We start from the raw sequence: 285,275 nt of genomic DNA, 5'->3' as shown, positions 1-285,275 counted from the left end.
TTTGAAGGGGTTTTTGTTGCTGTTGTTTTGTGTTTTACTGTGTAGCCCAGAACTCACAGTCCTCCTGTGTCAGCCTCCCAAGAGCTGGGATTACAGGTGTGTGCTACCACACCCAGCTTGCTCTGGAGTTCTGAACGGAACTGGGGCTGATGGCTCCTCTTGGCAGAGGTCGTTCTGGCTGCCTGGTGGGAGCTGACTCGAAAGCACGCAGGCTATGGAGCCAGGGCCAGAGACCTATAAATGGTCATTACAGTGAATCGGGAGCAGTAATGGCTATGACAGTCTGGTGGGAAAGAGTTGGATTAAGGGAGAGCAAGGGCTTTAATGGCAGTAGTTAGAAGGCTTGAGAGAAACAGAAGAAGCAATGTGACCCTAGAGCCTTTGGCCAAACAACACGAAGGAGGACTTTGTCCTCTGCTGACATGGGACATGGCAGCTGACTGGTAACATTTCAGCAAAGCTATGAAAAGCGTGAGCAGGGATGCTGCAGACTCCCGGGCCCAGCAGCAGCACCAGGGCTAGGAGAACAAACATCCCTCCCTGGGGCTACAGAGGACACGGGTGGAAACAATGTACAAGATTCAATGTTTGTTCCTCAGAATGGGCATGGTCAGGGCACAGGTTGTCAGCTGGCAGGAGCCATTGCTGTCATCCCCCACCCTGGCCTGGTGGATGCAGCAGCATCCAAAAATAGTGCCAAAGTCAAGTCTGAGGAAGCCATGCTCAGAGCAAAGACCCTGCCCCTTTCTGACTTTATGGGACCCTTCCTCCATTAAAAAGATTAGCAATTGGGGGGGGCTAGAGAGATGGAAAGACAGAGGCGGGGGGGCGTAGTGTCACTGTATTTTGAAACAGGGGTTCTCTGTATAACCCTGGCTGTCCTGAAACTCATTCCGTAGACAAGGCTGGTCTCAAACTCAGAGATCCACCTGCCTCTGCCTCCTAAGTGCAGGGATTAAAAGCATACATCACCACCACCCAGCAATAAAATAAATCTTCAGAAAAATAATAGTTGGGGCTGGAGAGATGGCTTCATGAGTAAAGAGCTTGCCAATCAAGCCTGGTCACTTGTGTCTGTGCCACCTGACACACAGCTGCTGTGAACAAGAGAACCTGTCTCAAATAAGGCAGAAAGTGAGGACAAACCCCTGAGGTGGTTCTCTGACCTTCTCATGTCCCATAGCATATGTGTATCCCCCATAGGAACACTCATACATACACATACACACAATAGTAATAGTCATAGCCGGACAGTGGTGGCGCACGCCTTTAATCCCAGCACTCGGGAGGCAGACACAGGTGGATCTCTTTGAGTTCGAGGCTAGCCTGGACTACAGAGTGAGTACCAGGATAGGCTCCAAGGCTATACAGAGAAACCTTGTCTCAAAAAGCCAATAATAATAACAATAATAATAATAACAGTTATATGATAATGGTGGCTTTTAAGGACCCTGGTCATGTGCTAGGAGGTTGAAGTAGCAGGTTGCAGTGGGCAATGCCAGGGACGTTGTCATCCAGGTAGCATAAATGGAGGCTGTGCCCACCATCTATTCTGTCTAGGTGAACAGTGCATTGCCTCCGAATGTGCATGCAACGACTGCACTGATGTAAAGAGAGCACCACCAGAGCTGCTTAGAAGTCATTTATATTTATTTACTTACCTATGTTTTCACCTGAGGAAATAGTTCAGTCCGCAAGTGCTTGCCTGGCAAGCATCAGGACCTAAGTGTGAGCCCAAGCACCCACATCAACAGCTGAGCATGCCGGCTGAGAGATGGCCCAGTGGTCAAGCATCTGTTGCATCCGTGTGAAGGCTTGGGTTAGTCGCCAGAAGGCTCACAAAAGCCCATTGTACAGCAAGAATTCCTGCGATCGCAGCGCTCCTACAGGGGGCATGCTGGGCTGTGTGAGATCAGAAGGCTTATGGGTATTAAGTGAGGCCAGGTGACTCCCAGGAGCAGTGATGGGGCATGCCTGCTTGCACCTCTTCTCATGGTCACTCAGTCAGTGGAGGCGGGGGGGGGGGGGTGAGGGGGGATGGAGACACAGCTCCTCTCCATCCTCCATAGCATCTTGAAAGGTTCTTCCACGGCAGTAAACACAGGTTCCTTGACCTTGATGCGGAGAAGAATGTCGGGATGAGCCAGTAGGAGGCAGAGACGGAGTTCATCAAAAGATGTTTTCTAGCTCACTGCTATTAGTAAGGTATATAAGGACGATTAGTGAAGACAACGGTTAGAACACCTGTTCTCCGTGGAAGGCGGCGGCCTGACAGAGGGAGCCCAGCTGCCACCTGTCCCCTCCCTGTGCTCCTGATGTGACCTGAGCACCCTTGGGCTGTGCTCTTCTCTCCAGCCAGGCTTTTCAGACTCTCTGAAACCTCAAAGGGACTCCAGAGAAGTGGAACACCCCAGCAGCTGTACTCAGAGTCACCCGAGCCAGGAAGCAGCTCGTGTTTTTTCACCTGGAGAGCAGATGAGTGGACTGTGGTTCATCCACCAGAGACCATAAAGGAAGCCTGTGAAAAAGGGGTGGGCAGGCATCGGCTTGCAAGGCGGTGTAGAGGGACATGTGCGGTAAGTGGGAGAGCCAGGCTCGGCCGTGCCCGTCACGGTCACTTCTGAGACAGTCTGGAAATGTGGAGCAGCCTGTGGTTGCTGGGGGAGAAACAGGGAGACTTGGGGGTGATGGGATGTTTTGGATTGTTCCTGTGGTCATGATTATATGACTCTATGCCTGTGTTCAGAGAGTGAGTTTTACTCTTTTTAAAGAGTTTTACTTTTTTAAATGTAAACACACACATACATATGTATTTTTTAAGGTTAAAAAGGGATGGACTATATCTCAGTATACTTATTTCCCAGCATGCACGAAGTCCTATTACTTATTTATTTTGGATTTTAAAGACAGGTTTCTCTGTTTAGCCCTGGCTGTACTAAAACTCACTATGTAGACCAGACTGGCCTCAAACCCACAGAGATCTGCCTGCCTCTGCCTCCTGAGTGCTGGGATTAAAGGCCTGTGCCACTACCTCCAGGCAAGAATTTATTTTTTATTTTAAGTGGTATATATATGTGTGGCCATGTGCATATGCGTGCAGTACCCTAGGGGGCCAGAAGAGGGCATCAGAGCTCAGGAGCTGGATTTATAGGCAGGTATGAACTGCCTGATGTGGCTGCTGGCAACTGAACTCCAGTAAGAGCTGTAAGCCCTCCTAACCACTGAGCCATCTCTCCAGCTCATGATTTTCCTCTGGGAATTTCATAAGTGAGTACTATTACGTCATTGCCACCCTCCCTCTTCCCTTTCCCGGAGGTCTTGATTTTCACGCCAAGAACAGGGTTAAATAGAAAGGAAAACATTCATATTAGTGCCAAATAAAAACAGAAGAGAGTTGTGACACATTTGACTTTTAAGAATATTAAACTCAGTCTTATGACTCTGACTTTATTTTTTAACCAGAGAGGGGCTAACCTATGGACAAGAAAATTTACTAGTGGGCAGCCGGGCATGCGTGGGAACAAACCAGCTACTGTAGGGTTAGAAGCCCCACCATGCAGGTAGATGAGCTAAGGACGTCTACTGTCAAGAGTTTTCATCTAGTAATACATCTTGAGGGACTTCATAGTCCAGGCTGGCCTAGAACTCACTGTGTAGCCCAGGCTGGTCCAGAATGAATTATAGCAGTTCACACCTACAATCCCAGTGTTTGAAATCAATTGCCTTTTGCTGAGTGTGAGGCTCATGTCTGGGATCACATTGTAGTGATATTTCATTTGTATTTTAATGAATAAAGCTGGCCTGAACTTCAGAGGGTAAGACAGCCCCACTGATCAGCCTTACAAAGACCAGGCAGTGGTGACACACACCTTTAATCCCAGCAGCCACACTAACTTGCCATAGATCCGGGTGATGGTGGTGCACACCTTTTATCCCAGCGCTAGAGAAGAATGTAAAACAGGAGGAGACAGCTCTCAGACACAGTCTCAATCTGAGATTCCTGGAGGCAGGATCGCCATTACAGAATGAGGTAAAGGTAAGAGTCAGGGGCTGGCTGTTTTGCTTTTCTGACCTTTAGGTTGAACCCCAATATCTGTCTCTGGGTTTTTATTAATCATTCGACATCATAGCACTGAAAATGCTGATACAGGAGGATCATGGTGAGTTCAAGGCCAGCCTCTAATACAGAGAGCTCTTGTCTCAAACAAAACAAAACAAAAAAACAAATGAACATACTCAGTAAAATAAAACTCTTGCCTCAATTACTGCCTCCCGAGGAAACTTCACATTCCTTCTGATTTTCTTTCTTTCTTCTTTTCTTCCTCTCTTTCTTCCTTTCTTGGTGCTGGGGTGGAAGCAGGGGCCTTGCACTTGTCAAGCAAGTGCCCTTCACTGAGCTGTATCTCAGCCCTCACCCCGTTGCTTTATCCAGTCTTTAGTTCCACAAGGCTCCATAAAAGGAATGTCTTAAAGCTTAAGGATTTGGGCTGCGGGGTGCAGTTCGGTTGGCAGGTGTGCTTGTCTAGCATACACAGAACTTTGGGTTCGATCTCCATAACCAGAGATGGTGTCTCTTGTAACCCAGCACTTGGGAGGTGGAGTAGGGGACCCAGAAGTTCAGAGACATCCTCGGCTATACAGTGAGTCCTAGGCCAGCCTGGTGTACAGGAAACCCTGTCTCAGTTACAAACCAAAACCCAAAAGCAAACAAATGAGCCACAAAAGCAACAACAAAAAAACCAAAAAAAACCCCAACTACAGATTCCTACAGAGTTCTGGAGGGCAGAGGTCTCAAGTCAAGCTGTCAGTGTGGCAGGGCTCCCTCTAGTTTCCAGGCAAGGGTCCTTTCCCCTCCTCCAGCTTCTGGGGTCACAGGCATATAAGCAGCAAAGGACCCATGCATATTTTCTGGGTATGGGTGCACATGGGTGTTTTACCTGCTTACATGTCTATGTAGAGTATGTGTGCCTGGTGCCCACAGAGACCAGAGAAAGGGTTTTGGGTCCCCTGGGACTGTAGTCCCAGACAGTTGTGAGCTGAAGCGATACTGGGTCCTCTGCAAGAGCAGCCAATGCTCTTGCCTGCGGAGCTGTCTCTCCACCCACCAAGCATCTCTTGACTCTGGTTCCCTTCCCATGTGTTCCTAAGGTATTTACTGCTCTTCTTCCAAGGACACAGGGCACTTCAATCTTGTCTTAAGATAAAAGATTTTTACTGTACTTGGGGATGGGGGCTGAGGGTTAATACTTGAACGTAATTGATGCAATTGAACAAGGGCAGGACAAGCTGGACCAGCCACGGGTCACCTCTGCTGTCACCCTCAGACCTCCTGCAGGGCTATCCCCTTCCTGTCCATCCAGCCCTTGCCTGGGGCAGGTGAGCTAGAGCCACCATGACTCAGAGAGAGGGTCACAGCTTGTCATTCCTCATAAGGCCCATTGTTCCCCTCCTTTCTCTCCAGTTTCCTAACATGTTTCTGCCGGACCTAGCCTGCTCAGCAACCCCCTTCCCCACTCCCCAGCAATGGTGTCTTGCTTTTCCTGCTCTCCCCCAATTTTCAGGTCATTTAGCTGGTCAGATTGTCCCCACCTTACTCCCTGTTCCTCTGTCTTCTGCATAAAACTAGTCACTTCTTCCCACTTCAGACAGCCCTGCAGAACCTGGATCTGTGCTCCCTTCTGAGGTAGCCAACCTGCTAAGCTCCAGCAGTGACTGCCCCTCGCTGACCTGGGCAGGGCCGGCTGCCTTCATTGACCTGGGCAGGGCCGGCTGCCCCTCACTGACCTGGGCAGGGCTGGCTACCCCTCACTGACCTGGGCAGGCCGGCTGCCCCTCACTGACCTGGGTATGGCCAGCTACCCACTGGCTCAAAGCCTATCAGCTGGCCTGGGAAAGATCACCTAGCTGTCCTTGTGCAGAGAGATGACAGGGAACCTTTAAACAGAAAGGGTTGGTGCTGAGGCCTGACTGGGACAGGCATCTTCTTCCCCAAAGAGCAATCAAGCAAATTCCCCATGAAAGACCCAGCCTTTCAGTGTCCACAGAGGCAGAAAACAATGGGGTTCCCTGAAATGGGGTACATTTTTGATTCCCTTCCCCCATCTCTCTCTCTGTCTCTGTCTGTCTCTGTCTCTCTCTCTCTCTCACACACACACACAGACACACACACCACACGCAAGGTCTCATGTAATCCAGGCTAACCTCAAATTTGCTATGTAGTGGAGGGTAACCCACCTGGGCTTACAGACATGACCCGTAGCCCCGCCTCCCTCCTGGAATCACAGGCATGTTACACGATGCCCCACTTTTTCTTATCAGACTTTTTACTTTTTACGTTGCCCTTTTTGAACTCTGGGATTCGCTCTGAGCCCCCCCCCCCCGACCTCTGCCCTATTCCACTGACCTCTTTCCTGACACTCACAGGTTCCAGTGCACCCTGGCTCTTCTTGTCACCTGACCAGCGAAGGCAGCTCAGCTCAGCTTCCCTTTCCCCCAGGGGCTTCTTGGGAAGCTCAAGGGAGAAAACGGTTGAAAAACTGCTCAGTAAACCTGGGATTTGCGACCAAATGAGAAAGCTTATTACTAAAGACTCCATACAGACCGCTCAGGCAGGACTCCATCAATCTCCCTTACTGTCAGCGAGGGGGAGGGAGGGGGACAGACAACAGAGACACCACTTTATCCCACAGATCTGGCTTGCCCCCTCTCTTCCTGGCTCACCCCAGGGTACAGGGCCATTCGATCCCTTCCCAGGGCTCCTGACCCTCTGTAGAGCCTGAGTCGACTCTCTCCTCTGGGTGACTCTGGCAAAGCAGGGAGGACCAGGGTCCAGGACCCCGGGATGGGGAGGGAGGTGGGGAGGTGGAAACGATAAAGGAACTGTCAGAGAGCCGGGCAGCTGTCCACAGTCAGGCTTGTGGCTGCCCTGGTGACGGCCAGGGTGCAGAACGCACAATTCTGACACTCAGAACATCTCTCAACCGCCACAATTTTCAGAAAAGGGATAAAAAGCTGATCAAACAGGCTTTTGATGCCAGGATGAAGAGGAGGCAGACTGAGTTGGAGGCAAAGTACGGGCTGGAGTTCTCCACAGCAGGAGGAGGGGCCTGTTATCCGTCAGGCCTGAGTGGGGGAACCGCCTTTCGGGTTTTCCTTCTGGAGTCTGTGTGCTGAGGCAGCTGTGGCTAGCATGGCAGAGGGCCTAGGATATACAGGGACAGGCTAAGCCGGGGTGATACAGATCCCGGAGGCATAGCCTCCTGCCTGGTTTACAGGAGAGTTCAAAATCCTGATCCCGAAATACCACCCTGAGATACAGGAGCTCCAGGCCACCCCATAGAGTCCTAATTGACAGTTGTGCTCAGACAGAACCCGGCCACCCTACTGCGGAGAGGCTCCCTACAAACCTTCCAGCTTCTCAGAGTTCGCAGGCGTCTCTGTGGCAGGGGACAGGGACTATTCTCAGTTTACCAACGAGGAAAGTGACGTTAAACCTCCTAGATAGTTTTTCTAAGGTCTCCCACAGGAAATGGCAGGGTAGTGCCTTGAACCCAGATTTCCTGAGTAAGGCAGAACCACTATCACCCAGAAAGGTTGTTTGGGAAACTGGGCTTCCTGAGTGTAATGCCAGCACTCCAGAGGCTGAGGCAGGGGGATTATGAGTTTGAAGCGAGCCTGGGCTACATAATGAGGTCAAGGCTAATCTGGGCCACACAGTGAGACTTTGTCTCAAAGCCAAAACTCTCAGGAGTTTGGGCACTAGATCTTTTGGGGGAGGGGTGGGTTCTTCTCTAGAGCAGCTAAGAGGCGGTTGCTGGGCTCCCTACACTTCTCTGTATTGCGTGTCGGTGACACACAGTAAAAACACATTCTTTCCGACCTCGGAATTCCGTGTGTGGTTGCATCATGTTCATGGGGTCAGACACTTCTCCAAGCTTGCAAACGTGATTCTTTTCAGCCTCAGATCTTGTTTCCCTCCGTCCTGCCTCCCATCTGGTCAGACGGTGTTGGCCAACTCATGCATAGTTTGGAAAAATTGATTTGGGAATGCATTTAACTTGGGATTTGGGGTATTCTGTCTGACTTGATGTTACCTCTGTATGTAGTGCAATTATCGTTTGCTGCCCAAGGGTGCTCGTGGCTTCCAGAGCATTCCGAGGTGTGAAGCAAAAAAAAGGACTCAGTGGATGGGATGGGAAGGATTTCAGCTTCTTGCTGGTTCAGAAAACTCAGGATAGGCTCCTGCAGGGAGGTTTCAAAGCGGCACAGGGTTCAAGCAGGAGCCATCCGAGGAGTTTTAAGATGAAGGCTCATTCAGAAGACTCACCAAGTCACAAGGCCGGAATCTGTGCTGTTCCTATCTGGGAACTGGATCCAGACTTAAAACTTATTACTCTTCCCATAGATTTTGTTGTAGTAAAGGCTGGGGACCAAGTTCAGTTAGCTCAGTAGCTCCATAGAATATTTGTCTAGCATGCACCAAGCCCTGGTTTTGAGCCCCACCCAACACTGTATAAACCAGGTGTGCCAGCTCACACCTGTAATCTCAGCACTTGGAAGGCAGAGGCCAGAGGGTTAGGCGTTGAAGGTCAGCTTTGGCTACACAGTGAGTTTAAAGACGTGAGACCCCATTTTTTACATTTATTTAGTTATAATTAGTTAGTTAGTGTTGTTTTTGGAGACAGGGTTTCTCTGTGTAACAGCCCTGGCTGTACTGGAACTCACTCTGTAGACCAGGCTGGCCTCCAACTCCTATATCCACTTGCCTCTGCCTCCTGAGTGCTGGGATTAAAAGTGTGCACCACCCGACCAATGTGATCTTTTTTATTTCTGCTTCTGAGCTGTCCACTCGGGCTACTTAACCTGTGAGCTTCTGGGAGGTTCCCTGGTCTCTGTCGCCCTTCTCCCCATGGAATGCTGAGATCACAGATGAACAAATATCACAGGTTTCTCACGTGGGTTCTGGGGACCGAACTCGGGGCGTCAGGCTTTTGTCTGCCAAACCATCTCCCCAGCTCGATAACGTTATTATTTTTTTTTTAAACCAAAATAACGTGTGTCAATCTCAGTGTGGAGCGGGTGGTTTTAAGATTGAGTGGAAGGAAGGGGAAAGGATCCTCTAAAGCAGCCCCTCCCCCGAGGGCCGCCCTGATTGGTTCGCTACAGGACAGGAGAGGCCCTGCCACGTGGGTGGCAAGCGTCAGGGCTACCACTGTAGGCTGTCGGGGTCTCAGAGGAAGGAGGGCTTCAAGTATGGAAAGGAGGCAATGCGAGTCTCCACAGCTACTTGGCTCCAGCCCAAGCTCAGAGGAAAGGCGAGACCAGAAAGCATTCCATGGAGGATTTCCAGCCCAGTTTGAGGGAGGAAGCTATGGTACCAGGAGCTTCAATCTCTTTCAGGCCCAGCTGGGCACCAAGGACTGCAAGCAGGAGTGTCCTTTGTGGAGAAGGAGGCAGGTTAAAGAGGCAAGACCTATCCTGGACCGGTAGGGGGAGGGGAATCAGAGACCCTGCTGTATCTGCGCCAAGAATGGAGACCTGTGCCTGGGAAATGGTGGCTGACGCCTCTAATCCCAGCACTCGGGAGGCAGATGGATCTCTGTGAGTTCGAGGCCAGTCTGGTCTTCAAGAGCTAGTTCCAGGTCAGCCAGGACTGTCTCACAGAGAAACCTCATCTCGGAAAACAAAACCTGCTCTGTGGACTGGGAGGAAGGATCTCGGGATTAAAGGTCCAAGGAGAATCCCTACCCATCCAGGGCAAGGGATGCCAGGGAGACAGAGAGACCTCCTTACTGATAGGGGAGAATGGAAGAGAGGGGGAAGCCCAGCCCCTCCTTCCACTGATGCCCCCCCCACACTGAGCCTGTCTGTGACCCAGCAACCCAGTGCTCCTATCCTGCCCTTTGCTCCTGTCCCCACAGCTCAGCTGTACCCTGGCTGCCCCTCCCTCACCTCTCAGCTTCTTCAGGTATGTCATGAATGGATATGCCACTAGAAGCCAGACCATCTAGGAGAGGAGAGGGCGGGGAAAGGACCAGGAGCTGGATCTTTTTTTCCCCCTGAGGCACGCACACACACACACACACACACACACACACACACATGAATATAAATAAGTACATTTAAAGAAGAAAAAAGAAACTGATACTGGTTGCAGACAGAAACGATAGTTGCTGTCGTCCCCACCCCCCAACCACCCGTAGATACCAGAAAGAAGGCACTTCTCAATCGAGGAGGCTCAAGGGAAGGAGCATGCGCAGTCTGGCTTCCTTGAGCAGCCTCCAGCTCTCACCTCTCAGACCATCCCCGTACTGCCCTGCTCATCCTAGGACATTGTTGTGTTTTGTTTTTGAGACAGTCTAGCTAGGTACCCTGTGCTGGCCTTGAACTCACTCTTTATCTGCCGGCCTCTGTCTCTGGAATTACAGGTGTGTACCACTTCACCTGGTAGCCTAGGAACTTCTGGAAAGGCTTTAGGAATACCTTGACCTTGGCCTGAGGCTTCTGGTTTTGGGCCCTGTTTGAGCTGTTGCCCACCGCAGTCATACTGAATTAGGTGTCAGGTCCTGCCATCCCTGGTGGCCAGCCAGAACAGTGCCCACCTAGGTCAGTGCCCTGAATGAATACATGACCCAGAATTCCTTGTGGATCATTGAAGGGACCCCTGAAAGAAGTCAGGGTGGGGGCTGGAGAGATGGCTCAGAGGTTAAGAGCATTGCCTGCTCTACCAAAGGTCCTGAGTTCAATTCCCAGCAACCACATGATGGTTCACAACCATTTGTAATGGGGTCTGGTGCCCTCTTCTGGCCTGCAGGCATAGACACAGACAGAATATTGTATACATAATAAATTAATAAATATTTAAAAAAAAAAAAGAAGTCAGGGTGCAGGCCTAAATTCTCTGCTAGCTTTTAAACCTGAGGTTTTCTGGGAGTGACACAGATGCGCATGGCAGCACCCACTCTCTGTAGTCCTGGTGGTGAGGGTGCCCCAACCACAGTGGAAAGGGTTGAGGGAGGCAGAGGGGAGGGAGGGGCAGGAGGGGAGGCAAAGTTTTCCTGAGAAATGAGGCTGAGCCTGGGAGAGCCCAGGAGACCCCCTGGTGCTGCCCGGTCCCATGAATCCCACCCTGCAGCTCCAACCTTTAGCTGCCCTGGCAAGTGGGGGAAGTACCAGGAGGACCTCCTTTCCTATCCCACCTTCTGTCCCCACAGGCTGTCACCCTCCCAGACATGTCATCCTCAGAGTCCTTCATCCCAGTCAGCACACACCCTCCAGGTCTGTGGCCTTCATGTCTCCTTGATGAACCCCTTATTATAAGCTGCTCCTCCAACACCTGCCCTGTATAGGAACCTATACACAAGGTCTTTAGAAGAGATAGAGCCCCGCGTAGCCTAGGCTGACTTTGAACTCTTAACTCTCTGTCTCCACCTCTCAAGTACTGGGATCACAGGTGTGTATCATCACACCCAGCTAACACCTGCCTTTCTGTTACTACCCTTATTCTTGCCAAGTGATTTCACCTCGGTCTCTTCGATTCTTCACCAGTTTCAAGGTGGGATCACAGCGCGCGCGCACACATACACACACACACACACACACACACACACACATACAGAGGGGGCCCTGTACACACAAGTCCCATAGAACACAGAGCTGGGTTGACAAAACATGAGTTTGCCTCAGGGAAGCTAATTGTTTCCTTAATTGGCTGAGACTGCCCCTGGAGAACCCGTCTGGAAAGTCCCTGGTTGTGCCTCCAGAAGATGGGGTGGGTTTGCTTGACGGTCAGTGAGCAGCTGAGGAGGCTCCCCCAGAAGAGATTAGAAAGGGCTTCCAGTAGATGCAGCTGTCTGGAAGAAGTGAATTTGCCACCTCCCTCCCCACCTCCAAAGGGTAGCAGGGTCTCAGCAGGTAGATTTGCCACCTCCTGGACACATTGTATCCTTGCCTGTCCCTGACCTCTGTTCTGCTGCCCCACCCTGCCGCCCTTCATCCCCGGGCCTAACTTGGCAAGGTGGTGGCCTCTTAAAAGGGGCCTTAAAAGGGGGTGGGGTGGAGGTGGGGGGGTGGGGGCATCTCATTTGAGGGCATTCTCATGTCAGCCACCAGGTGGCGCCATCGGCACAGACCAGTCCCAGGACTGTCCATCATGGCCAGAAGGGAAATCCCGTGGCAGAAGCACAGGATTCAGCTTTGACAGCTGCTCCCTGGGACCTCCAGCAATTAGCTTCCTCGGTGGTGCTTGTTTCTTCCAGTGACACAGCCGTGTCAAGAGCCCCACAAGATTGCATGGTGAACATGAAAGAAATGTTGAAATGCCTTTGTTTTTCATTATTTCTAGACATCGGTCTTATTGTGGGTGAGCATTTATCAGGCAAACCCCAGGTTAGGTCCTCTGATCCCCTTTCCACCTCTAAACAGGTAGTTTATCCTATTCTTCTCATTATATTTGCAAAATGAGGGTTAGGACAGCAGCTTTGATTGGAAAATCCCAAGGACGGCAAGAGCACACAGGGTCAAAGGGCAGTCGCAGGATTCCGAGTTCCTACCTGGCTGCTTCCTCGCTGTGGGGTTTGAGGCAAGTCATCTTAGTCACTGGATTTCAGTTTCCGAATCTGTAAATTAGGGGCAACGATAATTCCTCCCACACGAGGTTTCCGTGAGAGTGGAGGCAGCACACACATGAGAAGCCTTTAAAACTAGGTCTGATGTGGAAGGAACAGCCAAAGATGTAGGGCAGCCTGAATTGAGAAGGGATTTGGAGATGGGCCAGCCTGGGCTTCTTGCCAGGGCAGGAACCTCCCATCAGCATGCGGGGTGATGGGTCCCAGGTGGGCTTGCCTGCTTCCAGTGGCAGAGTTCATTCCCTCCTAGGTAAGGAGGTGGCCCACTGAGGATCAACACATGGTTGTATTAACATCCATTCCGGAGTCACTGACAGTTCTCTTGTCTCGTGTTGGTGAGGACCCAGTCAGACCCGTCGGGCCGATGGTTGGCTCAGTCAGAGGCCTGCAGCACCTAACTGAAGATCAGTTACATGGTACCGGAGAGGGTCCTTCCCAAATGCAAGCCCAGTGTCCCTAGGACAGAAGGTTGCCCTTGCCCCTGTTGGGTACACGAGGCACTGGGAGGACAGGAAGATGTCCCTCTGACATCCTAGACAGAAGTGTCCCTAGGACCGACAGAATGGGTCCCTCATGTTTTAACTACCAGGACGGAACAGAGGGACACTCTTGGCCGGGGTCTCCTTGCTGATAGATTTCTTGGGAGCTGGAGTCTTGGGGAGAAAGAGGTGAAGCTGGGCCAGGGATCTCTTGTCCTGGCACTTCTGCCTCTGGGAGAGGACCCTCCCAGCTCAGGCCAGGCAGCAGCGGTTGGGTCCCAGCTCCCTTTCTGGGGTCTGTTTGTCTTGGGACATTCTGAGGGCAAAATTCTGATTTAGGTTTTATATCTTCACTGCCTGACACACAAGAAACATCCGTGAAGTAAACGGAACATGAAGGCTGGTGACTCCACCCTTCCTAGGAACTTTTAGTCTTGATATGCAGGTGCCCGTGGGGGACTGTGAGAGACCATGTCCTTCAGGGCCATCCACGAAGCCCTGCTAGGAACCCACCATGCTTGTTCCTTCCCCGACATCCCTCTGCTCTGTGTGCTGTTCGACTCTTCAGGTACTCAGTCCAGTGCAGCTGTTCTCGACCTGTGAGTCACGACCCCTCCCTCTCGGGTTGAAAGACTCACAAGGTCGCCTAAGACCATCATTACATCACAGTTCATAACAGTAGGAAAATTACAGTTATGAAGTAGCAAGAACAAAAATAATTTTATGGTTGGGGGTCACTACATCATGAAGAACTATATTAAAGGGTCACAGTGTTAGGAAGGTTGAGAACCACCGGACTAGACTACTGGCTAGAAACTACTTTGTCTTGCCTGTGTCTCAGTTTCTGCATCTATAAAATGGGAACAATCTGGGTGTGCCCAGAGAGATGTAAAGGGTGGGGTAAGTGGGTGGGTGCGTAGCAAGACTCAAGCCATGACCAAGAGGTGCTGTCCCCAGTGAGGTCATCTACAAAGTCAAGCTCAAAGGCATAATAGCCCAGAGCTGTGACGCCTCAATTCTTGCCTGTCTTCCTCTTCAATGTCATCGGGGCTTTCATTCTGCTTGTTCGTGGCTCCTGCCCAGGGTGCAGGCTAGGAAAAACCAACGAATGGAACGGAGTTCAGCTGGTCTGCCATTTACAGCACGGGGTGTCAGAAAGCTGGAAAGTTGTGGTGACCATTAGGCTTCTGAATGGGCTATTGGTTTAATTTCCTGCGTGTGGTCACCCGGGTCAGAGGGGCTCTTCTCCCCAGGAGATCAGAAGCCCTACAGTGATCTGGTGTCTCGGTCTCCATTCTTGCAGTCCTAGCTGTGGTGTAGGTGTGGGCCTCGTCAGCCCTACCCGGAGCCTGGGCAGCCCTTGACCTCTGAGCAAACATCCTTCTCAGGCACGAAGTCTGTAGAGCTGAGGGTCTGCAGGAGACAGGAGAGCAGATGGCTTGTTATGTGTGTAGGAGGGTCCCACGAGGTCCCCCCATTGCCTGCAGTGTAGGTGCAGGTAAGCTATGAGGGACCGAGGCTTGTCTCAGGAATGCCAAGCAGCGCCGAGCGCAGGCAGGCGGGAGCAGCGAGCTGGCACCTGGGCAGGCACGGGGGCAGCACGAGAGTGTTGGAGAAGCCGGGTGCCACACAGGTGCCAAGTCATGAGGAAACTCGCGGAGGCACAGACCGAAGCCTTTAAAATGCTCCCTGTGTGCACCGAGGCATTAACGTGACGTCTATCACCATGGCACCGGAGTGCTTAGACAACCTGCTCCCGGCAGGAGCTGGGGAGCGGCGTGAAGCAGATTATCCGTGCTTCGCTGTGACACCCGCGATCATGTATCACCTTGATGGATCAACAGCCAATACCTCCTGGGTCCCAGCCCGCCCCTTCGCGATGCATCTTTTCCTGCTCGTGTCTTCCTCAGCGGGTGGGTGGCCTATGGCAGCTTGCCGCTACAGTCCAGCCTCGGGGTTCCTGCTCCCGAACACCCTGCAGCTTTCACTGTTACTGTACAGAGGCCAAAGGGGAGGGATTTAGGCAAGACACTAACACAAGCCCCGTGGTGATGTTGTGGGACCTCAGCCATGCGCCCAACCTCCACCGTGGTGTCTGAAATAGCAAAGAAAATCCAGGTGTGATTCTGTCTGGCCTTCGAGGTCGTGCCCCCACAGACTTGTCCATATTGTAGACAAGTTTGCTTCAACCTCTTCAGGCTGCAGTTTCTCATTGGTGGGTGGGGTCGTGTAGGCCTCTCTCAGGTTGATGGCACTAATGAGAAAAGCCAGTACTCAGCCGGTCTGGCACTCAGCCCTCTTCCTGTTGATTTCCTCCACCTGCCCGCTCAACCCCTGCCTCTCAGGTGACAGACATACGGCTCCAGGACCTCAAGAGTTCTCTGTAGTGTCTGCTAAGGATTGGCGGTAGATCATCACTTTGCTGGGCCCCTGTGCTGGTGCCCCTAGAAAGGTGGGGCCAGTGAAAGCAGAGGCCATGGGAAAGCAGTGCCTGTGCCTCATTTTGGGAGCACGGGGTGAACCCAGGTTAGGGAAACCTCCAGAAGGCATGGGGACAGTTAAGGTGAACCAGGAGGAGTTTCTCTGAAGGGCCTTGCCAGGCCCTACTTGGCCAGTGCCTTCTCTTACACCTGGAGGTGTTAGGTTCCTGCGGAGGCTGGGACAAGTGGCTCAGGCCCTTTGGCCTTGCAGTCAGCTTCCACTCCTCCACTGTACCCTTCCCCTCCTCTATGCTCCAGCCACCTGCGCCCCAAAGAAATCCTAGTCTTCAGGATGCCTTATCAAGGGGTGCAGGAACATTGCAGAGGAGACTTCTGAGCAGGTGGGATTGTGGCCGGTTTCAGGGCTTGAGAAGTGTAAGGTACCAACCCAAGGAGCACCGCTATTTCCTGGACAGGAGTCCCATACTGCAAGGGCCCTCGGAGGATAAAAACTGACGAAGTTGGCCTGGGGAGGCCTAGGTCCCCACCCCTGGTTCTTTTCCTACTGTGTGGCTTGACAAGTTGGAGTCCCAGGCTGTTTATCTGTCGGAAGCCCCACTAAGACTGCCCCCGCTATTTCAGGGGGAAGTCGGAGTTAGGGGGAACAGCTTGAGGAAGCAGAAAGGCATCCAGAGGAGGAACTTACTAGGACACAAAAGGGAACTGTGGCTGCCGGCAGGGGCCAGAGCCTCCAGTGAGCTAAAGAGGAAGAAAGACTTTGATGAAGTGTCCTGTTCACAGCGGCGGCTGCTGCGTTGGATGGAGAGCTGGTTTCCACGGTGTGGGGCTGGGGTAGGATGCCTGCATCCTCCCAGCTGCCTCCCAGCTTGGTGGTTCCTCCATCTGTTGCTGGTGCCCTGGACCCTGCAGCTAGCAGGCAAGTCTGTCGCCTCACGTCCTCTTGTTCACGTACATCAGAGTGTCTTTCATCTGGCGGGAGCCGCTAATTCTCGGGACCCGTCTCTGGGGATTTGCTGGTTGCTTTTGAACATTGTAGACTTCACAGGGGAAGCCTTTGGGGACTCAGGAGATGTTTAGCTAATGCCTCGCCAAGGTGACGTTTGAAGGGGTGGGGGACAGCGCAGTGTCTTCACCGTGGTGTTAACAGCTTCCCTGACAGCATAGCTTGGACCCTTGGTCCTTAAACAAGGAGGGTGGGGGAGGGTTTTGAGGTCAGGAGAGGAATCTGCACAGGGAAAAACAGCTCTGACATGGCTGCCTGGTAGGCTTCTCATGTTGAATCTGCCAGGGGGCAGAGCTGCCCTAGGTGCTATTGTCGGTGGTTGGTTCACTGTAGAGGACAGGGACAGGACAGTAGCCAGCCAGAGCATGGCGTCTGGGGGCTCAGTTGCTGTTAAGGTCACTAGAGAGGGGCCACACTTCCCACTTCCAGGAACACAGCCAGAGGCCCAGGATTTTGACCCCAGTGAGTCTCCCCAGGGCCAACACTGTTGCCTTTTCCCGGTTCCAGGCTCCCTTGGAATCGGGAAGGTCTGGATCCACAGCAGGCTCTGGGGTAGGGGCGAGTTTGTTCAGGCCAGTGGAGCTCCAAGGGTGTCCTTCTCAGGATACCTAGCACCACTCCCTGGCAGTTCTGGGGACGATCTGCCAGATGCTCTGACCTTGCCCTGGCCTGGCTAGCAGCTGGCACGTGACTGATCCAAGGTATCCCACTGTGGAAACTGAACGCTCTTCCTTCTCAGTTTGACTTCTATTTATTTCTTTGGTAAGAGTGTGTACGTGCCGTGGTGAGTGTGCAGAGGTCGGAGACTCACCTCAGGTGTCCCTCCTTGCCGTCCACCTTGTTTGGGACAGCATTTCTCTGTTTGTCTGCTCGTCTGTCACTGCTGCACATGCCAGGCTGGCTGGCCTGCCTGCTTCCAAGGATTCTGTTTGTGTCCCCCAGTCTTGTGGCAGGTACAATAGGATTATAGACACATGCTACTGTGACTTATGTGAATTCTAGGGATTTGAACTCAGGTCCTTACACTTGCGCTGCAAGCAGTTTCCCACTGAGGCCCCTCCCCAGTGCCGCTTTGACATTGAGGAGGTGACGAGGAGTTGCTTCTGCCCTGATTGCGTCACATCCCTCTTTCCATTTATATCACAAACAGTTCTCCTGATAACCAGGAATTAGCGTTTATTGAACCTTCACATAGACCCAGCACTGAATGTTCTCCGCTCCCATTCACTGAGTGAGAGACAAACCCACGGAGGTCTGTCCACACGAAGTCAGGCAGTAGAACAGAGGTTAGGCTATAGGCTAGGGTCATTTTCAGACACAGCTTCGGCCCAGCCAGAACCCTGTCCAGAAGGCTCTGCTGGTCCCGTTACTTTCTTTGCAAAGAACATTCTCCATAGGAACATTTACACTGGGGAGGCAGGATCCAGTTTGTGCAGCCTCTATAGCAGGCTGGGATACAAACCCTGTGTTCTGTCTCCTTCAATGTGTGCCACACTGCTCACCCCAGGCCTATGTAAAACCAGCCAAAAGATAGACGGTGCCTGTTGCTGACAGTGTGTTTGAACCTCCAGTTAAGTGAGGTGTTGTGGCCCGTGCCTGTAATCCCAGGACTTGAGAATCGGAGACAGGATAATTGCTATTAGTTCCAGACTAGCTTGGGCCACAGAGTGAGATCCTGCCTCAACAACCCTCATTCCCTACCTTAAAATAAGAAAAAAAGCCCCACTTAGTCAATTTAACTTACTGTCCCCCAGGTTCCCATCTTTTCTCTGTGTGGTTCTCCCCTCCAAAGGCTAAGGACTGAGTTGGAGGAGGCTTTGCTGGCCAAGCCACTTCAGCTGCAGGAAAGCTGGTTTGAAAGAGGGTGAGCTACACACAAAAACAGAAACAGATTTTTCCCCCCTGTGTTGCAACAAACCCTCTGCCATAGAGAAGTTCTTCCTGCTCTTGCATGAGAAAATAAAGCCTGCTCCCTCGCTTCTGAAGCTGCTTACAGGAACACACAGCCCCTCTCTTAGTCCTGCCCCTGCCCATCACAGCTTCTGCTCTTCCCCAACACCCCTACCGCAAGCTTTAAGGGCTCTCCCATACATCCATGCACCACGCAAGCGTTCTCTCTCTCTCTCTCTCTCTCTCTCTCTCTCTCTCTCTCTCTCTCTCTCTCTCATTCATTAAACGGGGCTTCCTAAATAGCCTCCAACTTATGGCAATCCTCCTGTCTCAGCTTCCTCCTAAGTGCTAGAATTACAGGCTTGCATCACCATACCTGATAATCTAAGAGTCCTCCTTCTCTTCCTCCTCCCTTTTTTCCTCTTCCTTCTTTCTTTCTCCCTCTTATTTTATTTATTATTATTATTGTTGTTTGGGAGTGTGGTGCAAGTGTTTCTCGTAGACCAGAGGGCAGCATTGTGGAGCCAGTTCTCTTTCCACTTTTACACAGGTTCTGGGGGATTGAGTTCAGATTGCCAAGATTACCCCATAAGTGCCTTTACCCACAGAACCATCTTGCTAGCCCTTCTTTCTTTTCTTGAGACACAATTTCAACATGTAGCTTAGAACTTGTTGTACAGCCTGGCTGGCCTCAAACTCTCCATCCATCTTCCTGCCTCAGTTTTTCAAATGCTGGGATTTAAATGCATCTTTTGACTTCTGTGTGACCTGGGGTAATCTGCTTGTGTCTGGGCCTCAGTGTCTTTGACAAATGTCAGCCTTTTTTCTCTTTTGACTGTTTTTAAACTTGGAGCTTTGCTGATTTCTTTCTCAAATACCCGTGGAGGAGGAAGTGAATTGAAGTGGCTTGCCGAGCCTCCGGGGCCACAGGTCTCTAGACGCCATGGGGAACAGACGTGAACAAGGCCCAGGCCGCTCTCGCAGCTGGGTGGAGATCATGAGACTTGTCCTAGGGAACAGAACCCAGATAGAGTTCACGCGTGCGTCTGACTGTGCTCTCTGGCCTCAGATGTCACCACTCCCTTTGTTCCCCAACATGAATAGTAGCACTGCCTTCTGCAAGCTAAGGCTTCCTGCCTCCCTTCCTGCCCCTCCAGCCTCTGTCACCACTAGCCCCTGCCTTTCATCTTCGTTTAATCCCAATAAAGAGCTTGGGAGGCAGAGGCCTGCAGAGAGACAGCGGTGCTGAGGTGGGCTCAGGGAGAGCTGGAAAGGCTGCCTGCTGGAGAGGGCATCGGCTGGGGTCTGGACCCAGAGGGACAGAGCAGGTGAGGTGGCACACGGGCACAGCATGGAAAGGCCGGGAGGCCAGAAGACAAAGCCGGGGAAAGAAACAGTGAGAGGTTCTGTTGACTGAAGAGGAAATTCTCCCAGAGCAGTGGGATGTGAGACCATTGCCAGCAGATTATAATGCCGGTCTGGCGGAGGTTCAGGCGCCGTCCCAGTAGGTCCTGTCCTCGATGCCTTCTTCATTGTCACCGTGAAATATAAATCACACACTGAAAAGTACAGTGAAGAATAACAAATACAATCCCCCCCCCCAAAAAACATGTGGCGTGATTGAGACACGGGGCAAGAGAGAGAACATTCTGGAACATTCTAGGACATTCTTCTGCAGACACTGTTTCTTCCCTGAGAGGTATTGTTTTCTTCTGAATGACTGTGGACATGGGGGTGCTGGTAAGCCTGGACCTGTTTCTTTATGCTTTCATCATTCAGCACAAAGTCACTATGGTAGAGTAGTTTCTCTTGTCTCAGCACTGGGAATGGAAACACACACACACACACCACACACACACACACACACACACACGAAAGCGTGTGGGAGCCTAGTTTGTCTGCTTTTGAACTTGATCTAATTTAAATGCTGCTGTGTATGTTCTTCTGTGGTGTGTCTCTTTGACTCAACACTATGCCTTTCAAGGTATATGCCGCTGATAAGAGGTAGGTGGCATCTGTCTCTGCTACGGAGTCACAGTGTCGGGCTGTGACCCCTAGACCAGCTCGCCACCTCCCTGATATGGCCTGAGAGTGTTATGAGGGATTTTTCATATGTTTCAAAGATTTGGGGTTGGGGGAGAAAGCCAAAGAAAAATATTTTGTGACATGAATATTATGCCAAGTTCAAATTGCCATGTCCATAACTAAAGTTTTCCAGGAGCACGGCAGTGCTTCCTGTTCATAGACCATCTGTGATGGCGGAGTAGCTGGGACACAACCAATATGGCCCACCAGCCTGCCATGTTGTGGGGACACCTGCTGTAGAGTCCCCTGCGAAGTGAGCACACTGCTTGTCTGAAGCCAAACTGGGCATTCCAAGGCCATCCTGTTTAGGGCTGTGAATACGGGCATGGTCTCCAGGTGTGGCTGTGTGTCTCTGTGCATCCCTGTGTATTGGGCTCCGGGGCACATGCTCCCACCGAAGCTACTCTGTCATCCTTGTGTGGCTGGATATGGAACGTCCGCAGCATGGGGCTTTACATCCGTGACTTCCAGCACGGTGCTCAGCACCCAGGGGTGCTCAGTGCTCAGAAAACAGTAACAACAGCAGTAAAGTAAGCTTATCAGCCTCAGACAGCCCAGCTTTCCCCAGGGTTTGGGATAGATGTTCATCCTGGTTAGACCTGGGCTGAATGTGCTCTTACACCGTCTGGCCTGGGTCTGCTCTGGCCTAAAGTCTCTTGGGTACTGTGAGTGGGAGTGGACAGGTGTTGGAGAGACTCGCAAGTGAGCTTGGGACTTGCCCTTCCTTGCTCCTGGTGACTCTAGCCCAGGTTTACTGTGGTAGGATTATGACCATCAGGCACTGGAGTGGCAACTGAAGCCAGAGGAAGGGGAGGGGAAACTCCAGATGAGCTTGAGGAGGTCAGGGAGACTTGAAGTTGGCAGATGAAGCTCATAAAAGCCTGGTGAAGGTGGCCTGGCCAGCTTGAATTTGAGTTCTCAGGAGACCTTGGCCAAGTTACCTGACTACTCACCACCTCCCTTCCCATCCCGCTGAGGTATCTGGCAGCTTCTCATGCAAATCTCTTGCTAACAATGGCAGGAAGTCATGTTTGGTACCGCTGACACCCTCACTGAGGATGTGTGAAACCTCAAACATGGGACAGTGAATTGTGTGGCTCGGTGCTTATTCCCCAGTGTGGGATCAGTGTATACCCCACCCAGTGGACTCCTCTGCGCCCAGCATCTCCCCGCTACCACCTTCTCCTGTGTATCTGGGTACCTCAGAGTCTGGGGTCTTCCTAGAGTCTTCCCAGATCCCCTGTAGGTGACAGGGAGTCACTCATGGTCTCGGGACACACTATCAGAGCCTCTGGAAGGCTGTGCTAGGCCCCGTCCTCTCTGAGGGTGTAATCAGCATAGAGCCTGTCCCAGATGAGGACCTACAGGTCCGAGATGGCCGGGCCTTGACCTGGCATCCTGTTGGAACTCGTGGCTGGGACTTGGGTGGGGAGGGGCTTCTGATTTCACCATGTATTTGATAGGTGACTGTACTTGGGATTTTTTTCTAGGTTTTGTGGTCTAGCGGGGTGCTTGGAAGTGGTTGGACATCTGCTCCTATCCGGCCTGAGGACGGCATGCACTCTAGAGAAAGGAAGGGCAAACCACACCCCACCTGTTGTTGCTGAGCCAGCAGAAGCGGGCCATGGAGCCCAGGCAGGGGTGGCCTCTGCCATGCAGGCTGTGTTATCAAGTCAGGGTGAGCATAGGCCTACATTCAAAGGAACCAAGTGCCCTTCTCAGACCTTATCATACCAAGGAGCCTGGGGACCAGGAGACAGTGAGCTGTTCATACAGCCTCACTTCCAGCAGACAGCCCTCTCTTGCTGCTCAGGAGACAGCTGAGCCTATCTAAGGGCATGTTAGGCTGTGCCAAAGGATCTTAAGATCCTAGGAGGTGGACAAGGTAAAAAAACAAACGAACAAACAAAAAAGCCGGTTGATATCAAAGATAGCAGACAGGTGGAGATCCCAGAAAGAAGGGAAGCCACAGACAGAGGGTCAGGAGTCAAGACCAGAAGCAGTGGGAATCACAGACCAGCCGCCGTTGTCTTTGCAACTCTCCTTATGCTCACAGAGGCAGCCTGCAAAGCTGTGGTGAGGGAAGGGAAAGAGGAGCCTCAAGTCAGAGACTGAGGGAGCGGGAGGAGGCAAGTGAGTGCAGGAGTTGGGGGGACTGAGGTCGAGGGATCAGGATGGGAGATTGTATGGTTATTTTTTATTATTAATAATAATAATTATTATAGTTTTTTGAGACAGGGTTTCTATGTGTAGCTTTGGAGCCTCTCCTGGAACTCACTCTGTAGACCAGCCTGGCCTCGAACTCACAGAGATCACCCTGCCTCTGCCTCCTGAGAGGATTAAAGGTCTGTGCCATCACTGCCCGACAGTGTAGTTAGTTCTTTTTTTTAAGGACAGGGTCTCTTGGAGCTCAGGCTGACCTCAAATTTGCTATGTAGCCAGCCAAGGATGACTTTGAACTTCTGATCCTCCTGCTTTTACTGCCCAGCTTCTGTGATGATAGGTATGCTCTACCACACCTGGTTTATGTCATGCTGGGGACTGAACTCGGGGCTTCGTGCATGGTAGGTAAGCATTCTGCCAACTGAGCTACATCTCCAAGCCTGAGTTTGTGTTTTAAAGGCAGACTGAAGGGAAGAAAGGAGAAGCCAAATGAATCACCAATGCCGGGGAGGTTTTAGGTAGCCCAGGTCCGCTGGTTAGAACTCTGTGGTATTCTCTTGTTTCCTTTCTAAAATGCAATGACATTTCCCTTCTAAAGTAAAAACTCCCAGAGGCTACCTGGTTTTTAGCTACCTGCCCCCCACCTCCTCCAACCTCTTCTGTACCCTGATGCCCTACTCACCCTTTCTCTCACCAGCTTCTCTTCAGTGCCCCGACAGCGCCCTGTGGGGAAACTTCTAGAAGCTTTACCCAAGAGCTTTCTTAGGCTTAAAATGCTCCTGCCTGCCCCTCCCCTACCCGGCTGCCTCCTCCTCTTTTCTTCCTTCAAAGTTCAGCCTGGTAAGGAGATGGGAAAGAAAGACATCAAAAACGTTCGCAGCTGCTCTGTCAGGGTGGCGAACTGCAGACAGTCCGCCTTTCTTCTTGATCCTTCCCTGTGGTTTCCAGAATCTTTATGCTGAGCTGGTCTCACTTTTAGGGAGGGAGGAGGTGGGGTGGGACCTGAAGAATTATAATTCAGAAAATAATGGCCCAGTCCACGGGTCTTTTCCCAGAAAGCTCCTGTCCTTTCTCAGACTGGCACGGTCCTGTCCTCTGGGTTTCTACAGCCCCAGAGGCTTCCCTTCTATTGCTTCATGTCCAGCTGTGTTATTCAGCCCCCTTCTCAGGACCCTTGGGAGTCCTCAGGACATTTTACCATCCCCCATTCAAAGACAAAAAACAGAGTCCTGTCCCCACTCTTGGCTCTGTCACTGTTTCTACCCATCCTTTTGAGGGTACAGATGGGTCAAAAGGGAGACATCGAGTCCCCAGCTGACCCAGGTCTTGCTCACCATACTGTAAAGGGACTCGTAAGAAAGGCCATGGCTAGAGAAACCCCAGTCAACACTTGTGCATTTAATCCAGGTCAAACCTTCGACAAAAAGCTCATTTTGTGTGAGTCTTCATGGCTGTCCTGCACTCTGGGGTCTGAGGTCTAGAAACGTGAGAATGGGATGCAGACAGGCTGTGGACAGGGCCTGCAGCCAAGCCACATCTGTATGCAACCGTGATTCAGAGGTGTTGAAGGACATGACAGTCAATCTGAGTGTGGCATTTGGAGAACATTAGCACTAAAAACTCCATAAGACACCCGCTGTTCAAAGGTCGCCTTCCAACGCCTGCACCAGCCACTTGGCGACTGCCTGCCACGTCATGAATGACTGGCCGGCTGCCCTGCGGTGTCCTGAGATTCACGCTCAGGCACATGGCTGGGACTCAGGGACAAACCAGCAGCCACAGTCTATGTCTTCCTGGGGACCCTTTAGAGGACGCTTTAAAGAGACGCAGCTCTGAGAGCTGCCGGAATGGATCGGAGGGCAAACCCCAGGCCTCATAGAAAGACCGTGGGAACGGCTTTCTTTTGGAGCTGGGAATCAAAGTGTTTTCCTTGAAAATCGACCTGAGTCAGGGCGGATACCTTTGATCAGCACGCCTGGGCCCTTACTACTCTCAGTGCCTTGGGAGGGATTGAGTTGCAGGCAGAGCAGCGGCAAGCCAGCCAAGGCTCAGGAGGGGCTGGTGGATTCCGGAGAGCTGGAGAGCTCACAAGCGAGGTCAGGCAGCTGGATCAGAGGCAGTGTGAGCGGGGCTGAGGTGAAGCCTTAAGCACTAACCTCTCTGCACCTTCAGTGGCATCTGTCAAGGTTATTCCTCTCTTCTGCCTCCTGCTTAAAGGGTCACTGTCCGCCCTGGGAGGACTGTTGGTTAGCCACTTCCTCCTCTGAGAGCCACGGGGTCTCCTGGTGCTGGATGGACAATAGCAGCTCCCCCTAATGCTTCTAGGATCCAGGTCAGTTCTGAGTATTGCTTTCCCCTCAGCCTTCCACGGGTCAGCCCCGTCTGCCTGTTTGCTAACCCACATTTCGGGAAATGCCTCTCTCATCTTTCAGCTCCCTGGAAAAAGAGTATATTTCTTTCATTTGAGTTTTGCTTGCTCAGACATTTTAGATAATAGCAGAATAGTGAATACAAGTGTGTGTGTGTGTGTGTGTGTGTGTGTGTATGGGGGTGGGGGGCTCAGATATCCAGAGTACAGACTCATCCCTGCTTAATAGCTGTACTGCTCGGGCAAACCTCATCTCGTCTCTGTGCCTTGGTTTACTTCATCCGTGAAAGGGGACCGAGTGCAGTTCCTGTTTTCTCCTAAGAGTCTAGGCTGTGTGGGGAAGCCAGACCCGGAAGCATAGCTCAGAAAGCGGACCTGGATATGAAGAGAGTGTCTCCAAGAGCAGGGGCTGAAGGGGACAGTAACCCCAAAGTAAAAGCTGCATGTTTTAAGGTGACCCTGTCTGAACCCAGTTGAGAATAACTGAAACCCGGTCACACGCCATGGCTCCACTCCACGTGAAATGTGCCCTCCAGGTTCTGTTCTCTATAAATGGCTTATCTTGACGCTGTGGATTGATTTCAGACTCCCTCCTGGGCCTCCTGCTTGACCAGGGAGGGCGGGGCTAGGATGAGTCTGAGTCTTCTGGAGAGCTGGAGGGGTCCGAGTAACCCTGTCCCATAGGAAGATGGCAGGAGGGGATTTAGTTGGCCACACAAAGGAAGACTGTCGGGGTGAGGGCCCACATTCTCGGATCAGGTTCTCTGATTACAAATTACTCCCCATCCTGGACTCAGCACAGAGGTCCCTGGTGACTCCGCCCAGCCTTGACATTAGTTGAAGTGGTCACGGCGTCAGCAGACCGTGAAAGGGAAGGACTCAGGCACCCGTGGCAATAGGCTGTCTCTCCCAAGGGTCTGCAAACAGGCAGGGAGAAGCAGAAGACAGATGTGGGCAGAAGACCCTTCCAGCCTGCCCCTCACACAAGCTGGACACCTAGCTGGACACCTCCTGGCTGGGCCACCAGTTGATACTCCAAGGTGACACCAACTCCATTGCTCAGTCAGGGAAGGACCTGAGGTACTAAAAACCAACTGGGTCCTGCTGTGGGTGTGTCACTTAAACCGGAAGTGTGAGCTTTGTGCCACCACACCCTGTGAGGGTGGCCTTGTTCCTTTTCCCCTGCTGGAGAAGAGTTACTGAAGCCCAGAGAAGCCAAGTCACCTGCTCAGAGTTGCACAGCTCTTGAGTGGGAGAGCCAGGATTCAAATCTGTGTCAGGAACGCTCATCCCCATCCGATCTGCGGCCAGGCTCTGCGCTCCCTGACAGCGGAGAGCTGCAGAGAGCTGTCCATCTTCTCTGAACTGCTCTGGGAAGTGGGGTGGGTGGGCTTAGCCGTGGCTTGTGCTTCCTAGTCAGGACCATATGTGAGGACAGGGAGGGGCATAGAGGACTTCAAGACCAAATGGGACAAAGCCAAGCAGTGCGCAGAGTCTAGCCCTTTCCTGTCTCCAGCTGGCCCTGCTCCTCTGCCTCCCCCTGCATGTGCCCTCCCCAGGCCTCACTCTCTGGGGGTACCCTGGTATCCTCTCCGTTCTGTGCCCTGTATCATCCCATCAATCTCCTTGCAAGCTCACAGGTTCCAATCCAGAGCTGCCCCTCTGTTCTAGGGACATCTCATCCCACCCTACTTGACTTTCAATTTCCTCTCCCTCTACCTTCACACGGCTCAGGGCTCTCATCCAGAGACAGATGTCACCCCCCCTACACACACCTGACCCTCGAGTCTTCCTGCTTTCCCTCTTCTTATCTAGGCCACCATCACATAGGCTCCCAGGTTCCCATCCAGAGACACCCTACCTGACCTTCAATTCTTCCTGCTTCCCCCTTTTCCACCTGGGTCAAAAGGAGGGGCTCTCAGCCACTGCAAGACAGAAAACTCCTGGTCTTCCTCCCTGCCTTCTCACCCACTGCCCTACTGTGCCCTCATGGAACCCTGCAGGCCGCATATCTGCAACCTTCCTGACCTCTCCAAAGAGCAGCATTGAGTCCCTTCCCTTGCAGAAAACCCACAAGGTTCTTGGGACTGTCTTCCTGTGCCAGATTTGTCTGTTTAGCCTGCATTGAAGACGTACCTGCGGCACCTTGAGCGTGAGCAGAAGAGCCACTCTGACTTGTGCCAGGGTCCTTTGGACCCTCAGCAGCTCTGGTCACTCCGAGAAAGTCACGGTCTTTGGTCACTTGGTCACAATGATGCCTGCTTCTTCACATCTCCAACCCTGTAACGGCCGTGCCGACCTTGGCAACCTCCGTGCAGCTGGGAATCTGTGGCGGGTGGGGACATCGCTCTCCCACTCGGACCTTCCACTCCCACTCCTGTCCTTCCACATGGTCACCCTCATGTAGGGTCAGGGGTCATTGTGTTCTGGGAACTGCAGGGACAGGAGGTTCCACTCAGGCTGGGAGAGATGGCGCACGTCTTTAATCCCAGCACTCGGGAGGCAGAAGCAGGCGGATCTCTGTGAGTTTGAGGCCAGCCCGGTCTACAGAGCAAGTTCCAGGACAGCCAGGGCTACACAGTGAAACCTTGCCTTGAAAAACAGAAACAAAACAAAACAAAAGCAAGCAAGCAAACAAAAACAAAAATACACCCCATGAACCTCTCCCTCCTCAGTCCCTGGAATCTGGGGTCCTCTCAGTCCTGCTCCTGGGGTACTTATCTCCGAAGACAGCTGCATGAGCAGAACTGCAGAGAACACTCAGACAGCTCCCTGTCTGGGCCACATTGTCCTGTGAGTGAGACACTGCCAACGTTCAGAGATCCATGAGGCATGAGCCAAAGGGCGTGTAACCACTTGTCCATTACTGGACTGTGCAAATGTCCAGGATCTGACAGGCTGTCTTTGGCGGCTGGTGGCTACCGTGCTTGGCTCCTCCAGGAACACCACTCCCTCTCCATCCTGTGCCTATGGCCCTTGACTCTGCCCCCTCAGCAACGTCAGGTGAAGCCTCGTTCCAAGCACAGTGCCACTGTTCGTGAATCCTGGAGCTTTGAGCCTCCGAGACTCTGCTTGTTTTCTTTTAACATGTAATTATTTAGTGTGTGCATTCCCTTGCATGAGTGTGGCTGTCAGAGGATAACTTGAGGGAGTCTGTTCCTTTTCTACCATGTAGGTCGCAGGGATAAAACTCAGACCGTCAGGCTTGGTGACAGCCATTTTCCCCACTGAACCACCTCTTCTCTTTTTGAGTTTTTATTTGTTTATTTATTTGGGTTTTCGAGACAGAATTTCTCCTTGTAATAGCCCTAAGCTGTCCTGGAACTCGCTATGTAGACCAGGCTGGCCTCGAACTCACGGAAATCCACGTGCCTCTGCCTCCAGAGTGCTTGGATTAAAGGTGTGTGCCCCCATACCTGGAGAGGTTTTATTTATTTTTTAATCATATGTTTATGAGTGTTCGCCTGAATGTGTCTGTGTACGCCTTGCATGCAGTGCCTGCAAAGACCAGAAAGCGGGGCGGGGGGGGGGGTTGGATCTGTTACTAGAGTTACAGATGGCTGTGGGCTGCCATGTGGGTGCTGGGAATTGAACTTGGGGTCTCTGGAAGAGCAGCCAGTGCTCTTAACTGCTGAGCCATCTTTCCAGCTCTACGCTGAGCCATCTTTCCAGTCTCTCTCTCTCTTTCTCTCTCGCTCTGGAGTGAGGTTACTATAATTGCCTCATGGCATTAGACTGGCATTTAGCCTGTGTCATACCTGGCTAGGTTGATTTCCTATTCATGTTCTTTTCCTTCTATTTTTGGATACCCACTCCAAGTCAAGGAAGTTTTCAACTCCCAGGCACCTCCTGACCTACCTTGAGAGACTGAGTACTCCCTCCCTTCTATCCTCCCTCCCTTCCACCCCAAGCATCTCTACTTTATCATCACAGGGGATGCTGACAGGCCAGGTAGTACCTGCAAGCTGCCTGGTACCCTTACCGAGTGGTGTGTGCTTGTGCGTGCGTGCGTGCGTGCGTGCGTGTGTGTGTGTGTGTGTGTTTGGGGCACAGCAAATGCTAGAGGGGAAGGTTTCATGGACTTAGAATTTCTGTGAGCTCATTTGCAGCTCTGGATCTTAAATGGGGGCTGCTTCTCACTGGCAAACTAATGGACTGGATAGCCACAGTAGCTCCATGGTCCAGACTGTGGGGTACTGACACCCCACAAAGGAGGGACCGTGATGGACTCCATCTCCAGGTCAGACACCCTAGCAGCCCTGTACCGACTGAGATTCCTCCTGGATCTTGGCTGTCTTCAGACTAGTTGTCATTGCTTCTCCGACATGGAAGGAGCTGAGTCCCCTCTCCCCCATTAGACACTGCGCTTTCTTTTTTTTTTTTTTTTAAAGATTTATCTATTATGTATACAACATTCTGCCTCCATGTATGCCCACACGCCAAGGGAGGGCGCCAGATCTCAGTACAGATGGTTGTGAGCCACCATGTGGTTGCTGGGAATTGAACTCAGGACCTCTGGAAGAGCAGCCGGTGCTCTTAACCTCTGAGCCATCTCTCCAGTCACTGCGCTTTCATCAAGGCCCAAGGTTCTCATCCCCAGGTCTCTGTGTACTATGACTGGCCAGAGTCAGGCCCTTTAACCTGAAAACAGCCAACCCCTTAAGGCTGTTGAACAATAGACATCTATTTTTATATCTATCTCCAGAATTGTAAAGATTGACTTAATTGATCTAGCAGATTCTGTCATTTTTTAGAAAGGTGCTTTGGCCCCCGGGAGAGGCAGATGGGGGGAAGTGGGGGAGGGTTAAGACAATTAGATGGTTATCTTTCCTGCCAGAAAAATTATTAAAGTAGCTTCGTCATGCGGGCAGCATGTCTACCTCCCTTAGTCTGAGACTGACCTTGTAACACTGGAGAAACAAAAGGTCCCAGGGAAGGAAGGATGACCCCTTTCTGTCTCTTCTGTGGGATTCCAACCTCTGCCCTTCACTTTGGAACCCTGGGGAAGCCAGGCAGGCTCTGCTTACCCTGGCAGCCTGACTGGAGCGTATGGAGAGCCCATTAGGAGGATCAGGTACCGGGAGCCTCTGAGAAATCAGGACTAGGATCTCAGGAGTTGGCCGTAGGAAGGGAGCACGGGTAAAGGGGCTCTGGACAGAGGACTCTTCAGGGAAGAATCACAGGCAGAGGGGGACACAAACAGGCCACAGAGAGGGTATCTGTGGGGACAGCTGCCGAGGGGAGGACTGGCAGAGGCATGGGACAGAAGGGGACAGGTGAGCTGCTGGTGGTGTGGGCAGAGCTCTCAATCATTCCATGCTATGGTTTCATGCACCCTCCAGCCCGTCTGGAACCCTGGGAGATCATTCTGTAACACCTGTCTCTTGCCTCCTCTATCCAGTCATGTGGTACCTCAGACCGCCTCTACCCTGAATCGAGGAGGCTTCTTAATAACAAAGCTAGAACATTGCTCTGCCAGTATTATGTTGTATATATAGTATAGTCAAGTCGCAGCTGCTCCGCAACAGAGGCCAGAGAATATGAGGGTAATGCCAGCCTAAGGGAAGCCCGGGACAGGGACTCCTTGCCAGGGAAGGGGCCTGGGCACTAACTCAGTAAATACTTCCAAAGTGACCATTGTACCACACTGGCACTATCAATGCCCCCTGTTCATTAAGGGGTGGAGAGTCTCTTAGAGGCTCCACAGCAAATTCAAAATATCAGCCTGTTCAAAGCTGTAAGCAATCACTGGAGGATCATCTCCATCCCTGCCCTGGAATCTTCCAGAAGGCTCAGCCTCCCCTGAGGGCCCTTTCCCCAGGGGAAAGCTGAAGAGGCCAGAAGAGACCCTCCTGGCTCCATGCCAGCCCACAGGCAGGAGGCCCACAGCTCACTTTCCTCGGCAAAATAAATCTTGAGACTTTCTAAGCGTCTCAAAACGCACGATCTTCTCCCGATTAACAAGCCGGCCTGCATGTTCTTGGCTGCTTGCTGCCGACCTCAATTTAAAAACTGTCTGCTGCTCAGCTGTTGGAGAGGAAGGGCCCAGGAGGCATGGAATATTGAAGCTGAGAGACCTGTGTTGCCAAAGTCGGGGGTGGTGGCTGCTGACCCTGCTCCAATTCTAAACAGCCTCTCGGAAGCTTGCAGGAGGAGGCCAAGCCGGGCTGGGCTGCTGCTTGGGCAGGCGGTGGAGGGGGGGGGGGCGGGGAGGGGGGGGAGTATTTAGACTGTTTTCTGATGAGTGTGATTTAGGGAGGATGGCTCCAGCGGAACTGGCCTTGTGATGAGCATTGGGCACAAGTGGCCACATGTGAGCAGCTCTGCATCTTTGGAGGATGGCTCCCGGAGGAATGGTTGTTATACCACCTGGAGACTTGACAATGTTCTCCCAGCCCTGATTCTGGGAATGGCCCATCTCTGCCGGCTGGCCAGCCTCCCCTGTTGGCATGAAGACCTGCTCCCTCTGTCCCCCGCCAGGAAGTGCTCTGGTTTCCTGTATTCTCTCCTTCATTTCTTCCCTAGCTATTGGTCCCTTAGGTCTGTATGGGTAACAAATGGGGGTGCCTTTCATCTTGTGGAAAGGAGAGGGGTTAGGAGCTCAGGCTCTGAGGTCCCCTCAGCCCCAGGGGTGTTTCTGCGTCCCACCTCCCACCTGTTGAAGAATCCATTCTAGTGGTTGACCTTCCTGACTCTCGTTCTTCCTCAGTCAGAGCTTTTGCCTGGCCTCTGTCCGTTGGAGAAATGGAATCTCTCTGAGGACCACCCTGTGCAGTCCACACGCAGGAGGCACGCTTGGGTGAGGAATCTTGCAGTGAGCCGTCACTTTATCCTGTCATTTCCCCCCCACAGGAGGGATATCAGTGACCCACACCGGCCTCCCTATCATGGTCTCTCTGGCCAACACGGCTGTCTCCTTTAGCTGCAGAATCAACTACCAGGACACACCACAATTCAAGGGCTTCACCTTTAGCTTCTTTCATGAGGATCTCCATGGCAAGAGAAGTGTGGAGAAGCCAATTGACTGCAAACACAGCCCTGGCGCAGAGAACCAGACCCTAGATTGCGAGGTTAAACTCAGCCTGCCAAATGCATCGGCCACAGGCACTTACTACTGCTTAGTCCAAGGGCACATCTCGGTGCAGGGCAGCGGCACCTTCATTCTGGTCAGAGGTAAGGCCTCCTCTTGATCCTTCCAGGTGAATGAAATGCTGGGACCACCCAGCAGTTTCTCTGCCTTGTCTTCTAGCTTTGCAAACAGAGCAGAAGCCCCGCCCCCGCCGGGAACCCCTGCCCTGCAGGTGTGCCAGGCATCCACCTTTGTGTTGAAAGAGAAGGGGCCCAGTGTGTGGATCTGCCTCTAGCCACCTTGGACAAGTGACTTGAGAGAGGTCACTCAGCCCACTGGTGCCGGGATCCCATTAGCAGTGCAGGGCAGTGTGGGGTTAGGCGTATGCACACGAGGACTTGTGAGCGTCTTGCTTGAGTGAGCATTTGCTTTACATCATTCTGAAAGTAATCCCTAGTTACCATTCTCAATGGTGTGAGACCCCCAAAGTTAAAAGCGAGCCGTGGTCAAAGTCCCGGTTCTTTCTCTAGCCACTTCTGTGAGTCCCACTGCAAGCGGCTGGGACTTTGGAATCCCACAGCCCTGGGTTTGACTTTTTGTCTTACTGCTTGACTGGATGTGACCTTGGGCCTGACCTTCACGGCAGTACTCTGCCCGATGTTGCACAGGCTAGCCTATGAGGGATGCTGCCTGGACACTTGCTCAGTAACTTTTATGGGCCCAGATGTGGGTTGTCCTTTGTCCTCTGCCAGCCAGATGGAGACAGGGAAGGAGGGTGGAGGGAGGGCTCCAGATGAGGGGACGTTTGCCCCTTGTCTACCCCTGGTGTAACTGTCCTTGTCGGTCCCAGTGTCCCTCACTCATATTGTCATTATTTCAGATACAGAAAAGGAGGTCCCCAAAGATGATATGACTCACCAGGGTCCCCTAGGCAGCCCTCAGTGGTGCCAAGGCCACTGAGTCAGGGCCACTAAAGGGGCAAATGACCTAGTCCTATCCTTAGAGTATCAGGGCAATCAAGACACACAGGACCAAAGCAAGGCCCTGAAGGGTCTCAGAGGGGACCCCGACAAGGTCAGGGGTGGTAGAGAGTTAGAAATGGGCAAAAGGGCAATGTTAAGCTTTGGGGCTAGGGGTTGGTAGGCCATGTAGGCCTTGATCTCTCCTGGGAAACTTACTCTCTGCTCCCTGCACTCCTCCCTCCCGCGCAGACACAGCATACCAGCCACCTTCGTTCAAGCGCCAGGAGACCCTGCTGTTCAGTTTTACCGGCCTGCTGGGTGCCCTGAGTGTGCTGGGCACAGTTCTACTGCTTTGGAAGAAGGTGAGGACCAAGTGGACACGTAACACATTTATGCTGAGTCTTGCATCCTCCATCCACACGATGGACCTGGGGAGGCCTCTAGGACCAGAGGAATTGCCCTGTCCCATAGGGTATCCTAGGCCCTGGGCAGGATACTCCATCAGCCCAGAGGCCCACTTCCACCCAGTTGAAAGAAATAGGGGTTCTTTAGACTTTCCCAGGTTACTCATCCCTTAAGAATCCGGCAGAAGATTCAGGCTCCCATCAGGTCCCCAGACAGAGCCTGCTCCCCACCCCTGATAGCCAGCCATGAACAAGAAGGGAGAGCCTAAGAAATGCTGTGTGCCTGACCCTCCCACACACATCTTCCCATCTCACAGCCCCAGAGAGTGAGGCCCAAAGAAGCTGTGACTTGCTTATGGTCATATAGTGAGCACATGACAGAGCAAGGGCTGGAGCGTATGTGAAGGGGACAGTGTGCTCCGGCTCTTGGCTTGCCTGTTTCCTGCTCATGATTACTCCCTAGGAGAGCTGACTCCCCGCTAGGGCACCCCTCATTCTCACCTCGCAGAGGTCTTTTCCTTGTCACCTGCCTTGGCTTGTGGGATAGGACTCTGCACTTAGTTGTGTTCAGTAAGAATCTGCTGGTGGGATTATAATTCTCAGTCCTTTCATAGTTATTAGCAAATACATGGGTTGACTTTTAAAGTGGATCTTAGCCGAGTACCTACTATGCACCAGGCATTAGGATATATCAGAGATTAGGAACCCCGAGGAAACACAACGACTAAAATCCCAAGATAGCCTGCTTGGTGGTCAGTGGGGGCTGGGGAAGGGGCCTGAGAGCACAACTCCAGACCGGGTTTGTGCTCTACCCCCCCCGCCCCCCCCCCCCACACCTTACCAGCTCTGTGAGTTTGGGCAGGCTAACCAGTTCCTCCCTGCCTCAACTGAGATCTCCGCAGAGGAGAGTCCAAGAGGAGACAATTCCAGGCATCCTGGCTGTGGACAGGAGGGTGAGGGTGGGAAGCATTAAAGAAGACCTGGGCTGCTTTGAGCACCAGGACAGCTAAGATGATGGCCATTGTGATGTCCACCATGGGAGCAGGTGTGATGACTCCACCTGATTGGATATGTGTGTGTGAAAACAGCTCTGGAAGGTCCTGGACACCTTTCCCTAGGCACTGGGTGACTGATCTGTCCCAGGGTTTATGTTTTCATCCATTGATGAGCTGCCAGGCCCCTCCCTAAGCTTCAGACTGATATGGTGAACATGGTGACTCATATATATGGGGCATAGGGTATCTCTACCTCAAATGACCAAAGGAACACTCTTCAGGACCTTAGGCCTCCTGAGGGCTCAGGATTAAACCCTGGAGCTGTGTGTGGCTTGTCCACTCACTCCCACATTTGTCCCTCAGCCTATCCAGGGTCCAGCCCCTTCTTCCTGGCCCTGGCTTGGGCCCCATTACCCTTATCAGGATCCTCGATCACCTCCCCCCAACCCTACTATCCAGCTTCTGGCTTCAGCATTTCTGTTGTCTCCCTGCCTGAGTGAAGCACCCTACAGGACAGGGACTTGATATCCTGGTGTGTGCCAGAGCCTGGCACATAGTAGGTGCTGGTGGAAGGAATCATGGGATATATGCATGCTGATTCCTGAAAGATGAAAAGGAGCAAGCTAGGGCACAAGGAGGGCAAGGTTGACATTATGGCTCCCATTTCAAAGCGGGGGAAACTGAGGTTTAACAGGTTTCTTGGGCAGAGGTACAGAGAGCTAGGTCTCAGGCCAGGCCTGCTGACCCTCCCTGGGCCTACTGGGGAGAGGAAACATGGGTAACAGAGAGCTAGGCACTATGGGAGAAGTCACTCTGGCTGGCTGGCTGACTGACTCCCCGAATAACCACAACCTGAAAGGACAAGTTCTGGCAGCGTGGGTCAGGGTCCTGAGTAGACAGAGCTGGTTCCAAGGGACAGAGCATCCCCAACCTCCACAGCAAAACGTAACCCAACCGAGTTTGCAAGGGTACTCCCCCTCTGTCCCATAGGATTCCCACTTCAGCTTGGACCTCCTCCCCTTTGCTCCCAAACTTCAATCCGTCTTGCACCTGCATCTGAGGCCAATTATGGAGCAAATCTGACCCCGTCCAGCTCCCGTGGCTCCCACTGTTCTCCACCATACCCCCCAGTAGAGACACTGGTGTCATTTGTATTCTGTGGCCTTGTCATTGCCCATTTTCCCTTCCTTGCTCTTCTCTCCCCACTCTCTTGCTCGCCCTCCTCTCCCCTGCTGGTCCCTCCTCTGCACATCCCTAACAATCCATGGCCTCCTGTGGACTTGAGCACTTTCCTGAAGCCAACAGTGTAGCTCACCTCCCTGAGCTCTCAGTGGCAAACCCAATAGGCCACAGGATCCCTGGTGCTCAGCCAGGCCCAGCATGGAAGAGGGCTTGTACCACGGCCCACAGGGGTCTCATGCCAAGACCTGTGTTTTCCAGCCTGGATCCAAAGTGCTTATCCAGGAAGCTTCCAAACAGCCACTGCCTGGGAGTTCCTGTCTTTGAGCTTTAGTGGCGTTTAGACAAGCAGGTTCAAAAGGGGAGGGGCCAGAACCCCAGCCCTCTTGACAAGGAGGTGGTACCAATGTACCCTGAGTGTCCCTGGGCTGCTGAGAGAATTAAGTGACAAGTGCAGGGGTCTTTCTGAGTTATAAACCGTGCACAGGTGGCCGCACCTGTCTGTATGAGACCCATGAATTCCCACAAACAGATGCCAACACTCTAGGTAGCATTGGGTTGGCGTCTTAGCAAACACAGACACAGGTTCCAATTCTGCCCCTGCCACTTACTGACTGCGTGTCTGCACAATCCCCTACCCTCTCCAAGATTTTACTTCTTCATGCACAGAGCGGAGATGACCCGAGAACTCGTCTGCAGGTTTGTTGAGCACAAGGAACAGGGCATGTCTCCCTCCCTGACTCCATGTTCAGCTGGATGATGCTGAGACTGGGGGTAGCACCGGTTTCTGCCTGTGAGTTAAGTAGCTCTTGAGTGCTAATCCGGGAGTAAATGGGCTGGGGGTTGGCAGGTGGCCAGGGTTTTTAATTAGCTCCTGCCCTGAGATGAGACCGATGTTGCTCCACTGTTGGCAGTGTGGTGCCTGTGATGAGGGGGGCGTCCAAACTGCCTCCCTCTGGCTGTCCCTGGGGCCCTGTGCTTTTCCAGCAGGGTGACCCAGTGTTCTCCAATTCCACTTGCCATTTGGTTTTTAGCCTTCTGGAGTTTTCCAAAGCTGGCTTGCTCTAGGCACCCTACCTGGAGCCCTCGATGCTTTCTGCTCTCCTCACTGCCCTGCCCGTCATCCTGCCCATCGGGGCAGTTAGCCTCAGGCTGACCTCTCCTTGAGCATCCTCAGTCCTGCAGGTTTGGTACATGCCTGCCTGCCTGCTGTGCTTCTGCCTGGAGCCCTTGCCTCTGTTACTGCTGAACACACTCCAGTCCTCGCATTTCCCCCAAATAACCCCTTCCTGAGTCATTGGTCTCTGAATACTGGAAGCTCTGCTGTGGTAAATTTGCGATGTATGGCCCATCTCTCCCACAAACTTTAAGGTCAGGAGGGCAGGAATGTGTCCACCCTTTCACACTGCCCAGCTAACAGAGGTGTTCAGCCGACGTGAGGTGGTTGACTGAGGGTTTCCCGAGTGCCACCAAACACCTCTCCTACGTCCCCTCCTTGAAACTTTGTAATCGTCTTGCTAAGGGGCTACTGCTGAAGACATTGAAGCTAGAGAGAAAGTGTCTTCCTTCAGGGCCACAGTCGGTGAGGGGCTGGCTGGCATTCACTTGGGGCCCACCTACAGTTTTGTCCCTAGAGTCAGGCACTCTGCTGTGACATTGCCCCTGTAGCTTCAGGCACCTCTCCCTGGAGACGGCGAGTGGAAAGGATTGAGTGATTAATTTTTGTGTGGCTCCATGGCAATCAGCAATTTCCTCCCTCGATGGGGTCTGTAAGGGGAGGGAGATGGGAGAGCTGCTTCTTCTCAGCCTCCACAGCCCTGGCTTCCTTCTCCCTACAGAAACAGATGTCAGTCCTGGGCAAGCACATTACCAGGACCTGCCCCAGTCCCAAATCCACCGGCGGAACCACAAAGCCTCCAGCAGAATCCATCTACACGGTGAGTCCCAGAGCCCTTCTACCTCTCTCGGGCTTGACCTAGAGCCTGGCTAGCTGTGTGAGGGTAGTGTTTCCTAATCTACAAAATAGACACAGCAGTTCTACAAATTATGGATTTCTACAAAGGCTAAGGGAGAGGCAATGTGTGGGCCCCCTTTTGGAACATGAGGCAGTGAGAGCAAAAGTTGGCAAGGATGAAGAAAGTTCCTTCAGCTAAGCAAATTATCCCCAACCCGGCTTGCAAGCTTTTTCCTATTTCTGTTGCACAAGTGACCCTGATGCAGCAACAGCCAAAGTCACAAAAAGAGGAAAGGGCCCGGCACCGCCCCACACCCTCGACACATCAAGGGCTTTCGCTCGTCCACCAGTCCCTTCCTCATCTATCCCTTCAGTCACAGCAAGGCTCCATGCGAGACTCCGTGTGTCACATACCCTGTTGTGTCACGTGCACCCTCTCCCCCCAACCCCCCACCCCCGCACAGTTTTCACAGTTACAAGGGGAGGGCTTGAGGAGACTGTGCCTGCCTGGTCACCCGGACGTGGGACTCCCCCCGAGTTGTGTTTCTTACAGTTCTGTGAGTAGCGTCTGCTCGGTGTAGACAAAGTCAGGGATTTACTGCCTGGTGTCACCCAAAGCCACCAGGTGCTGCCGCCGACCCCACAGCTGGCCTCTTGGGTAGCCAAGGACATATTTGGAGGGTGTTTATCACTCCTCCTGTCTCCAGAACCCTGTTGATGCACACGTGAGACCTAGCCATAAATCCCCACCCAGAGCATGATCAGAATTAGGCTATGTTTGCTGAGGGTGGGGGAGTCGGCAATGAGGCCAAGGGACGTTCCCGTGGGGGGCAACACCGACAGCTCTCAGAACAGGACAGTTCCCAAAGGCCCTTAGTTTCTCCTCTCCAGGGACTTTCCACCAGCTGCTGCAGCGTATGCCGTCCCAGATTCCCCCAAATTCCCTCTTCCTTCCCAGCAGCTCAACACTAGGAGAGAGTACAGTGTCAGCTGCTATGTGAAAATCAATCTCTCTTTCTCCCAATCAATCTCTTCCTCCCTCTCCCTCCCCACTCCCTTCCTCGCTCATCTGGCAATGAAACTCAGGGTCTTGTACACTCTAGGCAAGAGGCAAGCACTGTACTTCCGAGCAGGAGCCTCAGCCCTTATACTTGCTTTTATTTTCAGCTTTTGTTTTGACACCCATAGCTCAGGCTAACGAGTTCCTAATCCTCTTGCCTCCACCGCCAGGGTGCTGGAATTATGAGCTTGAGTTTCACTGTCCGACTGTACTTTAAGAACGTAGAGTTGCACAGAATTTGAATTTCCTTGATTTTAATGTATGTATGAACCTTTTGCCTCCACGTATGTCTGTGCACCACTTATGTGTTTGGTGTCCAGGGAAGCCAGAAGCAAGCATCAGATTCTGTAGAAATGAAGTTACAGACAGCCGTGAGCTGCCACGTGGGTGCTGGGAATTGAACTGGGGTCCTCTGGAAGAACAGCCAGTGCTCTTAACCACGGAGTCCTCTCCCCCAGCTGCTTTGTAATATTCTTTGTCTCTGGCTAAATCTATTTTTCGTATGTACACATATTCTGACTTTTATAGTGTGAGCGCCACTGAAACCGGCTTCATGTCTCACCTGGTGCTCTGCACACCCTAGGCAAGCAGCCGCACCTCACTCACGGTGCGTGAGTGTTCTCTAGGTGCCAGTGAGAGCAAATTTGCTGATCACATTGCTAAAATGGTCCGGATCCTTGTTGGTCCCTATTGATTTTCTCTGTCTTATCAGGTGTTAAGTGTCTGCCAGTGCGGTGGTGGGTCTGCATACATCCCCCTTTAACTAGCCTTCACGTGGAAGAGCACTCAGACTTTATCCGAAGCACTGTAGCACTTGAACTTGTGTTTAGAATCCTGACCTATTAGAGTTTCTAAACGGGCCAGCCTGACAGAAGCGAAGCCTTGCGCTTGTTTTGCTGTAGACAGGGTCTCACTGTGTTAACTCGGACTTGTCTGGAAGTTGCTGATTCTACCACTTAAACCTTCTGAGTCCTAGTCCTGATGATTAATGCAGGGTTAGTCATCCAGCATTGCCTTTGCAGCTCCCAGCACACTCTGATTCCTTCCGTCTTAAATTTCTCTTCTTGAACTGTGTCCCCTCCAGTTGCTCTCCCTTCTCTACAGATGACAGAACGCCCCAGGGTGCCTTTTCTTGATTTTTTTTTTTATTTGACATTTAAAAAGAAAATCTGTGTGTGCACGTGTGTGCATACCATCTGTATATGTGAGTGTGGATTTCAATGTGTTTCAGCAAGTGTGTGGAGGTCCGAGGGCAACCTGGGATGCTGGCCCTTGCTTTCTACCGTAGTTGGGACGAGGTCCGCTTGTGTTCACTGCGTCATACTCCAGGCTAGTTGGCCTGCGAGCCTCCAGGAATTCTTGTCTCTGCCTCTCATCTCACTGTAGGAGTGCTGGAATAACAGGCATACATGGCTTGCACCTGGTTTTGTATGGATTCTGGAGATTTGAACTCAGGCCCTGCACACTTGTGGCAAGGACTTGGCCCACTATGGCATCTCCTAGCCCTCACCCGCTCCTTTCTGACTGGCTAGCCCTGCAGCCACCCTTCAGCAGAGCTCTCCTTGACAGTCACTCTGGTTCCACGTGGCTGTATCCGACAGGCAGTTCTGGGTCCCCAGGTCCCTTGGTGACTCAGCAGCTTCTGACAGCTCCCTGAGTGCTCCCTCCTCCTCGATTCTAGAACATTTCATTCTTTCTCGATCCTCCCCTGATTCACCGCCACACCTCTTCAGCCTCCTCTCACTGATTCCTCCTTGGGAGCTGTGGAACCCTCATCTCCAAATATCGGTGTAGACATTGGGGTTCAGCCCTGGGACCTCTGCCCTCTTTTACTATCACTCCCCACCCCTGAGTGATCTCATCGGGAAGGGTTCTGAATACCATCCATGTCTGGATCAGCCCCAGCTTTTGTCTCAAACATCCCTGAGCCTTGGACCAAGCTCCACCGTGATGTCTCATTTGCAGTTCTCAGCCAAATTCTAAATCTTCAGGCACTATGTGCTTCTAACATCCTCTCCCTGGGAAATGCTGGCTGTTCTGTCAGTCACTCAGGCCAGACACCCTTCCTGTTCTTGCAGGTGGAGGTGCTGAAGCAATTCTTTTGTTTTTTGTTTTGTTTTTGTTTGGTTTGTTTTTTTTTGTTTGTTTGTTTTGTTTTTTGTTTTTTCGAGACAGGGTTTCTCTGTGGTTTTGGAGCCTGTCCTGGAACTAGCTCTTGTAGACCAGGCTGGTCTCGAACTCATAGAGATCCGCCTGCCTCTGCCTCCCAAGTGCTGGGATTAAAGGCGTGCGCCACCACCACCCGGCTTTGTTTTGTTTTTTAATTGAGACAGAGTCTCGCTTGGCTGGCCTGGACCTCACTATGTGGACTAGGCTGTACATGACTATGCCTACAGAAGCAATTCTTGAGGCCAGCAATCCTTTAGAAGTTGCCATCCCACCCTAGATCAAGATTAGAAGTCTGTTCACAGCCTCCAAGTTGTCACTGTCTACCCGTCAAGAGGTCCTTCCTATACCTACTTTCTCCTCAGATGGTCCTTTCCAAAATAATACACACGACAGCCTCCCCCGGCTCCTCTCTCCAGGCGTCATGCCCTGCTCTTCCTTAGGTTGTCACGGTCTCCCTCAAGCCCCCTCCTCATCCTCGTCCTGCACAAGCTCAGGGCTGTGGCCTGACGCTTGCTCTGACCTTCCAGGGCAGCTTAGATTCAAGACCTGATGCAGGGTAGAGGGGATAACTATAACAAATGGGGTGTCAGTAGCTTCTGAAGACCTCCCCTCACCTCTGCTCTCTGCCTCTGCCTGGCCCAGTGTCCCTGGCCTCCAGTTCCTCTTGTCTTCTTTGAAGTGATTTTTTAAAAAAAGATTTATTTGTTTTTCTATGCATTGGTGTTTTGCCTGCCTGTATGTCTGTGTGAGGGTACCAGGTCCTCTGGAACTGGGGTTACAGACAGTTGTGAGTTGCCATGTGGGTACTGGGATTTGAACCATGGTCCTCTGTTTTTTTTTTTTTTTTTTTTTTGGTTTTTCGAGACAGGGTTTCTCTGTGGTTTTGGAGCCTGTCCTGGAACTAGCTCTTGTAGACCAGGCTGGTCTCGAACTCACAGAGATCCGCCTGTCTCTGCTTCCTGAGTGCTGGGATTAAAGGCGTGCGCCACCACCGCCCGGCTGAACCATGGTCCTCTGGAAGAGCAGTCTTAACTGCTGAGCCATCTCTCCAGCCCCATGAAGTGACTTTTCTCACACTCAGATGTGATAATGGAAAATCTTTCCCAGGAGTGGATTGGCAACTTCAATCATACCAGAACCCTGATCCAGAGCTGGGGTGCTCCGCAGTACTGCCTCTTTCTAAACTGTAATCTCCAGAGGAGATCCAGGCCCAGACAGCTAGCTTCACAGTGCCCTGGACCAACCTGGAGGCTGGCCTTGATTCTTCCACCAGGCTAATGAACATTTCTAACTGCCCACTGGGCAACAGGAGGCAAAGGGGTCTGTAGGACCTGAGAGTCAGACAAGTAACCGCTGTAGAGCAGAGGCCAGCAGAGCCTAGCCTGGACAATCTGGCAGAGAGTCGAGGGAGGCAACCTCCCCGTTAGCCCTGCCGCACATTGGTGAGAAAGGCCCAGAAAACTGAACTGGACGAGAGGCTCAGAAGTGCCCTACTGACAAGGCCCTCCCCTGCATTTCACAGCCGGGAACAGCAGGTCAAACCCTGAATGCAAATGCAGCCAGCAGGTCAGGACTGTCAAAGGCTCCACTGGACACCAGCTGAGTGATGGCCACGCTTGCCTTTTGTAGCACAGACACCAGGAACAGGGTGCCCTTCCCTGACTCTGATGGTCCCTGGCTTCTCTGGGTTTGCACCTGCTAGGGTGGCCAGAATATTGGAGACATGAGAGAGAGGGAACCACCTGTGGTCCCTGGGTCTGTGAGTCTGAGAAAGGCCTGAGGGGTCATAGTGTGTCTGGGCAACATGTTCTACCCTGTGCACTGGGCAGAGGTTAGTTCTCTGGTCAGGCACAGAGGCGCACAGGGCTCAGAATTGGCCTTGGAAGTTCTCTTCCCTTGGAGATGAGGCAGGCTGGAAAATCCTCTCCCAACCCCCTCCCTCTGTCTAGCTGAGAGACACTCTGAGCAGTCCTCAGGACGGATTCGCCACCCTGCCTGTGTCTGATGCCCTTGAAGTTAGGGTCTCCCAAGCGCCAAATGGTTTATTACAGGGGTTTTCATGCGTGGCTACCTCTGGGCGCTTTCTTCCCTTCTCCCCCCCCCCACACCTCCCCCCCACTCCTGCCTCTGAGCACCACCTGTCTCCCCAGCCTGCCTCACCAACCCCTGCTTGACTGTTGCCAGGGAAACCGCCTCCTTGGCAACAAGCCGGCATCCATGTGACAAGTACACTGGGGAAGGGAGGGTTTCTGCCTCTTGCTTGGGCTTTTGCAAGCTGTGTTCTAGAGCTCCGAAACACCGCAGCTGGGGTGGTGCCTTCCTGGGCGATCTTTGAACAACTGCATATTAAGCACCTACTGTTTGCCAACTTTATGTGCAGCCTCATATTTATTCACGTGTTGGGCCTATAAGACAGATATGATAATTCCCATTTTGTAGATGAGGAAACTGAGGCACAGAGCAGCAAAGAGGCCTATGACAGCAGGTATCAGAGCCAAGAATTGAACCTGGTCTTGTCTGACTTCAAAGCCAGGGTCTTTTCACCATCTTGGAATCTGTGTTCTGGCTGCTAAAGACCCTCAGGAGTGACTGGCCCCACACACCTAGTAGGGGAGAAGTTCCCTCACCAATCCTCACCTGGTGGCACTGTCACTGTGCCGAGACCAGCTATAGAGTTTGGAGCCCACAGACAAACCAGCATGGTCCCTGTCCCCAAGAGATTCCCAGTCTGCTGAAGGCTGTGGGTGTACCTTGGATGTGAACCCCATCGAAGAGAGCCACAGAGGCTGGGTCCCAGCTTCCCAGCCCCAGGGAAGTTCTCTGGAGAAGTCATAGATTGCAGGACTGTGGTCAGGGGAAGAGTGGGAGCATGTGTTTCCAAGGGTGCATATTTAGGGAATGACTCTGGCCCTAGATGGCCCTAGATGGCCAGAGTAGGGTCACTTGAGGGGACCAAAGGAAATAATAGGCTGGGGAGAGAGCAGCGTGTGCTGGGCTCTGGAGTTAGATTCTGGAATCCTCCAGCAAGGCACAGGACTGATGAACGAGGAGTGAACTCCCACTGTGTGCCTGGGTCATCTGGGAGCCCTGGATGGGTAGTAAGAGGAGACTTAGAAGGTGGATGAGTGGATGGGATTCCGTCATGGACAGTCCCTGAACCAGGGAGTGAGGGCAGAAGTTAGCAGGGACCCTAGGTGTCATGTAGGGCGCTTCCTTCTGCTGCTGGGGCCTCGGGGACCTGAGGACTGTCAGGGGTGGTGGGCGACAGTGCATCCTTTTGCCAGCCAGGGGGAGTCTGGACTGTGTCCCGTTCTGGGCTTTGCTGGTGGTCCTTGAGGGAAGTGGTGTGGTATAAACAGAGTTGGCCCTGTACAATCAGGGCAAGGACTCAGGTGACTCAGAGACTGGCAGTTTTAATGGGGACAGCCCAGGTGTTCTGTCCTTCTCTGGGCTTCCACAGCACATCCGGTTAACAACAGGCAGGAACCTGGGGACTGACTGTCCTTCTATGTCACCTGCCGTTGACACTGGTGCCCTCTTTCCCACAGGGTCTACAGCCCCGAGAGACAGAGGTCTACGCCTGCCTCGAAGAAGAGACCGGCAGCCCCGTCTCCAGCCAAAGTCCTCCCTCCAAGGTATGCCTGGGCCTGGGGACACGGAGCCTGCTTCCTTCTCACCCCTCCCTCCCTCATCTCTGCCATGGGAATTTAATAGACCCCAGAACTGGGCCACACGCAATTGACTGTGCCATCCCCACAAGCTGGCCTAGCGGTTGGGAGGACTGGCAGCTTTGAACTCGGTTGGTCCCTCAGCAGCCCTGCAGCCTTGGAGGAGCTTGAATCTCTTGGTCTGTATTCGGAGGAGCCAGGATAATCCTCACCTCCCAGGCTTTCTTTGAGAACAGCTCACGGTGTTGAGAGGGCGACCCAGGACCCAGCGTGAACTCACACAGTGTGGTGATTATAACCACTGCTGGTGAGCACTGTGCAGTGTCTACACTGGCCAGTCAAGTGAGAGCATAAGGCGTCCAGATGGCCCTAGGCATGTGCCGGTTACAGTCTGAGTTGGAGGAGCACTGGTGCCAGCTCTAGCTGTTATTGTGACCGGGCCTTGGGCTCACTACTTTGTCACACGTCCTCTCAGTGTGCTCAACCGGGCGGCGGTTGCGCACGCCTTTAGTCCCAGCAGAGTATCTTTGTGAGTTCAAGGCCAACCTGGTCGACAAGAGCTAGTCCTAGGAGGCTCCAAAGCTACAGAGAAACCCTGTCTCGAAAAAAGAAAACCTCAGTGTGCTCATCTCTAAAGTGGATGAGTAATATTGACCTGAGCTGCCAGCTTTGCCAGAATTCAAAAGAGTAACGTGAGCCCCAGAGCTTTGAACTCTACAAAGCAGCAGTGTGGTCACACTGGTGTGGGAAGCCTGCAAGGTGGGTGGTCTCAAAACACGGTGGAGAAGCCTTAAGGAGTGCAGGAACTGGTACTTGGCCCCCTTGCTCCAGGCTGGAAGTGTTTGTTGAATCTCTAGTTTTCAAAACCCTGAACTAGGCCCTAACTGGAAGCAGGGTCTCCCACCCCAGACCACTGGAAAGATCTCAGTCAGTATCTATACAAGGGCAGGCTCTGGGATGCTAGGCAGGAAAGTGAGGTACACTTGCCTTCTAGAAACTTACTCTGCAGGAATAAACTACTGACCCCAAAGGCGTGCAGAGAAACTGGTAGCCTTGTGTGGAGTACATGCAGTGTGAGGAACAGGGAGGGCTCCCTGGTCTTCTTAAGATGCACCTGCTGGTGAATTTTTAAGGGCTGAGTGTCTATGTGGAGGGGATCGCATTCCAGACCAAAGGAAGATCATGGGGAGAAGCCAGGAACTGGCCCTGGGAGCCTGCTGGGGTTAGAGGGTGGAGGGCAGCTATGGAGAGGCATGGCAGAAGAAGTGGGCTTGGGGACAGAGACCATGTTTCCTGTCGAAGTGACTCAGTAAGCTATCTGTCTGCCCCCCACCAAAAATAAATTGGTACAAATTCATAGCCAGGCGTTGTGGTTCATGCCTATCACTGCAGCATTCTGGAAAGATTGCAGTGAACTCAAGACTAGCTTGGGCTACACAGAGCTAGTCATCAATGCAATCAATGACTAAACATTGGCTCAAATTTGTTCTTTTCCTACCTAATATTTCTCTCTCTCCTTTCTCTCCCCTCCTTCGTTCCTTCTCTTTTCTCTCCTAGGAGAAATGGAATAGGTTTGAGGAAGACAATGAATTTAACCTCGTCTATGAAAACCTCTAGGAGATGTTCCATAAGCCCTGAGCCTTCTCTTGGATTAGGGACCCGGAGCCACTTCTCTTGTCTGAGGACATGATCTGGGCCAGGAACAGGGCCCGTAGACCATGTTGTCACCTGCACATTCAGGCCTCTCCCTGACCTAATCTCCCATCCTTCCTGCCAGCCAGTTGCCATCTCTGGGCTTTCGCCCAGCCTTCTCCTCCATCTAGAGAGTCATTATTCCCCTGATCCTGTGGGCAAAGTGCTCCTCAGTCCCCCCCACCCCCCGAGCTCTTTTGTCCACCACCTCTTTCCCTCTTCATCCTTTACTGCCATTCCCTACAGAGCCGTGTACATGGCTCTCTTGACACAGGTCTCCATCTGGGCCCGCCGGCAGATCAGGGCTGTACCCGGCCACTGAGCCGTGCTCCCTGCTCAGTCAGCCCAAAGGCACAAATTCACAGCCAGGCGTGGTGGCTCAGGCCCATCACTGCAGCCTTCAGGAGGCTGAGCAGAAGGATCGCAGTGAACTCAAGGCCAGCCTGGGCTACACAGTGAGATCAATGCAATAAATGACTGTCTGCCACATACTGGGTGGAGCTGGGAAACAGTATAGCTAAGGAGAAATGAAGAGTGGGCAGCGAAGAACTGCACAGAAGCTGGCTGGGTCCAGGGCCTGATATGGAGGCTTAGGATATGGCAAGTGGCGGTGAACCAGGGCCTGGAGCAGGGAGGTTCCTTGCTTACGGTAGGGGTAGAGGACTGTTTATACAGGAGCTTCTTTCTCCCAACAAGAACCCCTAGCTGATTTCCCATCAGCCTGAGTGGGCACTCACCTCACTGTGCTTACTGCCCTTGGCTTTCCAGGCCTCTTCCTTGCTCTACCCTAAGACCCAGCTCCCCCAAATCCCTTCCTTGTGGCCTCTTCTGGCCCCACCACCCGCAGCTTCATCCTTTTCCCCCCTGTCTTTATTTATTTGCTTTTGGCCCTTGGAGACCAGCCTAGCTGTCTCCATGCCACCTCCGTGTGACTCTGTGTGGCTTGCGCTCTGCTTTGGGGGTGGGGGGGTAGGTGGGCGGGCGGGTCTCTGCGCTGAAGAAGCTCAAACCAGGGTGGACAAAAGTGAGTCTCAGCTTTTCTGCCCCCTCCCCCCACCAGAAATTCATTCAAAGAACCCCTCATTTCACCCTCCAGGCTGCTCAGCAATAAGGAAACCATCTCCTTGGAAGACAGGGACTCAAGGTCTCTGTGTCTGGGCTCCCGGGATCGTTTCTCACCCTTCTTCCCTCCTTTACCTGCCTCTCCTTTGCCTTTCCCAGACTCAGTTTATCTGTGAAACGGACAGGCCAATCTGCTTCCCCTGCTTTCTAGGCTACTTCAAAAGTTCCTGGAATGTTCTCATTCCAAAGCCTGTGTGCACCCAGGGGACACGGAGGTGTCAGTGTGCAGGCACCTAGCCTGGACGCAGCAGTACTGAACCATCTCCCCTCAGGCAGCACCTTCTGTTCTGCAAGTGAGACCCTTCTTGAAGGAAGAGAAAGGCTAGAGCGGAAGACACAGGCTCATCTCTGGAAGCCCACTGTGCCTCTGGATAGTGGCACCAGGCTTTTCTGGGCCCAGTGACCAGCAACCTACAAGTCTGGTTCTATCGAGGCCCACTCTGTGAACATCCAACAAGCAAAGCTCCTCATGGACTGGGTTAAGTGAAGGCCTGTGCTCCCCGAGGCTGGTTTAATGAGTTCCTGGTCTGTGAAGGAGGGAAACTGTGTGGCACAGAGCTGTCCCCAGGCTCCTGACTCCAGCAGCCTGAGAGGAAGGTCAATGCTGGGGTGGGAACTGCAGTCAGCAAACACTTGGCTGCTACTTCCCCCGCATCCTGAGCTCTATGACCAGTCTCTGGACTCTCTGACTGGGACTCAGGTTTCCCCTGCCCTTTCTCAGAGAGTGAGGAAGCCTGGTGTGAATTCACATGGTGCCCTGGCTGAGGACCCAGCACTCAGGCCTCCCAGAAGTCCCCAATGTCCCCACTGCCTCTTCCCTATAAAGAAGCTGAGGGGACCTGGCAAAACCTACTTTGTTTTTGTCTCTTGCCTGTGAAAAGCCTTCTGTGGCTTCTACTTCTCTTGCAATAAAGTCTCAGCTCCTTACTGTGGCCGAGGAACTATGGAAGACTGACCCATTGCCCCTCCCGGGAACACAGACGTTGCCAGAGTGATGTGATGCCTAAGGTCTGGTTGCGGCAAAAACAGGCACAAGGTTGGGGGGCAGGGCTTATGAAGGGCTCTATTGGTCAAGAATCGAGTCTGGGAAGGGAAGGAGAAGGAAAAGAGGAGGAGGAAGAAAAGGAAGTTGTAGGGTTCAGGGTGGGACCTAATAAGGGGTTTCCATATTAGGGAGAGTTAGAGAAGAGTATTTTGTGTCTCCCAGTAGTCAACAAAGAAGGCTGAGCACCCACCAAAGCCTAAGAGCCTGGAGAGAGGAGCTGGTGCAAGGATGCGGATGGCAAGGATGAAGGAGGAGAAGGGGCCCCTGAATGTGAACCCCTTGGGGACAGGCCTTGAATGGGAAGGGAGAGGAGAGGCACAAGACCTCCCTTAGGACCCAGCTCCACCTCCTAGCAGCAACTCAGACTCGATTAAGTCACTACCTGCCTGCTTGAGCCTGGGTTTCCAGCGACAATCCAGACCACTCAGGGTGTAGTGGACAGACGGGGAGGTCCCCGGGCCCTGCCGAGTATGTTTCCTTGATTCAAGCTGCTAGGGCAATGATAGAGAGCAGACAGACCTCCTCAGAAAAGGGAAGCATCCTTCTCAGGAGGCAGATTAGGGCTTCTCCAGCTACAGGGGATTGGAGGTGGGTAGCACAGGGAGTGAGGCAGAGGGGAGGTGGTTCCTGGGTCTAGCAGCACCCCTAGAAAGGGGCACAGCTGGGAGGTACTTGAGAGAGGATGGCTGAATGGGGAAGGTAAAGAGGAGCCCGGGCTCTTCAAGGAAGGCTGATGTGACCATCTCATTGGTGGAGTTAGTCTTTGCCCCTGCCCGGAGAGATTTCCACACACTCTTCTGGCGTAGGCTGCTGACTCTCTGAGGTCTTCTCACCCGGTAGCTTCTTCGGAGCCTTAGGACATCAGGATCACTTCAAGGGACCCCCTACAGCTTCCCACCTTCAGCTTCTCCCAAGAGTTGTAATCGGCTGGAAGTTGACAGCCCCGCCCGACCCCTCGGTTGGCTTCAGCTCGCCACAACCTTTGCAAAAGAAAAGCATCTCATGAAACCAAACCCAGGAACTAGGTACAGGAGCTGTGTCCCCACCCCCAGAAAAAATTTTCCAGAGGATTCTGTGCAGCAGTTTCCATGGGAACATGTGCTTGTTATCAGTGATGCTTAGTGGGGCTAGGGTGTCCCTCACAGCCACCATCACAGGACTTTAGTGGGTGGGTGCAGCTGGGGGCATCGTTAGTTCTTTGGCCCCTAGCTCTCACTAACCTGAAATCGAGTTACAGGCACAACCTGCCTCTTTCCCCCTCCTCCATCTAATTTAAAGGCCATGTTCCAGCCTAAGGATGCCTCTGGGACTTCAGGGATGGATTTTTATGTAGTTCAATAGTTTTCTTGGCACACAGCTCTTCCGGGAGAGGTGGGCCATTGCCTTGGCCCAGCCAAGCTGAGTGGCGTCAATCTGTCCCTCCTAAATGCCTGGGGATGTCATTTGCCCACTGGAGGGGCTTCAGCCCTGAACAGAGACTCCAGCACTGGAGAACCTTGCCGGCTCCTCCTTGAACTGTGGTTATAATTATGGCCCCCGAGCCTTGATTGAACGCTGGCTAAGTGCTGCTTTCTGCACTTGGCATTGAATTTTCGCTGTGAATACAAGCAGGTGCCACGGACACAGAGTGTGGTAAAACATTTAAACTCCAGCAAGGTGAAGTTTTCTCTGATGCACCCGCCACCTCCCTGCTGCCATTGGAAGTCCCTCCCTAGAGATTACAGCCAGGCTATTGGGAAGGCCTTTCTCTCTGGTTAATCACAGCTGTGTATTTGGATGGATGAAGTGCAGGGCGTTCGTGGGAGAGCTCTGAAGAGCTTGTGCCGTCGTTCTGTAGGTGTTTGCATTGGCTTGGCTCACAAAGCCCCACGTGGGGATCTGCCCAAGACAGCGTGTGGACGCTGCCAGACTCTAATTACAGCGGAGGACTCACAGGACGAATGGCCCTAATTTAATCAGGCCCCTATCAATGGCCTCTTCAGCTGTTTCCGATTTTTCAACCTCTGTGTAAAGTATTTCAGGGAACATCCTCCACTCCACCACCTGGACTGCACTTGCTGAACCTTCTCTGTGGGAAATGATGGAAAGAGACCCCTGGGGGCTCCCAGTGGGAAGGGTTCTTCTTTCAACAGGCACTCTCAGGCATGAAGGTTGTACCGGTAATTTTGTCTCTGGACTTTTTATCGGCAACACCTCATTCTGAAAACAGACCTGTAAGTGGGGTTGTGGGGTGGGCTGGGGTGGGATGTCTGATCTCCTTGGTTTACCAAAGCAGAAACTAGTGTTGAGAGAGGCTGATAGGACAAGCCCAGAAGAGATAGGGCAACTCTGGGCTGGCTCCAAATGAGAGCATGTCTCCATGGGTCAGGCCAAGGAGTGATGTCATGGGTAGAGATGGAATAGAAGATCAAGGGACCTGATGCTGGGGAAGACCACTGAAAGCCCCCGCAGAGATGGTCCATATCTAAATTCTTTCCCTCCCTTCCTCCTTCCTGCTTTATGTGTTGTGGGGAGCAGGGCTACTCCTACCTCCTAGTGAACTACATCCTTGGTGACATAGAGGCAGGTCACTGCAGGTCCCAGAGTTATATTTGCCTGGCAGCCTGTATCTGATAGCTTGGACATTGGGATCCCAGGTGTCCCCTAGAAATCCCAGGCACAGCATGTCTGGAAGCATGAGCGGCCTCTCAGGAGCTTCCTAATCCGGGATAATGCTCCTGTAATTGGCACCGCTTTGCCTTTACAGCCCTCTCATTGACTGAAAACTTACTTTGCAAGTGGCTATGTCTGCAGTGGGCTTTCTTTTACCACTCTGTGGGCCTTTGGGGGCCCAGCAGTCTTGCCTTTTACTCTCTGGCCTGTCTCCTTCCCAGTCCTCAGGCTCTATGGACAAGATTCTGGCTAACCTCCTTGCCTTATGTGAGAACATAGCCACTCTGCCATGGGTCTTAGATGACCTGGGGACTGCTTTTCTCCTCAGATCCCTGTCTTCTTTCCTCTGTCTCTTTAACCTCTTCTTCTTTAGACCTTCCCTGATTCTGCACCAAGTCACTATTTCCATAGCTCAAATCCGGCCATGTTAAGCTCATCGTCTGCATGAATCAAGTCATCTTCATGGTCAAATTCATTGTAACAAAGGAGACAAGTTCATTCAGTGCATTAGGGTGGCCTTTCCCACAATTGATCCTGGGAGAAACGGGCATCGACATGGCCAAAGGTGACTCACAACGTCACAATGGCCTCTGCTATGTGCAACAATGGGGGCCTCTGTTCACCCATCTGTCTTTCAACATCTGTCAGATTCAAATCTGTTCCAGTCTCTCTGCTGCGAAAAGGGTAAGAATAGGTGGTCCTGGGCTGGGAGAGAGCTTGTTTGGAAGAGCGCACGTCTAGGATGTACAAAGCTCCGGGGTTGATTCCTGGTACCATGACGACACATACTTGACATCCCAGCACTCAGGAATTGAGCCAGTGAGGAGGCTCAGGGAGTAAAGAGGCTTTCGAAGGCCAAGGCTGATGACGTGAATTTCCATCCTGAGACTCACATCATGGAAGGAGAGAAATAACCACTCACAACTATTCTCTGACCTCCATACACGTGTTGGGGCATTCTCACACATGCCCGTGTTCAGGCACACACACAATAAGTATGATTTCAAAAATTTTAAAGAAACTCAAGGTCTTTTACTACGTACTGATTTCAAGGCCTGCCTAGCTTATATACAACCCTGCCAGGAAAAAAAAATTGATCCTAACAGATCAGCTGTCATTGACCTAAAGTCACTTCAAGCCTGACCTGTGGCTGCTGCTCAAATGTGCTCCAGTCGGCACCTTGGTGTTCCCCTCCACCCCCTGCCAAGGCCTCTCATCCCATTCTTGCTTGAAGAAGAGGATGCTCAGATACCCTTTTCCCCTGAAGCTTCCCTAAGCCCCTCCCCCCACCAGGTGGTTTATTTGTTCTTCATCACCTCATATTAAATCAGTTCACACATACTCCTGTCTCCCCCCAGGAGGCCCTAAGCTTCCCAGCACAGAGAAGCCTTGTTTGTGTCTCTTTGTCTGGACCCTGACTTATACTCAGGGCTCAAGAGTCATTTGTTTAAAGAAAAAATGAATTCTTCCCTGCGCTTGCCTCTTAGTGCCTCTTCTTTCTGAAGAGGGAGAATGATGTTTTTTTTTTTTTTTTTTTATTTTCTCTCCAGTTTCCGGGAAGTGGAAATTGAATGCTTGAAATGTAACCCATTTTGTATATAAGAGAATTGAGATGGGCATGTTGGGGCATCTACACCACCAGAAGGGTCCCCACAATAAATATACAGGGGTTCTAGAGGCCGTACCACCTGCCTGGTAGCTCTAGGTCCAGCCACCATGGGGGACAGGACAGCAGCTGACAAGATGCTTTGGTGATATGAGCTGGCAGACCAAATCAGGGGCCATGAGGCCTGTAAGTGAGGTTCTGCTAATTGCTCCCAGAAGCCCTTGTCACTGCCAGAGGCAGCCTCAGCCAGCTCAGCGATGTCCTGACCACCCTCTCATTTCACTGGATGGCCTTTCTTCCTGCCTGTAGGTGAGGTCAGGCACCCTTGATAGAAAGGGCATAGGATTCCCCAAGTTATCAGTCATACTGAGTCAAACCAGGGGTCAGAGGGTGGGGAGACTGGAGAAACCCCTCTGGAATCCCTTCGTTCGTCCTAGAGTGGCTGAGTCCACGTGGGAGGCACAGAGCAGGATCCAGCCATGCCCCACCACCCTCCTGCAGAAGCCCCTCGGTCAGCTGCCTCTCTGGGCAGTAATCCATGTACCGTGGAAGAGCCAAGAGGACTCCTGGCTTCTCTGAGGAACAGCTGAACCCTATAGACACGGACTTGCTCCAGAGCCAGAGCACCAGATCCAAAAAGAAAAGTGGTAGACGCGGTCCTGGAATGTGGTTGCATTGGGAGAGTGCTCGCCTAGAACGTACAAAGTCCTGGGTTTGATCCCCAGCACTGCATAAACCAGGCCTGGTGGAAGGTGACTATAATACCAGCGTGTGGGAGCTAGAGGCAGGAGAATCAGAAGTCGAAGCTACACACCGAGTTCAAAGCTAACCTAGGTACATGAGAGCCTGTTTCAAGATTAAAAAACGAACAAACACCTAAAAGTTTACTGTGGCTATATAGTGTGATCCCAAGCCTTGCCTTAGCCCTGTGTGTCTGGTGAGGTAGATTACCTAAGTGAGGAAGCTGGGGTTGGGGCAGGGAGGGAAATGTCCTCTGCAGGCTGGTCTAGACCAAATGCTAAGTCACTGTCCCACACTGCAGAGTTCAGGCTGTCCTATCTTCCTTCTAGGTTTAAATCCATAGAGACCTTTAGGGTGTTCCCTTCTATACCCCCCTGCTTTAGGGGATGCCTGGTGAGTATAGGATCTCTTTATAGGGTCACGAGAATGTTCTAGACTCATCCAGCGGTAGTAGTTATACAGCCTGTGTTGTGAGATGAAGACCACTGAGTTGCACGCCTGGAAAGAAAGAAGCTTCTGGTAAGTGAATAAGACTTCAGCCCAATGACTTAAATTGGAACCTGTTTAGATGCAGTCTGTGTCTCCTGTCCATCACCCCCGGGACAGAATTTATACACGCATGCAAGGTGAGTGCACACTCCTCCCCTGAAGCTGATGCTACCCCTCTTCATTCCAGCCTGCCCCACCTCACCCCCTCTTCTGTCCTTCCTCAGAAGGACCTCTCTCAGTCTCTACTCTGGTAGGAAGTTCCTTCTACCTCATGGATAATTTTGTCATCAGGCAACAAGCACTGATCCCATTTTGTGGGTGAGGAAACCGCGAGATAAAACAACTTACCCAAGGCAGCTTAACCAGTGGATGTTGCAACTGAAGCCCCAACCCATGTCATAGACCACTTCGCTGAGTGACCTTCTTTGTCCTCCCAGGATGTCCCCCTCCTAATCTTGGGAGCCTGTAATGTTCGTTACATAGCAGATGGGATTAAGTATCTTGAGATGCAGTGACAACCCTGGATTTTGAGAGTCACAACTATCTTTATAAGAAAGGTACATGGGCCGGGTGGTGGTGGCGCACGCCTTTAATCCCAGCACTTGGGAGGCAGAGGCAGGCGGATCTCTGTGAGTTCGAGACCAGCCTGGTCTACAAGAGCTAGTTCCAGGACAGGCTCCAAAACCACAGAGAAACCCTGTCTCGAAAAACCAAAAAAAAAAAGAAAGGTACATGGACTGATTATAGTGCAGGGAAAGGCTCCGTGCTGAGCCTGAGGGTGGGAGAGGCCATAGGCAGGGAGGGTGATTCAGAGGTGAAAGGGGCCTGAAATGGGTTCTCTTAACGCTCAAGAGAGAGTAGTGGGGCTGTGTGCACCACTTGGTTTCTTTGCATTGGTGATGCTTTAGATTTCATCCCCAAACCATAAAAGAATGTGTGTTTCTTTAAGTCACATTTGTGGTAATTGGTCACAACAGCCAGAGAATGCAAATGTGCTTTCCCTTCTGGTTGAAGCTCATCAGCTGTTCTCACCCCACAGCGATGGTTTGCCTGGTTCTGGGACCTAGGGATGTTCCTACTGGCTCTGGCTTTGGAGCCCATCTCTGCCCTGCCTCTGCTCACTCTGACCCTGGGCCTCTTCTCTTCCTCCCTCCCTCACCAGTTGCTTCCAGACAGGCACCATCTCTGGAACATCACAGAGAAGGAAACGGAGACATGACAAGGAACAGTTCCACACCCAAGTTCCCCCAAGCAAAAGGCACTCAAGGAAGGAAGGCACTCCCACGGAAGCAGCCCCCTGGATGCCAACCCCAGCACCCATCTGAGTTCCTGAAGAGTTCGACACTCCCTGGAGGGCCTGGGCTTTAGGGAAACCTGAGAGCAAATTCCAAACCAATAAGAGCAAATAAATGAGGGGTGATCACTGACAATAGGAGAGGGGACACAGCGGGGTGCCTCCAAATAGCATCTCTTCCAGTGTGGTTTAAGTGCTTTATAGGCCATTAACTACTTGACAGGGAGAGCCTGACACTTAAAGCAACGAATTTGGTGCCTCTGCCAGGGAAAATCAATCAGAAATGAAGACGGAGCATCAGCAGCCTTAAGATGTACTGGGTGGGCAAACGGGGATTCGATTTGCACATAATTTTAAGGGCCGCTCCATTGTGTAAATTGAGGCACACGGGCGTTTGAGGTCATTTAGAAATCTGGAACTAGAGTTTAGAAATACGTAGCCTTCCCCTCGGTGAGTCCCCCGCTCGTCGTTAATGCAATATTTCAAAGATGCGGAAATGTACAGAGACGAGCATAAACATTAAGACTCACCACACGGCTGTGTCAAATAAACATGTCGGCTATGGTGGGGGCATCCGCTTCAAAAACATACCCACTTGTTTTCCTTCCTGCCTTGCTGGCTCCACCTTCTCAGGGAGACAGACCTAAGCTGACCACCCATCCCTGCCCAAGACATCATTCCCACCTCTGAAACGGGAGTGCAATTACTGCCTCTTTAATTAACTTGGCGATTAATCACCAGCTGCTTGTGAAATGGCTTTAATTGTCCTTGTCCATCTTCAGTTGGGGTGGGGGTAGGGAGGAGGCGGGGGGGTGATGGTGGTGGTGGAAGGATGGGCCAGTGTGTGTGGGGGTGTGCTTCTCAAAACACCACACAGCACACACACATTGCACACAATTGGTTGGAAGGTCTGAGAAGTCCTGGTATTTGGAGAACTGCCTCTCTTCTGGGCTCCGGGTAGGCAGAAGCCACCAGGTGCCAGGTAAACTCAAGAGAGAGCAGTGGGCAGCTGGGAAGGGCATCTGCTCCCTGCAGCCTTGTAGCGTCCGCTCTTGCTGTTCACAGATCCAAAGGAGCCTGGTGGGTTGAAAGATAGACATGATCCTGGTTTGGAAATCAGGTCTTCGTAGATAGAACTGACCTAACTGAGGTTACACTGGGCTAGGGTGGGCCCTAAAGCCAACAACTTGGTGTCCTTATAAGAAGGCCATGTGGAGGCACAGACACAAGAACTCATTCATCAGTCACCAAGCCAGCCTTTCTGCATGCCCGACTCTGGCTTCACGCTGTACAGGAAACAGGCTCCCCTGGAGCAGTTTTCTGGTCCATTAACCCACCACGAACCAACTCCAAGAGCAGCGCCTATACACTCCTTTGTCGGGGGAAGCCCTTTCCCAGTCTCTTTTCAGAAACCACTCCTGGATCAGAAAGACCTTTTAGGGTTTCTCCAAGGACATCCCCACCAAAGGTCAGCACCCAGGCTCAAGTCACCTTGCCCAGGATTTGATCTTTCTTGTGGCTTCCCCTTGGCACACAGGCACCATGCCCAAGCTGTCAGAGACTGACAATGCAGACTGGGTTGAGTAGGTAAGTTCCCGTGGAGGAAAAGGGCTCAGCAGTTTCCAGGATGTTAGCATGGAAGCAGGAGCTACATCATTTGGCGGCCAAGCACAGCGCTAGGGACAGAGCATTCCTTGAAATAGCTCATAGTGTAACCCAGTTCCTGCTCCAGTCCAACCCTCGACATATGAGAAAGCCGGTGCTGATACCCCACAAGGCATTGCTATCTACAAAGCTTGAGACTACATATAACCCTGTGTGTAACCACAGTCAGCCCTGTCACTCCCTCTCGGGCGACTGCATTTCTCTGTACCTCCGTTTCCCCCTAAGACTGTTACCCGCACTAAAGATAGCTCCAAAAACTCATGTGTACATTGTCTGTTAATGTAATCAACAAACGTGTTTGGCACACCTACTATGAGGCAGGCACTGGGGATACACTACTGGGCAGTAGAAACCTCGAGTCCTGACCTCAAAGGACCATTTGGTGGGGAAGGACAAAGAAATGCAGTTGTCATTCAGGGCGGGATTAAGCGTCATGATTGGGAGCACGGAGGCACAGAGGAAAGGGCTGCAGAGTTCAGGAGGGACCCACAGAGCAGCGGCCGCCTCAGGGAAGAAAAAGGCGAAGAATGAAATCTACACACCACCACCACCGCCTCTGAGCCTTCTTCGTCTCAGCCAATTAGGCATCAGCTTCGCGGGCGGGCCGACCAATCATGAGCTGGAACCAGAGCCTTGGTCGCAGGCCACGGTTTCCTGGCGGAGGGAGGTCTGGGCTGGAGAGTCCGCCTCGCCCGCCCAGGCCACGCCTTCTCTCCGCCTAGGGCCACGCCTCCCGCGGCCAGCTGCGTCTGCTTGGAGTTCCCAGCCAGCGGTCTTTGGGGCCGAGTATTGTCCTAAAAGCCAAAAAACAAAAATTTAAATAATAAAAAAAAACCTGGAGAAGGAAGGGGCTTAGGGCAAGCAACCACGTGGCTTCAAGATTATAACAAGATTTCCTTTCGCCCATGACAAGATTGCAAAATGTGTGAACCAGACCGCACAGCCAGGATAGGACTGTAAGCACGCGGGCAAGGTAAGCACTGGGAGGAGGCGTCGGGTGAGCCTTGAGGGCTTCGCTCAGGTGCTGGGCGGTGTAGACCCGGAGACTGCCACAGCGGTGTAGACACTACCGACCCAAGGGCCCCCGAGGCGGTGTAGAGGAGCACAGGTGGTGCGGAGGAGGCGCCGGGGAGATCTGGAACTGGGCCACACTGATCCCAAAGGCTGAGGTCTGCAGTGGCTGGAGAGTGTGTGAATATGCGGACCTGGGACTCAGGGGACCTCCAGCGACCCGGGAGCAGGAGAGGCTGTGTATGCGCGCTGGTTGTTTGTAGCGCCGCAGAGACTCGGGCAGGTGCAGATGCCGCTGGAAAGTTTGCTGGAGTGCACTGAACAGCTCGCGGCTGGGAAGGGGCGGCTCGTACACAGGAGCGCAGGCTCTCCGTCACGGCCCAACTAGCCTCGCTCTAGCGAGGACAACTTGTGTGGGAAGGAGCCCTAAACCTCAGGTTCACCAGTCCCCTTTCCCCCAGGGCAGACCGGGACAGGAGACGCGTTGATGCCACCGATCTGCCCTTTGGTGCATGTCGGCAGCATCCTAAGTGTCTCCGTCTCTCCTGTGAGGAAATCTGAGGGCAAAGATGATAAGTTGGTGTCCCATCACACTCTGTGAATCGAAAAACAGGACCAACACCATGTGTTCTGGCTGCTTTTCTCTTTCTACCCAGCTTCAGTGAGGAGAAACGGCCAGGCTTTTTTTGGGGGGAGGGGGGGCGATGTAGATGAGACAGGGGGTTGGCGTTTGGTTGGGACTCCTGGCGTTTGCTTGTCATTGCCTCTGTCGCTCCAGGTGGTCCTGTAGCCTGGATAAAGGGAAGAATGGAGGGGGGAAGCTAGTGGCAGAGAGTTCTGGCAGGGACCGCTAATGTTTATCATATCCTTTTTCAAAAGTGTCAAGCCTGGGGCAAACCAAATGGGGCAGGGGATTAGTGACACCCTCCTTAAGGGAAGAAAGGCGCTTTGATGGGGCGGGGGGGGGGGGGGGCGGGAGGGAGCCTGCTGGAGAGGAGATACCGACTTGTCTAGGGTGATTTGCCAGGGAGGCTCAGGCCCATTTTCTGTCACCTTCTTTTGAACCCTTTGTCCCTATGGGACCTTTGCATGTAGTGTTTATTCTTCTTTCAAAAAAGATTTATTGCCAGGTGTGGTGACATACATCTTTAATACCAGCTTACCAGCTTTCAAGAGACAGAGGCAGACAGATCTCTGTGAATTTGAGGCCAGCCTAGTTAGTTCCAGGTCTGCTAAGTTAGTTCCAGGATGGCTATGGTTACATAGGGAGACTATGGCTCAAAAACCATTATATATTGTTTTAGTTTATGTGTTTGTATGTGTGTGTATGCACATGACTTTATGAATTTATGTGCACTGTGTACAAGCAGGTGGTCATAGAGGTCAGAGGGCATTAGATCCCCTATAATGGGAGTTATAGGAAATTGTGAGCTACTTGATGTGGGTGCTGGGAACCTAGGCCACCTTCTTCTCCTCCTCTTCTCCATTGCTGGGATTGAACTCAGGTCCTTGGGTTTGGCTGCAAACATTTTTACCTGCTGAGCCATTCTGACAGCCCTGTTTATTCTGTTGATTAAAATGAAACAAACCATCTACCATGGGCTAGACATGGGCAATGGAGCAGTGAGACTACATAGATCTAGTCTCATTCCTCACACGGATTCCAGACCCGTGCAGAGACACAATGACAAACAAGACACAGTCACAGTCAGAAAGAGAATGAGTCCCAGGGAAGGTGGGCAGCTTTGGGTGGGTGTCAAAGAGAACCTCTCAGGAGACCTACCAGTAAGAGGTGTCATGCTCCGCATCTATCCTAGGCCCCAGGACCATAGTCACCACCTCCAGGAAGGCTTCTCTGACTTGACAGTTCATGCTGAGAGACTCCTGTAATCTGGGGTGACTCTCCATGTAGACAATGAGGTTAATGTTGGTCATCACCATTCAGCAGAAGTGGGGTGATGGAATAAGCCAAATCTCTACTGGATGGAAACAAAGTGGCGAGTGAGCAGCTAAACTTTCCCATAGGAAAATGGAGCTGTTTAGCCAGACCGGGCATGCAGGAATCTGTTTCCTTTCTCCTCTCCCCTGGCTGAAGACCTGGACTTCACCACCCCACATCATGTTCACAGAAACAAAGTCAAAGAAGCCAGCCCTGTGTCAGCCTTAGTGATGCTGGCAAGGGAAACAGCAGGGAGGCGCAGGCACAGGTTGCCCACACACACAGGGCTGGGGCACCTCACAGGGGAGGTCCAGGAGAGCTCCTGTCCCAGCCCCTGGGCTCAGACTGGCCTCTCTTCTGCTCCTGCTTCTTGCATGCAGTTTTCTTTACCACTACTCTGAGAGAAGGTAGTGGCAGGCGACAGGCCCCCCAAATGACTAGGTTACAGGGCCACAATGACTAGATCTCACTCCCATCTTGTGGACAGGAATCCGAACAGTTCCTTTTGCCTGGAATCAGATCCCTGGCTAGGGCTGCCTAAGCGACTCATAGGTCACTGAAACTCTTGGCCGGAAAGTAGGACTCCCGCTTAGAAGAACTGGCTGTAATTTGATTTTTCACGGCTCCTATACCCAGCCGACCTGTACTCCTGGCACCTTCCCCATAGCAGGCTGTCCGATTCTTGCAGATGCCCGATGAGGCTTTTATGGACTCTCCCTCCAGCCCACCCCACTTTAGGAGTTTGAGCAGGCACGCATGGCTAGAGAGTCCATCAGCATACTTTATTCAGGCTCTGCCAGGAACAAAAATCAAAGCAGGTGGCCAGGCGATGGTGGCGCACGCCTTTAATCCCAGCACTCGGGAGGCAGAGGCAGAGGCAGAGGGATCTCTGTGAGTTCGAGACCAGCCTGGTCTACAGAGCTAGTTCCAGGACAGGCTCCAAAGCCACAGAGAAACCCTGTCTCAAAAAACCAAAAAAAAAAAAAAAAAAAAATCAAAGCAGGCTCCCCTTCCCTCCTCCCCCGGCCAGTCAGCCCTCCTGCCTGAATTAGCTTTTTAAAAAAATTAATTTGCAGTGATTTTACTCCCTTCTGTTCTGTGGGGACACCAGTATTTTAAACGTGTACTGAAATCACATTCACCGTTCCCAGCTAATCCTCAGCTACCTCCTCTTGCCCTGCAGCATGCACTGGATTCAGTTCAGGCCAAGTTCTGTTAATGAGGAGCTGTGTAACCTTGGGCAGATGACTTAACCTCTCTCTGCTCCCCTATTGGTTCTTGTAGACATGGAGGTTAATGGTACTCCCTCTCCCCCTCAAAAGCTGTTGTGGGGATTAAATTAGATAGCATTCAGGAAGAGCTGTGTAGTGGCAGACCTGTGGTTTCTCTCCTTCAGTATTGGCTGTCCCCTTAATTAGCCGGGTGACCTTGGGAAGGCCACTAACTTCCATTTTCTCATCTGCAAAACACACGGGCTGTTATAGATGGGTGCACAGCTCCCACCCCTATCCCCGAGCCCCGACTCGCTGTCCCCTCAGCCACCCCTTTGGCTTGTCATCTGAGGACTCTGGTTTAATTGGAGTTGTGTTCCTCCACAGCTGCCTGTCCTCAGCTTCTCTGTGAAAGTCCCTGGGCCGTGGCCCTGAGGGGCCTGGAGTTCCTGGCTCATTTACACAGTCAATTAACTGTGATGTCACAGGCCTGGGAGGTGGCCTCAGTGGGGCACGTGGCCAGGCCACCAGGAGGCCGTGACCTGCCCTGTCTGGGGCCTGAGGGGTCCCCACTGCCCTGGCGGGGAGGCAGTTTCCTTGGCTAAGCTGATTCCATTCCCATATTTTATGGCTCCTGGAAGCCCTAGTTGGAGTGTAAATTAGTTCTACCCTGTGCTTTTGTTGGCAACTGTCGGTGCCTTGAAAGCAAGGGCTTTGTCAGGAAGAACAAAGCTGTTGGTGTGTTTTTCTGATTTGCGGGAGGTGTGCTCCTGGGGGAGGCTCCTCTCTACTCCGTGTCAGCCCGAGTCCTTGTTCACAGCCTCACTGGTTTTGTTTGGGGTTTGAAGTCCTGTGGCTTAAGAGTCACATATGGTGTGTGTGTGTGTGTGTGTGTGTGTGTGTGTGTGTTGGCTGAGGGATTCCCCCCCCCCTCTTGGCTTACACAGTGTACTCTCTGGGAGCTAATTCCAAGGACTGAACTTTTCAAATCACAGCTTCAACAGCTTTTAAAAACCTGGACCTGGTTACCCTTATCATCCATGTGTAAAGATTTTGAAGAAAAAAAAAAATTCCACCCCTGAGAGTGGGTGATGGGAGGATACAGGATGCTCACTCCTGGCAGTGAGAAGTCGCTGCAGACTGGAGGTCAAAGACAAAATGCCGAGGGCCTCCCGGGAGGAGGGTACATGGTCTGTTCCTTGCCAGACATCTGGATATTGAAAAAACATCTGGGTGGCTGGGCTTTTCAGGTTCTGCCTGACATTTAATATCACAAACATTGAGCTTGCCTCCCTTCTCTCCCCCCAGCCAGGCTCCTCCAAACACACCATCCCCCCCATCCCCCACTCCCACTCCCCTTCTTGACGGGTAAAAAACATCCATTCTTTCCAATTCCCCAGTGTTTTCTCCCTACCGGAAATCTGATGGGCTTATGACATCATGGCTGGCTGCTGAGCGATGGAGAGGATGCCACAAAGAAATCCGACATATCCGATGGATTCAGAAATCACTTTCCCTCCTGCGGCTGGAGGAACAGGCGTGTACAGGCAGGAGAATCTGAGCTTTGTTTGAAAAATTATTCTGGAAAAAGAAAAAAATAAAACCCCACAACCCCCAAACAAAAAACAACCAAACCAAGTCTTGCCCGACATTAAAGGCAATTTTCTTAAAGACAAGCAAGGTGTCTGGCCATCGTCCTCTTTTAATAAAAAATGCTAGGTTTTATGAGACACAGTGGCTAATAAATTGGGTCCACAGCCTCCTGTGAATTTCTGTTGACTGTGTGTCCTGGTTCCCCAATAAAAGGGCAGCTAGGAATGCCTTCTCTCTCTTCCTTATTAAAATGAGATCTTTTTTTCCTAAGGGCGATAAAATTCACAAAGTAAACAACTGGTTTATGTTTTTCTAGGAATCCATTTTTATGGAGTGACCTTGGACCTGCCCCCATCTGCAAACTCTGTAGTTCCCTCTGCTGGGTTTCCTGGCCCTGGATCCCTGAGAAGGTCATGGGTCTGCTTTACTGTCCCAGCTGGACTCAGGGGAGAACAATGGGTCAGCAGGACAGGACCTATGGCAGGGCACGAAATGAGAGTCAGGAGAACAGAGGTAGAGGGACCTGGGACTGGAGTCTGAGGGCCACCTGGCAGGGGCATCCATTGTCTTCCCCTTCCAAAGGGAGGAAAAAGCAGAAAAAGGTCCAGGCTGAGGGGTCCAGGAATGTACCTGACCTCCTAAATCAGGCTCAGATTAAGGAAGTTCAGGAGAGTGTACAGTGCCCAGCAAGTCCCCATTGATATCCTGGATTGGTGTTGGGGTCTAGGGTAAATGTTTCTCCCTCCTGGTTTCGTTCTCTGTAAGCAGAGTTGGGGGGTAGATGCATTGACCCTGCTCTGCCAGCTGGAATAGTCTCAGTACTTGATGCCTGGCAGGGGGACCAGCCACTCTCATGGGCAGAGACCAGGCTCAGCTAAAGAGGCCAATGTAGATTTTAGAGACAGGTCTACTGTCTGGGCTTTCGTCCCAGCTCTGCCTCCTGCTAGCTACACGATTCTGTGGATCTGTGCCTCATTTGCCTCCTTTGCCAAATCCAGATAGTAAGAGGACCCACCTCAGTCATGGGAGTGCTGGGAAAGTGACGTCAGAGGCCGGGGAGGTGGCTCAGCAGTCCTGACTTGTTCCCTGGAGCCAGCAGGCACTCAGTAGGCCTGGACTGGAAAAGTCCTGACCTCTCATCTCTGTGTCCAGAACCTCCTGTCGTTCCCCGTTGCTCACAGGGAACAAACTCCCCATCACTAGCTGGGCTTCCAGGTGCCAGTACCAGCGGGGCTGTGTGTGCCCTACCCCCACCCCCGTGTCTCTCCTGCGTGGTAGTCCTGCTTCAGGGTCTTCCTGCTCCCATCTGAACCCCTGGAGCCTGTTCTTCACACAGTCGCCAAAGCTTAAGGCAGAGCTTCCACTCTTCTGCCCAGAGCCTGTTCTGGTTCTGACTTTCTCAAGGTCGGAGTAAAGTTCTGCCTGCGGCTTGTTGCCCCCCCCGCCCCCCCTCCCCCCCCTCGCTCACTGACCCTGCCTATGGTCCTGAGTCTTCTCACCTCAGGACTTTTGCTCTCCCTCTTCTTTCTTCCCAGGACACTTCCCTCTGATGTCACGCCATTCTCTCTTTTACTTCCTTGAGAGCTCTAACCACAGAGAGACCCTCCCAGCTACCCCTCCCCATCCCTTTCTGCTCCATCACTCTTTATAGCACTTATTAGCACTTGACCTCTCTATGCAATAGTGTACTCGTGACTCCAGGGTGCTAGCATCAGCGCAGGCTAGCTCTGCCTGTTTTCTCACTGCTGTGTCCTGGGTCCCAGACACAGGGCTCCATAAATATGACTTTTTAAAAAGTTACTGCTACCCGGGGATAGGGGTTTTATACCTTTAATCCCATCACTTGGGAGGCAGAGGTGCGCAGATCTCTGTGAGTTCAAGGACAACCTGGTCTACACAGTGAGTTCCGGGATAGTTCCAGAATAGTGAGGGCTATAGAGAGAGACCCTGACTCAAGTATATATATATATTTGGGGTGTGTGTGTAGGTCAGAGGACAGCTTTTGGGACTCGGCTCTCTTCTTCTAAGTCTGTGTGGATTCCACTGATTGAACCCAAGTCATGAGGCTTACACAGTAAGGCCTGCATATACCAAACTGATTGTCTTGCTGACCCCATAAACATGTCTTGAGGGACAGAATAGGGAGATGGATGGACATGGTACAAGGGTGTCAGATGTTAACAGCTGGTGTGTACTAGTTTCTATGCTGGATGCTGGATGACACCCACACGTACCCCACTCTCAGGCCCTCCTCCAAGGCAGGTATAGTGGAGGCAGTGTCTAGGAAATACCTAGCCAACTGGAGGGCACATCCTAAGAATCGGGTATATGCCAGATGGCCTGACAGGTGAAGAGGAGCTACTGAGGACCTGGAGGGCAGGAAGATTGTGAAGGCTGAGGGTGGGCTGGGGAAAGGGGGCTATTACCGGATCCAGGCTGGTGGAGAAAAGGGCAGGTGTGCAGGCTGGGGTTATGGTGTAAGTGAAGGAAGGCTCCGAGGAAGGAAAGTGCTCGTTCTCTTAGCCACTTTGCTTTCTCTCTCTGAGGCTCAGTTTCCCCATCCGTGACCTCCTGACCGTGCACTTTTTTTCTGCCACACTGTCCTGCCTCCCGGAGGCTGAGAGAAGCCTGGCATGGTAAAGGGACTCTGTGGGAGCAGGGTGCTGAGGACCTGGCCTTTTCCCCAGCCGTGACTCTTCCATCCTTCTCTCAGTGAGTAGCGCCATCGCTGAGAGGAAGGCAGCCTGACCCATACCTGAGGTGGACTGGGCTCTGCCTTTGAAGGTTCTCTGCTCAGATCTCATGTTGCTGAGCCCCACGACTCTGATAGACAAGCTTTTCCTGGAGAAGTCAAGGCTCAGAACAGAGAGATGATTGACAGCTATATTTACCATGTAGCTGAGAAATGGCAGCTGAAGGGCTTGACTGAGACGTTTCTGTCCCAATGCCCTGCTGCCCTTAGCAAGGCTGAGACTTAGCAGGGGTGTGGTAGTACAGGTCTCAGCCCTCCAAGCACTCCAGAGGCCAAGGCTGGAGATCAGAAGTTCGAGGACAGTCTTGACTACATAGATGGGCCAAGTGAACTTGTCTGGCCAGGTCTGGGAAAACCAGAATAGTACAGGTTAGACAGCTGCTCCTGGTCCCCTTTGGCAAGGTTGTCCTCATCATAGCTGTGGTTTTTTTCTGAGGAAAAAGTGCTTTGGGTCTCTGGAAAACCGTCAAACCTTTTCCCATTGGGTGAAGATGCTCTTGCAGTGCTCCGTTAACTCCCTTAAAGTCCCACAGCTACTTCAGGCGGTATGCTGTGCTCTTGTCTTAGACCTGGGAGAAACCAAGGCTTGGAGAGAGCAGGGACCTGAGGGAAGCCCACTAGCTGACTGGGCAGCACCTGCTGTGCCTACGCTCTGAAGGCTGCCTTGGGACAAAGGAATGGACTCCGTACCACCTAAAGCAGGCATTTGGATATAGTGGGGGCATCAAAGGCTGGCTTCAGTCCATGCTTCAGCAGAGCTTTGTTTTGGGGTCTGCCCCCAAAGGGGAGTCCCCCCCATTCCCTCATCCCCCTGTCCCTCTGTCCCTCCCCTGCCTCCTCACCGTCCCATCCCTGTCCCAGTCCTCACCAGCATTCAAACAACCTCTACTGTCGGGGAGGGGAGGGGAGATTGACAGGCTTTTACACTGAGCACTCCAGGCTTCTTTGACTTTCCACACCTCAGTTCTCATATCTGTAAGGTAGTTAGAGCCATCAGGGAGCCTTGTAGGACACAGCTTCTCTGCTGCCCCACAGACACCCCTCCTGTCCCTCTAAGTGTCCCCTGTAACAGGTTGAGTGGGAACGAACCTCCCAGCTTGGCTTCCTGCAGAGGTGAGTGTCCGGATCATAGACATCTGCCTCTGGGGGCTTCCCCAGTACCTGGGGTGGCCCATGGCGGACACAGCGAGTAGCCGGGAACCCCAATATAAACCCGAGGAAAGCAGGGTTTAGCAGCAATCATTGACCTCTGACTCCTTGAGAGGCAGGACTCACAGAATAACCTCAAAGCCAGAGCCCTGCCATTCATAGCTTCCTAGCTGGAAAGTGAGTTGAGGCCAGGGTGCAGTGAACTCGGGTCTCTCATTCCCACACACTGTATTGTGTTTCTCTAGGCACTTGCGTTTGTTGGGCACCTACTCCGTGACAAGGACTTTATACCTGCTAAAATACATTTTTTATTGATTTTTATTGAGCTCTACATTTTTCTCTGCTCTCTTCCCTGCTTCTCCCCTCTCCCTTCCACCCTCCCCCTAAAATACATTTTTTTAATGTTTGAATTTTATTATTACTGCGTGTGTCTCTCTCTTTGTGTGTGTGTGTGTCTGTGTCTGTGTACACGAGTGCATGCGTTTGTGAGTGTGTAGCACAGTGTGCACTTGGAGGAGGTCAGAGGACAAGTTTTAGGAGCCTGCTCACCCCTTCTACCTTTTTATGGGTTCTGGAGATTGAAGTCAAGTCACCAGGCTTGCAGGCAAACACCTCTACTCACTGAGCCATCTTGCCAGATCTTGAATATTTCTTTTTTCAAGACAAGGTTTCTCTGTGTAGCCCTGGCTGTCCTGGAACTCACTCTGTAGACCAGGCTGGCCTCAAACTCAGAGATTCACTTGCCTCTGCCTCCTGAGTGCTGGGATTAAGGGCATGTGCCATGACCGCCCAGCAAACATTTATTTCTGTAGTACTAGTGATGGAACCTAGGGCTTTATCCATCTTAGGCAAGTGCTCTACCATTAAGACAAAAGGAAAAATTTTGTTTGCGATGGAATCTTATGTAGTCTAGGATAGCCTCAAATTTGTTATAAAGCCAAGGAAGACCTTGAACTCTTGATCCTTCTGCCTCTGCCTTCGAAATGCTATATTTCAGGATTACACGTATGTCCCACCACATCCAGTTTACATGGTACTTGGGATGGAACTGAGGGCTTTGTGCATGCTAGGCAAGCACTTGACCTACTGAGCTACATTCCTAGTCAAATAATTCTTGAGGTATGACCTCAACTCATGAGACAGAAAGCCAAGATTTGGGAAGAAAGGGAGACTTGGTTGGTGTAACAGCAGAGCCAGGATTTCACTCCGTGCTTCCAAAGCTAGTGAACATCCTCGGTCTCCGGGGCAGGCAGTGAACAGGTTCTGGAGCCCTGGGGTGTGATGCTGGAATTTCAGTCCTGACTCTGTTCTTTGCCCATTCTGTTTTCACTACTAATCATGGTTGTTTTGTTTTGTTTTTGTTTTTGTTTTGAACAAACAGAAACATGAATATATGGGTGTCATTTTGACTGGAGGTTAGAGGACACCTTCTGGGAGTAGGGTATCTTCTACCTTGTTGAGCTTGCCAAGGCAGGGTCTCTTCTGTCCCATCCTCCTGTCCCACCAAGGGAATGGTGAGATTCACAGCACACCACTGTGGCTGGCTTATGAAGTGGGCTCCAGTGCAGGTTGGTCAGGCTTAAGTGACCAACACATTTACCTGGAGCCATCTCCCTTGGCTCTTACGCTGACTGACTCCGTCTAGATTCCCCGTCTCTCAGGCTCAACTCTCTCCTCTGAGGCAAGGCAGTGCTGTAAGAAAGGCCGGTGGCTGGAAAGCCAGCAGGCCTGTTACTGCCAAGCCTGGAGAGAGCCCAGGAATAGCATGCAGGGAGGAGGGGGCAGGAGCGGCAGAGGCAAAACGGCACAGAAGGGTGGAAGCAGGACCTGAGCTGCCCTTTCCTCTCTTTTGTGTTTTACCCAGGCTGTGCTCACCATTTGGCCTGTCCTCCACCTTCCAAATTTCTGGGCCCTACTACGGGTTTGCTCGTTGGTGTTTTCCAAGGACCCCTCCCTGACCTCAGACCCCACAGATCCTAGCTGTCAGTCATTCGCCAGCCTGCTGTCCTAACCCGACAGTGGCATCGCTGCTCTCCTGAGTGAAGCTCTAGCTGTGCCCTTTGCCTGCTGGGTGACCCTGGGCGTGTGACTTCACCTCTCTGTTTCTTCATCTGCCGATGGACAATAGCAGCTCAACTTACAGGACTCTCCAGGGGACTGAATGAGATGGCCTCTTCTCAAGCAGCAAGCCACAATGCCTCAGAGAAGCAGCCAGCCAGGACATGCGCCGCCGTGCACATCATTACTGTGATATGTGAACCCCGGGGGTGGATGGTGGGAGGCAGGGGCTCGGTGGTGCCTCTAGAATGGATGTTCAGCCCTTCTAATAAAATCAGTAATAATCTAAATAGGGCATTCAGTGGGTGATCACAGCTAATTCCGACCACTCTGAAACACAGGCATTTATCAGACCCCGTCGCAGAGACTACAAGTGAGGCTGTGTGAGGCGTGGCTGCCTGTCGAGCAAGTACTTGCATGCTGGGCGTGGGGAATCCTGATCCCCGGGGCCCGTTACAATGTTCCTCTCTGATGGTCCAGATGCACCCCTTTGCTCCCTCCTGTGGGGTACGAAGGAGACAGGGTGTGGATATGATCTGTCAGTTATTTCATGAGTCCTAAGTCGGGTAATATGCACACATATGCGCGTGCACACATGGTACACATACAGGCTCTCGGCCTCCACAGCTGTCATGTTCCTCTGGGTCCACAGAGGTGTGTCTGACTATCTGAACACCTTCTCACCATTGTGAACCTGCGGAAGTCCCTGCTCTGCTGGGGTGGGGGCTGTCAATCTCATTGATTTCTTGGTCAGCAACTAGCAGTGGCATGGGGCTGAGAAAGCCCGACCCATCCAGTGACCTGGCACAGTAAACTGGCAGAGGGAGAACCAGCATTGTCATTGAGTGTTGTCCAAGGTGGTACCTGGGGACAGGGGAAGCCCATGCCCTCTAAGTTTGTGACAGCCGTGTCTTCTAGTTTGTTCCTCATTCCTTCAGCATCCTGCCATCCCTCCCACCCACTCCTGAAGCTTCCAGGAAAAAGGAATGAAGAGATGGAAGGCAGAGAGTGGGAGGGGCAATGCAGCATAGGGGGAGGAGACTTGCAGCATAGGGGGAGGGGCAATGCAGCATGGGGGAGGAGACATGCAGCATAGGGGGAGGAGCCATGCAGCTTGGGGCTCTGGGTGCATCTGAGAAGCCTGTGGCTGGGGTGCACCCAGGCCAGCTTGAGAAGGTGCTGCTGGGTTGGCTCTAGACTGGATGTCATCACTGAATTCAGCTTAGCCCTAGGGACCACCTGTGGTTGTACCATTATCAGTGTCTGGGAGGGCAGGTAGCCCTTGGAATGGGACCAGGAGAGACCAGAGATCCAGGTGGTCATGGGACAGGTTGAGTCAACTTGGGGCTCAGGGTAACCCAGCCCAGTCCAGGACCAAGCCTGTACCCTGGGGGAGGTTCATTTACTCCACCATTTGTTCACTCATTTATTCATTCATTCATTCTACATAGAGATCTACCTGCCTCTGACTCCCCAGTGCTGGGATTAAAGGCTTGGGCCACCACATTCAGCCCATTCTAAACTCACTATGGGGTACCTCATCGGTGTCCTGCAGGCCCCAGCTCAGTACTGGACACATATCAGTGAGCAGATGATGTCAAAACCCCTCCTCGTGGACATTCTAAGGGAGACGGACTAAAAAAGGAAAAAAAAAAAAAAACACCAAAAACAGGGAGAAAACCCGACATAATAAGAAAGGAACATATGTTGTTATCAAGAGTGTTAAGTGCCAGAGAGAAAAATAAAGCAGAGAAGGGAAATGGGTGGATATTTTGTTTTTCGTTTATAAATAGGTGTCCAAGGAAGGTCTAATTGCGAAGGTGCCATCAGAGCAATTCGGAGGGAGCTGATACCTCTGCGAAAAGAGCCATTCCAGACAGAGAGTAGAGCCAAGAGCCAAAGCCCAGAGCGGGATCTGGCCTGGCACAGTCGAGCCGCGGTGAAGCACTAGCACGGCAAGAGGAAGGGCAGGAGCCAGGTGGTAGCTGATGAGCTCCAGGAGGCAGTGGAGCCAGATGGTGAGGCCCCTGGATGCATCATTTGGAAGGATCCCACTGGCTTGATGCAGACGCGATTTGAGGAGGGGCAGGGCAGAAGCAGGAGGCTGAGGCCGCTGCTGAAGAACCTCTAACAGGCTCTATCTGCTGAATGACAGAGCATTGAGGGTGTTGGTGTTGCCAAGAAGTCTGGTTGGACCCTAAGGGAGGCTGGAGACCTAAGGATGGGCTGGGAAAAGGACCAGCAGAATGTAGGGGGTGGTTGTGATGTCAAGCACCCATGATAAGAGGCAGGCTCTAGCATGATAGCCCATGGTAGATTACAGCTAGGGGCCTCTGTTTCTGTTCCTCAGAAGTTCCTGGGCCCCATCCTCCTGGGCCCCATCCCTGGGGATCCTTGTTCTGCTCTGGAGGCGGGGGACACACTTAGTGTGGATTGTGGTCTTATATGGCTATTCCCTTCCCTCCCACTTATCTGAGCACCTGCATGTCTTCCCACTCTTCTGTCCCTCCCTCCCTCCCTCTCAAAGTGTCCCTCCTTCCTTTCCATCCCCCACTATCCTCCTCTCACCCATCTTGGTCCATCTCAGCACCTAGCTTCTCGTGAACTCCACAGACTAGGTCCTTGCCCTCCTGCACTTGACAGTCATGGATCTGGGTGCAAAGTTACCTTTCTACAAGGTAGACACAATTACAGACCAATGGACACTCTTAATTTTGTCAACTTTAAGATAATCACAAGTTCGTGACCACACGTGATTTGATAGTTGAGCATTTTCTTATGTCATTTAAAATTATGTCCCTAAGGCTGGGGCTATCGCTCAACTGGTAGAGTGCTTGCCTGGAATGAGCTAAGGCCTGGGTTCAATCTCCAATGTCATTTGAAGCAGGCGCAAGGGCCCTGTATCTACAAGCTGGTCACTTGGGAAGTGGGGGTAGGAGCGTTAGGAGTTCAAGGTCATTCTTTGCTGCATGGTCTGTTAGAGGCCAGTCTGGGTTACATGAGACCCTGTCTTGAAAACAATTTAATTAATTAAAAAAATGTTTTTTGGGGGCTGAAGAGATGGCTCTGGGGGCTGGAGAGATGGCTCAGAGGTTAAGAGCACTGGCTGCTCTTCCAGAGGTCCTGAGTTCAATTCCCAGCAACCACATGGTGGCTCACAACCACCCTCCTCTGGCGTGCGGGCATTCATCGAGGCAGAATGTTGTATACATAATAAATAAATCTTTTTAAAAAAAATGTTTTTGCCAACCTTTAACCCCAGAATTTGGAAGGCAGGGTCAGGCAAATCCCTAAGTTCAAAGTCAGTCTGGTCTATATAGCAAGTTCCAGGCCAGCCAGGACTACCAAGTGAGATAGTGTCTCAAAGTGGGGGTGGGGAGAAAGAGAGAGAGAATCACACACAAACCTACAAACCTTCTGGTCAGTTGTGTTTTTATGCCGGACTTGTTCTTCAGGCTGAAAGGCACAGGGGTCCTTCTGGGGCCTCCCTCTTCACAGGATGGTAACTTATGGGACAGAAGTTCACTTCCCGGGGAGGGGGGGGTGTTCAGAAAAGACAGGTGAAGGTGCAGACTCCATGCTGCTGCGGCTGGGGGCGGGGAAGGCTGGGACAGACAGTCTTTATACCCAGGCGGAAAGGGAAATGGGGTACAGTGAGGGAAGATATGAAGCGGGAGCATAGTGACCAGGGCAGGCTGCACACCAGCTAGTACACCCATGAAGGAAGGGTTTGTGTGCCCAACTAGAGGGCCTGGCCTTTGCCGTGAGGGTTATGGAGGGCCAGGCAAAGTATCTAAGCTGCAGAAAGGTCTGCTTTGTGGTTATTTTGGGGGAGGGAGTGTGGCATAAATGAGAAGCGGCAAGTGTGTGCACTGTGGGGTAGGGAGGAGTCAGTGAGGAAGCTTGGACTGGTGAGAGATGACAGCTAACCTCCTGTGATGGGGTGCCAAAGGGGATGGGGGTAGGAAGTGCCCTGGGGGCTGGGGAAGAGAGCGGCTAAGTGGAGCTAGGAGTGCCCACCAGTAGCTACCTCGGTTGGCCTCTCACTCAGATGGGCTCCTCCTCCAGTCTGCTAGGCTTAGAAAATGTCCCCATCCTGAGCTCCTTCCCTGGTTCTTTCCCAGTATGTCTCTCTTCTCTACCTGTGTGGCCTCTACCCAAGGCTAGATTGAGGGACTCTTCAGGCCTGGGCCAGGGCCAAGGGCCTCTCCTGACCCGCCTCCCCAGCTTTCACACTGAACTGATTTATGGAGCAGAGGTTCACTTCCTCTCTGTCCCGCAGTTCCCAGCAGCAGCCTTGCCTGCTGATCAAGGTATCCTGAGCCCACACGATAGGATACGCTGTATGGAAAGCAGGAGTCAGCTAGCGGTGAGGACCAGACAGGGCCTCTCTGGGGACCAGGAACAGCAGGCCTGAGACAGGAGTGGATGGGGCCATTGGAGAAAGTGTGTTAAGTCTCCCATATCAAAGTATCTGCTGTCTGGCCGCTGCTGTTTCATTGCTCAAGGATGGTGACTTGAAGGGGCAGTGGCGGAGCCTGACCAGGTCTCAGAGCTGGATCCTGAGGACCCGTGGGAGTAAAACTGAGGTGTGAGGACTGCATTAAAAAAAAAATTCACCAAAAGAAAATTTACATATGGTAACACTTTTTTTTCTAGTTGTTTTTCTTTGACTAATAATTTTATATACATTACATTGTACTGTTACTGTGAAGGCATCATGTTCTCTGACAATTACATACACAGACAATTACATACATACATACAATTAGCTCAGACTGGTCTTGAATTCAAAATCCTTGCCTCAGTCTCTCAAGTGCTGGGATTACAGATGTGTGCCAACACTTCTGGTTCCACGTCTTTAAAGTGTGTGATTGTGGATTTTAGTATATTTGCAGAGTTATACAACCACCAGCACTGTTTACTTCCAGACTATTTCAACCACCCCCCTTCCCCACCCAAGAAACCCTGACACATTGGCAATCATCCCTATTCCTTCCTTCCCTAGTTCCTGGTCTGGCCACCACTACTTTGCTAATTTACTTTCTGTCTCTATGGCTTTGACAATCTTGACTATTTCAAAAACAACAACAACAACCAAACCCAAGAACCAACCAAACAACCAAGAAACCAAAATAGAAGCAGCCAGTCTGTGTCCTTTTGTGGCTGCCTTCTCCCACACAGCGTAGCTTGCTTTCAGGGTTCTTCCAGGTGGTGGCACGCAGTGGTACTCTGTGCCTTTTCATAGCTGAGCAATAGTCCAAGGAATGGACTCACCACGGCTCGGCTGGAAGTGCGCACCTAGTCTTCTCACGACTGTGAACAATGCTGCTCCAAATGTTCCTGCACAGATTATAATGTGGGGACATGTCCTCTCTCAGCCCTTATCTCTCCCCTCCCCTCCTCCCTCCCATTGTCCCGAGACAGGGTTTCCCTGTGTAACAGTCCTGGCTGTCCTGGAACTTGCTTTGTAGACCAGGCTGGCCTCGAACTCACTGAGATCTGCCTGCTTCTGCCTCCCAACTGCTGGGATTAAAGGTGTGCAGTACCGCCACCCAGCTCCTTCCTTTCTTTGTGTGTGTGTATGTATACATGTGGAGACCACAGATTGGCATCAAGTGTCTTCCTCAATAGCTCTCCACCTTTAAAAAGAAAAAAAAATGAGTATGCATTTGTATGTGTAGGTAAATGCATGCCAGGGTACATATGTGAAGCTTGGAGGAGGATGTTGGTCTTCATCTCTCACCATACCGAGACAGACTCTCTTGTTGGTGGCCACTGTGTAGGTTAGGCTACCTGGCTTGGTGGCTTCTCCACCTCCCATCTCATCACAGGAGGGCAGGGACTTCAGATGCATGTTGTTGCATGCTGTCCTGGGGTTTTGAATTCAAGTCATCACGCTTATGGGGCAAGGGTTTTACCCACGGAGCCATCTCTCCACAGGATCTCACTGTGGAGCCCTGGCTGACTTCGACAGCTGATCCCCCTGTCCCAGCAGCAATACACAAAGATTCTTGTTTTTCCACACGTCCACCAGCACTTACTAATTTTTTTTTCCTGAGATGGTTTCTCTGTGTAGCCCCGACTGTCTTGGAACTTACTCTGTAGACCAGGCTGTCCTCAAACTCACAGAGATCTGCCTGCCTCTGCCTCCCAAGTGCTGGAATTAAAGGTGTGCACCACCACTGCCCATCAAACAGCAATTATTTCCTATCTTTTTTTAAAAAATTATTTATTATGCACGTTGATTTTTTTTTCTCCTATATCTGAAAGTGTGAGGGTGTCAGATCCTGTGGTATTGGAGTTACAGTTGTGAGCTGCTGTGTAGGTTCTGGGAATTGAACCAGAGTCTTCTGGAAGAGCTGCCAGTGCTCTTAACCATGAGCCATCTCTTCAGTTCCTCCTATCTTGGTAACAGCCATCCCAGTGGGTAAGAAATGATACTTTGTGTTTTGACCAATCACTCATGATGTTTTATTGACTATTTGTTGTTGTTGTTGTTGTTGTTGTTGTCGTTCTTCTTCTTCTTCTTCTTCTTCTTCTTCTTCTTCTTCTTCTTCTTCTTCTTCTTCTTCTTCTTCTTCTTCTTCTTCATCAGTGTCATGTAGCTCAGGTTGGCCTCCATGTAGCTAAGGATGACCTTGACATTTTATTTAAAAATTCTTATTACATTTATTTTTGTGTCTCTGTGTGTGTGTGTGTGTGTGTGTGTGTGCTACAACTCCCTCCATTGAGACCAGAGGACAAGTTGATCTTTCAGGAATTCTCATCTTCTGCCATGAGGGTCTAGGGGCTTGAACCTAGGTTGTCAGGCTTGTTAGCAAGTGCCTTACCCAAAGCGTCACCTTGCTGTGACCTTGAACTTTCGAATCCTTCTGCCACCACCTCTTGAGTGCCAGGATTACAGGTGTGCACCGCACTACTGAAGATCCCACCTAGGGCTTAGTACACGTTAGGCCAACACTTTACCTACTGAGCGACATGGCCAGCACCTATTTGTACGTCTTCTTGGGAGAAATATCGATATAGACTCTTTGCTTGTTACAAAAGTGGGTTGCTAGTCCTTTTACAACAACTGTAGGAGTTTTGGTTAGCTGATATTTCTGGCTGATATTTCTGGATACAAGTCCTTACCAGGGGAAAGAAGCCGGGACGCCAGGCCAAGCAGCCAGGCTGTGGGGATCCATACTTGCGCCTCTAGGTGTGGACTCAAAAGTCTTTTCTGGGAACATGGAGAACTGTCCCACAAACCTCTTATCTCTAGCTTTCTGCTCCTCGGCCTCAGATACCTCAGGGCTAAGACTTCCGGGGTCTAGAGTTCCACGATCCCAGGCCTGTGAAAGTTTTTCAGGAGGGCCTGAGAGATGATGCCACCTGTTCCCAGCCTGCTAAGACATTACAGCCACCCCTCTGTTAGGTCAGCTGCCTCCACAGCCCAGAAGTCAAGCCCAAGGCCTCCCAGGAGGTGACCAACGGGAGGAGAGGCCAGGAAGGAAGCCTGCCAGGGCAGCCGCAGCCCCCATGACCAGGCCCTCCCTCTCCCTGCTTAGTTAAACTTTGCTGAACTTTCCACAATTTGTAAGCTGAGCTTTTATAACTTTGAGAACCAAGGGAAATGTAACAAAAACAAAACAAAACCCAACCACAGTCACTGGCTGATTCTGCTCACACAGTTAGGAAATTTTTTTTTTTTTTTTTAACCTCTGTGGCTACCCAGGGCTAGAAGCCCAGCTGTGAACACAGGAGCTTACTGACTCTGTCATGTAGCTTGTCATCAGTTTGGGCTGACTGTCCCCATGCGCTGTGGCTGTGATTCTGAGTTCTCTGGGTCACCTCACAGCAGGATGACAGAGTAGCTGCCCTCCAGCTCTCTAGAACTATGTGGAAAAGGGACTCGATTCAAGCAGAGGGGGTTCTGATAAAGCTGGGGGTCCGACGAGCCACCCCTGGGTTCTGGAGAGCTCGGAATTTTTCTTCAAGGAATGCTGGGAGTTAAGACAGCAGCACCATTCCAGGCAGAGAACAGCATGCAAGGGGGCTCCCATCTCTGGAGAGATCTGCTGAGGAGATCCTACAGTCAGCCACAGAATCATGCAGACTGAGGACAGCTATCTGGGGCTGGAAGAAAGGAGAGGGTAAGGGGAGCTAACCGAGGCTGACAAATCCTGGCCCCCAACAGAATTATGGCTCCATTACGTTCCTTTAATGATGCTCCCAAGTGCTAACTAAACATCCACTTCCCCTGTAGTGTTTTCTGGTCCCTCGGTCCTCCAGCCTCTGTCCTCAAGATCCTGTGGCTGCTGGCCCCTCTCCCAAGCGAGCTTCTGGGTTGAGACAACACATTCTGCTTTTGTAGGATTGGGCCTCGGGCTTGCTCCTCTCTCCCGCAGCGCCCCAGCTGGGCCTGCCACCCGCCACCTGCCACCCGCCCACGTGGATCCCCCTCTGCCCCTGCTGGCGCCGAGGCGGCTTTGGCAGGCTCTGGGCCCCGAGGCCTCTCTGCTCAGTGATTACGCAGCAGCCGGTGGGCTCCAGAGCCAGAGCTAGAGATTTATTGTGGTTTTTAGGGGGCGTTTAGGAGTCGACGTGATAATGTCTGTGAACGCACTTTGTAAACTGTAGCGGGGGAGTGCCATGTGCACGCTATGGGCGGGGAGCTCTGCCCCCACATGACGTCCTGGGGCTTAGCTGAGAAGCCCCTCCAGTTCAGAGGGTGGGTGGGCTGGAGAAGTCCTATTGGGCTCTAGAGGAGAATTCAAGGCTGTATCTGAGGGAGCCTTAGGTTTCTGGGAGCCTCTCTGTGTCACCAGACAGCTATGGAATGAGCAGTGAACCAGAAAACTGCCCAAGGAGCCCTGATGCACTGAGAAGTCCCTTCCTGGCTGCTGAGTGGCAGAGGTCCCAGGAGGTCCCCCTTTTCAGTTCTCCATTGGGCTTTAACAGCTCACTGGGGCTCTCTCCTAGGAAGAGGGGCTGCACACAGGCAGTGGGACAATACTGACCCATCCTGAGGGCCTAATGTCACCACCCGAGGATTGTTTTTTTTTTTTTTTTTGGTTTTTCGAGACAGGGTTTCTCTGTGGTTTTTGGAGCCTGTCCTGGAACTAGCTCTTGTAGACCAGGCTGGTCTCGAACTCACAGAGATCCACCTGCCTCTGCCTCCCAAGTGCTAGGATTAAAGGCGTGCGCCACCACCGCCCGGCTCCGAGGATTGTTTTAAGAGTTACTCGTTTTTATATTTTTTTGATTTTTGATTTTAGTGTGTGTGTGTGTGTGTGTGTGTGTAGGTGTCCTAGAGGCCACAAGAGGGTGACAGGAGTCCCAGAATTGGAGTGATAGGCAGTTGTGAGCTGCACAGTGCCAGGAACGGAATCTAGGTCACCTGCAAGAGCAGCATGTACTCCTAACCACTGTCTCTCTAGCCCCTCTGCAGAGTCCTACTCCATCACAAGTACTCACTGAGCACCTACTGTGTGCTTGGCACTGTTCTGTATGCTGGGGGGAGGGGTACAGTAAACACAGCAGGGATCAAGACATCCTGAAGCCAGGCACAGTAGCCGACCTCTGTAATTCCAGCACTTGGAAGGCAAAGGCAGGAGAATGAGGAGGAGTTCAAAGTCACTTTGGCTACAGAGTAAGTTTAAGGTCAACCTGGGAGACATGAGACCCTGTCTCAAATGAACCCCCAAACAACAACAAAAAGAAAGGTAGACCTGAACCCTGTGCTACTGCATTTGGGGAGAAGGGGGTGAAGGCAGATAACACAGAATTCAGTAAGGATGTCAATAATTATTACCACAGAGACAGTAACACTGGAGAGTTAGGGACCATAAACCCAGAGGGATCAGGACAACCCTCTACGGGCTTTCTGCTTTCCTCATTCCAGGTGGGACCCCTTCCATGGTCTCCAGAACAATTCTGAGACTACAGTGGCCCAGCTGGTCTCCCAATCACCAGCCAGTTACCTACTGCCAAGATCTGCAGCCTAGACAGCCTCGGGGACTCCCAGCACTTAGAGGGCTGTCCAGGTGGTTCAAGGCTTGACAAGGCAGATGTGCCTGCAGCTGTTCTGGCATTCAGGCACCCATCTCTCCTCCAGTGCGGACCGGGCTCACCTGGACTTTTCCGTTCATCCAGTCCTGCTCTGAGGCAGAGGAGCTGCCCTGTCTGGACCCTGCAGGAGTTATGACTAAGGTCCCCACTGTAGGACTGAGAGCTGTGTGCACTGAAAAGGAAGCTCTGAGGGGGTGGGGCGGGGGACCAGGGCAGCACTGGAAGAGTCAGTCGCTGCACTGCTCAGCTCACGTGTTTCAGCTGCAGAGACTTCGACCTGCTTCAAGGACCCCAACCTGCAAGTGTGGAATTTGAACACAGGGCTGTCTCATTATATTCTAATTTCAAAGCAAAGCCTCACTGCCCCCTGGGGACAGTAGGAAAGTCTCATTGAAGTTGGAACTGAGTAACAGTAGCAACGGAACACTAGCGGGTGTTCCTAGTACCTGGTGCTGTTCAGAACACAGAACCTGAGTTACCCGGATTTAATTTCTACAGCACCTGGTAAGGTGGGGACTGTCACCAATAACCTCATTTACAGACAGGGTTCTTGAGGCCCAGTGAAGATCAGCAACTTACCCAAGGCCACATTGGCTGGTGCAGTGGGGGCTGGACTGGGAACCCTCACTGGACCATGCTTCTAACTGTTCCCGTTCCCAAGTCTTGAGCTTAGCTACCCGGTTGTGCTGAGCTCTCTACAGGTACTGTCCCATGATGGGCTCATTACAATCACTTAAGTAAATTGGGTTTATGATTGGCACCTACACATTTTAAAAGAGAAGGCAACTGAGGCCCTAAGCCAGTCAGTCACAACTGGAGGCTGGGAAATCAGTGTTTTAACCCAGGGTGACCCACCTCTGAGTCTGAGTACTTCACCTTCTGCTTTTCCTCTTCCTTGGCAGCCAGCTGTCTTGCTTGATGCTTCTAAAGCCCACAGAAGCACATTCTCTGCCTGAATCGCTGTTCCCTGAGCCACGGTCACACCGAGGCTCAACAAGAGGTTTTCTGGGCTGTGACCTACTGCTGCTTATTGAGCCAGGCTTGCTTCCTGGTCCCTTCATGAAGGAGGGCACCCACAGAGCTGCTGTAACCAGAGGGTAGTTGAGGAAGTGGGGACAGGGTCTTAGACATTTGCGTGGGTCATGCATGGCTCCACAATTGAGACCTGTCTGGGACCAGCTCCTGGGTACAGTTTCCCACCTGTCCTCGGTCACAGACAGCCCCAGCCTCACGGATATTGCTCTAGATCCAGCAGGCAGGGAGGTCTCACTGCTGGCTGGGGAGGGCAGCTTCCTGGCTTAGTGTTCTGCCAGCCTTGTGGTCCTGAGAATACCTTGTCTTGCCTGTCTTGTTTCTGCAAAATGAGATCCTTGTGGTGGTGGGTTTGTGACATATTTTTCAAAAACTTGTCCCTGGTGGCTGGAAAGGGGCAGTTCTAGGTAGACTCTTTGCTGCTTCTTTGCTCAAAAGTGGTGGAATAAAGGAAGCTAAGAAGATTCCTTCCTCGGAGACTCAACCGAGCTACACTGGTCTGGATCTCTGTGCTCACGATACTTAGATTTTTCTCCCGAGGCAGCACCTAGTGCTCCCCTGAACCCCCATGGTTCTGAGGCCTGGAAACCACCTCAGACAGACTGCAGTAGCACAGCTGGGCCTTCCCAGATGGCCCTGGACATTCCCCAGGTGGGTTGTATCTTCTGAGAGAGACTGGATGCCAGTCTGAGGGCAGTGGCAGTTGAGGCACAGAAGTCTTGGCAGTGGGATTAAGGTGGGGGAAAAGATGAAGCGTGGAAATCATTAGCTTTCTTGGTTGGCGAGAGCCGCCCCGAACGAACATTTGGGGTTTTAAAAATGAACATCAGCTGCAGGGACTGGTGCCCTGGGCCCGCAGCAGCCCAGGCAGCCTCCTGGAATCCCAATCCCGGCCATTCTTCCGTTGCGGCTCAGCCAACACTTACTGAGTGCCTACTGTGGGTTAGGCCTAGAGCCAGGATGGAGGTAGATCCAGCCAGAGAGCAGCAGCCCTGCGGTGTCAGGCAGCCACAGAGACATTGATGCCAGCCTGTGAGGAAGCAGGCAGGCGGGGCAGGCGCCGCCAACTCCTGGGGGGCTGTGTGCATTGGGAGGGGGTGTCATCAGTGTGGAGTCTTTAGAGAAGGCCTTAAACGGGGCGGGCATCCTACAGAGAGGGTCTGCAAGGGCTCGGGGATTTGCAGGTTAATAGGAGTGCAGGGCTAAGGGACCCGCAGGTGGGCCTGGTGGGAACTGAGGACAGCTGCAGGCCAGTGTTGTCTGCCCAGACCTCTGCCAAGAGTCGCTGCAGGATTGGGAGGCATCTGCCCCAGCCTTCTCTTTTCCAAACTGCGTGGATATGTGGATTTTTTATGAGAAAAAGCTCCCATTTTTAAATCATGGGAATTAATTCTAATTAAAAAAAAAACACAAACAACAACCATCGCGTCAAACCAAGCATGGCTTCAGGCTGGATTTGGTGTTTGGGCCAAGAGTTTCTGCTCTCTGGTTGCGGTGGTGATGGGGGCACCGGGTGGAGCTGCCCGGTGGAAGGTGGGGCACTGCAGGGGGGCGGGTCCCCCCCCCCAGCAGCGCCGGCGCACGGGGGGCTGGGCGCGGGTGGGCGGGGGTGGAGCGCCCCCCCCCAGCCCTGCGCGCCGCGGCCGCCCGCCGCCTCCATCCGGGCCTCTCCCCACCTCCCGCCCGCCCCCGCCCGCGCCCCTCCCCCGCCGGCGCACGGCGCCCGCCGCCCCTCCTCCGCCCGCCCTCCGCCCGCTCTCCCCGGCTCCCTCCCGGTCTCTCTTAAGTGCCATCGAGGGGCGCCGGGAATTGCAGCCAGTAAATCGCGCCCCACCACTCAGCCGCGGGGCCACCGCAGCGGCGCCGCCCGCGCCCCGCCGGGAGCCCCGCGCCGCCCGCCCGGGCGCCTCTCCAGGGCCCGCGAGGCCCGCCCCCACCCGCGCGGCGCTGCGCAGGGCCTGCCCCCGGGCCGGCCGGGGCGCGCGGGGGCCCGCGCTGGAGGCGAGGACGCGGCGGCCGCGGGGCGCACGGCCCGGAGCGCGCGGCCCGCGCCCCCGCGCGCCCTGCCCGCGCCCGCGGCCCGCGCTCCGGAGCCCGGCCCCGCTGCCCGGGCTCTCCTGCGGGACCGATGCCGGCCCTCCGGCCGCCAGGGTAAGCGGGCAGTGGGGCGCGGCGGGGAGGTGGGAGGGGGGCGCCTGGCACTCGCCCAGCGCTATCGTCTGGCACGTGGGGGCGTCCCTAGTTCCCTCTGGAGGCTGGACAGGTGGCGACAACGCGGGGGTGTGATGCTCCGAGGCTGGCACTTAGCTGCGTGCCTACTGTGCGCGCGGTGGACTGGAGTGAGGGGCGTTTGTCCCCATTGTATGGATGAGAAAACAGAGGCCAAAAGGGCAGATGGCTGGCTCTTGGTCCCCAGTTAGGAGCTGGACGAACCAGGATTTGACCCCACGGTTGCTTGACACCAAAACCACGGTAGCCCCCTCCAGGCACACACAGGCAACAGAATGAGCGTATGAATATTTCATTGTCGCAAAGAGAGGAAAAAAAAATCATCCATTGTCCCGCCACCATAATGCAACCACTGTAAGCGTCTGGGCTCTTTATTAGGCCTTGTTCTTTCTTTTACATGACAGTGTGCTTTGGGGGTCAGTGGGACTCAGGTTCCTTCTGACTGTGCCTAACCTGAGGCCCAAGTCTTCATCCTAGGGAAAAGGGGACACTCCCAGGGTTGCAGAGGGGTTAGGTGAAGGAGGAGGAGGTAGGGTAGAGGGCCTGGGGAAAGGAACATCCCCTGGGCAGGTCACATAGCATCTAGTAAGTGCAGGACTGGGGCCAGCCTCAGGGACTGGGAGCTGGGGCAGCCAGGTCTTGTGCTTTCCAGCAGGACAGCCCTGGGCAGCTTTGGACCTCTGTGCCTTGCCCAGGCCCTCACTGTTCCCCTACAGAATCTTCCCCTCTGGTTTCCTTCCTGCCTGGGAAATGATCTTCTCCAAGAGCAGAGAAGTCCAGTGCTGTTCACAGTTGGACCTGGAGCTAGTATGTAGGTCTTGGTCTCTCCCAACCGAGGTCTGGCATTTCGGGCCTGCTAAAAGCTTCCCAGGCTTGGGATCCTTTCCCCACCCAGTTTCCCAACTAGAGACCTAGGCCTTTACCTGCTAGACGCCCAGTACCCGTTTGTCCATTCGGTCCTCTATGAAGTTCTGCTCGGCCCCAAGACGTCTGTCCTTCCTTTTCCCTATGACCCAGACATACCTGCCGCTCCTCCCCTGCATGACCGTCAGCCTGGGACACCATTACCAAGCCTGTAAAAAGGCTGCTCTGAGCAGGCCGACTGAACTCAGCTGTCCACAGATCTAAACTAGGCCAAACTCCTGAGAGTCCCCTGAGGCTGGGCTTCTCAGCTTCTGCCCACTACCAGCGCAATGCCCTGGGAGCCAGTTGTCCTCTGCTTTTCCATCTTCCTTGCCTAAGATAATCTGCTTCCTTGACCCCACCCTTGTTCAGCCTCAGCCCCCCACTGCGTCTGCCCCTCCCCATCCCTCTTCCATTAGGTAGGTGGAGTGAATGCACCCCTCCCAAAGGTACCCCCAGCAGCTGTTGACAACTCCTTCATGTAGGGTGCTTAGTGCAGTCGGACACTTCCAGGTCTCTCTCCTCCAGCAGCCTGGGAGCTGGGAGAGTAGGCTGATGGGTCTCCAGGGTCCAGTCAGGGCCCGGCTCTAGTGGCTAGCTTCACAGTCTTTGAGGAACGCACTTGAGCAGAAGCCGAGAGGCTCTTACGTGCCTGCCTCTTTTGGGGGGTAGGGCTCCTGTTATGGAGGGTGCCCAACTGAGGAGCCAGGACTGATTTGGCTGGCAATCCCCCTCAGCCCTCCAGGCCAGGCGCCCTGTGTTTTTTCTCTGCCACCTGTATTTGCTGGGAGTGGTAATGGTGGATGCTTTAAACTGAAGAACTGTTCTAGGGACCACCAGCCCCCTCTGCCTATCAAAGCCCACCCCTGATGTCCTCCTCAGGAGCAGGGAGAGTTATGTCAGGCCCTCTGGCTGGGCGCCAGGGCTCCCCATGGAACTATAAATTGACCTGTCGGGAGAGGGAAGAGATTAATGTCGGCCATCTTCATTAGCGCGTCCCCCGGGGTGACGGCGTCTGCCCTGAGCTGGCTGATTGGAGAGGGTGAGAGGTGGGGGCTAGGCTCCCCCCCCCAACCAAAAGGCAAAGGGGCAGAGGCCAGGGCCTGCCAGAGAGCCTTGGCCTCCTCCCACTGCTGGAAGGGCCGTCCCTGTGGCCTCTGCCTCTGGCAGCAGGCACACGCTTTGATGGAGGACCTGTGTGCTAATTGGGGGCAGAGATGCGCGGCCCGCAGCTCCGCAGGGCTCCCAGGCTGACACCGCCAGCTCAGCGGCATCGAAGGGCCTTCATTAGAGGCTTTTCCCCTGACCAGAAAGGAGCCTGCTGCGGGCTGGGGGGGGGGGGGACTCCCCTCCTTTCCTTTCCCCTCCACTTTCCACTCCCCTCCCCCTTCCCTTCTTTATTGCGTTGATGATGGGGAAGGAGGCGGCTTTGGCGTGTGGAAGAGATGATGAGGGATTGGAGGAGCTGTCTGAGTCTGAGACCTTGTATGTTCTGGAGACTCTGACCTTGGTCTTCACTGCTCTGCGCTTGAGGGTCCTTGTCTGAGGCCAGAGCATGGTTGTCCCCCTGGGGTGTGGTGGGGGATGGGGATCCAATGAGTGTGTGGAGGCATGCCTGAGGCCCTGCTGAGTGGGTTTGAATTCTGTGGGGGCCAGGACCCTCAGCCTCAGTTTCTGGTTTGACAGTGACCGAGGGCCAGGGTTGGTTTCTTTGCAGCAGACAGAAGTGGAGTCTGCTCATTGAGCAGGCTGCCCTGGAGCATGACCGCAGAAGCAGGTGGGGTGGTATTGGATTGTCCATCATTCTCGTTCTCTCTGTCACTCACTCACTCGTCCAGAATGAGCTCCTGTCCCAGAACCTTATTCTCACAGTGCTGGTCTTACCTTTTGTCACTCCTCTGGAGACACAGACCCAGGAACAAGAAATCAGGCCTCATGAATGGCTGGGCATCCCACAAAGAGCCTTCCTAGGCTGTTTGGAAGGTTCTGGAGGTACCACTGAGGCAGAAATGGCCCTGCTTTCTCACACAAACCTTGTTCAGCCCAGACTTTGACATGGGGAGACCAACTAGTCATTGAGTTCCTGGCCTGCCTGGCTCCTTGACCTGACTGTCCATCAGGGGAATGGACAGTTCTGAGCTCACAGTTCCTTGAGTGCACAGATATGGAGAACCCACCCCTTGCCCAGTGTCTTCTGCCCCTAAACTGTGATTACTGGCCTCAGGTCTGTAGGTTTGTAACTTCTTGGTTCTTAAGGGTGTTAAGAACCCCAGAGGGGGTTCTTGCAGGATGAATGGACTCCCACCAGTGAAGGGCACGTGCATTCTTTTGAGATACATTCTCATGTAGCTCAGGCTGCCTTGACACTCTGTAGTAGAAGGCAGCTTTGAACCCCTTCCAGACCCTCCTTCCATGCTCAGCTTCTGAGGGCCACTTTCCAAGGCATGTAGCCTCTGTGCCCTGGTTTCCGGTCCTGCAGTTGGGGGATCACATGCTAACTCAGGACAGAGCAGAGCAGAGCAGGCACTGTTTTTTGTGGCCATTGCTGGCTTCGGGCTGCTTCCCCAGTGATTCTCATGTATTTTCCGGCAACCTTTGCAACCTGGAGAAGTGGGGAGTGGCTTGTCTGTACCTCTGTATCTCTCCAGCTGCCAGCTGAGGGGTACTTAGCACCCATTGCACCCTGTGGAATGTTTGAACAAAAGTCCACGCTTTGAGGATATTAAACACTGGCTCTTGGATTGTACCACTGTAGCCATCCTTGGCCATAGCACTTGACATCTCTGTGCCTCTTTCCATGTCTAAAGACCTGAGATGTCAGACTGAAAACCACAATGCAGATCACATTGGCTGTTAAACGCACATCTTGAGAGAAGAGAACCCCAAGAAGAGCCCTTACCCCGGGGGACTTTGCTATGTGACTTTGGTTTTGACTCTTTGGGGGCATCTTTGGGACTGTGTTGTCCACCTGTCTCCACAGAGCTTTCTAAGAATACAAATATATGGGAGTGATGAGAAGGGCTGAGGGGGCTGGGTGATTTCTGGAACCTTCCTGGCTCCCTATGAGGACCTCCAGGGTTCCCAGCTTCCTATCTGGAAAATGGGACCAGATACCCAATTCTCGCCAGCACTTAGCTGTCTAGTTGTGTTTAACCTGAATTGTATCCCTAATGTGTCTAAACGGACTCCAGCCTAATTTCATGGATGTTGGAGTAGACTGTCATTTCAATTGTAATGTATTAAGATTGCCTTTTGAAAGTCACGTGTCGAGAGACGATGGTGCAGAGGTGCCTATTGTTGCCGCCTGTGCGTGCCCAGCCAGTCCCGCCTGGCAGCCTTCTTGCAGGAGCTGGCAACATGGCTGTCTGCCTCCGCCTTTCTGAGCAGGCAGGAATCACTAACGCGCGTTAGCAGTTTCATTAAGCCTCTCGCCAGCCTCCCCGCCTCCCTCCCAGCCTCCTTGGTAATTATTTCCCCAACCCTTCCACTCGCAGCTCTCCGGGATTGGCCAAGTAGCCCCTGCAGATGGGCTTCTGGGGCTGTGCTGTACCCGGGAGCCCCCTGGGTACCTCCCTTATGACTCCCCGTGTTGCCATGTCAGCTTTGTGTCCCCCTGAGGCCTCCGTGAGAATGCAGATCTGCTGCCTGGCAGGGGTACCAGTTAACCCGTTACTACACTGCACATGTGCAGACCTCCTCTGTGCAGCTGACCTCCTTTAGTTGGGCGTCTCAGCCCTTACCCTGGGACTGTCACAGACTGGGCACTGAGGACCCAGCTGTGAGGGATGGCAGGTCATGTAGCTCAGGGCACATGTGGAGACAGGGTGTGTGCAACGTGGATCCAGGTATGGAACATCCTGAGGACCTGCTTCACAGCCCACAGGAACCTCACCCCTCTGGCCTCAGTGACCCATTGGGAAGTGGGTATATTCCCCGTCTTTGTTAGTCTAGTCACAGGCTTTCCTGTATTTTCACTTGGGTCTGAGTGTGCAGGGACCTGCTGCCTGGTCCTTGGTGCCTTTGATTTTCCTATGCTTGCTGAAGCCATTGAAAGTGAAGGCGAAGCTGCCTGCCATCCTCTCCCGCAACTACCTTGAGGGTGGAGAACCTGGGAGACGTTTAGGCAGAGCTGAGGCAAAAAGCAGAGGGCATTATTTGGTCCTCCGTATCCAATGACATCCAGAGCCACACCTGGAATTGTCAGTTACATAAACTGACACATCCCCTTTCTTATTGGAGCTGTTTCATGTTGTTTCTTTCCCTTACCGCTGATGGAGTCCTGACTGATGCAGGAGAAAAATCAGGGTTTTACAAAAATGATGACATTTCTGAACTGGGTTTTAAAGGAAGAACAAGAGTTTTTTCATCAAGGAAAGAGAAGAGCACTTAGGTAGAGAAACCAGCTGGGGCGGCGGATGGGAGGTGTGAAAGTGTAGGGACACCAGGTACTGGCTGTGGGGCAGAGACCCTGGGTCCTGGGCTTATGAGCAGAAGTAATGGGAAAGGAGGTGTGGTGTGGGAGCGGATGCCAAGGAGAAGAGGGCCGAGGAGCACTGTGGGAAGGATTGGTGGCAGGAACAGGCAGGTCAGAGGAGGTGTTGGGAAGGGGTTGAGTGGGAGTGTGGTTCTGAGACATAGAGGAGGCCACAGGCAGGCCAGAGCTCAGGGGCCACGGTCTTAAGGCTATGGCATGTCCAGGGGAGGCCCAGGGCCCCTTGAATGGTCAGATCAGACTGCAGTAGGGAGACTGCTTGGTTCACACACTCAGCATCAGCCAGGTTTTGGAGCACCTTCAGTCCTCAGGCCCTGTGGATGCAGCATGAAGGATTCACACACAGCGGCAAGGAGGAAGGCATATGGGAGACAGTCATGTAATACATGGTACTCTGGGCATATAGCTACCACTGGCTAGGGTGCTTTGGGGAGGCATTTGTCCTAGGGCCTCAAGTGCCTAGTATGGGGCTAGAGAGATGGGGGAGGGGGAAAATCCGGAGACAGACACATACAAAGGTCCTATGGTGGACAGAAAGACCATTGTAGCTGGAGTTTGGTGTTCATGGATGGGTAGGTGTCAGGTCATCTAGACTGGGTCCTAGAAGGTCTTTTAAAGGGTCTGTCATGGCAGAGAGAGGAGGAAGACCACATTGGGGCTGGAGCTAGGATTGTCCATGTAGTGTGGGGAGGCAGGGGGATGCCTGTCAGATTTCCTGGGAGTAAGTGACACCAGCCGGAACAGGTCTGAGCTGGGTGGGAAGCTCATGGGACATCTAGATCTGGTGGCTAAAGCCGAGATCATCCCAACAGAGGGTCCAGGAGCCAAGGGTATCTGTGTGGCCTTTCCCACCCAGCGACCTGAGCCTTGAGGCCAGCTTTGCCAGCTGGATGCAGCATGGTGTGGGATGGTTGTCTGCTACTCTGGTCACAGACCATTCTTGCACTTGACCGGGTCCTGGCTGGGGTATGTTTGCCACAGCTTCTGGCTGTGGTCCTGACAGTCTCTAGCAGGGCACTCACCCAAGCTTCTCCGGCTTTTTGGCCCATCTGTTTGAGTCTGCTGGAAGAAGCCCCAAACCGACCAAGGCCACACAGCCTGAATGGCTGGAAGGCCACCCACGCTTGTGAGTAGATACAGAAACAGAAGGTGGTAACTAGCCCTCTGATACTTAGTTGCCAACCTGGGTAGCAATGTGTTTCTAGGGAGATGGACTGGGAGGTAGTCTGAGTTCTGGGAAGTTTCACTTCAGTGCCAGAACCCCAGAGGCCTCCCTCTCACCCCCTTCACAGCTCTCCTGGCCTCTCTTCCCCCCTCTGACTGCACTGAGGCCTACCAAGATCCTACAGCCCACTTCTCACCAGGCCTCTCCCTCTGCTGTGGAATCCTTCCCCCTTCCCATTCGACTCTGCTCAGGGACAGGGTCATGGCTGCCCCACTCTATCCCACAGTTTCTTGCCTGGCAGCCTTGGATTAGCCAAGTCAGTCACTTCATAGGGATACTGAGGCCCCATTTGGTACCATCTGTGTGCTGGCATTTGTGAACAAAGCAGATGCTGCCCTGGTCCTCAGGGAGCTCCTGTGACAGTAAGAAGGGCCAGCGGAAGGCTAGCAAGCACACACAGGTGTGCCTTGGGTGTTAGCCGAGCTACAGAGGAAGGCTGGGGAGTGCTGGAGAAAGCATGCGTGTTAGCGAGGCCCTGGTGGAGGTTTCTCTCTGAGGCTAGAGGAGAGAGTATGCCAGTCATGGAATACTGGGGAAAGCATACAAAGTCTACTCTGCAGTCTGCCTCCCTTGCTCCTCACCCCTGAGGGAGCCTTCACAGAGAGCACCTCTGGGGTTGAGCTGATGTGAGCAGAGCCACTTCCAGCCTCTCCACAGAGCCCGTATCCTAGGAGCATAGTCAAGAACAAAGTGAGTTAGAGCCTATGGGGTACCCCCAAGTACTCTACACGGACTACAAGAAGTGTGGGACAGGCATGGAGTCCAGGTTCATCTTGCAGCTCTGTGGGGTCCCTCTTTTGAGGGGATCAGGAAGGGTCTGTGAGAAGGAGAACCACTAAAGCTGCTGCCAACAGGTCTAACTCAACCTCGCATCCCAGAATCTAGAGTCAACAGCCAATCCCCCGTGAGGCTGCTGGGAGGGCTGAACAAGCTGGCTTTTCAGTGCGACATCTGGTACCTGCAGGCCCTACGTGTGTAGCCACAATCGCTGTTGAGGTTCTTGGCACTGTTGTGTAAGTGGCGCATAGAGCCATCTTTGGTATCCCTGCAGCCTTGGTCACCACTCGAGGCCCAACTTCACGACTGCTAGCAGCGTACAGTGGCTGTTTGTTGGCTGAGTGGCCCCAGGTGGTGGGGAGGCCCACACAGAGCATCATGTCCCATCAGGGGCTTGAGCTGTGCCCCATGGTGACCACGGGATGGGTGGAGGGGCGAGGGGAGATGCCAGTCGTCTAATTACTTCCTGACTTCTCACTGAAGAGTCCTAGGACACTCTGCCTTGTGAAGCCTCAGTTTCTCCCTCTGTCACATGGAGCTGCTGCTGATTCTGATACCAAGGCCCATCCCATGAGGCTCTGAAGACAGTGCCATTAGAATACTAGTGTAGTTATCAGGGTGCCTGGCTCAAGGCCTCTTGGAGCCTCTTTTTCTAGGTCAGCTGTAGTGCCTGCCCAGGCAAAGTATGTACCTGGCCTGCATTCCTGAATCTTCCCATGGAAAAGCCACGATTTCAGGTTGCTGCTCCTCCTGCAGGGGGCTCTTAGGCCGGGCCTAGCACACAGTAGGTGAACAGGATGGACTCCACAGTGACATTTGGAGGCTTGAATCTGAACTGGTATCTGCTGGTGTGTGGCACTGGACAGTGAGCTTCTGCCCAGCACCTACCTTATTTAGAACTAGGAGTGACATTTGACAGCTGTGTGTTCCATTCCTTTGTCCTTCTTAGGCCCATGACCTCTGAGGCAAGTGGACATCGCTGACCCATAACCGATGGGGAACTGGGGGTCCAAGAAGGCCAGAGTCTGGGGAAAACTCACTATTTTCTTTGTCCTTTTGTTCTGATATGTGTGTGTGTGGGGGAGGGGCTAGTGTATCCATAGCTGGGCTAGAACTACCTATGAGGATGACCTTGAACTCCTCATCCTCATCCTTCCAGCTCCTGATGCTGGGATTATAGGTTTGAGCCACTGTGCTCAGTCTATACAGTGCTGCAGATTGCTAAGCAAGTGCTCAACCACTATGCCAGACGCTTTTGTGACCTGTGTTCACTGTTGGGTAGGGTTTCCAGGGTGTGCACAGCCGGGTAGTCCTTGGCACTATTCCCATTGTGCAAATGCAAAACCAGAGACAGAGAGATAGAGGGATGGAGCCAGGGTTTTTTTCTTAACTTTCTGGAGGCCTTACAACACAGAAAGGTGCACACACCTCAAACACAAGGCTGAAAACACTTACGTGCAGATCCAGACCAGGGTTGCCCATACCTTCACCAGTCACCACCCACCTGCTGCCCACAGCACTGTGGTGTCTTGTCAGTCGAGGCTGACTTTACCCATCTGTGCCACATCTGCATGGGTTCCCAGGATATCCATTTCTGAGACAGCACATTGACTGTCCTAGTTGTCTGGGCTAATACTGGATCAGAAGGCAGTCGGGCTGGAATTTGAACTAGCCACTCGTTCTGCTTTTAACCCCTCCAGAGGCTGCTGCGACCCTTACGATGAAGACCCGGGTCTTCTCCTGGTCTAGCTAAGTCTTCGACTTTCACACCCATAGCTCTCCTCCAGCCATATAGATGCAACTCTGTCCTCCAAAGCCCCAAGCTCTTCTGACCCTTGGGCCTTTGCACATGCTGTGTGCCCTCTACCCCCACCCTGTCTGCCTTCAGCCATTCTTTGAAGGTCCCAGCTGGCATGTTCCCTCCCTCAGCTAGCCTGCTGGACCTTCCCAGACCAGGCAGTGGCCCTCCTGGTGGCTGTTATCTAGCTAGTTTGTTGCCTGTGTCGTGTGTAATTAATTATCTGTTGCTTGGCTGTTCCCACTAGACAGACTCTAGGAGGCAGGGTGAGTATCTGCTGAGTTCATGGCTGAGTCCCTAGCACCAGGCATCCATTCATGCTCGCAGCCTCGCAGGCATCTGTTCATTCAGCAAGTACTGAGTGCCCAATGCAGAGCTCCCATTGTCAAGCGAATGGGTGGATGAATGACGAGCCTCAGTCCCAACACCCCACACTTTCTGATATTTGTCATTTCCTCTGGTCCCCGCCCCCCGCCTCCCCCTTGCTGGGCCTTGTTTTCTCCAGCTGTCAGATGAAGGAACCAGACATGTCACTCTGGCCTGGTTCTGATTGTGGGTAGGGACAGCTGCCCAAGGGCCACTCAGCTGAGCAGGGGGGGACCTGCTCTCACAGCTGTGTCTGCTTGAGCAGAGACCCCACTGCTTGTCAAACTTCTTTCCACATCTTGGTCACCAGAATCCCCAAATTCCTGTTGGGGTGCAGGGCTAAAGGGACTCGCTGAAACCATTCAGCTGTTTCTAGTCCTCAGTTACTCCCAGAGGGACAGGCAATGGGGCAGTGATGATGGGCCCACAGACCAGGGTTTCTGTCTGGCTTCACCCCTCCCTCGGAATGGCCTCATCACTAAGCTCTATTTCTGGCTACAACAAAAGAAGTGGTGGTTAGACTAGCCGCCCTGGCAGCCCTGAAGCTCACAGGGTCCCAGGGAGCATGCAGCAGGACTCCCAGGCTGTCTGTCTCCAGGGCCCAGCCCTGCCGCCACCTCCGAGTGAGCCAGTGCTGTTCAAAGTGGCTCCGCGGCTTAGCGGCTTGTCAGCCAGGCGGGTGGGTGTCCTGGGGCCGGGTTTGATTAGTTCAGGTTGACAGTCGCGCTCCGCGGCGCTGCCGGGAGGGGAGCCCGTGATTACCCTAATGAAGCTTGAACGCAGTTTGTCATCCAAACAGCTGGTTCGGAGCTGCGCTGCTGCCAGCTGCCCGGCTCGGTAGCGCATTCAGGCGCCCAGTGATACTCCAGCCTACAGCCACCCGCCCACAGGGTGATCCACAGGACCAGGCAGCCCCCAGGTAGGATGTTGGGGCTGCCCCAGGGGAGAGTGATGCCCCCCCCAGAAGTGGGGAACCTGGCAGAGCCTGGAACTCATGAAACAGAGCTGCTTCTCTGACAGTTGTAGGGTATTCCTTAGCTCTAGAACTCAGTTTTCCCATCTGCAAAGTGGGTGCTGGGGCTTCTTTACATCTCTAAGCTTCTGATTTTAGACGGAGGGGTCGCCGCCTCTTGGAGCACTTCCCACACTGTGTAAGCTGAATCAGTGGTTTCCATGGACACATACAACCCTCAAGGCAGCTTCCTCACCCCTCACGGTCCCTGCTGTTCCTGGTAGTGGAGACCTGCGAGACCTTGAGTTCATCTGGGGTCTTAGGAGGGCTTCCTGGAGGAGTCCAGAATAGCCATGGGTGGGGGTGGGGACGCCACAAAGAATGTTCTAGGTAGGAAGAATGTGTGTGTGCAAAGGTCCTGGGTAGAGGGGAGAGGTGTGTGAAACGCTTCTGTACCCTGATAAGCTGACGTAGCGACACAAATCAGACCAAATCACACGGAATTAGAAAAGTCCAGGTTTAATGGATACAGTGCTCCCAGATGATTTTCCAGCCTCCCGGAAAAGAGACAGGAAAGAAAGACCAGAAAACCATGAATCTTTTTTCGGGGGGTGGGGCAGTTTAAGTACCCTGTGGGAGTGTTCTTGGCATCTCTGGGGAGGGGTCATCATTTGGTGGGCTTTCTGAGAGGCAGCAGGGTTTGGAGAGAGATGGGGGAGGGCCTGGGGGGGAGAAGCTTCCACCTGAACAGTGTGAAGCACCTGGAGACAGGGAAGGCATGGGCTTCATGACCTGTGCTCGGAAAGAACATGCCAGTGCTCTGACCTTTAACTTTTCTGTCTGCTCTGGGAAGAGGTATATCATTTTTACCTGCTGTACTTGGGGAACCTCGGGTCCATAGCATGGGAAGGTGATGCCCCTGGAGGCTGTAGCATACCTGATAGCTTCAGAGTCCCTGGGTCAAGGGCTTCCTGCCCTGCAGGGGGTCTCCAATGAGGTGCCGTAGGGCTGGGACCTGGGCCCCATGTGGGACTTAGGCTTGATCCTATGGAGAAGGACAGGACAGAGACCAGCAGATAACCAGGTCTTCTAGATGGCTTGTGAGTCTTCTGTCATTCCAGGCCACAACCTGTGTTTGAACCTGGTGGCCTGAGTCCACATTCCCTCTACCACATTGCTAAGCTTTCAACCAATGTGGTTTGGCTTGGGGACAGGGCAAGCAGGGGGAGGAAGAAGACTCAGGTGTTGGGACTAAGCATTGTCTCCTCCTTTGCCCTGGCTCTAGCCCGAACTGCCTCCCAACTGCGAGGTACCACACTACCATCTCAACATGCGAGTTCCCATGGTGGCCTCCAGCATTGCTTTCCGTGATGTATCTGCTGTGGCCAGCCCATTCCCACAAGCCCTTGTCCTTACCACTTTCCCCTAACATCCATGACTCCCTGTTACCGTGGCAGAGTCCATGTTCAGTCTTTCCAGTCTCAGCTCCCCCTTCCTCCTGGCACACACAGCCTGCTTGTTCTTACTTGGCTTCTGAGGAATGATAAATCCTTTTGCCCTGGAGAGGGGAGTTTAGAGGCCCAGGCTTCCCCCTCCCCCATCCTATGACTGTTTTTCCCACAGGTGTCTTCAGGCTGGGTGCCAGACTGCCACAGGCTCACCCTGGTGGGGCAGATGGGAGCATCCCTCAGCAGCCTAGGATGCTGGGATGAAGGATGAAGGAAGGCTTTATGGACTCCATTAGGAAGAGAGGAATCCCCAGCACTACCTAGCTGCCTTCAGTTCCCTCTGTATCTTAGTGGTGACTGTTCCCTAGGGAGGAGGTAACTCTGGCAAGGAGGTGGCTTATCACATCCCTCACCTCCTGGCCTTTCTTAGCTCTCAGCTCTATCTCACAGGGGGGCGGAGGGGGGAAATAAAGCTGCCAAGCAGAAGTGCAGAGTCCAGTGATAGAAGGCTGGTGTGGGTGTGGATGTAGTGAGCATCAGATGGCCAGGCTGTGCTGCTAGGCAGACTCTCCAGAGAGGGAGCAGTGCGGCGGGGGGGGGGGGGGGGGGGGGGGGGGAGGGGGCGGGAGGATTCAGGGCTAGGCCAGTTTCAGCGAGGGAGTACCAGGACACAGTGGTTTGTTTGCCTCTCTCTGAGGCTGACTGACTTCCCTGAAGGAGTGGAAAGCAATGCCTGGAAGGTATGACAGCTCCTGTTGTTCCTGAAAGTCTGGATGAGATACTGTGTGCATCATCCCTTAGACTCTACTCACAACCCCAGGAGATACCATGCTCCTGGCCCTTCTCATTTTACAGTTGAGAAGCCGAGGCACACAGAGACTCAGCTACTTACCCAAGGATGCCCAAGGATGGGCTGGCGTGTGATCCTGGGATTTGAAGTCAGAGACAGGAACTTGTGACCAAGACAAAGGAGAAGTAGGGGGACTAGATAGATAGTCAGGCTAGGCTCAAGGGTATGGGTGGAGCTGTGTTTGAGAATGAGCCTTCACCCATAAGTGTGGTGCTACTGGGGTAACTGCTTGCCCCTCAGTGGGCCTGGATCTCAGGTACTTGCATTGTGCTATTAGGTGCCTGAATTGTGAAGGGACCCATTCTTGTCCTGCCTTGGGGAAGGCCTCCAAGCTCTTCTTCAGAGTGTCTGAGTGGGCCACTTGTTAGAAATACGTTCTGGAGCTGGATGTGATGGTGCATGCTATTAATCCCAGTACTCAGGAGGCAGAATCGGGCTAATCTCTGTGAGTTCAAGGCCAGCCTAGTCTTCATAGTGTTGTGGATCAGCCAAGGCTACATAGTGAGGCCACCTCAAAGGAAGAACCTTAATGGCTCATCAGAAACTCACAGATGAACCTGACATTGTGACCAAGTGACACTGTGGCCAAGATAAGTACTTCGAAAAAGAGAGAGGATGGGAGGCTTTCTGAAGGAGGAGTCCGGAACGGCAGTGACAGATTGAGTTAGTAATTAACTGATGCAAACGGCCATCAGCGGCCAGGCAAAGGAGAGCGGAAAGGCCCTGGGCAGGGAGAACATGTGTTTGAAGAACTGGAAGAGGGTGGTGTGTGATTTGAGCAAGATGGTTTGACGGTAGGGCTGTAGCATTTGACGAGGAGGGACTTCCTGGGAGTGAGCCAGTCAGATGTCAGATATGGACATCTGGAATTGTTGATCTAGTGTACCTCCGACCCTGCCAGGATTCACAGCCCATGCCCACCGCTTCCTCCACCTGCTGTCTTGAGTAGGAATAGTACTATCTGTGTGCTTTCCCCACCATATGTAAAGTGAGCTAGCTGTCCTTCCCATCAGTGGGAATGTCTCACCCTTGTGAGGTGCCCACTCGAGATGTGTTTCCTAGGTCCTGCTCGACGTCTTGGCAAGCGATGGGGGATATCCTGCACGTTTTTCAAGTTGGGCAATGGGAGTTCATGGCCAAGGTCAGAGGTGCCCTCCTCAAGTGGGGTGTTATGGGGTCACACAGCAAATGCTCTATCTACTCCTGGTTTATTTAACTTTATTTTATGTGCATTGGTGTGAATGTGTCAGATCCCCTGCAACTGGATCTTCAGACAGTTGTGAGTTGCCATGTGGGTGCTGGGAATTGAACCCGGGTCCTCTGGAAGAGCAGTCAGTGAGCCATATCTCCAGCCCCCTCTATCTACTCCTGTGCCTTCTATTCAAGTCCCTCCTCCCTCATGGAGGAGTCAGGAAGAGCCACATTCAACAGCGTTCTCAGAGACTGAGCCACACCACAGCCATGTCAGTCTGTAGTCAGAACTGGAGAGACCCAGGCTCAGCTGCCAGAATCCCATCCCAGACTCAGACAGCAGAGGAAGGGCTTTCCTCCCCGGGGAAGTGACAGAGTGACCACTACAGAGCTGCTAACCGCAGAGACAGTTGATCATCATTTGTGGGCTCCTCTGGAAGGCGTGCAAGGGCGGTGCTGTCCCAGAACGGGTGGACGTGGGAGCTCCTTCCAGCCTAGAGTCTCTGTTCAGTTTATGGTACGATAAGGACCCTGAGGCCCAGAAAGCTGAAGGGCCATATGCTGTGGAGTGGCCTAGCCAGCCCTCAGAATGGCACTCTGAAGTAGAGAAGGGCTGGGAGTTTGCTGCTCTCTGCCAAGTCTGAGGTTCTGACAGGAAGAGCAGACAGAGGTAGAAATGCCATGCCACCCCCTGTCTGCAGGGGGCTGAGTTCACATTCGCATTGTCACCGGTCAGTTTCACCAGTCTGACTGCACAGTAGGAGAAGCTCGTAGGAAGAGGGTGTTAGGAAGGGCACCACAGGGTGAGGAGTGATGCCAGGAGAGCCACCCAGCCTCTAGAGCTGGGCCCAGCATCTCATCCTGCCTTGACTGGTCACTCGTACAGCTGTCACTGGAAGCAGGACCGGCCTGTGAGGGGCCCTTCTGTTTCCACCGAGAGAAGCTGTTGTAAGTCTGGAAGCTGGATTCTGGGTGGGACATGGCTGCCTTGGTATCCCCAGGCAGAATCAGATGTGTAAAGAAGCAGGCGTCTCCTCGGTGCCTTGAATGCATACTGACCCAGTAACTCTGTACACCTGGAGGGACGCCATGGCCTTCACACTCTGCCTCTTACCTTTAGCCTCGTCTCTTGCATTTGGAGATGCCAGGCCTTTGCTCCCATGGGGCCTTCTGCTTGAAGTGCCATCTCCTCCCTGTCCTGCACACACAGCCTCTCTTGGAAACCCAGACAGGGCAGCAAACCCTATTCTCCCACCCTCAGGGGCTCTTTTACTTGAAACTACTCAGCTTTGACTCTGATTTTGATATGAGCTTATTGAGGTCCAGGACTTGGCCCTCTTTGGTCCCCTACCCACAAGGGTTACCTGGCAGGATGCCCAGCTCCATGCTACTCCACAGATACATCAGATAAAGTGAAATCTCAGCTCCTGCCCCTCCCTCGGGCTGAGCAGATGGTCCTGATTGGTGCCAGCCCTGCCTTGAAGCAATACCTTTGGGGATGCGAAGAAGATTTGCTGGGCAGGACATGTTGGGTCGCTGTGACAGTCAAGTGGGCCTGACACAGAGGCCCACTTGCCAGATGGCAGGAGGAGGTTGATGAGAAGCCAACAGGTGGGAGGGAACAGTTTAAGGACACTTTACATAGAAGCCACTGTCATTCAGGCCAACCTGGGGGCACTGTTGATCTCCTGGAAAGATACATCCCCCATGCATGGCCCAGTTCTAGAATAGCCAGGGACACATGCAGGTGCTGGGACCACTGATTATCTGGGGGCTGGTGAGCTTCATGGGTCCTGGGGAAGCATGAAGCGAGGTTGCTAGTGAGGTATCTGACTCTTTCTGCTTGCTGTCCATCTTTCTGTCTGTTCCTCCATGCATCCATTCATGCATGCATGCATCACCCATCCTTGCATATATCCATCCATCATTTCCTTATCTTTAGTCCTGTGCCAGGTGCAAGGTTATGGCTACTTGACTCCTGTCCTGTGAACCTCAACCTGGGATTCTTCTGTGTCCTGTCTTGTAAGCTGGGAAGCATGTCCATTTCTGGGTGACAGAAAAGGATGTCAACATGCCACACTATTCCAATCAAGTGGCAGAGGGGATGGGTCTTCTTGTGCTGTCATTGCTTCTGCTTTCTACTATGTCCCTTCTCCTAACTCTATGGGCCTGTGGAGTTAAATTCATGTTTCCTGATTGCCATTGTGGGTATGTTGGGCTCCCGTACCTTCCCATAATAAGAGCAGCAGCTCAGGTTCCCATGGTACCTGCCTAGATTTCCAGTGATAGGCTCATGCCTCACAGCCCCTTCAAGCGTTGGTTATAGATATCACCCCCCGTTTTCCACATGAGGAATCTGAGATTCTATGCTGGTATTCAGACCTAAGCCTTTGGCTCTGGGCCTTGAACTGAGTAGCATTAACTGGTGCTCATCTTTGCCATGTTCTCGCCCTGTTGCCTGGCTACCTCTCTCCTGCTGCTCCATCATGCTGGGCTTGGCCCTGCCTCCAAGCTTTTGCACCTGCAGTTTCTCTGGAATACCCTTACCCATGGCCATGCATTGCTTAGTTCAGCTGATACCTGCTCTGAGCCACCGCCAGCTAACCAGGAGTAGTTCTCCCTACTCTGTCATCCTAACTCCTCAGTGTTATTACAGTCCTCCAGCTGAACACGTGGCTTCTCTCCATGACGCCAGTTACTTTAACCAGATGATCTGAGAGCCTCCAGCTGCAGCATCCTTAGAACCCAGGTCTTGCTAGGGTGACTCCCCTACATGTTGGCACCCCCTCACCCCTGCCTCTCTGTCTTGCTGCTCTAATCAGCTTTCCCCAGGACTCAGACCCTGCCAGATACAGGACCTGGAAAGTCTTCCCACAAGGACTTTGATCCAACAGACTAAACCAGGTGAGTGACCCAATCTGGGCCTGAAGAAGGGGCGCTCTGTCATTTTGAGCCATTCCCAGCGCTCATTTGTGGCTCCAGCTGCTGCAGTGGTTCCCTCAGCCCTGTGAGAATCCTGCTGGCCATGTGCTCCCAGAAGCTGCCCAAGTCTCAGAAACAAAATTTCTGACCGCACTTCTCCCCAGTGTCTCCTCCCCATACCCCCCAGGGAGACCCTAACTCATTACTGCCTGCCTTTAATCTCACCATCTAGTCATCAAGGGAAGGTCTCTCCTGCCACTCTTTCAGCCTGCCTTAGAAGACAGGAAAGGCTTCAGTGTGTGCTGGGCTCACCATCTGTCCAGCCCAGGCATCTAAGAATTAGCTCCTCATTCCCAGCTACCGTCCAGGCTCAGGCATCCCTCACAGATGCACTCCGTCACCGAGTTTCCCTCACACTGGTACTTCCCTCAGTGTTTTGTGCTTTGCGGTTCTCGGGGTTCTTGGTTGAGGAAGGAAAACAGTAGCGACAGCAGTGGGGGTAGTGGTAGCAGTCACTGCAGCTCAGGTCTGCCAAGCATGAATGTTAATTCATCTGAGGTAGGATGGGGAGACTGAGGCACCAGCTGAACTGGTGACTTGCTCACACTGTAAGTATGAGCTCACGCCTTTAATCCCAGCACTCACGAGGCAGAGGCAGGTGGATCTCTGTGAGTTTGAGGCCATCCTGGTCTACAGAGCTAGTTCCATGACAGCCAAGGCTACACAGAGAAATCTTGTCTTGAAAACATAAAGCACAAAAAAACAAAACAAAAGACTGTAGGTATGGAGTTGTGCTGAGAACTCAACAGGGCCTGGGCCTGTGCTCCTCCTCTTCCTCCCTCTCCTCCTCCTCCCCTCCTCCTTCTTGTTTTATTTTAAATTTATTTTACATTCTGGCCACAGTCTCCCCTCCCTTCTCTCCTCCTATTCCCTCCCCCCTTTTATGATTTTTTTTTTTTTCGGTTTTTCGAGACAGGGTTTCTCTGTAGTTTTGGTGCCCGTCCTGGAACTAGCTCTTGTAGACCAGGCTGGCCTCGAACTCCCAGAGATCCACCTGCCTCTGCCTCCCGAGTGCTGGGATTAAAGGCGTGTGCCACCACCGCCTGGCTATGATTATTTTTTGTCAGTGTTTTACCTTCATGTATGTCTGTGTACACATGAGTGCCTTATGCTCATGCTGTTCAGAAGAGGGTGCTGGGTTCCCTAGACTTGGAGTTAAGATAGTTGTAAGCCATCACGTGGATGCTGGGTATTGAACCCCGGTCCTTTGCAAGAGCAGCCGGTGCTCTTAACCACTGAGCTGTCTCTCCACCCTAAGACTGCTTTCTTGTATCCATTATTTGAGACAGGAAAAGGGGAACAAGAGTCCTGGACAGTGGCCCTGTGACACATGCATTGCAGAATGGACGGGAGCACAGAGGCACATACAGGGTATTGAGCCCTTAGAGTCTAGCCATGGAGCCCGGAACAGGTGTAGGCACAGCTGGAGGTGCAGCTGACAGGACCATGGGGTGGGGCCCCAGAGCTCCTGCTGGCAGCTCCTTGGTGTCTCTGAAGGATTGTGTCCAGTGAGCCACGTGGTCTGGGTAGCTCATCCCTCACGTCAGTGTTCCTTGGGACTAGAAGGACCATCTGTCTGAGAGGTCAGGGTGCAGCCACTGGAGTCCGCCAGTGGCCAAGAAGGCCTTAAATCCACTCCCGCCTTTGCTCCTGAATTGCTTGTGTGGTTTTTACAGTTGCTTGGGGAACTGTAAGTCTGTGTTGCCTGACTCCTGTGTATTTAAATTCTCAGCCATAATGTTATATTAACTCATTTTTTGCAGTTTCCTGGGAGGCTGTGTGTACATTACCAGGGCAGTGAGGGAGGCAGGCAGCCGAGGTGTGGACAAACACAGCTGTGAATGCTCAAGGCTCCTGGAGCTGACCGGAGCTGTCACCTCTGCAACCCTGCGTGTTGTGAGTGGTTAGTCCCTAGCTCTCCCGTAGCTGGTGGTCCCAGTTTAGGATGGATTGATGCTCTGATGAGGCCGCGGGCACATGCCTTGCTCATTTCTGTGCCTGCAGGTATGTTCATGCTGTCATCCATCCCTGCATACATGCTGAGCACCTACTGTGTGTCCCACCTCGAGATGCAGCAGGAGTGCTCACTGGCCATGCTCTGGCTTCCCAAGTGATTGACATGCAGGGGAGATGGGCACTAACTTGATGGATAAAGGCATGGTGGTCTTAGATTCTTTTCCTGTTGCTGTGATAAAATGCTCTGGGAAAAAGCAACTTAGAGGAGAAAGGCTGTATTCTGGCTCACAGATCAAGGTGCAGTCCCTTATGGTGGGGAAATCAAGGTAGCAGGAGTTGAAAGCAGTTCTTCATGTCCTCTCTATAGTCGGGAAACAGTGGGGTGAATCCATATTGCTCCTCATCTGACTTTCTCCATTTTGTTCAGTCAAGGATCCCCTGTCCAGGGAATGGTCCCACCCACAGTCAGTGGGTGCAGTCAAGACCCCATCCCCCAATCTGGCCATGCCCAAAGGCTCGTCTCCAAGATGATTCTAGATTCTGTCAGATTGACAACTCTCACGGTCATGTCTGTGGTTCCTTCTGGTAGGGTCAGGACTAGAAAAGCCCAGGAACTGGGGTGGGAGGCAGGCTCTGACTTGCTGAGGGCCACAAGGGCAGCACTGGAGAGGCAACTGGCATTGGTGTTGTGGTTGCTCCTGCAGTGTCCTCTTCTCCCTGACTACCTCTGGTTGTTACATGCTTAGAGATGTCCTTGTAGCCCCGTGCTCATATTACTTGTAAAGTGGACCCTTTCAGTACTCTGCAGCCAGCCTAAGGGCTCCCTGTGTGAAGGTCTGTGTCTGAACCCTCCTGTGTCCCCAGCACCCCTCACTGGGAGGGCACAGAGCAAATGTCTAAATGCCTGTAGCCTGAGCTTCAGTAAGGCAAGTGCCACCTTTGACTGACTCTATGGCTTCTGGCTTCAGCCAGCCTCTGGGTCCATCGTGAGTACACCACACACCCAGCCTGGAGGTGGCGGGTGGCCCCTACATTTGGCAGCAGGCCCTGGGAACATCTGTGTGTGTAGAGGTGCCTAGACTGTGCCAGCTGAATTAGTAATGGTTTCATAAGACTCTGAGATTCGCAGAAGCAGGTAGGTCCTTCCTTGAGGGACCTATCTTTCTGATATTCCTGATGAAGGGTTGCCTGACAGCATTGGGCTGCCATAGGGCAGAGGGCTCTGTGCCACCCCTGGCCAAGCCTGAGTCTCTCCCTGGAAGTACCCAAGTGCTAAACTTCCGTCTTTCCTTAAAGAAGGGAGTTATCTCCCTCCTGCCATCCCCCTTTTAAAAAAATGGATTACCCATTCCACTGTGCTGCTCTCCTGCCCGCCTTCCTCCCTTCTACTCTCACAGGCCTCCAAGAGAAGTGGAGGGTGTTATTGTATATTTTAGCCAATTGTTCCCCATATGCCCCAATCTCTTTGGGGTGGGGCTGGGGGGATGGGGGAGTAAGTAAATTATATATTGAACTCCTAACTGGAGCTGAGGCCTTGTGGTTCCCATGGCAACCAGGCTGGAAATAGCTCGGCGTGACATCAGCACGGTACAGGTATAGCCAGATCCAGCCGTTCCCCAAACAAGCTGGCTCCAAGGGAAGCAAGGGATGTGTGTCTAATTAGCATATGCAAATAAGACTAGGAAAACAGGGTGGGGCCTAAGGTGTCCTAGCAGGGTCTGTGGCCACAGCTAGGGCCACAGGTAGGTAAAAATGCATGGGGGTGCTTCGGGTCAGGACCCAGTCTGTCCCTGGCATACAGCCCTGTACTGGGGCTTGTTGGCTTCCAATGAGGTCTTTGCTGCCTGGGCCTGCCTGTTCCACAGGGCTCTGGGAGCATGGCCAACTGGGCTACCCAGGGCTGGGCTGGCACACATAGGGAGAAGCCATGATGATTCCCTGCTTAGGCTCCAGCAGGGTCTGGCTCATCTTGGCTCCTGGGTGCCTTTGAAGCCATATGCCTAATTGGGTCCTGCTGGCTGGCTGCTGTTTCTCTCATCAGGCCTGTGCGGGTGGATCACCCTGGGCCCCTATGGTTTCCTTTTCCTAGCCTTCTCATCCAGCATGTGAGAAGGCTAGAGAACGGCTCTCCAGCAGCTCTGCTGCCCCATCCACCCCTGCTACCAACTACCCAAGTAGGTAGGGACAAGCACAGTGATGCCAGCCTGACATTCAAGGCTTCTGTGGGCCCACCATGGCCTTTCTGAGCCAGTACTCATCTCTGAAATGGAGGTACTTTTCCTGTTGTGTCCCCTGCAGAATGGTGAAGAGACCGGGGGGGGGGGAATGGTGGGCCCTGTGCAGTTGGAGTTGGAGGTTTCCTGTCATGTGTGTTTAAACCAAAGCTTGCCGTCGATGCTCCACTTCCCAGCTACACACAAACGCTTGCTCCATTGAGACGCCAGCATTCACAGCACATTTCTAGGTGAGGTGAAATATTGCCACCTTCAGTGTGGTGGTTTCCACGCGAGGGCTCTTGGCTGAACTGCCAACACTCAAGCAAGGCGTGCTCTGTGGCTAAATGAGGTAATTTATTCGTTCCAGCAAGTGTTGAGGGTGTGTGGGAGTGAGTCAGCCAGCCTGGCATGTGGAGCACTCGCTCTGCAGCCGAGGCAGACATGTACTGTAGTTGGTGCTCTCTTTTGGGGCTCCAGGGGCCTGCAGAGATCGCCAAAGCCTTGAGACCTTTGGGGCACACTTTCTACTTGGGCCGTGAAGGGGCTTTGGGAAGGAATATTCCAAGGAGAGAAGCTGTGGGCACAGAGTCAGGAAGGGACATTTTGGATTTGGGGATAGGGTGACTTTTGGCTGAAGTTTTGGGGATGAGACCATAACGTGCTACTGATGCCAGCATCAGGGACTGGAAGCCAAGGAGTCTGGCTGTGACTCAGAAGGCAGTGGGAGCCATCGATGGCACTGGAGCAGCGGAGTGATGTGTTCCATGCCAGCTTCAGGAAGAAAAGAAGGACTGGAGAGGCCTGGGTGTGAGGCAGCTCAAAAGGAGGTGGTGGTATTGACAGTGGTGTTAGTGGCATGAGAACAGTTCCATCCCTCTGGAGCCCCTGGTAGTCAGGGTGTTCCTTCCATGGTTAGAAGATGGCCTTGGCTTTTGCAGCTCATGTGGTAGCATGAAGTTGTGGAGTTACAGTATGTGAGTGTTTATTCTCCTGGGAGTGGTGGGCAGGTGTGGGAGGGAAGAGCTGCTGCAACGGATACGAGGTGTTCCCTGCTAGGGTCTCTTGTGTTCTGGCCCTGGAAGGGTTGTGGCCTTCTGCACATGAAGGGGAGAATTGCCCCTGACCTCCCTGAGGTTCCTGATTGGGCGTGGGGATATCAATGTTTACATCCCAGTTGCCTTCTAGGGATGAGCTTGGCAATCTGGAAATGGAGATGGGGTCTGGCGTGGGGCACCAGGCTCTGTCCTCATAGTAGATATATTCAGGAGCCATGAGGTTGGTGCAGGGCTACCTGGGGTGCTGGGAGGGGCCTTGAGTGGCAACTGATCTTTATGCAACCTCTAGAGCTTCTAAGAACCTTGTAAATGAGACCAGGATCACAGGACCAATGGACAAGGGCCATGCTGACCCCTTGTTGTATCCTATGTGTTGGGCCCTGCCTGGTGACCCCTAGAAGTTCCTGGAAAGGATAATGGATCTTGCTTGCCCCCACAGGGTCTTGGAAGCCAATTCTCCCTCCTCCACGACCCCTACTTCCTTACCGCTCACCACGAGGGTACTGGCAGTCTTGATGGCACTGTGTGGTCCGGCCCTCAGGGGATTCACTGCTAGATCTGGAGGTGCATGTGTGAGCTCTGAGAGCCCCTTGGTATTGATGCTGGGATGGGGTCAGCCCTGAGGGCTGTGGGAGTTCTAGGGGAATCCTGCTCTTCAGTCAGTGAGGCTTCCTGCGTCTTGAGAAACCAGCAGAGCAGGCAGGAGACAGAACAGCAGCAGCACCAAGGGCAATGAACATGGTAACACTTCAGGCCCATAGATCCAGGGGACTGAGCAGAGACCCCCAAATTCTTAGACATTTCTAGATGTCACACCCTCACAGGACATCTTGTCATCATCCTGACCAATACTCCTCTCTGCCTTCCCATTGGCCTCAGTGCCTGCCCATTCATATGAGCACTGGCTCCTGGTCCCGGCCACTCCCGTGGACCTGTAGAGCTGTCCTCAAGGATGTGGGAGTCTCACTCAGTTTTGGTCCCAGAGCCCGTTCAGGACCTTGGCAAGGAATGGTGTCAGTGAGTGTTTCAATGAAAATGACTGTAAATTATTTTGTCTGCCTCTGTACCCATTTTACCCACTAGGTTACCTGTCCTCCTCTGCCATCTCTTTGTACCTGGCTTGGATGTGCTGGGCTCTCAGTGTGCCTGCTCTCTGTGCCTTCCTCACCTTCAGCCCCACTTGCCCACTCCCTGCTTTCTCGAGGGCCTTGGGCAGAGCCCTATTGAGTGGATCCCCGGATAGGTACGGTGCCCTAAGATTCCAGCTGGCTTCACTCCTGTTGAGTGACAGTGCCTGCTGACGCCCTGACCCTTTCTGGGCTTTCCCTTGCAGGCTGGATTGTGTCCTGTGGTAGTCTTACACACACTTCAGCCTGCCGTCTACCCTGGTTCTCAGGCATCAGAATTATGTGTGTCCTGGTCCGGTTCCCTGCCACCTCCCACCTGTGGGAGAGCACGGACAGAATGTGATACTGCACTGAGAGCTAGGGATACTGGTTCGGGATGGGGAGGTGCTGCTGGCCCAAAGTGAAGTGACTGGGTACTGGTGCCCAGACCATCATGCTGCTCCCTACCTTCTGTCTCTTAGAGGCCTTTCAGTACTTCGAAATTATGGCCAGCCAGCCAGCCATTCGGCGCACTTTGGGGCTTGTGCTGAGCAGAGTGAATGAAGGAAGCATGGAGTAGCTTCTGTCCTCCCCGCTGGCCCTCTGCTCTACCTCTCACCTCCTGGGCGCAGGCCTGTGGGCTCCTTTCCCTGCTAATTGCTCCCTCCTCCCCCCCTGGGACCTGGAAAGCAGCTGGGCCAGGTGTGGGCTGCCTGGCTGCCCGCCTGGCCCCCTGCCTGGCTGGCTGCCCACCCTCTGCCACAGGAGGCATCGCTGCCTGGGATTTGCGCTCCTCTGAGGGCCTGCGACGCGGCCGTGGGGAAATCACTTTCTGACAGCGGCCATCAATTTTGCTGAGAGCCCATCGGCGCTCTGGCAGCCTGTCCTTCGGCGGCAGCAGCTGGTCTGTGTCAAGCCCCTTCGTGTCCTGATGACAGAAGCGATTCGCATTAGGCGTCTGCCCTGAGCGCGAGCACACGTCCAGAGAGACGAATTCAGCCAGTTCCAGATGCATACATCACCTCCAAGTTTATCTTGAGGTCCCTGAGCTGGTGCCCTATAGGGCAACCCCATCAGAATCCAGGGCCCTCAAGAACAAGGCTCTCTGCTCCCCTGGAATCCACTGGGCGCAGCAGACAGAGTCCTGTTGTAACCCTAGAAAATGACACACAGGAAGGAGCCAGACATGCCCAGAGCTTGGGAAAGAGCATTCTAGGCAGAGAAAAGGCTTTGCCGAGGTCCTGAGATGGAGGCTCTTGCTGTACTGTTAGAGTTGAGATTGGCTGTTTAGACCGCTGTGAGCCTGGCTTAGGTGCCTTGGAGTCATCTGGGGTACACACGGGTAGACCAGAGTCTTAACAGAACCCCAGGGGCATCCTGGGGAAGGCAAGATTGATGCTGACAGGTGATTTTTTAAAAAAAAAGCCCTGGAGGAACTGTGTGGGGTGTTGGGTGTGAGCAGCGTCTCCCAGGAGGCAGGAACAATAGTGAGGTTGAGCACCAGGGAGCTTGTCTCCTGGGCAGGGCTGCACCTGTCACTCATACATGGAGAGGGTACTGCTTTGGGCTGGGTGAGCTCAGGCCACCTGGAGTTCTCAGGCCTTGGGTAACTTTACCTTGTTAGCCTGTAAAGTCTGCACACATTGGTATTAAAGTTCTGCTGTGTGCCAGAGATTCAGTATGTCCCAGCAGCTGTTTCTGCCTCCCGTAGGCCTACTAAGTACCAACTGCTGACACATGTTTCCTGACAGAGCCTCCAGGTGGACATTAGCACCTGCATTCCTAGACAGGGATGTTGTGTGGCTTATCTGGCCAGGTGCATCAAGCCCCCATCCATTAAGGGCAAATCCAGCCATGAAGCGTCCTCCTTACTGGTAGCTGCATAGTGTGGTGATGGTATGGGCCTGACAAGGGAGCCCAGACTGGGAAGGTTAAGAGCCTTCGAGCTGACATGAAGTGGCCTGAGTAGAGAACAGTATGCCTCCCTGGCTTTCATCCCCACTGCCTGGATCCAGCTGCTCTTCTGTGGGTATTTTGTCTTGGGCTGTGCAGACATGTGGTCCCTGGAAAGGGCACAGGGCCTGGAGAAGTTGGAGATCAGAGGCTAGACACCCAGCACTTTAATCTGCTTTGTAGACTCAGGAGTGAGATGCTTGGCTCTTCAGAGATCTGAGTCAGGCCTCTTCATGAAGGAATGGTTGTTGCCACCTTTCAGAAGAGGAGCCTAAGGCAGAGATGGCCAGGCCAGGGCAACCCCTGGTTGGGATAGAAGATAGTTGTGGTGGGAGGGAATGAGAACTTTGGTCCCAGTGACTGTACTCAGGAGGTGAGGGCTGCCTCAGTTCCCGAATCTGACCTCTCCAGCTCTCATCTTCCCATACACACTTTTACAGCCCCTTCGATGGGCTCTTCTGTGGACTGGGTCTTATCTGGCCAACCCCACCAAGCCCCCATCCACAAGGGAAAGTCCAGCCATGGAGCTCCTGCTCTGCCTGCGGCTACATCCAGAAAGATTTCATTCCAGTCCCTGTCTCACATCAGGCAGGCAGAGCCATGGATATGTGAGTTTCCCAGGGGTCTTTCTGACCAAAGGGAAACCAACTAGGAGGGGTCAGAAATGAAGTCCTGCAGGCTCCCTGCCCAGCCCCACCCAGTGGCTTGTTTAATTTCATTCATTCATTCATTCATTCATTCATTCATTCATGACACTTTTGAGGCTTCAGTGATTTCCCTTGCTCAGTGTGCTAGCCATGTAGAGCACACCGTACCAACCCTCCCTGTGTGGTCAGCCTTTTGTTACAGTAACAGGTGCCTGAAATACCAACTTACAAAGAGAAGGTTTGGGCTCACAGTTTTGAGTATAGTCCATGGTCCATTCCTCCTATTGCTTTCCGGCCTGTGGCAGGAGTGTGGAGCGGAGCAAAAGCGCTTTCCTCATGGCCAGGAATCAGAGAGAGGAGACTGGTGTTCCACAGTCCCCTCAGAGGGCATGCCACAGTGCCCTGAAGACTTCCATCTGCCATGCCCTTAAACTTTCTATCACCTCCCAATAGTGTCAAGTCAAAAAATGCTCATAAAGCCTTTGAGGAACATTCAAGATCCAAAACAGCATGGCCCATCTCTGCAAAGTGACTTCCAAGTCCTCCCTCATCCTCAGTGTTTCCTTTCTTTTCCCAGCCATTAGCATTGCTTCTTTTTTCATTTCTTTCCTTTCTTCTTATCGGTGAGGTTGGCTTTGAATCCACAGTCTTCCTGCCTTGTCTCCAGAGTGCTAGAGTGCTAGAATTTACAGATATGTACTCTTCTGCCTACTTGATCCTTCCTTCAATTCCCCCTCCCTCTTTCTTTTTTTCTTTCTCTCATCCTTCCTGATTGAGACAGGCGTTCATGTAGTCCAGGCTTCTCTTACTGTGTAGCTGATGTTGTGTTACATGGTTACATAGGTTACTAAGTTGACTTTGAACTCCTAATCCTTCAGCCTTCACTCCTGAATGTGTCATCATGTTCAGCCAACTGATCCATTTTTTCAGCATTACTATTGTCCTATCCAGGGTCTTCCCCCCGCCCCTCAAGGTAGGGTTTTTGTGTGTAACTGGTTGTCCTGGAACTCACTTTTTAGACCATGCTGGCCTCGAACTCACTGAGATCCGCCTGCCTCTGCCTCCCGAGTTCTGGGATTAAAGGTGTGCACCACCACTTGGCTATGTCCAGGTTCTCTTAAAATGTAAACCCTATAGAGTGTTACTCTATAGGACAGAACCCCCTTTGAGTCCCGGCTTCTGGGTAACCTGTGAGCTGAGGAGGCCAAGGCTTATCTTAAATATCCAGGGCTCTGGTCTAGGGTTCATGGAAGAGATGGAAAGCAGGCTGCCAGGAGGACAAGCAGCAGGCTCTTGTGTTTTCAGGGCACCACGGATGAAGCCATTTCTGCCCCTGTTACAGTGGCCCTGGGCTCAGTCATTAAATTCCTGCCTTGCAATGCAGATGACCAGGTCAGGTCTTTTTGACACCTTTCATGATTTTGCCTATACCTTCTTCCTGCCCTAGATGTGGACATGTGATGCTGGAATGGCCCTGCTGGACATCCAGAACAGTCCCTCTGAGCTTAACAACTGCACTACAAAAAGCCATCCCATACTTTTCCCTACTTGGAAACAGAAATGTCCCCATTTCTTAATAAAGGAGATTTGGGCAAAGGGAGCACTTAACTCTAGACAGAGACACACAGGCTGGGAAAGGTCTCTCTTACCCAGGCTTCTTACAGGAGGTGAAGCCCCGAGGAGCCCCTATCTGCGTCCCTGAGTATATGCCGCATCCTATAGGACATACCATAGGACAACAGCTCAGTTGACTGCAGGGCCTGGCAGGTGGCAGACTGTGCACGGGTAGCAGTTCGGCAGCTTGATCCCCACCTGTGCCCTGCTCCTATTCCCGTACTGGTGTGCCCATTTTCTGAGGGTAGTGATCGGTAGGCACTGTACTGTTCGTCCTCAGTCTGTGGTGCTGTTCCTAATTGGTCTTCCTCCAGGCCGTATTTTCTCCAGTATTGATGAGCCAGTGTCACCAGGATGCAGCCAGAAGCTGAGCTAAACTCAAGATGGATTGAGCCTGGGCCTCATCAATCTGTTTGTGCCACTCGGCTGGGGAAGGCATCGAGTGCCTGTGCACATGACTGTACAACCCTCAGGGTTCCCAGAGGGTTCTTTGCAGGCCACAGATCTACCTAGCTGGTATTTTTTCCCTGCCTTGGAACATGCAAGGTCATGGAGTACCTAAACCTTCCTGTCTGGGGTGCCTGGCCTGGCTTCCTGTTGTCTGGAGATGAGTGCACACTGCCAGGCTCAGTGCCACTCCAGGCCCTTCTGCCACAAGGCCATCACTTCTCCAAAACCATATCCTTTTCTTCCTCCAGGAACATTCCTGCCTGGAATGTTCTCTTCATGTCTTGCGTCTGGATGAACCGCAGCTGTTCTGGCGCGCGCACACGCACACACAGAGAAGACAGAGACAGGCACACAGACAGCCAGAATGGATCCCTGCCATTTGTAATCTCAGCACCTCCTCCCTCCTGTTGACCCTCCAGACAGCTGGAATCAATGAATCATTTATGAGATCCCCGTTACTGCTTGCCTGCCCCAGAGATGTTACTGGGATGCAGATTTTGTGTCCCCAGCACCCATTCATCTTCTCATTGAACCAGTACTTCCTGACTCATAGCCCCCCAGCATGTGTTTGATGCATGAGTAGCATGCGACTGTCACTGCCCTAAGCCTCCTCCAGAGTCTGCATAGATGTATATCTCCTTCTCCGGGGAAGCTTTCCTGGTTTCCCCAAGCAGAATAGGTGGCTCTGCCTTCTGGTTCAGCTGCTATGGGGCACAGGGAGCCAGGACTGGGAGGGTTGGGGATCGGGATCTAGGTAGACTTAGCCAACTTTGGAGCATGCTGATATGCTAAGTTTTCCATGTGTGCTTCATTCATCCCTCGCTTTACAGGTGAGGAGAGCAAGGCTCAAAGAGACGACAGATCTCGGCATTTAGTTACTAAAAACCTAACCTTAACTTGAAATCCAACAGTTCCACCCCGAGCCTGGCAGGCGGGGAAATCATGGGAATCATCTCAGGGACTCTAGAGGCAGAGCCACATCTTCTTGGATGAGAGGGAGCAGAAGGGCACTGCTGATGTCAGAGCTGTGTGGACAAAGGGGTCTGTGAGTGAGTGAGAAAGGGTGTGACTGGGAGGGAAGGAGGCTGAGGTGCCTAGGGCAGGGGAAGAAGAGGAGTAGTTAGGACAGAGGCTGGGGAGGTGGCCAGGCCTGAGTTGGGAGGGAGCCCAGGTGAGGAGTGCCAGCAAAGCCTGGCTGCCGAATGGAACTCCCTGGCATATGCTCTTGTTGTAGTCCTGGTACACCCGGCCCTGGCTTTTGGCAGCTTCTAGGCTCTTTAGTCTTTTGTCTCTGTCTGTTCCCTTAGCAGGTCCCCTCGAGGTTGGCAGGGCAGGCTGGGGGTGGGAAGCTACAAGTACATGTCCCCGTGGATCATTGGCTGCATAGAAGTCCTTACCAGGGCAATCTTGGCAATGTGAGGAGCCTGGTAACTGTCCCTATTCCTTCCTCAGAAGAGAGAGCATGTGTCACTGCCCTCCCCTGATCCCCAGCTCCAGCTCCCTCTGGTCCTCCAGTGGCTTTATTAGCATGGGCCTGGGCCAGCATCTTGTCAGCCATCCACCCTCTGCAGGCACCAGATACTGGCTTGGGTATCCAATGCCCCTATGCCCTCAGCGAGTGTCACTCCAAGGCCTTTGTGGACACGCCATGCAGTTCCTATGACTATGGGCAGAACCGGTCTATGTTTGTCTTCCCCGAGGCCCAGAGAGCTGGCTGGCCAGGTTGAGGCAGTACCAAGCTCTGGATCAGGTCTGATTCCTTACCCAGCTTTTTCCATAGGGTGACAGCACCTGCCTGGTCCCTACCTTCTCCCTGCTACCATCAGAGAGATCAAATTCAGCTTTGAGTATGGGGATGCTCAGTGTGTGTGTGTGTTCCTTCATTCCTTCATTTATTCTTAGATGTTTTGTGCCTACCCAGCACTTCAGAGACCCTTGGGATATACCTATAGAATTTGAAACTTAGGGCCAATGAAAGGGCTCTCTTAAGTAAAGGCACTTCCTACCAAGTCTGATGATCTGAGTGTAGTCCCTAGGACCCACATGGTGGAAGGAAAGAACAGATTCCTCTAAGTTGTCCTGATAACCATGTGCACTGTGGCACGTGTGCCCACACATACAAAAGGAATAACCACAATAAACTTTTTTTTTTTTTTTAAAAGCTGAAGTCTAGGTGAGGTTTGATTTTGAGTTTACAGGGTCTTCCAGAAAATTACCTCTTTAAGCTTCAGTTTCTTCACTTGTGCTAGAGGCAGTGACATCAGTGCATACCCCTGAGTGACTGGAAGGGGAGCCCATGGATGTGAACGCATAACTAAGTCTGAACACAGTAGGCCTTACTTTGCAAAATGCCGCCGTCTCTATCCCCAGTCCTCACTGCCCTCCAGGAAGCAATACCCTGACAATTTCACCCTTGCTCTGAGCTTTCTCACACTGCCTCCAGTTTCAGGAGCAGGGCCTGAAGGTCACTTAGGTTCTGGCCAGACTCTAGATACCTGGGTGTTCCCCCATGGCCCTCCACCCCACCCCAGCTACCAGACCAGGGCTCTGCACATAATAGACACTTAATACATGTTTATGGAATTGAATTAACGATAAAACGAGATAATGGCCTGGAAGGAGCCTGAGTTGTTAGGAGGGAATGCACAGCGTAAAAACCAGGCATATTTTTTTAAGCAGATTAATCTGGTCTTAACTCATTCTAATAGCTTGCGCCCCTATTGGCCAAGGCCATTATTATAATATACGGCCAGGGCCAGGGAGCTGGAAGATAGTGGTGCCTCAAAGTTCACTTCCCGAAGGATGCCACAGCATGCTGCTTCCTAGCTGACCAAGCTGGGGCTCAGAGAGAACCTGCCTAGGGTCATGGATGGGCAGGGGAGAGCCAGAAGAACCAGAGAACCAGGCATGGAGGTCTTTGGCTTACCCATAAGTAGTAACTAATCTAAGAGCTAGCTCAGGAGGCCTGGGCTTCTGCTGGTATTGGTGGCATTTGCTGTGCCTGGTGCTGGCAGCGCTGGAGCTGCTAGAGTCCCATCTCTGTGGCTTTTTCACTCCTGTGGTTCATCTCCAGAGCAGCAGGAGGTTGAGTCCAGTGCTCCAGAATGCACAAGCCTGAGAGCAGGAGGTGTGAGGGTGAGAGCAGCTCTTCACACTTCAGTCCGGATTCATATCCTAGTGAGGACTGGGATCCGAAGAGGTCAGTGGACTCCCGGAAGGAAGGAGTGGTCCAGCTCCGGTCTGAATAGATGTAACAGACTTCCCAAGTGGTGACTTGGCTGCCACCCTTGCCACACATCCTCTGTTCAAATCCTGAGTGTGGATGGATCCCGTTGCCATGATAAATACTCTGACAAACCTATTTAAGGGGGAGATGTTATTTTGTGATCTAACAAATAAAGCTTGCTTGAAGATCAGAGTACAGAGCTACCCATACTAGTTAGTCATAGAGGCCAGGCAATGGTGGCACACACCTTTAATTCCACAGAGGCTGAGGGATCTCTGTGAGTTCAAGGCCACTCTGGGCTATACAAGATTGATCCAGTCTAAAAGAGAAACAGAGCCAGGTTATGTTGGTTCAAACCTTTAATCCCAGCACTAGGAAGGTGGAGACAGGAAGAAATACAGCAGGGCTGAGAGAGGCATGTAAGGCAGGAGGTGACAGGAGCTCAGGATCCAGTCTGAGGATTCATAGAGACAGGATCTTGCCTAGTCAATCTGAACATTTGGAGAGGTAAGAACTTTAGTGACTGGCTGCTCTGTTTCTCTGATCTTTCAGCTTTCCTCCCCTAATATCTGACTTCGGGTTTTTATTATTAAAACCAATTAGAATTTGTGTTACAGAGAAAGGGTTTGTGCTGGCTCCCGGGTCAAGACACAGTCCATTACAAGGGGGAAGAAGTCAAGCAGCTGGAGCCTGAAGTAGCTGGGCAGATTCTGTCCACCGTCAGGAGACAGGGAGGTGAATACACGCCTATGCTTAGCTGCCTTTCTCTGTTTTAGGCTCTCTTGACCAGGAAATGGTACCAGCCACAGCTAAAATGGGTTTTCCCCATCAGTTAACTTAATCAAGATAACCCTCAACAGGCATGCCCAGAAGCTGGTCTCAGGTGATTCTAGATTTTGTCAAGGTGACAGTTACACTACCCATCACAGAACCTTGGTTGGATTGGGGAAGGAGTCTTGGGTGGTGACCAGAGGAAGTTCTACCCTTACTATCTGGGGGTGGAGGGTGGCCGGGATCCACACCTGTGTGCTCCTCGTCAAACGTAGGTCATAGCTGCGGCAGAGGCAGTGCTATGTGACTGTCCTGCAGCTTAACTGTCCACCCTGTGCTGTCACCAAGGCCCCACTGTTGCCATCAGATGATTCCAGCTGGTGCCCAGGCCCGTGTTCCTCATTTGAAGGACCTCCCTCTTGCACCTCCGCATCCTGGTGAGGAGTCCAGCAACAATGGCCAAGGTGCTTGGTTCAGCCTCAGGCACAGGAGATGCTCTCTCCCTTGGTGCCATTTCCATGATTCTCCCATCGAGCCTGAGGAGCTCACATAGGGGTGTGTCTCCTGTCCCATAATCCATGGGGTACCAAAGGTCACCAGACAGCCTGTGAACCATCCCTAACTTTTAAAGTGTAATGAGGGGGAGAAGGGTGTTTCCCTCACTGGAGGCTTCCCTCTTCAGAATTCCCTGGGAGAGGCTGCCTAAGCCTGGGGGGGCTCCTGGTAGTCCCCCTTGCTGCTTCCCACCTGCCTCTTAGCAGGTGGACCGTCCTCAGCTGCTGGCCCAGCCTGGCAGGGTGGCTGCCACTTTAATCAGCCAACGTGCTGCTCTCCTTGGAGGGAGAAATTGCAGGTGGCAACTCGTAATTTCCCAGGCTTCTCTCTCTCCATTAATTTCTCCCTGCAAAATGGAGGCTTTCTGCTGAGACGGGAATTGGCAGCCGAGCGCAGCATCTCTGGCCCAGCCACGCTCTTTGCTCAGAGTGGGGGTGGCACCAGCTAGTGTGCTCACACTGTTTGCTATGCCCCCCTTGCAGAGGCCAGAGGTTTATTCTGTGTTCAGATTGGCTTGCCGAGCCCCACTAGGTCTGGAAAATTGCTTGGCTCACCCTGTGCTCACTGCTCTGTCTCTGATGGTGAGGGGAGGTAGAGTGTCAGGGTCAGCTGTTGGTGAACCGTGAAGGGGGCAGCTGACTGAGTGCCCAGGATCCCCCTGCCCTCTGTACCTCCATTTCTACTGGTGTGGGCTTCAGGGATGTCTGTGCCTTACTCTCAAGGGGCTCTTCCACTTCCAGCACTTAGGACCTGTGGAGGAGTGAGTAGAAGAGAGACAGATGTGCCCTGATGGCAGGCTAGAGGGTAGAGAGAGCAGAGGTCTGGACGCCAGAGTGTCGGAGGATGGATGGAAGGTAGGTGCAAAGAGGTCCCGGTCCTGGGACAGCCATGGAACAGACAATCTGATGTTGATCCCACAGATGTCAAGTGAGCAGCTCACTGGGTGCCAAGACCAGGGTCTTACAGTGTGAGCCAAGAGTCCAGAGGAACAGTTTGATCTTCCTGGGGACTGAGAGATCCTTGATCAGATGAGCAGTTTAGAGACACCCATGGATGACTGGTGTGGACAGTGAAAATCCTGAAGGATTCTGGGGGCTGAGGTTCCTGGGTGATACTCTGTGGGAAGGAGCGTAGATCTGGGGAGGAAAGAGGCGATGGCCCTTTGCAAGAGGAAGTAGTCACTGCCCAGTATGAATCAAGGAACTGGAGCAGCTGATTCATTCACCAGTTGCCTCAAGGAACAAGAGATAGCCCCCTGCCGAGGTGACGCAAGCTTTGTCTGGGCTTTGTAAACTGCATGAGGGGACCTGGGTGTATTCAGCTTAAATCCTGCCATCCCTTGCCCATCAGGGAGAATTCTGCTGTGTGTTCTCTAGGAGGTGTCTGAGCCTCTCTGAATCTGGTTCCTAGTTTGGAAAACTAGGGTTGTGCAGATAAATAGTTCTCAGGGCCCAGGCTGCCGGTAGAGGTGTGTACATTATCAGCCAAAACCTGGAGCCTCTCAATATGGAGTCAATCATTGCATTGCTATGTTCCTCAGTTTCCCCACCTGTAAATAAGGTGCTAAGTACCCACGCGATAGCCTCATGCTGTTCTTCTTGGATCTGGAGGGCTCGCCTCCTGCTAGCTCTTGATGATCTCTGGTGTCATCCTTCCTCCCGTTAGGCACCACCATGTTGAGCTTTACCTGCCTTTCCCCAAGTCTGCAGTCTGTTTATGGAGTTTTTCGGAGAGAATCTAGCTCATCCTTGATCTTTTCAGAGGAATGGGCAGCTGAAGCCGGGAGGGATCTGGCTGTATATTTTCTCCCTTAATGGGGTATTAAGTAGACAGTCCAGATGGGGATCTCCTGGCAGGCGGGCAGGAGGGGGTGGGGCGCCGCCTGCTTCGGATCAGCCTGAAATATGGCAGGATCACCGCCAAACCTCAAAGGATGCTACCTTTGGGCTGGCTGGGAACCAGCTTTGATGTTCTTGCCATGGAAGAGACCAGGCAGATCTTCCTGTGCCTTGGCCCCAGCTGTAGTCTCAGACACCAGAGAGAGAAGGGGGCCTGCCATGTGCTCCTCCCCAGCCCTTCCCCCTTCCGTGCCCTTTCTTTGCCTTTTTCTCACACCTCTTCTCTCTGGAATCCTTGCCTTTCATTTCTCTTTTTCCTCTTCCTCCTTTGGCCGGAGCCATTTCTAGGCTCTTCCATAGCGCCTGTTTCAGAATAGGTCTCATCTCTCATCATGGTCTCTCATCCATAAGTGTCCTCTGGGTGGACGTATGGAATGGGCACTGCTGTATGGACCAGCCCTAGTGCCAGCCAGACTTCTTTTCTCTCCTGGTTTGCTGGATGGGAGAAGGTGAGTAGAGGCGGGGTCGGACAGCCTGGAGGAGTCTCAGCCTAGTGCTCATGATCAGATGCGAGAATTCAATTCTCCATGCTTGTGCACGTGTCTGGCCTGGAGAATTAGGATGCGGTTGTCTTCACCTCCTGATGAGTTAAATGAGTGAATATTCTTGAGCCCCAAGATTCCTGCCCTGCACTGAGCCATTATAGTCTTGGGCTGGGGCTTGGCCTCATTGACCTTCAGTTTTCCCTTAGTATCACAGTGCACAGAACTTCTAGGGTGAGGGGAGGGAGGATGAAGACAGAGTCTGCATTTCTTTCAGAATTTGGCACAAAGGGCATCCAACAGATAGCCGAGATAATAATCTGCCCTGTCTTAAACTCAGCTCTGTCTGGGCTGGAGGTTGGGCTTCAACCAGCTGACCTCAGTCTGAAAACAGCTGTACCACGTAGGTGGGGCTGGCTCAGGTTGAGTCTGAGCTGTGGGGTGGGAGGGCACCACATGGGTCTGTGGTCTGTGACTTGAATAAGAGGGTGTCCCACCTCCTTGTCCTCAGCTCTTATGAAACGTCCAGGAATTCTGTCCATGCAGGCCAGAGAAGTAGAGGGCCCAGCTCTGGTCTCTGCCCCTCCCTGGCTGATGAGCTTTGCTTATGTCCCTCCTGCAGAGGCTGGAGAGTGGAGTTGGAGCCCATGAGGGATAGAGGATCATTTGGGGAGCTTCAGAGTAGAATGTTGGATGGTGGAAGTGCAAGGCTACATCTCTGCCTTCAGGTTCTCCCATACCCCCCACCCCTGGCCAGGATGGAGAAGACCCTGTGCCCTCCTTCCTGTTACCTTGGCTTCCTTACAGAAGCCTGGTCATTCATTCCTCACCACCTCCCACAGGCCCCCAGTTTGAGTCCTGTCTGGTGCCCACCCTGACTGCCCTCCTAGCCCCTGTCTCCTGACCTGAGAATGGGGCTCCTAGCATCTCATGAGCTGTCCTTAGTCACTTCTGGGTTCTTCTGTGGGGTGATGGCCCCTCAGTTCTGTAAGCATGACCCTTCACCGGGTGTCTCTGCTGCCCTTCTCATGTAGACTGGAGGACTATAGAGAACCTGCATGGGTTTTTCCCCGGGCCCACATGTCCTCTAAAAGGGCACTTTCTCAAAACTTCAAGGATTTCAAGTTGTGGGACTTATCCTGAGTTTGAGGGCCCAGAACCTGGAATTCAGGCCTGCCATCCTAAAATGTGTGGGTAGTAGTAGTCTGCAGTGGTCCATGAGGCCAAAGGCTTTGCTTGTAAGACTTGGTATGTTGTGCCCCACGGATTTGGGCATAACAGGTGAAAACACACGCCAGTCAGCCTTGGGGATGCCTGCCAGTGTGCTGGGTTCTGTTCCAGATAGGAAACCGCAGTGACAGAGAGCTAAGGAAGGGGTGCAGTGCACCTGCCTTCAACCCCACCCAGACCTTTCCCTTAGCATACCCTTGACAGGTCTGAAAGCTGCCTCCCGTCATGGCTTGCCTGCCCTTGCCTGCCGACTTACCTCGCTTAGGGAGACCCTGCTGTTCCCTGCCTTATGTCGCTCTGCAGAGAAGAGTCTTCTCTCCTGGCAAGTAGTTCCTTGGAGAGCTGGTCACCCACCTGTTGCAATAGTGGCTCCCTCAGCCCCCCCCACCCCCACCCCGCCATGGTGGTGTGGTATCACATTTGCCCCACCATTCTGTCTGGTGCAGAGGAAATGGCAGGTAAATATTTGCTGAAGAATGACTTCAGGAAAGAACAGCCCTGTGTCCTGATCCCCCTCCCCCGTCCCCAAGGGTTCCCCGGTGCCCTGGAGTTAAACATCCAAGCTTCTGCATTGCATTACCTACCTCTCACTCCACTTTTTCTGTTGAGTGCCTGCCTAGCGCTCTTAGGGGTCCTCCTGAAGCCTTCTGTGTGTGTGTGTGTGTGTGTGTGTGTGTAGGGGGGCTTTCCTACCAGTACACCAGGACAGCTGTCTTCTCCATGGAGGGCAGAACTGCCCAAGGCTAGGCATGAGGTAGAGGTAGGGGATTGGAATCTCGAGAACTGTCTGTTGCCACAAGCTTCAATACATTTCCTATTGTCCCATAGTCCCTGGGTCTATGGAACCTCAGACCAACCTGCCTGGGGAGGGGGGTGGGGGCAGAGTGGCCCCAGGCCTAGGAATCTTCCCTGCAGGTTCTAATCTCCTCCAAGTGATCTTGCGCGAGCCTCTACAACTCTCTAGTTGGAGCCTATCAGAAGCCCCATCCCAGCTGAGACCCCAGGGCCGGGTGAGGACCTGCTGTATTTTGACCCAAATGGTGGATTTGAAAAAAAAATTATATATATATATATATATATATATATATGTATATCCATTCCTCTTTTAAACTGGAGCCAATATTAAAAGGAGAAAGCTTTTTAAATGAAAGCCAGATTTCCAGCCTTTCTCAAACAGGCTGGGCTGGCCAGTAGCTCCATCCACCAGAGGAGTTGGGTGGTCCTTGCTGGCCCCCTACCCAGCCACTGAGCAGGGGCCCTTCAAGCTCCTGCCGCTCCAGGCAAAAGGTTTCCAAACCTGCCGTCTCCTACTTAAAGATAACTCCACTCATCCCCTCTACTCCCCCATTCTAGACGATCTGCCTCGTTTTAAAATTCCTTCAGCAGCCCCGGGCCCAGCAGCTTCTCCTAGCAAAGGAACGCAAGGAACGAGGTTGCACGTGACTGCGCTGCGGCGGCGGGGAAGGCTTTGATGTTGCAGCGATTGTAGACTGCCCCTCCCCCACGGGTCCCTCCTTCCCCGCCCCCCTTTCCCTCTCCTCCCTTCCATTCTTCCACAGTTCTCTCCCCCCCACCTGCCCCCCCTCCACTTTTCCCTCCTACCCCTCTTCTTTCCCTCCTCCCTCTCCCCTCCACTTCCTCCTCCTCTCTTTCCCACCTCCCTCTCCTCTGCATTTCCTCCTCCTCTGCTATTCTCTACTCTCCCGCTCCAGGTATCAGCTAATTCCCTGGCTCCTGCCCAGCTAGATCCAGATGGGGGGGAGGGGGCCCCATCATTGGTGAGAAGTGCAGAGGTTGGCCAGTTGATGCCTGGGAGAAGAACGGACTGATGACTTGTCTTGGGGTGAGCTCTCAGGAGGAATGGCACCTCTCTACCCTGTACCCTAGTACCACGGAGTTCCTGAGTGACCTGGATTTGAGGCGTGGGCTCTGCCGTTCAGGGCTGTAACCCTTCTGTCCAAGGCAGGAAGGGACAAGCCCTATGGCTTTGAAAGCTGCCCAGCAGGAGGACGAGTGAGAGGGGCGTGTGGTGCAAGTGTGGGGTTGATGAGGGAAAGAAGCAAAGCTTTGGCAGATCCCCTCAGGAGGACCACACCCCTGCCTTGCCTTGCTGCTGCCCTCCTTTAGTGAGGGCTGAAGAAGGGTCCCAGATTTTCTGGGGGTTCATAATGTCTGCCTACCCAACACTCAGTCCTCTCAGGTTCTCTCAAGGCTTTTCCGGCAAATTCTTCCAGTTCTGGGGGTGCGGTATAGGAAACCCTTAGTGTCTGTTCATTGCTGTTGTCATTTACTGTCCCCCGGATGGGATACTGGGGACACCATAGCCTTGTTTGTCCCGACATCATGCTGTGGCCTCCCTACTCCTTCCCTGTCGGTCCTCGTCCACCAGCTACAAGGATGGCCCCCAGATGCACAGGAGGTTGTCTAGCTCTTGGGAGAAGGGCCATCCACTATCCTGACCCCTGGCTCTAGCAGAGCCCTGCTTCATTTTCGATGGTTGAATCTGTCCTTCTGGAGGGCAAACTCTGGAAAGGCAAGTGCGGAGGGAAGCGATTAGGGCCAAGCTGGCATCTTACCAGCTGGCAAGAGTGCTATGCACCTGGCCATTCATAGGGGACAGGAGGGCATTATCTGGGCAGCCCTCCCTAGCACTAGTACTATAGGATGAGAAAGGTGCCAAGATCCCTCAAGCAGGGTAGCCCTCTGCTGCGGGGGTCTGCTCACCATGGACCCCAGTCCCAGCCCCTCCCACGTGTGGGGTCACCAGAAGCACCTTTCCTCGGTGACCCTTCCTTGCTCTCTTGAGTGATGCTGGGCTGCTCCTGCCTTCCCTGGGGTGCCATCCTCTGGTCGGTACTGCCTGCCCTGCATCCCAGCTCCCCTTTAACCTCCTGAGCTAAGTAACTTTGTGAGCCAAGTAGCGTGGCTCTGGGCCTTCCTGTGGGGTTGGGAGTCTGATGAGGAGAATGCTGGGAGCCCTGGTTTGTATCTTCTCTGTGTAGCTGTGCGTGAGTCACTAGCTCTCCTTGGGCAGGTAGTGTTTGGGTGGAAGCCTCACCCCAGCCCCTGGCATCCTATACCCAAAGAGTCTGGGATGTTTGGGTTAAAACCTCACCCCAGTCCCTGGCATCCTATATCCGAAGAGTCTGGAATGTTTGGGTGGAAGTTCCATCCCAAGCCCCCTCCCAGAGATGTTCAAGACCACTCCCACAGGGTATTTGACTTGTATCCCAGAGAACAAACACGTGCTTTTCCAGTCCTTCTTCCTGTCTCCTCTCTGGGAGGAGCGTTGGTATCCATTAAGCCCGACCCTGAGCGCCTCATCCATGTAGCTGTGGGTGTCACTAGCTCTCCTTGGGCAGGCAGCAGTGGACCTTGTGGCAGGGCCGTCTCCTAAAAACTTAATTGACTAGGGTGAGAAGCTCCAAATGCTCTGTTTTTTAAAGAAATATTTTTTATTTTTATTATGTGTATATGTGAGTGTCTGAGTGTGGAGTTTGTGCATGTGAATGCAGTGCCCCAGGAGGCCAGAAGGAGGCGTCAGATTCCTTGAGCTGAGTCAGGTGATTGTAAGCTGGGAACTCAGGTCCTCTGGAAGAGCAATATGTGCTCTTAACCTGTGGGCTACCACTCCAACCCCAGCCTCAGTGCTTTGGATAAATATGAGTACCTGGACTGAGTGTTTATCTCTGCACCCCCATGGCCCGTCTTGAACTCCGCACTCAAAGATGCTTGAGGCTCTGCCCTGAGCAGGCACCAGGGCCTGCTTAAGCCAGCGGAGTGTCAGGGTTGAGGCACAGGTTCCAGTTTCAAGCCTGTTTGCGACGTGCTGTGTGGCTCTAGGTGAGTTATTGCCCCTTTCTGAGCTCAGCTGCTACATCTGATAGTAATGGCATCCTCCCTCCCAGAGGAGTCTGTGCAGTGGCACCCGGTGCGGAGTAAGTGCTTGCTCAATGTCAGCTGGAGTTGTTGCTGTTTTTATTATTATTTGACTTGAAAATCTCCTGCTCCACGTGCTGCTTCCACAACAGTTGCTGCTTGTGAAAAGCTGAGCTGAATAAATGGGGACCCAGCAAGATTATGTCCCTTCTCCCTGCCTAGGGCTGGCGTTGACAGGGCCCCCTTGCATCTCTGGTGGGAGGAGGAGCTTGGCCCCATCCTGGTGGCCTGGCCAGGGCCCTGTTCAGGGGCAGGGGGTCTCAGCCCTGCCTGGCCTGCCTCCCGGCTGACAGCTCAGGCACTGTGAGCTGGCTGCCAGCCAAGATGCTTCTTCTCCCAGCTGGCTGCCATCCAGGGCCTGATGCCAAGGGGCCGGCTGGTGGGCAGCAGCTCCATCGTAGTAGGGCTGTGATCCCAGCCAGAAGACTCCAGTCAGGGTTGGGTGTTGGGACCTTCCTACCACCCCTTGAGGCCCCTGGAGAGCGGAGCACAGCTGCACCGGCTGTCAGCACTGCCCCCAAGGTGCTATCTCTGCAGAACTGAAAAGAACAGATCTGAGGAAGACACAGTAAAGGGAGCACATCTTGGGCAGAGGGGCCATGGAGCAATGTGGAGCCTCCTGCGACCTCTGTGTCCACATCCAGAAAATGGAGCCAGTTTAAGCCTTGTGGCCTGTCTCATGGGTAGTTCAGTATGTTCTTGTGTTTAGGGCTGTGCTGGGAGCAAAGGATGGAGCATCCTGGTAACCGATGCCTAGATAGGGAAAGATAGGCTACTACCGAAGAAGATGATGGTGGTGGTTGCCACTTACTAGGTATTGTGCTGAATCGTAACAAATATGAATTTAGTAGCCCTCAAAACCTGTATCTGAGTTAGGGACTATTCTTACTCCCCAGTGTGTATATAAAGAAACATACCCACTTACAGCCTAGTTCAGGGTCAAGGCAAGCTTGGGACCCCAGCAGGCTGACTCAGTGCCTCTACCCTGGGTCTGAGAATGAGCTCAGTCTGTATTCCAAGCCTGAGGATAAGAGGTGCTGATCATTCTGTTGAGGTGCACAGAAGTACTGCTGGAGAAGGTCGATTAATGGGTAGGAGGTGACGTTTGACCTAAAAGTTCAAGGTGGGGAGTGCCAGAAAGGCTTATCTAGGACCTGCCATTCATCCAGGAGAAGGATAAATGCCAGATCAAATGTCTTGAAGACTAAGAGGGACCTATGACTGAGTGATCCCAGAGTGGTTCTGTGGAACTGTTGGGCTGGCTCACAGGGTGCCTGTGCTAAGAGAGGAGTACAGTAGTGTGTTAGGGTAGAGGCAGCTATGAGCGTCTCTTTAGATGTTGTCTTTGCTCTTGGCTGTAGTTATGGGGTTTGTATGCCAACTGTGGCACTCTCTTCTGCTGAGTGTGGCCCCCATTAGGCCTTTTGGGTAGCTTTGGTCCCACTGATGCTAGACTGTGTCCCAAGCACGTCACCCTGCCCGAAGCCACGGTTAGCACACAGGACACTGTCTTTGGCAGTCACCTTTGTGTACAGCTTCTTCCTTCCGTGTTACAGGTCTGTATTCTACCTGTGGGCAGCCAGACCCTCTGTCTGACACCTTGTAAAACTGGACAGTCCAGTCTTGCTGTTGACTGCAGGCTTAGTGTTTTCTGTTCACTGGGGAGGTGTCCACTGTGTGGTTGGCCATGAAGCTCAAAGATAAAATCACCAAAGTCTGCCAGGAGCCTAACTGGGCCTCCATCAATGGCTGTTATTGCCAGCAGCAATTCTAAATCCAATGGCTGCTGGACCCAGCACCCTGGACAGCACCGGCCCAGCCCAGCCCTCTCCCCAAGTGGGAGGGAGGGCACTTTACCACCAGCCTGGTGGAGCTTCTGCCACGCCCACCCCCACCATTTCCCCACCCGCTCCCCAGGCCTCCCTTCCCGTTCCTGGAGTCTTTAGTCTTCGGCACAGTCTGGTAATTAAAAACCTTCAAGGGGGACTTTATTGAGTTAGCATTAGTTATTTTGTCAGGCTGGGAGAGCGAGAGAATTATCTGTCCTCCGGGAGAGGGGGGGCTGGGCGGAGGCCCTGGGCTGAGATTGGCAGGTGCCTGCCTCTGTGAACGCAGCGCTGGGGCCCGGAGGTCTCACGGAGCTGCAGGCGCCAAGTGGGGCCTGGAGGGGAGTGGGCTGCTGGCCTTTCTCTACCCAGAGGCTTACCTGGCCGCCTGTGCCACTGACAGGCCCTTCCTGGCTCTTGGATTTTAAAAAAAAAAAAAAAAAAAAAAAGGAAAAGAAAAGGAAAAAAAGCCCTTGTAGAGCCAAGATGGCTGCAGGCTCTGGAGGGGATGGGGTAAGGGATCTTTCTTCACAGACTGTGTGCTGTTGGCTAGGCTTCTTGCCTCTACAGGCCAGGGCTTCAGGTACCCCTGACCTCGCTGTCCACTTTTTTCCATAGCTGGAAAATGCCTTTTACAACCAGGTAAGGTTCCCCTGGGGCTGTATGCAGCTTTGCTCTCGGACCAGCCCGTCATCGGTTTGCCTTCAGGTTCTCACTTGTGAATGTAGGGCAGCAGTCCCTCCCTCTCCAGGGTTGTCAGGATCACTAAAGGAGATCGAGTGTGTGGTCTCTTGTGCAGGACAGGCCCAGTTCTTATTCCTCTGAGATGTCCAGCCCCAGGGTCACTCACTTTGTGACTAATCACTCTGACTCCTGGTGTGGTCAGGCCCATATTTCAGAAGAACAAACTGAGGTTTGGAGCAGTCAAGTGGTTTGTTGAGTCAGCCAGGAGAAGGAGGTCGGGGTCAGATCTGGGTCTTTTCTTGTGAACCAGTGGCCAGAGGCCAGCGGCCAGCAGTGTAAATGATGGGATCTAGGAAAACCACTAAGGAAGAATAATAGCTGTCAGCCTGCTGCAGGTCTTGGGCCTGAACAGGAGGCTACCTCCCTCATGGAGACTGGGCCCCTCATCCACACAGGTTATGTCCTGCCCCTGCCTTGCTTCATAACTAAGCCTGAATCCCTGTCCCCTACCCCCCACACCTACAAGTCCCAGGTCCTGTCTTTCCTTGGAAAGCACCTGGCTAAGGGGATATGAGATCTGGAGCCAGGCAGAACTGAGGAGAGTGGAAGGAATGAGGAAACCACGTGTCTGCGCTGTCCATGATCAGACACAGTAGGGCTCTCGTGACATTGAGCCTGCTGGGGCTGAACTCACAAGCATGTGCTCCAGAGATGCAGAAGCCAAAGGCACAGAGGCATTGGCACGGAAGGAAGAGGCCTGGGAGTCTCATGGGTCCCTCGTCTTCTCCCATGTCTCCCGCTTGGTACTTTGAAGCTTGGATAGGCCTCTTGATCTAGGTTCCTGCCCAAACCTTCCTCCTCTGGGAAGCCTTGTGGGACCTACTGTTCACTGCCTGGGATCCTGTTTCCCACGTGGGAGCAGTTGACAGGCTGGGATGTTCCCTCCTAGAAGGGAGGGATGAGCCCTAGCGTGTCATCAGTTTCAGAGTGCCTGCTGGGTACCGAGTCTCATCCGAGTCCAAAGCAGTGAGACCTCAGGACAATATGAGAGCAGAAAGGTCCTTGGCCCCCAAGCACCTGGGCTTTGGGTGGAGCTGGGCACAGACACACAGGTCTGGACCTGGAAACCGTATGGTATTGCCTTCTACCTGCGGCACCTGGATGAGCTCCCACTTGCAGACTGGGGATATTTACCTAGACCCTGTGAAGTTGTGACCTCTAGCAGGTGAGAGAGGCCCATGCATGCTTATTTGTTTCTGAGCCTCAGCTTCCTTATCTGAGAACCAGAGATTTTGGCTTTCATGTGTTCATGAGACATGCATGGTAACATGTGAGAGGTGCCAGACACCTCAGGCCCACGGGGTCAGGGGGTCAGCTGCTGTCCTTCAGCTAGGCCTTTGCTGGATGTTGGGGGTGTAGTCTCAGAGTCAGGGCTTGTCTTGCAGGTCTGCTGCGCATGTCCTAAACTTCAGTTCTGATCTGTACTAGAAAGGAACAGAGTTGAACCCCCCAGACTCTTAAGCAGCCCCCACTGCTGGCTTCTTTTGAACTGGTCCACATTCCTGTGTTCTTACAGGCTGTGCCTCTCGCTTCCAGTACTGGTCCAGAGTTATGATGAGGTTCAGGATACTCTTCTGTCCAGTGGACCCAGGGCTCCACCTTCATCTGGCCTGGTCTAGCCCAGGCTGCGGAAAGCAGGGCTGGCTCAGATGACCTGGATCTATGGATGTCCACCTGCCCACCCCTTCCTGTGCACCGTTTTCCTACTGGCCACAGTAGGATTCCCCAAGAAGCTGTCTTCATTGCTCTCTTGGCAGGTGCCATCACCCATAGGTGGCACTAGCATTGGGCAGACCATCCAAATCATGCTGCTGTGAGAATCTGGTCAGTCTGCCTGAATCCAAGACCCGTGACCCCCATGGAAGTCTCTGCCTGGTCCACACTAGTTTTATCACCTCCTGGAAACCCTTCCTAACTCCCAGGCCGTGGAGAGGGGCCCCTGACCCTGCACCTTAGGCTGCACGATGACCTTCAGTTTACTTTTCTCCTCAGCAGACCGAGCTCAAGGCACATACATTTCTGGATTCCTGAGCTAGGCACACAGTAGGCAATCAATACATTCTTGTACTTGTTTGATAGGCCTATGGGAGCTAAATGGACCTTCAAGGTTGTTTCAGAGGGAAGGAAGTGGAGTCACAGAACCTGCTGAAGAGGACTACCTGAATTCAAGTTCTGGTGACCTGAAGGCTTACCTGACTGGGACGCTGTCTGTCTCGTGTCTGTTTCCTTAAATGGACAGCCTGAAGTTGCCTCTCATGCCTGATTTGAGATTAAAAAGCTGAAAATGCGGCTTTTCTCTGTCATGCTCTGGGTGGGCAGGAGGTCTGCCTAATGTCTCCAGGTCCCCAGCTGAGCCCTGCTTTGGACCACCAGGCTTACCAGGAGCTCTTTAAAGACAGACCAGTGTCTCAGACCACAGAGAGGAGGTCCAGAGGTCAGTATGTCCTCAAAACCAGTCAGCCCTGGACAAGCAAGTACTCCTTTTCCTTAGGGACCTTCCAGCTGCCACAGACCTTCTGCCCGGGTCCCCTCATTCCTCAGCCCCTTACATTACCAGTTTCACTACAGCCTTGAACTAAGCAAGGGCCAGCAGCAGAACCTGGCTTCCACAGACCCAGCCTGCCCCCTCCAGGTCTGGGTTAGCCCCATAGATGAGACATCGCCAGTCTCCTCTGCCACCCACGATTTTATGTTTCAAGCAGATGAAAGATTTTTTTATTCCTTGTGTGTGTGTGTGTGTGTGTGTGTGCTCCTCAAACCCCCACCCCTAGGATTAGCTGGCCCCTCGCTGCCCATTTGTCAAAGCATTGCTGTGTTGAGAGGACATCAGAGAACCTGTGCTGTGTGACTTCTAGGGGTCCTGAGCTTACCTGCAGGCTGTGAGGCAGGAAGCTAGGGGACGGGACTAAGGGGAGAGAGGCAGTAAGTATTGGGGTGGGGATAAACCTTCCCACAGGCAGGAGCCACCACTTCTTTGGCATCAAGACCTTGACTAGGATTTGGACCACTGGTTCTTACTTGGCCAGCCTGGTGCCCAGGGATAGTTGGGGACTGGCCCAGCTTCCCACAGGCTCCTGGCCCCCTGGCCAGACCCGCTCCCCTACCAGCAGCCAGCAGTGCAGGGGGCGCATGCGTGCGGCGGGAGTGAGCCGGCTGTGGAGAATTAATATTCCTGGAACATCGCCCCAGCCGCCTGCACACGCCGAGGAGAATATTACGGCGATTAGCGGTGGGAGTTCGGCCTGCACGCAATATCTGGATGGAGAATTCGGTGTGATTAATCTGGCGCTAAGTAGCAGCCTCCGGGGTCCGCGGGGCTCTGGCATGTTTGGAATGGGAAAAAAGCTCTGGAGCGCAGAGATTCTTTGGGGGGCTTTTAGGGGTCTGCCAGGGTAGCAGCTGTGCCCAGGGAAGGCTGCAGGTTCCTGATGGCCCTGGGTGAGCAGAACACCCCTTGTTTGTGGCTCTTGGCAGGCTGCCAGCCCACAGAAGCTTGCCATTCAAATTTGCAGCCCACTGACACCCCAGCCTTCCTCTGACTGTTATGTTCTGGGTCACAAATCCAGAGTTGCAGCTTTCCTGAACACTTTAGGTCACCCTTTCTGGCTTCCATTTCCTCATCTGCAAAATGGGTGTGCATGCTTTCTTTTAAGAACTGTTCTTTTCACATTTTATGGAGGAAACAGGCGGTGAGCATTTTTTTTTTTTCAGGAGTGGTGTTATGCTGTCCAGATGTTGGGGGTCATGGTTAATAACACTACAGAGAACGTGGCTGTAGCAGCCATCCATTCTTCTTCAGGCAATGACAGATCTGTTGTAGGAACTTTGGAAGAGAGTAATGATTGTATCATCTTATAGATCACGATCTATGGCCTCATCTGTAAAATGGGTATAAAATAATTGCTTCCCTGAAATGGAGGCCCAAGGAAGGACATTTAATTCCTGTTTTACAAGCTTCACTCTGGGTAGTTTTACAGTCTCACCGTGGGCACTGGTGGGGGAAGGATTAAAGCTGGAGGGGTGAGGGTCAGGAGAAAGTTGGCTGGCCGCAGTGAGAGCTGAGGCTGGAAGAGACTTGGTGTTTTCCTCTGGCATTCTCTTCAGAGGTGAGAGCAGAGATGAGCTGTTTGTCTAAGGTTAAGCAAATCTTTGGTGTTGAGGATCACAATCTTTGGAGCCAGCCAGACCTGTGTTGACCTCCAACAAGTCTTCCTTTCTCTATTTGCAAAAAACGGGTAGTCATGCCAGCCTTTTAGGATGGAACAGCATAGTGAGTCTGGATCTGAGTAGGCGCTCAGCTCTTAGGAAGAAAGGTCTGGGGGCTTCAGAACCCAGTGTATACAGTTGGCCCACTTCCTTTACCAGGGAACTGCTTGCCAAAAGCTCTTCTGGTGGTAGAACTCAGATGTTCAGTTGCCTCAAGCCCCTGGACCGAACATTTCCAAATCTTTTTTTTTTTTTGGTTGTTGTTGTGAGACTGTAGTCCTCCAAACAACTCAGCATTCTGCCCAGAAGTAGATACTGGATCAATTGTCTTCATTCTCCTTTTCCCATGCAAGCAATGTAATGGCCTTTGAAAGGGGGTTGGTTTGTGGTTTCCCAGCAGTAGAGTGGTCTGTGGTCTTGAGCAGCTAAATTTGAAGCCAGGCTTTGCAGGAGGACTGATTTTAGTGAGCTCTAAAGCAGCTGGGTACAGTGGCGCTGCCTTCATTGTTGACATCTCACTGTTTGGAACAGCAGGAGTTCAAATAAGCACTGCTTGAATGCATGCATGCATGCATGTGCGATCTGATGGATGGGTGCATGCATGTGTGATGTGATGGAAGGGTGTATGCGTGCCAAATGGGATGGATGGGTGCATGCATACCTGTGATGGTTTGGACAGGTGCAGGCATGCATACATGCATGATGGGATGGACAGGATAGATAGGTGCATACATGCATGATGATTTAGATTGGTGCATGCATGCATGATGGACTGGATGGGTGCACATGTGCAATGGAATGGATGAGTATATGGATGCCTGATGGCATAGGTTCATGCATAGAGGATGGGGTGGATGAGTGCATGCGTGGTGATTTAGAATGGTACGTGCATACATGAATGGATGCATTATGGAATAGATAGTTATATGACTAGAGGATGGGGTGGAAGGTGCATGCATGCAGGATGGGTGTGTGTATACAGCATGGGTGTGTGCATACAGCATGGAATGGATGCACATTCTGATGAGAAGCAGTAGAGTGCATTGGTTAAAAACAGTAGCTGGAATTAGCTTCTAGTGGAATTCTGCCTCTGTTCTTTATTAACTGTGTGAGTTGGGGTAATATAGTTCAGTCATCTGGGCCTCAGTTTGCTCATCTGTATAATGGTTGGAAAGATGATTCTAGCATCCCTCTCATCTCAGTTCTTGTTTCTGTGACGTTGGCCTTGATCATCAACAGGATGGAAGCTTGGTACTCTCCAGATCTTCCAGTTCAGCCATCATAATTCCCCAAATCCACATCTCCAAAATAAATGAGGTTGGGTGTGTCCATCCAAGTGTGCCTGGGAGTTGCCACCTTAGAAATGAGCTTCGCATTTTGGGTTGGGTGTCCCCACCAAGTCCATGTGTTTGCTCCCATCTCCCTGGGCAGGGTGTTCTGACTCAGCTTGCTCCCTCTCTTCCAGGAAGCCGTTCCTGGTGCTGTTTCCTTCGTTTCCCTTGTCTGTGTTTCTGCTTCTGCTTGTGCCCTCACTTCACTCATGCTCACTCAAGGAGCTCGCCCTCACTTCACTCATGCTCACTCAAGGAGCTCGCCCTCACTTCATTCATGCTCACACAAGGAGCTCGCCCTCACTTTACTCATGCTCACTCAAGGAGGTCTTAGTTGCACACGTCTGGAGGACGACAGAGCCCCCATGACAGTTGCAGTTCTGCTCAGTGCTAGCCGTGTGTCTGTAGACGTTTTGTTTGTATTTCTTGTCAGAAACCATAGTCTCAGGAAAGCAGAGGCCTGCTTCAAGAAAGGGAAGGCAAGGTGTGGTCCAGTTCTGTGGGAGCCCAGTCTGTGTCCCTCTGATGCCACACCCTTTCCAAGGCCTCTTTGCAGACGCACTTTGTTGGCCCTGATCAGATAAAGTAGTGAAGGCAGCGAACCTTGATCCGGCTCCGGCGCAGTTTTGAACCTTCTGAACACTTTGCATCCCTTATCTCATGCTATCTTACAACCTTAAAAGGGAAGCTCTAGTCTTCCTCCCATTTTACAGGTGGAGCCTGTGTGGCTTAGAGAAATTAAGTAACTTGCCTTAGATCTCACAGGAAGGAAGTAGAAAAGCCAAAGTTTAAAGCCAGTTTAATGTAGGTGCCTGCCAAATTGAATTCTCCAATCCTTGATTTCAGCTGCCCTTGCCTAGGTCCCGCTGTGTATATTTTTCTTTCTTTCTTTTTTGGGACAGGGTCTCACTATGTAGCTGGTCTGGAACTCCATATGTAGACTCAAACTTACAGAGATCCACCTGCTCCTGTCTCTGTAGTGCTGGGATTAAAGATGTGGACCACCATGCCTGCCCAGTGTGTGTTTATTAAGTGTCCACTGCTTGCAGGTACTTTGACAGTGATCAGAGAACAAAACCAATCTGTGTCCTTGGCTGATGTTAAAGCCCCATTGGGGTCGAACAGGCGGCTGAATAGGCAGGGAGGGTCAGCCTTCGCTGAGACCCTCCAGTGGACACTGCTGTTACTGTTCCCATCTTCACATAGGATGAAATGGATTTCGAGGAGCCAAGTGGCTCATCTGTGGTCACAGTGAGTTGGGGTGCTAAGACAGGAACCAGAGCGGTCCGCCTCGACGCCCCTGCCCCACTACTTCTTGCTGCCTTCTGGGGGATGTAGTTCAGAAAGCCGCGGAGAAGCAGCATCTAGGTTGGTCTTGAGGACGGGCTTCCCTTGGAAGTGTTACCTAAGTCAGGATCCTTGGGTGACAAAGGGAGGGCTGGCAGTAGGGAGAGAGGGTGTCCCAGGCACAGAAAACAGCAAGTGCAAAGGGCCAGAGGCAGAGATCCTAATCAATCCATAACTGTGTTCTAGCTTTCTGTGTTGGCCTTGCAAACACATCTGAGCGACCAGTTTACCTGGAAGCTTACCCCATGCCTGCTGTGGATTCTACACCAAGTCAGGCCTAAAGACAGACCATGCATGCCCTTGGTAGAGGAAGGGCTGGTACAAAAAGCATGGTGGCAACACTTGTTCCAGGATTGGGAAATGTCAGGAGTGGAAGTACTTTTTAGATGATAAGTAGAGAATAATTGAGGCTTGGGGCCTAGCACACAGTAGGCTCTCAGCAAGCATCGAAGAAGCTCAGATGCGTGTGTCTGCGGAGACTGACGAAGCAGGCAACCCCAATGCCATGTGGCACAGGGTCGGGAACTGTTTTGCAGTTGGTAGATTGGGCCTGCAGGGTTTTATTGGGACTGCTGCCAAAAGGGAGCAGCAGTAAACATTTGGACAGGGGAAGCCTCAACAGGCTAAGCCTAAGCAGGTTTGGTTTGATGTGGCTGTGGTTTCCTGTACCTAGACCTAGACTCCTGGGGCTACTTTCTGGGCCTTGGATTCCCTTTCTGAATATAAAGATGGGCACTTATGTCTCAGGAATTGTCATAGAGTTAAATAGAGGGACCGAGGTACCAGGCTAGGGGTTTACTTGCTTAGCACTCGCACTTCAACACTGAGGGACAGAGCTACAGTTCCAGGTCAGACTTCCTTCTGCTGTCACCCCTGATGGAGGGCTTGGAACTGCTCTGACCTGCCACTGAAGCCACTGTGTGTGTGTTGTTCTAGGTATGCCCCCAGTGGCCTTGCCCAGCTGCTCTCCAGCCGCTGTGCCAGCCTTACCTCCTTAGTGACTCCTGGTGCCAAGGATAGCCACCTTCTTGCTGTGCAGCCTCAGGAAGGCTCTTCCCCCTCTGAGCTCACCGGGTATAATGGAGTCCTCTTTAGCCTTTATGATCACTATCCAAGGTGCAGGTGCCAATTCATAGCGCAGTAGGTATGTGAGTGGGCACTCTTACCTTCATCCCTTGCTCTAAGCTTTGATTTCCCCATCTGCGGTGGGCATTGGCCCCTTTTAAGCCATCCACTCTGGGCCCAATTATAAATAGACACATAATCACCCCTATCTAGAGAAATAAAACGTATTCTTTAGAGATGAGCCACATGCCCCTCCCCTACCCCCCTCCCCCCAACGTTGGCAAGCGCTCTCTGCAGTTGAGGGCGATCGAGGGATCTGGTACTCCTCTCCCTCCTCTATCCACCCATACCTCCTCCCTGCTGCTCCTCCATCTCCACCCTGCAGAGGTGTGATCCGGCAGGGGCCGTGATGTCAGAGGCTCAGCTGATGTCACCGCCCCGGCCCTGTGACTTCACTTGCTTGCTTGGGCAGGAGGAGCTGTGAAGAGACTGAGATTGGGAGGAGAAACTGCCCCCTTTCCTTTTTCTTCTCGGTTTCTCGCTTTCCCTTCCTCCCTGCCTCCGCGGGGGGTTGTTTTCCTGCCGGCCTGTGTGCTGTGGGCTGTCAGGGGGTCTGGGGCAAGTGCCAGGGGAGGATGCAGCTGCAAAGGTAACGGCGTGCGCGGGGCCTCTCCCACGGTCGCGAAAGTTTGCTCTGGCGTGTGAGGCGTGCCCGCTGGGCGTTGCGCCGCGCCGGCCCCAGGTTCCCCGGGGGCGTGCAGGGGCCAGCGGGCCAGGGACGGGCCAGGCAGGGGCCTCCTGGGCGGCCTTCACTGCCTTGTCCCCATCAAAGGCCGCAGCTGCTCGAGTGGCGGCTGCAGCTTTGAAACTGCCATAAAGAGCGATGGAGGGAGGGGAGGGCGGGGGATGCTCAGAGCAGTGCCCAAGAGGGCGGCCGCGAGAGGAGGGGTGGCTAGGGCTGCTGGCCTAGAGCAGCCGCAGCAGCAGGGGCGTGAAGGGCAAGGCCTCAGGTCAGGGTCTCAGGGGCCAGATCCTTGTTACTGCCCCAGTCCCCTCTGGTCTAGCTGCCCTCTGTGGCCGGGACCCCGGCAGTGAGGTGCAGAAGCTTTAGGAGGAGGCAGGGGCTGGCTCCCCCCCCCCCCATTATTTCCTGACATATTCTTTTACCTCCAGCAGGCCATTTGTCAGTGGTAATGCGGGACAAAGGAGGGGGCAGTGGGTGGTCTGCTGCGAGTTGGGCGATGGGCACAGAGCACAGGCCGAAGAGAAACGCCAACAATTAGGAGGCAGATCCAGAGCTTTGCTCATTCAGTCTGTCGAGGGAGCCGTCATTTTGTGTTAGCGTGTGTGTCTGAGGTGGGAGGAGGCAGAGAGGGGAGAATGACAGGAGAAGGATTATGACATTGTGTTGTCTCTGTTTGTGGTAAATGCAAATTTGGCACCAGTGGTTTCCTGGGAAAAGCAGAGGCAAGTGACCCAGGCCAAGGCCTTGGCCCAGACCCACCAAGGGAGCCTGTGGGCGGCGGTTAGGGATTTTATTTGTTCCTGCCTTTTTTTTTTTTTTCTGTCTGGCGTGTGCTTCTTCCATTTCTTTTACAGTGAAGAGCTGGATATAGACAGGCCGGCATGGCGGGAGGAGAGGAGTCCCCTCTTCCCTAGTTTTCCAGTACCTCCTTATTCTGTTGGAGGCTCAGGCACCTTTCCTGCCTCCAAGTCTTTGCCCCAGGTCATCTTCTTTTCTCTTAGGTCCCCTGCCCCCAGGCCAGAGACACACTTTGTTCCTCCTTTAGCCTGGATGACCTGAAGTCTCTGAAGGCTGCTTCTGCCCACAGCTGCTTTCAGAAAGTGACCAGAGACAGCCCTGGACCATACTGCGATGGGACTGTGACCTCTCCATGCCCACCCCTGGCTGCAGTACTACCCTGGCCTGCCAGGGTGTGTTGGCAAAATGTCCTAGGACCTTGACTTTTTCACTAGGCCTTGGGGGCAGGGAATGTGAATCTTCTCTAGGCCAGGAGGCAGCCACAGCTCAGGGTTCTAGGCTGCCACAGGGTTCAGCAGGTACGGTGACATGGACACAGGGGGTGATTCTGCTTGGAGCATGCTCTTAGGGAATGCATCGGAATGGGTTTTACAAAGGGCTAGGCTGTGCTCATGTTCTACTGGGGGAGAGTTCTGGGCTGAGACTAAGCCAAGAATCCTTTATATTGGAGGGTCAGGGAAATGGAACCAGAAGCTCAGCTTGCCACAGTCTCAACTTCTTGCTGTGACCCTTCTAGTTCTGCTTCCTCTACAGTTGATCCTACCCTGGACCTTCTTACTTCCTTTTTACCTGGTTGAGTCCTCTGGACTCAGTTTCTCCTCCAGGGCTTGGGCTTTGTTCCCTCTTACAGCTCTGACCACACTAGTGGCCTGCCCCAGCCCTCTGGGTGCAGAGCCTGGGTGGGTGGCCTCGAGCACAGGGACTTTTAGGGGACCCTTGTAAATTCCTGACACCTACCCAGAGCTGAGCGTGGAGACTTGTGTCTGGAGCTCGAGGTAGCAGAGTAACTTAGAGATCCCTAATGAAGTAGGACCACCAAGATGCAACAGCTATCCCTAATTCTGTACTGGACAGTTTGATAGGCCCAGTTCTTTCGGCAAAGCTACCCAAAGGAGAACTTTCCCAATGGAGCTTCGGATGCCAAGACTGCGGCCTTGGTTATGAGGGAAGAACTGACTGTAAGCTGGGCAACAGGAGCTGGATGAAGAACAGCTGCCATCTTGCGCATCCTAGGGTTTGGCCACTCTGATGTCCTGCAGTGTTTTGGTGTTCCGTGGAACTGTGTCAGATGGAAAAGGAAAGGGGGTACAGATGGATTCTCTCCTAAGACCATTCCAGGCTGTAGGCTCTAGAGCATTCTGGCCAGGAATGCTCAGAGCACCGGGCTAACTCGCTTTACCTTGCTTAGGTCCACAGATGGCCTGTTCACTCACAGCTGGCATGGAAACCCCTTCCTCCAGCCACCCCCACGTAGACTGAGCCCGGCTGTAACAGTAGCTCCCTGGTCGTTTGTTACTTTAACACAAGCTCTAGCTGTGTGACCTTGAGCAAGCCTCAGAGCTGCAGCTTTAAGAGGCAGTGGCCCGGGAGCAGTGATCTCTTTCTGTAGATCCGCTGTGGGGATTAAGATGGCAGGCACAGAGCGGGTGCACAGCTGTGGCAGCTGTGGCTATTAGAATGGTGCAAGAAATCAAAAACAAATCGACAGAATCTCCCTTTTCACCTTGTTAGTCTCAACAGGGCAATCAGGAGAGGCTTCAGGCCGGGCGGTGGTGGCGCACGCCTTTAATCCCAACAGAGGCAGAGGCAGGCGGATCTCTGTGAGTTTGAGACCAGCCTGGTCTACAAGAGCTAGTTCCAGGACAGGCTCCAAAAACCACAGAGAAACCCTGTCTCGGAAAAAAAAAAAAAGAGGCTTCAGAGGGAAGGCGGCTTCTTAGGATTTTGAAGGATGGGTAGGAGTCTGCCAGGCTAAGGCAGAAGAGAATGTACCTGGCCAAGGGAAGGAAGGGAGCTAGCAGAGCTTCCACGGGGTGAGAGGCACCTGGTTTTTTCACAGTGGGACAGGGTCTAGAGGCAGGGCAAGCTGGACCTGTTGGCAGGCTGGGCATAAATATGTCATTGAAACACGCCCTCAGATACGTTTATATCTTAGACCACTCTCAAGAATCATGCTAGCTTCTGCCAGGTCAGCCTGTCAGGCTGCCTTGGGTTGTGGGGATTTGTGGATGGTTCCACACTTTACTTTAGAGATGGGTTTAACTTTCTTAGTTTCCATTCCTCTTCTTTTTCCCATTGAGAATTAAACCCAGGGTCCTGCGCTGCATTCATGGGCCAGACAGTCCACATTCTGAGCTGGAGGCAACATTGCTGAGGGAAATGATTTGGAGAATTTGGAGGCAGGTTCCTGGAGCTGCATCTCCAGACTGGACCCTGGGGTGACATAAAGGCAGGGTTGCTAGTTTCCAGCTGTAGGTTTTACCAAAGTGGTAGCACAGAAGGTGGCCAAAGGCTCAAGGCCATGCTGCTTGGATTTAGTCTCTGTGTAGCGTTCTGACAGGTCACCTGCCTTTAGTCTTGGTGTCCTGGGGTAGTAGTGGTACCCATGTCACAGGGCTGTGATGAAGGTTACAGGATTTAGTTCTCTCTTAGAGAGCTGATCTCTCCAGGGTAGGGGGAGCTTGCTGTTAGCTTGAAGAGAGGACAGACCAGAGTAAAGTCCCAGCACCTGGATACTATGCATCAGCTGCATAATTCCTCCAAAGCTCAGTTTCCGTAGCTATGAAATGGGCGTGGTTATCATGCTGGGTGATAAGAGTTCTTACTGTAAACTGGGTGAGGCACTGTCCTGTTGCCTACTTTGAATGGTTTCTGCCTGCCCTGAGCTCTGCTAGGGAAGGTGGAGGTACAGGTAGCCCAGAGCAGAAAGTACAGGGGAAAAGCTCTAGGAGACTTGGCATTTTCTCGGTGAGGCTGGCCAGTGTCCCTGGTTACTGAGGGCAAGATAGGGAAGTAGACTGCAGGAGTGTGAGGTCGAAGATCAGTGGGGGCAAGGGCCCACCCACCTCTGCAGCTGAGCCCTTGTTTGGACGCATGGCAGAGCCACTGATACACTGAGGGGCCCTGAGCGTGGCAGGCCACCATCCTGAAACTCGGCTTCCCTTCCTGTGGAGGAGAACTAAGGCCTGCTTAGGTTTCCTGCTTCTCTGAAGGGCTCTAGTTTTCCTGTTGCTGATTTTCTTGGATGGTTTCCATGTAGGCTGTGCCTTGGGCAGGATCATCTGCCCACTGGTTTTTCCAGAAAGAATGGTTTTCCCTCTCATTCTGCAGGCAGCCTGCAGATGGGCGACCTCTGCCTGCCTTGCCTACTTCTACTCCCTACTAGGCGAGGGGAGAGGACACGGGTGGAGCAAGGGAGCAGCATCAGGAGACCCTTGGCATGTGCCACATGCCGAGTACATTTAGGTATGGGGACTGAGGTTTGGGGGCTGGCCGCAGCTGGCACTGCCATGCAGTATCCCAGAGATCATGAGCACTGCCCCTCCTGCCAGCACAAGCTTTAGAACCAGCCACTTGGCTCCACTGAGTCGGTGCTGGGTAGTTGTAGCATCTTACTTCCCCCGAACAGCCACTGGTGGAGTTGCATGTGAGGAAGCCCTCTGCAGGAGCAATAATCATCTCCCTGGGATGAAAAAACTGAAGGCCCCAGAGCATAGGGCTGTCATCAAAGGTTCTTAGACCCATTTGCTACCAAAAGGGAGGAGAGGCAGATTATAATGCTGGGAGTCCAGAGACCACTGACAGGAGGATCAGGAGACACGAAACTTGGGATGAGGTTGCTACCATGTAAGCAAGTCTGCCATCGCTTGCTGCAGGGATATGCTAACATCGGGTGTGTGGGAAGTAGGGGTGCTTCACAAGACTGTGGCTTTTCAGGAACACTCACACCCTCTGCCCAGGGTACACATTCACACACATGGGGTTGTTTTAAGTGCACTACAAGGGTTCAAATCCTGTCTCAGTCATTTGCTAGCTTGCAACCTCAGGCTATGTATTTACTGCCTTTTGTCTGTTTCTACCTGTCAGTGGGAACCAGTATTGGACCTGGCTCACAGCACTGTTGTGAGAATGCTGGGGGTTAGTACAGGCAATACACTCAGCATGGAGGCTACTACGTGTGGAAGCTGCAGGTATATTTTCCTTTGTTATTTCAAGTCAGCTCAGATGCCTCTGTTAGCTCAGTGTTAACTGAGTACCTGCAGCATGCCAGGCCCAAGCCTCTCTCTGTCTCAGCTAAGCGGCCAGCCTTGGAGCCTGGGAGCTGAGCATGCGGTTCTGATGCAGAGAGGTAGAGCTTCCGAGAATTGGTGTGCTGGCTCCCACTGCTGGTGTGACTGACATCCTGATGAAATATGTCAGTTGGAAACAGTTGTGGAAGAAATGCCTGGGAAGTCTGTCAGCCTTACAGGACCACCACAGGGAGTCTGAACTTAGGTCAGGGCTGTCATGACTTTCCGGGGATCCTCCTTTCCAGGGCCTCAGTTCCCTCATTTGAAATCAGGGCAGTAAGCGACCTCACATTAGAGGTCGGCTTTGTGGGATTGCTTCTGTGGACTGTGTTGTAAGCAGCTGTGACATTGTTGTTTCTGGTCCTTTGTATGATGATCACGGGTAGATCCTATGCAGTCCCTATGCAGATACTGGGCATGGCCATCAAAACATGTTCTGCTCTCAAGGGCTTCTGGAGTTCTGGCTTCATTGAAACCTTTGTACTCTGTAACTAACTTGCAGAGAATGAGGAAGACCCCTCAGGCAGCCTTGTTCCCTACAGGGGATATGTGGTCACCTAGGTCACGCAACAGAGGTTTCTGGACAGTTCCTTGTTCTGGGCCCTGGGTTAGTGAATGGGGCTGAAATTAGACAGATCAGAAGTCAATATTGCCCTTGAGCTCAGCCCAAGAGAAAGGATGTGAAAAATTACCCACAGCGGTCAGAGACACGGATGGGAATACTTAAACAGGGCTTCAGCTTCTAAGAGGCTCAGCCACAGGGCAGCTAGAAAGGTGGATTAGAGGTGAGCATTGGCCAATGCCCTCTATTAAGAATCCATGACTCAACTGGGCGGCGGTGGTGGTGCGTGCCTTTAATTCCAGCACTTGGGAGGCAGAGGCAGGTGGATCTCCATGAATTCGAGGCCAGCCTGTTCTACAAGAGCTAGTTCCAGGACAGGCTCCAAAGCTACAGAGAAACCCTGTCTCGAAAAAAAAAAACAAACAAAAAGACACCATGACTCCTTTCCTTGGGATAAAGTCCCAAAGCTTGTGACCTGAACCTTCCTGCAGCTGCACTTCCACTTTCTCCTTTGACTTGCACTGTACAGCCTCCTCCCCCTTTCTGCTCTCTTTGCTTCCTCCTGCCTCAGGGCCTTTGTCCATGCAGCACTTCTCCCCGGAACTCCTCCAGCCACAACATGATGAAACCCCAGGCGACCACAAACATCATGACAAGGACCCTTTATTCAATGCTTGGCGTGTGATAAAGACTCAATCAGCATTAAGTGAATGGTTAAGGTAGAGCTTTCTGAGCATTTGACTCAGACCCAAAAAAGCAAGGTTTAATTTCAGTCTCTGCGAAGCAAGAGGAGCAGGCACCTCTGCCTCTGGGGATAGGCCAGCATAGGACAGGGACACAACTTGTTTGGTTTGGCAGAGACAATGAAACAAGGGAGTGGAGGTTGGCAAAGTGAGCTAAGTCATGAGAGGGCTTTGTATCCAGGAGAGTGGGACTTGGGAAGCCACTCAGCAGCCACTGCATACCGTGGAGCCAGGGAAAAGCACTCATGGGACTGCAGTATGTTGGCAGAAGGGATGAAAGCGCCTCACAAAAAAGAGGCTGGAGTCAAGGCTGACTGTGAGTTGGAGAATTCATGGCTCCTACTACTTTCTGTTCCCAAGGCATTACACACGTGCTCTGGCAGTTGTCCTTGAGAGCTATCTGGGAGGTAGAGAGAAGCAGGGCAGCTTTTCTGGAAGATGGTTGGCTTGGTGGCAGGGCAGCCATTCCCAAGTCACTGGAATGGGAACCTCAGTGTCCCCATTTCTGAGCTCTGCACCCTTACACCTGGATCCTAGTACAACATGGTATGACTGACCCAGGGTGGGACATGAGCCACTATTATGTCCAGTGTAAAAGCCCTGGCTGGGATCCTCTTACAAGGTAGCCACTGTGGTCAAGAGTGAACTTTGATGGGAAGGACTTGAGGGCAGCTCCTGGGTCTACCACTTAGTAGCTGTGCATGTTTGAGCATCTTTGTAGGGGGCCATAGAGTGGGGTGATGCTCTGGCCGTGGGAAAGCTGAGGTTAAATGACAGAGTCGCAAGCCAAGGAACAGTGTGGCTCGGGAAGCAGTGGCCATTATCATGGCTGCGGGGGTTTTTTTTTTTTTTTCCACCGTTTGCATTCTTAGCAGGAAACTTAGGTTTTAGGCTTAAAAATGAAGAGCATGTCAACAAAACAGGATGGAACAAAGTCTTTTCCCAGCATGCCTCAGCATGTGGCATTGCCTTCCTGTGGCGCCCAGACAATGATGTGGCTAAAAGTCTTGAGCTTTCAAGCAGAAATAATCCCAATGGAAAGGAACCTCCCATTGTTACTGCATGATGAAGCGATGCAGGGGCTTGGCAGCCCTTCTTGCCTGGGTCTGTGTTTTAGCTCAGACCCTGCCTAACTGCTGGGCCTCAGTTTCCTTACTTGCAAAAGGAAGAACACTATCCACTTCATAGTTCTGCTGTGAGGGTTAAGTGAGTTAATGCTTAGACTGTGTCTCCGTTAGTACTATAGCCAGATCATTCAGCTTTAACTCCGTAGTGCTCTGAGTAAGACTTAGTGAAGAGCTCTGAAGCCAGGAGGCTGGGTATCAGTTCCCAGTCTACTTTTTGCTGGCTGCCTGACTTGGAACTTGTCACTCACCTCTCTGTGTGCTTACTTTCTGCTCAGTATCTCGAAGGTGGCAAGTGGATGCCTTACAGGCTTTTAGTGAGGAGTGAGAAGCATCGCCCAGGAAAGGGACCCCATTCCCAGGAGGCAGGAAGAACACTTGCTCCCTATGGCTCAAATCCTGATTTATAGATAAAAGAAGTTGAGACGCTAAGTCCTTAGATGATTTGCTGAAGAACATACACACTGGTGAGATCAGACCGGTCCCCAGTTCTGTGTCTTGGGTTGGTACGGCATGCAAGTGCTGCCCAGGAAGAGGTCAGCCCAAATGTACAGTGAATTCCAAGCTGGGTGGAAAGCTAATGTCTCCTGCCACCTGTCAGGTCCTCCTTGTTCCTCTGTGGGGAAATGGATGCTGCTGGGTGTGAGTTCCCCAGACTGTCCCCTCAGCTCTCAGCACACCGGTGGTGGGAGAAGTTGCTGCTGAGTCCTTTTTCTCTATGGTGTCTTTCCCTGGTCACCTGTAGACTGGCCTGCCACCTGTCTGCCCCTCTTTCCAGTAGTCACAGAGCCCTAAGAAGCTGGATAATTAGAAGTACAGTCTCTGGGGGTCTGAGACCAAATTTCAGCTCTGCCTCTTTCGAGATGAATGACTTAGGACAAGTTACTGAAATTCCCTGCATCTCAGAGGGTGCATTTGTAAATGACCTAGAGGGTATGACATCACTATCAACCTCATGAGGTTGTTTCAAACATTAATTAGGATGATAAAAGGAAGTCTGCCCAGTACCTGGTATGTCTTGTAATAATTGATATGAAATTTTTGTGGACATATTGCCTTTTCTTGCATAGGGTGCCAGACACCAAAGGGAGGTAGAAATGTCTAATAACCAGTACAGACATACTCACAATCCAGTGGGACCAGTGGGAACCATAACTTTGATCTTGGAGGGCAGAGTGGAGGGGCAAGCTGGTGAGCAGAGGCCACTATGAGACTGTAAGAGTCATAGTCATGTCAAACCCTTAAAAGATACAAGGCCCTGCAGGCCCCCACTCCAGTCTCACCTCTTTCTATGACTCTGGGCAGAGGTCTCTTGTGCACAGCAGCAGCAGTAGGTCCGTCTATCTATAGTTTGGGCATCCCCATCCCCAGCCTTAGTCTTCCTTCCCCTTGCCTGAGAAAGAACTGTTCATGGCTTAGAGCCTCAAAGACCTGCATGTGCTTCCATGAGGGTATTCCCAAAGCATCAAGCTGTGCCTGTTTGCCTGTGCACGGTCAGAATCTCCACCCTTTGCCTGGGGAAGTTACCTGTTTTGGGACAGGCACGGCATGATGTGTGTGGGGGGGTTCCCCTTTGTTAGCCAGTCTGTAAGCTGCCTCCTGGAAGTCTAGAGGTCATGCCCCAGGCTTATGAGCAAGGATTCCAGGCTTCCCTCTTGGTGTTGCTAGCAGGTGGCCCCTCCCAGGAAGAAGGAGAGTAGGGGCCTGTCAAAGGAGAAAGGTAAGGGCTGTTTGGGTGCTCAAGAAAGTCAGCCAGTGCTGGGAAGGTCACTAGCCTGCAGCTGAAGGCAGACACCCTGGCTCAGTTCTCACAAGTCACTGATCTGCCACCAAGCAGGGCCAGTCTCCTCAATCAATCCATGCTGACAGAATCAGTGACCTAGAGGCAGAAGGCTCCATTTGTAATCCCAGAGTGGCCCAGGTTCCTAGAGAAGGGCCGAGGGGTTTGTAATAAAAGGAGTGACATAGGGTTTCCAAAAGCCATCTCTGAATCAGAGGAGGAGAGAAAAGATTCATTTTGCCTCTGGAACTGATACACAGTGACTCTGCTCAGTAAGTATTTTGAAGGGGACTGGGTTAGGAGAGATGGGGAAAAAAGAACCAGCTGCTCATTTCCTCTGCTTTCCTTAAAAGACAACAAAGTTGAGAAGGAAAACAAAAATGGATACATTTGAGATGAGGGACACAATAGTGTCAGGGCTGTGACCCCAGCACTCCAGAGGCTGAGTCTGGAGAATTACAACTTGAGGCCAGCCTGGGCTACACAGTGAGACCCTGACTCAAAGTAAAACAAAATTACTACTCCTATGGGGTGTTGAGTTGTAGGACTTTGGGGGCAGTAAATGAATTTATCTGAGCTTCATCTGCTCAGTTGCTGTATTGGCCCCAAATTTATAGTGATTCTCTTATTTCAGCCTCCTGGGAGCTGGGATTACAGGTGTGCACCACCATACCTTGAAGTGTAGCTGGAGTTAATTGTGTTTGGGACTGCAAGGATTCTTTAGACAGCAGCTATCTTTTGCCCACAATACTTATAAGTGAGGTAACATTAAGGTCTGGCACTCAGAGAGGTGAAATGATTTGTCCACAGCCACACACGACACAAGAACACTACTAACTGTTTGCTGGTCACGATTTGCTGAATGCTTTCCCTCTACGGGACAGCCTACAAAGGAACATGGTAGGTCACCAGGGACTGAAAGGGCTCCCGGTAGACCTGGCTACAGAACCTGCAAGTTTCCATACAGTGGTCACTTGCACAGTATTCTGTTAAGTAGGGAGGAGGTTACCTCAGGAAAGGAGGCAGAAACTGGGCCCAGGGTCTCTCTCCATTCTTTTCCTAGTGAGATCTGCTGTATTTTGTTCCTGCTTCCTTAGTCACTTGAGACAAAGCAAAACCTAGGAAGAAGGGAGCTTCATGAACTGGCTCAAGAAGCTGGGGATGCCCTCAACACTTAGTCTCCAAAGAACATGTCTATATTCTCCAGTTGTTTTTTTTTTTTTTTGTACAGAACACTTTGGGTCTGTTGAGAATCCCTTCCACCTTTCTGCCATCCTGATGCGAGCTGAAGCCAAGCTTTGATCTCCTAAAAGCTTTAGTGTCTGAGAATTTGAAAATGAAACTGAGAGAACAATGGGAACAGCCAGAGGGCAGGGCCTAGCGGCCTATTCAGCTCAGCTCCAGAAGGGCGTGGCACTTTGCCTGGAGTGCAAGAGGTGTGGGGGAATCAAATCCCCAGGAATCGCCCTGTCCTGCATTGGAATCAGCCCCCACTTGGTGAGATGGGACAGAAGCCAGGAGAAATCATTGCCTTCACCATGTCCTCCTTCCAGGGGCCCCAGAACCACTCAGGCCCTGCCTGGGATCCCCAGACCCTCTGTGGGTGGCCTGAGGCAAGTGCTAGGTGGAATGAAGGTGAAAGGGCAAAAGTCAAGCCTCAGGGAGCTGTAGACCCCAGATATATGAAACCAGGTCCCCAGATCACAATTGATTCCCATCAGCCTCCATTTTACACCCAAAGCACGTTTTGGATCCCAATTTACTCTCAACTTGGGTTGCTTTAGGAGGAGAAGCCACATACTCTCCCAACATCTAGGCCAGATGCAGGCTTACTTTAGAATCAGTAGTTTTAGGAACACCTAATTCAAACTCTCCTCCTTCCTCTTCAATTGATGGGAAACTGAGGTCCAAAGTGAAGCGGTCTCTGGTCTGCCAGAAGCTGAATGTAATTACTCAAATTCATCCTTGCTGGTCTCACTTTGCATAGCAGGGATTGGGCGCATGGCACTGCAGTCTACAGGACAGGAGATTTTCTTGAGGAAAAAGCAAGTCAGCCCTTTGCTCTGTACAGAGGATACAAGGGAAGGCAGGTTAGGTAGGGCCTGAGGCACAGCCCCAGAGTTAACTTCAGTTCTGGTTCTGCCATCCAGGAGTGCAGACTCTCAGTGCCACTGCAAACTACTGACATGGACATATCTATTTTAAATTTGAGTTAGGCTGGCTTCCTTCCTTTCATAATGGAGGGTACCGAGTTTGAGAGACTAAGTTGTTCATTCAGGAAAAGCCATTAGGCACCATGCGCAGAGACAGCAGGAGTACACTCCAGGCTGGCATGGCGGGACCCAGCTGGGCCCGGTGGACGTGAGCAAAGCAGAAGCTATCCTGATGACCGCTCTACTAAGTATATTATATTCTCGTGGGTTTCTGCGCCTGCTGAAGGCGCGACTCCGGCTTTGGAGACTCAGGGACAACTCCAGAAATCACAGTGGAAGGTTCTGTGCCACCAACTCCCCAGAAAGTTGTCTTGAGGGTACCCCACGAGGTAGTCTCAAACGCAGGGCTGGAGATAGCGCTGGGCGCGTGGTCCTGGACCACAGAGTGGGATCTCCTTGCTGCGCTTCTCGACGCTGCCGCACGCGGGTGGGCACGCGCGCCACCCCGCCCCCGGCCCCGCCCCCTCCGCGCGCCCCGCCCCGCCGCGCGCCCTCCCGCCCGCCCGCGCGCCGGGGCCCGGAGCCGCCTCATTGGTTGCACGCCGTCACCTGACGCTCTGTTATTTCCTGTGTGTTGGGAGAATGGAGAGAAAAAACCCGGAGCCGAGCCGCCTTCGGCCCCAGCGAGGCGGCCACGGCCTCAGCCGGGGGAGTCCTCCCTGAAGCGCGCCGGAGCGGGGAGTAATCGAGCGAGCGCGCGGGCCGGAGCGAGCCTCTAGGGGCCGCGGCCCCGGCCCGCCCCGCCGTCGGCCTGGGCGTCCGCGCTGGAGGCGGTAGAGGCGCCCCCACCCCCACCCCGCGCCGCGCCGCCGCCCCCTCCCCTCTCAGTGCCGGCGGAGGCTGAGGGACGGGTCGGGGGGCTCCTGCAGGTAACCGCCGCCCGGCCGGAGGAAAGGGACTGCCTGAGGGGCCCGGGGCCAGGCCGCGCCGCGCGCCCTGGCGGCTGGGAGCACAGGTCGTGGCCCGGCCCGCCCTGCGAGTGTTGAGCCTCGGGAGTCGCTGAGGGGGTTAAGGGGATCGGTGTGGGCTGCTGAGAGGGCCAACGGCCCAATCGGGCATCCAGGCTGAAGGGGGCCGGGAGTGCTCGGGCTGCGTGCGCAGATACCTGCTCATTGCGGCCTGGGGTGCAGAGGGGTCCGCGCTCCTGGCAGCCCCGCGGGGACCGGCGTTGCTGGGCTCTCGGCTGCGGGCAGGAGGCGAGGCCGGCGTGGTGGAGGGCCGGGCTTGGAGCGGGTCGGGGAGGGGCCGCGCGAACACCTGAGGCCATGTGGATGCGGCTGCCTGTCGCCTGCTGGCGGCCCAGGGCAGGTACCCGGCGGCGGGGCGCGAGCTCGGGGCGCAGGATGCACTTCCTGTGTGGTGCGCTCTCCCCTCCCCCGCCACGGTGAGCAAGGCAGGGCGTGGGGTCCCGCCGAACCCGGGAAGGAGCTCTCTATCGGGGGCTGGGGGTGGGAAGGCGAGCCTCTGAGTCTCTCTTCTCTCTTTTCTTGGGAAAGTGGTGGTTTAAAGGAGAGTTGGCTATCCGGCCTGCGGCGGGAGGTGGAACGTCTTGAGTGCGCCGCGACGGGAGTGGAATTAGTGTTGGGGCGAGTGGTGCTGAGGATTCCTCCACGGTTTGTGGGTGCGGACACTAGCGTTGCTTGCCTGTCTGTATTCAACTCCTTTGGGGACGAGTCAGAACTGGGGATTTCTCCCCTCGCTCTGCGTTCTCCCGCCAAAGGTTAGATGACTCTGGTAAATGCTATAAAATGGATGGAATTTTTTGAGCTATTATCTAACAGGGTGATCTTTGAATGGTAATTGGACCCTTATGTTAACAGCCTTAGTGAAGAGTTTTATAAAACGTTTTACGCGGGATGGCATTGGCAGCTGGGGAAACTGTACTAAATTCCAATCTAGGAGGCCAGGAATGCACTTCCAACTTGGCCACCAAATAAACTGTAGCTCTGGGCAAGTTACCTACCCTCTCAGTGCCTCAGTTACACTTCTGTTAAAGACTCCCTTGTAGGCCAGACATTTCTAAGGTCTGTTTGAGTTTGGTTTGGTGGTTCTCCCACTCCTGTTTTGTGCTCTCATTTTGACCGTAGCAGCTTTTCTGAGATGCAAGATGTGTCTTAGTGGATTGGAAAGTAACTTGGTCCGGGTAGTTTTCCCTCAAATCTCCAGTGTTTTATTGTGCCTCTGAAGAGAAACTGCACGCTATTAATAGTGGTCTAGTCTAGCCTGGGTCGAGAGCACATCATTATATTTTTACTTTGTGGAAGAGTTTTCAGAAAAAAGATTTTGGACACTGACTACTTGGGAAATGTGAATAAGATGATTGGGTCTTTTTATTGGAAGCCTTTTCATGTTGGGAAGGGGTGGGTGCTATTTCAAGTTCTTTTGGGTGACATTTGGCTGACTTGAAATTTCCAACTTCGGGCTTCGAATAGGGATGAAGTAGTTTCACGATGTGAAGTGGTAGGCTAGTAGAATTAACATCTACCTCAGGATGCAGTAATTATTTGCACCCCCTGTTTGTTCCTTAATGGTAGCAGGATGCCTCCTGGCAGATGCTTAAAAACCCCAGTTAGTTTCCCTGATTATTACTATTATTTTTTTTGGTGTGTGAGGGCTATGGGTCATATGCTTTTCAAAGATAACTTCTTCTAGACCGACCTCAGATCCTGCGCTTGTTTGTTCTAGACTTTCAGTATCGTAATATTTGAAGGACATATGCATAATATGATGTTCTGTGCCTTTTAAAATTTTTATTTATTTTTATTTTTTGTTTTGTCTATTTAGACCTGGCTGGTCTTGAATATTCAGAGATCTTTCTGCATCCCAGTGATATTCACCTGGGATTATAAGTCTGTGTACCACACTCAGTTCACTGTCTTTCTTAGATCATCTTTTTATTTTGTCTGCAGTTTAAAAATGGTCTTAACATCAGATGGGGGAATGGAGTCAATAATCTTGTATATGGTTTAATAGAGATTTTCTTTTATATTGATGTCAGGCCTATCACAAAAGGAGACACATGAATGCACAGAAGAATTATTTGGAATTTTCCAAAATAAACAATTCTATTAGGATTTGAATTATAACCTTGTTGATTTAAAAAAGTTCCATCTATTCAAATTGGGAGCACCTATCAACACTCAAGTGTGTATTAAGTATGCCTGTTTTATAGCTTATAAAGAAAAATTCCTAAAACTTTAGTGAGGTGGTTTGTGCATTTATGTGTATGTGAGAGAAGACCTTACATTTAAGATAACAGATTTGCCTTTTTGATGGTAAAATATTTTAGCAGAATATTATTATTATTATTATTTTTTTTTTTGGTTTTTCGAGACAGGGTTTCTCTGTGGTTTTGGAGCCTGTCCTGGAACTAGAGACCAGGCTGGTCTCGAACTCACAGAGATCCACCTGCCTCTGCCTCCCAAGTGCTGGGATTAAAGGCGTGCGCCACCACCGCCCGGCTAGCAGAATATTTTTAAGTATGTAAAATGAAGTGGTATGTAGTTGAAATGGTCACATCTATTTTAAATTATATTAGAATTGGTCTTTTATTAAGTTTAACTTTCTCTTAGAGATCAGAAAGGACACTAACATCTGCATTAAAAACAAAAACAATTTGTAAACTCTGGCCAAGGAATTTTAAACTGTCTTAAAATGTCTACCCCGTAGACCTGAGAGTTGTTTACCATTCCTTTTCCTCAGAGCATATAGAGCTAGTGAGAGGTGGGGTTTGACTATGACTCTCCTCTACTAAACCCCAAAGCTTGTTACCGGGTTCATTATAACTTGACTGCTTGAGGTTCAGATCAGCTAGTGGTAGGCGTGACCCTAAAATCTGTATCTTTCTGCTGTCATCCCAGGAGCCCCCCTCCCCCATGAAAACTATGGTGAATATGAAATTTGGACTTGGGTGAAATACTGGAAAGTGATTTTTGTGACCCTTGGGAGTTTCCTGAACTTTTAGTTTGCTCATGTTTGACCAACTTTGCTGGTATGCCTAAGATTTAATCTGCAAGAGGTTTCTCTTTCCTACCTAGTTCTGGCATTCTTCCTTGAGCTGGAAACATGAGCTGAGAGCACGACAAGACATGAAAGGTTGTCGTGTCTGTGTTACTGGTTCACAGTTATGCTTTCTCTTTGCCAAGTGAGACTGGTGACATAGATTTATGCAAAACAGAACCCCTCCCACCCCCTTTCTTTAAGCATTACTTCCTCTTGGGGGTAGTTTTAGTTTTAGGCCCTTGAAAGCCTTGTGGAGGTGATGCTGGGGATTAAGACCAGAGCCTGATTCCTTCTAGCTAGGCAGATACCTCTGCCATTGAGCTACATTCCCTAATCCTCTCCAGAATCTTGTGACCATTATACCCACCGTATAGGTGAAAAGATTCTTGTGATTATAAATAAGATTTGGAGTTTCCTTTATTAGGACCATGCTTGCTTTGCAGGTGATACACAGGACTAGCAGGAAGATATGCTGTATAACACATTGTTGGTATAACTGTGGCCTCATCTAGTAATTCTTTATGTAGACTTAAGAACAAAGAACCCGGTGGTGAGGCCTTTAATTCCTGTACTCTGAGAGGCAGAGGCATGCAGATCTCTGGTTAGCCTGGTCTACAGAGTGAGTTCTAGGACAGCCAGCACTACACAGAGAAACCTGTCTGGTAAAACAAATAAAAACATAGGGCTGGGTGTGGTGGTATATGCTTTCAGTCCCAGCACTCTCAGAGCTAGGCAGGTCTCTCTCTGACTTCCAGGCTACATAGTGTTCCAGGCTGGCCGAAGCTCTAGGAGACCCAAAAACTATAAAGAATGAGAACATACTAGCTGCTAGAAAACTACCCCTATTGTAAGCTGTTCTGTAGATTTGGGACACTTGACTGTCAGTCAGCACAATGTAAAATAGATTTGATTGAACATTACATCCCTGAATGTTGGTTAAGATCCTGTATATATCTTGTAATTTGCAATAACAGGTATTCATAGGCTGCTCTAAAGCATGGGAGATGCATTGGTGGGCCAATTCGAGAAGGAGCTATTCTGAAAACAGAATGTAAACAGTAAATAAGAATGTCATTTGGTAATAACTACAAAGAGATTTAAAAATATATAGGTGGATGTGGTGGTGACCACCTATAATCCCAGAACTCATGAGGCAGAAGCAGGATTGTGAGTTTAAGGCCAGCTTGAACTACATAGTGAACAAGCCTATCTGGAAAAGAAAGAAAGCTCAACATGATAGTGAATGTGGAGTGTCTTTAAAGGTGGTCCTAGGGGCTGGAGAGATGGCTCAGCGGTTAAGAGCACTGCCTGCTCTTCCAAAGGACCTGAGTTCAATTCCCAGCAACCACATGGTGGCTCACAACCATCTGTAATGGGGTCTGGTGCCCTCTTCTGGCCTGCAGGCATACACACAGACAGAATATTGTATACATAATAAATAAATTAAAAAAAAAAAAAAGGTGGTCCTTGTTCTGCTGACATTCTATTGACTGGGCAGCCAGATTAATCTGTAGGCCACGTAAATAGTACTGTTAGGTAAGGTACTTTGGCCTTGAACCTCTGGAAAAAATACCCAGAGCCACTTCTAGGAGTGATGTGCCTTTCTCATAGTCTGCTACCACCCCTGATCCTCCTGCTTCCACCTCACAAGTTCTAGGATCAGGTATGTGCCACTTCACTTAATAAGAAGCACAGTGGATATTTTTCTGACTTCCAAAGTAATGGCTTATACTTTCGATCTTAGATGTGAAACCAGGGCTGTCCTGTAACTGAGATGTGGAGCTAAAGGAAGAACACAGTACTGCTAGGACCTTAACTCTTGAATCCTAGAGCCCAGTAGTGAAGCAAGACATAATCATGGCGAGAAACCATTGAGGTCTGAGGAGCCTACATGGTTCATCTTTGTGAAGAGTAACAGTCTTTGTCTACAACTTTATATTGTTATAATGTTTCTTTCTTAAGATTGGAACTACATAGTTTTTTAGTTTGTTTGTAGACCAGGTTTCTCTTTGTAGCTCTGGCAGTTCTGGAACTCTCTTCATAGACCATGCTACCAGAACTCACAGAAATTCCCCTGCTTTAGCCTTCTAGGTGTAGGATTAAAGGCATGCACAGCCCATCACATCCTGGTGATTTTTTTTCTTTTAAATTGGAGTCCCAGATGTTTGTGTAGATGTATGTATGTGCATGCAGATGCACGTGGTCATGTCTGGGTGGAGAATAGCTGTGTGGTGCCTAGCCTTTATGTCGGTGCTGGGGATAAGATCAGGTACTCAGGTGTACATGGACATGTCCTGGTGGAGAACAGCTGTAAACCCAGCCTTTATGTGGGTGCTGGGGATCAGGTCAGGTACTCAGGTGCACGTGGACTTGTCTGTGTGGAGAACAGATGTATACCCAGCCTTTATGTGGGTGCTGGGGATCAGGTCAGGTACTCAGGTGCACGTGGACATGTCTGGGTGGAAAAGAGCTGTATGACCAGCCTTTATGTGGGTACTGGGGATCAGATCAGGTACTTAACGTTTGCATGACAAGCACTCCGCCTGGGTGGTAAAGAGCCCGGCGGGCCCCACCTTTGACTGTATCAGTGTAAAGTCACTGTTCTTTTAGTTTCCTAAACTCTAAAGTCAAAAGTCAAAGGGTTAAACTAGATTGTTTCTTTTTTAAAAGATTGTATTATTTATTTGTATGTGTGGTGTGTGGGTACCTGTGGAGGCTAGAAGAGAGTATCCCCTAGAGCAGGTGGAGTTACAGCTGTTTGATGTGGGTGTTGAGAACCCAACTCAGGTTCTAGGGAAGAGCAGCAAGCACTCTTAATTGCTAAGCCATCTCTCCAGCTCCCACTGCTTGTTTTTTGGGGTTTCTTCTGGTTCTAAAATTCTGTAATCATAGATGAAAAGGAAATCAAAAAGCAAGCTAGACACCAGTTAGCTGGGAAAGAAGATGAACTTCCTAGCTTTTGACAACAAAGTTTGTCTCATGTACTTTGTCATCCCTTACCAGAGCCTCTTATAGCTGCCCGTGGTTCTCTCACCATCCTTGTACCGCAGTTCTACTCAGTCACTGGGGACCCTCTGTTTGAAACAATACCTAGCAAGATAACAGACGTAGAGAAGTCACTAGTGTTTACCCTCTTAATCTGAAGCCTTAAATATAAACGTACCGAGGGATGTTTTCGGCAATAGGATATCTACCGTTTTTGTTTTGATTTTGAAACAAGGTCTCATTTTTGTACTGTCTGTGAACTTGATTCTCCCAAGTGCTAGGCATAATCCAACACACTTAGGTCTTTGCAGTTTTTATTACGACAATTAGAAACAGACATTTTTTTTCTTCTTGAAGCCCCTTTACAGGGCACCACAAATGATCTCCCTTAAGTTCTTCTGATAGTCACACTGATGGTCACACTGACTATCCACAGCGAATAAAAGGAAAAAGACATAATCATTCCGTTTCATATTAAGGTTAACTTTTCCATAGGTCTCCTTTTTACCAATGGTATCGCTACTTTTCCAGTTTCCTAAGTCACAGTCTTATGAAGTTACTGTCAATACTATTTTTATAAAATAAGCTTTCTTTTTAAAAATCATTTTTAATTATATGTGTATGAGTGCTTTTCCTATTTTTATGTCTGTGCACCGCTTGTGTGCCTGGTGTTTGCAGAGGCCAGAATAGAGTGTAATATTGCCTGGAATGAGTTCCAGATGCCTTGTGGGTACTGGGAATCCAACTTAGGTTCCCTGGAAGAGCAGCTAGTGCTCTCAACTGTGGAGTCATCTTTGCAGCCCCATAATGTAACTCCTGTAATGACACTTCTTTCCTCCTGTTCCCACTACTCATACTCAGTGGAATGCTGGTGACCTTTAACATGGCCTGCTATTTCTACTTAGACCTGGCTCTATCCTTATCCTACCTTGCCCAGAGCATAAGAATCCCCTCTCTTTCCTGATTGAAATATTTTCATGGTTTTCAATAGCACCTTGTAGAGAAAACAGACCCCTTCTGCCTGACTCCTGCTACCTCTCTGACTGCTTTTATCTTGATGCTTTTGCTGTTTTCTAGCTAGATTCACTCTTCAGTTCCTTGAAGATGCTACTTCCTTTATCCAGTACATCAAGCCTTTTCTCATCTTTCATGGTATTTGTGCTATGAATAAATACCAGAAAATAAGCAGTATAGAAAGTGGAGTAAGAAGAAAAAGTGTTCTTGGTGTACATCTGCAAAGTTCTTAAAATAGTAGAAGTGTGTTTGGAGAGCTAAAAGGATGCTAGTTTGGTTGTAGCATAGATAGAGTTTCTCAGACAGTATGTCAAGGAGTCTGATACACTGTTGGTGGGTGTGTAAAACGATGTAACCACTTTGGGAAACTTAAAGAAATTCCTAGAAAGTTGAACATGTATATTTTGTGACCAAGCAGTTTCATTTTTATGTATCTATTCATAAGAAACAAGTTTCCACAACTATGATGTATGCAGGAATGCTTATAGCATTTATTCTCATAATGATCATACCCTGGACATAGTCCAGATGTTTGTCCATCAAGATGAACAGATTCGTATATGCATGTAATGGAAGGCTCCTCCACAACAAAAAGGAACCATCCATTGGTACTGTAATAAAGATGAATCTCACAGATAGGCTGCATGAACAGTTAGAAAATGGATCCTCTTATTTATAAACCAAAACTAACCTGTGATAATCAGGAACAAGATTAGCAAGTAAATCTCAAGCTGGCCTCAAACTTGTTATGTGGCTGAGGGTAGCATTGAACTTCTGATCTTCTGCCTCCACCTTCCAAATATTGAGATTACAGGTCTTTGTCAGTGTCTGGCTTTGATCCTCCCCCCCTTTGGGTGGATGGGGCTTGACTAGGAGTGGGACATAAGTTTCTAGAGCAGTGATTCTCTACTTTCCTAATGCAGTTCCTCATGTGGTGACTTCCCAACATAACTTAATTTATTGCTACTTCATAACTAATTTTGCTACTGTTACAAATCATAATGTAAGTATTGGGTATGCAGGATATCTGTTATGTGATAATGCCCTTCAGCGTCCCCCCCCCCCGTGAAAGCGCTGTTGGACCCCCAAAGAGTTGTTGAACCAAAGGTTGTGAATCTCTATTCTGGAGGATGGACATGTTCCCCCCCCTCCCTTTTTTTTTTTTTTTTTTGGTTTTTCAGGACAGTGTTTCTCTATGTAACATCCATTTCAATGTTCAATGTTTTTGTTGTTGTGTTTTTTTTCCCCCCTCAGTCAAGGTTTCTCTATGTCCTGGCTGTCCTGGAACTCACTTTGTAAAACAGGCTAACCTTGAACTCACTGAGATCCACCTACCTCTGCTTCCCAAGTAATGGAATTAAGGACGTGTGCCACCACTGCCAGCTTGTTCTAGGCCTTGATAGACATCAAACCTGATTAGATCTTGTGTTGTTTATAATTTTATTGTAAGTAAATTATATCTGAAAACAATTTAGGAGTTAACTGGATTCCAGAATTTATTTTGAATCTATCACTTCCAACTTGAAGCATCATCATCTTTCTTACCTGAACACTTTTTTTTAATACTTATTTATTATGTATACAACATTCTGTCTGTGTGTATGCCTGCAGGCCAGAAGAGGGCACCAGACCCCATTACAGATGGTTGTGAGCCACCATGTGGTTGCTGGGAATTGAACTCAGAACCTTTGGAAGAGCAGGCAATGCTCTTAACCTCTGAGCCATCTCTCCAGTCCCCACCCCACCCCCATTTTATAGAAATATTTATAATATTTGACATTGGCCCACCTGTACCTGCTGAAGAGGCTTGCTTGTGGTTCATTAGAAAATATTTTTTTCCAGGATCCTAGTGACAATTCAGCTCAAGAAGTGTCTTTGCCATTGTTAAATCGCAGTATTGGTCATATAAAAGTCATATATCTGAGCTCATTTGCAAATTAATAAGTAATGGAGGTTTCTAGAGGAGAGTGAAGTAATGTTTTATCTTTGCCTTAGTTCATTCTAAATTAAGTCATTTGAGAAGAGAAAAAGGGGAGGTTTTGTCTTCCATTTATAAGTAAATCAAGACTTAATTCATAGCCAACTAATTTCTTTTTTGTTGACCTAATTTAGTATATTCACCTATTAAAATAAACATCTTGTAATATTTTCTATCAAAAGTAAGATTTGCCAGGTGGTGGTGGCGCATGCCTTTAATCTCAGTACTTGGTAGGCAGAGGCAGGAGGATCTCTGAGTTTGAGGCCAGCCTGGTCTACAAGAGCTAGTTCCAGGACAGGCTCCAAAGCTACAGAGAAACCCTGTCTTGGAAAAAAAAAAAGATTTAACCACTAAATTAACAGTATAAAAACTAATCTCATAATAGTATACTTTTATCTAGATAAAGTAGTTATGTGAATATAGTTATTCTTATTGAAATAAGTTATCTATGGAAATAATATGTTAAAGAAAAAAGTTACAGAAACCCTGTCTTGAAAAACCAAAAAAAAAAGAAAAAAAGAAAAAAGTCACGATTGTTAATATATGTATCTTAGCTAAAATAGCTTTTAGAAGTGTTTTTGTGGCTGGGGGGGGGTCTTCATGTTATTTTATAAAATAGTATAGTGTTCTGTTTCTAGAACAGAAGACTCAATAGGTTTGATCCTCCGTATCTGTGGTTTCCACATCCACTGATTCAGCCAAACAGAAATGAAAAGTAATTTAAAATTTTACTTTTATCATTATTCTGTGAATAATACAATATAACTATTTTGATAGCTTTTATGTAGTAATGATTATTTTAAGTTATCTAGATTTAAATTATATGAGAGGTCATTTTTGTAGGTTATAAAAATGAACCATTTTATGTAGGAAACTTGAGCATCCACATGATATCTATGGAGATCCTGGAAGTGGTTCTTAATTACTACTGAGGAATATCATATTTATTTCAGACAATTTAGGCTAGATTATGTATAGTTTTTAGGACCAGGTGTAATGGTACATGACCTTAATTCTAGCATTTGGGAGGCACGGACAGGTGGATATCTGAGTTCGAGGCTAGCAAAATTTTTTGATAGAGAAGTAGTGTCGGGGCTGGAGATGACTCAGAGGTTAAGGACACTTGACTGCTCTTCCAGAGGTCCTGAGTTCAATTCCCAGCAACCACATAGTGACTCACAACCATCTACAATGAGATCTGGTGCCCTCTTCTGGCATGCAGTCATACATGGAGGCAGAACACTGTATTGTATACATAATACATAAAGTCTTTAAAAAAAGAAGTAAGTAGTGTCTGTGCATATTAAACCACAGATGTAATAAATCACAGATGAGCACTTTGAGATCGTGTATCAAGTACCAGGTACAATGTTTGTATTAATTGTTTCTTAGAAAATAGCACTATAACAAGGTTAATGCTTTATCAGTAAAACGAGGATAAAAGAAATAGATTTTAGAGAGGTGTAATTTAAGAGTGGTTACTTAGTCACTATGTGATAGAACCAGGGCCAGGATCTGTATGCCTCCGAAATCTGTTTTCCTCTTATGTAAGATGTGTTATAAAAATTTCACACTATGGCTGTTTCCACCTCTCTATGCAGAAGAGCTTCTATGCCTGCTTAGGGTTCAGGCAGCCTCTTTTTCTTCTTTGTGTTTTCTTAAGTCATCATCTGACATTTTGTCTCTTGTCTGTTTCCTCTCCTAATATGAGCTCCATAGAATAGGAATATCTTCATCCCTGTTCCTTAAAATAGTATCTGGCACACAGAAGGGGCTCACATACTGATTGGACTATGTACCTTAAGGTTATATCCCTCTATGATACAGGTCTATAATTGATTTTTGTAGGAATAATGATTATTTTCTTTCTAGACATCTGTATAATAAGGTGTGGGTGTTGAAGGTACCCTGCAGAGATGCTGAGGAACCCTCTGCAGGAGGCATCTCATGGCTATTATAGATGTAGTTGGAAGTAAGTGGGTTAAATGGGCATGGAGGAAGACCTGCCTAAGTTGCTTCTCTAGCTTCCTGAAAATAACGTCTTTCCCAGTGTCTTCTTATCTACCGCCAGAAAGTCTTCCAAATTCAGTTTTTGTGTGTGGATCATTTGTAGGCACCTGTCTGTCTTTGTCCCAACTCGCAGCTTCCTCATATTACCTATGCACTCAGAAACGTCTCCGTTCTCAGTTGTAGGTCCATGTCTTTGACATTAACCAGTAAGCATTTCATGAGGCTGCTATTTTTCAAGGCTTTTCTCAAATGTCCTTCCGTAAAAGCTCATATTTCTTTAACTAGTCATCTCTTTGGTTTGTGAATTTTGTTTCCTCTGTGTTGGAGATAGAACTTGGGACTTCGTGTGTGTTTAGGCAGGCACTCTGTCACATCCATATTCCTCCTCTCTTGGACATTTTTTTTTCTTCTTCCCTTTGACATAAATATGTTTATTATTTATGTGTTATGGTGTGGTGAATGTGCACATGTACGTGCTGGAAGTCAGAGGGAGCATGTTGGAGTTGATTTCCTCCTGTTTGTTAAATATTTATTTATGTATGAGTGTTTTGTTTTAAATATTTATTTATTTATTATGTATACGATATTCTGTCTGTGTGTCTGCCTGCAGGCCAGAAGAGGGCACCAGACCTCATTACAGATGGTTGTGAGCCACCATGTGGTTGCCGGGAATTGAACTCAGGACCTTTGGAAGAGCAGGCAATGCCCTTAACCTCTGAGCCAGCTCTCCAGCCCCTGTATGAGTGCTTTTTGTGTTTCAAAACAGGTTTTCTCTGTGTAACAGCCCTGCTGTCCTGGAACCTGCTTTGTAGACCAAGCTGGTGTTGAACTCAGAGATTCTCCTACCTCTACTGAGATGAAAAACATGCGTCACTACTCTCCGTTCTGTGTATGAGTGTTTTGCCTTCATATATGTCTGTACACTGTGTGCATGCCTGATACCTATGGAGGACAGAAAAAGGCATCAAATCCCCTGGAACTAGAGTTATAGACAGTTATGGGCTGCCATGTGGTGCTGAGAATAGAGTTTAAATCCTCTGTAAGAGCAACAAGTGCTCTTAACCATTCAGCTATCTCTCTGGCCCTTTTAGTTCTTATTCAGAGTCATACTTTCGAGTAGTTTTAGAGCTGTAGAAAAAAATGACCAGTAGGCAACAGCCTTTCTGTATACCTCCTTCCCCTAACTTCAACCAACTTTTATTAACATCTTGTATTAATGTAGTGCTTTTGGTACTGTTGGTGACCAATTATTGATATATTAGTATTGAAAATTCATAGTTCATATTTGAGTTCATTCTTTGGAATTTACCAATACATAATTTTGTGGTTCTACCATGATGGCTCGAACAGGGATTGACTACTCTGTAGGCCCCTCTGTATGCTCATGTGCTTGTTCTAGCTCCATCCCTGGCTCCCCCAGTTGTTGTGTCCCCACCCCCATTCCCCATATCCTTAGCAACCACAGATCTTTCTCACTGTCTTTTTCAGAATGCCATATAATTGGAATTATACTGTCTGTAGCCTTTTCAAACTGGTTTTCTCATACAGTAATTCTTTTTTTTTTTAAATATTTATTTATTTATTATGTATACAATATTCTGTCTGTGTGCATGTCTGCAGGCCAGAAGAGGGCACCAGACCTCTTTTTTTTTTTTTGAAGTTTTTCAAGTACTAATACTTTTATTAATTTTAATACTGTTAATAATCATGTGCCTTATTAATTAAAATAATTAGTTTAATTAGTTAAGATTTATGGTTAATAATTACTAAAGGTAGTTTTTAGTAAGTGTTTTATGTCTGTAGCCTTGACACACCCCCTGCCAGCTCTCTGGTAAACATGGCAGCAAAGGAGCTCTGGCACCAGACCTCTTTACAGATGGTTGTGAGCCACCATGTGGTTGCCGGGAATTGAACTCAGGACCTTTGGAAGAGCAGGCAATGCTCTTAACCACTGAGCCATCTCTCCAGCCCTCATACAGTAATTCTTCAAAGGTTCTTTGTTATCTTCTTTTTTAACAGGGTCTTGCTATGTAGTAGTCTTGGTTGGCCTCAAACTTGGAATGATTCTCCTGCCTCTGCTTCCTGTGTGCTGGGATTTTTATGTGTGTGCCACCACACCCAGCGAGTTCTATTTCTTTCTTAAGATTAATAGGTCATATTTTTTATCATTGTTAATATTTTGTTTATGGTTTATTATCACCAGTTTATCTGTTTACCACTGAGGGGACATCTGAGTTGCTAACAATTTTTGACAAATAAATAAAGCATGTTTTCATGTTTATCTTGTTTGGATAATTAGATATATGGCTTGCTGATAATTTATCACTAGATTTAGCTTTGTAAGAAACTGCCAAACTATCTTCTGAAGTGTCTATATATTAATTTTCCTTTAAGTTTTAAAAATTAAGTTGTATTTTTATATGGGTGGATAGATAAGAGATAGTCATTTTTGCCTTTTTATGTGTACAGTTAAGTGGCACTAATTACATTCACAGTGTTGTGCAACTATTATCACTGTTTCCAAAACATTTTCATTACCCCAAATAGAAACTTGAGGCATTAAGCAATAACTCCCCATTTCCTGCTCTTTCAGGTCCTTGTAACCTCCAATCTTCTAATCTGTTTCTGAATTTGCATGTTCTAGTTATGTGATATATATATAGAATCATGTTTGTCCTTTTGTCTCTGGCTTATTTTACTAGCATTGTTTTCAAGGTTTGTCCTTGTACAATGTAGCAGAACTTCAGTCCTCTTATGATTGAGTAATGCTGCATTGTAAGTATAATGTAGACTCTTTTGTCCATTATCTATTAATGTATGTTTGTGTTCTTTTTACCTTCGGCCTATTTTGAATAATGTGACAATAAACATTGGCATTTAGTAATTTTTTATGGTTCGAAATGTAGCCTTGTTTAAAGAGTGCTTACTTAGCACATGAAGTGTTTATTCAATCCTGTGTCCCATAAACCAAATGTGATGCTATATTGTAATCCTCAGCACTAGGGAGGTAGTGGGGTCAGGAGGATCAGAAGTTCAGGGTCATCGTTGTTTACATAGTTCAACTGAGGCTATCCTAGAATACATGAGATGTTATTTAAAAAGAAAGTAGTTGTTTTGCAGAATGATGGTTATATATTAACTCTGTAACAGTCTTTCAGGAGCGGCTATGTTCAGTTTCAAAGTATGGGACTTCTAGTTTTCCTGGATCCTGGCCAGCATTTGTAATTTTTAGTTTTATGTAACATTATTATTATTATTATTATTTTTATTTTCGAAAACAGGGTTTCTCTCTGTGTCCCTGGTTGTCCTGGAACTTGAGTACAGGCTAGCCTTGAACTCAGAGTTCTGCCTGCCTCTGCCTCCTTTCCAAGTGCTGGAATGAAATTAAAGGTGTGTGATAGTGGTTTTGACTTGAATTTACGTAATGACTAATGATGTTGAACATTTTTCCATATCCTTGTTGGCCATTTGTGTTTCTTCCTTCCTCAGAGAAATGTCTCCAAATCCTTTATTTATTTATTTATTTATTTATTTATTTATTCATTTATTTATTTTTGGCATGAGTGCATGTTTGTGTGGTGCATGTACATTGCCCGTAGTTATATGTGGAGACCAAAAGTCAGTTTTGGGTGTTGTTCCTTAGATGCTTTCCACCTTGCTTTTGAGACAGGGTCTCTCATTGGCAGGGAGCTTGCTTGTTGTTAGAGTGGGCTCTGTGTGTGCATGCATGCCTATAATGGGGGTTAGAGGACAGCTTTTGGGAGTTGGTTCTCAAAGTGTTTGTTAGGGCAGGGTCTTGTATTCCTGTCAGTTCACTCTATCTAGGCCAGTGATTTTCAACCTTCCTAATGCAGCAACCCTTTAATACAGTTCCTCATGTTATAGTGACCCCCAACTATAAAACTATTTCCATTGCTACTTTATAACTGTAATTTTGCTACTGTTATAAATTGTAATATAAATATCTGATATATAGGATATCTGATATATAATCCCTGTCAAGCGGTCATTGGACTCCAAGAGGGGTTGAGAACCACTGCTCTAGGCTAGCTGGCCTACAAGCTTCTGGCCAATTCTCTATCTTATCTTATTGTAGGAGTGTTGGTATTACAAATGTGTTGGTCACATCTGGCTTTTTAAGTGGGTCCTGGGTGGAGATTGAACTCAGTTATCTGTTTTGCTCAGCAAATGCTTCTACTGTTGAGCCACCTTAGGGGCTCCCATGAATAAGTCCTATGCAGGTTTGGACAACAGTAGAATCCTAGAGGTAGAAGAAAAAAATGGTTTTGAAATCTATTTAGGTGTCTATATTATTTACTCTATTTCTTTCAGATATCTTTAAGATCTTTCAGATTTCTTTAAAACCTGTATAGTTCACAGAACTGTGAGATTTGGAAAAGCCAAGTTTTGAGAGTCAATTTCAGCACCAGTAAAAATTTGAAAGTTAACTTTTTTCCTAAGAGAGGCAGACATTTAGAGTTATATATTGATTTTACCTCTTGTGTTTTAGTCTGAAGGTCACATTCCAAACATAGAATTTTAGGGACACTTCTAAATGGCAAACAGTTTATGGAATGAGAGAGAAACTCTGCTTTCCAAACATGTTGTTATGTGTGTGTCTCTTGCTCCCTTCTAAGGTAAGTTTCCAAGTGGTTGAAGGATTCCATGTTTCCTGCAGGTCTTTCTCTGCTCGCTACTGAAAGCTTTCCTCTCGCTAATTACTGGTAGGACTCAGGTTCTTCATACCAGCTTAAGTAACAGAGGAAAAGGTACTTTGAATTATTTATGTCATTTTGAATAGAGATAATTAAGAATTACCTGTTAGATTTGTCTTTTCTGGCCATCCTTTGGAGAATCTAACACCCATATTCTTAGGTGTGTCTTTTCTCTATGAGCACCTCTCCTCCCTTAACTATAGTGCTTAAATCTATATTAAAAATGGTTAAAATAGCCGGGTGTTGGTGGCGCACGCCTTTTATCCCAGTACTCGGGAGGCAGAGGCAGGCGAATCTCTGTGAGTTCAAGTCCAGCCTGGTCTACAAGAGCTAGGTCCAGGACAGACTCCAAAACCACAGAGAAACCCTGTCTCGAACCCCCCCCCCCCAAAAAAAATGGTTAAAATATCTTTATTAACCCCTCATTAAAAGATTGTTCTTTGAGTTTTTCATGCCCAACGTCTGGGGTATGAGTCATACAAATAGTTGGCGTTTGGAATGTTGTCTGAGTGTAGTGTGTTCCTGTCAGTGGTCCTTCAGTGCCTGTCAGTGTTCACCTTTAGTTCCTTAAAAATTGCCTCCCTATGACCTGGAGAGGTAGCTCAGCATTAAAAAGCACTGGATCTTCCAGAAGCTAGGGTTCAATTCCCAGCACACACATAAGTAAGTGCAGTTTCAGGGGATCCTTTGCCTTCTGAAGACCTCATGAGTGCATATGATGCATAGACATGGATGCAGACCAGACCAAACATCTACACACATAATAAAAATTATAAGAATTCTGCTCCCCTAGCATTTTGTTCCTGTCATTTTGCTTGATAGTACATAGATGGTGGGATTGTTAGAATTCAAACATGCCTGGGCTGGGAGATGACTCAGCAGTTAACTAGCTGTTCTTCCTGAGGGTCCAGGTTCAATTCCCAGCACCCACATAGCAACTCACAACTCTCTGTAACTCCAGCTCCAGGGGATCTGGCATCCTCACACAGACATACATGCAGTCAAAGCATCAGTGCGCACAAACATAAATACATTTTAAAAAAAGAATTAAATATGTCTTTAAATGCTTTAATCTAGGCTCTCATCTGCTCATTCCTATACATATATACTCCATGTATTTAAGATCTTGAATCTGTGGCTTGGGAAAAATTGTGGAAAAAATTCTAGTGTTTCTTTTTATATACTGCCTCACTGCATTCTCTGGTGGCCTTTCTTACTGTATCCTTTTTACCACCTTTTCTGGTTTGTATTTTTGGTACTTTATTTTGACCAATCAGTTAATTGAAAAATTAACCAAATTTTTTAATCTGCTCCTTCTCCCCCTCCTCCTTCTTCTTCCCCTCTCTCTCTCTCTCTCTCTCTCTCTCTCTCTCTCTCTCTCTCTCTCTCTCTCTCTCTCTAAAATGGGATGTGTAGCTCTGGCTGTCCTGGAACTTCCTCTGTAGACCAGGCTAGCCTCAGACTCAAAGGTGTGACATATTTTAGAATGATTTGAGGTTCAGGTGTTTACTACCTTTATGCCAATGATGAGGCAAAGAAGAGAAATTCTTAAACTTGAGGCCATCTATCTCTTAAGTGTGAGGTTCTGATAGCCAGGTAGTGTCCCTGGGTAGGAAGAGTAGCAACTAGGCATGTGGCTTGTGACCCCTACAGTGTAGTGTGAGATGGTGCTTAGCATTCTTGGTTGAATTAACGGGCTAATGAGGACTTTACCCCAACATGTTTTCTTTCTTTTTTTTTTTTTTTAAATATTTATTTATTTATTATGTATACAATATTCTGTCTACATGTATGCCTACAGACCTCATTACAGATGGTTGTGAGCCACCATGTGGTTGCTGGGAATTGAACTCAGGACCTTTGGAAGAGCAGGCAATGCTCTTAACCGCTGAGCCATCTCTCCAGCCCCCCCAACATGTTTTCATGAATGGCCTGAAGAGCTCAGGATAGGGGAGTTTTCATCATTTGATGGCATGGAAACTAACTGCTGCCAAGTAGTTTTTGGTATATATTGTTTGTGGGGTTGACTTTTGTTTGATTTGTGGCTAATCTGTTTCCTTTTTTTTGTTGCTTATTTCTTACCTTAAAATTTTTTTTTAATTAATTTTTTTTATTGGCTCAGAAGTTGACCTCAGAGAGGGCTAAGGTGAGGGTGGGGATACTATGATGATAATTTACATTATTGTAGTTCATTACTGTGAGGTATCACTTGATTCCATTTTACAAATGAGGAGAGTAGTATGGATAGATTTTTTTACAAGAGATAAAATTAGGAAGTATTTAAACTTAGGTTTCCTGATTCTAAACATATTGCTTTCTTCAATGTATTATCCAGGAGAATCAATAGCACACAAGTTAAATAGGGAAGTAGTTAAAATAAAAGTTTTCTCATTCTGCTTACTAAAATATAATTCTGTTTCTATATTTTTTATTTTATTTTTTGTTTTTTTGAGACAAGGTTTCTCTGTGTAGCCTTGACTGTCCTGGAGCTCACTCTCTAGACCAAGGTGGCTTCAAACTCAGAGATTGCTTGCCTCTGCCTCCGCCACACCCACCTTCTAGATTTTTTTAAAAGCCTATTTTTTTTGACCTCTTTCTTCATTTTTTCTTGACCTCATTTCTTCTGACTGCAGGTAAGAGAGTAGTGCTCACCACTCCTTGTCCCAGGATGGACATGACTATGACCTGTCTAGTAGTGTAACGCTTACCGTCTTGACCCCTCAGGATGACCTCACCTTAGAGGGATGAGAAGGGGATGCTAGGTTTTATGCTCACTGCTTCTCAGATCTCTGTGGAAAGGCTACTAACAATTATCAGGAGTTTTCTTTTATCTCACTGTCTATTAGGTTTACAGTCCTCCTGCCCCTTTCCCTTAGTAATAATAAGAGAATCTAAAATGGGGTCTAGAGGTCACAGCATTCATGAAAATCTTACGCTGCTGTGCTGATATACCTTTAAAAAAAAAAAAAAAAAGAAATACATTATTATTTTTGTGTACAATATGTGTGCTTGTTTGTAGTGTGGGATGGGTTGATTTTTTTTTTTTGGGGGGGGGTGGGAATCAATCTCAGGTCATATGTCTTAGTGGCAGGCACTTTTAGAGGATGAGCCATCTTACTGGTTCCTTCTGTGTTTCTTTGTGATCTTAAGCTAACCTGCTAGTCATTTTTAAAAATATTTCTTTTAAATTATATATTACATGCCAGTGTAGTGCCTGTGGAGGCTAGAGATCACCTAGAGCTGCAGTTATAGGCAGTTGTGAGGTCACCTCCTCCCCCACATAGGCTCAGGAACCCCAACTTGGTCCTTTGCAAGAACAGTAGGAACTTTTAACTAACTGCTTAGCCATCTCTCTACCCTCCAGCATGTCAATTGTTGGACACTGCAAGGAAACTATTTCTTCTCAATAGGTGTGGACTTAAGTGGTTTTGAGTTTTGTTTATATAGGGAAACTCAGTGTTTTAGAAATCCCTTTCGATTACTGATGCTCATATAAGAGCTGCAAGGTTGAGGTGGGGGTAGCTCAGTCAGTAAGGCACTTGTCTTGTAAGCACAAGGAACACAATTTGATATCCAGAATTCATGGTGAAGTGACTTGTGTTTGTAACCCCTGCACTGGGGAGATAGACACAGGAGGATCTTTGGGGTTCACTTGCCATCTACTGTAGCCTAATTAGTGTGCTTCAGTTGGAAGGAGGTAGATGTTTCGGAAGATGACATCCAAGGCATCCACATGCAAGTCACATGTATACACATAGGTATGTTTACCCATATACAGGATCACACATACAGTTTTAATAAAGTAGATTGAGAGCTAATACATTATTTTGGAGTTGTGACTTTGTGGCAACCGTGGAATTTTACTTTTTCCATTTTTATCTTTTTTTTTTCACAGAATTTAATCATTCATATAGGTTTCTCCCATGCCTGCATCCTCAGCTAGATGGAGAGGACCCTGTAAACTGTAAAAAGCTCTATTATTGGCTTTTATCTAAGTGGATCAGACTTCTAGAACTTTGTTCTGCTTTTTGCTTCATTTGATTGGTTGACCTGTGACTTTGGTACCTTCAATAAAATCAAGTTGGAATGCTTTGGTTGACTACTTTTCTCATTGGTTTGTGCAAGAAAGTCAAGCACACATTAAAATCTGTTTGTCTTATCTTACATTTCTTTTCTGAGGTTGTTAGTTGGCACTGTTGTTTTACAGTTTGTTGTTCGGGCTTAACTTCCCATAAATTCAGATACGTTCAGGTTGGTATTAAAAGCTTTCTAAATTCTAAATATCTAGTACCCTGCCTTTAGCTTGAAGCAGATCTTAGTGTTTTTACGTTTTGTTATACTATATTCAGAAGCTTGCTTTCAAGGGTCAGCCCCTGGAATAATTTTCAAAAGTTCTTTCAAGGAAAAAAAGCTTTAAAAAGCCATCTTTTGATTTGCATTATTTAAATTTTAATGTAAGTGAAGCGGTTTTTACTTATCAGAAGTAGTGACCTATTATGTTCAGCACCTTGTAGATAAGGTTAAAAAAAATCAACCTGCTTCTCCTTTTACTTCAGTGATGTTCAGAGAATGGAGGCAGGGATTATAGAAACCCTTTTTACTGTTAGTTCCTCCCATTGTTTAAAGTAAAACTGTTGTTAGCTGTGGATTGATTGAATCCAGGACTTTTTGCATGCTGACCACTAAGTTATACCCCCATTCTAAAATGTTGTTCTTCATGTGTGAGCTTTGTTTTTGTCAGAAAGATAGCATGCACTGTGAGCTTAAGTTACCTCATGTTTGAATGTGTGCCCTGTGCTCAGCCTTAGGAGTAGTACCAGGGTTCCACACTGGATAAAGTTGAAGGGGAAATAACCATATTAGTTGGGCAGTGGTGGCTTACTCCTTTAACCTCAGCACTTGGAAGAGGCAGGTGAATCTCTATGAGTTCCAGGGCAGCCTGGTTTACAGAGCAAATTCCAGGGCAGCCAGGACATAGAGAAATCCTGTTTACAGATGACAAACAGCCCCCCCCCCAAAAAAAAAACCCAAAACAACCCACCACCAACAAAAAACTCCACCACACCAAGTGACAGCCTGCTATCACATATATGAAAATTAAAAAATTAAACTTGTTTCATAAACTAGTTTGTGTGCTTCATCTTTGTTTAATGGTATTTTGTTTCTTTAAATCTTTTTTATAAAAAATGAAGTATCATTTTCATTTTCTTCCTTCAATCCTGTTCATGTATCCTTCCTTGTTCCCTCTGGAGTTCATGGCTTCTCTTTGTTACACACACACACACACACACACACACACACACACAATCTATTCAGTCCTATTAGTGTTTCTTTTATATATTATTTCAAGGCTGGCTGCTTGGTAATGGATAACCATTTAGGGACTCATCCCTGGGAAAGACTATTTCTTCTCCCACCATTCCTTTGTTGCTTGTAGATCTTTGTTGATAAGTGGTAGCCTGTGAGATCTCCCCTTTTCCATGTTAGTATGTCTGTTGGTGGTATGTGGAGGCAGCAATTGTTGAGGTATTGTAGGTGAAACTTGCATGTCATTTATAGGGGACACAGTCTCAGAGCAGATTTCCTGGTCTTTTGGCTCTTAACAGTTCTTCCATCCCAGCCCCCATCCTTAGGTGCAGGAGTTAATGTTGTAGATGGATTCATTTTGGCTGGGCACATCTGTATTTTGATCAGTTGTGGTTTTCAGTAATGGTCTCTCTGTTTCAAAGTTTTTTCTTGATAGTGAGAACTACTCTTACCTTTGATGAGGGCTATAAAGATAAATATTTAGAATTTGGTTAGGAATTATGCATATTTAATCAAGTGTTAGAAGTAGGTTATTTTCTAAAAATCACAAATCTCACTTATCCTATGCAGTTAGTTTTTAAGTAATAGGCATAGTTTTCCTCCTGTTGAATGGCCTTCACTCCAATTAGAAAGCTGTTACCACCAAGATGTGTGCCAGTATGGTACCCTTAAAGGTATTGTCTGTACTGATCATTGTGGTTCATAGGTTTTGCAGCTGGAAAGAGCTATTGGTTGCTTTCCTTACTTGGAAGCTGTCTTAGTTTGTGTTTCTGTTGCTGTGAAGAGATCCCATGACCGTGGCAACTTTGAATAAGGAAGACATTTTAATTGGGGCTGGCTTACAGGTTCAGAGGTTTAGTCCATTATCGTCATGGCAGGAGGCATGGCAGCATGCAGACAGACATGGTGCTGGAGAGGTAGTTGAGAATTCTGCATCCTGATCAACAGGCAGCAGGAAGAGAGAGAGCCTGGGCCTGGCTCAAGCACTTGATAACCTCAGTGCCCACCCCTGGTGACACACTTTCATGAGCACACTCCAACAAGGCCACACCTCCTCACAGTGCAACTCCCTTTGAACCTGTGGGAGGCCACTTTTATTCAGACCACCACAGAAATACACATAGTATCCTCCTGTACTGTAAAAGCTACTCTTCAGGAAAACACTTCAGGTCATATTCAGGTCTTCTGGGTCCTGTGTCTGAAATGAATGGTGCCTTCAACAATAAGGACTTACCTTCAACTTCTGGGAGACTATTGAGGGCAACAACAGTAGCGTGTATTATTTTTGGGAGTCTCAAACTCCCCTAAACGATGATTTGAAAGGGAGTTTCTGATGCCTGCCTGTTCTTGGTTTTTGTTTGTGTTTTACTCTTTTTCTCCCCTCCCTCTTTCTCTTCTATATCGACTTCCTTCTCCCATCCAGTTAAAGTGCCCCTCATTTTCTTCACTTCCCCCTTCAGATCACTTAAAGATTTGTTTTTATTGTTTCTCATTTTGTATGCATGTGTTTATAGATGCTTTGGGAGGCCACAGCATCAGATCCCCTTGCAGGTGGTTGTGGCTGTAGGGTATTAGGAATTGAGCTTGGGTCCTGTAAGAACAATGAGTGTATGGTTTTAACCACTGAGCTGTTTCTCCAGTTTTGTATACTTCATCTTACTGTGATCCATCATCTGTTATTTTCTGCCTTCTGTTTTTTTTCCCCCAAGACAAACTTTATTGGAGGCAGCAAGCAGCTCACTGAAAGGGTAGGGTCATGCCTTCATCCCACAACTGCCCTCCGAAGACGGGAATATCCTGAGCATGAGTCAGAAGCAGGCACACACCAAAGTCGCACATAAACTTCCTGGAGAGTGCCTGCAGCAGTTTTCTTCTCAATTACATTTTTACCTTCTTTAACATATACTTTGGTTTTATTTCGGGGAAAAATAAAACAAAGGAACAACTTGCCACGAGTGAGAATAGAGTTTCCCCCAGAGTTAGGAAATGACACAGCTGCCCTTTTCTTTGAAGGGATTCTTGTCTTCTGGGATCCCCTTCACCAGAGGATCCTCTCCAGAACGTTCTTCTTTATTTCTTTCTTTATTTCTTTATTTCTTCAGAGCATTTAGACACCTGTTGTCTCTGCAACTTCACTTCTTTGCGAAGTTGCTCAACCTCCATCTTCAGCTTTTCCTTTTCCGGCAGATCCTCTATGTGAAAGGCAGGCATTTTTGCCCCAGAACTGGGCCCAGGAGTCACTTGTGCAAGGCAGCCACTGGAAGCCCCGTTTTTTTGTTTTTTGTTTTTTTTAAGTGTTTAGTTCAAGACCCTCTAAATTGATTTTACAACCTGCTTCAATTGGTCTCATTTATTCTTTTAGCTGAATTCTCTGTGCTGCTGACTTTTCTTTTACCCATATCCCCACTTTAGATCCAGTCATGTCAGCAGTCTATCTGACATCTCTCCCTCCACTCAAATGTCTAGTGGGAATCTCAAAGATGGCATGTCAGGCACAACATCACTGCTATTGTGCTCCAGTCTATCCCCCTTCCCAGTAGTGCCCATTTTTGCAGTTGCACTGTAGGAGATGGTACTAGAGTGCTGTTAGACACAAGCCTGCTACCAGGGCTCAGATCTGCTACCTACTGTTAGGGCCTTCATTAGTCATTTCACCTCTGCTTTATTGTCTTCATTTTAATAAAGTGAGGCTGTCAGCTGTGCACACCTGGCATGATGGTACAGACTTGTTTTCACCTGTAAAGGATGTAAAGCACTGGTGTTCATTCAGCTAGTGTTGCTGTGCTGTTTGTGTTCCTCATGTTTACTTCTGATACACTAGCAATTTCTGTTGGCCCTGAATTCAAAATGTGTCCTTTCTTTGACACACCACTTCCATCAACACCACATTCATCTGTGTAGCCAACATCCCTCATCCAGATTACTAAAATAACTTCTTTACTAAATATGCTTCTGCTCTGCTTCTCCCTTACTTGTTTTCTATAAAACAGTCAAGATACTTGAAAACTGAAACCAGAGTGTGTCAACCATCTAGTTCAAAACTCACAGGAGACTTCTAGTAGATTCCAGTTTGGGGCCCTTATATCCTCAAGACCTTTCATCAGTCTTTGTTAAACAATACCACAATTGCCTGACATGCAGAATATGATTCTTTAGACCTGTGGTGCCTGAGACTTTGCCATGAGCTTCAGAGAACAGCAGTGCTTCCCATCCGTGTGCTGCACAGTTGTGGCCCACAGAATGGTGTGGTGTATCATTTATTTTATCACTGTCAGACCAGAGGGGCATTTCTGTTCTATGCTTGAAGAAACTGAGATTTAAAGTGCATAATACATTGAACATTTTAGTAGCAGTAAGCTGCAAAGCTGAGTTCAGACTGAATTTGTCTGATTCTGAATCTGTGATGCCTGGAACTTCAGGACTGGCAGGAGTGATTAATTCACTTAATGACAACTCTATTTATTTATTTATTTATTTATTTATTTATTTATTTATTTATTTATTTATTATGTATACAATATTCTGTCTGTGTGTATGCCCGAAGGCCAGAAGAGGGCACCAGACCTCTTTACAGATGGTTGTGAGCCACCATGTGGTTGCTGGGAATTGAACTCAGGACCTTTGGAAGAGCAGGCAATGCTCTTAACCACTGAGCCATCTCTTCAGCCCTTAATGACAACTCTTAAAAAGAGTGTTACAGCAGGGGACTCTTGTTAGTCAGACAGTGAAAATGGAAGGGAACTAGTATTCAAGACATGGGAGCAGATCTAAAGCCTACAAGTCTGAGGCCTGAGTCTGAAAGATAGACCATGAGAAACGAATGTGGAAGTTTTGTTGGTGGCAGAAGCTAAAAGGTCTTAAATTACATAAATTTTACTATTTTTTCAAACTGATAATATAGGGAACCGTTAAAAAAATGTCAACATACAAAAAAAAAAAATTCCAGGCTTTAATAATACCTTCTCCCTCAAAGTTCGCATGTTATCACCACACTTATGATTTAACAAATGTTTCTATTGTTGTGTCTCCATTACCATTTTATTCCTTTCAAATACCAGGTCTCTTTTCACTTGCATTACCACTGAGGTTTATCCTTGTTCATATCTGGGTGGAAAAGCTGCTTTCGTGGATAGATCCCATTGTTAACTCAACCTGTTACAGTAAATGTATATGCATACACACACATGCACACATACACAGTTATATAAAATGAAAATTTCTTCCTTACACTTGCTGGCTCCATCTCCATTAGGTGGAAAGCATATCCTGTCTTTGTGGCAGAGAGAAGTGTTACCTACCTTGTATTTTGCCTGTTCCTAGGCAAATCAATGATTTTTTTTTTTTCAAAGAAAGCTAAGTTCTGTTTGGTAAGACGACACAATAGTGAGAAACTAAAAATGGCTTGTGCTTTCATAAATTTCATGAATCTAAACCAGGAAGATTGTAAGTTAGAGGCTGCCTGAGCTACCTCGCAAAAGCTTTTCTCAAAAAACAAGCTGAAAGCTGGGCAGTGGTGGCACATGCCTTTAATCCCAGCACTTGGGAGGCAGAGGCAAGTGGGTCTCTGAGTTTGAGGCCAGCCTGGTCTGCAGAAGTTCCAGGATGTTCAGGGCTATACTCCCCCCAAAACAAACAAATAAAAATCTTGAAAAACCAATGAAACAAACAAATATATTGAATAAAACTGAGAATGTCAGTTTGATCTCAAAGACTAAATGGTTTTGTATTTTCTTTTAATTTTTTTTAAAAGATGATGTTTAGCTTTTAAAGTTACCTGCAAGCCGGGAGATGGTGGCGCACGCCTTTAATCCCAGCACTCGGGAGGCAGAGGCAGGCGGATCTCTGTGAGTTCGAGACCAGCCTGGTCTACAGAGCTAGTTCCAGGACAGGCTCCAAAGCCACAGAGTAACCCTGTCTCGAAAAACCAAAAAAAAAAAAAAAAAAAAAAGTTACCTGCAGTTTGTTTTTATGGATATTGTCAGGTGAGGTCTAACAGTTATTCCCCCCCATCCCCCCAAGTGGTATGCTTGTCTCTACCCTTTATTTTAATTATACTTAAACGTTTTGATATATGGATAGGGCAAGTATTTTTCACCTTTTTATAGTTTTCCAATTTTTCTTTACTATTCTCACTTATTATCTTAAGGTTTCTATTGCTTAGGAGACACCATGACCACAGCAACTCATAAAGGAAAACACTTAATTGGGACTGACTTACAGTTCAGAGGTTTAATTCATTATTATGGCAGGAAACAAGGCAGCATGCAGGCAAACATGGTGCTGGAGAAGGAACTTCTTGTTGCTGCTACATGTTGAACGCAGTAAACAGGAAGACTGTCTCACTGAATATGACTTGAACGTGTATGAGACCTCAGAGCTCCCCTCAACTGTGACACACTTCAACAAGGCCATACCCACTGCAACAAAGCCACCCCTCCTAATAGTGCCACTCCCTTTGCTGGCCATTTTCTTTGAAACCACCACATATATTGTTTAGATTTTTCTTCAGATGAATTTTGGAATTAGTTTTTTCAAACTATAATAGAATTGTGCCACAGAGATAGTGGAAGGTTCCATGGCTGTGGAGGTAGGAGGAGCAGGGTACAAGGATGAGAATGAATTTTTTTGGGAGATGGTTGTCTTGAGCAAAAGAAGTAAACTGTCAGGTATGTATTTGTTAAAGATTATGAGAGCTAGGTGTCTTGCTGTCTGAGAAAGGAATTAACAAGCGTGCAAAGATGAAAAGAACTCAGAAATGTTGGGCTGGAATTGGATTAATAAGTGTGAACTTTAACATGTAACTACATGTGTAAAAATAGTTATAAGAATGGTAACTATATGTACATAGCATTTAAAAAACAGATTTATTATGTATAGTGTTCTGTCTGCATGTAAGCCTGGTGGCCAGAAGAGGGCACCAGATGTCATTACAAATGGCTGTAAGCCATTATATGGTTGCTGGAAATTTAACTCGGGACCTCTGGAAGAACAGCCAGTGCACTTAACCACAGAGCCATCTCTCCAGCCCATGCATAGTACTTTCTACCTGGAAGTACTGATATCTTAGTTTCAGTCCTATCAGCTAAATCTTTGTTGCTAAATCATCTTGAAGAGGAATTGTCTTTGGAGAAGTGAGTACTTCTAGGAGTTGAAGCAGGAAAAATACCAGATGAATTTGAAGCATCTTTTGCCAGGAAATAGACCAGAAAATAGACCAGAAAATGTCAGGACACTGATGCTAGTTGGGTTTCCAGTTGGCCAAATCTGGAACACTTTGAGTGTCAAATGAATGAAGAGATAATGCTTTGCGCGTTGACAAATGTATAAGGAATGATGGCTAGAGCTCATAGAGATGTGGATATTTGACCACGAACAAGGCATTGACAGACCCTTATAGTTGCCCCAGAAAGTGATTATTTTGGAGAGGAAAATGAATGGGTTGCCATTTCTGCTTATCTTGTGTGTTCTGTGTTGCTACCATTCTCTCCATTGAGGAAATGCAGACCAGTCTGAGGCTGAGGGGTACCCCATGGAATGAAAGGACCCAACAAAAGAAAGAGGGGTTACTGCAGATCGATAGACAACAATAGAGACGTGACACTTGGATGAAATGTTGGACCAGAAGGGGAAAAATGTGGCTGTTGTCATAACTGAGGTAGGGCCTGTCTGTGGGCTGGGTTGGTACTGCAGTAGTAGTGTTGGCTTCTTGATGAGGAGACTTGTGTGCTGGTTCTGCAGAAGAGTGAGTGCTTCCTTTCTCTTTTAGGTTTCTCAAAGTGATCAGGCAGAGATTTGTGGCTTTGGATATATGTAGAAAACTTAGCAGATGAGGTAAAGCACTAAGTCGAGCAATCATGACAAAAGGTGTATGTAAGCACTTAGAACTTTTCTGTGTGTTTGAAATTATTTAAAAGTGAAACTTTGTTATTTTATTAAACTAATCTGTTACAGTCTTGACTTCTGAAATTGTGTGTTCTTCCAGTTTATTTCAGTTTTGTTTTGAACCTTTTGGGGCTTCTCAAAAATTTATAGTTTTGGGCTGGTGAGATGGCTCAGCGGTTAAGAGCACTGGCTGCTCTTCCAGAAGTTCTGAGTTCAATTCCCAGCAACCACATTGTGGCTCACAATCATCTGTAATAAAATCTGGTTCCATCTTCTGGCATGTGGGCATACATGGAGGCAGAATGTTGTATACATCATAAATAAATCTTTTTTAAAAAAAAATTTATAGTTTTCCTCATACAGCTTTTGCCTACTTCTGTTTTGAGTTAGTCTTTTGACTCAATTCAAAAATTATATTGAAGGAATTATAGAGACACTGCCTTTAAGTGGCAGCACTGATTGCTAATTGTGATTCTTTTGTAAAGACAAAAGGTACAAAATATTACTGTACTGTACTATTAACATTTAAATGCGAAAGAAAATTTCAGTGACATCCCAAAGCCTTAGGCATCAACAGGTAACAAAGACTGAGAAGGAGATCTTAGCCCAGGTGCCACTAGTTCTACTTTCCTGTCCCTTTTCTGGTAGCTGTTGAGGTATCAAGCTCTCCCATGTAGCTTTTTGAATTGACTCTTGGATGCCCCTTTGTGTAAGTTAGATAGCAATAGGGGTGGTATGGAGCTAGGATATGAGCTGCAGTCACACCTGAGATGTCAGCAGTCACAGCTGAGATGATGTAATACAGTAGTGTAAATTTTATTCTTTGTATGTGAGGGCATATGAATCCTGCCATTGTAGATGGTCAAAATCTTTTTATTTATCCACATCATTTTCTTTGTCATCCATCTATAAGAATGTCCAGTTTCCAAATGGACTTGTACCACAGGTATACACATAGTAGGCATTTCGTGTGGCTAGAATCTTCACAATTACTGATTTATGTACTATTTAAGCAGCTATGCCATAATTTGCTTAATCATTTTCAAGTGATAAAAGACTTACAGCTTGTTGGCAGTTTTCTTAACAAGCCACACTGGAATAGTCTTTTTTAAATTACCAATTTATATCTTTAGAGATTCGTAAGAATGTATGGTGCTTTTGTTACGTTTGTACTGCGCTCAGCCTATTGCACCACATGGGATATGATCTCTTAAGTTGGCATTGATTCAGGGTCTTACTATGTAGACCAGGCTGGCCTCTTACAGATGTATGCCTATCTGCTTCTACTTCCCAGGTGCTCATATTAAAGGTGTGTGCCACCATGTCTGTCTTCCTTAAATTTTTTTGGAAAAAAATTGGGGTGGGTTTTTTGAGATAGGGTCTCCTGTGTAATCCTTTCTCCTATGTTGGCCTTAGTTCGTGATGATCCTCTTTTCTCTCCCAGGTGCTGATTAAAAGCATGTGCCATCACTGCTCGGCAAGAGCCAACTTCCGAACACTGCAGGTTTCTTTTTCCTGAGATACCAAAAAGTTTTTGAGTTCCGACTGACTTGGTTTCCTATGATGTTTTCAGAGTCCTTTTTTTGAGATTTCTTTGCCAGAGAGCTCCCAGTGGTGTCAGCACTAATTGTACTGAGGTTCTCGTCAGTCCTCAAGGACAAGCTAAATTCTTTTTGCAAACTAGATACAGACTAGGAAAAACTCAACAAATCACTGGACAGATATACGGTCTAATCTACTTAGTTTACATGCACATAAAGCAGATGAGACAGATAAATCCAGGTTTAAGGTAGAAAACTCAATTTGGCAAACTTAAAGATTCCTTTCTTAGTGTTTCTTAGTCTGCTTATGAGACACATGACTATTTATGTAACTTCTAAGCCTTGGTTTATAAAAGGGAATACTAACACATTGTAGATATGGTAAGGAGAGACTCTGTTAACATTTAAAGTGCCTGGTAGTGTGTGTAGCATGTGTTAGGCATGCGATAAATTAGCAATAGCCATTGTTAATTTAGACCTGACCCAAGTTGTTGGTCAGAATTTTCTTTTTTCTTTTTCTTTTTTTTTTTTTTTTTTGGATTTTTCCAGACAGGGTTTCTCCGTAGCTTTTGGTTCCTGTCCTGGAACTAGCTCTTGTAGACCAGGCTGGACCCGAACTCACAGAGATCCGCCTGCCTCTGCCTCCCGAGTGCTGGGATTAAAGGCGTGTGCCACCACTGCCCGGCTTGGTCAGAATTTTCAAAAAAGGAAAGCAAATGTGGATTTGAGATGTTTCTTGTTTAACTTATGGTATAGTGAAAGAATCATGAGTTTAAGAATCAGAAGAATTTGAGTTAAAGCGTATCCTAGAAAGTGACTTAGAACATGTCATAATTCATCAGTTTTTTCCCTTGTGTCTATCTATGTATACACATAAAAACCAGACAGCTGGACATGTTGGAATTTTCTTAATATATAGTAATTATTGGTAATATTAGTAACTCATTCCTTAGATACTGGTTAAATGTAAACATACTTTACTGTTCAGTTTCATTAAGTGAAGTAAACCAATAATGGCTTGCTTTAAGGCTAACTTGTAGAGAAAATCACATTTCATCAAACTCCTGGGACCCTGGGGCCCATGTGACCTGGTAGGGTAGGAGAGGATACAGTAGGAGGGCATTTGTGAACCTAAGGATGGATGCTTCAGACATTGGAGAATGGTGATGGCTCAGGGGCACTTCTGAATGACATTGTTGGACAGAAACAGCAGAAAACACCAAGAAGATACTGTAGGCCATCCAGGACTGTGGGGAATATGACATTGTCAAAATAGTAAGTGGAGGAAAGTGTATTCTTTTGTTCCAATGACTGATGCTGGAACACAGAACTTTGTATAATTTTTTTTTTCCAGATCAGGAAGGTGAAAGTGTCCTTGTCAGAACCAGAGATTAGGACAAATAGAAAAGAACAGGTTTGTGATTAAGCAAAGCCTTGCAAACTAAAAAAGATGAGTTGGGACTCATCTGTTGAGGTGGTCAGGGAAAGAACAACGTTCATTATCTTTGCTGTTGAAAATAAATTTAGCCACACGTTGGCTCACAGTCATGTCTCAGTACTCAGGAAACTGAGGCAGGAGGATTGCTGTGAGTTTCAGGCCAGTCTGAACAATGAGTGAGACTTGTTTCAAAAAAACGAAAAACAGGTGACTTACTAAGAATAAATATGAGTCGACTTTATAGAAATCATTCCCACTACAAATGGCATAACCTAGCATTTTGACGTGAGAACCCTGGCCGTCGCTGTGTACTTTGTTTGACGTCTCTAAGTGTTTTGTTTTTAGTCCCTGTTGTATACCATATGAAATAGAAGTGATAATAGTGTACTTTGGAATTCTGGGAATGAGAGAACTTTATCAATCAGGGCCCTGGTAGAAAACAGGTGGCACATTCAAACTGGTAATTTGAGGAGCATTTAATTGTATCATTTAGAGTTCATTCAGGAAAAGAAAATCTTTGTATTCTATGAAAAATTTTGGTACAAGAATTAAGGATTGTAGCTGAGTGTTGTGGCACACGCTTTTGATTCCAGCACTTGAGAGGCAGAGACCGAGACCTCTGTGAGGTCTAGGCCAGCCTGATCTAAAAATGAGTTCTGGGATGGCCAAGGCTGTTACACAGAGAAATCCTGTCTCAAAAAACCAAAAAGGGGAAGAAAACAAAAAACAGGAAGAAAAGAATTAAGAATTGGGCCAACATGGGAAGAACTGGAATTGGGAGAGCCTGTTCATGCTGACCAGAGATTGAACTATCATAGGAGATATTCTTGGAAGTTTGTGAGGGAGCTGGCGGGAGTCTGTATCTGCTGCAGTTGCCTCTAGGTCGGATCAGCCTCTCTTTTTCCAATCTTTCTAATCACCCTTGTGCTTCTCTTTAACACTGCTGGAAAAGACTCTGAAAAGTAGCACCACCACTGCCCCAGCTCCCGATCTGTGGACAGCAGTGCAGAAGGATGGCCAAACTGGGAAAGCGGCATCTTCTGGCCTGGCATTGTTGATACCTCCTCAGCTCAAGGGCAAGAAGTAGTTTCTGAGCTCAGAGAAAATGGCTAAATGTTTAGGTTGCCATCCCTGTTTGTAGAAAGTCTTTACCAGCCTCAAAAATTGCCTAGTCAGGGCCAGGAGAGTATATTTCACTGTCTCCAAACTGGGGCAGAAGCCTGTCCCTTGTCTTTGTACTGTCCCTCCTAGGTTGTAAACTAGTTTGTCACTGGGTGAAGAATGAGTCACGAGGGCAGATAGTATATCCTCACATGGGATTTAAGATGAACTATTGTCTTGAGGACTGAAGTTTTTTGTTTGTTCTTTATTTTATTTTTTTAAAGTAAGGAACATATTCTGTTATTCTGGCAATAAGAAAGTCGTTAGTTAAACCTTGGAAAGCTAAGAACTTTCTGGGAGATATTTGAGAGTATTTTAGGGAGAAAAGAATGGTTTGAGGAGTGTAATGCTCTTAGATGATGACAAAGACAATAAAAATTAATGCTGGTTTTCTATAAAATGGTGAGGTCACCAGCTTTCCACCAGGCTAGAGACAGCAGTCACAGCTGGGATAGTCTGGAATGCATAGACTCAAAGTCCTGGACCTCATTAGTACACCTCTGTGTACTGGACCTCATTGGTACACCTCTGTGTACTGGACCTCATTGGTACACCTCTGTGGCCCATCTGTAAGGTGACGTTTGAGGAAAGGGAAGAAAAGTGTGTTGGTAAATCTCTTCCAGATATGCGTGAAAATTCCCCATTGATGACCTGCTGACTTTGGGATATATATTTTTCTTTTGTTATGTATCTATATGGTAGGATCATATTGGGATATTTTATATGCTGATTATAAGTTGCAAATATTTCAAGTTTATATTTTTTATTTCTGACATTTTACTTTTCCTGTCTGCTTTACTTGAAACTCCTACAAAGGATAAACTTGGAGCACATTCGTTACTCATACTTCATGTCCATCAAGAGTATGTACTATGCCGGAGATAATGGTTATCATTTTTTTTCCTTTCAAGTCTATAAACTATATTACTATAGGAAAAGAGGGATAATCCACAGTAAAGGAGTGTTTAGTACAGGGCTAGGAACAGGGCCACAGAGGAATTTTTCCATGTCTGTTTTCTCTATAGAGATATGGTTTAAAATAACCAGGCAGCTTCAGGCCAAATTGCTGATACCTAAAGTGGTCTCCTGGTAGCTCTGATTTAGGAAAAAAAAGGAAGCAAATGGCATGATTTACGTTCAAACCTTCAGAAACTAGTTTTACTGAAGAGTTAACTAAACAACACAGAAAGTGTCTATAAGGAGATTATCTCTGGAAGCAGCTTTTCATACCTTCAGTTAACTGCTAACTTTAATGTTTTGTTCAGTTTATCTCTCATCAGCCACTAAGAACTAAATTCTAAGAACTAGAAGTATGCTAGAAACAAGGGAAGTTTAGATGTTGATGGAATTGTTCTTGGCAGTCCTAAAGATTGGAGGAAGTAGAAAACCAGCTGGAACAGAATTGGAGGATAGCACTGAAGGGACGCGTTATGACCTGATAAAGAGCCCACATGACGTAGTGGACAGATGTGGCTTCTCACCTCTTTTCAGTCTCTGGACAAGCATTACCTGTTAGCAAGATCTCCTCCCGAGTATCTTGTTTAAAACTGCTACTATGTACCCTCATCTTTGTTCCTCCTTCCTCCCTTACTTTGTTTCCTCACTCTCAATACAGCTGCAGTACAGTCTAATAAATTAAAGCAAAGAAATGTTTACTGTCTTACCTCTCCTTCAACTTAAAACGTAAACTCCTAAAAGGTAGAGACTGTTTCTTGCTATAATATTCGTATGTCATTCAAACAGTAAGGAGCAGAAGCAGACATTTTGCACGGACGATGAAATGGCTTAAAAATTAGGTCTTACAGAACTAAGCTGGAGCTCACATATTCAGAGACAGTGCTAAGGGGGTGAGAGAAGAATTATCATCAATCTAAAAACAGGGCTGGAAGACACTTAAAAAACTACCTGTAAAATCCTTTGGGTCCAGTTCTATGGAAAACACCAAGTTAACTTGGCTACACAGGAGAAATATGAGGAAACACTTTAAAAGTAAACAAATACAGAGCAGATGAGCAGCAACCCTAAACTTGTTTTCCTCTTTTTTTATGTGTGTCCTTCCCCCTGTCCCGCCCCCTTACACACACAGGGTTTCTTTGTGTAGCCCTGGCTGTCTTGGACCTTACTCTGTAGACCAGCATGGCCTCAAACTCAGAGATCCAACTTATTCTGCCTCCCTAGTACTGACCTATTCTGGCCTATATCTAGCACTTAATGCCTGGCAGTTGAGGGTAGGTGGTCAAGAGGGGGTATTTGGGACACAATTTTATGTCAAGAGGGGATCAGATTGGATGTCTATGTTGGTGACTAAGGAATCTGTAGTGGCGAAGAGGTGAGTGTCCCAGAAGATAGTCATCATAGGCCGTTGGTAATTATAGTCAACCTGAAGTGGTCTGCATTTGAGTCTCAGGATAGTTCTGTTTCTCAGTTGGTGAGTGGAGCAGACATGGATAGTCCCTGAAAGAACTGCCTCATTATTTGAGGTACCTCACTTTAGCAGCCCGTCTAATGAATGAAAATAAGGAGTTGAAAGTGGTTTCTGTTACCCTTCCTTACTATAACTGAAGATTAATGAAGAAATAGGGGTTTTGTTGCTCATAATAACATCCTACTATTTACTCCAGTTGAATATTTATCCTAGTTGAATTTGTGAGGTTTGTTTATCTAATAATGTTTTTAAAAGACTTTATTGAATGTGTGTGTATATACTAGTGTTTTCTTTGTTGTGTCACAGATGCCTTCCTTCTTTAGACTATTTCCCTGCTTATTTGCATTATCAGAAATGGATAGAATAAGGAAAAAGGAGTGAAATTTAAAGCAGTCTGCTTTATCTGGTCAGTGGGTTATTTAGGCTTGATTTTTGTTTGTACCAACCAGATGTATGGCTCATGCTTTTCTTTCTTTTCCTTTTGTAGGAGGGCTGTTGGCCTGCCGCTGTGCTGCTGAACAGTATGCAGTCCTTTCGGGAGCAAAGCAGTTACCACGGAAACCCACAGAGCTACCCACAGGAGGTACACAGCTCATCCCGTGTAGAAGAGTTCAGCCCTCGTCAAGCCCAGATGTTCCAGAATTTTGGGGGAGCAAATAGTGGTAGTGGTGGCACTGGCAGCAACAGTAGTGGACGGCGAGGAACAGCAGCTGCTGCTGCAGCGATGGCTAGCGAGACCTCTGGCCATCAAGGCTACCAGGGTTTCAGGAAAGAAGCTGGAGATTTTTACTACATGGCAGGCAACAAAGACCCTGTGGCAGCAGGAACTCCACAGCCTCCTCAGCGAAGGCCTTCTGGTCCTGTGCAGAGCTATGGACCTCCCCAGGGGAGCAACTTTGGCAATCAGTATGGGAGTGAGGGTCATGTGAGCCAATTTCAAGCACAGCACTCTGCCCTTGGTGGTGTGTCTCATTATCAGCAGGATTACACAGGGCCTTTTTCTCCTGGGAGTGCTCAGTATCAACAGCAGGCCTCCAGCCAACAGCAGCAGCAACAGCAGCAGCAACAACAGCAGCAACAGCAGCAAGTACAGCAGTTGAGACAACAGCTTTACCAATCCCATCAACCTCTGCCCCAAGCCACTGGACAGCCAGCTTCTGGCTCATCCCATCTACAACCAATGCAGCGGCCCTCCACTCTGCCATCTTCTGCTGGTTATCAGTTAAGAGTGGGTCAGTTTGGCCAACACTACCAGTCTTCTGCTTCCTCCTCTTCCTCTTCCTCCTTTCCTTCACCACAGCGTTTCAGTCAGTCTGGACAAAGCTATGATGGCAGTTACAGTGTGAATGCTGGATCCCAGTATGAAGGTCATAATGTGGGTTCTAATGCACAGGCTTATGGCACACAATCAAATTATAGCTATCAGCCTCAGACTATGAAGAATTTTGAACAGACAAAGATTCCACCAGGAACCCAGCAGGGGCAGCAGCAGCAACAACAACAACAGCCACAACCTCAGCAGCAGCAACAGCAGCAGCAACAACAGCAACATGCCCCCCAGCATGTGATGCAGTACACCAATGCTGCGACCAAGCTGCCCCTGCAGACCCAGGTGGGGCAGTACAATCAGCCTGAGGTTCCTGTAAGGTCCCCTATGCAGTTTCACCAGAACTTCAGCCCTATTTCTAACCCTTCTCCAGCTGCTTCTGTGGTTCAGTCTCCAAGCTGTAGCTCTACCCCTTCTCCTCTCATGCAGAGTGGTGAGAATCTTCAGTGTGGGCAAGGCAGTGTGCCCATGAGTTCCAGAAACCGAATTTTACAGCTAATGCCCCAACTCAGTCCAACCCCATCAATGATGCCTAGTCCTAATTCTCATGCTGCAGGATTCAAAGGGTTTGGATTAGAAGGCGTGCCAGAAAAGCGATTGACAGATCCTGGGTTGAGTAGTTTGAGTGCTCTGAGTACTCAAGTGGCCAATCTTCCTAATACTGTCCAGCACATGTTACTTTCTGATGCCTTGACACCTCAGAAGAAGACTTCCAAGAGGCCCTCATCATCATCTAAGAAAGCAGATAGCTGTACAAACTCAGAAGGCTCTTCACAGCCTGAAGAACAACTAAAGTCCCCTATGGCAGAGTCATTGGATGGAGGTTGCTCCAGTAGTTCGGAAGATCAAGGTGAGAGAGTGAGGCAACTAAGTGGGCAGAGCACTAGCTCTGACACCACCTACAAGTGTGGAGCTTCAGAGAAAACTGGCTCCTCACCAACACAAGGTGCTCAGAACGAGGACCCTAGACTCAGTACCAGTCCTACAGCTAGGGAAGAAGCTGCCTCTCCAGGTGCTAAGGACACACCACTGACTGAGGGAAACACAAAAGTCAATGAGAAGACAATTGGAGTGATTGTCTCCCGGGAAGCCATGACAGGTCGGGTAGAAAAATCTGGTGGACAAGATAAAGGATCCCAAGAGGAGGATCCTGCTGCCAGTCAGAGGCCACCTAGCAATAGTGGTACAAAGGAAGCCAGCCACACATCACTTTCACAGCCAGATCCTCCAGGAGGAGGGAACAAAGGAAACAAGAATGGTGATAATAGCTCTAGCCACAATGGAGAGGGGAATGGCCAGAGTAGCCACTCTGCAGTAGGCCCAACTTTCACAGGCAGGACGGAGCCTAGCAAATCTCCTGGAAGTTTGCGCTACAGTTACAAAGAGAGTTTTGGGTCAGCTGTACCACGAAATGTCAGTGGTTTTCCTCAGTATCCTTCAGGACAAGAAAAGGGGGATTTTGCCAGCCACGGGGAACGAAAGGGTAGAAATGAGAAGTTTCCAAGCCTCCTACAGGAAGTACTTCAGGGTTACCACCACCATACTGACAGAAGGTATCCTAGAAGTGCTCAGGAACATCAAGGGATGACTAGTGCCCTGGAAGGAACTGCAAGGCCCAACATCTTAGTCAGTCAAACCAATGAATTAGCCAGCAGGGGCCTTCTGAACAAGAGCATCGGATCCCTGTTAGAAAATCCCCATTGGGGACCATGGGAAAGGAAGTCAAGCAGCACAGCTCCTGAAATGAAACAGATCAATTTGTCTGACTATCCCATTCCCAGAAAGTTTGAGATAGAACCTCCATCATCAGCCCATGAGCCTGGGGGCTCCCTTTCTGAAAGGAGATCAGTGATCTGTGATATTTCTCCACTAAGACAGATTGTCAGGGATCCAGGGGCTCACGCATTGGGACACATGGGTGCTGATGCCCGAATTGGGAGGAATGAGCGTATCAACCCAAGTTTAAGTCAGTCAGTCATTCTTCCAGGTGGGTTGGTGTCCATGGAAACGAAACTGAAATCCCAGAGTGGGCAGATAAAAGAGGAAGACTTTGAACAGTCCAAATCTCAAGCTAGTTTCAACAAGAAATCTGGAGACCATTGCCATTCTACCAGCATCAAGCATGAGTCTTATCGTGGCAATGTCAGCCCTGGAGCAGCAGCCCATGATTCCATTTCAGACTATGGCCCCCAAGATAGTAGGTCCACACCAATGAGGCGGGTGCCTGGTAGAGTTGGTAGCCGGGAGACTATGAGGGGTCGGTCTTCTTCTCAGTACCATGACTTTGCAGAAAAACTGAAGATGTCTCCAGGCAGGAGCAGAGGTCCAGGGGGAGACCCTCATCATATGAACCCACACATGACTTTTTCAGAGAGGGCCAATAGGAGTTCTTTACATGCTCCCTTTTCTCCTAACTCAGAAAGCCTGGCCTCTGCTTACCACACAAACACCAGGGCTCATGCTTATGGGGACCCTAATACTGGTTTGAATTCCCAGCTCCATTATAAGAGACAGATATACCAACAGCAACAAGAGGAGTATAAAGATTGGACCAGCAGTTCTGCTCAGGGAGTGATTGCTGCTGCACAACATAGGCAAGAAGGGCCACGGAAGAGCCCACGGCAGCAGCAGTTTCTTGACAGAGTACGGAGCCCCCTGAAAAACGACAAAGATGGTATGATGTATGGCCCACCAGTAGGGACGTACCATGACCCAAGCACTCAGGAAGCTGGGCGCTGTCTCATGTCTAATGATGGTTTGCCTACCAAAGGCATGGAATTGAAGCACAGCTCTCAGAAGTTACAAGAGTCTTGTTGGGATCTTTCTCGGCAGACTTCTCCAGCCAAAAGCAGTGGTCCTTCAGGAATGTCTAATCAGAAAAGGTATGGGCCACCCCATGAGACAGATGGACATGTACTAACTGAGTCTACACAGTCATCCAAACCTAGTAATGTAATGCTGCGGCTTCCAGGTCAAGAAGATCATTCTTCTCAAAATCCCTTAATCATGCGGAGGAGGGTCCGTTCTTTTATCTCTCCCATTCCCAGTAAGAGACAGTCCCAAGATGTAAAAAACAGTAGCACTGATGATAAAGGGCGCCTCCTTCACCCATCCAAGGAAGGTGCTGATAAGGCATACAATTCCTACACCCATCTTTCTCACAGTCAGGATATCAAGTCTATCCCGAAGAGAGATGCCTCCAAGGATCTTCCAAACCCAGACATTAGAAACTGTCCTGCTGTTACCCTTATGAGCCCTGCTAAGACCAAAATACTGCCCCCACGGAAGGGACGGGGATTGAAATTGGAAGCTATAGTTCAGAAGATCACATCCCCAAATATTAGGAGGAGTGCATCCACAAATAGTGCTGAGGCTGGGGGAGACACAGTCACATTGGATGATATACTGTCTCTGAAGACTGGTCCTCCTGAAGGTGGGGCTGTGGTTACTCAAGAAACTGAGATGGAGAAGAGAAAAGGTGAGGTTACTGACCTAGTCAGTGCAACTAACCAGGAATCAAATGTTGAAAAGCCTCTCCCAGGGCCTTCTGAAGACTGGCGTGGCAGTGGGGATGATAAAGTCAAGACCGAGGTACATGTAGATACAGCTCCTGCTGGAAAGGAACCTTCTGGTACTATGACATCCACAGCTTCACAGAAGCCTGGTGGTAACCAAGGGAGACCAGATGGTTCCCTGGGTGGGGCAGCACCACTAATCTTTCCTGACTCAAAGAATGTAGCTCCAGTGGGCATTTTGGCTCCTGAGGCAAACCCCAAGGCTGAAGAGAAAGAGAATGAAACCGTCATGATTTCACCCAAACAAGAAAGTTTCCCCCCAAAAGGGTATTTCCCATCAGGAAAGAAAAAGGGGAGACCCATCGGTAGTGTGAATAAGCAAAAGAAGCAGCAGCAGCAGCCACCACCTCCACCCACTCAACCTCCTCAGATACCAGAAGGTTCTGCAGATGGAGAGCCAAAGCCAAAAAAACAGAGGCAAAGGAGGGAGAGAAGGAAGCCTGGGGCCCAGCCAAGGAAGCGGAAAACCAAACAAGCAGTTCCCATCGTAGAACCTCAAGAACCAGAGATCAAACTAAAGTATGCTACCCAGCCTCTAGATAAAGCTGATGCCAAGAACAAATCTTTTTTCCCTTATATCCATGTAGTAAATAAGTGTGAACTTGGAGCTGTTTGTACAATCATCAATGCTGAAGAAGAAGAACAGACCAAATTGGTGAGGAGCCGGAAGGGTCAGAGATCTCTGACCCCTCCCCCCAGCAGCACGGAAAGCAAGGTGCTCCCAGCTTCATCCTTTATGCTACAGGGGCCTGTGGTAACAGAATCTTCTGTTATGGGACACCTAGTTTGTTGTCTCTGTGGCAAGTGGGCCAGTTACCGGAACATGGGTGATCTTTTTGGACCCTTTTATCCCCAGGATTATGCCGCCACTCTTCCGAAGAATCCACCTCCTAAGAGGTCCACAGAAATGCAGAGCAAGGTCAAGGTTCGGCACAAAAGTGCTTCTAATGGTTCTAAAACAGACACTGAGGAGGAGGAGGAGCAGCAGCAGCAGCAGAAGGAGCAGAGGAGCCTGGCTGCTCATCCTAGGTTCAAGCGGCGCCACCGCTCAGAAGACTGTGGTGGAGGCCCTCGGTCCCTGTCCAGGGGACTCCCTTGTAAAAAAGCAGCCACTGAGGGCAGCAGTGAAAAGGCTGTTTTGGACACAAAGCCCTCTGTACCTACCACTTCGGAAGGTGGTCCTGAGCTGGAGTTACAAATTCCTGAACTACCTCTTGACAGCAACGAATTTTGGGTCCATGAGGGTTGTATTCTCTGGGCCAATGGAATCTACCTGGTCTGTGGCAGGCTCTATGGCCTGCAGGAAGCGCTGGAAATCGCCAGAGAGATGGTGAGTAGGAAAAACTCATTACAAGGTTGGGTTCTGGTTACTTCACTTTGGCTTTGTTTCTTATACCTTAGTCTTTATTTTTATGGGTCATTAGTTCTTTCCTGACCCAAATGATAAACAGAAAAGGGAAGTATTTTGGAAAGGAGTAGCTTATATTTTCATCAGTAATGTCTCTGTAGATTGTAAACTTACGTTTTTGCCTATATAGCTTTGAGGAAACAAGGGTCCCTGTTTTATCCCTTTCCAACCTTGATCCCTGCTTGTTAGGGGGGGTTATTTACTTTCAGCAGTACAGCTTTCATAAGTATGTCATTTAGTTTCTGAGTAATATTTTACTGCCATTTATTTGGTTAATTTCTACAAACCATTCTTCAACGTGTGGTTACTCACAAATCACGCTATGATTATATTTCCTTTTTTTTTTTATAAAGTATTTTATTGCTTTAGATTTTGTTCAGTTTTACTGATTTGGTGAAGGGTCTACTCTGTAACCCAGTCTGACCTCGAACTCACAATGATTTTGTTTCAGCCTTCCAAGATCTGGGATTGCAGGTGTGAACTACCACACCTGACGTTTGCTCTAGTTACTAACTCATTTTCATTGCTACTGCTGCTTTTTGTTTTGTTTTTTGAGACGGGGTCTCTCTCTCTCTCTCTCTCTCTCTCTCTCTCTCTCTCTCTCTCTCTCCCTCCCTCTCTCTCTCTCTCTCTCTCTCTGTGTGTGTGTGTGTGTGTGTGTGTGTGTGTGTGTGTGTAGTCCTGGCTGTTCTGGAACTAGCTCTGTAGTTCAGGCTGGTCTCAAACTCAACCAAAATGTTTGGTTGCTCATGACTGTTCACTCAGGAGAAAAATATGCTAAAAATGATTATTTAGAAGTTTCTGTTACAGTATGGACAAAGCATTTACTGTGTAAACCTTGACATCTTCCCACTTGTTACCAATATAGTACCTGTTCCCCTAGGAAGAACAGTTCTTCTAATTAAGTTGGTTTGAGTTAGGGAATTTTACTTCTTGTCTCAGACTTTCAGCTAGTGCTCCCATTTTCCAGCCCTACCTGACATACAAGGACCTGGGCCTTCCTAGGTTCTGCGTCACAAGGTCATATGTCTTTTTAGCTGTTCCTCTTTTTTTTTTTTTTCTTTCTTTTTTCTTTTTTTTCTTCCAGACAGGGTATATCTGTGTAACAACCCTGGCTGCACATGTCATTGTCTGACACACCAGCAGCTCACCTCTCTTCAGTCTCATACTGCAGCTTTCAGCTCATTTCCTAACTCCTCTACTCTTCTGTTTGTTTTACATCTCACCTTAAGATGAGAATGCTGGCTGTGTATTTTAAACTTAACTTTTCAGAACACTTGAACATCTGTATTCTTGGTCAGTAAAATGGGAAAAGGAAGAGAAAGTAATGGCATTTTATTATACTTAAAAGTCAGATTAATTGGCTTTCATGTTAATACTTCTTTCCTTTCTTGTTTTGAAACAAGATCTATGTAGCATAGGCTGTCCTTGAATTCCTGTTCCTCCTGATTCAGCTTCCCAACTGCAGGGATTTTAATTAACATTCATTGTCACAACTGACTGACTTTGTTTTGGCAGAAGCAGATGAATCTTTGTGAGTTTGAGGCTAGCCCCATCTACATAGTGAGTTCCAGTCCTGTCATGATAGTAAGACATTGTCTCAAAAAACAAAGACACATGGCTGGGTGTGGTGGTGCATGCCTTAAATCCCAGTACTCAGGAGTCAGAGGCAGGAGGATCTTTATGAGTTTGAGGCCAGCCTCATCTGCAAAGTGAGTTCCTGGACAGCTAGTGCTGTTACACAGAGAAAGTCTGTCTTGAAAAACAGCAAAACAAAACAAAAATTCGATAAAGCCATTAATCTCTGTATATAAGAAAGTTCAAGGAACTCTGTGGTGGTGAATTTAAATTTTCAGCTTGACCTCATCTATAATCTCTTAGGATGCACTGCTCTGAGTGTTTCTGTGAGGAGTTTTCAGTGAGGTTTAAGTCAAGAAGATCTATCAAAGGATGAATAGAGTCTGCCTGGTAATGAAGTTGTTTAACCCAGGGACTTGTACATGCTATTCAAGTATCTACCGCTGAGCTATATCCTTAGTCTATAATGGATTTTTTTGTTTTGTTTTTTGAAGCAGATCTTTCTATATAGCCCTGTCCTGGAACTCACTATAAATAGTAGGCCAGGTGGGCCTCAAACTCACAGAATCCACTTGCTTCTACCTCCTCAATGCTAGGAATAAAGGTGCTTTATTTTTAAGTAAAAGTTTTCAAAATACTAGTATTATAATGGAGATTCAAACTGTTGAGTGTGTGCTATATCAGGGCAAATACCTCTCTACCTATGTCTAATCCCTACTCAGTTAATGAAGTGTGAACTCTAGAGGGCACCAGTGTGCTTTAAGGTAATCCTAATGGCTTTCAATTGATGGACATCTCCATACACCTAGAGAGATTTATAAAAATAGGAACTATATGGCCAGGTTTGTGTAATGAAGAAGCTCAAGAAAGGAAGGAAGAAGTGAGTGGCAAGTAGAGAAGTTAGAAAGAATGTGTTTGATGCCATCTGAATATGAAGGAGAAAAGAAAATCAGAGGGGATAGACTCAAAATGTTTTAGGGTTTATACTGGACAGATTTTATACTAGCTAGATAGGGCAGCTAAAGGTAAGTGCAGGGGCCTAGGTATAGCTGCTAAGGTTCTAGCTTTTCGAGCAAGTGGCTGGGGTGGACAACAGGGTACATGGAAGTACACCAGTAATGGAAAAGAGGAGAAAAGTTTATAATTGATGTGTTGTGAACAGAAGAAAAACTAGGGCTGGAGAGATGGCTCAGTGGTTAAGAGCATTGCCAACTCTTCCAAAGGTCCTGAGTTCAATTCCCAGCAACCACATGGTGGCTCACAACCATCTGTAATGGGATCTGGTGCCCTCTTCTGGCCTGCAGACATACAGACAGAATATTGTATACATAATAAATAAATAAATATTTAAAAAAAAGAAAAACTAGATATGGAAGCATTTTAGTTCAAAAGACCTGATTAAGTCAGCAATATGCTTTAATATAGAGTTTTTAAATAACAACTGATTATTATTTTTATTTAGCTTTTGAAATAAATGTAAAAATAGTAAACTTGAAAAATTAAAATTAACCTTTAATAGAAGGGAGGTATCATAGACTACTGGGGAGTTCAGAGAAGCAAGAGTTGTTTTTTCTACCACATAGGTCCCAGGGATTGAATTTAAGTCATCAGGCTTGACAGTTAGTGCCTTTATCACCAAGCCATCTCACCACCACCACCAAAATGTAAATTTTTATTTATTTATTTTATTTTATTTTTTATTTTTGGATTTTTTGAGATAGGGTTTCTCCATAGCTTTTGGTTCCTGTCCTGGAACTAGCTCTTGTACACCAGGCTGGCCTCAAACTCACAGAAATCCGCCTGCCTCTGCCTCCCGAGTGCTGGGATTAAAGGCGCGCGCCACCACTGCCCGGCAAATGTAAATTTTTACATCCAAGCCAAGTAAAATAGGAAATCATAAGGTATGGCTAAAGAAAGTCCCCACAGAGAAAAGCCTTGAAAAGAGAGCAAAGAACTTGTTATTCTTATTATCTCATAAGCTACATTATGATGTAATTGGAAGAGGGGATAGGAAGGGCAATTTACTGTTTTCCAGATGAGCTTTGTGTCACATACTCTGTACTTGGGAGGAGGATCAAGAATTCTAGGTCATGCTTGGGTACATAGCCAGCTTGAAGTTAGTGTTGGCAGCTAGATAACAGTCAGAACAAAACTATGACTGTTGGGGGTTTCTTTGTAATCCTCACAAGATAGTTCACAGCATAGTATTAGGAAACTAACATCCTACTTGACTGTGGTGAGAACTGAGGTGAAGCAGTCATTTTACTGGTCTAAAGACCCATCCGTTTTGCACAGTAGCAGCTATTTCCCAGAATTCCTAGAATGCAGCTTAAGGCCTTTGAACGTTCAATTGGAACGAGACAAAGTTCACTACTTTACTGTTTAGTCAAATGGATTTTGAAGTAGGAACTGAAGCTATGGATGCATGTTTTCTCTAACGGCCTGGCATAGTTTCGCTTACAGGGAACAGGAGATACAGGAAAATACAAAGAAGACAGGACTACATCTGATACAGTGATGGCCTAGGGCCACATTACTCCTGATTCATGAAGTAAGCCAGGCTTGGTAGATTTATTTGGGCTGTAGACACTTAGGATCTGATGCCTAATTAGAAAAATGTTGGCACATACTGTCAAGAAATGAATAAAGAGAACTTACAAACTCCCCCATAGTTGGTGCAAATGAACAAAGTTCCAAACCAACTTGAATCTCAAAAGATAGAAATCCCTTTGATAGAAGTGGGATCCACCACTACCAGCATTTCGTTCAAAAATTTTTTTTTTGGTTCAGTTGTCAGGCCTCTGTTTTTATTAAAAGTTACTTTATACAAAAATAAAATTTTAAAACATTTTTGCATTTTTTATTGATATTTATTGAGCTCTACATTTTTCTCTGCTCTCCTCCCTTCTCTCCTCCCCCCTTCAGACCTCCCCCAAGGTCCCCATGCTCCCAATTTACTCAGGAGATCTTGTCTTTTTCTACTTTCTACTTCCCATGTAGATTAGATCTATGTGAGTCTCTCTTAGTTTCTGCATTGTTGTCTAAGTTCTCTAGGATTGTGGTTTGTAGGCTGGCTTTCTTTGCTTTATGTTTAAAAACCACCTACGAGTGAGTACATGTGATAATTGTCTTGCTGTGTCTGGATTACCTCACTCAAACTAATGTTTTCTAGCTCCATCCATTTTCCTGCAAAATTCAAGCCGTCATTTTTTCTGCTGCGTAGTACTCCATTGTGTAAATATACCACATTTTCCTTATCCATTCTTCCATCGAGGGACATTTAGGTTGTTTCCAGGTTCTGGTCATGATAAACAAAGCTGCTATGAACATAGTTGAGCACATGTTCTTGGGGCACGATTGAGCATCCTTTGGATATATATCCAAAAGTGGTGTTACTGGGTCTTGAGGAAGGTTGTAATTGTAGCCTCATAAAAAGAGTTTGGCAGTGTTCCTTCTGTTTCTGTTGTGTGGAATAATTTGAGGAGTATTGATATTCTTCTTTGTGAAAGTCTTGTAGAATTCTGAGCTGAAACCATCTGTTCCTGGGCTTTTTTTGGTTGGGAGACTTTTGATGACTGTTTCTATTTCTTCAGCAGTTATAGGTCTGTTTAATTAGCTTATCTGGTCGTGATTTAATTTTGGTAAGTAATATTTATACAGAAAGTTGTCCATTTACTTTAAGTTTTCCAATTTTGTGGAGTACAGGTTTTCAGAATATGACCTGATGATCCTCTATTTTTCCTCCGTGTCTGTTGTTTTGTCCCCCTTTTCATTTCTGATTTTGTTAATTTGGATATTCTCTCTCTGCTTTTTGATTAGTTTGGATAAAGGTTTGTCTATTTTGTTGATTTTCTTGAAGAACCAACTCTTTGTCTCATTGATTCTTTGTATTGTTTTCTTTGTTTCTATTTTGTTGATTTCAGCTCTCAGTTTGATTATTTCCTTCCATCTAGTTCTCTTAGGTGAGTTTGCTTCTTTTTGTTCTAAAGTTTTCAAATATTCTGTTAATTCACTAGTGTGAGATGTTTCCAGCTTCTTTATGTAGGCGTTTAGTGCTATGAACTTGCCTTTCTACATTGCTTTCATTGTGTCCCATAAATTTAGGTATGTTGTGTGGTCATTTTCATTGAATTTTAGGAAGTCTTTAATTTCCCCCTTTATTTCTTCCTTGACCCATTGATGATTCAGGTGAACATTGTTTAATTTTCTTTTTTTAAAAATATTTATTTATTATGTATACAATATTCTGTCTGTGTGTATGTATGCCTGTAGGCCAGAAGAGGGCACCAGATCCTATTACAGATGGTTGTGAGCCACCATGTGGTTGCTGGGAATTGAACTCAGGACTTTTGGAAGAGCAGGCAATGCTCTTAACCTCTGAGTCATCTCTCCAGCCCCTGCTTGTTTAATTTTCATATGTTTGTGGGTTTTCTGGAATTAGTATTGCTGTTGACTTCTAGTTTTATTTTTTTAATTTATTTTTTATTTTTTATTGCCTTATAAATAATACCATTCAAGATTTCCTCTTCCTCCCCTCCTCCCCCTCCCCCTCCAGTCCTAAGAGAGGGCAGGGTACCCTGCCCTGTGGGAAGTCCAAGGCCCTTTCCCCCCTCCATCCAGGCTCAGGAAGGTGTGCATCCAAATTTTAAAGTGCTGTAGCAGGGTAATAATTAGAAGCAAAATGATAATTGCTAGATGATTCCCTTTGTTGAATTTGTAGAGTTGTAGAAATAAAAGTATATTAATACTCTGAAAAGGACAGCTCCTCTGCACAAAGACTATTTAGTAGTTTGAGACTTTGCACCTCCCATCTCAGAAAGCAAGTCTGGATACTCAAATTCACCTTTATTCTTGAAAGCACATTGAAGGTGAAGCATGGTGTAATCCTAACACCTTGCAGACTAAGGCAAGAGGATCATGGCACCACCCAGCTTGTGAATGTGGTGCTAGGATCCAAATCCCGAAAGTCCTCATGTATGCAAAGAAGTGCTTTTAGCTGCTGAGCCCACTCTCTAGTCCCTGAGGTTATCTTTCTGAAACCTGGGTATGCATGCCTGTCCTGCTTTACTAGCACAAAATACTCCATTCATCCTCCTAGTATCTAATCAGGATTCATTATGTGCCAGGAATAAATCATCTCAAGAAAGTGAAATGAAGCCATGTGATGAAGACTAGGTGACTGCTATATAGGACCAGGAAAATCTTTCTGAGAATCTGAGAGGAGAATGAAGAGTCGGCCTTGGGATCAGAGAACACTTTAGAGGGAATGAAAACAGCCCACCAGTATGCAGTGCCATTCCTTAAAACAGGAAGTCTTGGAGGAAGAACAATTGTGAAGCAAACAAGGATTTGTATCTTAATCTCTATTAGTTCAAGAATACCTCTTGTGTATGTTAAAAGTGTGATCATTTCCTGTTGAAGGGTTCTTATGGATGGTTTCCTAATTTCTTTTCAGCCAAGTGGCATTGTAGCTTGTCAACAGCTTATGTCAACACCTGTATAAATGCTGTGAAGCCACGGTCCCTTGGTGGTATGAGTTTGTGTAAGCACCAAGAAGGTCACTTGAGCCTAAGTCTGCCCTGTCCAGAGTCCTACACACTTAGACCCTCTGCTATTGGATTGACTTGAGTGTTTTTAAGAATTAGTGGCAGATGAAATCAGTATATATTAGTATACATCAAGATCCATAGTCTCTTGCTTTCCCAGGTTCTTCTACTGTGCCCTCAAAAGCTTGGGATCCAAGAGTACATTGCATTCTTCATTTTTAATCCGACCAGCTTCTTCTCCTGGCTGTCTCACTGTTGCTTCCTTTCTCTCCCATATGCATCTCAGGCAGTAGTAGTCATTAGCAGTTAGCCTGTGGACCACGCCCCCCTTCAGGAGATATTGTGCTAGAGAGATGGCTCAGTGGTTTAAAGTATTGGCTGTTTTTCCAGAGGGCCCACATGACTGCTCACAAGTATCTATAATTCCACTCTTGGGATTTGATGTCCATTCTCCTGCTCCCCCCCCCCCCCCCCGCAAAGAAAAGATGGAGAAAAAGACACTGGATGTTGATCCTTGGCCCAGTACATGCATGTACACTATACATACAAATGACAGAAAACAAATGAAGAGAGACATTTTAATCATTCTGAGTTTCTAACTTTGTCATGTTACTTGGAAGTTTCCCTTTTCTTTATCTGTTGAAGTACCCTTGGCTTTTTACTGACTGTCTTCTTCCTGGGAGAGTCTGAAACATAACGAAGTGTAGTGGGTTGAACTTGTAATCATTACATTTGGAGGTGTGCAGTCTCCAAGTGTTGTATCCTTAGTCTTCATTTGTGATACACCTTTCACTTTGGGAAGGGCAGCTGCAATTGGCAAAATCATACTTAGAAAAACTAAGATGTCATTTCAGAGAACTTAGTATTGGTGAGTTGGTCACAGACTTTAGCACTGCCGTGCTCTTGAAAGCTTTTGCCTTCCAATACAGGTTACCAGGAATAAAAGGGCCTTGTGTGAGAATGCCTGTGAAAGTCAGAGTGACCTGAAATGTGCTCAATGTACCTCATATTATCACTTCACAATCAAGTGATGGTCCCTAAGGCCTGGCTATGAGGCTGGGGGCAAGGGTTAATGGAGTGTGGGAACCATGATATATAGGCAGTTTTATTGGCAGTAGCTTTTAAATATGCTACCATTTCCATATGGTTGAGTGTCTCCCAACATTTCAGTGTTGAAATTTAATTCCAGCTGTGAAGTATGGAGAGGATGGAAACTCATTCCTCATGCATTATTTAGCTCCTATATTTAGGGATGGGACTTCTAGGAGATGATTATAAAGTCTTAGTTACTCAGGTGAAAGTTTACAGAGATGACAGTGTTGGGGAGATAGGCAGTGGCCTGGGCAAAAAAGGGGAAATTAAATGAAAATGTAAGTATACAGAGAGTCAAAAATAAAGGCTCTTAGTGCAGAACATTGGGATGGTCTTTGGAGATTGTGTTTCAGTAGTGTCTTCATAGGTTAGAAATCTTATTACAGGTGTCTGATTGTGGCAGATAGTGTGTCAAAACATAGTCATTATTATTTGGGTGCCTCATAAGCAGCTTAGTAATTGGCTTTCTGGACATGTATACTGAGCTCACAGGTGGACTGAGCCCTAGAAAGAAACAGTGCTATAAAGAGTCACTTCCCTGGTTGGTGATTTCAGCTTTCATCTGAATCTTTTAGCTTCACAAAGCACAAAACATAACCATTCTTTTTACCCAGCCACTTCACTGTTTGAACAAAGGGTAAAAGAAAAATAAGAAGCTTAGAGGTCTAAGTTTTTAAGCTCTGTCTATAAGATGTATTTCTACACTTAGAAGATGTTCTCTCTTCCTCACGGGCTGCTGCTGGTTGCTGCTCCTGCTGGGTTCAGCCTTTTCTCAGTTTGCAGAGGAAAAGTGCTGATTACTGCCTTAAACTTAGTCCTTCCTCCAGAGTCCTTCCTTTCTAACCTCTTAACATGGAAAAAACTTACGTAGACAAAACATACTTTCAGAGAGGTTGTGTGATTTTCTTACTGGGCTGTAAAATTAAAATTATTTTAACAAAGTATTTATACCTGTGGGTAAGATAAAATACAAACTAATTAAGAAACAAACCAACTGGGTGTCGCTCACAGAACATCACTAGTGAAGCCTGTATTGAGACATAATAATCATGGTTCTCACAATGTATTAGCATAACAACATGGGTACACTTTGTGTAAGAGAAGCATGATTAAAGCAACCCTTTCTGAGTAATGTTTTAATATCTAGAAGGAATGGAGAATGGATTTACCTTAAATTGTTACAAGTGGATGCATTTTGTTTGTGAAATTGCTTTAGATTGGCGGTGGATTTAGATTGGGAGGCAGAGGCAGGTGGATTTCTGTAAGATTGAGGCCAGCCTGGTCTGTACAGTGAGTTCCAGGACAGCCAGGACTGTTTCACAGAGAAACCCTGTCTAGAAAAACAAAAGAAAAAAGAAAAGAAAAGAAAAACAAAAACCTTCTGAAAATTATTTTTGCTGATCCTGAAAACTATAAACTGCAGAGAATTGGAGTTAGCGAATGGCAGAGCATTTAAAACCCACAAGTGGCTAGTACCTCTATCTGTTATAATGGCAGTTGACGTTCAGTCCATGTGTGATAATCATGAGCGTTCCCTTTCATGGACAACTTGTTAGGAATAATTACTGGTGCCTGGCATAATCTCACGTGTGTATATTATCATTCATCGTGTTCACACTAAAGCAGGATGACTGAGCATAGTTAAAGGTATTGTGTGGAACCTGTAAAAATGTTTAACATCTACAAAGGAAGTGTGTTGTGGGACAGCATGCCTGGTTTACCTTAGTCTCTAGCAGTAGACCACTTTGCAAACTACCTGTCCTCCCTTCCAACCTGGTCTCCAGCTGCTGGGATGGAAAGTAATAGAAAGTGACTAGGAATACTACTGTTAGTTTTTGTTGACCAATGTCTTCATATAACAAAAGATTCCCCCTCATCTTTCTCAGCTGGAGATACATCTCCATGTTACTGACTTAAAGACAGACAAACATACAAACACAGCAGGCTCACAAAGTCAGAGAGAAGTAAGGCCAAGTATTAGTCCTTCTGGAGAGGTACTGCTACCGTGAACAGTGCAACTCCACATCCCAATGTTAGCTCGGATTCTTATTTCTGTTCTTCATCTGATCTTTTTTTTGTTTTTAAAGAATCACCTTTTTTACTAAACTATGATTTGATTTTTATTATTTTTTGAGACAGAGTGTAATTTTATAGCCTTAGCTATAACTAGGGTGGCCTTGAGTTAATCTGCTTGCTTCTGCTTCTGAAGTGATGGGATTTAAGTTTTATGCCACCACACCTACCACTTTTGTTGTAGGAGCTGCGGGCTGCGTTCCTGCCACCCAGCTCCCGGCCACCTGGCTAGCTTATGCCCCGAAATAACAACACACAAACTGTATTCTTTTAAACACTGCTTGGCCCATTAGCTTTAGCCCTTACTGGCTAATTCTCATATCCTAATCAACCCATCTCTAATAATCTGTGTAGCACCAGTCTTACCGGGAAAGATTCAGCATGTCTGACCTGGCGGCTTGCTTCATCGCATCTGCCCTGCGGAGCAGCTGCATTGGCATCTAAGCTCAGAAGATCTGTATTCTTCAACAGGAAGATAGACTGTGTTTCTAGCTTTACTTTCAGTTACTCAGAAAGACTTTTTAGAGATTTAATTTATTCTTCACTCTCATTGAGATTTTACTTCCAAGTCCAAATTGCCCTGGTTGATAATGGAATCTTTCTTGAAAAAGAAGTGTCCAAAGCAAGTGGTGTGTGTGAGCTGCCTCTTCAAAATATTGTTGCACTAATGCTGAAGAGATCTCCTTACACCACCGGATACCAGGGCTGACCACTGTAGCAGGCTTTTCTTTTATGCCACCAACCTGCTCCCAAATTGTGACATTAAAGACTTGTTATGAATGCTCAACCTTAGCTTAGGCTCATTTCTTGCTAGCTCTTATAACTTAACCTGTTTCTCTTCATCTATGTTTTGCTTTTGGGCTTTTTACCTTTCTTTCCTTCTGTATATCTTACTTTCATTGCTTCTCATGTTGGACTGGCTAGTGGCTCTGGTTTCTGGCCACATGTGTGCCCCTCTCTTTTTTCCTCATACTCTTCTTTTCTTCTTCCTCTCCTCTCATTCTTTCCCATTTATTCTCTCTGCCCACCAGCCCCACCTATTCCTTTACTGCCTAGCTATTGGTTGTTCAGCTTTGTATTAGACCAGTCAGGTTCCTTAGGCAGTCAAGGTAAAACAAGTACAATAACTTCTTTACATAGTTAAACAAATGCAATATAAACAAATGTAATACATCTTTACATAGTTAAAATAATATTTTACATCACACCACAATACATCTCTTGGGTCCTGTGACCTTTGGTCTGAGGTCAGCCTCTTGTGTGCATTTCCGCCTCCAATACCAGGACTCCCTCTATCCCAAACCCAGTAACTGTCCTTGTTGGCCCTTGTTCCTACATTTTGTTTTCTTTGAAAGATGATGGTTAGACTAAAACAGGTGTACAAGTGTTCTGTCCTCTGCTAATCATTGTGGAAAGCAGATGATTTGGAGGAGGTAGGGCAGGTAGGTTGGTAGATTCCTGGTTATGTGTAGTACATCTGATCCTTTGGCTCCTGTAGCATTAGGGTCTCCATCAGCTACAGTCTAGCATTAGTGAGTAGTGCTGTATGACAAGAGTGAGGCTAGCTGAAGACCTGTGGCTGCAGTAGTGGCAGGGCACTGGTACCTGATGTAGGAGTCCCCTTTGTGTGCTATAAATGTCATTAATGAATAAAGAAACTGCCTTGGCCTGTTGATACGGCAAAGCTTGGGTAGGCAGGGAAAATGGAACTGAATGCTGGGAGGAAGAGTGGCGGAGTCAGAGGAACAACATGGAGCCGCCAGAGACAGACACTGTACCTGGTAAGCCACTGCCACGTTGCAGTACACAGATTAATGGAGATAGTTTAAATTAAGACGTAAGAATTAGCCAATAAGAAACTAGAGCTAATGGGCCAAGCAGTGTTTTTTTTTTTTGTTTTTGTTTTTGTTTTGTTTTTTTTTTTGGTTTTTCGAGACAGGGTTTCTCTGTGGTTTTGGAGCCTGTCCTGGAACTAGCTCTTGTAGACCAGGCTGGTCTCGAACTCACAGAGATCCGCCTGCCTTTGCCTCCCAAGTGCTGGGATTAAAGGCGTGCGCCACCACTGCCCGGCCAAGCAGTGTTTTAATTAATAAAATTTCTTTATTAATATTTCGGGGATCTGGGCGGCCAGGAAACAAACAAGTGGCCAAGTGGCCTCCTACAGCCTCCTCCTACAGCAGCAGGTCTGTTTATCACTCAATATTCAGGTACTGTCTGCAGAGCCTGACAAGACGTACAGAACTCAGGTTGCCCAGATTGAGCTCAGTAAGCCCTTCTTACATAGTTTTTAATGTTTGTGGACTCCTGTTAATTGTTCTATTTTGTTATGTGTTCAAGTGTATTTCTGTCCCTGTTTAAATATCTTCAAATGCAAAATGCTTCAAGAAACTTAAAAAAAAAAATCTTAATATGGATTGGTCAACCATATTAAGAAGACCTCAGAGGAAGTTCCATGAAAGTAAACAGTTGGTAGGAGTGTGAATGAAGCTGGCAGGAGCTGTCTTTTCTCATCCTTAGAAAGATGAAATGCCTCACTTATAAAAGGCTGTTATAAAACCAGCAGGTCCCCATGGTCTGCTTATTTTAGGCACTGATGTAAGTAGAAAAAAAAAAATAAGTTGGGGCTGGAGAGATGGCTCAGAGGTTAAGAGCACTGCCTAGCTATTGGTTGTTCAGCTTTGTATTAGACCAGTCAGAGGTCCTGAGTTCAATTCCCAGCAACCACATGGTGGCTCACAACCATCAGTAATGAGATCTTGTGCCCTCTTCTGGCCTGAAGGCATACATGCAGGAAGAACCTTGTTTATATAATTAATAAGTCTTAAAAAATTAAAAATAAGTTAATAGATAAATAACTTAGTTTGTCTTAATTTACTAGACTATACGATACATGCTATACAATGTATGCTATACTTGATCTTAACATTAGTGAATATCAATAAAACATTTGTACAAAGATATATTTTATGAATTTTATAGTTCAAAACAATTACATTCCTTTGTAGCTTGTAAGATTCTCTTACAGTGATTTTACACAACTTTATGAGGAAGATAAAGCAAATTCCCTGTTTTACAAAAATAAGGTTGATATGATGACTTTTTTGGCCTTTGTTCACTAGACTATTGGAGGAGACTGGTAGTTGGTTCCCGGCTGCCCAGCCCCAAAATAATCACATAGAAACTATATTATTTAAAACACTACTTGGCCCATTAGCTCTAGCTTCTTATTGACTAACTCTTACATCTAAATTTAACCCATTTCTATTAATCTGTGTATTACCACGTGTCTGTGGCTTACTGGCTAAAGTTCCATCTGGTTCCAGTGGGGCTACATGGCTTCTCTCCGACTCCACCCTTCTTTCTCCCAGCATTCAGTCCAGTCCTCTCCGCCTAGCTCTGCTATGCCCCTCCCTGCTCTGCTATAGGCTCAAAGCAGTTCTTTATTCATTAATGGTGATCACAGCATACAGAGGGAAATCCCACATCACTAGACCTTTGCTGATTTGGTCCTGAATAATAGTCACATTAAACCAATCATGTTCATTCTAAAATGCCAGTCAAACCTGGAAACTTGTCTTAAATACAAAAGTAGCCTTTAACCAGTGAGTGCTGCTAATACGACTGGTAGCTGATTTCTTGTACTCACAACTGTGCATTTAATAAATGCACTAGGTTCTGAAAATTGACACCTGTAAAACAGCTTGTGAGGCATGAATGCAACTAGTACATTTGTATACCTCTTGCACCAAATAAATGGTTCTAGAAAAAGCTCTGACTTCCTTGGCCCTCTGAGTTGGCTCTGATATATCAACTCTAGGGCTGGCACGAGTGCCACCTTTCAAAACTTAGCCCGACAAAACACAGTGTGCTCCCAGATGAGAACTTTGATGGAGAAACCTAAGGAGAGTGTCTTGCTGCAAGGAAGGAAAAATGAGAGCTTAAATGGTCCTGACCAACCCTTTTAAGCCCTGTGGAAAGAGAATTGATCAAAGGAAGAGTTGTATCAAAGGAAGATGCTCCTATGACCATAATGGGTAGTGTAATGCTTTGGATAGAGACCATGTTGCAGTCATTTAGTAAGAGTGCATAGTGAAATCAACAGATGTTTCTGCCCTGGATATAGGAGGTATATATAAACTTTTTATTGTTAGCCAAAAATGAATACTTTTCCCACATTTTTCCAAGTTTCAGCTTTTTAACTAATATTGGAAGAGTCAACTTCACTAGTTTGCTCCAAGTCTCTAAAGTGGCAGACCTTGCATTCCTTCCATCTCCTCGTCAGGAGATGATAGACCTCCCAGTTTAGGGGATGGCTAAATATGAATGAATAAATACTGTAAGTATGAACAGAAGAACACCGTGGTGACTGAAAGCTGTAGGATACAGTGGTACAGGTGCAATCTGCAGGCTTTGCCCAGAATTGATCGGCATCCGTACACTAACAATGCTCTGACCCAATTGCTGCAGCTCCCTAGGCTGCTCAGAGATGTTCGTTAAGCAGCACGATTATTCAGGTCACTGTTACATCTCAGAGGGAAGTGCTGTTCTGGGAGTGGAGAGTCATGTGGTGTTTTTCCTTTTCAGCCTCCCTTAAAGGAGAATTAGATGCCTCCTAGTTGACTCAACCCCTGTAGTTTTCCACTTCTAGAGCCTGCCTCTAGACAGTACAAACACTTGTGAAAGACCAAGCTGAATGTCTGTTTGAATCTGCACAGAAACTAAGACATTTGTAGTTTATTTACAAGTTACAGTGTTCAGAAATAGAAGGGTTTTTTGTTTTGTTTTTGTTTGTATGTTTGTTTTTTGTCAGAGTTGCTTGAAAATAATTTTTACTTTTTCTATTAAAAGAAAATGAAAATTTCCCTTTCTTCATCAGTTCAGTATGCTGTGTCTTTTGGAAAAAAGGATCTAGTTGGGTGTGGTGGTAACAAATCCTTGTACTTAGAAGAGGCAAGTGGAACTTTGAGTTTGAGACCAACCTGGCCCACATAGGAAGTTCCAGGGTAGCCAAGGCTACAAAGTGAAACCCTGTCTCAAAGAAAGAAAAGTGGGCTAGGTGATGGTGGTGCACACCTTTATTCCCAGCATTTGGGAAGCTGAGGCAGGCAGATCTCTGTCTAGTCTATAGAGCAAGTTCCAGGATAGCCATAAAAAGAAAAGAAATCGAAGGCTAGCCTGAGCTAAATGATAACTGAAGCCATCACGGAGTCTGTTTTGTCTGGGTTCTGACACTGTACTCACCTCGCCTAAGTCAAGGACATTTGCTATGCAGAGACTTTAAATAATTGCAGTATGGGAGAATTAAGCTATTTTTTCTTTCAGGTAAAACATAAGGAATAAAAATCTAATTGGAAATTATACTGGCTAAAGAAAGGTTTGGGTATAGAATGTACAAATGGAGATTTTATAGAGATAGGTTTTTATATTTTGTCTTTGACAATTGGTGCATAGGAGGTACTTTATTTTCTAATTTTTGTATTTGGAGTTTCTCTTTTGGTTGTTTTGCTTTGTTATGTAGACCAGGCTGTCTTGGAACACAGATGTCCACCATGCTGCCTCATGAGTGCTGGGATTAAAAGCATCAGGTGGGAGATACTTGTAAAATGTGGGATGGTTGAATGAGTGAAGGGGAGCTAAAAGGAGCATTGGCAGGATGAGCAGTGTTGAACTTGTGGTTAGTTAAAGAAGCTAAAGTTACAAGTTCATTGCTCCCTGGCTATGTGATCTTAGCAATCCGCTTTGCTTTAGCTTCTGCATCTTCAACTAGGAAAAAACAAAACGCTGGAAACAGACTCAGTGTGCCACCTTTGGGGATCTTGTGATAACAAAACTGACTTTATGAAAAGGAAATGAAATTGTAGCTTTTCCCATGAGGAAGAAATGTTTTTACATTAGAGAATGTAACAGAAAAGTGAACAGTAACTTCTGTCACCATGAGCGTCTCAGTAATTTTTATGTATGAGCTATTGGCACACCACATACCTGTTACCTTATAGTTCTGCAAGTTATAAACCCAATGCAACTCCCACTCTCTGGAATTCAGTTGTCATCTGGTTCTGCTCCTTTTCTGGAAGCTTAGGGAAGATTTTATTTGTTGCCTTTTTTGAGCTACAACTACCTACATTCTTTGGCTTGTGGCCCTTCCTTCTATCTTCAAAGTCAGCAACAGCAAATGACCCTGTTCCCATTTTCACATCTCCCTGAAGCCTACCGCTCTGCCCCACTCTGAGAGAGGACCTTTGTTTTTAATCAGTATGTATGTGGAAAATAGATCCATCCCCAGGTAATTAGCACATTCTCTCCATTTTGAGGCTTACCACCTATGCAAAGTATTAAATGTTTCTGATTCTAGGGATTCAGATGAACATTATTGGGGGCCTCAATTCTATACCTATAATCTTTAGATTGCTGTATAGGGTACAGGAGTTTAGTAAACACTAACTGGCTTTCAGGAAACATGGATTCTAGCCAGTCATTGTATCTCTGGATCTGTGTTACAAGTAAAGAGTTGATTAATGCTTCTGAATCTGCATTATATACTACAGTTGCTTAGAGGGCTTTTTGGAATATGGATTAAGAATTTGTCCTTTTTAAGTTCTTCCTGGTGCTGCTGGTTTTCAGACTACACTTTTGAGGACCCCTGAACTTAACTGTTAGTAAGGTGTCCTAATAATTTCTGTAGGATGTCTCTTCTTTTGGTACAATGTAGTACTTTTAAAATTTTATCTATATGAGTGTTTTGGCTACATGTTTATATGTGCACCATGTTAGTACCTGGTGCCTCAGAAAGTCAGAAAAAGGTATCCCCTGGAACTCTGTATCTGGTGTTAGAGATGGTTTTAAGCCACCATGTGAGTGTTGGGAACCAAGCTTGGAACCTCTGGAAGAGTAACAAGTTCTCTTGACCACTGGTCCATCTCTCCAGCTCCATGTCATGCTTTTAGTTGAAAGAAGAAAATATTATTTTACTGATGCAATTTTCTGGTGAGGAATTCTCTGTTTTCATGAAAAAGACAAGACATTAATGTAGTCTGGGCTGTTGGTGTACAAAAGAGTTTCACAATAGCCCGAGATGGAGTGTAGCAAAGGTTTATTTACCTGGGAATAGACTACAGAAAGAGTAGTGATCCACGTTCCCCTGTGTGTGCTGGGAACTGGAACCAAATTCAGCAGCCAAGAGACCTGCACACGCTTTTTGTCTGTATTTGTAGTACATGAGACCACGCCCAAAGTGGGCTGGTATCTTAAAGGCTATTGTCTGAAGGAGTTACCAGAGTACCTCCCCCTTTTGTCTAAATAAGAGAGTTCTAAGCCTAGTAAAAAACTATATACAATAAGAACAAATATCAAGTATTGTTCAGGGAAAAGGAGGCAAAAACATACATATAAATTAGGATTATAACCAGCATGAACAGCATCAAACAAGAAACATGTTAAATGTTTCAATAGTTATCCTATCCTAAGAAGTCTTAAGTCTTATATTAAAAATGGCTTGGCTAAGTCATAAGAGGAAAGTAACTGACTATGTAGTCTTCAACCACATCGAAGACCTCAGAAGGGAAATAATATTACTTGAGTAAACAGGAAGTGCAATCAAGCAACTTCTAAAAGGTACAAGAAATGACAGACAACTGGGGCAATCACCCAAAGTCTCATTTGCAACATTGGGGTAACCAACTTTGGCTAAGGCCTAGAGTAAGTGATAGACCATTTTCAGAGGCAGGAAACTTTTAAAAACTGTCTTATCCTGTCTGGGCAAGGTTTGGCAGTCATTTTTCTTGTATCCTGCTTGTCCAGTCTGGACACAGTACATTTTGTCAGTGGTCAAGGCAGGGACAGTTCTTTGCCCAATGGCCAGTTTTGCCAAGAAGAAAACAAGCTCCAAGTGGAGTGTCTTCAGTGCCCAACATTCTCTTGGTTTTAGATTGGTGCTGCCAGGAGCAATCCTGTCTCATGTCAACAGAATCCTAAGTTATTTAAATGCCATATTCTACAGTTCTTTATACACCTAGAAAACCTAACAAACATGACTACAAAGCTTGACTATTATAAATGACTATTAATCTGTAATTTTTAGTTATACATCATATTTTAAATGAGCTGCACAAACACAATAACTTAAACAAGAGCAGAAATATGTACAGTATAACAAAAATCAATCTTAAATGTATATCAATAACAAAGATCCATACCAATGCAAAGTATTCATCTCTATCATATCTCCTTTATTTATCTATTTATTATTTTAAGAAATTGTGACCATTTATCACTTATAATCAACCCCGTTTAAATGTAAACTTACATTTATGAACAATCATTTTGGGAATTTGGGCATAGTTTTCTCCAAACTGCTTCCTGCTTTTTGTTGGGTGAAGTATTTCTAGGGTTTTTGGAGAACTTTCCGGGGGTTATGTTCCATCAAACCACCTGGAAGGAATCCACAGGTTTTCATCTTCTGTGGAAGCAAAAGCAGAACCTCTTTTCCAAAATAACATGTCCTTAGACTCAAAATTTTAAAGTCAAGACACTTTTGTGTGTGTGTGTGTATGTATGTATGTATGTATGTATGTATGTATGTATGTATGTATGTATGTATTGGTTTAGCTTAGCAGCCCCTAGAAGCAAATATTTCTCTGCAATCAAAAAATTCAAAGAAAATACAACAATATGTGTAATTCAGACTCTCTGTGTATATTCCATCTTTGTGTGACTTATTTTTTTTTACTCCTTTAATCTATGACTTCTGTACTCTTTTATATTACTGTTATGGTCTCTTTAAAGACTTTATTTTTTGAAACTTTCTTTTTATGATTGTCTATACTCTTTTTCTTCTCTCTCCCAAGCCTATGTACATTTATTTATTCAGCACTGTGACCTATTCAGGGGTCCTTTTCATCTTAATCTGTCTTTATTGTATGTTTGTAATCATTTTCTGACCAGGAGTGCTTTTTTCTTCTTTAAAAAACGTTAAGTGGGTGTGGCTAGGACCAACTCCACGGCCCTGTTTGTTCCGCCCAGTCCAACATGTTGGAGGCATGTTCACCACCAGCTTTGCTAGCCAAACTCTCTGCCCCAGCTCCAGGGACACAGTGGGTCTGTGTCACCATTAAGCAACTTGCCCTCTGCTCACAAACCCCATTTAAATGCTCTATAACAGTACCTCCCAAAAGAGCCAGAGCCATTCCGTGATGCTAACACAAACCAGGAAGCCTCCTTTTAAAGAAACTTGCAGCCAGCAAATAGAGCCTATCTGGGGAGAAGAAAAAAAAAAAAATGAAGCTATCAAGAAGCTGTGCTTTGCTCCCTGTTTTGTGGCTCTAGAAGCCCTCCTTTTTAAGCTTTCTTAGGCTTTTTTATGTTTTGTGTAGATCCATGCCAGATGGTGGGCACCATTTTGTTGGCATACAAAAGTTCCAGGATAGCCCGAAATGGAGTATAAAAAAGATTTATTTATTTGATTATAAACTCACAGAGTAGCGATCTGTAGTCCTCTGTGTGCCCTGGGAACTAGAACCAAATTCGGCAGCCAAGAAACCAGTGCACACTTTTTGCCTCCATTTATAGTACATGAGACCATGCCTAAAGTGGGTTGGTATCTTAAAGGTTATTGGCTTAAGGAGTTCCCACAGCACTGGGCTGTTTGTGATCAGATTGCTTTGAGAGGTTCAGTGAGGGGCAGAACAGCTGATGTTGAAGTAGGAAGGGAACAGGCGTCCATGTCCCAGCCCCTTGTCTACTCTGTCATCATCTGAAAGTGAGCAGTAACAAGGCCACTCTATGGGTTCAAGTTTTGGTCAGTAGGACTTGTATCTCTGGCCTGTAGTTATCTTGGCTGACAGAACAGCAGCTCTGATCCAACCACTATTCCAATTCTGCATTAGTACGTTCAACACTTAACGTTTCTGTGAGGTGAGCACTGTTAGTATTTTTCGTGACGATGGACTGAACAGAGGTCAGGAAATTGGCTGGTAAGAGATCATTAGGCAGTGAAAGAGTCACAATGTAGTTATTTAGATTGTAGAGTCTGTAACACTTAACCCTTCCTTGTCCATCTCCACTCAGATTTCTCTATATCAATTAGGGTATGTTGACTATAAGTTGTAAAATTAATTGAAAAGAAAAGAGTGTGTCTGTGCTGTTCCATCACAAGTCTGGAGATTGATGGTCCTTGGTCTTTGGGTTGGTTGAGTTAGTCCTCAGCAGTGTGACAGAGTCCAAGTGTCTCATTCTTCCACTCTGTTGTCCCCACAGTGGGATTTGTCAGGATTGACTTCTTGTGATTAGGCAGTTGTCACAGATCCTGTTGTCCTGTACTCAAGAGAGGCTGAACAAGGTGGTCTGGTTTTATGTTTGGTTGGTTTTGTTTTGAGGTAAAGTACCAGAAGGGCAGGTCTCACTGTGTAGCCTTATCTGTTCTGGAACTCACTACATAGACCAGGCTGGCCTGAAATTCATAGAAATCTGCTTGGTTCTGCCTCCAGAATGCTGTTGTTTTCCAACTTGTCCATATTTAAGGGCAAAACTGTTGTAGAAGCACATTTACTTGCAGACTTTGAAAAGTACTTGATTTATTCATTCATCAGTGGCTATCATGAACTGAGATTCGTCCTCCAAGATGGAGAGGGCCTGAAACTCATACTCTCTGGATACATGAGTGTTTGGGTACCTTGAGTAAAAAGATAGATAGCAGGAACAGCTGGCAGTTTTCCACTGACAGGTTGGCTATACTCTTGTTCCTTTGGTTTGGCAATGAGACCTTTTATCCTGAAGGAGTCATATACAGTAGATAACCTGGAGATTCTACAAGTGCTCTTAACTGACCTTGGTTTACTCTAGGCTAAATGATCTTTGCTTTCTTCTCATAGGCGCAAGGATACATGGTAAACATTTAGTGATTATTTGCACCTAAAAGGAGCTTGGTCCTCTTGGTCTTCTGAGAGGGAGGCTTAAGTTTCTGCATCATTTGTCTCTGGGAGGCATTCTTAACTCTGACCTAATGCTAGGTCCTGTCCTCTGCTACTTTACCTTTCCAACCTGTACAGTGGATGTGTGCCGGTTCTACCAGGTGAACACATTATTAATGTTCATAACTATCCCATCCTGAGACATGGTGTACATTTAGGCTCCACAGCTGCCAGTGTTCTGGAAGCTTAGCCAGCTCAGATGTGAAGGTTTAAGGAGACACACACACTTTATTTTTCATAGAATCAGGAACAAGTGTCTGTGTCTTCTGTTAGATTTTCTGGGTGGGTCATAGCCACACCCAAGAAGGATAACTAATCTGCATATTTTCCTCAGTAGGGCCACATGTGGTTACATTTTGATAATGTTGGTGGGATTGGCAGGATGAGTACTTACAGCAGCCACATGGAAGTGGCAATAGAGATATGCCCTGCTTCTGACCATATAAGGAGGAGCATTGCAATTAGAGAACAGTGTCTCGCTTAGCCAGAAATTCATGGCAGGTTTCCTAGTACATTTAAAATAGGGATTCATTTATAAAAATATCATTTGTGTGCAGGAACCCATATTTTAAAGTGTGTGTTTGTGTGTGTGTATACTTTAACTCCCCACCTACACAAGATTTCTATGGCAGAAATAGAAGCAAGATCTACAGGCAGTGCATAATAACAGGAATTTACCAGTAGATCATGGGAGTAGGTAAAACAGGCAGGTCTGGTATACCCACCGTAGGGTAGTACCAGAGTAGCTACACCCACTGGTGTGTCTACCATGTGTATAGTGTCACTTACTTGCCTTGGTGTGTTTTGTTTGATTTGAAGTTATTCATGAGACCTGGCCTTAAAACAATCTGCTGGATTTCTTCTCTTGGTGTGGTTAATGAGTGGTGGTTGAGAGATGGACCAGCCTATCCTACCACCACAGATATCTCTAACCACAGAGGCCATGGTGAGGTCCAACAGATGAGATAAAGATAAGCCTGTAAGAGAGGGCAGGTCTGGAGTTACTGACATGCTCATTTCTTCCTTTCAGAAATGCTCCCACTGCCAGGAGGCTGGCGCTACCTTGGGCTGCTACAACAAAGGCTGCTCCTTCCGATACCATTACCCATGTGCCATTGACGCAGGTAAGTTGGGATCACACACACTTTTGATTTCTAAGGTTCATCTATGTTGCAGCATGTGTTAGCACCTCATTCATTTTCACTGCCTAACGATTTATTGCTGTGTTGGACTTACCTTTTATCAGTTGATGAACATGGGGTTTGTTTTCAATTTTTCACTGTGTGTCATGCTGCCATAGAAAAGTCACATACAAGTCTTTGTATGGTCATAGGATTTCAGTTCTCGTTGCATGTTAGCTCCATGTTTAACCTTTGGATAACTGCCATAGTATTACATTCCCACCAGCAATGTATTAGGGTTCCAATTTCCCAAAATCTTTACCAACCATACTTAGGTGTCTTTATTATCACTATAGACATCCCGATGGGTGTGAAATGCTATATTGCTGTTGATTGATTTTGTACATCTCTAATAATATTAAGCATCTATGTATTTATTGGCCATTTGTACAGATTTTATGGAGAAGTGTCTATTCCAGTTCTTTGCCCATTGTTAAATTATTTTATTCTTTTTATTGTAAAATATTAAGAATTCTAAGCCCCCCCTTACCAAATACATGGATTGCAAATATTTTCTTTCATTAATTTTCACCTTTCTGAAGGTGTTTTTTTATTTTTGAAACAAGGTCTCATGTAGCCCAAGTGGCTTCAAACTTGCTCATATAGTCAAGGATGATCTTGAACTCCTGATGCCTTGTGTCTACTTCCCTAGTGCTGAGATTACAGGTGTACACCACCCTACCTAAGTTACATAATACTGAACATGGACCCCAGGACATCATGTATGCTAGATCAGCACTCTACCAACTGAGATAGACCCAGGAAAAGTTGGCTCTTGATAAAGTCTAATTCATCTTATTTTTTCTTTTGGTAACATCCTACAGTAATAAACACCTAATCCAAAGTGGGGTTTTGGTGGTCTTTTTCTTAAGAGTTTTAAAAGTTTAGTTCTTTTATTTAGTCTTTGACTGTTTTGCGGAGTAACAACAATTCAGATCTGTTTTTTGTGAGCAGTTATCCAGTTGCCCTACTTCAGTTGACAGAAATGACCATTCTTCTGTCATTGAATTCTGGCATTTTGTTGAAAATCACTTGACCACTGTGCGTGAACTTATTTCTTGACTCTATCCAATATTCCACTATCGTGATACTATAGCTTTGTAGTAGTTTTGAAATTGGGAATGGCATAATGTTTGCTTTAGCATGTTTGGTCACCAAGTATGCTTGCTTCTCCTCCAAAAAAATATGAACAAGAAAATTGGAAAATTTACGCTTTATTTTCCTTCCAAGATTGTTTTCACTATTTTAGGTACTTCTTTGTTCCGTTTGAAATTTATGATAAACTTACACATTTCTGCGAAAAAGAAGACTATTAAAATTTTGGTAGGGATTTCACTGAATCTGTAGATGAATTGGAAAATACTATTATAAAAAAGTAGATGGAAGGAAACAGTATTGAGACAAATACTACACATTTCTCTCATTCAGATCTTAGATTCTAATTTTTATAGTATGTGTTTGTGTGAATGTAGGTCACAAAATTAAAAGGGGGACTGTGAATGGAGAAGTGGTTTTAGCAGGGAGGGAAAACGGAGTACTGGTTACTGAGGGGAGAAATAAGACAGATGGGGTACAGGAACAGAGGAGAGTTAACAAAAATAATGGTGGGGGCTGGAGAGATGGCTCAGAGGTTTAGAACACTGGATATTCTTTCAGAAGATCCAGGTTCACTTCCCAGCATCCACATGGCAGCTCAAAACTCCTTGTAGCTCCAGTTCCAGGGGGATCTGATAGCCTCACACAGACAAGTATGCAGGAAAAACACCAATGAACATAAAATAAAAATGATAAAATATTTTTTAAAAAAGGAAGTGCTGTAATGGAACCTGTTTGTTTTAGGGGGAGTTGTAGGTGTAATAAGGTGGCAGAGCCTCTATCACTCTCCACTTCATTCCCTGGAGACAAAGTCTCACTGAACTTGGAGCTCATCATTTTGTTGTTTGTTTTGAGCCGGGCTGTTTCCCATTCCCCCAGTAGTGGGATTACATGCTTGGTGTCCTAGTTAGGTTTCTTTGTTGCTGTGATAACACTGACCAAAACCAACCTTTGGAAGGAAAGGGTCTGTTTCATTTTGCAACTCTGAGGTCATGGGCCATTGTTAAGAAATGTCAGGACAAGAACCTGGAGGCAGGAACTGAAGCTCAAACCACAGAGGAATGCTGTGTACTGGTTTGCTTTTAATATCTTGATAAGCTTCCTTTTCCTTTTTTTTCTTTTCAACTTATTACTTTATATGTATGCATGTTTGCATGTCTATGCACCGTGTGCCTACCTGATGTCTTTGAAGGTCAGAAGAGGGTATTGGATCCCTGGAACTCAATTTACAGATGGTTGTAAGCCACCAGGTGGGTGCTGGGAATTGCAACCAGTGCTCTTAACCACTGAGCCGTCTGACCTCCTTAACTTGCTTTCTTTTATAACTCAGGACCACTTGTCCAGGAGTGACACTGTCTACAGTGGGTTGGGCCCGCCAAAATCAGTCAGTCAGTAGTCAAGAAAATGCTCCATAGATACACCCAGAGGCCAGTCTTATGAGTCAGTTTCCTAAATTAAATTTCTCCTTCCCAGGTAACTATTTGTATTGAGTCGACATCCTCTATGCCCTTCTTTTCCTTCTAATGTCTTTTCTCCAAGTTGCTATTAGAGACACTAAAAAGAAAAAAAATTGTATAGAGGTTTTTAAAAATGTTGAATATACACATTTGTGTGCAATTGCCATAGAGCTACTTTATGGGGATAGGTAGGAAGGAAGTAAGGAACCTTGAACCATTGTTTAATGGGATTTGGGTTTTGGACTGTTGTTTTCCTTTCTCCTTCATTATACCTCTACTTGTACTCTTTTCTTTCTCCTCCCTATTTGTTTTATTGAGATATGATCTCATGTAGCCCATGTTCGCTTCAAATTCACTATGTAACGAGGAATAACCTTGAACTGATCATCCTGTCTGCTCCTAAGTGCTAAGGTTGTAGGCATGTACCTCCACACTTGACCTCGTTTTTATGTTGTCTGAGCTATTCACCCTAGCTTGTGGTTAGACTGTTAAATCTTTTTAAAGTCAAGCAGTTCCTTTTCCTTATATTCATTGTGTTGCTTGTAGTTACGTGAGAACATCTGGTTTTCTTTACTTGAAGCTTCTCTTAAATGGGAATTCTGAAGTGTTAAGTTTGGGGAATGGTTTTGAATGGGGGATTTATGCAGTAATTGACTGTCCCAGTCATTGCCTGGGTGAGCAAGTAGTCTCCCATACAAAGACTGTTCAGCAACAGAAGCTTATACACTTAGACAGGTAACCACTTCGACTTTAGGCATGCCCCATCTTTACCCTTAAATATGCAGCCAGGTTTGCAACAGCAAGGGCCTCGGGATGCTGCTCCCAGCTCCCAGTCTATTTCTGTCTATTTCCTGGCACAGTTTCTCAGGGGTAAAGCACACTCTTCACTGGAATGTTCCATAGTAATAGAAATGCTGTAGACCTTTCTGCTGTGGGGGAGAGGTGGTAGCTTCACCCATATGTGACCATTGAGTTCTTGAAATGTGGATAGCGGGACTAAGGAAACTGTGTGTGTGTGTGTGTATTAATTTATGAAAAAATCAGAAGTCAAAATACTGAGTTAAGAACTTGAAAGATCAGAGAACAGGAAGCAGCTGCTAGTTGCTTCCTACCTCCTTCTTTCCTCTGTCCAAAAGGGCTGAGATTGAGATCCTTTCTCAAAAAGGATTCTTCTGAAATCTCAGAAAGGATCTCAGCCCTGCCTTACCACTTCCTGTTTCCTCTCTCTACAGTCCTTCAAACCTCTGTGGTCAGCTAGTGGCTAGTTCTGCCCTCTGACTCCAAGCAAGCTTTTTTTTTTTTTTTTTTTGCCAGAATACAATTAAAATATCACACATTTCCCCCTTTTTGTCTAAATAAAAAGTGAAGGTTTTAGCTAACATTCTAAAACTAGACATAGTAAGTACAGTAACTATATACAAATATATAGGCAATAATTACTTTTACATGTCTAGTACATTTGCATTTGACAAATCCAGAGAAAATGCTCCATTTTTATCCTTTCTTGGTGAGTCCAAAGTGTTGTACCTAATTCACTTTCTATCCTAACTTGCATTACCAACCCAAAACTATCTTCTTTTAAATGTCTTTCAGCCATATACCCTTTACATCTTTTTTGTGAGTTTCTTTCCTGAATTTGTTAACATGGAAAACTATTAATTGTTTAGTCTTTAACTTGACATCAGACCTGAAAGTGATATAATATTACCCCAGTAAAGAAGAAATACCCAGCATCAACTTCCAAATTTAAGAAATGATAGAAATAGTTGACTGCCTGGACATTCACCAAGGTTTCTCTGTAACGTTGGGGCATGTATCTTCGGCCTGCAAGCCTAGAATATTCGACACTTTTCTGTGACACAAGATTTTTGAAGTACTATTCTGCTTTTTCTTGGCAAAGTTTGCCAATTTAGACAGCATACCATCAGCAGTTGAGGCAGGGGCAGTTTCTTGTCCAGTGGCTACGAAAAAATAAACTCCATACTGAGTTTCTTCAATGACATCATCTTCTCTGAATTAGATTGGTGCTGCCAGGAGCAGACATGTCTCATTGTCATTTTTTTTTTTTTTTAAAAAAGATTTGTATGTTATTAAAACATCTTAAATGTTGTATTCTGTAGGTCTATAAAGTGTCTGAAGACCACCTGTCTACCTAAAATATATCTGTTTGACCTTGAAAACATGACTGTTATAGGTGACTAACTACTAACCTGCATTTCCTTATTATCCTTAATAATTTGTGATAATTCCAGGACTAGAAACTTGCATTACATTTTAAAATGAGCTGCATAGGTACAATACCTTGAACAAGAGTAGAAATGTATGTACAGTATTTTCTAATAAAAATAATCTTAAATTTACCTCAATATTCAAAAATATCATAAATAAGAGTAGAAACATACAGTATGACAAAAATAACCAATAATCTTGGTATCAGTATACAAAAATTCAAACCAATGTAAAATATTTAAAACTAGTGGTCCTTTTTTGGTTTAAAGGTAGATTTAATAATCTACCCTCTTATCCTATCATTTCTATATCCCCCTCTTTTCTTTTCAGAACAACATTCCTGAATCTAATCTCCTTTTTTCAGCTTTTTTTTCCTGCCCATTACCAATAACAAGCTGTAACCAATTCCCCTAAATGGTGACAAATATTCATAACCCACCAAATGATGAAAACTCACTCACCCCACCTCTTGGGAATGTAGGCATCATGTTTTATAGTTATTTCTTCTTGTTTTGGGGCAATGGCATCTTTAGGGGACTCTGAAAAAAGTTTTGGTTAATTATCAAATCCTGGAAGAGCTATCTCTGTATCATTTGTTGTCCAGTCTCTGTGTAATGGGAAATGCAGGGCTTGTCTTAAGTCCTGGCTAGAATAGTCTGTGAGACTGGCCCTTCTCACCTAGCCTTCTTGAAGTTGTCCTGAGCAGTTTATCATCCACAGCCTGTCTTTGCGTGTTGCTTTTCAGCTTAGTGGTGTTATTCTATTTCTGGTGGAATCGTCCTTGTGGGGCCCCACCCGACATTTGGAGACACAAAGGTTGCTGTTAGGCATGGTCCTGGTTCACTGCAGAAAATGTAAACATTTTTACATGTCATGCAGCAGATCTCGAAGAGGTTTAAGGACCATAATTTGTTATGTTCATCCAGAGTACAAAAACTTAATTCCTAGTTACCTGATAGAAACTCAAACCCGAAGTCATGAGGCCTTTTTCTAGAATTAGTTAGTACTCTATATGATCATTAATATGACAAAAAGTTTTATATATATATTAATTTTACAAATTTTGAAATAATATTTATACTTAAGAGATGTTTTAAAGAGTCAAAATAAACCAAAGAATTATGAGATTAGTGGCAATAGAATAGTCCCTTAATTTTGGTTTTTCTTCTGTCCTATATCTGGTGGTTCTTTTGACTTGAGACAGAGATTTTGGATTTTCCTTTTAAGAACCATTGTTGGGTTTCGTGAAGGAGAGAATCATGCTCCAACTCCAAAGCCAGCTCTACTTTTTAATTAAACTGGTACTAGAGAAGACCACTTGTATTATGTCTGTAGAGAACAGCAGAAACAAACATTTGGGAAGATTTGTGAAATTTTGTTCTGTTGGAGATGGGATATACCAATAGACCAATTTACTCTCTTTTTTGGGACATTTTCTCTGGATGATCCATCCTTTTTCTTCAGATGTCTCATTTGTCCCATTGTCATGAGTTCCTTAGTTGGATGCTTTCATTCTCTTGAAAAGACAAAAAACCCTGTCCCAACCCTAATTTGGGAGAACTTCCTTTTTGGCAAGTTATATCTGATCAAATGAAAAGCATTTGTCAGTCTATAAGTTAGTTTAGATTGAATGGTGATGCTGTTTCTTGAGCTATCACCTTTTCTAATCAAGAGATCTCTCTTGTTTGAATCTAATCTTTATAATATTTAATTTATGGTTTCTCCTGAAATTTTTGTTTTATCTTCTAAGGCTGTTCTATTATCCAGAGCAGTATGTTTTTTTGTTTGTTTTGTTTTGTTATGTTTTTGGGTTTTTTTCTTGTTTTGTTTTTTACAGTGGAGGTATTAAGTCCTTTAATTGCTCTGGAGAGGAGTTTCCCCCATGGTGACAGAGAATGATTCAACCAAATTTGATATGGGAGTGTGCAGAAGCCCCCCCCCCCCCAAGGCATTTCCCAATGGCAAAGGGTTACCTTGTCATTCCCTTGTTGATCTACATTCATTGGTCAGATGTTGTCCTTTGCTGCACCTTCTGCATACTCCAGGAGGCAGGAGTCTTCTCTTGGTATTATTACTAGAAAATACATTGTTTCTAGGAACACCCTGCCTACCCTTTTTAGGTGACTCTGTTTACTGCAATTGAAACATCTGACATTTTGGGTTTTTTTCAAGTCATTGGAAATCACCTCTCTTATCCAAGCATGATCATGATTATGAGATTCAGTATTGACTATCTCGAATCTATTATTCTATGGGTGCTGACCTTGCCTTTAAAGGCCCAATTATCCTTTTGCATCGTGAATTAGCATTTTCAAAATCCAAAGATTCACGTATAGTTTGTGTTGCTTCTGAATTTGGTATCATTCTATTTACAGTTGAAGTCAGTCTCTGTAAGAAATCAGTGAAGGTTTCTTTTGGGCCCTGTATAACTTTATTAAATGTCTCAGTTCTCTTCTGACTTCTTCAGTTCTGTTCCAAGTATTCAAAGCTGCCACACGGCATAGAGTCAAGGCGTGTTCATCGTATATAAACTTTGTACATCAGTGTAACCACCCTCTCCAAGGAGTTGGGCTTGGGAAATTTCTAACCCTACTCTTGGTTCAGTGGTCTTAGCCTTGCCAGTACCTCCACTGCAATTGAGGACCAGATTCCAGTACTGCTCTAACCAAGTCTCTCCAGTCTTGTGGTAGAATTCTGTTTCTAGTTGACCATGAATTTAACATCTGCTTCACAAAAGGTGAATGCACACCATATGAGATTATCACTTCATTAAGTCTCCTCAAATCTAACATTTCCACGGGAATCCATTGAGCTTTTAAACAGTCTTGGAGATGTCTGTCATTAGTCAGTTGGTCCTGTATGGTGACTAGATAAATTAATGTTGGTTTTTTGATAACCTTTGGGATGTTCCCCTCTAATTTTATAATATAGTGGTAAGGTTGGTTCTCCCCTAAATTCCTCTATGTTTGTCTGAATATCTCTATTTTCTATTTTTTAAGTTTTGTAAGTTTTCTAAGGCTTGTAGCTTATCAGTCAGAATTGCATTATTTTCTTTAGTAATCTTTTTCTAAGGTCTATATCTTGGCACTCATATCAACCAACTTTTTTAGGGATAAAACAATTACCAAACCAATGTTTATAACTGATATTATATAAATCTCAGCTAAGTTAATTATTGTGTCATTTGAATGTTCCATTTTAAACCACCCATTGTGGAAGGGTTTATATACAGAGACCTAAACTTCCTCTATCATAATAGGGTTTCCCATCTTTTAAATTAGGAAAAAAAATCTGTCTCTATATCTCTCTTAAAATTAATTTTGCCCCTTTAAGAATTCCAAAGTGTCTCACCAAACAGCTGATAATGACAAGTATAAGGCTGACTGTCGCATGTCTAGGCAGAGCTCCTCATTCCACCCCTACCCCTATTAATCCCATAATGTGTCTGTTTAACAAAGCTAGCCAAGTTTCCAGCAAGAGAGAGGTTCTGGTTCAGAGGTATGGTATGATTGCCTCAGCTGTACTCGGCTCTTTATGAGTGCAGAGCTGGTATCAAAGATGCAGCTTTACAAACTGTAGACACATCAGTCTTGATGATCTAAGTTGCAAGGACCTCGAAGTCCTGCACAGCTCTGCAGGCATGGATTTTTGTGCTTATTCTATTGTCTCCTCAAGAGTTCTGTGTAATATGTCTTATATTTAGGGAAGTGTGTTCATTGACCCTGATTGTGTCCCCCCCCCCCCACACACACACAATCAAGATAAGTCTCCGGGTTTAAGTGGCCCTAATTTATTGGTGGAGTAACAGTATAACGTTTTCATCTCCGCCTTGCTGCCAGCATCCAAATCTTTGAAGAACTCTTTATAGCTCTGGAAGAACTTTCATGTTTGAGTGCCTGCATGAAAGTAGAGTCTTTGTTTCAGATGATCCTGTGAGTCTTGCAGCTCCCCACCCGGTGTAGTCCCACATCTCTGTGTTGATTGTTAACGTTACAGGAGAGTTTGTCTTCAGATAGAGGATATAGTAATAAGAACATGAGTTCTGGTTCTGGGAAAATGTTTAATACAAACAACACAACAATTGAGACAGGAAATAAGACTGTAGTAGCTCATTAATCTGCTTTGTGTGAAGAATCTTGCCTGGGGACATTTTTCTTTAACTTTCATGAAGAAATGTAGCTGGACATTTTTCTCTGTGCTGAAGACCGATGTTTGAATAATGGGGTCAGAGCCTAGGGTGGGTTCATGACAAAACATAAAGGTAGGGCCTCTTCTGGAGGGGCTTTATCAGCTCTGAGGATTCATTCCTCCACATGCTTTAGGAGTGGCCACAGGCTGTAGTGTCCATCTCCACTAGTGTGAGGATGATGTGCTGAGGTGGCTAGCCAAGCTGGTGCCTGCCTTTGTCTAGCACCAAGGAATCCAAAGGACAGTGGATAGTGTATATATGTATATGGATGGTGTATATGTTTATATGGATAGTATATATGTGTATATGGATAGTGTATATGAATAGTGTATATATGTATATGGATAGTGTACCTGAGCTTTATGGACCTTGTTAGGAAATACTGAGCAAAGTAACCTTGGCCTTTAAGCTTAGAGGGTAATGAAAGTATTCTCTCCTAGAGGTGATATGGAGGTTGTGTTTGTTTCTGGAAGCCATCTTGTTGACTGGTCCACTTTATGAGTCTTTTCTAGCTCATGTGGTGATCTGATGAATTGTTGCTTTGGTTTCTACCCTATAGGAATTCTGACTAGGCCCTGTGGACTACAAGGTAGTGTCAGGGTCTTAGAAAAAACAAATCAGGTGATTGTTGCTGGCTGACCATGTGGGACCAGACACCTGTCACTACACTTGTTTGTACTCTTCGCTCTTACCTCAGTAGCACTGGGGCAGTTTGTCGCGGTCCCCCTCGTCCAGCAAGGATGACACACGACACACCGGAGCTCTTCCTGCTGCAGTTTTATTCAGGACCTTTTTACAGTTATCTCTCTCCTTCTCTCTCCCTTTCTCTCTCTCTCCTCCTCTCTCTTTTACTCACTCACTCACTCTCACTCTCTCTCCTCGGGCAAAACCTCCCAGCCCTTAAGTAGGCATGGGCAACCAACCACAGATTGCCAGGTGGGCACTGCCCATAGGTCCACGCATACGCAAGCAGCTGACAATCATTGCGTGATAAGTCAGGCCTAGTTGATATTAGGAGTTGATTATCACAGAGAGCACTTGCTTTCGGGATCGCAGAGGGCGGGAGCCAGCACCATCAGGTGTGACTCCACGCAGCTCTCTACACATAGCCATCAGGTGTGACTCCACACGGCTCTTTACAGCAGTTGGATAACATAATCTCCCCTCTACCCTTCTAGCTTCTGAGCTTTCTGCCTATGTTCTGACTTTTGCAAAGAGTGGAATTAGAATTCCTCATGATTCATAGATTTGTATGAGAAGAGAACAGAGCAGTGGTTCTGCAGGGGCAGAGGTAGGCACATTCTGTAAGACTTCTTCAGGAGAATTCCATCTCCACAAGTAATGTATATTTATATTATTTTAGTTGCGACTATTTTTTTCTTTTAACTCAGAAAGAAACATTTTCTAACTTTAGGAAACATTTTATTAATGGCCTGTCACAGCTGGTCACACTATTCTGTTACTCTGAGGATGAATGAACGCACTTGTGCCTTTCTGATGGTGCCTTTTGCAACTGACATGGTCCCTCTCCTGGATGCTTTTGTAAACCCTGTGGCATTATGGTGGCCAAGCTTCACAGATGCCATGTTTGACTAGGCCTAGAGATTGGTGGCACAGTCTGCTGGAGACTCCAGGTGAGAAGAGAATGCTTCCCTGAGCTTCAGTTATCTGCCTCCTCCTGTTCTAAACTCACTGGCAGATTGGAGCAGCAGGAGTCTTGGTCATACTATGAATGTGTGGGTTTTTAATTAACATATTTTGTTTACTGCTATGCTTGTTGCATGCTGGAGGGAGAAGCCAAGAGGTTAGTTGAGTTTTTGGGGCTTGATCTGAGAAAGCTGATAGCTCACTCTGTAGTTAAGATGATCTGAGACTCCATAGGCAGGTAATACTGAAGTGAGCCAAATTCTCCAAGTGTCTTAACTGTTCAGGATACTGAGGACCTGAGAAGTTTTCATTTGTGTTTTTCTCTGTGGTTGTATAGGCTGCTAATCTGGGTCTCATTTTAAGCTGGTTAAATAGTAAACTTACTAAGGTAAGTACCACAGCTTTTTGCTGTGGTGCCTAAGAGCTCTCTGAGAGTGTGTGATCAATAATTATTAACATTCTGCCACCACATCTTGCACCAGTGACCTGGCTGTCAGTTTCTCAGAGCTGTGATATAGAGAGTGAACTCATTAGATTTATCTGCCCTGTTCCATACTGTACTCTTGTGCCTTAAAGCTGGACTTCCCTGAAGGCACATGTATTCTTGGCTGCCATCAGGCATGCTGCCACTGTGTTAAAAGTTGCAATATATCATTTTTTTCCACTCCAGGAATTAAAATCATCCTTTTGGGATTTTGTTTTCCCTCTATTCTGTGATCATGTCAGAAGTGTCTTCCTGTGTCTCTAGGGGCTGTGGGATGCAGGTGACAGCCTGGCTTCCAGGCTTGGTCGCCATTCTGTCTTGAAAATTGACTCTCTTGAATAGATGCAAAAGGGGGTGGGGTCACTGTATTTCAGGTAGTGTTTGTTTGTTTTTGTTTTTTTAGAAAAGGTTTTGCCTTGATCCTATGGATCCTGTGAGGTTAGCTGAACACTTATTTTAGAGATTATCTTTGGTTAATTAAGCATTGCCATTTTGGAAATATAGAGAGAAGTCTCTAGTGGAAATCACCCTTTCTTCCTACAAATGAGTCATTGATATGTTTTGGAAGATTTCATTTCAGTCTTTTTTTTTTTTTTGTTTTTTTTGTTTTTGTTTTTCAAGACAGGGTTTTTCTGTAGCTTTGGAGCCTGTCCTGGAACTAGCTCTTGTAGACCAGGCTGGCCTCGAACTCACAGAGATCCACCTGCCTCTGCCTCCTGAGTGCTGGGAGTAAAGGTGTGTACTGCCACCACCCAGCAAAAAAAGTTAATGAAATTTAAGGTTTAGTTACAAATTTGTATATCCTGGTTGTTGGAGTGATTTTTGTGTAACTATATCATGGTTCTTTACCCTTATCATCAACCATTTTAAAATACTAATTTTTGGTGATTTGTTAACATGTTATTATCATAGATGATTTTGGATGTCACTGATGTTTTCTTATTAGAAAGATAGCAAGACAGAGTCTGAACTCCAGCTGCCATGTGAGCACTCCATGGCAGTTCCCTGGAAAACCCACTAAACATAACAAAACTAGGAAAAAGTGTATGTGTCCCATGGCATCTGTCTTTTATGCAACTCCTTTTATTTTTTCACATAAATAACGAGTATTGCATATGTGCATTCAGAAATAAGAAAGGAAATAAGTCAGTATTGAGGTGTCTTAGGTGCCTCTTTCTCAGTTCAGCCAGTTTAGCCCTGCTGTGGTTGAGCTCTCATAGGCTCATCTGACTGTCTCCTTGGTTTTGTAGATTGTTTGCTGCATGAGGAGAACTTCTCGGTGAGATGCCCCAAGCACAAGGTGAGTCATAGACCCTCCGCACTCTTAAGTGAGACTGGCTGTGTAGCTGGAGAATAAGGGTAGTTCCCCTTGAAAGATTTAAAGTCCCAAGCATTGAAAGCCTGTCCGACCAACATATACCTCTAGCTGAAGCTCTCTCCTAGTCTTTGAAAGTTAGGGGGTGCACAAAGCTAAAAGATAAAAGAATCCCTGGGGCATGGGGCCAACACCCTTTATGGTAAGATGGGAAGTGGTATGGTGTTTTGAGGGGGGTGTCTGTCTGTTTAATATAAGAAATTAGAAGATCAGACTCAGTGAAACTATTGCTGCTTCCTACTTGAGTTTAGTAGAACTCCAACCAGTTCATGGATCAATTCTTAGTCGATGCAGGGCCTGGTATAGAAACATGTCTTTGGCTAGGAAATAAGAGTCAACTCCAGAGCTTGGGGAAGCTCTCATTCTCTCCCAAGTAGCACAGCAGAAGCAACCCAACAATGTGTAGGGATGGCTTACCACTGAGACATTTCCCAGTGTGTTTAAGTGGTGCTTTCATGGTCATTTCCTTTAGGAAAGGTGGAAAGATGAGTGTAACTCATTTTTTGAGATGCCACAGAAGGCCAGATGGGGTGAAGGAGGAGGATCAGGGTAGAGAGCTCTGCTGCCCATGTTTCCTGCACTTTACCTGTCTAGCTGAGGTTACACTGACATCTGGTGGTCATTGATCACTCAGTCCTCAAAAAGGACCAGGAAAAAACCAAAAACAAAAAACGAAGGAGTCATCTGTAGAAAATTGCCCTCAGAATGCTCCTGGCAGACTCTTGTTTCCTTCTAAGAATGCTTTCAGAGGGGATCTCAGGGTAAACAACATTCTCTCTATTTTTACCTGTGATCACATTTTGCCTCAGAAAGCCCCATCTGGGTGTCTCCTGTTTGTCATTCAGTACTGACTCTGCTTTTTATTTCCTTTTCCATGTGCCATTCCTTTCCTTACCGCTACCCTCCCTGGTTCCGACTCTGTATTTTCTGTTCTGTCCTTTTGTCTTGTCTCCCCTTGGCTTTGGCCGGTGTCAGCCTCCCCTTCCGTGCCCTCTCCTCCCCTTGCAGAACAAGACCGCGAAAGGCAGCCTCAGCACAGAGCAGTCGGAGCGGGGGTGAGGGGGGCAATGTGCACGTGGGAATGGACAGCAAGCACAGGTGAGTTGGGGCCTGCTAGGCTCCCACCACCTCCTCACCAAGCTCCATGTGTGTCCAAGCCTCCGGCCTCTTATAGCCACAGACTGTCATGTGGATTTTTAACAATGTCAAGGGATTAAACTGATTGTAGTGAGTGGCTGCAGTTCAGAAGATATGGGCCCTGGAAGCTTGGTTTACCCTTCCTGCCCTGCTCTGTCACCAAGAGATGAAAAAAAGTAGGGTGTAAAAAGAACAGAATCACTGTGACATGGGCTTTGCACAGTGGGCAGAGAGACTAGCTGTATTGAGGTATTGTTCTCTAAATGAGGGGGGGATCTTCTTTTCCCACAGACACAGCAGACATATTCTCTGTGGAGTGTGCCCTCTTCCTGGATACAACTGGGAGGTTTTTCCATTTCTGCAAAAATCAATGTTAAGCTGGGCGGTGGTGGCGCACGCCTTTAATCCCAGCACTCGGGAGGCAGAGGCAGGTGGATCTCTGGGAGTTCGAGGCCAGCCTGGTCTACAAGAGCTAGTTCCGGGACGGGCACCAAAGCTACAGAGAAACCCTGTCTCGAAAAACCAAAAAAAAAAAAAAAAAAAATCAATGTTAATTTGAAGAACAGTTGAATTAATCTAAGAGTATGTGGTTTTCCTCCTCCAAGAAAATGTTTAGTTGGTAGTTCAGGTACTAGCTTGAGAGAAGGCTGTTTGCATTCTACTGTGGGATAGGTCTGGATGCAGATGTGGACCCCCCACGACTCGTGGGGATGGTGAGTGCATTGCTATTGTGCTTTTTCTCTATGCCTTCCTCTTGCAGGGAGTAGGGTTAGCAATGCCTGGAGCAGAGCACAGTATGAAAGACAAATCGGAACCACTTTATTTGTTCTTGGGGCACAAGACCCAAACATAAGAAGACTGTGGACTTACAAGACATTGTCAGCTCTGCACTTATAGAAGCAGTTGGGTTTTACAGACTGTGCATAATCCTTCTGGTACAGTGCTGTGGCCCTCAGGACAAAGTGGTGGGGAGATACGCATATGGGTTTTGGAGAACTATATTGGCCTTCAGTGGAACTTATTTTTTTGTTGTTGTTGTTGTTGTTTTTTGGTTTTTCGAGACAGGGTTTCTCTGTGGCTTTGGAGCCCGTCCTGGAACTAGCTCTGTAGACCAGGCTGGTCTCGAACTCACAGAGATCCGCCTGCCTCTGCCTCCCGAGTGCTGGGATTAAAGGCGTGCGCCACCATCGCCTGGCCAGTGGAACTTATTTTTATGTTTTATTTTTTTGGTTTTTCGAGACAGGGTTTCTCTGTGGTTTTGGAGCCTGTCCTGGAACTAGCTCTTGTAGACCAGACTGGTCTCGAACTCACAGAGATCCGCCTGCCTCTGCCTCCCGAGTGCTGGGATTAAAGGCGTGAGCTACCACCGCCCGGCTTCAGTGGAACTTATGCACTTGATTGCCACTGTGCCTAAGTAGGCTCTGCAGTCTCTGTAAGAGTCTCTATATTGACCCTGATGGTCGGAGTCGAACTCTAAGGGGACCATGAGTTAGATCCCTGAAGTAAATGTGTGTTAGAAGGCTTGGGTGAAGTAAAAATGAGTTCATTTGGAACTTGGTTTTAACCTGAAATCTAGGCTGAGTTTTAGAAAATTTGGGCCTTGGGAAACCATCTCTTGGGGATCTTGGTTATCATCCCTACTCATTCTTAGATGTTTCCAGCTCTAGACTGGAAGCAGAATGGACTTTGAACAGAAAGACTGAGCAGTTTTAACTCCATCCTTCGTAGGCTGGTATCTGGCTATAATAAACCTGACTTTCATGTGGGGATGGGTTTCAAGTCTGTTGGGGTTTGCAGTAGTCACCTGTTGAGTAAAAGAGCAGACCCTGTGTTCAGTCATAATATCTGGAATATTCTTTGCAAACACATCATACAATAAAAAAAAAAAAACTTTTCTAGGCTTATCTGTTCAGTTGTTATATTGTGGTCAGTCATTGCTCTTCAAAGGCCAATCAGTTATTGAAGCCTCAGTGGTGAGGGACAAAAACAAACCACTGTCCTCAAGGAATACTCGTGCTCAGGATAGAGAGTCACCATTAAGTCACACAAAGCAGATATGGGACAGTGAGTATGCATGTGTTCTGACCTACTGGTAGCCCATTTCTTCACACAGAATGTTGTGAAAGGGGCTTTGTGACTGAGGTTAAAGCTACTTAGTATCTCTATGCTTCTGTTTCCTATGTAAAAGAAATAACAGCGATGAACTCAGGAGGATTTGACAAGGCCTTGGCAAATACAGAGCACACTGGCCACTGCATGCTACCTAGTTGTGTGTTTCTGAGAGCTAAAACTGCTCTTTCTAGCAGACAATACCCAGTGCTAGGGACTAGAAGATGTTGCTTCAGCATGTGGGGTTTGTGCACCTGTCCTCACCAGGCTAAGAATGTAAGAGAGGTAAAGACTTTGGATACTTGCCCAGTAGGCCATGTCCCATCCATTTCTGAGGATGAGAAAGCATCTTATCATGGTAGTCCTGTGGTGTTGAGATAGTAACTTCACCAGGCACGATGCCCACCTTTTATCCCAGCACTTGGGAGCGAGAGACAGGCGGATCTCTCTGACTTCGGGGCCAGCCTGATCTACAGAGTTAGTTCCAGGACTGGCTCCAAAGCTACAGAGAAAACCTATCTTGAAAAACAGAGCTAGTTATAGGACAGCTAAGGGTCCTATACAAAAAGAAACCCTTTCTGGAATCAAAGAAAGATTGTTACTCTTTGGGTTCATTGCGGGTTTAGACAGTCTTTTGACAGAAGGACTCCTGAATGTGGCTTCTCTGCTGGGCCCTGAGATGTAGTAGACAGGGGACAGAAACCATCATTTGAGGTGATGGTCTGTCCTGGGTGCTAGGAATGCCACCTACCCATATGCCCTGCTCTGTCACCAAGAGATGAAAAAAGTAGCATGCAGCTCATCCACAGATGAATGAGCGCCACCTCAATCCTAGCTTCTTCTAGGGAAGTGCTGCTGGGGTTATACCTCCAAAAGGAAACCCTTAGTCTATCACATTTCCCCGATTCCATCAATCAGTACTGAGTCAGAATTTGATTCCTCTTTAGGTAGGGATCACATGTACTTCAGAGAAGAGTCTGCCTCTGAATCCTGGCATAGTTGAGCTGAGTGATGCCTGCTGCAGTTGGGAGTCAGGCTTAGAGTTTGGTGGAGAAGGATACAAAGGAAGCCCTCTCAGGTTCAGTCCACAGTGGAGAGTCCAAAGAGAATTCTCTATTCTCCTTGCTGAACATCAGATGCTTATTGTTTTGTGGTTGTAGAGTAGAACCCAAGTCCCACGTAAGGGTTCTGCTACTGAGTTAGTCTTACCACATTTCCATTCTTAGTGATAATCGTTTTGGTTTTTCAAGATCCCCTTCCCTTATTCTTCCAACTGCTGTTGTTATGGACAAGTAGCCACATGCCCAGTAAAATTTAAAGAGAATATTTACCGTCTTCAAGTTGGAATGACAGAGCACTCACAGGAAACCTAATTACCTTTTCTCAGCCATGGCTCATACAATGAAACACAGTCCCTGGAACCTACTTAGCAAAGGATTGGGTAACTATACATCCAAATCCTGCACTGAACTAACCAAATGCTTTGGGCTGCAAGTGTCACCTCCCTGAACTTGAGCTTCCTCATCTTGAAGATGGATTCAAGCTACCTTAGTGCCATGGTAAAACACCTGTATTCCCAGAGCTGGAGTCTCAGGGTGCACTATATTATACTGCAAAGTGCCTTCCACCTTACTGGACTTTTGTAAAGGGCAGGTATGTGCATGTATGCTTATGAATGATACATTCTTAGGTCCTTTACATGATCTAGCCTTCTTAGCTGTTTCTTATTGGTAAGCTTTGTGGAGGCAGGACTTGAGTTCTACTCTGAAGTTTATCTATTGGTGGCGAGAACAGGAGAGACTTGAGAAAGAGATGAAGAGGAATCTTCTTTTTTCTTGATCCCTTCCATGCAAGGCCCATTAGCTTAAATCACTGCTCTTTCCTGATGTTTGATCCAAAGCCTCATGATAGTGCTAGCATTGATCTTGGATGTGTTCAAAACCAGCCGCCATCTACAGAAAGGTATGAGTGTAAGATACCTATTGAAACTCATTTCCTCCCATTGCTACCACAGCTGTGCTGAGACCATATAGACCTTCACAGCACCTACTGTCTCCTGCTTGTTTTCCAGGTGAGACTGTGGAGATGAGAAGGTGGTGGACACACATGATGGAATGGAATCCTTCTGCTGTGCAACCACACCCCACCTTGCCCTGCCCTGCACCCCCATTGCGCCTGCCCATGCCAGCACTTCCTTCCTATGTTCTCACATCACACTCAAACTGGTGACACCACAGGAAAGAAAGACACAAGATGTTGGAATGGCTGTTTCCATGGACACAATCTCCATAGTGACAATATGGGGGAGGGGGGAGGGGGCTGATGAGGAAGGGGGGGTTAAAAGGGAGGGATAAAAATATATATATATAAATCTATTTTTAGTCTGGAAAGACTTTGTTTAAATGAAAGGTGCGCTATCCCTTTTGATTCTATTTTAAAATTATCTAGTTAACTCAAAATTTGTTCCAGTGATAATGAAATTTAAATGTGAAATTGAATTGAACAAACTCATCTCATAAAGGATGAGGTGTGGCTTGATCTTTAGCCTGTCTCACAACAATTCAGTGAGCACTAGACCAGGACTGAAGGAGCAGACAAATGATACCACCTTTCCTCTGGTCAGTCTGTCTCACAGGGGAGGTTTGTGGGGAGGGCAGAATGGGGATGGTCATTTTCAAAAGTGGGGGAATGATGTTTAAACTCAAAAATAAATTTTTTTCCTTTCCAGAAACACTATTTATTTTTAATTTTTTTTCTTTTTGGGGGTGATGGTGGTGGAATTGGTAGATGCCCCAAGGTCATGTCTGTGTCCTGGATCACTGTGGCTCCACCAAGTAGGTAAAGTGGCCCCACAGAAACAGATATACTGGCGCCCTCTTTCCTTGACACATTCCATGTAGCTAGGACCCATGGGGACCCACAGGATCCATGGAACCCATGGAGGCCCAGGCCTCTGCTGCTGAAATAGGCCAGGTCTGGGAGAGAACAGCGTGTGAACCATTTGGGTGGGTAAAGCTGGCCAGAACCACCCACTCTAACACTTTATTGCTTTCATTTTTATAATGGAAAAGGGAGCTTGTTAGATGTGTGGCCCCATGCTACGTGAATCTTTATGTTGTATTGTTTTGTTTTGTAAATTGTATAATTTTTAAATATATGAGTTTTAAAAAAAGAAAAAAGTACAAAAAAAAATCTTGTTAAGGCCTTAAGAAGGGATATGTGCATCTTTCAGGGGTCACTCTGCCGTGGGGATAAAATAGCTGTTTTACAAACAGTTTTATTTAAAAAAACAAAAATCGAAAAAAAATCAAAAAAATCAAAAACGTAATAAACTTCATTTTAACCTTGTGTCCTTTTTCATTTACTTTAAGTGAGTGTGTCTCTTCCTTCTTCAGGATCAGCCTCCCAAAGGGGACCTTGGCTGAAACCAGACCCAGGGTTCTTTTCTGCCCCATGGGACAATTCTGACTTTTTGAAGTTGACATGAGGATATATTCCTAATCAGCATTAATTTTAAGGATTGTAAATGTATAATTCAATGTTAATGGACTTTTTTTTTTTTTAAAGAGAACAGAAGAAATATTGGAAATAGTGTTTTGAGTTGGAAGTAAGTAATTATAAATGAGTTCTAGTGTGTTCATCAATTCAGGGCTGCAGAAATGGCAGGTTAATTTGCTTTAATGACTATACCGAGCAGTGTGGTCCATTTCTCACCTCACCTGCCTGGATGGTGGTATGGATGTGAGTGGTGTGCTGTGTCAGCCGTGGGACCCTGCTCAGGCAGCTGCACAAGACCTGAATAGAAATGATAAACACAGCTAAAATGCAATTGATAGATTTCAGGTGTCAAGGACTAAGTCATAAAACTTGAAAAATATGTATCTTGAGGAAAATACTCTCCTGACAGCAGATGTTTGTCACTTTGCCTTTTGTTCCTTTGTTTGCCTTTCCATTTGCTGATGATACCAGTCATGATTGTCTATGTCTTTCCATAAACTGGATTCAGAAAGAGTCTGAGGTGGGCAGTGGCCCTGTTAGGCTCCTTTTGATGACAGTTTTCTGATGTCTGCAGTACCCTAGCTGAGTGTGCCTTTCAGCTCCTGCAGTTTTTAAGGTCAGTGCATGTGTGTTGTAATAGATTTTTAAAAAGCAGCTTTTGGTTCACTGTCGTATTGGATGGAAGATGAGCTCCCATGTACCTGCATCCTCCAGTCATGTGTAGCCTATCCCATTATTAATGTCATCAGTGGAGGAGCATGTTTGTTGTAAGTGATGCACCTATATCAGCGTTTGCTCTTGGTGCTGTATGCTTCGTGGATTTGTACAAATTTATGATGCCCGTGTATCCCCATTACAGTCTCGTACAGGACAGTGTGCCACCAGCTGCTCCTCCATTTCCTCACCAAACCTGACAACCACTGATCTTTTTATCATCTTCATATTTTTTCCTTTTCTAGACTGTCATATAATTAGAGACGTATGTATGTGTATGTATGTATGTATGTATGTATGTATGTATGTATGTATGTAGCCATTTCAGATTGGCTGCTTCCAGTTTAGTAATTCACATTTATGGTTTCTTCACATGTTTATGGATACACAGCTTATTTCTTTGCTGCTGCCAAAAAATACTCCATTGTCTAGATATGCCCAGTTTTTCTAGCTTCTTGTTTGCCCAAGGATGTCTTGATTGCTTCCAATTTGGGCAATTATGAGTCGACCTGCCATAAATACTGTGCGGGTTCCTTTGTAGGTATAAGCTTTCAGATTACTGTGTCATGTGATGAGAATATGTTTTGTTGTAAGTAATGCTAAACTTCTTTTCAAATGAATATACCATTTATATTCTCATGACCCATGAATGGGAGTTCCTGTTGATTTACATCCTCACCAGCGTCTGGAGGTGTCTTTTATGTTGACTATGCTTGTAGGTATGTAGTAGATTCTTTCCAATACTCATTAAAAACTTTAAATTTTATTTCATTCTATGTCTATGGAACTTTTGCCTGCATGTACAACTGTGTGTCACTTGTGTGCCTAGTACATGTGGAGGCTGGAAGAGGGCAGAAGAGCCTCTGGAAGTGTTGTGAGCTGATAATGTGGGTGCTGAGAACTGAACCTAAGTCCTGTAAGGTCAGTGCTCTTAGCCATTAAGCCATCATCTCTCCAGCCCCTCTTTTAAGTGCATATTTAAATTGTAGACTTGCGATTGTTTTAGAATTATGTACATCCTAGCCATGGTTTCTATGTATTCAGTGGCATTGAATTTATATATGTTGTTTGGGAGCTAATATCCACGATTTTTACAACTTGCAAAACAGAAACTGCCCATTAAAAATTTCCTGAGAGTTTGGGCCTACTTTCCAACGTTCCACTGTCTTTGATCTCTGGCTCCCCCAAGTGATAGTTGTTGGGACTGCCACTCAAGAGACTTCCATCTTGTATTCGGCACTCTTGGGAGGAGCTGTGTGAGCTGGAAGTTTCTCCTCTTAATGGACCTGTGCTGGCTGGCTGCAACAGCTCCGTAATTGGTTTATAAAATTCTCATGAAAGGGTTTGGGTCTTACAGGCCTCATTGTGAAGCCTATTGGCTCAGGTGTCGACTCAACTCACCTTATCAGTGCAATACTTTTGAAGTCCAGTCTCATGACAATGTCCAGAGGGCCCACCAGTACATTGTGCCTTTCACCCCATGATAGAGGTCCCAGATTATGGGCAGTTTGAATTTTTCTTAAATAATAAATTTACATTGGCCAATAAATTGTCATGTGCAAGCAGTATTGCAGTATCGTGTGACACCACATTTACTTGACATTTTTTTTTCTGCTCTTGTAGCATGAAAACTTCCACGTCTGTGGATCCTGGGGAGGACTAATGACAGCAATACCTGGCACATAATCCTTGGAAGGCACAAGCCTCCTTTAATTTTAATTTAAGGTATGTTGAGAATATAACTACCACGAGTACAAAGTGGGAGAGTTGGTGACAGAAGGCAGCAGAGGTAATGGTGCCACAAACATTTTCCAAGAGAAAGGGATTACAGGACCCGAGGACAGTCTTCACTTTCCAAGAGCCAAAGTATAGTAGGACAAAGACTAAGACGTAGGGGCAAACTGTGCTCTTGTGCAAACTGATTTGCGATCCAGTCAGAGCCAACAGACATGATGAAGGCTTGAGTCATTGATCGCATCAAAGGATTTGTTTGGGTATTGATGGTTTTGGAGAGATGTCAGGGTCTAGAACAGGATTTCAGTCAGGAAACAGTGGAAAGAGGTGCTGGGACTGGTCAAGTCTCTTCTTAATGTTATGTAGGTCTTGTGCCTCAAGAAACTGAGGATAGGTGTACTGGTTCTGGCAAGGTCACTGCTGGTAATCACATCTAATACCAGCCCTTTTCTGAGCTTAGATAATACAATTCTCAGCAACATGGCAACATATCTTAGGCTGGGGAAGCAACTCAGTGATTGAGCATTGCTTTGAATGTCTGAGACCCTGGGTTCAGTAGCAACACACATAGCAAACCTCATGTGGCGGGTCTTGGTAAGTGCTCCCATATTCTGCTTTAGCTGCAGCACTGCTTCAGAGAGGTAACTATCCTACAGCTAGCCTGGATACCATTGGTTGTCATCAACAGATTGGAAACCATGCAGGAGGTGCTGGTAAAATGTGGAGAGAACTTCCTAGACCACCCACTGGTTCCCATCCAAAGACAAAGGGCTAGGGGGCACAGTGGCTAGCAAAGATGGCACAGAAGGGTCAGTGACCAGAACAGAAGCTAATGGGGATGATGATGTATGTAGTCAAGTGATACAATAAAAGCTACTGGATTCTACAGTGGAGTCTAAAAAAGAGAAATGGTATGTGGAAGGGATGGAGGACAGGCTCAGGGTGGGGCTGGCTGCTGAGCCCAGAGGTGGAGAGCGATGTTGGGAATAGGATGCACCACCAGGGATACTTGCTTACATGCACATGCATGTGGTACCCTGTTTGTCTTAGGGGTTCTATTGCTATGAAAAGATGCCATGACCATTGCAACTCTTAAAAGGAATACGTTTAATTTGGTTCAGGTATTCAGTCCATTATTGTGGAAAGTGTGGCAACATGCTCACAGACATGGTATTGGAGAGATAGCCAAGAGCTCTACATCTGGATCCACAGGCAGCAGCAGGAAGAGAGTGAAACACACTGGGCCTACCTTGAACATCTGAAACTTCAAAGCAGCACCTCAGTGGCACACACTTCCTCCAAGACCACACCTCCTAATGCCACACCTCATGGGTCTATGGGGTGGGATTTTCTTTCAAACTATCACATATCCCATGAACTGGAAGTGACAGGAGCAGCTGTTGACACAGGTATTCTGTGTTAACCCTGCACAGCTTCAGCCTACACAAGAAATCATTGGAGCAGTTAATGACTGAGAACGCTCACTGCTTCAGTACTAGTTGACAGGCCACTGGGTGATGGACTAAAGGACACAAGGAAGGGAGGAGAGGCGCCAGAGTGTGGGATAAGGTCAACTTAACCCATGTCCTCATTTCCAGGACTCCCATTCAGTCCTCACATAATCCTAGGTCAATCTGCAATGTGGTTTGTTGTTTAGAGTGTACCCACACGTTTTGTTTGGGTGCTGGATCTGGTAGAAGGAAACATGGAGGTTTGTCTTCATTCAGAAGGTACCACTGTGCTCACAGGAGTCTTTTGTAGAGCCAGCTTCATGCACTAGAGCCTCTCCCGAAGAGTTTTTATGCAGGAAGGATGCTGTGGAGCTGCACAGGCATGGGAAGGAGAGGGACAGCCCAAGTCTAAGACTCCAAAGAAGTTGAGGGTTTGTACTCCCATGTGATGGCCACACCAGCCTTTGAGATTTGCAAGCTAGAATAAGTTCTCTTGATAAACCAAGACTGTGAGGGACTTTAAAGGCTAGAACTGGAGATGAGACCAGTGATGAGTTGAGGAAGATGGCTAGGTTAATACTGGGCTAAACTGGGAACTGAGACAGGTCCTGGTGAACAGTGAACACAGGAGCACCCACACCCTTTCTGGGTGTCACAGGTGCTGAATACATTCCTGATGCTTCTGCACATCCCAGGACTGCCTGGCAAAGTCTGCCCTAGGCAGAAGGCACCTCTGCTGGGTGAGGTAATGGCAGGGTATAAGATGGCCTGATATCCTAAATAGCATCCTCAAGACCTTATTGATGCCTTGCTGGCTGAGATGGAAAAAGTGAGACTGTGGACATCAGTGTCTGGTGGGTTGGTTGTATGTCTGTTTTTAAAGCCAGTAACCTGGTACCTGGGCTGCCTGAAAACAGAACAATTATGGGACTTCTTTATGTTCCTGAGCCCACTGTCTGCCTGGCCCAGGACAGGAGGAACCCCAAGAGCAACTTCGATGATAACCTGTTTGTGGTTGCTGGAATGTAGCCATCTGACCCTGTTGGTTTGGGTTCTGTGCATGATCCTGCCCTTAGATAATGTGGTGTAAGGCTGAGGTTTGAGGCAAAACTATGGTTACAGTCCCAGACTTGTGACACATGTGGTTCCTAGCACTGGCTTGACCCAGATTTCCACAAAAGTAATGGGTATCTTTCTCACATGGATCAGCCTCAACACAGAGATGAAAACATTGGGTTGGAGTCTTTATACTTTTTCACTGAGGGAGTATGCTGTCTCCAGGCTATGTCCAAAAGGAGGCTGGTGGCATCATCGGGCAGGTGTGGCCTCCACAGAAAGCACCCAAGCCTGTATGCCCTTTACCACTGCCACGATCATGAGGTGCAGCACTTTGGCGATAAAATATCAGTGAATTTGTCCCATGTGACATCTTAGGAAATTTAAGTATAGGGCTTCAACATCCCCTAATTAATCATGGACTCTCCTCCCTAGCATAGCCACCCCAAATAAAGGCTACTTCATTCTGGATTTCCAGCATACCAATAGGAGTGCATGTACAGTGATGCAGCCATTGCCGATAGAGTTCCCAGGAAGTGAGAGAACAAATGAAAGCAAGTGCTAAACGATTTTAGAAAGCACTACACACAGACGCGGGGTTGGGCAAGGGGAACTATGGGGCTCCTTGTGGGGGGGGAGGCAAGAAGCCTCTAGGGGCAGAGTTTGTGCATATGAACTTAGTAGCTAGGATCTTGGTATTCCCATTAACCCCAGGTTCATACTCTGTGCCTCCTGCTGGGAAACATCACCAACCTGGCCATGGTGATGAAGGATGAGAGCTCCCTCCCCCCCCCCCCCTTTCCATCCTGAACACTTCCTGGAATCCCAGGGCCACTTTATGAAACAAGAAGTCTTCATGCTATACTTAGCAGGTTGCTGTGGGTTGTTTGTATCCTTGTGCCTTTTCTAGGGTGTCTTGAGGGATAGAGCCAGATCCTGGGCTGGCTTCATATGCCTTGGGGAGCTCCTGGCTAACATAAAACCCTTTAGTTTTTTGGCACCCAGTGGACAGTACTAGTACACTGACTGTGGCATTTTCAGTTCCAGTTAGCCCAAGCCCCTACGAGCTCTGTACAGTTGTACACTAGCAGAGGTACCAATTCCAGACTGATACATAATAAGTCTTAAGGTGGTCATTTGATTTCTTGATCTAACCTCAATTCTTGTGTACTGGGTTATCAGACAACAATCTACAACCAACCTTTACCATGTCATTCCTCCACAATAGCTTGTATGTTATGAAAAAGTCCTGTGTCAAGAGCAGTGGCATAAGCATGCAGATTCAACATGTGAGGCCAGCAGCAGAATACTACAAGTTCTAGGCTAGTAGGAGCTGTATAAACAATTCAAAAGCAGCCTGTATCTCTAATAATGATAAGACAAATAAATAAAAATGAAGGAAGGGAGAAGAGAAAGGGACACCTGTGCTGATGTTCAGCAAGTGCCAGCTAAACCTGTATCACACATAGATACCCATCAGTGGCTGCTGGTTTGGTGAGCACTGGACAAAGAAAATGAGTTTGTGTAAATCAGTACAGTTCCTTTTGGATGACAGATACTGGTGATGGTAGTCCCTAAGACCCTGTGATATTGCAAATTGCTGAAAGTATTCAGTTAGAAACGTTGCCATTCTCAAGGCTAAAGAGAAAATTTGTAGCAGTAAAAGGTGACAGACAACAACCCAGGGGATGATTCCTTGATGTCCTCTCTGAAGATACCTATCCAGACAGGAGAATGCTTCCAGCAACCAGTGTGACCTAGCAAATGTCAATGGGAAGTTAAGAAGTCTTAGAGAACTGAAAATTTGGGATTTGGTAGGGATAGGAGTAGGGAGGACAGTTCTGGAGGCATGGAGTACTCCACAGGGCCGACCTTCGTCTCCTTACCCTCCTAGATCAAACTTAAGCATTCCAAGACTCTGACCTAAACAGAATGCCCACAGCTCAGACTCCTTTTTTTTTTAATCCTTACCTCCTAGACACCAGTAAATGTTAACTCCCCATAGTCTGACTCCTCAAGAGTCAGACATATAAACAGTGCACTTTTGTTTCCCAGATGCCCAGACTTGAGTAATAACACAAACTTTTAATTACAACACTGTTTGGCCTATGGCTCAGGCATATTCCTAGCTAGCTCTTACGTCTTAAATTAACCCACTTCTATTAGTCTAGGTATTGCTACGTGACTGTGGCATTAATTACCTCATTTTCTACATGTCTTGTTTCTTCAACAGCTGGCTGGCATCTACTTGACTCCTCCCTTCCTCTCTTGTCCTCCCCTCCCCCGGAGTTTCAGCCTGGCTTTACTCTGCTAAGCCATTGGCCAAAACAGCTTTATTCATCAACCGATAAAAGTAAAACATGTAGGGGCTGGAGAGATGGCTCAGTGGTTAAGAGCATTGCCTGCTCTTCCAAAGGTCATGAGTTCGATTCCCGGCAACCACATGGTGGCTCACAACCATCTGTAATGAGGTCTGCTGCCCTCTTCTGGCCTGCAAGCACATACAGACAAAATATTGTATACATAATAAAAAATAAATATTTTTTTAAAAAAAAGTAAAACATGTACAGAAGGACATCCCACATCATCTCCCCCCTTTTTTTATCTAATTAAAAAAGGTTTTAACCTTAACATAGTAAAATTACATATAGAAAATAGGTATAAAGCAAAAATTATAGTTGAAATATTTAGTTTATTTACATTTGGCAAATTAAGAAAAATACTCTTATCTATTCTATCTGTGTGTATAGTTATGTATCTAATTTATCTTTGATCATAACTAAGAAAATTATGATTGTAACTATCTAGTCTTCAACTCCATCAAAGACCCCAGAATGATATATTATTAACTAAGTAAACAGGAAGTGCATTGTAAACAACTTCCAAAGTTCTAGAAATGATGTCTGGACAGTCACCCAAAGTTCTTTTGTAATGTTGGGGCATTCATCTTCATAATATCCAGCAGACTTTTCAGTGAAGCAGGAAATTTGAAGAGCTGTTCTGCCATGTACTAGCAAAGTTTGTCAGTTGCTGTCTTCTGTCCTACAGAATGTCTGGCAGTTTCTTCTTTGAAGTAGGAACTATGAAGAACCATTTGTCTTTTGGGAAGTTTGGCAGTCACTTTTCTGTGGGCCCTGCATGTCCAGTTCTTAACAGCATACCTAATCTAGCAGTCCAGGCAAGAACAGTTTCTTGCTCAAATGACTAGCCTTGTCACATTGAAGGCAAATTCCATAACAAGTTTCTTCAATATCTCTGAAGTAATTGATGCTGCCAAAAGCAGATATATCTCACTGTTAAGAAAAGTCTTAAGTTCTTAAAACATTTTAAATTCCATATTCTGTAGGTCTTTGAAAGGTTTGAAAAATACCTATATATATGAAATATATCTCTGCACATCTAGAAAACCTAATATGAGTAAAATTTGATTGTTATATGACTATCAATGTATATTTTTAATTATACATTACATTTTAAATGAGGTGCATAAACATAATACCTTAAACAAGAGGAGAAATCTATATATAGTGTAACAAAATTGACATCAGTTTGCATCAATAGACCAAAATTCATACTGATATAAAGTATTTATCTCTGTATCATATCCCCCCATTTTTAAAGAAATTTACTGTGACCATTACCATTTATAATCAACCCTTTTAAAGCGAAAACAAATATTTATAAACAATCGTTTTGGGAATTTGGGCGTAGTTTTCTCCAAATGCTTCCTGCTGTTTGTTGAGCGAAATATTTTTAGTGTTAACAGAGACTTTTTTTGGGGGGGGGGGGTCTTGTTCCATCAAACCACATTAGTCTGGAAAGAATCCACAGGATCTCGTCTTCTGTGGAAACAAAAGCAAAATCTCTTTTCCAAAGTAACATATCCTTAGGCTCAAATTATGAAGTCAAGATACCTTTTATAGATATGTTGGTTTAGCTTAGGCTTGTACAATGAAATGTCTCTGTAGTTAGCTAATTCACAGTCAAAATATTCAAAGAAAACACAATAATATACATAATCCAGACTCTGTATTTTCCATCTTTTCATGGCTTTTTTATGTTACTTTTACTGTCTCTTTAAGGACTTTGTTTTATTTTTAAAAATTATTTCTATAATTTTTAATGCCTATACCCATTTTCCTTTTTTTGAGCCCATGTACATTTTTAAACATATTAGACCCATGCTCATGTACATTTTAAAACACATTAGACCCATCTAGAGGTATATTTTTGTCAGAATATGCCTTTATTGCATATCCATAATCCTTTTTTGATTATTGCTTTAAACTGTAAGCAGGAATGGCTAGTATCAGAGCCACCACTTTGGCTGTTGGTTCCATCCTGCTCGGCTTTCCAACATGGCAGAGATCTGTTGACTGCTAGCTCTGGGAGTCTTGTTTACCACTCCAACTCTAGGAAATAGTTGTCCCATGCTGACACCAAGTAATTTACAGCATGCTGCCCACAAACCCCATTCAAGGGTTCTGTAGCAGGACCTCCCCAAAGAAACTGTCTCTTAAAGGAACCATGCAGTTTTTGCTGCTAATGTCGAGCAAGGAAACCTTCTCTTAAAGGAGCCACACCTTTGCTCACCGCCAGCAAACAGAGCCTATCTGAAAATATGTGGCTACCAAGAGGCTCCAATTGACTCTCCCTTTTTTGGGTCTAGAAGCCCCCCCCCCTTTAAAAAAAAACTTTCTTAGGCTTTATGTGGATATATGTTGCTGAATGTTGGGTGCCATTATGTAAACAGACTGTTCATTTCTTAGCCTGATTCAAATAAGCATATAGAAACTATTAATTACAACATTGTTTGGCCAGTGGCTTAGGCATATTCCTAGCTAGTTCTTACATCTTAAATTAACCCATTTATATTAGTCTATGTATTGCCATTTGCCCAGGGATTACTTCATTTTCCACATGTCTTCTTTCCTCTCGGTAGCTGGCTGGTATCTGCTTGACTTTGCCCGCCTCCCTCCCCCCTCCCCTCTCCCCCCTCCCTCCCTCCCTCCCCCCTCCTCCTCTCTCTTTCTCTCTCTGTCTGTCTGTTCAGATTTCCCACCTGGCTTTACTCTTCTAAGCCATTGCTTGAAATAGCTTTGTTCATCAACCAATAAAAGCAACACATATATATACAGAAGAACATCCCACATCACAGACGTTTATTTTGGAATGTAAAGGATTAACTCCCCAAACTGAGTTAACTCTTCTGTGAATAATAATATATTTTAGCTTCCAACTCATTCCCTATTTTCTGGTGGTGGAGCCAAGTCCTTATATGCAGCAGATCCTACCAGTGAACAAAACCCCCAGGCTCCCTGTGTTAGTATTTGGGAGCTCTGACCAAAATACTTGAAAGAATAACTCAAGTAGGGAAGATTTATACATTATCACCCTGTAGTGCATTTGCTTGGGCAGAACATCAAAACATCCAGAACAGATGAACGAGGAGGATGTTCACAGCATGCTGGACAGGAAGAAGGAGCTAGGACAAAGTCCACAATCTGTTTTTTCACCATTGTCCAGTAAAACCATTGTATTTTGAGCATACCAAGGGATTAATCCTATTTCTAGATCAAAAACCCTTATCTATCATTTATTGAAAGACCCTCAAACATGTCCTTTAATGACCTCCAAGGGCATTTCTCAATCTAGGTTCAATGTTGTCAAGTTCACTGATAACAGGCAACCAACTCCACTGTCCATCCACAGATTTTTTTTTTTTTATCTTCAGAACTGAAGTTCTAGGCCAGAGAGGTAGCTCCGTCAGGAAAGGCACTTGTTGCACAAAACTGGAAACCTGAGTTTGATCCCCAGAAACCATGTAAAGGCAGCAGGAAAGAATCAACTCCTCATAATTGTTCTCTGAAGTCCTCATGTGCTCACATATTAAACACACATACAAACACACAATTTAAAAGGAAAAGTTAAAAACTCTGTCCATAGATGATAGCTCTCCATACCTCCCCACATTAAGCTACTAATAACGGTAGACTTTATTTGAATTTACATAATGTAATCCCACTTTTTTTTTGTTTGTTGGCTTATTTCACCTCCAGTTCATTTGCGCTGTGTGTAGCTAATGTTTGGTAACATTTGTGGTCTCAATATTTCATATAAATTTTAGGAATTTTGGAATCTGGTAGGGATTGTATTGAATGCTTAAATCCTATTGAGTAACAGAATTTCCATCTAACCTGTGAACAATAAAGCAATCCTTGCTTCCCATATTAATGTTCTCTAAATTTTTACTTCTTGGCAGGTATGATGGCACACGCCTTTAATCCCAGTACTTGGAAGGCAGACAGATCTCTGTGAGTTCTAGGCCAGCCGGGTTTACAGAGCAAATTTCAGGACAGCCAGAGCTACACAGAGAAGCCTTGTCTCAATCCTGCCATCCCCCAAAAAAACAAACCAAAAGAACAAACAAAATAAATTTTACTTTGGCAGTGCATTCTATTTACATATTTTTCACTCACTTCTGATGATTTTTATAGGTCACTGTGCAAATAATTTATTCATTGTGTTCTATATGTGTACACGTGTTTGTGTGTGACTTCTTCAGAGGAGAACAAATGTACATGTATGCATGTCCTCACTGCTGTGTGGAAACCAGAAGCCAAAGTTGAATGTATTCTCCAATTGTTCTCCACCTTGTTTATTGAGATAGGGTTTCACTGAACTTGGAACCCACTCACTGAGCTAGACTGGCTGGCCAGCAACTGAGCACCCAACTTTTCTGCCTCCCTAGCCCTGGGATTGCACTAGTGGTTGGTGGGTCCAGATGCTCGGGAATGAATGCATGTCCTCATGCTTACACAACAAGCAGCATACTGTGAGAGTCACTGACTTACCCTTAAATATTTGTTCTTTTTGGTGCTATTTTATATATAATACCACTTGTGATTCAATTCTCAGATGGTTCATTGTTAGGTTAAAAAACAACAAGTGGTTTTCTTGTGTTACCTAATATCTTTGCTGAATTTGTTTAATGTTCTTATATGGTATCATGAAACCTCCCCGTCACCTACATGTACAATTTTATAATCTATGATTAAGGATTATGGTCCTTCCTACCTGGGATTCATTGTCTCAAGTGAACTGTGGTCCTGTGTCTCACAGACATGATCACACTTGTACAACACTCAGAACCAAGAACTTCCAGTGTGTCCAGCATATTCCATTGGAGTTCAGGTTTTCATGAGAATGATGGCCCTGCTCACCCACATAAGAAACAATGCCACTGGGTAACCCAATTCAGTGGCTGCTGGGCATTGCCTACACCCTATGCCCTTGGACTCTGTTCTTTGTGACGAGAAGACATGAGGTCATGTCAGCTCCAGAACAGTTTCAGCCCACTGACAACTACCTCTACAACTTGGGAAGTTGAAATTGAGATTTGTTCAGTATGATGACATAATTCAACAGTTTCATTTGTTTTCATTTTGGGAATAAACAAAAACATCCAGGAATTATATATGAGGCTGATTCTCAGTATTTTACATATGTCATCTCAAGCATAAATTCTGTGGCTTGTGTTTCCGTAGGTAGTATCCTGTCATACCATGAGGGGTGATGTAACCATTCAGGTATGGGAGTTTCACCACCAACAAACAAACCCAGGCCATCCTTTGCCCAGATGACCTTTCCCAAGTCAGCACTCTGAGTCACAATGACCCCAGTGAGTCATCACTCTTCCTAAGCTGACTGGCTTTGCACTTCCCACCAGGCCTAGGGAAAGAAAGCACAGAGCTAGGAATGGCTCTAGGTGGCACTGTTGGTCTTCACTCTAGTGAACCCAGGCAGTTGAAGCCAGCAAAGGGAAGGACACACAGGACAGTCGAGGACAGACATGCCCAGGTTCCATTTGTTTTCTTCCAGAGGAGTCCAAAGGACAGTGATTAACTATCTGTTGACATATGAACAGAGAATTGTGAATCTGGGAACACTGCTGGCCAATGACAGCCCAGGACTCAGTTCCACCTTCCTGGTGTAGACATGGTACATCTGTGCAGCTGACACGGATTCCAAAACCCCAGTCCCCATGGAAGTCACACTGCTCTTACAGGACACAAGTGTTCATGTGGCTGAGGGGCCATGGACTGAGGATGAAGGGAAGCAAACAGTGCTAGCAGGCAGATGTTACCAGAGCATCCAGGTCATCTCCCATGAGCTGGTGACAGACCAGGAACCTGTACAACATACAGTGTGTGACACCCCCCACCTGCTCCATGCACTTACCTCTCAGGGCCTCACTCAGCCTGAAGTAGGAAGATCAGACCCAGTCAGCACCATGGCTTCTCTTTCACGTCATCACACGTGACACACAGAAGAGAGGTGGAGACCTGAGGCGAGGCAGAAGGTGTGACAACTAGCATCCAGGCCTAGCCGCTGGGTCTCTGAAGTTACCCTGGGAGGGTCCTGGAGCAAACCAGGAGGAAGCCACCATCCTGAGCCTATGAGTGACCAGAGCACAGTTGTCTCTGTCCCTCCACTCCTGACTGTGACCCAGGCTGGTGTCCTGACTCACATTCAGGGCACAATTCAGTCACATGCTTCTGAACAAAGATCGCTGTCTGTGGTCTAACCTAGAACACCATTCTGTGTAACTGGGTTTTGCATGGCCAGGAGTCATGGAGAGGAACAGGAAGCAGACTTGGGTCTTCAGGACGTCAACAAGCATGGAATCCTCCACAGGCCCTGGTGACACAGATGTGGGCAGAGAAGGGGGCAGCAAGGGTAGCTGAGAGGAGATGACCCAGGGTCTAGTCCTTGCTGAGGGCTGTATAGTGTGAATCTGGCTCTAACTCAGCTCCTGTCTCCCTTCTGCCACTGGAGGGGCAGCAGAGATCACCTGCCTGGATTCCACTGGGACTTCTGAGTCTTTGATCTTCACAGCTCTGGATCCCCAGCAAGGACAGCACCTGCAGCTTCGTTGACCCCAGGAGTTATGACTTGGTACATACAGTGTGCCCAGCACACAAGTGCCATTTGTTGGAAGGCTAGGAAGTCATCTTGCATTTTCCCCATGGCCGCCCATACTAACCACAGACCTCTGGCATGAGTAGAAACAAAGGGTGAATAAAGGAAGGAGATCACCATGTGACTAGCAGCTCACCTAACCTAAAGGTCACCAGTGACTATCTCGTAGTTGTTGGCATTTCTCAGCATTCTTGGATCTGAAGGAAGAAGGGCCCAGGTTCTATGTCAGGCCTTCCTGGTCTATTCCGCTACCTCACACCTGTCCACAAGACTCAAGAGGCCGCAGCCACCGTCCTCTCCCTGCTCCTGACTCACTACAAAACCAATCAGAGACATTTACTCTTTTTTATTCTTTTTAATTTTTTTATTGATTTTATCAAGCTATACATTTTCTTCTGCTCACCTCCCTTCTTCTCCCCTCCCCTTCTGCCCTCTCCCATGGTTCCTTTGCTCTCAATTTACTCAGGAGATCTTGTCTTTTTCAACTTCCCATGTAGATCAGATCTATGTATGTCTCTCTTACGGTCCTCATTGTTGTCTAGTTTCTCTGGGACTGAATTGCAGGCTGGTTTTTCTTTGCTTTATGTCTAAAAGCCACTTATGAGTGAGTACATATGATAATTGGCTTTTTGGGCCTGGGTTACCTCACTCAATATGATGTTTTCTAGATCTATCTTTTGCATACAAATTTCAAGATGTCATTTTTTTCTGCTGTGTAGTACTCCATTTTGTAAATGTACCACATTTTCTTTATCCATTCTTTGGTTGAGGGACATTTAGGTTGTTTTCAGGTTCTGGCTATGACAAACAATGCTGCTGTGAACATAGTTGAGCACATATCTTTGTGATACTATTGAGTATCTTTGGGATATATACCCCAAACTGGTATTGCTGGATCTAGAGGTAGGATGTTTTCTAATTTTCTGAGAAATTGCCATACTGATATCAAAAGGAGCTGTACCAGCTTGCATTCATACCAGCAGTGGAGGAGTGGTCCCTTTACCCCACATCCTCTCCAGCATAAGTTGTCATCAGTGTTTTTGATTTTGGCCATTCTTACAGGTGTAAGATGGAATCTCAGATTGTTTTGATTCACATTTCTTTGAGGGCTAAGGATGTTGAGCATTTCCTTAAGTGTCTTTCAGCCATTTTAGATTCCTCTGTTGAGAGTTCTCTGTTTTGGTTTGTATTCCTTTTTCTTTTTCTGTTTAACTTGTTCTTTTGATGACCAATTTCTTGAGTTCTTTGTATATTTTGGAGATCAGACCTCTGTCTGATGTGGGGTTAGTGAAGATCTTTCCCCATTCTGTAGGCTGTCATTTTGTCTTGTTGACCATGTCCTTTGCTTTTCAGAAGCTTCTCAGTTTTTAGAAGGTCCCATTTATTGTTTCTCTCAGTGTCTGTGGTAATTGGGTTATATTCAGGAAGTGGTCTCCTGTGCCAGTGTGTTCAAGTGTACTTCCCAGTTTTTCTTCAATGAGTTTCAATGTGGTTTGTTTAATGTTGAAGTCTTTTATCCATTTGGATTTAACTTTTGTGCATAGCGATAGATATGGATCTATTTTCATTCTTCTACATGTTGATATCCAGCTATGAAAACACCTTTGGTGAATATGCTTTCTTTTTTCCATTTGATATTTTTTGCTTCTTTGTCAGAAATCAGGGTTTGTAGGTATGTCGGTTGATATCCGGGTCTTCAGTTCAATTCCATTTGTCCTTCTTTCTGTTTTCATACCAATACGAGGCTGTTTTCAGTACTGAGGCTCTGTAGTAGAGTTTGAAGCCAGGGTTTGTGATGCAGAGGCCATGTGTCCTAAAGTGCTGTATTTTTGTGTCCTGTCAACAGAGCGCTCCTTGTGCCTCCATGGCGGTCTTTGCCATGTCTGTGGCAATGTTCACAAGTCCCTCAAAACTGCCTGTGTAGCACGAGGGAGACACCCAATCCGTCCCCAGTATGATAACGGTGAACACAAGGCTCCACCCAGCAGGAAGTAAAAGGTGAATAAAATTAGACAGTGGCCTCCCTGTGACAAGTACCTGGACATCCTGCTGGTCTCTTAAGAGTTGTGGACAGTTTCCTAGGTTTTTCAGATTAGAGCTAAGAAGTTCCCAGGTTATGACATTGACCTTCCTCATGCACTGAGTGACCTCACACCTGTACTCATGGCTCCCTTGGATGGAGCTGCCTTCCCCACACTGCCTCTCACTCACCCTCATTGTCTAGCCACACAAGCCTCTTCAGTGACCCTTGCTACACAGTGACAGTGCCTGCAGAATCAGTCACACCTCCTGTCCTATGAGTCGAGTGTTCAATGGAGCTTCAAACATATCCTCGTACATTCTGAAACAATGGCCGCAGGCACCCTACTCTTCCAGTGTGGCACATCACTGAATGACTTCGCTATAGCTTGTGATCCTGTACCTTGAAGCAGGGTCCACTGGTCCTCTGCCCACTGTGCTCACAGTGCCAAACCCTACATAACCACTGTGGTCAGCTCCCTGAGGAGAAGCTGAAGCTATTCCCATTAAGAAGTACCCATAGAGAGAAGAGAGGGCATGAACCTCTGAGGCTGACTTGCCCTGGACTTGTCTGATGATGTCCTGCTACACAACCGGACTGAAAAGTAAACACAGCTACTTGGCTCAAGGCAGAGAGCAAAGTGCAGCTTTCTCCCCTTCATAAGGGACCAGGTGCCCAGTCTGTCCTCAGAGTGTCTTTTCTGATCCTAGGTGTCTGGATCAGGCATTCCCCAACCAGCCTGGGAAGCAGGGGCAGCCATGGCACTGCTGACTGGAGATGGCCTGTGGTCTGTGGTCCTGTTCACGGCCATCTTCCTGCTCCTGGTGGACCTGATGCACCGACGCAAGTTCTGGACTTCCCGCTACCCTCCAGGTCCTGTGCCCCTACCTGGGCTGGGCAACCTTCTGCAGGTGGACTTCGAGAACATGCCCTACAGTGTGTACAAGGTGAGAGAGATGGCGGTGGAGGGCAGTAGAGGTCATGGTGCTCCCAGCAGTACATGGTGGTGCTGAAGCCTCAGGATAGACAGAAAGATGGCCACAAAGAGAGAGATGGCTTAGTGGTTGCCTTGTGAAACTTACTTCTCATTAGGAGGATACTGTGGACTTTTTAAGAGCAGAGACATATATGGAAAAGGCCATGGAGGCAGGCGTAGAGTGGGCTTGGACAGGAGAGGGGTCAGGAAGGTCACAGTTCCCTTGTGATCCCATCAGTGGCTGAGGTCTCAGGGAGAGGGAAAGAGTCAGGTTTCATTGTAGCGTGTCAGTGAGGATGGGCACTGTTTGCTATAATCTCTTGTTGCTGTACGGTCTCAGGTCTTTCTAAGCATCTCAGTAACCTGAATTCCCTCATGTATGGTGGGGTATGAGGGAGCACGGACCTTTTTCTAGCAGGTGACGTCTTAATTATCTTGTCTACTATGAGAACATTGCTGGATTTAGAAGATAGGATCATGCAGGCATAAGGTTTCATACCTTAGGTTAGAGACATAGGTCAGTGATAGAGCATTTGCCCAGCATAGGGTAGGACCAAGGTTCAATAATGCATACCATAAAATGTGGTTATGTGCAGCCACACACATGACACACACACACCCCGACATACATACATGTGTTGTACTTGGATTGTCCAGTCTGCTAGGGATCTCTACTTACTAAGCATTCTGAACCTCTACTTCAGCTTCGACAGCGCTATGGTGACGTGTTCAGCCTGCAGATGGCCTGGAAGCCCGTGGTTGTGATCAATGGACTGAAGGCGGTGCGGGAAGTGCTGGTGACCTGTGGAGAGGACACTGCTGACCGCCCTCCAATGCCTGTCTATGGTGTCATGGGCTATGGGCCCAAAGCAAAAGGCAAATAGCTATAGTGGGGACAGGGCAGAGAGAATAGGGCTTGAGGAGCAGTGACCAGAAGATGGACAGGGCCTAATAGAGGAGATGTGTTCAGATAATGCAACTGAAAATCACTGCATGGAGGGTGGAGCCTCCAAAGTGGCATGTGCTGATTGTGATAGCAAAGTGCTGGGGCGCTGATGGCTCAGACTGACCACAGGGAAATGTTGGGAGCAGAGCAGACAGCACAGCCACGTATCCTTGGTTACACACAGATGTCCCTGCAGGTGTGGCCTTAGCACCTTATGGACCTGAATGGCGAGAACAGCGGCGATTCTCTGTGTCCACCATGCGAGACTTCGGCCTGGGCAAGAAATCCCTGGAGCAGTGGGTGACAGAGGAGGCTGGACACCTCTGTGATGCCTTCACCAAGGAGGCTGGTGGGTGACAGATGAGATGTAGAGATGTGGGCATGCACTTAAAAACAACATCATGACTTGCTTGCATCTCTGTTCCTAGGCCAAGCATTTAATCCCAGCACCCTCCTGAACAAAGGTGCATGCAATGTGATTTCATCCCTCATTTATTCCCATCGCTTCGAGTATGAAGACCCTTTCTTCAATGGGCTGATCAAAACATTACAGGAAAGTTTTGGAGAGGACACTAGCTTCATTGCTGAGGTATGAGACTCAGGGCAGTCAGTATGCACGGCCACTTCTGTCCTGTAAAATCAGAATGAATATTCATTCACGGGGAATAGGGTGAAGACCTTGTGTGATAGTCAAATGCAGGAGGAAAACCCTTGTCCTTGGCAAATCTCAGGTAACAGGCAGGGAAGAGTGGACCACGGTCAGGGGCTCTAGAAAGGGGGTGAGGCTCTGCCCCCGTCTACATGGAAACCACGTAAGCCTGTTAGATGTACACAGTAGAATAGACATTTTGTTCACCCTGGGCTCAGTCAACCTACAGGGAGGACAGGAGGATGCAGCAGGTGATGTCTGGGGATATACAGACCCTGAGTCCTCTGTAGACGAGTCTGGGAACTAAAAAGAAAAGTGCTGGGAACTGAGTCTGGTCCAGGTGAACACTGAGCAGAAACAGCATCCAGGGTCAAGAGAGATGACCTGTGGGTGAGGAACTTCCCAAGGAAGCCTGGAGTTCTGAACTGGATCCTGGGACTCACATGGGAGACAGATCCTACTCTACAAATTGTTCTCTGACTCCAAACAGGAGTTTTGTGCGCATGTACGTGTAAGAGTGTACATGCAGGCACACACACACACACACACACACACACACACAATTCTTAATAAAAATAAAAATACCTAGACCTGTACCTTTGACAGCTGGTGAACACATTTCCGGTGCTTCTGCGCATCCCAGGGCTCACTGGTAAAGCCTTCCCCAAAATGAAGGCATTGACGAACTCACTGGATAAATTGTTGACGGAGCACAAGGGAACCTGGGATCCTGCCCAGCCACCCCGAGACCTGACAGATGCCTTCCTGGCTGAGATGGAGAAGGTGAGAACAGCAGTAAAGATGGGGACAGGACCTTTGGGCTGAAGTGTTCTGTGAGTTGTGATGCCAGGCAAGTGGGGTTTGTATGTCATCCATGACCCCAACACCTTCGGTCTTGAACACAATGGTGAATCATGTTGGGGTTTACTCCCTGTGTCCCTGAGCCTACCTTCTCTGTCTGCCCAGGCCAAGGGGAATCCTGAGAGCAGCTTCAACAATGGGAACCTGCATGCAGTAGTATCTGACCTGTTCACTGCAGGGATAGTGACCACCTCAACCACACTGTCCTGGGCCCTGCTGCTCATGATCCTACACCCGGATGTGCAGAGTGAGCCTGGCTGAGCCTGTGAGGGAGGGTGAGGGAAGAAAGATAGAAGTATTAGAGAAGCTGGGGGCTCCAGCTTCACCTTGACCCAGACTCCCACAATTCTGATGGCAGTCTTAAGTCACTTACTCCCCCAGTGGTAGAAGGTCAAGTTAGAACCACTAAGGGACTGCTTCACTGAGGGGAGGCTGTTCCTCCAGGCCGCGTCCAACAGGAGATTGATGAAGTCATAGGGCAGGTGCGGCGTCCAGAGATGGCAGACCAGGCCCGCATGCCCTACACCAATGCTGTCATTCATGAGGTGCAGCGATTTGGTGACCTTGTCCCAGTGAATATACCACACATGACATCCCGTGACATTGAAGTACAGGGCTTCGTCATCCCCAAGGTAGGCATGGTCACTCTCATCCCAGGGTCACCACTGGGCAAAGAAAGGCTATAATGACCAAGATCTGTACATCCTGGATTTGCAGATGGTGAAGGCACCAGTCTGGGTGTGAGTACACTGCAGCCATCGCCCAGGACTCCCCGGGGAAGAGGGATGGCTAGTGGAATAAGCCACAGGATTGCAGGGAGCGCTACACACAGGGGCAGCTTCTGATTTGGGTACTTAGGGTGGCTTTCTATTATGGTCTTGAATGGTACCAGAAAATGGTACCAAGGGGATCTGAGGTTGAGGTGAATGAAAGAACCCCGTGTATACAGGAAGAGGTTGTGCATGTGACCATGGTAACCTGGGTACTGGCAGTCCTACCACAGTCCGTGTTCACACCGTGTGCCTCCGCCAGGGGACGACCCTCATCACCAACCTGTCCTCAGTGCTGAAGGATGAGACTGTCTGGGAGAAGCCCCTCCAATTCCATCCTGAGCACTTCCTGGATGCCCAGGGCCGCTTTGTAAAGCATGAGGCCTTCATGCCATTCTCAGCAGGTCCTGTGGGATGCCTGTCTCCATGTCTGTTCCCAGGGTGCCTTGGAGGGCAGAGCATCCATCAGGCCCCAGACTGACAGAGTCCCTCTTCCACCCACAGGCCGCCGAGCTTGCCTTGGGGAGCCCCTGGCCCGCATGGAGCTCTTCCTCTTCTTCACCTGCCTCCTGCAGCGCTTTAGCTTCTCAGTGCCCAGTGGACAGCCCCGACCCAGCGACCATGGCATCTTCGCATTGCCAGTTTTCCCCGCCCCCTACGAGCTCTGTGCAGTTGTGCGCTAGCAAGGACAGCAGCTCCATCCTTCTCCCCAGCTTGTACTGATTGATGTCCAATAAACCTGGTCTGTGGTTCCACTCAGATTGCAGGTCCTACCTCCATACTTGTCTGCACTGTGTTCCAAGACAACAGGCTACAATCAGTTTTTACCCTCTGTCTCAGACCTCCCCTATGAACAACTTTCATGTTGTGAGCAGAATTTACTTAACGAACAGCAGTGGCACAGGCTTGCAATATAGCACAAGGTAGGCTGAGGCAAGAAGATTGCAGGTTCAAGGCCGGCCTGGGCTGTATGGCCTTGACTATTTATTGAGAGCCTTTCTAAAAAAAAAAAAAAAAATGGCAGGTGGAGTGGATCAGGAGGTGATGAAGAGACTAGGAGGGAACAAAGGGGAGATTGAGAGGGGGAAGCATCGGGACAAAGTAGGAAGTTGTGTCGGTGTCCAGGTGTCCAGTGATTGACTGTAGATCACAGGCAAAGGCCGATGATGGCTGCGGGGTTGGTGATACACCACAGACAGAAGTCAGAACTCTGTGTTTCCTGTGAGGAAGTGTGAATGACGTGTTGTGGATTCAGCACAACTCTTGTTTGGGGACAGATGTTGGTGTAGATCCCCAGGATCCTGATGTCACACATGGTTAGGGGGTCTCTCACTGCTAGAGAAGCTGCTGTCCTCACAGCTCAGCTTGCTGCAGTGAAGGGATGCAGGAGAACATCTGCTGTAGGAAAGGTGTCAGAATCCAGGAGGATGTGCTGATCCTGCTGTGCTGTCAGGGGCCATCTCTCCAGACTGGGGAGAGTGCTCCCGCAAGCCTGTGGGCATGATATAATGTGTATTTCTCACTAGGAAAGCTGAAGAATCTTGGAAATTGGGGGTTTTGTGGATCCGGGGAGTCCATTGAGGCGTGTATCAGCCATCAGGTGGCACCTGAGGAGGACAGGAGTGTGGTGCGGGAGAATTGTCTGTATTCTGTCAATCATGTTTTAAATAAACACTGATTGGCTAGGCAGGAAGTATTGGTGGGAAAACCAGACAGGAAGTAAAAATGATACAATGAGAACAGGAGAATTCTGGGAAGGAGGAAGCTGATTCCTCCCACTCCTGCCCAGACCACCAAAGCAGCAGGATGTGATCTGCTCCACTGAAAAAAGGTACTGAGCCACATGGCTACCATAGATCAGAAAAATGGGTTAATGAAGATGTGAGAGTTAGCCATTGAGAGGCTAGAGCTAATGGGCCAATCAGCTTATAATTTATGGAGACCTATGTGTGATTTTCTTTGGTGCTAAACAGTTGTGGGGTACCGTGTGGGACAAAAACCCCAACAACAAGCAGGCCCCCGTTCGTGTTACAGGAGTGCACATGGGATCTCCAGGTCCTGGGAATGAAGCCTGGGTTGTCAGGAAGAGCAGTCAGTGTGCTTCACTTTAGGGACATCTGCACAACGCTCCTCCTCCTCCTTTTAGTGGATGCTCCAGTCTGGGGCGATGTCCTGTTTCCTTAAGCTCTGCATGTGTGGCATGTCAGATGAGTGACTTTTCTATGTCCCTGGGAGCAGGGTTCACTGACAATTGTTCCCCAACCTCACAGTCCTCTGCCTAACATAACCAGCATGCACAGCTGCCATGGAGTCTGCCCCCACCTCCTGATGCCCTCCAGAGAGTAAGCACCTGGGGAGGGAAGAAGAGGTGGGGAACTGAGGCAAACCTTCAGTCAGTGCTCTGGCCCCTCCCCTCACCAAGATGGAAAAGAGAACATAGCAGCTAACTCAAGGCACTAGGCAATGCTCTTAACCTCTGAGCCATCTCTCCAGCCCCTACTCAAGGCACTAGGGAAAGGACAGTCTTGCCATCTTCCTTAGGGACCAGATACCAGGGTGCAGTAAGAGGTCCCCTTCCTGACCTTATGTGGTTGCAGTGTTTAAGATGTTTGCAGAATGACCTAGAGCAGTGATGTAGTCCTGAGATAGTTGGCTGGAGATGAACTGTGGCCTGTGGTCATATTCATGTCCATCTTCTTTTAATCATGGACCTGATTCAATGGTGAAAATTCTCCAATTTCAGCTACCCGCCAGACCCTGTGCCAAAACTGGCCTGGACTTAGAGAACATGTGGTATAGCTTCACACACATACACTCACACACAATCACACACCCACATTCATACACACGCATGCCTCACCCCCTTTTCCAGCTTGCTGAGGTCCTGTCTGAGAATTTGGCGCTCACGTTGGATACCATTAGTGGTTGGAATTTTCTTTTGACCTCTAACCAGTTCCTAAATAAAGACATGGAGACTTATTCTTAATTATGAATGTTGGGCCTTAGCCTAGGCTTGTCTCACTAGTTCTTTTGTCTTACTTTAATCTGTTTCTATTCATCTACATTTTTCTTTGGGTATCTTTACCTTTTTTCATTCTGTATATCTTACTTTCCTGCTTCCTTCATGTCTGTCTGTCTGGTCCCTGACATCTATCTTCTGTGTCTCCTTTTCTTTTCCTCCAGTCTAGAACCCTCCTACCATTTACTCTCCCTGCCGGGAAATTCTACCTATACCTCCTCCCTCACTATTTGCCATTCAGTTCTTTGTTAGACCAATCATGTGCCTTAGGCAAGCAAGGTAAAATAGCAACACATCTTTACAAAATTAAATGAATGCAACACTATGCATGAAGCCACATATAAACATACTTGCATAAATTCATAGATACTTACATTAATAATAATAAAGTTAACTTAAAAGCTACTAAAGGAAATATGCCCTCAGCTACTCTCTGTGGCTGTCATGTGTATTGAATGCAGTTTCATTGCTCCAGCATATCCTATGGCACCTTGGCAAACACTTCCCAGAGCACAACCCGTTTATGGGTTTGCAATAGAGTCTGTTGACTGAGCCCAGATGATCTGAGTTCCTGTCCATCCTGAGCCCTGAATGATGCCTTCCTGACTGAGGTGGAAAGGTGAGAGCTGTGGGTTGTAGTGCTGGGTAAGGACAGGCAGGACAGAGTCTGTTGTCACACACTAACCTAGTATCCGAACTTCCTGGAGACAATGGAAGGTCATTGTAGGCTTCCATCTGTAGCATGTTTAATAGAAGCCCAGAGACAGATAATGGGGTTCAGCCTGAAGAAAGGTCAGAAGAGCAAAACAGCCAGTCAGTTGCTCTTAACTCCACTTTAGTCTGGAATGATGATCCTGCCTCCAGGAATCCACAGAATGAGACTGACTGAGAGCTGTCTCCTCCTATCTTATATTCTTCTGTAGGGCTGGGATTAAAGCGTGCACCACTACCACCCAGTTTCTATGGCAAATTAGCATGTCTACTGTGATTAAAACTGTGTGTTACCACTGCCTGTTATGTAAGGCTGACCAGGGTGGCTGTTGTACTCTCTGATCCTCAGGCAAGCTTTCTTTGTTAAAATACAAGTGAAATATCACCACATTACCCCTTCTTGTCTAAAATAAAAAGATGGCTATAAGTAATATGAGATAAACTATATACAATAAATACAATGACCGTATACATTATATACGGGCAATAAATACATCAACAATGTCTAGTCAATTTGCATTTAGTGTTTTCAGCGACAATACTCCATATCTATCCTATTCTTAGTGAGTCCAAGGGCTTATACCTAATTTACTTTCTATCATAACTTGCTTTCTGCAATGAAACAAGGAAAACTATAACTATCTAGTCTTCAACTTCCTCAGAGACCCAAGAAGGAAACAGTAGCAGCTGAGTAAGCAGGAAGTGTGAGCAAGCGACTTCCAAAAGTATGTGAGTAGTGACGGAATCCAGGAATTATATATGAGGCTGATTCTAGTATTTTACATATGCCATATTTACATATGTCATACAACAAGAACATAAGCATAAGTTCTGTGGCTTGTGTTTCCGTAGGTAGTATCCTGTCATACCATGAGGAGTGAAGTAACCATTCCGGTATGGGAGTTTCACCAACACCAAGAAAGCCTAGGCTATCCTTTGCCCAGATGAGCTTTCCCAAGTCAGCACTCTGAATCACAATGACCCCAGTGAGTCATCACTCTTCCTAAGCTGACTGGCTTTGCCTTCCCACCATGCCTAGGGAAAGAAAGCACAGAGTTAGGAATGGCTCTAGGTGGCACTGTTGGTCTTCACTCCAGTGAACCCAGGCAGTTGAAGTCAGCAAAGAGAAGGGGCACACAGGACAGTCCAGGACAGACATGTCCAGCTTCTATTTGTCCTCTTCCAGAGGAGTCCAAAGGACAGTGATTAACTATCTGTTGACATGTGAACAGAGAATTGTGAATCTGGGAACACTGCTGGCCAATGACAGCCCGGGACTCGGTTCCGCCTTCCTGGTGTAGCCATGACACATCTGTGCAGCTGACACGGATTCCAAAACCCCAGTCCCCATGGAAGTCACACTGCTCTTACAGGACACAAGTGTTCATGTGGCTGAGGGACCATGACTGAGGATGAAGGGAAGCAAACAGTGCTAGCAGGTAGATGTTATCAGAGCATCCAGGTCATCTCCCATGAGCTGGTGACAGACCAGGAACCTGTACAACATACAGTGTGTGACACCCCTCACCTGCTCGGTGCACTTACCTCTCAGGGCCTCACTCAGCTGAAGTAGGAAGATCAGACCCAGTCAGCACCATGGCTTCTTTTTCACGTCATCATACGTGACACACAGAAGAGAGGTGGAGACCTGAGGAGAGGCAGAAGGTGTGACAACTAGCATCCAGGCCTAGCCACTGGGTCTCTGAAGTTACCCTGGGAGGGTCCTGGAGCAAACCAGGAGGAAGCCACCATCCTGAGCCTATGAGTGACCAGAGCACAGTTGTCTCTGTCCCTCCACTCCTGACTGTGACCCAGGCTGGTGTCCTGACTCACATTCAGGGCACAATTCAGTCACATGCTTCTGAACAAAGATCGCTGTCTGTGGTCTAACCTAGAACACCATTCTGTGTAACTGGGTTTTGCATGGCCAGGAGTCATGGAGAGGAACAGGAAGCAGACTTGGGTCTTCAGGACGTCAATAAGCATGGAATCCTCCACAGGCCCTGGTGACACAGATGTGGGCAGAGAAGGGGGCAGCAAGGGTAGCTGAGAGGAGATGACCCAGGGCCTAGTCCTTGCTGAGGGCTGTATAGTGTGAATCTGGCTCTAACTCAGCTCCTGTCTCCCTTCTGCCACTGGAGGGGCAGCAGAGATCACCTGCCTGGATTCCACTGGGACTTCTGAGTCTTTGATCTTCACAGCTCTGGATCCCCAGCAAGGACAGCACCTGCAGCTTCGTTGACCCCAGGAGTTATGACTTGGTACATACAGTGTGCCCAGCACACAAGTGCCATTTGTTGGAGGGCTAGGAAATCATCTTGCATTTTCCCCATGGCCGCCCATACTAACCACAGACCTCTGGCATGAGTAGAAACAAAGGGTGAATAAAGGAAGGAGATCACCATGTGACTAGCAGCTCACCTAACCTAAAGGTCACCAGTGACTATCTCGCAGTTGTTGGCATTTCTCAGCATTCTTGGATCTGAAGGAAGAAGGGCCCAGGTTCTGAGTCAGGCCTTCCTGGTCTATTCCGCTACCTCACACCTGTCCACAAGACTCAAGAGGCTGCAGCCACCGTCCTCTCCCTGCCCCTAACTCACTACAAAACCAATCACAGACATTTACTCTTTTTTATTCTTTTTAATTTTTTTTATTGATTTTATCGAGCTATACATTTTCTTCTGCTCACCTCCCTTCTTCTCCCCTCCCCTTCTGCCCTCTCCCATGGTTCCTTTGCTCTCAATTTACTCAGGAGATCTTGTCTTTTTCAACTTCCCATGTAGATCAGATCTATGTATGTCTCTCTTACGGTCCTCATTGTTGTCTAGCTTCTCTGGGACTGAGTTGCAGGCTGGTTTTTCTTTGCTTTATGTCTAAAAGCCACTTATGAGTGAGTACATATGATAATTGTCTTTTTGGGCCTGGGCTACCTCAATATGATGTTTTCTAGATCTATCTTTTGCATACAAATTTCAAGATGTCATTTTTTCTGCTGTGTAGTACTCCATTTTGTAAATGTACCACATTTTCTTTATCCATTCTTTGGTCGAGGGACATTTAGGTTGTTTTCAGGTTCTGGCTATGACAAACAATACTGCTGTGAACATAGTTGAGCACATATCTTTGTGATACTATTGAGTATCTTTGGGATATATACCCCAAACTGGTATTGCTGGATCTAGAGGTAGGTTGTTTTCTAATTTTCTGAGAAATTGCCATACTGATATCAAAAGGAGCTGTACCAGCTTGCATTCCTACCAGCAGTGGAGGAGTGGTCCCTTTACCCCACATCCTCTCCAGCATAAGTTGTCATCAGTGTTTTTGATTTTGGCCATTCTTACAGGTGTAAGATGGAATCTCAGAGTTGTTTTGATTCACATTTCTTTAAGGGCTAAGGATGTTGAGCATTTCCTTAAGTGTCTTTCAGCCATTTTAGATTCCTCTGTTGAGAGTTCTCTGTTTTGGTCTGTATTCCTTTTTTTTTCTGTTTAACTTGTTCTTTTGATGACCACTTTCTTGAGTTCTTTGTATATTTTGGAGATCAGACCTCTGTCTGATGTGGGGTTAGTGAAGATCTTTCCCCATTCTGTAGGCTGTCATTTTGTCTTGTTGACCATGTCCTTTGCTTTTCAGAAGCTTCTCAGTTTTTAGAAGGTCCCATTTATTGTTTCTCTCGGTGTCTGTGGTAATTGGGTTATATTCAGGAAGTGGTCTCCTGTGCCAGTGTGTTCAAGTGTACTTCCCAGTTTTTCTTCAGTGAGGTTCAATGTGATTTGTTTAATGTTGAAGTCTTTTATCCATTTGGATTTAACTTTTGTGCATAGCAATAGATATGGATCTATTTTCATTCTTCTACATGTTGATATCCAGCTATGAAAACACCTTTGGTGAATATGCTTTCTTTTTTCCATTTGATATTTTTTGCTTCTTTGTCAGAAATCAGGGTTTGTAGGTATGTCGGTTGATATCCGGGTCTTCAGTTCAATTCCATTTGTCCTTCTTTCTGTTTTCACACCAATACGAGGCTGTTTTCAGTACTGAGGCTCTGTAGTAGAGTTTGAAGCCAGGGTTTGTGATGCAGAGGCCATGTGTCCTAAAGTGCTGTATTTTTGTGTCCTGTCAACAGAGCGCTCCTTGTGCCTCCATGGCGGTCTTTGCCATGTCTGTGGCAATGTTCACAAGTCCCTCAAAACTGCCTGTGTAGCACGAGGGAGACACCCAATCCGTCCCCAGTATGATAACGGTGAACACAAGGCTCCACCCAGCAGGAAGTAAAAGGTGAATAAAATTAGACAGTGGCCTCCCTGTGACAAGTACCTGGACATCCTGCTGGTCTCTTAAGAGTTGTGGACAGTTTCCTAGGTTTTTCAGATTAGAGCTAAGAAGTTCCCAGGTTATGACATTGACCTTCCTCATGCACTGAGTGACCTCACACCTGTACTCATGGCTCCCTTGGATGGAGCTGCCTTCCCCACACTGCCTCTCACTCACCCTCATTGTCTAGCCACACAAGCCTCTTCAGTGACCCTTGCTACACAGTGACAGTGCCTGCAGAATCAGTCACACCTCCTGTCCTATGAGTCGAGTGTTCAATGGAGCTTCAAACATATCCTCGTACATTCTGAAACAATGGCCGCAGGCACCCTACTCTTCCAGTGTGGCACATCACTGAATGACTTCGCTATAGCTTGTGATCCTGTACCTTGAAGCAGGGTCCACTGGTCCTCTGCCCACTGTGCTCACAGTGCCAAACCCTACATAACCACTGTGGTCAGCTCCCTGAGGAGAAGCTGAAGCTATTCCCATTAAGAAGTACCCATAGAGAGAAGAGAGGGCATGAACCTCTGAGGCTGACTTGCCCTGGACTTGTCTGATGATGTCCTGTTACACAACCGGACTGAAAAGTAAACACAGCTACTTGGCTCAAGGCAGAGAGCAAAGTGCAGCTTTCTCCCCTTCATAAGGGACCAGGTGCCCAGTCTGTCCTCAGAGTGTCTTTTCTGATCCTAGGTGTCAGGATCAGGCATTCCCCAACCAGCCTGGGAAGCAGGGGCAGCCATGGCACTGCTGACTGGAGATGGCCTGTGGTCTGTGGTCCTGTTCACGGCCATCTTCCTGCTCCTGGTGGACCTGATGCACCGACGCAAGTTCTGGACTTCCCGCTACCCTCCAGGTCCTGTGCCCCTACCTGGGCTGGGCAACCTTCTGCAGGTGGACTTCGAGAACTTGCCGTACAGTGTGTACAAGGTGAGAGAGATGGCGGTGGAGGGCAGTAGAGGTCATGGTGCTCCCAGCAGTACATGGTGGTGCTGAAGCCTCAGGATAGACGGAAAGATGGCCACAAAGAGAGAGATGGCTTAGTGGTTGCCTTGTGAAACTTGCTTCTCATTAGGAGGATACTGTGGACTTTTTAAGAGCAGAGACATATATGGAAAAGGCCATGGAGGCAGGCGTAGAGTGGGCTTAGACAGGACAGAGGTCAGGAAGGTCTCAGTTCCCTTGTGATCCCATCAGTGGCTGAGGTCTCAGGGAGAGGGAAAGAGTCAGGTTTCATTGTAGCGTGTCAGTGAGGATGGGCACTGTTTGTTATAATCTCTTGTTGCTGTACGGTCTCAGGTCTTTCTAAGAATCTCAGTAACCCGAATTCCCTCATGTATGGTGGGGTATGAGGGAGCACGGACCTTTTTCTAGCAGGTGACATCTTAATTATCTTGTCTACTCTGAGAACATTGCTGGATTTAGAAGATAGGATCATGCAGGCATAAGGTTTCATACCTTAGGCTAGAGACATAGGTCGGTGATAGAGCATTTGCCCAGCATAGGGTAGGACCAAGGTTCAATAATGCATACCATAAAATGTGGTTATGTGCAGCCACACACATGACACACACACACCCCGACATACATACATGTGTTGTACTTGGATTGTCCAGTCTGCTAGGGATCTCTACTTACTAAGCATTCTGAACCTCTACTTCAGCTTCGATAGCGCTATGGTGACGTGTTCAGCCTGCAGATGGCCTGGAAGCCCGTGGTTGTGATCAATGGACTGAAGGCGGTGCGGGAAGTGCTGGTGACCTGTGGAGAGGACACTGCTGACCGCCCTCCAATGCCTGTCTATGGTGTCATGGGCTATGGGCCCAAAGCAAAAGGCAAATAGCTATAGTGGGGACAGGGCAGAGAGAATAGGGCTTGAGGAGCAGTGACCAGAAGATGGACAGGGCCTAATAGAGGAGATGTGTTCAGATAATGCAACTGAAAATCACTGCGTGGAGGGTGGAGCCTCCAAAGTGGCATGTGCTGATTGTGATAGCAAAGTGCTGGGGCGCTGATGGCTCAGACTGACCACAGGGAAATGTTGGGAGCAGAGCAGACAGCACAGCCACGTATCCTTGGTTACACACAGATGTCCCTGCAGGTGTGGCATTGGCACCTTATGGACCCGAATGGCGAGAACAGCGGCAATTCTCTGTGTCCACCATGCGAGACTTTGGCCTGGGCAAGAAATCCCTGGAGCAGTGGGTGACAGAGGAGGCTGGACACCTCTGTGACACTTTCACCAAGGAGGCTGGTGGGTGATGGATGAGATGTAGAGATGTGGGCACGCACTTAAAAACAACGTCATGACTTGCTTGCATCTCTGCTCCTAGGCCAAGCATTTAATCCCACCACCCTCCTGAACAAAGGTGTATGCAGTGTGATTTCATCCCTCATTTATGCCCATCGCTTTGAGTATGACGACCCTTTCTTCACTGGGCTGCTCAAAACATTACAGGAACGTTTTGGAGAGGACACTGGCTTCATTGCTGAGGTATGGGACTCAGGGCAGTCAGTATGCACGGCCACTTCTGTCCTGTAAAATCAGAATGAATATTCATTTACGGGGAATAGGGTGAGGACCTTGTGTGATAGTCAAATGCAGGAGGAAATCCCTTGTCCTTGGCAAATCTCAGATAATTGGAGAGGAAGAGGGGACCAAGTTCAGGGGCTCTAGAAAGGGGGTGAGGCTCTGCCCCCGTCTACATGGAAACCACGTAAGCCTGTTAGATGTACACAGTAGAATAGACATTTTGTTCACCCTGGGCTCAATCAACCTACAGGGAGGACAGGAGGATGCAGCAGGTGATGTCTGGGGACAAACAGACCCTGAGTCCTCTGTAGACGAGTCTGGGAACTAAAAACAAAGTGCTGGGAACTGAGTCTGGTCCAGGTGAACACTGAGCAGAAACATCATCCAGGGTCAAGAGAGATGACCTGTGGGTGAGGAACTTCCCAAGGAAGCCCGGAGTTCTGAACTGGATCCTGGGACTCACATGGGAGACAGATCCTACTCTACAAATTGTTCTCTGACTCCAAACAGGAGTCTTTGTGCGCATGTACGTGTGAGAGTGTACATGCAGGCACACACACACACACACACACACACACACACTAATGATTCTTAATTAGGATAAAAACAGTAGGCCTGCTTTTTTCCACAGGTGCTGAACGCAGTCCCGGCGCTCCTTCACATCCCTGGGCTGCCAGGTAAAGCCTTCCCCAAGATGACAGAGTTCATGAACTCAATGGATAAGTTGTTAATTGAGCACAAGGGAACCTGGGATCCGGCGCAGCCACCCCGAGACCTGACAGATGCCTTCCTGGCTGAGATGGAGAAGGTGAGAACAGCAGTAAAGATGGGGACAGGGCTGAAGTGTTCTGTGAGTTGTGATGCCAGGCAAGTGGGGTTTGTATGTCATCCATGACCCCAACACCTGCGGTCTTGAACACAATGGTGGATCATGTTGGAGTTTACTCCCTGTGTCCCTGAGCCTACCTTCTCTGTCTGCCCAGGTCAAGGGGAATCCTGAGAGCAGCTTCAACAATGGGAACCTGCATGCAGTAGTATCTGACCTGTTCACTGCAGGGATGGTGACCACCTCAACCACACTGTCCTGGGCCCTGCTGCTCATGATCCTACACCCGGATGTGCAGAGTGAGCCTGGCTGAGCCTGTGAGGGAGGGTGAGGGAAGAAAGATAGAAGTATTTGATAAGCATATGGGGGCTCCAAAATCACCTTGACCCAGACTCCCACAGTCTTTTTTAAAAAATATTTATTCATTTATTATGCATACAATATTCAGTCTATGTGTCTGTCTGCAGGCCAGAAGAGGGCACCAGACCTCATTACAGATGGTTGTGAGCCACCATGTGGTTGCTGGGAATTGAACTCAGGCCCTTTGGAAGAGCAGGCAATGCTCTTAACCTCTGACCCATCTCTCCAGCCCCTCTGATGGCAGTCTTAAGTCACCTACTCACCCAGTGGTAGAAGGTCAAGTTAGAACCACTAAGGGACTGCTTCACTGAGGGGAGGCTGTTCCTCCAGGCCGCGTCCAACAGGAGATTGATGAAGTCGTAGGGCAGGTGCGGCATCCAGAGATGGCAGACCAGGCCCGCATGCCCTACACCAATGCTGTCGTTCATGAGATTCAGCGATTTGCAGACATTGTCCCAGTGAATTTACCACGTACGACATCCTGTGACATTGAAGTACAGGGCTTCATCATCCCCAAGGTAGGCTTGGTCACTCTCATCCCAGGGTCACCACTGGGCAAAGAAAGGCTATAAAGACCAAGACCTGTACATCCTGGATTTGCAGATGGTGAAGGCACCAGCCTGGGTGTGAGTACACTGCAGCCATTGCCCAGGACTCCCCGGGGAAGAGGATGGCTAGTGGAATAAGCCACAGGATTGCAGGAAGTGCTACACACAGGGGCAGCTTCTGATTTGGGTACTTAGGGTGGCTTTCTCATATGGCCTTGAATGGTACCAGAGGGATCTGAGGTTGAGGTGAATGAAAGAATTTCGTGTATACAGGAAGAGGTTGTGCATGTGACCATGGTAACCTGGGTATTGGCAGCCCCACCACAGTCATGTTCCACCATGTGTCTCCTGCCAGGGGATGACCCTCCTCACCAACCTGTCCTCAGTGCTGAAGGATGAGACTGTCTGGGAGAAGCCCCTCCACTTCCATCCTGAACACTTCCTGGATGCCCAGGGACAGTTTGTGAAACATGAGGCCTTCATGCCATTCTCAGCAGGTCCTGCGGGATGCCATGTCTCTTCCCAGGGTTCCTTGGAGGGTGGAGCATCCATCAGGCCCCAGACTGACTGAGCCCCTTTCTCACCCACAGGCCGCCGAGCTTGCCTGGGGGAGCCCCTGGCCCGCATGGAGCTCTTCCTCTTCTTCACCTGCCTCCTGCAGTGCTTTAGCTTCTCGGTGCCCAGTGGACAGCCCCGACCCAGCGACCATGGCAATTTCTCATTGCCAGTTTTCCCCGCCCCCTACGAGCTCTGTGCAGTTGTGCGCTAGCAAGGACAGCAGCTCCATCCTTCTCCCCAGCTTGTGCTGATTGATGTCCCTAAACCTGATCTGTGGCTGTCACTCAGATTCCTGGTCCAACCCCCATCCTTGTCTCCACTGTGTCCCAAGACAACAGGCTACAATAGTCTTTCCCCTCTGTCCCAGACCTCCCCTATGAACAACTTTCATGTTGTGAGCAGAGTTTACTTAACGAACAGCAGTGATACAGGCCTGCAGTATAGCATGAGGGAGATTGAGGCAAGAAGATTGCAGGTTCAAAGCCAGCCTGGGTTGTATAGCCTTGACTATTTATTGAGAGCCTTTCTTAAAAAAAAAAAAAAATGGCAGGTGGAGTGGATCAGGAGGTGATGAAGAGACTAGGAGGGAACAAAGGGGAGATTGAGAGGGGGAAGCATCGGGACAAAGTAGGAAGTTGTGTCGGTGTCCAGGTGTCCAGTGATTGACTGTAGATCACAGGCAAAGGCCAACGATGGCTGCGGGGTTAGTGATAAACCACAGACAGAAGTCAGAACTCTGTGTTTCCTGTGAGGAAGTATGAATGACGTGTTGTGGATTCAGCACAACTCTTGTTTGGGGACAGATGTTGGTGTAGATCCTCAGGATCCTGATGTCACACATGGTTAGGGGGTCTCTCACTGCTAGAGAAGCTGTTGTCCTCACAGCTCAGCTTGCTGCAGTGAAGGGATGCAGGAGAACATCTGCTGTAGGAAAGGTGTCAGAATCCAGGAGGATGTGCTGATCCTGCTGTGCTGTCAGGGGCCATCTCTCCAGACTGGGGAGAGTGCTCCCGCAAGCCCGTGGGCATGATATAATGTGTATTTCTCACTAGGAAAGTTAAAAAATCTTGGAAATTTGGGGTTTTGTGGGTCCGGGGAGAACGTGGAGGCGTGCAGCAGCCCTCAGGGCACATCTTAGTCTCCATATAATCTGAGGCCAGACAGTAGCATCCCAAACCCCGTCCTCTATGGCATGCTTGAGACCCAACTCTATGCAGACACTATTTTTAGTATTGCTTTTGTGAAATAGAAAGTGTCCTCCCACTGACACTCTTTCATGGATGTTAGGGATGCTCCACCACCCATCATGGTCAGACCATGGCTTTTGTAATGTTCCGGACCAAACACTCTCCATGCTGGGGTATCTTTACCTCACAGTCCCACCTCCTCGCTGCCTACAGGAATAGCTACATCATTTGCCAACATCCCCACTCCCCTCCCCACCCCCTTATTTTTATTGTGCATTCGTGGGTATTTGCTTGCATGTGTGCGGCGCCTGAGGAGGACAGGAGTGCACATGGGATGTCCAAGGACATGAGTCAAAGTTAGCTGTCAACCTCCTGCAGGTCCTGAGAGTCAAGCCTGGGTCCTCAGGAAGTCAGTGTGCTTCACTGTAGGGACATCTGCACAACCCTCCTCCTTCCCCATTAGTGGATCTGGAAGGTTTTACTCCAGTCTGAGGCGATGTCCTATGTTTCCTTTATGCTCTGCATGTGTGGCGTGTCAGATGAGTGACTTTTCTATGTCCCTGGGAGCAGGGGTTCTCTGGACATTTGTGCCCCATGCTCACAGTCCTCAGCCCAACATAACCAGCATGCACAGATCCATGGAGTCTGCCCACACCTCCTGATGCCCTCCAGAGAGTAAGCACCTGGGGAGGGAAGAAGAGGTGGGAATCTTCACCTGTTTGATTGCTTTTATCTTGGTCTCTTTAAGGGATTTGTTGATCTTTTCTGTTTTTTTTTTTTTTTGTCTTCTTTTCCATTTCTTCAGGGAAATTTTCATTTTATTTTTAAGGGTCTCAATTGACTTCATAAAATTATTATTATTATTATTTTGGTTTTTCAACACAGGGTTTCTCTGTAGCTTTTAGAGCCTGTCCTGGAACTAGCTCTTGTAGCCCAGGCTGACCTTGAAGTCACAGAGATCCACCTGCCTCTGCCTCCCAAGTGCTGGGACTAAAGGCGTGCGCCACCACCTCCCAGCCCTCCATAAAGTTATTTTTAATGTCATTTTCTACTGCTTCAACTGCGTTGAGATGTTCAGGTCTTATTGCTGTAGAACCACTAGTTTCTGGTGTCACTGAATTGCTATTTGTGTGTATTCTTACCCTGTTGTTTACCCATCTCTTTCTCAAATTGGTACAGGTGGAGCCTGTGCCTTAGGGGTCCCCTTTTCCTCCAATTGAAGTACCTGGAGGCTGTGGCTCCATTGAATGCTCCTTCAGATGTATGCATGGTTGAGCTTCTTGTGATTGTTTCTCCAGGTGTGTATGGGCTCAAGGCTCAGATGGTCACTCCTCTCAATGCAGGTAGGGCCACAGTTTCCCTCGTCACTACTCCAGGTGCAGGTATTGCTGGCATTCCAGAGATCGCTCCTCTAGGTGCAGGCAGGCCTGAGGTTGAGGTTCTAGTGGTCTGATAGCTTTTGGGGACCACTGCTGTGTCCATGGACCACCACAGCACTGATGCTGTCTCCTGGCACAGCCTGAGCCTGCCGCCTTTCTCTTCTTTTCTTTTTAAATACCTGTGCACACTGTAACCTGTTTAAAGATTTTTTTTTTCATTTGGTTCCATTTTAACTGTGCTCCTGTAGTATTCTTTGACAGCATGACTCAAGCTTGAATTGCTAAGCTGCAGATAGGTCCTATACTTGAGGCTCTGGCTGGTAGCTCCACCCTCTCCTCAAGAATGTAAGAGCTGAGGCTTAAGCCTGCTGACCTGTCCAAAACTGTCTAATTGGCACCAGTCTTTAAGCAAGAGCTGCATTCACCTGTTCTGCTTTAGAAAGTTGGTGTCCGTACTCTGGAGGAGACATTGCTTTGCTTGCTGCTTCTACTCTGTGTGCCGGCTGTTCATGTGCTCTGCTGCACAGCAGTGCCCCTTAAAGAAGCCATATCCAGTTTTTTCTCTTTTTTTCACTTTTCTTGGGCCTATGGGGAAATTAAGGCCCCAAACTGGGTTACATTATTAGAAGATGTGACTTTGTTGGAGTGCACAAGGCCTTTTTGGAGGAAATGTATCACTGTGGAGGTGGTATTTGAGGTCTCATATATGCTCAATGTCTACTGAGACATTGAGGACTCTCATCTTCTGTAGCACCATGTCTGCCTGTGTGCTGTCATGTCTCACCATGATGATAGTGGATTAAACCTCTGAAACTGTATACCACTCCATTAAAATGTTGGCCTTTATAAGAGTTGTTATGGTCATGGTGTCTTTTTACAACAATAAAAATACAAACTGAGACAGATCGAGACCACCACATTCTAGATTTCCACACAGTGATGGAACAAACGTGGGTATGAGTACACTACACACATTGTCCAAGATTCCCCAAGGAAGTGCATCCATACTTGGCCTACAGGATGGCAGACATTTGGCATAAATATTTGGCAGATATTTCAGTCAAGCAGGAAATTTGAAGGACTGTCCCACCTTGTATTAACAAAGTTCATCAGTCATTTTCCCCTATGTCCTACAGAATATCTGGCAGATTCTTCTGTAAAGCAGGAATCTCACAGGACTGTCCTTCCTTGTCTTGGCAAAGTTCAACAGTTCTTTCCTGTGTCCAGCTTATCCAGTCTGTGTAGCATACTGTCAGGAGTCAAGGCAAAAGCAGTTTTCTGCCCAAATCGCTAGACTTGCTATGCTTAAAGCACATTCTATATGGTATTTCTTTGATGCCCATCATCCCTTTATGAAATAAATTGGTGCTGACAGGAGCAGATGTATCTCGCTGTCATGAAAAACCTTAGGTTATGAAACAGCTCAAATGTCATATTTTGTAGTTCTTTGAAGTGATTAAAAATCATCTGTCTAAAATATTCATATTTCACATTGAAAACATATCTAATGTGACTGCAAATTTGGCTAATATGGATTAATTACTAACCTCATATCTTAGTTAGACATTGCATTTTTAAATGAGCTGTATGAGCATAATATCCCAAACAAGAGAAGAAACCTACATACAGTGCAACAAAAATAACTTTAAATTTTTATCCATATGCCAAAATCCATACCAGTGCAAAATATCTCAGAATTAATAGCTGTCTTTCTATCCTATATTTCTATATTTCCCACGAATGATAACAAACATACATAACCTATCAAATAACAAACAACAGCCCACCCCCACTTTGTGGGAATGTGGGCATCATGTTATCCAGACTGCTTCCTGTTGTCTGTGGGTGAAGGCATCCTTAGGGATCCCTGAGAAAACTGAGATAATGGCCAAGTCCTGTGAAAGCTAGCTTACTAGCTAGCTTTACATTAAATGTAACCATTGTTGATAGATATCACCTGTCAATATTCAGGAGGTTCTTCCCCAATCAAACCTTATCCATTTCAAACCTAAAGGAATCTATAGCCTCTCATTTCCTGTGGAAATAAAAGCAAAACCTCTTCTCCAAAGCAATGCATTTTTTTTTCGTTTCATTTTAAAGTTAAGGTATTCTTGGGCTGGAGCAATGGCTCACTGGTTAACAGCACTGGCTGTTGCTCTTCCAGAGGTCTTGAGTTCAATTCCCAGCAACCACATGATAGCTCACAACCATCTGTAATGAGACCTGGTGCCCTCTTCTAGTGTACGGGTAGAACCCTTTAAAATAAATAAATAAAGTTAAGGAATTCTTAACTGTCTAGACTGGTTTATTTCAGCAGTTCCTCTTTCAAAACTGTGTGTCTTAACAGCTGTCATTGGCTCGCCAGCAATCAAAAGATTTAAGGTCATGCAGCAACACACAGGTTCCAGATTCCCTGTGTATTTCTCATATCTGTGTGGCTTTCATTTTTTATATTACTTTACTTCTCTCTTTAAAGAATTTACTTTATTATTTTAAATTCTTTCTTTCTGTGATGATCGATACCCTTTTCTTTTTTACAACTATGCACATGTTTAAACCCACTGTAACCTGTTTAGAAGCTTTTAGAAGTGCTTTTGTCTGCATGAGCAAGCCACTGCTAAGCAGCATGGGCAGGACCTCCATGGCTTTGGCAGCTGACTTCACGTCCTTCTTGGATCTTGAGAGTCAAGCCTTAAAGCTCAAGGCACAGTGGCAACATGTCTGACCATGAACTGCATGCAACCCCTCAACTCTGGAATGCAAGTGCCCTGCACTGTGACTGGAATTTTAACTGAGTTTTTTATTTAAACTTAAGGTACCAGCTGCTAATAGGCTCACTATCCAGCAGAAACTCTTTATTTTTTTTAAATTTATTTTTTTTTTAAAAAAAAACCACTCTTTTTTCATTTTACATACCAATCCCAGTTTCCACTCCTTGCCCTCCTCACACTTCCCCCACCTTCCCCCCCCCACTCCACCATCCACTCCTCAGAGAGAATAAGGCTTCCCATGGGGACTCAACAGAGTCTAACACATCACTTTGAGGCAGGACCAAGACCCTCCCCTCTATATCTAGACTGAGCTAAGTATCCCTCCAAAAAGAATGGGCTCCAAAGAGCCAGTTCAAGCAGCAGGGATAAATCCTGGTCCCACTGCCAATGGCCCCACAGACTGCCCCAGCCGTACAACTGCTACCTACATTCAGAGAGCCTAGTTTGGTCCTATGAAGGTTCCCCAGCTGTTAGTCCAGAGTCAGTGAGCTCCTACTAGCTCAGGTCAGCTGTCTCTGTGAGCATCCCCATCATGGTCTCGAGCCTTTGCTCATATTATCCCTCCTCCCTTTCACTGGACTTTGGGAACTCAACACAATGATTTGCTGTGGATCACTGCATCTGTCTCCATCAGTTGCTGGATGAAAGGTTCTATGATGACAACTAAGGTAGTCATCCATCTGATCAGAAAGGAAGGCCAGGTCAGGGACCCGCTCCACTGCTGCTTCAACTCTAAGCTTCGATTGTCCTTGTGGATTCCTGGGAAAGACAACCACGGTGTGTACTCATTGATAAGTGGATATCACACATAAAGCAATGGATAACCAGTCTATAGGCTATGACCCCAGAGAAGCTAGGTAACAAGGAGAATCCTAAGAGAGAAATACATGCATCTCCCTGGGAAGGGGAAATAGACAGGATCGCTGAGAAAATTCGGAGCATGGGGTGGGGGGTAGAGAAGGGAGGGAAGAAGGGGATGGAGAGGAGAACATAAGGGAGAGGGACGGTGGAGATGGAAAAAAGACAGAGAGGGAGAGCTAGGAAAGAGATAGCTTTACTGAGGGAGCCATTATGAGGCTAGGGAGAAACTTGGCACTAGAGAAATTCCCAGTAGAAACTCTTAAAGGAGCTATATCCTCTTTTTTTTTTTTTTTTTTTTTTTTTTTTTTTTTTTTTTCCTGTGAGCTTTCTTAGGTCCTTCATGGAAATTTGGAATCTGTTGGAATGCCAAAATGTAGGTGGTGTAGTTGGTTCTCTCTCTCTCTCTCTCTCTCTCTCTCTCTCTCTCTCTCTCTCTCTCTCTCTCTCTCTCTTTCTCCCTCCACTCTTAATCTTTGGGGTCCTGCCACTCAGCACCCAAATAAATACATGGAGACTTATACTTACTTATAAAAGCCCAACCTTTGTTTGGCTTATTTCTAAGCAACTTTTCTTAAATTATCTTGTCTACCTTTTGCCTCTGAGCATTTACCTTTCTCTGTCCTGTGTTCTTCTATCTCTTTCTTACTCCCTCATTGGCTATATGGCTGGGTGGCTGACCCCTGAAGTTCCCCTCCTTTTTTTTGCTTCTCCCTCTTCTGTTCTCCTCCTCCTATTTATTCTCTCCACCTGGAAGCCCCATTTATCCCTCTCCTGCCCAGCTATTGGCTGTTCAGCCTCTTTATTAGACAAATCAGGTGTTTTAGACAGGAAACGTAACACTTGACAAAGTTAAACAAATGTAACATAAAGAATGAAATACATCCTTGCATTATTTAAAAAATATTCTACAGAATAAAAGAATGTAACACATCCTTAACTAATATTCCAAAACATTAGTTCAGAATGATGACCTAGCTCAGGAGCCTCCTATGCTTTCATTTTGGTAAGAAACATTTATCCAGGAAATATATATGAGAGTGATTCTTAATATTTTACATACATCGTTGCAAGCATAGGTTCTGTGGTTTGTAATTCCATAGGTAACATCTTATCATACCATGAGGAGTAAAGTAACCAGCTGGGGATGAGAGCTTCACCAACCCGAACAACCCCAGCCCTTTCTTTGCGCAAACCAAGCATTCCCAGACAGCACTCTCAGAGTCACATGACCCCAGTGAGTCATCACTCTTCCTAAGCTGACTGGCTTTGCCTTCCCACCATGCCTAGGGAAAGAAAGCACGGAGCTAGGAATGGCTCTAGGTGGCACTGTTGGTCTTCACTCCAGTGAACCCAGGCAGTTGAAGCCAACAAAGGGAAGGACACACAGGACAGTCCAGGACAGACATGTCCAGCTTCTATTTGTCCTCTTCCAGAGGAGTCCAAAGGACAGTGATTAACTATCTGTTGACATGTGAACAGAGAATTGTGAATCTGGTTAACACAGCTGGCCAATGACAGCCCGGGACTCAGTTCCACCTTCCTGGTGTAGACATGGTACATCTGTGCAGCTGACATGGATTCCAAGATCCCAGTCCCCATGGAAGTCACACTGCTCTTACAGGACACAAGTGTTCATGTGGCTGGGGGGCCATGGACTGAGGATGAAGGGAAACCACTGTGTACAGCTCCCTGAGGGGAAACTGATGCTGCCTCCATGGATAAACACCCGCGGAGGGCAGGAATCTGTAAGGCTGATGTTCACTGGCCTTTTCTCACCCCTCCCAACATACCCTGGATGAAAAGTAAACACAGCTGCTTGGCTCAAGGCAGAGAACAAAGTGCAGCCTTCTCCCCTTCATAAGGGACCAGGTGCCCAGTCTGTTCTCAGAGTGTCTTTTCTGATCCTAGGTGTCTGGATCAGGCATTCCCCAACCAGCCTGGGAAGCAGGGGCAGCCATGGCACTGCTGACTGGAGATGGCCTGTGGTCTGTGGTCCTGTTCACGGCCATCTTCCTGCTCCTGGTGGACCTGATGCACCGACGCAAGTTCTGGACTTCCCGCTACCCTCCAGGTCCTGTGCCCCTACCTGGGCTGGGCAACCTTCTGCAGGTGGACTTCGAGAACTTGCCGTACAGTGTGTACAAGGTGAGAGAGATGGCGGTGGAGGGCAGTAGAGGTCATGGTGCTCCCAGCAGTACATGGTGGTGCTGAAGCCTCAGGATAGACAGAAAGATGGCCACAAAGAGAGAGAAGGCTTAGTGGTTGTCTTGTGGCCCCTCTTCCATGTCTTAGGTCTCTGTGGACTTAGTAAGAGCAGAAGCTCAGTATGGAAAAGGCCATGGAGGCAGGCAGGGAGAGTGGTTGGACAGGACAGAGGTTAGGGAGGCTCCAGGTCCCTTGTGATGCCATCAGTGGCTGAGGTCTCAGGGCAGAGGGGAGGATCAGGATTTATTGTAGCGTGTCAGTCAGGACAGGCTGCGTCTGCTATAATCTCTTGCTGCTGTGTGGTCTCAGGCCTTGCTCAAGAACCTTAATTTCCTCTTGGATGGATAGGTATGAAGGTGGCAAGGCCATTGCTCTGGCAATGTCACCACTAAATGACCATATCTACTATGAGACCTATCTGGGTTTGGAAGACTGGCTACCCCAGTCACATGGAATTAAATTTCAGGCTAGAGATATAGATCAGTGATAGAGCATTTGCCCAGCATAGCAATGGACCAATGTTCAATAATGAATGCCATACAAAGAAACTCAAGTTCGTGTGTGTGAAATTCATGTTCATGTCTGCATGTACACACTCATACAGATATGTGATAAGCTTGGATCTTCCACTATGCTGGGACCTCCAATTACTAAGCATTCTGAACCTCTACTTCAGCTTCGACAGCGCTATGGTGACGTGTTCAGCCTGCAGATGGCCTGGAAACCCACGGTCGTGATCAATGGACTGAAGGCGGTGCGGGAAGTGCTGGTGACCTGTGGAGAGGACACTGCTGACCGCCCTCCAATACCTATCTTTAATCACCTGGGCTATGGGCCCAAAGCAAAAGGCAAGGAGCTATAGTGGGGACAAGATGTAAAGAATAAGACTTGAGGGGCAGTGACCAGAAGATGGACAGGGTCTAATGGAGAGGATGTGCTCAGATAATGGAAGGAAAATCACTGCATGGAGGGTGGAGCCTCCAAAGTTGCACGTGCTGATTGTGATAGCAAAGTGCTGGGGCGCTGATGGCTCAGACTGACCACAGAGAAATGTTGGCAGCAGAGCAGACAGCACAGCCACGTATCCTTGGTTACACACAGATGTCCCTGCAGGTGTGGTATTTGCACCTTATGGACCCGAATGGCGAGAACAGCGGCGATTCTCTGTGTCCACCATGCGAGACTTCGGCCTGGGCAAGAAATCCCTGGAGCAGTGGGTGACAGAGGAGGCTGGACACCTCTGTGACGCCTTCACCAAGGAGGCAGGTGGGTGACAGGTGAGATGTAGAGATGTGGGCACGCACTTAAGAACAACGTCATGACTTGCTTGCATCTCTGTTCCTAGGCCAAGCGTTTAATCCCACCACCCTCCTGAACAAAGGTGTATGCAATGTGATTTCATCCCTCATTTATGCCCATCGCTTCGAGTATGAAGATCCTTTCTTCAATGGGCTGATCAAAACATTACAGGAAAGTTTTGGAGAGGACACTAGCTTCATTGCTGAGGTATGAGGCTCAGGAGAGTGTGCATGGAATCCTATGCTGTAAATGCTATCAGAATGAATATTCATTCAGGGTTGATAGGGTGAGGTTGTTTTGTAATAGTCAAATGCAGGAGAACAGGCCTTGACCTTGGAAAACCTTAGATAACTGGGGGAGAGGAGCGAACCAAGATCACAAACTAAAAAAAGAGGGTGAGCCTCTGCCCCCGTCTAATGGAAACCACACAAGGCTCTTAGATTTGCAGGGTAGTCATTTTGTTCACCCTGGGCTACAAGACAGCCTTTAGGAAGAACCTGAGGAAACAGCAGGGGTAGGTGGGGACAAACATTTCCTGAGACATTTGTGGAAGAGGCTGAGGCCCGAGAGCACCTAGCAGAAATCCGGAGGCAGAGAGATAGATAAGGAAGGTGATGGAGCTTACCCAGCAAACCTGGAGATCTGAACCGGAAGTCTGGGAACTATATGGGAAATAGAGCTGACTCTGCATGCTGTTTTTGGCCACGAAACAGGCACCATTGTGCATGTGAGACATGACAGTATGCACGCAGACACACACACACACACACACACACACACTTCTTAATTAGGAATAAAAGCAACTAGACCTTCTCTCTTTCTTCCATAGTTGCTGAACGCAGTCCCGGCGCTCCTTCGCATCCCAGGGCTGCCTGACAAAGTCTTCCCCAAGGTGACAGAGTTCATGAACTCACTAGATAAGATGCTGATTGAACACAAGAAAACCTGGGACCCCGTGCAGCCACCCCGAGACCTGACAGATGCCTTCCTGACTGAGATGGAGAAGGTGACGACAGCCATCAAAATGGGAACAGGATTTTGGGTTGAATTGTTCTGTGAGTTGTGATGCCAGGCAAGTGGGGTTATGTGCCACCCATGGACGGTATCCTCAGGATGCATGGACGCAACGGTGGATCAGTTTGACCTTACTCCTTGTGTCCCTGAGCCTAACTTCTCTGTCTGGACCAGGCAAAGGGGAATTCTGACAACAGTTTCAACAATGAGAACCTGCGCATGGTGGTGGCTGACCTGTTCACTGCAGGCATGGTGACCACCTCAACCACACTGTCCTGGGCCCTGCTGCTCATGATCCTACACCCGGATGTGCAGAGTGAGCCTGGCTGAGCCTGTGAGGGAGGGTGAGGGAAGAAAGATAAAAGTATTTGAGAAGCATCTGGGGGCTCCAACATCACCTTGCCCCAGACTCCCACAATTCTGATGGCAGTCTTAAGTCACTTACTCACCCAGTGGTAGAAGGTCAAGGAAGAGCCACCAAAGGGCTGCCTCACTGAGAGGAGGCTGTTCCTCCAGGCCGCGTCCAACAGGAGATTGATGAAGTCATAGGGCAGGTGCGGCATCCAGAGATGGCAGACCAGGCCCGCATGCCCTACACCAATGCTGTCGTTCATGAGATTCAGCGATTTGCAGACATTGCCCCAGTGAATTTACCACATATGACATCCCGTGACATTGAAATACAGGGCTTCATCATCCCCAAGGTAGGCTTGGTCACTGTCATCCCAGGGTCACCACTGGGCAAACAAAGGCTATAAAGACCAAGACCTGTACATCCTGGATTCGCAGATGGTGAAGGGACCAGCCTGGGTGTGAGTACACTGCAGCCATTGCCCAGGACTCCCCAGGGAAGAGGATGGCTAGTGGAATAGGCCACAAGATTGCAGGGAAAGCTACACACAGGGGCAGCTTCTGATTTGGGTACTTAGGGTGGCTTTGTTATATGGCCTTGAATGGTACCAGAAAATGGTACCAAGGGGATCTGAGGTTGAGGTGAATGAAAGAACCCCGTGTATACAGGAAGAGGTTGTGCATGTGACCATGGTAACCTGGGTATTGGCAACCCCAACCCAGTCAATGTTCACACCATGTGCCTTCTGCCAGGGGACGACCCTCATCACCAACCTGTCCTCAGTGCTGAAGGATGAGACTGTCTGGGAGAAGCCCCTCCAATTCCATCCTGAACACTTCCTGGATGCCCAGGGCCACTTTGTGAAACATGAGGCCTTCATGCCATTCTCAGCAGGTCCTGTGGGATGCCTGTCTCCATGTCTCTTCCCAGGGTTCCTTGGAGGGTGGAGCATCCATCAGGCCCCAGACTGACAGAGCCCCTCTTCCACCCACAGGCCGCCGAGCTTGCCTGGGGGAGCCCCTGGCCCGCATGGAGCTCTTCCTCTTCTTCACCTGCCTCCTGCAGCGCTTTAGCTTCTCGGTCCCCAGTGGACAGGCCCGACCCAGCGACTATGGCATCTTCACATTGCCAGTTATCCCCGCCCCCTACGAGCTCTGTGCAGTTGTGCGCTAGCAAGGACAGCAGCTCCATCCTTCTCCCCAGCTTGTGCTGATTGATGTCCAATAAACCTGGTCTGTGGTTCCACTCAGATTGCAGGCCCTACCTCCATACTTGTCTGCACTGTGTTCCAAGACAACAGGCTACAGTCTTTCCCCTCCTCTTTCCCTATGAACAACTGTAACGTTGTAAGAAGAGTTTACTGAGCCAACAGCAATGGTACAGGCCTGTGGTATAGCACGAGGGGGGCCGAGGCAAGAAATTTGCAAGTTCAAGGCCAGCCTGGGCTATATGGCCTTACTACTCATTAAGATCCTTTCTCAAACAAAGGAATTAGGTGGAAGAGGTCAGGAGGTGATACAGAGATGGAAGAGGGAATGAAAGGAAGAATGAGAGGGGGAAGCATTGGGGGAAGAGAGGTCGTTGTGCTGGGGTCCAGTGATTGACCATAGGTCACATGAAAATACCCATCGACGGCTGCTGGGTTGGTGACAAGCCACGGCACAAGTCAGTACTCTGTGGCTCTCGTGAGGAAATGTGAATTGTTTGTGCTGGGAATCAGAACAATTCTTGCTTTGGTGACAGATGTTTGTAGATGTCCCCAGGATCATAGTTAGGGGGCATCTCACTGCTAGAGAAGCTGCTGTCCTTCCGCCTGGCTCAGCTTGCTGCAGTGAAGGGATGCAGGAGAACATCTGCTGTAGGAAAGGTGTCAGAATCCAGGAGGATGGGCGGGATCCTGCTGTGCTGACTGGGGCCATCTCTCCAGATCGGGGAGAGTGCTCCTGTCCAGTATGTGGGACAGATACAATGTGTTATGCTCACTAGGAAAGCTCATGAATCTTGGAGTCTTGAAAATTTGGAGGTTTGATGGGGCCAGGGAGAACATGGGGGTATGCATCACCCCTCAAGGATCACCTTGATCTCAATATAATCTGAGGCCAGACAGCAGCACCCCAAGCCCCCATCCTCTATGGCATGCCTGGAGCTGTGCAGACCCTGATTTTGCTTTTGCTTTTGTTAAAAATGAAAAGAAAATGTCCTCCCACTGACTCTCTGTCATAGAATGTTAGGGAATCCCCCACCGCCCATCAGTAGTCAGACCTGGCTTTTGTAATGTTCAGGGCCAAACTCTCACAAGCTGCTGTAACTTCACAGTCCTACCTCTTCGCTGCCTACAGGAATAGCCACATCGATTGCCACTATCTCCTCTTTATCTCTCTTTTCTCCCTCTTCATTGTATGTGCATGAATATTTGCCTTCATGTGTGCAGTGCTGGGGAGGACAGGAGAGAGCATGGGATCTCCAGGGACGTGAGTCACAGTTAGTTGTCAACCTCCTGTGGATGCTAGGAGTCAACCGTGGTTCCTCAGGAAGAGAAGTCAGTGTGGAGCAATCTCACTGTGGAGCAATCTCAACAGCCCTCTCTTACCCTTTGAATCATGATGGAAGGCCTTACGCTAGTCTGAGGCGATGTCCTATATTTTCTTAAGCTCTGCATGTGTGGCGTGTCAGATGAGTGACTTCTATGTCCCTGGGAGCAGGGGTTCACTGGACATTTGTTCCTCATGCTCACAGTCCTCAGCCTAACATAACCAGCATGCACAGCTACCATGGAGTCTGCCTCCACCTCCTGATGCCCTCCAGAGAGTAAGCACCTGGGGAGGGAAGAAGAGGTGGGGAACTGAGGCAAACCTTCCTAGAGTGCTCTGGCCCCTCCCCTCACCCAGACTAAAGAGAAAACACAGGCGCTCAACTCAAGTCATAAGAAAAAGGTCAGCTTTGCTTTCTTTGTTGGGAACTAGCTGTCAGGTGACAATATGACGTCTCTTTCCTCTTATCTGGCTGAGGCGGTTGATGTAAGATGTTTCCAGAAAGACCAAGGAAGCCGTGCTGTACCCCTTAGGTAGCTGACTGGAGATGAACTGTGGCCTGTGGCCATGTTCATTCAAGTCACCTCTGATCTCACTAAAGGATGAGATCTTGAGGGTCCGGAAGAGGAATCAGGGTCTAGTGGAGCATTTTAGTCAAGAAAGCACATGGAGAGATGTGCTGTGTGATCTTGACAACATTGCCTGGCTCAGGGAACCTAGCTTTGTTTGTACATGCTAGCATGCTAAGAGGCCCAATGGTAATTCCAAGGCTCTGACAAGGTCAAGGTCACAGCTCAGATGACACATCCTTCCGATAGGCACTCTTTGTTGAACTCACAAGATGTGGCATGCCCAGAAACAAGGTAACAGATAGATCAGAGGTACATAGGACGGACTGGGTACAATAAGTATTAAAACTCTCAAGACATGAAGGTTTGTGTGCCGAGTCTGGTTCTCGCGTTCTCACAGACCTCTGTGAGATACTCTTGGAGGTACTCTGACCCTTATCTTCAGTTCCCAATATACTACAGAGATGTGTCCCACTTACAGATAGAGTGAAGATTGAGGCTATGATCAATAAAGAGGAGGCTATGCAGGGGACAGTGGTGCAAACCTTCTTCCAGTCTCCATCTTGGACCAACCATGCTTCATGCCTAGTTCTAAAGTCATGTATTGGCAGAGTCGGTCGGATGTGGGCATTGGGCTTAGTGAGCAACAGTGGTGGTGTGTGATCAGCCAATGAAAGGGAAACCATTGAATTTCAAGGTGGAACACAAGGGAAATGTGCTAGAGGGTGGTGGCACATTCTGGAGGATCCATGGGTGGAACTGAACCCCAATGAGAAGAGGAATGTGGGCAACAGGACAGCATAGCCAGGTCTCCTTGGTTACACTCACACGGTGTATGTTCAGGTGTGGTCTTCTCACCTTATGGGTCTGAATGGTGAGAGCTGTGGTGATTTTGTCAACTCCTGCCTGGAGCAGTGGGTGACTGAGGAGTCCACTGTCTTCCTATCCTTGTTCCTCTGTCACCAACCTGGTTGATAGGTGTTGTGTAAAGGAGTAAGGTGTGTTTCGAATTTTCTTTGGGTTGTCAACGAGCTCCCAAATAAAGACTTGGAGACTTATCATTAATTACAAATGTTTGGCCTTAGGTTAGGCTTATCTCGCTGGCTCTTTTAACTTGATTGAACTTGTTTTTATCCATCCACATTTTGCATTGGGGCTTTTTAACTTTCTTTCATTCTGTATGTCCTACATTCCTACTTCCTCTGTGTCTGGTTGCCTGACCTCTGTTGTCTCTCTGCTGTCTCCTTTTCTTTCTTCATTAAGCCTAAATCCCTTCTCGTAGCTATTCTCCCTGCCACAAAGTCCCGCCTATGAATCTTCCCTCGCTATTTGCCATTCAGACCTTTACTAGACTAATCAAGTGTCTTTGGCAGGCAAGGTAAAAACAGCAACATATCTTATGCTGCAACATAAACAAATACAACGTATCTTTGCATAGTTAAACAAATGCAACACTTCTTTACATAGTTAAACAAATACAACACTTCTTTGCATAGATAAGCCAATATTCAGCAAGATTTCCCCACTTTTGTCTAAATAAAAAGACTTTCATTTTAATATAATAAGACTATATATAATAAGAACAATTATTAAGTAAGAATTACACTTATAATAGTCCATTTGCATTTGGCAAATTCAAAGAAAATACTTCATTATCCTGTCCTATCTTGGTGAGTACAAGGTTGTGTACCTAATTTTCTTTCTATACTACCTTGTATTACCAATCCTAAATTATCTTTTTCATACCTCAAAACATTTTTAGAGAACAATTTAAGCTATTATGTTTCTCAACCTTATAAACTTTACATCTTTTTGTGTAAGTTTCTGAATTTGGTAACAAGGAAAACTATAACTAAACTATCTCATCTTCAACTCCATCAGAGACCTGAGAAGGATGTAATATGACCTAAATAAACAGGAAATGCAAAGCAAGAAACTTCCAAAACTATAGAAATGGCAAGCATCTAGCTGCCTGGACAGTCATCCAAGTTTCCTTGGTACCATTAGAGCATCTGTCTTTGACCACAAGCCTAGAATATCTGACAGACTTTTATGTGAAACAGGAATTTTGAAGGACTGTCCCACCTTCTCTTGACAAAGTTCGGAAGTCCTTTTTCTTTGTGTCTTGCTTGTCTAGTTTATACAGTATACTGTCAGCAGTAGAGGCAAGGCAGTTTCTTGCACAAATAGCTAGCTTTGCCACCATAAAAGCAAACAACATATGGAGGATCTTGGATGCCCATCATGCTTAGATGAAGTACATTGGTGCTGCCAGGAGCAGACATGTCTCACTGCCATGAAACGTCTTATGTTGTTAAACATCTTAAATATTATATCCTGTAGGTTACTGAAGGGTTTAAAGATTATCTAATATATATTTGTTTAAGCTTGAAAATATACTGACATGACTACAAGTTTAATTGTCATAGATGGCTAATATTAATCTGCATTTTCTAATTATTCTAAACAGTTTGTTATGATAGTTTTCAAGGACTACAATTTTATGTTATAATTTTAAATGAATTGTATAAGTACAATACTTTAAATAAGAATAGAAACATATATGCAGTATAACAAAAATAGCCTTAAATTTGTATCACTATATTAAAAAACACACCAATGTAAAATATTTGAGATAAATAATTGTCTTTTTATCCTATATTCCTATTTTCCCAATAAATGATTAAATCATCCATAACCCACTGAATGACCAAAAATCACCCACCCAACCTCTTGGGAATGTGGCTGTTGTGTTCTCTAGACTGCTTACTATTATCTGGGGATGACAGCATCCTGAGTGACCCTGAGAAAACTGAGATAATGGTCAGGTCCTAAGAAACCTAGGTATAACATTTGTTGTCCTTACTCTGTGGAATGGGAAAATGCAAAGCTTATCTGTAGTCTTGGGTTTCTACAAAGGGAGAGAACCTGTGCCCTCTCTCTGCATGGAAGCCACACAAGCCTGTGAGATTATCTATACACCCTAAGCTGCAAGATCCTAAAGATTGGAATTGAGGAGGAAGAAAGTTTGGGGTGAAAAAAACAGGTCTGGGTGTAAAACTCTAAAATAACTCTAAAGCCATTTCTGACAACTCTGAGGCCAATTTTGAGGCCTCTCAACAGTAGTGCACCCCCCAAGGGAACCAAGGATCTAACAACTATACATACATGTACTGAAATGTTGGGAACTTTCCATCATCTCCCTGAGTCCTTGTGAATGTTCTCCAAATAGAACTCAGTTATTGAATGGGGCAAGATAACCCTTAGGTATTGACTCAGTGACTGATGTTTTGACTCAGGCCCTGGGAAAGGGGCAAAGTGACCCTCAGATGTTTCCCTTTACCTCATCTAATCTGGCAACTGCTCTCCAGCCAATTATTGGTAATAGCCCTTTTGAATAAGCCAATCATAATAATTAAAGAACAACCCCAGAACCCCCTTATTTCTGTGACTTTTTACTTTTAAAAGTAGCCTGTACCAGACATTTGGGGTCTTTTTGGCTTCTCGAATGCTGAAAGACCCTGCCATGACAGAATTAATACAATCCTCGTGCTTTTACATTAACTGTGGTGTGAGAGATGGTCTCTCGGAGCGACTCCTCCTTGGTGATTGGACTCTAGGATCCAACACTGGGTTCTAGTAAAGAGTGTGGGAACTGGGGCTTGTCCAGGTGGACACTGAGCAGAATCAGCACACAGGGCCAGTCAGATAGTCAGAGGGTAGAGAATTTGCCAAGCAAGCCTGGAGACCTGATTCAATCTATGGATCTCATTTCAGGTGGAAAGAACATTTTCACAATGGCAAGTATGCCTATACACACACACACACACACACACACACACCATACCATGAAACACCTATAACATACCTTCATTCCATGAGAAGTATGTACAGTAGAAAAGCATCTTCAGAGCCATTATCTCTATCATCATGTTGCTCTATTAATGCTATGGAGTTCTCACTGCCCTAATACAGCACGTAATCTTTAGTATTGTTGTGTATGCATAGAAAATGCAACAGTGTGTTTTATTGCTTGATTCAATCAGTCATTTTAGGGTAGCCTTAGAGCTTAGTCCCATGGAAAGGGGTGACTACCATTATGGCCCCAAGTTTTGTTTACCCACTCACCTGCCAGTGGACACTTGTGAACCATGGAGCTGGGTACATGGATGTCCAATGACCTTTCTGGGAGCATCCTTTTCATTCTGATGCATTCTCAGAGGGGAACTCCTGGGTGATGGCATCCTTGATGGTTTTGCTGAGGAATTACTGTACAGTTGTCCTCGGTGCCAGCTGTACCCGTTGACATTCCTGTGCAGAACACACAACGCTCCACAAGCTCCACCTCCTGGTAGCCTGGGTTTCTTAGGGCTGTTTCAAGGGAAGCCACACTAATGAGAGTGAAGCGTCTCAGTGTAGTTGTGGCCTCATTATCCTAACAGTGACATTGGGCATTGCTTATGTGCCTGTTGGTGGTTTGTCTGTTTGTAGAAATGTCTATGCAAGCCTTCAGCTCATGTTTTGCTTCAGATATCTGATACACATGTGGTTTTTAGTCTGTTTTGTTGTTTGTTTTCTGGGTATGACTGTCTTGTTAGACATGCGGTTGTCATTAGCTTCTCCCCCTCATGGTTTGTTTCTTCTCCCCTCTTTTGACAGTGACTGTTTTAAAGAACATTTATTTTCTATTTAGGTGTGTGTAGGTGAGTGTGCCATGTGTGCATTAGGTGGTAAGAGGGAAATTGATGTGGTATGGCACATGTAATATTATATTTTATTATATTATAATAAATATAATCTGGCATGGCAGAATATAGGTAGGTGGAGAAACTAAACTGAATGCAGGGGGAAAGAAGGTGGAGTCAGGAAGATGCCACGTAGCTGCCAAAGGAGAAAGATGCCAGAACCTTACCAGAAAGGCAAAGCCTTATGGCAATATTTAGATTAATAGAAGTGGGTTAATTTAAGATGTAAGAGCTAGTTAGGAATTTGCCTAAGTCATTGGCCAAACAGTTTTGTAATTAATACACTTTCTGTGTGATTATTGGGGTCTGAGCAGCTGGGAAATGAAAAATCAATCTCTAATACAGGAATTGGCTAAACTGGAAGGTACTGGAACTTTCTCTCCTCCATGTGGCTTCAGGAGATTGAATTCAGATTGTGGTGCTAGGTCACAGGCATTTTACCCACTAAGCCATCTCACCAGCTCAGGCAGTGACTTGTGAGACACAAAGTTTTCAACTATTATAAAGCTCAGGTTGTCTTCAGTTCTTTGATGTTTGTGCCTCTGGTGTCCTATCCAAGTGACCACCAACAGCCAACTGTAGTGAAGCTTCTGTCCCCTGCATCACTACAGGTGAACTCATACCTCCAGGTCTTTGATCCATTTAAACCTCATCTTTGTGTGTAGTATTGGCTACAGCTAGTCGCATTCTTATGCACGTGGTTGCTGGGTTGCCCAGTGTCATTCCAAACTGTCTTCTATATGGAACATTCTTAGGGTTCATCATTCACCTATCTCTATTACACCAGGGCATGCGTTCTGAAATGTACATTAGGTAATTTCCTCATGCAGTTTACAGAGCCTTACCAATTCAAACTTAGATGGGGGTCCTATTGCATGCCAGCAGTGGGAGGAAGAGGGTGCTGCTCCGAGGCTACCAAGCAATGCCACAGACAATGGTAACACCATGGCATTGAGTACAGTGAGCTAGGTGACAGCAATGTTCAGCACCGTTATAACCTTATCAGAGTACATACATATATACATACTAATGAAAGGCACTAATGGTCACATGACTGTCCTGGGGAGTGATTTTTCAGATGGTCTCCTTTAGGGAATGTTGTCTTTTGTGAAATAATACCATGATCAGGCTCATATATGTAATCCAGAACATCAGTGTGACAGGCTTTTTTCACGGTGTGGTATCAAAAGTGATAGAATTCCAGGGGTAACTAAACTTCATATGTTTTTACTCTTGTTCGACTTGTGTTTTGTTAGCTGAAATGACGTAGCCTAGGCTGTCCTGGGTAATGTCAGACTTCCTTATCAGAACCCTAAATGATGAACTCACAGGAACGAATCACACGCTCAGTGCATACTCCAGATTTTGAATATTGTCTTCTTATGCCACATGAGTAGGAACCTCTGGGGATGGTGGTCAGGAAGTAGTTACAACTCTCGGTCGGCTCCAGTCTCTCAAGAATGACTCACAAGCTCTGCAGTGTGCCATGGTGCTGTGCTGGAGGTTGCAATGTGAAATGCATTGTAGCTTATGCACCGGGTCTTCTGGGATTTAGCCCTATCACAAGCCAGAGCTGAGTCCTGTTTGCAAACAGGAGATACAGCCAGGTGGTGGTGGCACACGCCTTTAATCCCGTCATGGAGGCAGAGGCAGGTGGATCTCTTGAGTCTGAGGCCAGCCTGCTTTAAAGAGCAAGTTTCAGAATAGCCAAGGCTGCAGAGAGAAACCCTATCTCAAAAAAACAAACCAACATAAACAAAAAAGGAAATGTGTGCTTTCCAATGTGTGTGTGTCTGTGTTTGTGCATGTGTGTATTCATGTGCGTGCATAAGAACATGTATGTTAAGTCAGTGATTAATGTCAGGCACTTTCTCCAATCACGATCCATCTTGTTTTTAGACACAAGGCCCCTTTCTGAGTCTGTTCTGAGCACATTCTCACCAACGTGACTAGACTGTCTGGGTAGCAAACCCCAGGGTCTTTCTGTCCTCCCAGGTATAGTGTTAGATTACAGGCATGAGCCAATGTTTGGTTCTTAGGTTCCGAACTCCCATCCTCATGTTCCTGTACAAGTTGTTTACTAATTAAGCCATCTCACTATCCCCAAACATATCATTTTTTAAAGATATTTGACAGTATTTGTGGTCGCTCAATATTCCATATAAATTTTAGTAATTTTGGAATAAGATAGGAATTAACTTGAATGAGTAGATCCCATTGAGTACCAGAACTTTTCCCAGGATTTCTTTCCAACTCATGAACAATGAAGCAAGCCTTCTTGTCTTAATGTTCTCTTTAAAATTCTACTTCTCCTGTGCATTCCATTTACATACCAGTCAGTCCCTGCTGACAACTTTTACAGGTTACTATGCAAAACATTTTATTAATTGTATGTATGTGTGTGTATTTGTGTGTGTGTGTGTGTGTGTGTGTGTGTAACTTCTTCAGAGGGGAACAAATGCACATGTATGCATGCCTTCATTTCTGTGTAGAAAATAGAGGTCAAAGTTGAATGTATTCTCCAATTGTTCTCCACCTTGTTTATTGAGATGGTTTCACTCAATAAAAAATCTGTTGACATGTGAACAGAGAATTGTGAACTTGGAGCACCCCTGAACACAGATGACCAGGGACTTCAAGTTCAAGCCTGCTGTTATAGACACAGCACACTTGTAGTTGACATGAATACCTAGACTTAAGTCCTCCTGGAAGTCACACTGATCTTGGAACCCACTCACTGAGCTAGACTGGCTGGCCAACAACTGAGCACCCAACTTTCCTGCCTCCCTAGCACTGGGATTGCACTAGTGGTTGGTGGGTCCAGATGCTTGGGAATGAATGCATGTCCTCATGCTTACACAGCAAGCAGCATACTGTGAGAGCCACTGTCCTGCCCTAAAATATTTGTTCTTTTAATGCTATTTTATATATAATACCACTTGTCATTCAGTTCTCAAATGGATCATTGTTTAATTAAGAAACAAGTGGTTTTCTTGTGTTGACTTTGTATCTGCTGAATTTGTTTGATGTTCTCAGCATTGTATTGTGAAACCTCCCTGTGACCTACATGCACAATTATATAATCTATGATCCAGGATTGTTGTCCTTCTTCCTACCTGAGGTGCATCGTCTCAAGTGAGCTGTGCTCCTGGGTCTCACAGAGATGCTCACACTTGTACAACACTCAGAACCAAGAGCCTCCAGTGTGTCCACCATATTCCACTGGAGTTCAGGTTTTCCTGAGTGATACCCTGCTCCACCCACATAGGAAAGAGTGCAACTGGGTAACCCAATTCAGTGGCTGCTGGGCTTATTCCTACACCCCACCCCCTTGGACTCTGTTCTTTGTGACCAGAAGTCATGGGCTTATTCAGGTTCCAGAACTGACAACTACCTCTACAACATAGGAGGTTGAAATTAAGATTCACTCAGTGTGAATTTGTTTTCATTCGGGGAATAAACAATGCTAATCTAGGATTTGTTTTGTTTTGTTTTGTTTTTAAGAGACAGAGTTTCACTCTGTAACAGCCCCAGTTGTCCTGGATTTCACAGGCTGGCCTCAAACTCACAGAGATTCACCTGTCTCTGCCTCCCAAGTGCTGAAATTAAAGGCCTGCACCACCATCACCTGGCCTGATCCAGGAATTATATATGAGGTTGACTCTCAAGATTTTACTTATGTCATCTCAAGCACAGTTCTGTGGTTTGTAATTCCATAGATAAAATCCTATAATACCATGAGGGGTAAAGTAACCATTGGTGCAGGAGAGTTTTACCAACCCCAACCAACCTCAGACCTTCCTTTACCCAAACTAAGATTTCCTAGGGCAGCGGTCAGAGGCAAGTCACTCCACAATGAGCCCATCGCTCTTCACAAGCCAACTAACTTAGCTCTTGCCACCATGCCTAGAGAAAGAAAGCACAGACCTAGGAATGACTCTTGTATTTACCGTTGGTCTTCATTTCAATGAACCCAGGCAATTGAAGCCAGCAAAAGGAAAGGGCACACAGGACAGTCCAGGACAGACATGTCCAGGTTCTATTTGTCCTCTTCGAGTGGAGTCCAAAGGACAATGATAAAAAAATCTGTTGACATGTGAACAGAGAATTGTGAACTTGGAGCACCCCTGAACACAGATGACCAGGGACTTCAAGTTCAAGCCTGCTGTTATAGACACAGCACACTTGTAGTTGACATGAATACCTAGACTTAAGTCCTCCTGGAAGTCACACTGCTCTTACAGGACACAAGTGTTCATGTGGCTGAAGGACCATGGACTGAGGATGAAGGGAAGCAAACAGTGCTAGCAGGCAGATGTTACCAGAGCATCCAGGTCATCTCCCATGAGCTGGTGACAGACCAGGAACCTGTACAACATACAGTGTGTGACACCCCTCACCTGCTCGGTGCACTTACCTCTCAGGGCCTCACTCAGCCTGAAGTAGGAAGATCAGACCCAGTCAGCACCATGGCTTCTCTTTCACGTCATCATACGTTACACACAGAAGAGAGGTGGAGACCTGAGGAGAGGCAGAAGGTGTGACAACTAGCATCCAGGCCTAGCCACTGGGTCTCTGAAGTTACCCTGGGAGGGTCCTGGAGCAAACCAGGAGGAAACCACCATCCTGAGCCTATGAATGACCAGAGCACAGTTGTCTCTGTCTCTCCACTCCTGACTGTGACCCAGGCCGGTGTCCTGACCCCATTCACAGTTCCATTCAGGTCAAGCTGGAGCTGGAGAAAGACCCCTGTCTGTGCTTCAACCTAGAGCGCCATCCTGTGTAACTGGGATTTGCATGGCCAGGAGTCATGGAGAGGAAGAGGAAGCAGACGTCAACAAGTATGGAATCCTCCACGGGCCCTGGTGACACAGATGTGGGCAGAGAAGGGGCAGCAGGTGCAGTCTAGAGGAGATGACCCAGTGCCCATTCGTAGCTGAGGAGCTGCATGTTGTGGACTTGGCTCATCTCCTCTAATTCGGTTCCTGTCTCCCTTCTGCCACACTGGAGGGGCAGCAGAGATCACCTGCCTGGATTCCACTGGGACTTCTGAGTCTTTGATCTTCACAGCTCTGGATCCCCAGCAAGGACAGGGACTGCACCTTCACTAACACTAGGGAGTGATAAGTTGGCATGTGCCGTGTTCCCGGCACTGCCCAGTGCACAAGTGCCATTTGTTGTTAGGCTTACGGTCATCATATTTCCT

The 285,275-nt window shown here is 47.9% G+C and overlaps 4 protein-coding genes and 2 pseudogenes across 10 annotated transcripts; 5 read left to right on the top strand and 1 right to left on the bottom strand.

Moving 5' to 3' along the window:
- Positions 1-16,275: 16,275 nt before the first annotated feature.
- Positions 16,276-48,247, top strand: Nfam1 (NFAT activating protein with ITAM motif 1). 2 transcript variants are annotated; one of them, XM_057791996.1, is made up of 6 exons: positions 16,276-16,462; positions 31,908-32,228; positions 33,336-33,448; positions 37,503-37,601; positions 44,396-44,482; positions 46,073-48,247. In XM_057791996.1, exons 1-6 carry the CDS (start codon positions 16,345-16,347, stop codon positions 46,130-46,132), a joined length of 798 nt encoding a protein of 265 aa, XP_057647979.1. In that variant the 5' UTR covers positions 16,276-16,344; the 3' UTR covers positions 46,133-48,247. The 2 variants fall into 2 exon arrangements, with proteins under 2 accessions (XP_057647979.1, XP_057647980.1); XM_057791997.1 differs by lacking the exon at positions 37,503-37,601.
- A 9,338-nt stretch (positions 48,248-57,585) lies between these two features.
- On the top strand, positions 57,586-226,933 carry Tcf20 (transcription factor 20). 5 transcript variants are annotated; one of them, XM_057791731.1, is made up of 6 exons: positions 57,586-57,794; positions 180,649-186,393; positions 208,755-208,848; positions 221,257-221,306; positions 222,357-222,479; positions 226,699-226,933. In XM_057791731.1, the coding sequence occupies exons 2-5, from the start codon at positions 180,685-180,687 to the stop codon at positions 222,438-222,440; spliced, it is 5,937 nt and encodes a 1,978-aa protein (XP_057647714.1). In that variant the 5' UTR covers positions 57,586-57,794; positions 180,649-180,684; the 3' UTR covers positions 222,441-222,479; positions 226,699-226,933. The 5 variants fall into 5 exon arrangements, with proteins under 5 accessions (XP_057647714.1, XP_057647713.1, XP_057647715.1 ...); XM_057791730.1 differs by lacking the exon at positions 57,586-57,794 and adding an exon at positions 81,645-81,770; XM_057791732.1 differs by lacking the exon at positions 57,586-57,794 and adding an exon at positions 132,939-133,098.
- On the bottom strand, positions 168,641-168,925 carry LOC130888589 (guanine nucleotide-binding protein G(I)/G(S)/G(O) subunit gamma-11-like; annotated as a pseudogene).
- A 2,783-nt stretch (positions 226,934-229,716) lies between the features above and the next one.
- Positions 229,717-248,967, top strand: LOC130888623 (cytochrome P450 2D20-like). 2 transcript variants are annotated; one of them, XM_057791842.1, is made up of 11 exons: positions 229,717-229,760; positions 230,463-230,564; positions 244,793-245,029; positions 245,763-245,934; positions 246,201-246,353; positions 246,433-246,593; positions 247,260-247,436; positions 247,620-247,761; positions 247,959-248,146; positions 248,547-248,688; positions 248,789-248,967. In XM_057791842.1, the coding sequence occupies exons 3-11, from the start codon at positions 244,841-244,843 to the stop codon at positions 248,965-248,967; spliced, it is 1,503 nt and encodes a 500-aa protein (XP_057647825.1). In that variant the 5' UTR covers positions 229,717-229,760; positions 230,463-230,564; positions 244,793-244,840. The 2 variants fall into 2 exon arrangements, with proteins under 2 accessions (XP_057647825.1, XP_057647824.1); XM_057791841.1 differs by lacking the exons at positions 229,717-229,760; positions 230,463-230,564 and having other exon boundaries at positions 244,760-245,029.
- Positions 248,968-257,040: 8,073 nt separating this feature from the next.
- On the top strand, positions 257,041-261,367 carry LOC130888675 (cytochrome P450 2D20-like; annotated as a pseudogene).
- A 7,912-nt stretch (positions 261,368-269,279) lies between these two features.
- Positions 269,280-273,458, top strand: LOC130888622 (cytochrome P450 2D20). The gene is made up of 9 exons (XM_057791840.1): positions 269,280-269,499; positions 270,236-270,407; positions 270,673-270,825; positions 270,905-271,065; positions 271,688-271,864; positions 272,047-272,188; positions 272,389-272,576; positions 272,977-273,118; positions 273,219-273,458. Exons 1-9 carry the CDS (start codon positions 269,311-269,313, stop codon positions 273,395-273,397), a joined length of 1,503 nt encoding a protein of 500 aa, XP_057647823.1. The 5' UTR covers positions 269,280-269,310; the 3' UTR covers positions 273,398-273,458.
- The last annotated feature ends 11,817 nt before the right edge of the window (positions 273,459-285,275 follow it).

The sequence above is a fragment of the Chionomys nivalis genome, chromosome 17, assembly GCF_950005125.1.
Source record: "Chionomys nivalis chromosome 17, mChiNiv1.1, whole genome shotgun sequence".
Taxonomy (NCBI): Eukaryota; Metazoa; Chordata; class Mammalia; order Rodentia; family Cricetidae; genus Chionomys; species Chionomys nivalis.
The sequence above is the reverse complement of the archived record's forward strand: the minus strand, read 5'-3'. Positions and strand labels throughout refer to the sequence as shown.

Excerpts from the sequence above, each read along its gene's own strand:
- Nfam1 (XM_057791996.1), top strand. The coding sequence starts at position 16,345 with ATGGAGAGCTGGTTTCCACGGTGTGGGGCTGGGGTAGGATGCCTGCAT. Across the intron at positions 33,449-37,502 it reads TTCTACTGCTTTGGAAGAAG|AAACAGATGTCAGTCCTGGG; the intron begins GTGAGGACCAAG and ends TTCTCCCTACAG. Across the intron at positions 44,483-46,072 it reads GCCAAAGTCCTCCCTCCAAG|GAGAAATGGAATAGGTTTGA; the intron begins GTATGCCTGGGC and ends TTTCTCTCCTAG.
- Tcf20 (XM_057791731.1), top strand. The coding sequence starts at position 180,685 with ATGCAGTCCTTTCGGGAGCAAAGCAGTTACCACGGAAACCCACAGAGC. Across the intron at positions 186,394-208,754 it reads TGGAAATCGCCAGAGAGATG|AAATGCTCCCACTGCCAGGA; the intron begins GTGAGTAGGAAA and ends TCTTCCTTTCAG. Across the intron at positions 221,307-222,356 it reads TGAGATGCCCCAAGCACAAG|CCTCCCCTTCCGTGCCCTCT; the intron begins GTGAGTCATAGA and ends GGCCGGTGTCAG.
- LOC130888623 (XM_057791842.1), top strand. The coding sequence starts at position 244,841 with ATGGCACTGCTGACTGGAGATGGCCTGTGGTCTGTGGTCCTGTTCACG. Across the intron at positions 245,030-245,762 it reads TGCCCTACAGTGTGTACAAG|CTTCGACAGCGCTATGGTGA; the intron begins GTGAGAGAGATG and ends CCTCTACTTCAG. Across the intron at positions 248,689-248,788 it reads CTTCATGCCATTCTCAGCAG|GCCGCCGAGCTTGCCTTGGG; the intron begins GTCCTGTGGGAT and ends TTCCACCCACAG.
- LOC130888622 (XM_057791840.1), top strand. The coding sequence starts at position 269,311 with ATGGCACTGCTGACTGGAGATGGCCTGTGGTCTGTGGTCCTGTTCACG. Across the intron at positions 270,826-270,904 it reads CGCCTTCACCAAGGAGGCAG|GCCAAGCGTTTAATCCCACC; the intron begins GTGGGTGACAGG and ends CTCTGTTCCTAG. Across the intron at positions 272,189-272,388 it reads CCTACACCCGGATGTGCAGA|GCCGCGTCCAACAGGAGATT; the intron begins GTGAGCCTGGCT and ends CTGTTCCTCCAG.